This window comes from Oryzias latipes, chromosome 6 (genome assembly GCF_002234675.1).
Source record: "Oryzias latipes chromosome 6, ASM223467v1".
Taxonomy (NCBI): domain Eukaryota; kingdom Metazoa; phylum Chordata; class Actinopteri; order Beloniformes; family Adrianichthyidae; genus Oryzias; species Oryzias latipes.
In genome coordinates, this window is record NC_019864.2 from 27901077 (window position 1) to 28180110 (window position 279034).

The 279034-nt window shown below is 39.6% G+C and overlaps 15 protein-coding genes, 1 long non-coding RNA gene and 1 other non-coding gene across 35 annotated transcripts; 13 read left to right on the top strand and 4 right to left on the bottom strand.

Annotated features, from left to right (window-relative positions):
- The first annotated feature begins 19455 nt into the window (after positions 1-19455).
- On the top strand, positions 19456-27613 carry tldc1 (TBC/LysM-associated domain containing 1). Of its 4 annotated transcripts, none has more exons than XM_020704240.2 (9): positions 19456-19548; positions 20587-20755; positions 21847-22107; positions 22184-22328; positions 22406-22617; positions 22925-23111; positions 23695-23813; positions 25335-25514; positions 25777-27613. In XM_020704240.2, exons 2-9 carry the CDS (start codon positions 20600-20602, stop codon positions 25891-25893), a joined length of 1377 nt encoding a protein of 458 aa, XP_020559899.1. In that variant the 5' UTR covers positions 19456-19548; positions 20587-20599; the 3' UTR covers positions 25894-27613. The 4 variants fall into 4 exon arrangements, with proteins under 4 accessions (XP_020559899.1, XP_004070221.1, XP_020559898.1 ...); XM_004070173.4 differs by having other exon boundaries at positions 19457-19548; positions 25774-27613; XM_020704239.2 differs by lacking the exon at positions 19456-19548 and adding an exon at positions 19578-20082 and having other exon boundaries at positions 25774-25893.
- A 1568-nt stretch (positions 27614-29181) lies between these two features.
- Positions 29182-30249, top strand: LOC110015206. Its single transcript, XR_002290337.2, has 2 exons — positions 29182-29295; positions 29877-30249. It is a non-coding gene; the product is annotated as an uncharacterized LOC110015206 (long non-coding RNA).
- Positions 30250-31709: 1460 nt separating this feature from the next.
- rspry1 (ring finger and SPRY domain containing 1) lies at positions 31710-44799 on the top strand. Of its 5 annotated transcripts, none has more exons than XM_011476463.2 (16): positions 31710-32084; positions 33273-33287; positions 33511-33867; positions 36219-36271; positions 39244-39356; positions 39458-39584; positions 39864-39922; positions 40248-40314; positions 40917-41048; positions 41138-41253; positions 41342-41485; positions 41575-41686; positions 41793-41895; positions 41977-42129; positions 42675-42779; positions 42892-44799. In XM_011476463.2, exons 3-16 carry the CDS (start codon positions 33602-33604, stop codon positions 42986-42988), a joined length of 1647 nt encoding a protein of 548 aa, XP_011474765.1. In that variant the 5' UTR covers positions 31710-32084; positions 33273-33287; positions 33511-33601; the 3' UTR covers positions 42989-44799. The 5 variants fall into 5 exon arrangements, with proteins under 5 accessions (XP_011474765.1, XP_020559902.1, XP_004069876.1 ...); XM_020704243.1 differs by having other exon boundaries at positions 31710-31948; XM_004069828.3 differs by having other exon boundaries at positions 33273-33867.
- An 838-nt stretch (positions 44800-45637) lies between these two features.
- Positions 45638-48937, top strand: arl2bp (ADP ribosylation factor like GTPase 2 binding protein). The gene is made up of 7 exons (XM_004069829.4): positions 45638-45777; positions 46047-46119; positions 46993-47054; positions 47201-47307; positions 47399-47484; positions 48374-48470; positions 48601-48937. Exons 1-7 carry the CDS (start codon positions 45744-45746, stop codon positions 48661-48663), a joined length of 522 nt encoding a protein of 173 aa, XP_004069877.1. The 5' UTR covers positions 45638-45743; the 3' UTR covers positions 48664-48937.
- Positions 48938-49158: 221 nt separating this feature from the next.
- On the bottom strand, positions 49159-58854 carry pllp (plasmolipin). Its single transcript, XM_004070174.3, has 4 exons — positions 58400-58854; positions 51778-51951; positions 51155-51271; positions 49159-50232 (listed from the first exon to the last, which is right to left on the bottom strand). Exons 1-4 carry the CDS (start codon positions 58544-58546, stop codon positions 50134-50136), a joined length of 537 nt encoding a protein of 178 aa, XP_004070222.1. The 5' UTR covers positions 58547-58854; the 3' UTR covers positions 49159-50133.
- Positions 58855-60291: 1437 nt separating this feature from the next.
- plcg2 (phospholipase C gamma 2) lies at positions 60292-102155 on the bottom strand. Of its 2 annotated transcripts, none has more exons than XM_023956051.1 (33): positions 101971-102155; positions 90264-90452; positions 88294-88443; positions 88022-88115; positions 87812-87859; positions 84862-84946; positions 84639-84719; positions 83240-83283; positions 83083-83155; positions 81902-82003; positions 81570-81688; positions 80616-80701; positions 80409-80526; positions 78740-78908; positions 78562-78657; positions 76819-76905; positions 76463-76632; positions 76154-76354; positions 75035-75157; positions 73985-74165; positions 73829-73897; positions 73638-73747; positions 73243-73339; positions 72272-72344; positions 71870-72042; positions 71094-71196; positions 68244-68447; positions 66711-66850; positions 66520-66628; positions 66104-66271; positions 61845-61933; positions 61609-61766; positions 60292-60521 (listed from the first exon to the last, which is right to left on the bottom strand). In XM_023956051.1, the coding sequence occupies exons 2-33, from the start codon at positions 90445-90447 to the stop codon at positions 60482-60484; spliced, it is 3744 nt and encodes a 1247-aa protein (XP_023811819.1). In that variant the 5' UTR covers positions 90448-90452; positions 101971-102155; the 3' UTR covers positions 60292-60481. The 2 variants fall into 2 exon arrangements, with proteins under 2 accessions (XP_023811819.1, XP_023811818.1); XM_023956050.1 differs by having other exon boundaries at positions 90264-90455.
- Positions 102156-109968: 7813 nt separating this feature from the next.
- On the top strand, positions 109969-116690 carry LOC100049397 (metallothionein). 3 transcript variants are annotated; one of them, XR_908865.3, is made up of 4 exons: positions 109969-110241; positions 112748-115012; positions 115102-115167; positions 115364-115570. XR_908865.3 is itself a non-coding variant. In XM_011475854.3 (3 exons), the coding sequence occupies exon 3, from the start codon at positions 115847-115849 to the stop codon at positions 116522-116524; it is 678 nt and encodes a 225-aa protein (XP_011474156.1). In that variant the 5' UTR covers positions 114344-115012; positions 115102-115167; positions 115364-115846; the 3' UTR covers positions 116525-116690. The 3 variants fall into 3 exon arrangements, 2 of the variants coding, with proteins under 2 accessions (XP_011474156.1, NP_001098255.1); XM_011475854.3 differs by lacking the exon at positions 109969-110241 and having other exon boundaries at positions 114344-115012; positions 115364-116690; NM_001104785.1 differs by lacking the exon at positions 109969-110241 and having other exon boundaries at positions 114913-115012.
- Positions 116691-120938: 4248 nt separating this feature from the next.
- On the top strand, positions 120939-153955 carry nup93 (nucleoporin 93). 3 transcript variants are annotated; one of them, XM_020704244.2, is made up of 22 exons: positions 120939-121005; positions 122831-123013; positions 123387-123504; positions 135700-135762; positions 137563-137691; positions 140132-140206; positions 141445-141537; positions 141792-141931; positions 142308-142440; positions 143590-143747; positions 143836-144001; positions 144585-144678; positions 147949-148140; positions 148222-148348; positions 148435-148507; positions 149874-149918; positions 151526-151642; positions 151715-151833; positions 151912-152029; positions 152107-152190; positions 152273-152401; positions 153628-153955. In XM_020704244.2, exons 2-22 carry the CDS (start codon positions 122835-122837, stop codon positions 153736-153738), a joined length of 2463 nt encoding a protein of 820 aa, XP_020559903.1. In that variant the 5' UTR covers positions 120939-121005; positions 122831-122834; the 3' UTR covers positions 153739-153955. The 3 variants fall into 3 exon arrangements, with proteins under 3 accessions (XP_020559903.1, XP_011474768.1, XP_020559905.1); XM_011476466.2 differs by having other exon boundaries at positions 120993-121123; XM_020704246.1 differs by lacking the exons at positions 120939-121005; positions 122831-123013; positions 123387-123504 and adding an exon at positions 130379-130703.
- Positions 153956-155352: 1397 nt separating this feature from the next.
- On the top strand, positions 155353-155448 carry mir138 (microRNA 138). The gene has a single exon (NR_107099.1). It is a non-coding gene; the product is annotated as a microRNA 138 (primary transcript).
- Positions 155449-157466: 2018 nt separating this feature from the next.
- On the top strand, positions 157467-160419 carry LOC101173463 (uromodulin). Its single transcript, XM_004069833.4, has 10 exons — positions 157467-157606; positions 157729-157774; positions 157853-157960; positions 158227-158435; positions 158537-158694; positions 158777-158891; positions 159574-159701; positions 159777-159960; positions 160057-160162; positions 160247-160419. The coding sequence occupies exons 1-10, from the start codon at positions 157568-157570 to the stop codon at positions 160366-160368; spliced, it is 1215 nt and encodes a 404-aa protein (XP_004069881.1). The 5' UTR covers positions 157467-157567; the 3' UTR covers positions 160369-160419.
- A 1034-nt stretch (positions 160420-161453) lies between these two features.
- LOC101157290 (matrix metalloproteinase-15) lies at positions 161454-179004 on the top strand. Its single transcript, XM_011476467.3, has 10 exons — positions 161454-162226; positions 162996-163144; positions 165574-165696; positions 165776-166092; positions 166208-166369; positions 169231-169613; positions 170693-170831; positions 173241-173391; positions 173474-173589; positions 176825-179004. The coding sequence occupies exons 1-10, from the start codon at positions 162119-162121 to the stop codon at positions 177271-177273; spliced, it is 2097 nt and encodes a 698-aa protein (XP_011474769.1). The 5' UTR covers positions 161454-162118; the 3' UTR covers positions 177274-179004.
- A 5730-nt stretch (positions 179005-184734) lies between these two features.
- LOC105354271 (fibrous sheath CABYR-binding protein-like) lies at positions 184735-200478 on the top strand. Of its 5 annotated transcripts, none has more exons than XR_002873428.1 (21): positions 184735-184897; positions 186036-186111; positions 186187-186211; positions 186288-186333; positions 186404-186509; positions 187026-187045; positions 187125-187230; positions 187793-187817; positions 187944-188037; positions 188158-188264; positions 188349-188412; positions 189948-190023; positions 190162-190186; positions 191638-191950; positions 192679-192828; positions 192910-192969; positions 196679-196746; positions 196842-196993; positions 197400-197430; positions 197732-198446; positions 199360-199466. XR_002873428.1 is itself a non-coding variant. In XM_023956055.1 (21 exons), exons 2-21 carry the CDS (start codon positions 186037-186039, stop codon positions 199819-199821), a joined length of 1719 nt encoding a protein of 572 aa, XP_023811823.1. In that variant the 5' UTR covers positions 184739-184897; position 186036; the 3' UTR covers positions 199822-200478. The 5 variants fall into 5 exon arrangements, 2 of the variants coding, with proteins under 2 accessions (XP_023811822.1, XP_023811823.1); XR_002873427.1 differs by having other exon boundaries at positions 184736-184897; positions 185842-186111; positions 187023-187045; XR_002873426.1 differs by having other exon boundaries at positions 184737-184897; positions 187023-187045.
- Positions 200479-200893: 415 nt separating this feature from the next.
- On the top strand, positions 200894-209264 carry LOC101157535 (cyclic nucleotide-gated cation channel beta-1). The gene is made up of 16 exons (XM_023956053.1): positions 200894-200986; positions 201066-201220; positions 201771-201986; positions 202771-202979; positions 203093-203143; positions 203221-203307; positions 203380-203444; positions 204137-204259; positions 204750-204891; positions 205435-205594; positions 205668-205765; positions 205850-205933; positions 206045-206163; positions 207654-207800; positions 207906-208104; positions 208185-209264. Exons 2-16 carry the CDS (start codon positions 201109-201111, stop codon positions 208410-208412), a joined length of 2040 nt encoding a protein of 679 aa, XP_023811821.1. The 5' UTR covers positions 200894-200986; positions 201066-201108; the 3' UTR covers positions 208413-209264.
- Positions 209265-210217: 953 nt separating this feature from the next.
- Positions 210218-216971, top strand: LOC101157774 (F-box/LRR-repeat protein 20). Its single transcript, XM_011476472.2, has 11 exons — positions 210218-210568; positions 210785-210886; positions 210970-211104; positions 211488-211667; positions 212666-212971; positions 213053-213269; positions 213870-214027; positions 214103-214318; positions 215684-215896; positions 215977-216194; positions 216279-216971. The coding sequence occupies exons 1-11, from the start codon at positions 210521-210523 to the stop codon at positions 216439-216441; spliced, it is 1956 nt and encodes a 651-aa protein (XP_011474774.1). The 5' UTR covers positions 210218-210520; the 3' UTR covers positions 216442-216971.
- Positions 216972-217690: 719 nt separating this feature from the next.
- On the bottom strand, positions 217691-243391 carry LOC101173701 (engulfment and cell motility protein 3). The gene is made up of 21 exons (XM_004069834.4): positions 243129-243391; positions 238376-238474; positions 236613-236653; positions 236438-236510; positions 234882-234932; positions 232987-233156; positions 232789-232888; positions 232549-232700; positions 232373-232451; positions 230425-230475; positions 230210-230332; positions 229991-230110; positions 229801-229905; positions 225902-226010; positions 225682-225818; positions 220786-220949; positions 220457-220569; positions 220278-220382; positions 218878-218957; positions 218715-218795; positions 217691-218633 (listed from the first exon to the last, which is right to left on the bottom strand). The coding sequence occupies exons 2-21, from the start codon at positions 238451-238453 to the stop codon at positions 218421-218423; spliced, it is 2145 nt and encodes a 714-aa protein (XP_004069882.1). The 5' UTR covers positions 238454-238474; positions 243129-243391; the 3' UTR covers positions 217691-218420.
- A 1699-nt stretch (positions 243392-245090) lies between these two features.
- Positions 245091-255171, bottom strand: e2f4 (E2F transcription factor 4). Its single transcript, XM_004069835.4, has 11 exons — positions 254927-255171; positions 251501-251610; positions 250887-251048; positions 249730-249773; positions 249582-249646; positions 249314-249502; positions 248868-248949; positions 248637-248783; positions 248499-248546; positions 247207-247251; positions 245091-247111 (listed from the first exon to the last, which is right to left on the bottom strand). Exons 1-11 carry the CDS (start codon positions 255089-255091, stop codon positions 246996-246998), a joined length of 1173 nt encoding a protein of 390 aa, XP_004069883.1. The 5' UTR covers positions 255092-255171; the 3' UTR covers positions 245091-246995.
- A 106-nt stretch (positions 255172-255277) lies between these two features.
- c6h12orf4 (chromosome 6 C12orf4 homolog) lies at positions 255278-277672 on the top strand. Of its 3 annotated transcripts, none has more exons than XM_023956058.1 (14): positions 255278-255336; positions 257735-257923; positions 258022-258167; positions 258447-258628; positions 259068-259167; positions 259682-259806; positions 261479-261585; positions 261681-261878; positions 262058-262186; positions 263382-263450; positions 263532-263734; positions 269855-269912; positions 274090-274157; positions 276538-277671. In XM_023956058.1, exons 2-14 carry the CDS (start codon positions 257743-257745, stop codon positions 276628-276630), a joined length of 1659 nt encoding a protein of 552 aa, XP_023811826.1. In that variant the 5' UTR covers positions 255278-255336; positions 257735-257742; the 3' UTR covers positions 276631-277671. The 3 variants fall into 3 exon arrangements, with proteins under 3 accessions (XP_023811826.1, XP_004069884.1, XP_023811825.1); XM_004069836.4 differs by lacking the exon at positions 255278-255336 and adding an exon at positions 257251-257360 and having other exon boundaries at positions 276538-277672; XM_023956057.1 differs by lacking the exon at positions 255278-255336 and adding an exon at positions 257489-257576 and having other exon boundaries at positions 276538-277672.
- The last annotated feature ends 1362 nt before the right edge of the window (positions 277673-279034 follow it).

Genomic DNA, 279034 nt, shown 5'->3' on the forward strand with positions numbered 1-279034 from the left:
ATTTAGAAATTTCATTTTATTAAAAAACTCTAACAAGAAAACATCTCCGAGAAAGCTCATGAGGACAGAACATCTGGCAGGAGTCATCATTTGATCTTATTCTGGAGAAATTTGTAATGACTTTATTTTGAAGGAATTGACTAAAATGTTGTTCCAGTTTTCTAAAATTCTTTAGAGTTTAGTTTTTTCACATACAAAAAAATGTAAATCAAATAAATGTGTGTACGTTATTTAGACAAGTCTATGGAAATTACTCTATTCTTTACAACCATCAAGTTTTTGTTTTTCATTGATTAATCTCAAACCTTAAAGACCCCAAATGTCTCTGCTCATCTGACAACAACAAACACTGACAGCGAGTTCACAGATAACAACACAACATGTTTGATTTCCAATAAAAGCCTGGTTTGGTGACTTCTCTTGTGATGGCTGCCGGTCCGTATCAGGTCAGTCAATCCCTCCCAGCTGTTCAAACCCCAACGCGCCAGCCAGCGTGTCGGGCCTTATTCTGTTCACGTCGGCTGAACACTGACTCAGCACTGGTCAAACAGGATTGCTGCTGAGTGTTTGTTTGTGTCTGGTGGGATGGCAGAAGCTTTCAACTAATGCCAGGCTGCACAATGACACGGCTCTGAAACTTTATGTAAACTCAGAGAAGATAAGCGTTCTGTGCAATTTAAGCTCCTGTTGCAAAGTCTGACTTAACCGTAATTAAGGCGCCATGCTAATGGTTTGTGAGTTCTTTAGGTTAAGGTTGGGTAAATCAAAAATATTTTCAATGTCATTTTAAAGATCAGCTCTAAATCTACTGACGTACTGATTATTGGAGAGATCCTCCAAAAATTCCACCTTTTTCCTCAAGTGCAGATTGAAGGTTAATACTTATATCGACATTTCTAAACATTTTTGACCGTCCAGCTCATTCACAAACAAGGATTAAAATTTTACAAGCGTGTTTTCATGATTAAGAAAGTTAATCAGAAATCCCCTTTAACTTCTGTCTCCAATAGCTTATCCATGGTTTCTCTTACGTGTTCATCAGTTGCCTTATTATTGTCCCTTCAAGTTTAGATGTTTTATACTGCAAAAATAGGCCCTGTAGAAATAAGTTAAATACTCCTAAAGATTTATCTGGAAATAATCATAATAGTAATCTGCCAATATTCTTTCTGAAATTAAGATTTTTTTTCTGTTGAACAATTTTCTCAATATGATTATTTTTTACTATCTTAAGATTCAGTTTTTTGCACTGTGGATTTTGATCTTTTTTTTTTACATCTTTTGTAAATTAAAATTCGCATTTGAGCACATTTATTTTACATTCTACTGCAGCCAAAAGAGAACAGTTATGTCAGAATTCACTCACTACTCCCTGTAATCCCCTAAAAGACAATACAGCGCAGTACTATACAGATTGACGAAGCAAAAACCTATAAATATCAACATTTTATGAAGATTATTTATGAAACTAAACTTGGAAATGTGCATAAAAGAGAGTGGTTGCCATAGAAACATTGACGTAGTCCAACTCAAACCAATTACTGCTAACCGGCGATTTCTGGTTCCATGATGGCGACGTCCATGCTGCGAAAACATGACGACTGGATTGACTTTGTTTGATTGGTGCCGGAAGTAAACAGTATTCTATGGGTGAAGTCACACTGAGTCACTCCAGGTCTCATATAGAAAATTGTACTGATGCACATCATCGTTTTGCACAGGCTTCTGGGAAATTTCCAGGGTGCTGGATTTTGGAATTGTAGATAAAAGGGCAAGCACCCTTTATAGTGCACTAACTGGGAGTAGTGAGCGAATTTGGACTTAATCTATTTCTCACCAGCACTTTAGCACAGTGAGCCTTTGGGTATAAAACAGTGAACATCGGGTTCCGCTTGTTTTTTCTTTGGTTCTCCTAAAAGTGCTGGAAAATTTGTATTCAACAGACAAACTTCCAAGTTCTTTGTTCTCCACAGAACAAACAGGAGGTTGGCATGGATGAGGTACTACTGTGCACACAGGTCAGAGCGGACCAACAACTACTGCCTAAAAGGGAAAAGGCTTCCCCAAACGTTGGTTCAGAAATATGACAAGAAAACTGAAAAATGTGCAAAAACTCTCAAAGAACTTGAGTCAAAGTCTAAGATGCTGAAGATGTGTGCTGAAAAGCATCCTCACTGCTTTAAAGCACACACTGGCAAATGCAAAACACTATCCATCATAAGCAGCTTGAATTTCAATTTAACCCTTGTGCTATCTCAGATGACCCCACCCTTACATTGACGTGTTCTCCCTACCATGACAAAGGTGGATAAAGGTGGAAAGATTTCATGTAATCCATGGACACCAGTGAAAGATCACAAAGCATTGAAGAAAAAAGGTTCTGAGCACTGTCTAGTGGGTCTAGATGACCCAACTCCTCATGTTAATGTGCCTTGGATAGCACAAGGGTTACGATGTGAACCTTTTATATGGAACCTGTTCTGGCAAAAAGTAAGGCAAGGCGGCTTAATTTGTCTCATACATTTCAGGCAATATAAATAGAAAACACAAATATTTGGTAGATTAAATTGAAAAAAAAACAAAAAAAGTCTTAAAAGAAATGTAGCAGGTGGTGGTGAAGCTCATCAAACACTAGAAAAGAGAACCAGTAGAGCTTTCTTTCTGCTCTAATAGACTCTTTAAAAAAATCTTCAACTCCATAAATGTGCTTCACATGGCTAAAGTGATGAGAAACCCCTTAATGTCACTCGATGCATAAAACAGACTTGCTCTGACTTGACTTGTTCAGGCAAATTTACCTGGTTTGACTATAAAACAGTTAATCTTTGCGTTCTTGTGTCTCACAGGATACTCACAGAACCTAACCTGGTAATGAAAGTTCATAGAATACTTGTCTTACTCTCAGAAATGAATGTGATATTGGTGATGCGTGGTACAGGCCGCACCTTGTTTCTTTCCCTGTTCCAGGCCTGCATGTCCTGACAGCAACCAGTCAGTGCAGCCAAAGGGGAAAAGCTAAAAAATCTCAAGTCTTACTGCAACAGAAACAGCTGCTGACGAAAGGGGAGGAATAGTGGCATGTAGAGTCTGTGGGAGTCCAAACAAGGACGGTCAGAAAAGTTTCTCCTCGCCAAAACACTCAGATGCTTCCTGCATTCCTCAGACCTCCTCCTCACTGTTGCACGTTCTGCAGCCCACAGGCAGTCATGTGCTGTCCTGCAGCCCACCCACTGACTCATATTTACTAGATTGCTTTGGTATTCTTTGGTGCTTTATGCAGATCCGCCTTATTGGAATCTACAGTTCTGAAGAAACATGAGGAATTTCTTGTTTTCTCACTTAAAATCACCGTTCTTAGTGTGGTAACGTTTGTGCTTTGGCTGCTACTATAACTGGAAAACACATCTGACTCACATTATAAACAGTGAACACCATAACTTTAAAACACACGTTGCTCATTCGTGATCAGAATGCAGCCCGTGGATATTTTTCAGCCTCCGACTGCACAAAACGTAAAGTGAAGTTCAGCTAATCACATACTACGCATATGTCTTTATTGGGAGCTGTGGTGCAGAAATGTGTCGAATTGTCCTTAGGCAAGATACTGAATCCAACATTGCTGTGTATGCATGGGATTGTGACTGGGAAGCCATTCAAGTAAGGTAGATGTATGCTCCATTTACCCTTTTGCTAAATATGATTTAGAAAATGAATCTAGCATTCAAATTTTTACAGGGAAGAGTCTTCCATATCCAGTGTGTTCACAACTGCCCTCATGGGTGGACATGGGCTTTCTGCTGGCAAAAAAATGAGGAAACCTACACAAATGTCTTCATGTCTGTTGCTGAGGGGGGTTGCTAGGGCGACACTTTATGTTCCCTGTCCCTGAGGATGGTTGCCGTTCATCCACCGGGGCTTCTCCCTTTCATGTTTCCTGTCCCTAGGAAAGTCGTCTCATGCTCGTCTTCATGCCAGCTCCTGAGGAGGGGTTCGTCATGTCACCCCTCACTTCTTCTAGGCTGCAGGAACCCACATTTTTTTCTGAACTTGCTTTTGTTTAGTTCCTCCAGGTCCCCTCCTCTGAGGTGTTTTGGGCATCTGGGATCTGCCCTTTTGGGGAGGGGTACTGTATGGATTCTGTGCTTTAGTTTGTTTTTCTGTTATGTTCCTGGTTTTGGTCATGGTTTGAATGATTCCCCTGTTAGTCACTCCAGGTTCCTGCTGATCATCCACAGCTGTTTTCATTTCTGTCAACCACCCTCAGTCTATTTAAACATCTTTGTCAGGTCATCTGGTCTGCTCTGCCATTTTTGTTTTGTTTCTCCATGTTTTTTTTTTTGGGGTCACATTCTGATTAATTTATTAAATGGTATTTTTCTGCCACCATCCCCGGTCTCCTGCATTTTGGTTCTTCCACCACCAGTGAATGTTCAAGCCGTGCCTTTTCCCCGTCCACCCCATCCATTTCTGAGGGCCATCCTTTTAGTTTCCTATAAACCTATAGAGGATTACAGGGGCCACTCCTTTTCATGTCTGTTGCTGTTCCCTACTGAGGAGGGTCGCTGGGGAGACACTTTATGCTCCCTGTCTCCAAAGATGGTTGCCGTTCATCCCTCTTGGCTGTGTTTCCCGTTCTGGATGAAGGTCACCAGGGCTGCTCCCCTTCATGTTTCCTGTTGCTGGAGAGAGTCGTCGGGACCGCTCCTCTTCATGCACTGTAAGGATTCTGTGCTTTGAGTTTGGCTCTTCAGTTATGTTCTTGGTCATGTTTTTTGTTGTTCCCCAATTAGTAATTCTATGTTCCTGTTGATCATCCACAGCAGTTTTCATTTCTGTCACTTAACGTCAGTCTATTTAAACGTCCGGTTTTCAGTTCATCCTTGTCAGGTCATCGGCTCTACCCTGTTCTGCTTTGTAACCCTTTTTGTTTCTCCCTTCTTTTTTGGGTCACGTTCCGGTTAATTATTTAAATGTAAAGTTTCTGACACTAGACCCCGGTCTCCTGCATTTACGACCCATCACAGGCCCGAAAACCCCCAAAACCCACTCACCCATGTAGGTCAACCCCCATAAAGGTGCATGTGAGCAGGGCTTAAACAAGAAAATATGATTTTTTTTTTTTTTTAAACGCTTGTGTTCCAATATTTATCTACAAATATCCTATTATGCTAAATCAGTATTAGACATACATTATTATTAACCAATCCCTTTATTTAAATGGTGCCTGAACATGACTGCAGTCAAACAAGAGGCCATATATTAAAACATAATGCATAGTGAAGTTGGAAAGTTGGGGGGAAAAATATGGACCTACATCGTTTTATTTCATTTATTTATTTATATTTTTATATATTTATATATATATATATTTATTTATTTATATAACCACATAATTTGCTCATGATTACGACAGATAACTTGTTTTTGCTTATATTTTTCCCATTTGCTTATTTTTTTCCCATTTTGTCACCTTCCCCAACCTTTAAGGGGAAGGTTGGCCGCCGGGCCAACCTTCCCCTTAAATGATGATGACTGATTTGGACGTTATATCTTCACAACATAATGAAATTTGTTATCTCCTGATAATCTGCTATCTCGATTACGTGATAGATGCTGTTATCACGCAAAAAAAAGCAATGTATATGCTAATCCAGGCTTCCATAGCTGTTTCAAACTGAACCAAGTTGGATTTCAAATTGTGCAGAAATTATTGTATGTAAATGTTGTTTTTATTTGTGATTAAATATCTGTAAAGAATCTTATTCATTTAGAATGTGGGAAAATATATTTAAAAAGTTCATATGGACTTAGTTTTGTAGGTTGAAGATATTTAGCCTGGCAAACCTTTTCTGATATTGTGGTTGAAGTTTTTGATCTAGAAGTCAAATTTCGGGGAAATGTTTACATTTAAATGTTTAACAACTAGTGAAGCCCTTGTTTCTCCAACATGGCGCCTGCCTGTTTCAGTCCACATTGCCCCCATCTCTGTCTGTCTGACTGCCTCAGCAATGGGTTGGTCACAGCTCAGCAGGGTCCTAAATCTTAAGAGACCAGCGTGACCCGAGAGTTTTGCGTCTTGCTGAGACAATCCCTCGCTCTTGGAAAGAGCTCAGAAGTTCCAAGAGGCTATATAGGAGGGGCCCCTGAAAGTTTACCTAAAGGGGAAGGCTTCCCACTTAATGAGCCCAACTGATGCAGAGCGGACAAAAATTGCTTTCCTGCTGCCAAAAGCAGACATGTTGTGTCTAATCTACAGTTTTAGAGAAGGTCAGGACCACTTACTCATTATTGTAGCTTCTTGCTTGCAGAAGTAATAATTAAAATGCCAATAAAGTGCTTAAATTATCAGCAAAATGGTGATAAATATGACGGTATTTCCAATAATTCATTAAAGAAGATATATTTATGGTTTTTTTTAAATGGAGTTTATGTATTATAATTTTCTAGAGTTTCATAAATGAGTTTTATAAGGAAGTTACTTTTTTATGTACAGTTTAAAGTATTTTATTTACTAAACTTTTTAGTCATGTAAAGAAGTTTTGGACTGTCTTTGCCTAGTAAGATAAAACACCGTTCTTTGCAAATGCTGAGCTTTATAAATGAATAAATAAACAATGAAACTTTTAAATGTATCCACCACACCTGTAGAAGCTCGGGGATGTAACTATCTAAGGTCAACTTGAAAGTTATTAAGAAGACTGCTTTGTGTCTAATGTTCACGAATCCCTGCAGAATAATATAAATTGGCTTTTTTCAAAGTTTTTACAAGATGCTTGTCCGTTTTTCTCTGTGGTTCTTGCCTACATTTCTTTGTTAACTTCTGGTATCACGTTGAGTTTCTTCCCAACTCAAAGGAACATAATCTTATTTAGAAAGTTTTTACTTATTAATTTTACTTATGTTTCATGTATTTTTGAAAGTTTTACTTGTTTAATGTGGTGTGTTGCTATGAAACAAATCAGAAATCAAGTGAATCAATTTTGAAATTCCATCCATCATCATTTGATCTTTCCATCCATCCATCCATCCATCCATTAATCTAACTATCCATTGATCAATCTGTCCACTGATTTACCCAGTCATCTGTTTATCTTTTGAATTATCTAGGTTTACATCCATCCATTCATTGATCCGTCCATCAATCAATTCTTCCATCCATCCATCCATCCATCCATGAATCATTTCATCCATCATCCAACAGTCAATCCATCCATCCACTGATTCATCCATCCATTCTTCCATCTATTTATCCATCTATTTATTAAGTGACCCATTTGTCATCCATCCATCCATCCATTGATTCACTCATTTATCCATCCATCCATCTATTCATCCATCTATTTATTCATCTATCTATCCATTCATGCTTCCATCCATTTTGCTGTTCATCACCGGGTCCCAGAGGAAGCAGTCCAAACCAAACCTCCCTTCCAACAGAAACTTCCTCCAGTTCTGCTCAAGGAGGTCATAAGGTGCTCCCACAGAGACTGGGTCGCTCCAGCATGTCCTGGGTCTTCCTCTGGGCTTCCTACTGGTGGCACATGCCCAGACCTCCCAAGCGAGGCGTCCAGAAAGCTCTGCATCTTCAATCTACCTAAAGGACCAAGCTCTCCCCCCTCTTCATTTTCTGCATCCTCCTCATACGTCCTCCTGCACCACATGCATGAACCTCCTCTTTGGTCTCCCTATAGATCTTTCAAATGGTCGGCCTGACTTTCCCATCCTTGTATCTCCATAATACGTGTTCCTCCTCTGAATGGGTCCAAACCTTCTGGCTTTCCCAACCTTGTCCATAGAAAAACAGGTACATAAAGAAAATTCAGTCCTGTAAAAGTTTTAAATTTAAAATTACTTCTTTGATTTATGTAAATAAATCTATGTTTACCTTTGAACTGCTGCTCTGACCTCTGAACGTCTAGTCAGACTTTAATGATCCAGAGATGAGCGCGCTTAAAGTTTGGCACCGGGAAAATGTTGAACGTCTGCAAAGGCCAAACGAAGAAGAAGCTGCTGAGACAGAAAGGGGTGGCAGCTGAAGTTTCAATTCAACTGAATAAAGCAAAGATGGGGGAGGCAAGAGAGTGGGGTCTCTTTTGAGGTCCCATCATGTGAAAAAGGGGGAGACGGAGGGGGAATCTAAGTGTGAATGAGTCAGCCCACGGAGGTCCTGTGTGCCAGCGCTGCACAGGCCTGGCACAGAGACGCCATTGTCAGAGACTAACGAGCTGGGGACCACTTCATTCTCCTGCTCCAAAAGAGCATCTGTTTGCTGAGCCTATTGAGAGGTTCTGCACTGTGAATGTGTGCTGACAGTGAGGTGACTGTTTGCTGTGACGTCACCCTTTCTGCTGGGTTTCTAAAACAACCTTCAGCCAGGTTCCAACTCTTTCATAAAATATGCTGAAAGTGTTTCAGCATTCATTTTTTTGAAACTACCAGAACTAATGTGTTCTGAATAGTTTCAGTAAAAACTTCAGCTCAAAATTGATCATCAGGATAGTTTAAACTCACTTTTTCTTTTTGTTATGACGTTAAACAAGAACTTTTTCTTTGGATCAGTTGTCTGTAACCTGCCACTCCTAAACCATGTGTGTTCTCTCTGGTTAAAGAAAAATGAAATGTTTTTAACTTTTAAAGGAGGCATGAAGATAAATGTAAGTAATAAAGTAACAGAAAAGGTTAATTAAACTAATTCAAACTTTATTCAACTCATTTGCAAACAGTACATCACTCCTCAAGGCTTCTGACTACAGTACCCACAATGCTCCAATAATCACTCAAGCAGTTTGGTTTTGTAGTTTAACAAAGTCTAAACAAAACATTTTAACAGATTTCATACACTATCATATAAAATTAGCCAAAAAATACTATAATAAAGAATAATTCAGCAAATATATACAGTCAGGACCATAAATATTTAGACAGACACATTCTTTCTAATTTTGTTTGTACACATTACCACAGTGAATTTTAAATAAAACAACTCAGATGCCATTGAAGTGCAGACTTTTAGCTTTTATTCCATGGGTTGAACAAAAACATTGCAAAACTAAAGCATTTTTTAAACACAATCCCTTCATTTCATGGGCTCGGAAGTAATTGGACAAATGAAATAACTGAAAACTAAATGGTCATCACTAATATTTGGTAGAAAAGCCTTTGTCAGCAATTACAGCCTGAAGTCTTGAACTCATGGACATCACCAGATGCTGGGTTTTCTCCTTCTGAATGCTCTGCCAGGCCTTTACTGCAGCGGCTTTCAGTTGCCGTTTGTTTGTGGGCCTTTCTGTCTGAAGTTTAGTCTTCAACAAGTGAAATGCTGCTCAATTGGGTTAAGATCAGGTGACAGACTTGGCCATTCAAGAATATTCCACTTCTTTGCTTTAATAAACTCCTGAGTTGCTTTGGCTGTATGTTTTGGGTTGTTGTCCATCTGGATTATGAAACGCCGCCCAATCAGTTTGGCTGCATTCACCTGGATCTGCGCAGACAGTCTGTCTCTGAACACCTCAGAATTCATTGGGCTGCTTCTGTCCTGTGTCACGTCATCAATAAACACTAGTATCCCAGTGCCAAAAGCAGCCATGCACGCCCAGACCATCACACTGCCTCCTCCGTGTTTTACTGATGATGTAGTGTGCTTTGGATCATGAGTTTCTCATCGCCTTCTCTATACTTTTCTCTTGCCATCATTCTGGTAGAGGTTGATTTTGGTTTCATCTGTCCAAAAAATGTTTTCCCAGAACTGTGCTGGCTTTTAAGATGCTTTTTAGCAAAGTCCAATCTAGCCTTCCTATTCTTGAGGCTTATGAGTGGCTTGCATCTTGCAGTGTACCCTCTGTATCTACTTTCATGCAGTCTTATTTTTATGGTAGACCCTGGAGAGGGTTGTTCACTTGGTTGGCTGTTGTGAACGGGCTCCTCTTCACCATTGAAATGATTCTGCCATCATCCAACACTGTTGTCTTCCGTGGACGTCCAGGTCTTTTTACGTTACTGAGTTCACCAGTGCTTTCTTTCTTTCTCAGGATGTACCACAGGTGTTGATTTCGCCACTCCTAATACTGTAGCAATTTCTCGCATGGTTTTTTTCTGCTTTCTCCGCTTAATGATGGCTCCTTTCACCTGCGTGGAGAGCTCCTTTGACCGCATGTTGTCTGTTCACAGCAAAATCTTCAAAATGCAAGCACGAGTCTCTAATCAACTCCAGGCCTTTTATCTGCTTCACTCATAATGACATAACAAGGGAATTGCCCAACCTGCCCATGCAATAGCATGGAAATAAATTGTCCAATTACTTACGAGCCCATGAAATGAAGGGATTGTGTTTAAAAAAATGCTTTAGTTTTTCACATTTTTATGCAATCTTTTTGTTCAACCCATGGAATAAAAGCTGAAAGTCTGCACTTCAAGGGCATCTGAGTTGTTTTATTTAAAATTCACTGTGGTAATGTACAGGAACTAAATTATAAAGAATGAGTCCAAAACTCTATGGTCCTGACTGTCCAAAACTTTATGGTCCTTCGCCTTTAGACCGAAAACTCTGTAAACCTACAACGTCTTACATAATTCTGCAGTCTGACCCCTTTTAACTGTCTGTCTCAGTCCCGTCTCTCCTTTCCATCTCCGTTTGCCGGAGCAGGACAGGCGACCGCTGTGTTTGCTGCATCTCATTCTCCTCTGCTTGTAATTGAACTATAACTCACTGTTTCGCATGGATCACTGACACGCGCCAAGAAAGTTATTCATTCACCCAGTCGGTTCACTGAGTTACAGTTAAATGCCAACTGCCTTTGTGCTCTTTCCAAAAGCAGGCATCAATTCTGGACGCTCCCATCTTCTGTAAATCCCAACACGGGTCAACCGTGATCATATTTACTGAGGAGGAAGGACAAATGCCTTTCTCCATATGGTGGCATATAGAAACAGAGCTTTAATGAAGAAGAATATTCATTTAATTCACCATTAAGGAAATAAGTCTTCTTCCTGTTAGATTTAAATATGTGCCAATAAAACTTCGGAAAAGCATTAAAACACACCTTTTATTCATTAATAACCACAAGCGTTGGTTTCTGCCATTTAGAAATCTCACATTGGTATAGACTAGGAGGTTTTGTGCTTTCAAATACTTATTATTTTATGCTGTTTCACTTTGATGATGGATAAATCTGAAAAAACAAAGGAAGAAGGCAATAGAAATGAATATATTTTTCTAAGCGTTTGTAGAAGTATGGTATATAATTTTAATAGAAGCTGTTTGGCTTCAGGGAAGTGAATTTCTTTCTGACACTCAAAGCTTGTTTTAGATTCTCGTCTGACAATGAAAGTACTGATATATTCCAAACTTTGTTTTCGTCCAGTCCCTGACTACTTATATGTCTAACGAAGTAATGAATAGGAAAATTTGAGTTAATCCCTATTGTTTGGTTTTTATTTGCATGCCAGGTCTCACCTTTCTTCAGCTGATGGGCCTGAATAAACCACTCTTTAGGTAGTTTTATGGCTTGATCAAATGTGGTTTCATTGCTGTCTATGGGCCAAAGCTTTTGGAACCAGGGGGTCAAACCAATATTTTATTATTGTTGCAACATAACAGATTGTGAGTCAGAATATTTATCCATTTTTTTTATTCTCAGAACAGCCTAATCAGTTTTTATTTGTGACATAAATGAATCTGAAATCAAATAAAAATCATTTTTTCTAAGCATGACTAAACAAAGTGAAAAGTTTCAATAGTCTAATAAAATGATCCACTGATCCAGAGGTCTCTTTTATTTTTTTTTCAATGTAACAGCTTCGTTTTTGCAGCATTTCTTAGTTTCTACGCGCCAGAAACATCAAATACCAACCTTTCGTTGAAGTATCTCTATTTTTAAGATAAATATGAAAAAATGATATGCATTTTTAAAAATCTGTAAGAAACAAGAAAACATATCAAGCTGTTTTCCTTCTGACTCTTAAAAATACTATTGTCTGTCATCTTAGAACCACCACATTGTCGTTTCACTACTTCTATTTGTCCTCTGAGCTCTAGGTGTGAGGTCGTTGACTCAAATGAGGAAGACAAGTTTTCTTTCACTTGAGCTTTGCCGTCTGTAACCCTTGTGCCTATCTTAGATGACCCCACCCTTACTTTGACGTGTTCTCCCTACCATGACAAAGGTGGATAAAGGTGGAAATATTTCATGTAATCCATGGACACCAGTGAAGATCACAAATCTTTGAAGAAAAAAGGTTTAGCACACTGTCTAGTGGGTCTAGATGACCCAACTCCCAATGTTGAAGTGCCTAGGATAGCACAAGGGTTAAGGCCATAACTTGCTTCCACCACCCCAATGAAAATGGTGGTTTTGACGAGTTCTTACGTCATTTTTCAGATGGAAGACAAATATGAAGAAAATTAAGCTTAAAATTTCCTTTCTGCATATTTCTTTATTCTAATGGTTGTGAATCAGGAGCAGAAACAACGCAGTTTGAAAAGATCGTATTTGTTAGGAAGACAATATGCTTGGTGGGTCACAAGCTTCCTGCCCCGCTGCATTCTGATGCATCTGCCCGTAGAAGACAAGATCCGTGTACGTTGTTGTCTTCCTCATCTGAGCTGGAATCTGGACTATGGCTGGATAGCTCTGATATTGCTCGCCTTTTTTGTTGCACCGGTAATGTTAGGTTGGGGGTGTGAGTGGCTGTAAGCTAGTGGAAAAGTTTAAACAGAGAGCTCTCAGTTATGGGTGAAGACAACTTAGAAATTTACTTTCTAATGAACTCCTGCCACTATGCAGAAACTATGTCCTAAAAAAATGAGTCACTTTTATATTTTGGCCAAAAACGGCAAAATCATAATTAAAAAACACTGGGAACGCTTTGAAAATAAATCAAAAGATAATCAGAGTGGGTCTCTTAATCAGTTCTAGTCCAGTTTCCAAAAAGTAAATATACAACCTAAATACACATGAATAAATATTGGCCAACAGTTCCCTTTAATGTATAGTAAACTATAATATTAACTACAAACTATTGTTTTAAAAAAAACAGTTCCTACTAAATCACAATTCCAATTTTACAAATATTATCTAAATGCTAAAGTCTTTATTCAAACAGACAAAATTAAAGGGTTTCACGCCAGAAGTTATTTTCAAATCTGCTGATGCTCGTGACTTTTTAAAGCCTCGATCTCAAATGTCAGACTTCTAAAAGCTTTTCTCCTTGCAGTGTCTGATACATCATGCGTGGCTTTATTTTCCCTCCAAATGCAAAGCTGCACTGTACAGTCAAACACCAAACAGAACTGCCCCGCACCACATTACAGATGAGCCCGTCTTCTTTGTCGTCTCAGCAGATGAAGCCACTGCTGTCACAGAATGAAGAAGCTGACTGCCACGACCCTGCATGTTGAAGAATGCAACTCTTAACAAAACAAGTTTGCACGCTTTTCCATGATCGGATACACGTGTGTGTTGAAACAGTCTGGTTTTCTTTTCAAAGGTGTCTGCTTTGGAACTGCATGGTCTACACACAACAACAGGAAGCAGAAACGTCAACAGAACACTTTCTGAAAGCATTTTTTAAATTATATATCTAGTTTGCAAAGTTTGAGATGAAACTATTCATTCATTCATTCAATCGTGAAAAATGAATGAATGAGATAAAACTAAAAATGAGCTTTGACATCATAGTTTTTTCTACACAGAAGTTAGAAATGACGACTGTTTGAATGACATCTGACTGTCAGATGAGGACTTCTGCCTCTCAAGAACCACATGGTTTGCAGCTTTGTCTCTTTTTTTTTTTTTTTTCTCAACCCGGTATTCAAATCGCGTATTTCCTGTGCTGTCATTCGAGGGCGAGACTTTTACCATACATGGAGACAGACAAGAGGAGGGAGGGGTGGTGGGCAGAGAGGGAAGAGAAAAGAAGAAGTAACAGGACTCACTTCTCAAGTTTTAACTTGTTACCACGTAAACCCGCTTCACTTGAGTGAGCAAACGGCAACCGCTGGAGATAGCAATCGAGCTTTGCTATCATTACCTGAACCATGTCTGTTCCTGAGTCTGCCTGTGCCTGCTCGAAGCCCCAATGGGGACAAACTGGGTGGATGAAAAGAGTGAAAACTAATTATAACTCCAAAGCTCAGAGTTTACGACTTGCAGAGCTGGTGTCCCACAACACTCAGGTCTGATAACTGTTCAGAGGCCACAACATAAGTTTACATGACAGAAAAAATAAGTAACTTTCCGGCTTTTTATTTGCTTTTAAGTGTGGAGCCCTGCAACGGACTGGCAACGTGTCCAGGGTTTTAACCAAACAGTAAACCGGTTAAGGCTTCGGCAGCCCCCGTAAGTGATAAAACATGATCAAAAAGCGGATGGATGAATGAATGTCTCACAGGAAAATATCTTAATCTTGCATAATGATCCATGTTAGGAGGCAGCCTTGCATCACACGGATTCCTTGAAACCAGGTCATAATCAAACCTTTAGTTTCAGGAAGTGATGGGCAAAAATCTCCTGGGACTCTGTTACTGCAGTGAGATTTTACATGATAATGTCATGATGTAATGACCCAGTTCAGGTCATTTTAGTGCCGTTTTATAGACTCAATTCTTGTTTGATGTTGCGATGAATTTCCTTTTAAGGTAATTTTACAGCAAAAAATAAAAATTTGCATCCGTTCGGCAGTAAATGAACTAAATACAAATGGCCTAAAGCATGCAAAATGATTCCTTTAATGATTCAAAAGCGAAATAGAGATGTTTCCATGGGTCAAGTAGGACCAACAATAGTGAATTGTGCATAATTTTGGTTTGCAAAGTGACTTTAGTTTTCACTTGACCTTTTAAACACATTATATTTCACCAAACTGAATTTTATGAAATATATTTAGGCATCACCACGACATAAGTAAATGCAAAATTCAAAGTTTTTAATAATGTGTAACAGGAAATATTAACACAGCTAGGAATGATGGGTGAAATAAAGCAATGAAATGACATTGCAGCTCTTACTAACTCCAAATGTGATCATAAGCAAAAGTACTTTTTTAAATCATATTTTTCATTCTTACAAAGCTTTCTTTGATGCTGCAAAACAACAGTTTTGCAGCATCAAAGAAAGTTTTTCACCTTCATTTAAATTGTAATAAAATGGCTTGCTTCTACATTGCTGTTGATAATATTTCATTAGCTTGATGAATGAATTGAAACTTATAACTTAATCGTGATTGCTTTCATTGCAGGTAGTTCCCCTCAGAAGCCTCCTGCTGCTCTGTGCCTCCTCTCTGTCAGATTCTCTGGGTCATTGTTGCATCCTGTTTGCATGATGTGGGCAGATGTCAGCGCTTTAACCTCCAATTCAACAGAACCTCTGCAATGAAAACACACCCAGGTTGGTGCTCACCGATGTTATGCCCTTAAAAGGCGTTTTTTAACCGCCTGCTGCTCAATCCGGAAGCTTCTGCGCTCCTGTTCAATGATGTCAGTGCGACCTCTGCTGGTGGAAGACAAAACAGCACCCAGAGGACGACTGCAGAAACGGCACAGAGCAAACACACATACAGGAAATAAGTATTTGATCCCTCACTCATTTGAATTGTAGGTTCATTTGAACCGTGAAAGACAGAAAATCGCAAAGAAAAACAAGAAATTGACATTTATTTATATGATATTTATCATCGTTGACGAGCAGAAGTATTTGAACCCTATAACCCATGTGAGTTTAGGTTCACACAGACCAGTTAGACTCTTCTAATGAACCTGTCACCTGAACTGAAGACACCTGTTTGAACTAATTACCTTTAAAAAAAAAAAGACTCCTGTCCACAGAATCAGTCCATCAGTCAGACTCCAAACGCTCCAAAATGGGAAAGAAAAAAGAGCTTTCAGTGGATTGAAGGGAGATGATTGTAGACCTTCACAAGACAAGAACAGACAACAAAACCATCAGCAAGAAGCTGGGGGTCAAGGTGACAACTGTCGGTGCAATTGGAACAAAATACAAGAACATCTGTAGGTCTCAGGCTCCAAACAAAAACCTGAGATAATGGGAACAGTCAGAAATAGGTCTAAAACAACACAGCAGGTGTTAGTTAATGATCTGAAAGCAGCTGAAACCACAGTCACCTTTGGGAAAACTTTACACTGCAATGGTTTGACATCTTGCAGAGCTTGTAAAGTCCCCCTGCATAACCCTTGTGCTATCCTATGCACTTTAACATTTAAGATAGTGGGTCATCTAGACCCAAGACAATGCGCTGAACCTTTTTTCCTCAATGATTTGTGAACCTTACTGGTGTCCATGGATTACATGAAATCTTTCCACCTTTATCCACCTTTGTCATTGTAGGAATAACAGGTCAATGTAAGGGTGGGGTCATCTAAGATAGCACAAGGGTTAAATCAAATCAAATCAAATCAAACTTTATTTATAAAATAGCGCTTATCATGCATTTCGTGCAGCTCGAAGCGCTTTAACATTAAAAACAAAAAACACACAACATTACAGTAAAAATCCAACCCACCCTACACCCTTCCCACTCCCCTCCATTAAAGCACATGACCCACGACAATGAATGTTGACTACCAATGCAAGTTAAAATAAATAAATGAATAAATAAATAAAAAAGCAAGCAAACAAACAAACAAACAAACAAACAAGGCTTGGCTCTGCTGCGAGGAAACGGCATTTGGGAATCTCTTCATACCAGGAGCCAGCCCGCCCACGGGAGCATGGCCACAGCGCCAACCCAGACCGGGACAACACCAGGGTCCACTTCACAGCCGTGAGGCTGCAAAATTAAACCCCAGCCGCCCCAGCAAGGGCAAGAACTGCAACAACAGCCACCGGGCAAGCCGGCAACCCTGGCAGAAAAGACTCCCACAAGAAACACTGGGGCTAAAATCACAATAAGATACTAAAATTATAAGATTTATTAAAAAATAAATAAATAAATAAATAAATAAATAAATAAATAAATAAATAAATAAATAAATAAAAACTGAGAATAAGATGCATAAAATGAAATGAAGTATAGTATAGAATATAGCCTATGTTAAAACTAATAGAATAAATTAGCAGTTAAAATCAACTAAAAGCTAAATTAAAAAGGTGGGTCTTGAGCCTCTTCTTAAAAACCTCTACAGTCTCTGCGGCCCTGAGGCCCTCTGGCAGGCCGTTCCACAGGCGAGGACCGTAATGGCAGAACGAAGCCTCACCATAAGTTTTGGTCCTTACTTTAGGAACAACTAAGAGGCCAGCACCGGAGGACCTCAGGGTCCGCGAGGGCTCATATTTTAAAAGAATATAATTCAAATAAGAAGGCCCAAGACCATAAAAACACTTATAAACCATTAAAAGAATTTTAAAATCAATCCTGAAACGCACAGGGAGCCAATGCAGCGATTTTAAAATCGGTGTAATGTGTTCCCGCCCTCTGGTTCTCGTCAGAACTCGTGCTGCTGAGTTCTGCAATAGCTGTAGATTTGAAATAGACTTTTTGGGTATAAACCAGAGAGCAGGGCATTACAGTAATCTAAACGACTGAAAATAAAAGCATGCATTAGCACTTCTGTGCTGGCAAGAGAGAGGAACGGGCGGACTCTGGCAATGTTTTTAAGATGATAAAATCCTGTCTTAACGACATTTTTAATGTGTGGGATAAAATCTAGCTCAGAGTCAAAAAGTACGCCCAGGTTTCTCACACATTGAGAAGGTTTAAAATTATGAAGATGTGGTAAAATCATCTCTCTCTTGTCTTCAGGACCGATGATTAATACTTCAGTTTTGTCCTGGTTGAGCTGTAAAAAGTTTTCTGCCATCCACAACTTTATATCTAAAATGCAATTTAAAAGAGTGTTGACAGGTTCAAGGTCATTAAGTTAAAAAGGCGTGCCGACCTCCTGAAGCTTACCAATGAACACTGGGAGAAGGTGCTGTGGTCAGATCAGACCAACATGGAGCTCTTCGGCATCAACTCAACCCGTCTTTGGAGGAAGAGAAATGCTGCCGATGACCCCAAGAACACTATCCCCACTGTCAAGCATCACTGTGTGGATGGGAGGAATGACAGAACCATGTCCCATCAAATCCTGAGTGAGAACCTCCTTCCCTCCACCAGGAGGCTTAACATGGGAAGTGGATGGTTCTTACAACCAATGAAATGGCTGCAGAACAACCATAGCAAGGTCGTGAAGTGGCCCAGCCAGTCTCTAGACCTAAATCTGATTAAAAAACAAATGAAGAGAGCTGCTCATAATTGTCAAGCAATTGCCACCAAATCTGATATAGAGGTCATAAGTAAAGAAGAATGGACTGAAGTTCCTGTTGATATGTGCAGAAACCTGCTCGTCAACTACAAGAAACATCTGACCTCTGTGTCCGACAACAAAGGGTTGACCACAAAATAAGTCTTTCAGGCAAGAGGGTTCACTTGTTACCCTCAATGAAATGCTAATACATTTTGATAAATCTTTTACCAGACTTTCAATTTATTTAAAAGTAGGCAAATCTAGAAAATTAGCATTCATTCACTTAACCGCTTTTCGCTTTTGGGGTCACGGGGCTGCCGGAGCCTATCCCGGCCACTTGTGGGCGAAGGCAGGGGACACCCTGGACAGGTCGCCAGTCTGTCGCAGGGTAGAATGTCTACAAACACACACCCATTCACTCTCACACCTAGGGACAATTTTTAGAGTTGCCAATTGACCTATGAAGCATTTTTTTGGACGGTGGGAGGAAGCCGGAGACCCCGGATGCACAGGGAGAACATGCAAACTCCACACAGAAAGGTCCCCCGTTGATGTAGTTCCAGCCGGGTCTTGAACTGGAGGCCTTCTTGCTGTGAGGCAAGAGCGCTAACCACTGCGCCACCATGCAGCCTAGAAAATTAGCAAGGGAATGAAATACTTATTTCCTCCACCATAACCATGGTGGATTGGAGGTAAAACTAATTGCATTCTTTCTATTATTATTATTATTGTTGTTGTTGTTGTTGTTAGTACTATTGTTAAAATTATTATTATTAGTATTATTAGTATTATTATTAGTAGTAGTAGTAGTAGTTGTAGTAGTGATGGTGGTATTAGTGGTGGTAGTAGTAATTTTGTATTTCTTTCTACTGTGATCATTTCATACGTGTGATTAATCTTTTTCTTAACAGGAATAAGGAATGTCTCATTATTCCTAATTCTTTCACCATAGCATTTTTTATCTGTAATAATAACCGGATGATGGGTGCAAGTTTCGTTTTTTATTCTTTCTTCCCTATGGCGGAAAAGCAAGTTAATGAATATAAATCTTTACATATTTTATGTTTAAAAAAATTTGAATAAATTATATTTTGTGGTGCGAATATTTGGAACAGGATTTGTGGCTCTGGGGTTTAAACCCCTGACACACGCCTTCTCTTGTTGCCCCGCCTTTTAAAAGTCATTAACCAATCACAATTTAGGGTGTCAGTAGTTGGCTTATTTGATTGGTCGTCACAGCTGTCACTCTCGTTGAATCCAGGAAGTGTTGAATTGTAGGATTCAGAATGAAAAGCTTTCAATAAAAGGTAAGTCGGTACCAGATAGCGAATATTTTTCTTTATTGTAAAGCAGTCTTTGCAATATCTTAGTTTTATCGACACAAATTCAACATAAATAAAATAAACGTGGTTCTTTTTAGTAATATCTTCCTCGGGTCACGTAGCAAACGTTTCTGACCGAATGGTGCAGCTTTTTCTGATGCACGGAGCCCCGGATGGAGAGCTTTTGTTTTATTCATTTATTTTTACTCTGACCGATTTTTCCCACTTTAATTTTTGCAGAACGCAGGTAAAAATAAACTTTAAACAATAGGGATGCATAAAAACGTGTTTTCCCTCCCCTTTACTACCATTAATCAACGTTATATGACTGTATCTAGTTTGTAAACTGTGTCGAAATAGAGAAATGCAGAGGATGAATGGAAAAAAAGGGCTCTTCCTTATTGACCTCGTGATAGTTGGAGCTCGTGCTCACCAGAGGTCGATAACCTCTGGTCGAAATATTTTCTTCTGAAAGGTCAAGTTAAACAGAGAAAAAAACGTAAACAACCGTCAGCTGAGGTTAGTAAAAGGTCATTTTTCTTTGAAATAACGTTTTCTTTTTTACTATTTTCAACTTAAGTAATTTATTTAAACCTTATTTGCCATAAATGTATATTCTAGCCTCCTTTTATGATGTGCAGATAGGCTAAAATCAATTGTTTTATGTTGAATAATTAATAATGTATGTCCAATTTGCCATTATTTTCAGAGCCTAAAAGGATAGTTTCTGCAAAATAAAAAATTGAAATAAAAAGAGTTTCTGCTAAATTAAACATAGCATGTCAATTTAAAAAAAACAAAATTATTAAATATTAATAGCATACAATGAAATGTCATTTTTACACATATTTGTGAGGAGTGTGGATAGATAAAAGAGGTAAAGGCTCAGGTCAATGCAAAGAATCTTTGAGTCTAAAGCAATTCAGTTTCTCTCAAAACTATGTCTTTTGGTACCTATTGAAGCTGAACTATATGCTACATTTGAGAAAATATTGACATTTTCTTTATTGTTCTTCGTTTTAGTCTGCAGAACATTATGGGTAACGCGGAGAGCGCAGTGGTGCAGAAGCGGCTGACCCGCTTTCGGCCCGAGGAGCGGCCTGTAATCGATGGCGTGTTCAACAAACTTGTATCTGGTGGAGGGGGCGCCTCCGAAGCTCCAGGAAAAGCCATCACGCTTCAAATGCTTCAGGTGGGACAAACAGGAACAGGTTCCTCTAGGCTTAGAATAAAAACCCCATTGCTTAGTGTGGATATTAGTTCATTACATTGTGTGTAAACATACTTAGCCTATGATCTTTAGTTCATGTTTTAGTTTGATTTAAAGTCATACTTCTGCAGTAAAAGGTAGAACAGGTACAACATCCTTGGGCACAGTCTGATCAATGCATGCAGCATTGCATCATGGGTTATCTGAACTCATCAGATCACTCTAAACACTTTGAACTTTTACCTTCAGGCAGACGTTACAGGTTGAGTAAAGAAAGAACAAACAGGACAGTTTTATACATGTGCAATAAATATATTACACATTGCTAAAAAAACAAAACATTAAAGTTTAATTACATATACTGAAAATTAGCAATGATGGATGTTTTAAAAAAAAACTTGCTCCGATGTGGTCTTGAGATTGTTTTTTTTACATATATTTATTATTATTTTGCTTGTTCTAAACAATTTTAACACTGTTTTTTTATTGTAGCTTATTAAATTAATGACTTTCACACCTTTTTAGTAGTTTTAAATAAATTAGTTGAAATTCCTTGTTTTTAAATGATTATACGATGCACTTTTTTATTTATTATTTGTAAATGAATGACAATGCGATGGATTTTTTTATTTATTATTTGTAAATTATTTTCTATATGATGCACCTTCATTCATTATTTGTAAATTAATTACAGTATGATTTACTTTTTATTTATTTGTAAAGCAATTACCATATGCTGCACTTTTTTTTGATTAGTTGAATGTTAATGAGCAAATGAGACTCTGGGGATGCACATCTATCTATTTAACTAACTACTCCTGCACTTTCCATGTTTTTGACCCATATTTAGTGTTGAATTAAAACAAAACTCTCATGTTCTTCAAAAAAGTTCATAGGTAAATACTTTATGAAAGGCTAACTTGAAATTAACATTCAAACTTTCTATAAAAATGAACAAAAATCTATATAAAAGCTTTCCAGGTTTTTAATTGCAGTCTGTTTTGTTAAGCCCCGCCCACTAACATTGTATTTTGACATTACAGTTGTGTAATGACTTACATTTCTTTCTCCAGTCCTCAATGGGCAGCCTGACATCGGACTCTTTGGTCAGACGGGTCTTTCACTGCCTGTGCAGCATTGATCCAGAACTGGCAGCACCTGCTTTTGGCAAAACCAACCAACATCCGGCGCCCCAAGTGAACCGGGAGCAGCTGGTGATCTTCCTTGCAGACGCCCTGCGAGGCACCGCAGAGGAGCGTGCTCCTCTCATCCTGGTCATGTCCCAGTACCCATCAGGGACTGCTGCAGCTGTGACCTGTGAGCAGGTGGCTCAGGTGAGCTGAACAGGAAGTTAGCAGGCGTAGTATTGGTTTCTGTGACTTTAGTCTCACTGTCATCGTCTCTCTGCAGTTCGTCCAAGACTTGATTTCTGCTGTAGTTCAGATTTTGATCAATAGAGGGCGTCTGGATGGCTGGACACCCGAGAAGATGGCCGATTCTTCTGTGGGAGTTAAAGTCTTGGCAGAACATTTGTGCTGTGAACTGAAACCTTCAGGTGAGCAGACGTATTTATTTTTTTTAGTCACCTTGAATATTAGATTGTTGACGTTCTGTCCTGCTTTGTTGCTGCAGATCAGGGTAGCTGTGATGTTTCCTGTCTGGAGGACTGGATCTTTAGAACCCCTCAGGTGTCTCTGTACTTGGAGATGCTGGCCGACGAGGGCCTCAGCATATCTCTGAGTAGTTCTCCCCCTCCCAAACTCCTGCCCCCCTGCAGGGAGACGCCCTGGAATCAGTTAAACTCCCTTCTGGACATCCCCACCCTGATGTTTCTGGCTCCACAGGTCAGTCAGGTTAAGGGACTGCTTACTTTCTTGTTTGTAAAGGTTTTTCAGGATTTGAAACTGATAAAACCAATAAAAAATGGCTTCTATTTGCAAGAAGGTTGAGGAGCCCAAAGAATGAAAAGCTGTACATTAATGTGAGTTTAGTGTCTGCATCAGTAGGACGCCCACTTTAAACAAAGTTATTCACTTTTATCATCCAGTTATTCTGGGGTTCGATTCATTGTGTGAAATGTATTTTCACAGAAGGAGATGTTGTTTGGAAGATATTCAGTCCACTTTTTTTTTTGTTTGTTTTTGTTTATAGGTGCCTGATGGCTACAGCGCCCCCTGGAGGCTTGCGTTTTCCACACAGGTGCACGGAGAGAGCTTCACCAGAATGATGGCCAGTCTGACCAGAGGGGGCCCGTCCCTGCTGCTCATCAAAGACACCAAGGGCCACATTTTTGGAGGCTTTGCATCACACACCTGGGAGTTAAAGCCTCAATTTCAGGGTGAGACGTGTCAAACAATCTTCATTTCACCAATAAATATTTTTTCTGTTCTGAAAAAATGTTAAAAGACCACAAAAATAGTTGGAAGCCCTTCAGGTGACACGACTACAAGAACAAGTCGTCTAATTTTACAGGACATGACCTTAAAAATTCATTCTATGTTTTAATGAATGTAACTTTGTAAATATATAAAAGAGTTCATTAAATAATGTAACTTTTTTTTAATTTCCATGCTGATATTTCACTGCTGAAGCATTCAAACAAATTTAAATGAGTTTAATTGTTCATATTTTGACACTGATAAAGCCTTGTAAGAATTGTATTCAAAGGAAACAAAATATATTAGAAAATAAATTAAAAAAAGAGTTTGAGGCCCAACCTGTTATTTTATTATACTTTAGAAGAGTTTTGGCCAACTATTTTCCTCCAACTTGTGTTCATTTTGTCAGTATTCATAAGTTTACATGGATTTGACAAAAATTAGGGTTAGAGTTACTTAAATGTTCTGCAATGTCACATGACTTTCCTCTCAGATCTTCATCTTTTGTCGTGTGTGTTTGTGTGTGTGTGTGTGTGTGTGCAGGTGACTCCAGGTGCTTCTTGTTCTCTGTTTTCCCCACAATGAGGGTTTACACAGCAACCGGATACAACGAACACTTCATGTACCTGAACCAGCACCAGCAGACCATGCCTAATGGACTGGTGAGACCGCACTCATTTCTTTTAGGCAGAACTGCAACGTTATTCCCCAGGATAAAATATAAAGTTTATGCACCAAAGTTTAGTAGCTGTCCATCCTTAGAAAGTCTTAAAATGCTTTAAATATCATTTATTTAAAATATATGCTGAAATGTGATTCAATTATCTTAAATCTGGGTGAACAGGGCCTAATTATTTTAGATCTATTTAGTGAACTTCTTTAGATCTTAGGTCTAGAAATAATGTATTTATGTCTTAAGGCCGCAAACTGCTTCTAAATCATTTTTGGAAATTCCTTAGTGAGTAGAAAGGTATTTAATTGAGTTGGCTGTGCTCGGCTTTTTAGTCATTATTGTCCACAAAGGCTTCAACAGAACCAATACCAGCAGAACACGGGTTTTCGAGAAGAACCCTAACAAATGTCAGACAGTTCTTACACTCATAACATAGTTGAAAATACAGTCCAATAGTGAGAGATTCATTAATCCATCAGTACACATGACAAAGAATTGGCATGAAAAAAAGCCCCACAAATATTCATTACATGGAAAACCCACAAAAATAAATAATTGTGTCAAAATAAAAGTTTATTTCTCAATTTTAAATGCACTGACAGGTAATTGTGTTTTTAAAATGTGTGCAGAACCCAGCAAAGCCTTTATGTGTTACAGAAAAACTACGGTCCAAAAATGTGAAAAACAAAAACAGGTTTTTGTTGAAATGTAAAAACTCCTGTAGATGTCATTTGAACAACAATATATGTTAACTGTAGTTAAGATTATTAAAACTCCATTCAATGCACAACAGTTTTACAATTTGGCACATTTGTTAATAAATGAATAAGAAAGACAGTTTGGATCAGATGTTTCTCCTTTAGTGGAATTTTTTTATTTCAAGAACGTCGAAATGCTTGCCAGCAAACAGCAAAAATGCCATTTTTTTCTTTTTTTTCTAAAGCATTTGGTGATTGTCTCACTGAGCAAACCATCATTTTCAACCTTTGCATTTGTGACTGTTTGTATGCTGGTCTAATAATGTGCCTTTTCTTTATACGCACTGCTTTAAATTAAGTTTGAATGAGTAAAAAAGGATTTTAATGCCTGCAGTCATCCTTTTATAAGTGTAGTAATTGTAGTTTGACCTGATGGAGGCTGTGTTTCTGTTTTAGTTAAACACTAAATCCAATTTACACCAATTTATAAAGCTGCAAATCACTGAGCCAACAACTTTATTGCTTAAATATTAAAATACTCATTTAATAAAACTCATTTTAATCAAATAATTATACAATTACTGGAATTATTCATAATTAGGCATGTTCATTTTATTTATAAAATGTATTTATATAAAAAATTAACATATAACCTAAAATGAAAAAGCTGCTGTAGATTCAGAGTTAGTACAAAAGATATTTTTATGTCATCGTTGGATGTTTTTATATTTATGTATGAACACAATTAATGTAAAAAATGCATATGAACATTTACAAACTATTATGAAAACAGAACTTTTTGGTCTCCTCAGGGTATGGGGGGTCAACATGAATACTTTGGTTTGTGGCTGGACAGTGATTTTGGCCGCGGTCACAGCCGCGCACGGCCCAAGTGCACCACGTACGGCAGCCCTCAACTATCGGGAGACGAGGACTTCACTCTGGACTCTGTGGAAGTGTGGCATGTGGGAAAACCTCCAAAATCAGAGGAGGTCAGACAGCATTTTGCTTCCTTTTCTTCAGGAAAAATCTCCAAACAGACCTTGTTCCAACTCCCGAGGTTCCTCAGAGCTTCACTTTGACACAGTGACAATAGGAGACACAAAGAACTTTAATTAAAGGAACCATGAGCTGCTTATTCGTAAATCTCCAGCGTTAATGAAATGCTGAGACACGTATGCACAGTGTATCACAAAAACACGTTTTACTCTTTTAAAACAATGTTTTGTGTGTCTGTTTTTTGTGTTGTAGGAGGAAGAGGAGGAGGGTAAGAAGAGCATCTTGTTCGTGGATCCTGAAGTTCAAGCCTTAATGGAGATGACAGGGAAAACTCTGCACAGTGAGGGGCTCCGGGAGCCAGAGGAAGACTAGCTACACAAGCAAAAACAAAAGAAAAAAACACAAATCTGACTAAGCTTTTCTCAGATCCTCAGGTGGTGGAGTGTCATCAAGTTCAGATATCAGCCCTTTTTCTGACTCTCATTGAGCTTTGGAGCTTTTAATTCACAATCTTTTTAAATCCTCTATCATCTCAGACATGTTCATGAGTGTCTGCGATTCACATAACTGCAATTAAAATGACCCAAAAAATCCTGTGTGGCTCGAATCAAAAGCATGCAGACAGGTACAATTTTCATTAAAGCTTAAAATGTAAAAGACCTCTGATATTTATGTGTGGCAGTAAATGTATTTGAAGTCATCTTTGATCCATATGAAAAATTAGAAACAAAATGTGTTTATTTTTTGTGATTGTGATTTGAATCATTTTTGTATTTTCATCACCAGAAGAAGCTGATAGGAGGACTTCAGGGACTTGAACATTCAGTTGCGGTTAAACATCACGCACATGAGGCAAAAACCTTTTCTGACTACCTCTTTTTACAGAATGATTGCATGTTTAGATTTTTATCACCGTTCCTTTTTTTATCAGATTTAAATCTGGATGTTGAGCCAGACATACTCGACATAGTTTGATAGTAAACTGTTGTGAACTCACTTCTTCTACTGATAGATGAGTGAGGAGTTTGAGCCTGAATGGGACAAAATGATCTTTAACCTGGATCATCCCAGAATTGTTGCATTAAGGGCTCGCCGTTTGCTGCGCCGTCAGGCTACGACTCGCTGTTCTGCGTTAGCTTCCCTGCAGCCCCTTGACCTTTGCCGTCTGTGTGACAAACGCTGAAGCCAACAGGATCTCTGCAGCAGTTCGTCGGTCAGACCGTCTGCTTCCTTTATCAGGAAATGCATAAGTTATTCATCCTCAAGGTAGTGGAGCCCAAAAACATCTTAGACAGGGTTGCTGCCATCTTTGCGTGATTAATGTCATTTTTAACCAAAGTCTGTGCACTAAAACCTTTGGAGCCTCTTCCCATTTCATCTGTGATCATCAGTGTTTGTGAAAAAAAGACTCATCCCTTAGTGAATCATAGTCTTAAAAAGGTTTGTAGTTTTAGACAAGTTAAAATGTGAAGGTAAAATCTCTTTTTTCAAGAGAAACCAGGCCAAGAGGCATCAGCTCACATAAAAACAAAACAATCATGAAAAAAAATGAAACTAATTTAAGAATAAGATAAACTCTTCCAGTTACACCCATTATTCTTTCTACATACAGGAAAGAATTTATCCTTTTATGCAATACTGATACTAATTCTTCTGTACCGAGGTAAATATTTACATTTTTGTTTCTACATATTGATGTTTGAATTAAACTTAAGTCTGTTTTTAAGAACTCTATTGAGTAGCCTGATCAAAAGTAGTTAAAATGACAATTAAATGATTTAATGATTTAATCATGCAGGTTGAACCACTAATATTGAACTAAAAGACATTTAAAATGACAGTGAATATAAATTGACGTGGAGTAAACATGACTGTAGGAAGTCGAAGTTACTTTTAGGAGTAAATCTAAAACTTTGATTGGTTTTGTGTTCGTGTTAACAGTTTGTATAAGCTTTTCACTAAAACTGTGTTTATGGAATGAATTGTGCTTTTACCGTGTATGTATAGTGAATAACAGGCTGTGCATGTGTCCGTGTGTAGTGAACACTTCACTGCAGGGTGTTGCCTGAAATAAATCAAGAGTTTTGCTGAACATCTGTGTTTTCTGTCTTCATGAGTCCGCCAGCTTTATTCGTTTGGCCTATTCTGTGAAATCTTTCTGTAAGCATGGAGGCGGGTTAAACGCAAAGATTTTCTTGGCGTCTGAAAGGCAGACACCTTGTGTTTGGCCTCCTCTTGAGGAGCAGCGTCTCTTCTGCAGACTTTAGGGATACTCCATAGACTGTTTTAGAACTGGACTGAGCGCAATGTAGAAGATGAAGATTTGATCTCTTTTATGTCTGTCAACCTGATGGCTGAATGAAATGTTTGAATTTGCATTTCGGGGATGAACAAAGTATCAATCAATCAGTCATTAAAATGTAGCTTTTCCTTTGATGGACACAATTTTGATTCAGACTAATCAATCAATATAAGGGCCTGACTTACTTAGATTTTAATTTTTTAAGCATTTCTCTCTTGGGCAACAACAATTTTAAAAAGGTTAGATGGCTTATATTTTAGTAATTAAATTATAATTTCTAAAATATTAATTGTAAAAAATACATTTGAAATTACTTTTTAAATTATAATTTTAAGTATAATGAAATTTGTCAAGTTGCGTCATTCTCCTTAAATATATATATATATATATATATATATATATATATATATATATATATATATATATATATATATATATATATATTTAAGGAGAATGACGCAACTTGACAAATTTCATTATACTTAAAATTATAATATATATATATATTTAGGGCTTACTGACATTGAACAGAACAAAAAGAAAAAAGGTTAAAAATAGCATTTAAGCGATTGTTTGAATATTACTTCACTTGCTCCAAAAGTCATAATTTTCTATGTTTATTTTCTGGTGTTATTTTTAATCATAAACAGGATTTTTCTAATGAAAGCAATCTGAATATATTTTAGATAACGGATCTGCATGTGGTATGTTTTTATACAGAATAGTTAAACATATATTCAATCAGAATCAGAAAGCCTTTCTTGTCATTGTTACACAAGAAACTTGTGACAACGAAATTTCCGGTGCTCTCCAGCTGCTTAAACAATAAAAATAGATAATCTTCTAAAGAACAATAAAATTGTGTTTAACTGAAAATATACATATGTACAAAGCTACATAACTATTCTAAATTGCATTATATTGCACTGGGAATTGTTAATATTGCACATTGGTTTCAGATATTGCACGAGTTACAGTAGAGTTACAGTAAACCTACCTTACATAATTATCAAGTAATTCATCATTGTCATGTGATTTATTGATACTTAAGCATACGTAATGACCTGAAACTGTGTTTGTAAGTCATTGATAACAGATGAAAAGTTATGAACCGGATATTGATAAATCATGTAATAAAATGGTTATTGTAGAACAGTGTTGGGATATATGAATTTTCTTCCTTCCACTCCCTTTCAAGCAATCTTTGGTTTAATATCTAATTATCCTAAGATTGATACGTCTTTGTATGAATGCTTATTGCATTGTTTTGTATTTTTTTTCCTTGATTGCTTGAAATAAACCATTTTAAAAAATCAAAAATCGCAGAAAGAGGGGGGGGGCAAGAGACTTCCTCGTTGACGTAACGTGAAGTGGTTTCCATGGTAACCACGCGCTTCGTGCCTTAAACACAGCTTTGGACTGCGCGTCCTCCTGAATTTCCTCGCTTTTTAGTTCTGTCATTTCAGTTTAAGGTGAGTAAATTACAAAACAAAATTAAGTGGAGGTGTTTCTTCTTTTTGTGTGGTGAGGTAAACCTCCAAATCGAGGTTTTAAGTCATTCAGCTAAAGCTAGTTGGCTAACATTTGTTTAGCTTTAGATCATATAGAACAACATAAATGATAAAAAAAAAACAATTTACGTGAAACTATTTTTGTATTAAATATAAATATTTCGAGTCAATGCAGAAATATCTTCAGCCAAATCCCTTATAAATTTTTAATTCTTTTACTTTTTTTGTTATGACATTTTCATCTTGTGTGTCTTTAACATTTGAATACCAATAACAGGTTTTCTCCTACTGTTCAGATGCTTCTACTAACATAATTACCTGCACATTTAATATCTTTCATTTGGAAAAAAGTAATTAATTGCACACCTAGCCTTGAGTTTGTATTAATTAATAATCAATTAATACCCATGAAATAATCACCAAAATAAAGCAACATAAAAGTCACTAACTAAATGTATTTCCTGGTGAGCTTATCCATTTTCAGGAAAACTAAAATAAACAAATAAAAAAAGGCTTTTGTAACAGTTAAATTCTCTTCACAGGGATCACAGCGATGTCTCTGTCTCAGGAGTATCAGGCAGGCAGTAGCAGCCCACAGTGCACCAACCCTGGAAACCCAGTCTTCTCCTGTCTTATGAATGCGGTGCTGAAAGATGTGGAATTGGAGGACATTACGAAGGCCATGAGTGTTCTGTACAGAACAACATCCAGAGACTATGGACTTCTACCTCCAACCTCTGAAAGTGCACCATGCACTTACCACCCCAAATCGCAGACATTTTCTGAACACCTGAGCAAGGCAGGGATGTATCGCAACAACTCCTTTAATACATCCCTTGACCGAAGCCGGGTGTTTGACTGTCCCAATCTACAGCACACTGTCTAGATTTGTTCTTAGTAAACATGTCCTTCCAAGTTCTGCTGTCATAATCTGGTTTTAAGGGGTTTCTGCATTCTTTGGAGGAAGGCTGTGTACATAGACAGAAAACCACAGCACCACTCCTGAGGGACAATTCAGAGTCTCTACTTCATCTCAAAATGTAAAATATATTGGCTAACGGGCAGAATTGGGATTTAACATGTTTTTTTCTTTTAAAGACATTTGTTTCTGTGGTTATACCTTTTCTCTGTATATTTCTGTAAAAACCGGTAATAAATATTTTGCCTTCTCCAAAGGTAAAAAAAAAAGAAAAGAAAAGACTTCTCTTATTTCACCAGATAGTTTTAGTGTTATCTATCCTTGCAAATAATCATTTTACAGTTAAACTGCATTAATCAGAATCATTTCATTGTCATTGTACATGTTGATACAATGAAATAGCAGCAGCCTTAGAGTGATGAAGATAAATAAAAAAATAGAAATACTGTACTCACATCTCTAACAAAAAATGTACAATATGTACAGAAACAGTTAAATGTTATATATATGGACAAAATAGAATGGAATGAGTTGAGTTGCTGTGAGCGCAGCTTACAAATATTGTGTGTTATCGCACAGAAGTCAAGATATTGCACACATGTGTAGTAGTCAGTGATTTAGCATTTGTAAAACTTCAGAGTGGGGTGTAGTTGTTGGAAGTATGTGTAGCCCGTATAGTGATTGCCTGTGGAAAAAAAGCTGTTCCTTAGTCTGTTTGTCCTGGTTCTGATGGACCTGTATCTTCTGCCAGAGGGCAGCAGACCAAACAGGGGAAAGCAGGTTGGGTGGAGTCAGTGATGATGCTAGTCACTCTGCTGAGGCAGCGGTAGATATCCTTCAGTGAGGTGAGAGGGCAGCCGATGATGTTCAGTATGAGGATGAATCTACTTTTTCTTTTCTTCACTCTTAAAACACTTGTTCTGCAACCCACTTCTCAGGCTAGTCACGTTGGGATCTATTTTTAGGTTAGTTTTGGAACAATAAAGTTTTTCGGGGCCCATTGTAGTTTTATTTTAACCTCTTTTTTCCCTGAGTCAAAATAGCCCCTTTTTAACCTGTTATTTCTAATTATGGAGTTAGTTTGTTGAAACATCTGTTGACAATTTCTTTTAAAAAGTGAACAAAGTTTTTGATTGATTTATTTATTTACTATTTTTTATTTGTTAAAGAATGTCATTTTAATTTTTTGTTTTTATTTTTTGTTGATTTTTTTTTAACTTTATTATTGTTTTTTCATGACCAAGTTTAATATGTTTTTGTTATTATATGTTATTATACATTTTGTTTTCAAGAAAAATTCGTGTTTTTATTTTATGCATACATTTAAGTGTGAAAAAATGCCTAAAATATTTATTTAATCAACAAAAATAATACCGTTTTTTAAAGAACGTAAAATAAATGTATTATTGAAAAAAAAAACTTTATTAGTAGTTCCCAGTCCTCCCTCCTCCTCCCCCCCTTCACAGCTGATGATGACCAACCCCGTAGTTGCCAGCGCTACGGAACTTAGCTAGCAGCTAGCGTTTTAGCAGCGTCGTTAAAATTTGTACGATGTGTTTGCCACGAATACACCACTTTTTCCGTTAGTATGTATATTAAGAAGACGCGCGGACCCTGTATATGTATCCCGACAGCTTTGTGGGGCTTGAGGACCGCGGGAACGTCGTCGCTGCTCACTAGTGTCTGACAGGAGAGGTGCGTTCAGCTCGGCTAGCAGGCTAGCTAAAACACAGCCTTGTTAGCTGTCTGTTTTGTTATTTTTGGGGGGGAACTACTTTGTTTTTCATTGACTGCCTTTTTGTACAACAAGCCTTGTTCAAGTGGAATCATTGTAAGTATCTTTTAGTAGAATCGATTATTTTGAATATGATAATTACTCAAAGTTTGTTAAACTTGTCGTTCATGAGGGCTGGGTTTGCGGGTGGCTAAATTGCTAATCAGCTACGTAAAGCTCATGTTTGTCAACACAGCTAGTTCTTATTATTAAATCATAACAGTTTGCATTTACTGTAAAAATGTCTATATATTTTGTCTTAAATTCTATGGTTTTATTTTTTTTAGTTGACATCAACTATTTTGAACCAAAACATTATTTGTCTACTTCATTTAAATGACTAGTATTATGTTATTTAAATGCAAACATGACTGATTATTTGTGACATTAAGAGTAAGGCTGTAACATATTATATTTACATACTTAAATTTACTTAATTCACCTTTCAGGCTGAGCTAATTTCTGAAATTTAATGTATGAAGCATTCTTTCCATTTAAGAGATAATAAATCCAGTCTGAGAATATGAAACCAGCCGTGAGAACAAATGCATTTAAAAAGATGTTAAAAAATAGTCAATCAATAAAAATATTTAAATCAACTATGAAGGGTGACATAAGAAATTGATTTAAGGGAGTCAACAATAATAAACATTAACTTTTTTCTAAAAACCTTTGATTGTATTTTTAAGTCTGTGTGTTTATTTCTTGTAATTCTGTAAAAATGTTGTTTGTATAAATTTAAGTTTGGAATTAATTGAATTAATAAAAAAAAAAAACACTTCCAAAACCCCTTTCGAACTTTGAATATTGTGATTCATGTTTGTATTTCTGTTTATGAAGCTTAGATAGAACTTTACATTATCCCTGGATGGGGGAGACTAATTTGTGACCATAGCTAAAAAACAAACAAACAAAAAAAACCAGTTAATATTTACAAATAATAAATAAATAATAACAAATAAATTATTTATTTTATCAGTTTGAAATAATTAAATAATAATGACAAAATGTCTTTCATTTGTTCATAATTACAAGTGAAAACATCTCTCAAAGCATTATATAATCAACATTTTTATATATATATTTTTTTAGACAACCTCAGTTGTAAATTATATTTTCTTGTATATAAACGGAGAGGAATTGAAATCAGAAATGTTCAAACGATTGCCCAGTACTCTAAGACGTCTGATGATTGGTTTACCTATAAAGCAGAATGTAATCTTCCTTGTTTTTGATTTTTCACAGCTATGGGAGCCCCAGGTGAGAGCTTGACTTGAGACCTTGCGGGCGATTATGTTTACAGTTTTCTCCATTGCATCATCTGACCGGTCATACAATTTTACACCACAAAACAAGTCTCCGCTTGACAACAGTATGATCACTTCTGCTGACCCCACCCAGCATATTGGGACAAGAACCCCCCCAAATCAAGCGCTTCAAATGATATGATAGTAGCATCCTGGATCACTTTCTGTGCCTGCAGGAGCCTTGCACAGGTTCTCCTCTCTCTGTCCTCAAATTCCCTTCATCCATTCTGGGAGACCCTTACTAGTGTGGTCTTCGACACTGGAACCATGGGTAACAGCTGCGTGTGCCGAGACGATAGTGACGTGGAGGACCATCATCACGGGTCGACCAGGGCGACTCGAGGACCGGCTCGGCGGGTGGATCACAGCACAGTGGTCGGCATAGATGCTGCAGAGGCGAGAAGCAGCCGGCCCAGAGATCCGGTCAGACCACCACGCCGTGGACGGGGACCCCATGAGCCCAGACGGAAGAAGCAGAATGTGGATGTCCTGGTGCTGGACACCTTGGCTGTAATCAGAACACTTGTAGACAAGTAAGTCCAACCAGTTCAGTTAACAATAGAAATATGGGACTAAAAGGAACAGCTTGCTTTTAAATTCAAAACTTCACAGTTTAAGAATTATTGAATAGCCTTGATGGTACGGTCTATGAAGACTCTCATTCATCCAGGTTGGTTCCATTGTAGTAGGTTTAGGGGCTGTCATCTGGACTTGGTTTTAAAGTTAGACGACGTTTCACCTGTTATCCAAGAGGCTTTGTCAATTCTGGTACTATGATGTTACTATAACTGCTGCCATACCAGTGTTACATTTCTTTTTTTAAACTATATCTGTTTTCCAGTCTAAGTCATTTGAATATACTAAAATGAGGAACAGTTTTCACAGAAATGACGTCAATATTTCTAGACCAGGTTTCATCTTTTAGTTTGGCTTTTCTCATTTTTGCAGTAAACCAGAAAATGTTTCTAAAACCCTTTTAAAAACACAATAGATTATCAAATAACTGATTTGACTAAATATCCTCCTTCTAAAAAGAGGAATTATTGATTTTAATGGGTCAAAGCATGTACAAAGGGAATTTTTAGCACTTAACTACGCCATCAAGGCACAGATGAGCTTTACAATAATAAAAATAAAGAGGAAAGTCCTGAACCATGTCATTAGCTTCTATATTTGCAGCTGTCATTTCCCGTTTAGCTGCACTAATATTTTCTGTAAATGGACTGCAGTTATATAAAGCTTCTCCAGCCGAGTTGACCACTCAAAGTGCATTTTCATTTCATCCGCAGCTTAAGGAGAAATCGATTTGAAGGCTTTTAAAACCAGGAATCGAACTTTACAATCAAGAGGACAGCCACTTTACCTAAGCCATAACAACCCCAATGTTAGCTGAGGTGTTTTTAGAAAAGTCTTCTTCATCTCCCTCTTTCTTGAAACTTTTTTCTGAAGAAAAGTTGTTCACCGTTCACTGCTTCCTGTTTCCTTAGTAAAGGGAACTTTCAAGGGAAAAAATAATTGTTTGGGATTTTTTTAAAACAACAAAAAAGACAATTTATATTTTAATTTCAGCTACAGTCAAATTTCTGTTCTGATTTTCTATAAGTCAGAATAATCCTAAAACCATAAACTTCTATGTTTTTTTTTGTCCTAATTGAATTTTATTTACATGTCTGTGTGCAATCTGTAGAAGTTATAGGTTGCTGAAAAAGAAAACTGAATTTCCGGTAATAGTCAGAAAGTCGGTTTCTTTCCGGCTGTATGATATTATCACGAATGATAATTCAGTTTACTGGCCAGCATCTCACCATGACACATAGGTGTGTATATTCATCCAGTGTCTTGCCGTTTCCAGTTTGAACGTTAAGCCAAGCAGGTCAGTCGACGTTTGTAACTAATAATCTGCATAGGATGAAGGAAAAGAACAATGTTGTTAATGAAACTGCGTAGAAGTTAAGGCCAGTGGGATTCTGAGTCTTATTGTGAAGGAAATGAAGTTTTACCCTAAATGTTTGTTTAGCTTTAAAAGCTGAGAGAGTAAATAAAACCATACTATATGAAAATATTTTTTGTTTTTAAATTTATTTCAAGCTGTTAATAGAAACTTCCAAATGTTCTTGAGAGACTTGATTTATTGTTCCACAATTCTGTGAGCTTCAAACCTGAAACAGAAGTAGATGAATGGAAAACAGCTGACAGCTAAAATGTAGTTTCCAAAACTTCAGAGAACCTTTAAACTCTTCTGAATGTGATGCGTTTATGGAGGCAGTTTGAGAACGAAATCTTTTAGAGCAACAGCTTTCTATGGAAGCAAAAGTGTGTCTCATATTTCAGAATAAAAGTCAATACAGGAAATGCTTTTTCATTTTCACAATAAAGCTGCACATCGTTTTAATTAAGTGACAGAATGAGCGGTGTTGGAGAGGGAAAAAGAAAAAGCCGCGTGGGGGATTGATCTTTCATTGGATTTTTCATTGGATTTTTGAGTCAATGGATGCAGCTTTATTGTGAAACTAAATTTTTTTTTCCAGTAATGACTGTTTATTTTGAAATGTATGCTTCTACAGTTTTCAGTTCGGAACAGGCGAAAGCAAAAGCAGCCTAGCTGTCAACAGGATCTGAGGCCAGTTAGTCATAGTTTCAGCCTCACCCTAGTGTCTGCATTTCTTCACAAATTAATTTTCTCTGAGATTCTACAGATGCGATTGTTTTCTCATCAATCCTGTTTTTGTAATACGTTAACAACTTAATAATTTTAATTTGACTAACTTCCATATTTTTTGTAAAGCAATCAAAAATATAAATCTGGATAAATGTCTGTTTAGGTGCAGTAAAAACAATAAAACTGTTCTAACTATGAGGACTGACACTTTATTTTTTCTTTCAGTGATCAAGAGCCGCCTTATTCCATGATTACCCTTCATGAGATGGCAGAAACAGGTGAGAAACACAACAAAAACTAGTAAATGGATTAAACACAAATCTCAACACAAATAAAACTTTGTCATACAAAACAGCTGTATTTATGAATGTCAACATCAATTTGACACTCAGTAAGAACACTTGACTAATTCTGATTGGGATTCCTAAGGACATTTACTGATAATGATTCCAAGAATTAAGAAAGGTGCTCTCTGTAGACCTGCTGGGATCGCCTTGTGAGATCAAAACAGCCGACGAAAGCAGGCGGGCAGACACTGAATGTAGAAACTATGTCCTAGAAAACAACAGGTTTTTGCTAAAAACCGCATAATCATAATTAAAAGACCACTGGGGACGCTTTGAAAATAGATCAAAAGATGGTCAGAGTGGGGTTTATAAAGAGAATTTGGTAAAAAGTGGTTGTTCCTGTCACAGAAAGCTCAGCGCTCTTGTGTTTGGAGCCTGCTTTCAACTGAGGGGGTGTGATGCCTTCAGGGCCCAAAGCTGCGTGGCTTCACAGCAAATCAATACTGAAGCAAAGCTTTCAGCTTCACTTTTGGTTTACCAAGGATTCAAGGGGAATTTAATCTTCAAACACCAGATCAGAGGAGTTTTAAGTTTCTAAACAAGTCAGCTAATAGATAAGTAGTCTGTGTTGTTGTTGTTGTTGTCATGGTTTTTGTATCACGGTAATGTTCATAAATCAGAGCCAGTCTCACTAACCGCTCAGTTGTAGTTCAGAGATCTACCCTAATATCTGCGTTTTTCCATAGAAATTCATCGCAAAAAGGAATTCATATCATTTAAAAGATTTTTTTTTTCGAAGAAGCTTCTGAAAAGAAATTAAGTTATTCAGGAATGAATTGAGAGTCTGAAAAATTCAGATGAGAAATGCCAAAACCCTCCTTGGTTCTGATGATTATTAGAAAATCATAAAATTAGCCTTTTTAAAAATAGACAGATTTTCTTCATTTGAGTCATGCTACATAAATGTCCTTAACTCAAGGTGTCATGCAAATTTATCTTCTGCAAAGTGCATAATTTAAATAGCATCATTACTATACATCAAGATCAGGGATTCACAGTTCAAATCACAACCCATTATTCCATATATTATGTGTGAACGGCTGCTATATGTATGTCTTTTTAATGTATTACAACAAATTAAAAAATGTAATTAATCACCATTATGCTTACCTTTATTTAGAACAGGAGAACAAAATGGATAAAATCTCACAGATTTAGAAAGATAGAAAGGCTTTTTATCACTTAAAACAACGTCACACTCAAAGGTTTTTCTGTCAACCTGGTTAACTTCAGCAGCAAACAAAATATCAACATCACTGATGTTTTGGATCATTGAACAACATTTACTAAAAAATGTTCTCCATCCTTAAAAACTGCAATTCCAGTCGATGGATGCAATAAAAATGGAACAACTCACAGTCTGACTACAGGATTTAACAACAAGCAGGTTTCATAAACTGGCTTTTTTCATCATTATTGGAAATACGGAAAAACGGACAAAACTTTAGATGAACATTTTTGCAGACTTGTTTTGCTGTGGCCTCTCCACCAGTGGACAGTCTCATGAGGTTACTTAATTGATCAGCAGATCACAATATTCAAGTGTATGATAATATGTTACCTTTGGCGCACAAACGTACGATCTTTTTTCTGACGTACGAGTAGTTTTCCTGAGTTCTTTTTCTACCTGGAAGTAAGATGACTCGATCTCTGAGGCTCCGCCTTTTTCTGCGTGTGGGTGCCGCCCCTTTCATGACGTCAATCTAGAGTCTGCGTTTCTTTCACAAAATAAACAACATCAGAACTTCTGCAAAGATGGACGTGCATGTTGTGCATATGAAGGCAAAGCGTTTAGCCGATCACAGCTAGCTCCACAGAGAAAGTGGGTGTGTCTGTTATACTGGGGGGCGGGGCTGGCAGCCGGTCTACGTCAGCTCGTCAGAACCCACCCTTTTCGTGGATTGGGTGGGGCTGACGGTCAGAACGCAGGTTTTTAGACACTTTTCTGACACTCAGAAATGGGTTATACGGATCAAAATACCGTATTGCGGTGTCTTTTAGTGAAAAATGAACATTATAAAACACTTAAAAGCTCAAAAAATGGATTTTGGATAGTATAGGCCCTTTAAAAAAATGTTTTTACTTCCTGTGAAAGTAGCGCAAACTTTTAGTTGAGTTCATTTTATCAGTTAATTTGAATTTGCAGTTTAAAGAAAACTCAATTTTGGTAAAATTTAATTTTTTCCCCCAGAATCCTGCTCTCTTAGGCTCCCGTTCAAAGTAAGGTCAGCCCACTTTAAAATGGAAACCAGGAAAAAGGGAGCTTGTTCTCAAAATAGGAACATTTACTTTAGTTCTGTGGAGCAACAAGCCCCACGCTGTAAAATCTTTTTGAACACTGTTGCTGCCAAAAGTGGAAGTACACCGAATTTGTTTAAACATCTGAAACAGAAAAGTGCTGCTGTCTAAGAGATGCTCAAGCTAGCGGCAGTTCACAAAACACCTGCCGCATTGTTTTACAGGCATTTTGATCATTGCTTGTGTTTAATTGCACTTTCTGTTCAGGTGAACTCCCAAAGGAGATGTTAAAATAAGTGTTGGTCAAATGTTTTCTCTCATTTTTCATTTTTATTTAAGAAAGTTAAAGGGGTTAGAAAAAATGGATTACAATTAAAAAAGCTAATTTGTTTCTGAAAAAAATGAGATTTTATTTTTGTTCCATATCGCCCTATTTACACTTAAAATCCAACATTATTCTGCAAATTGAGAGGAATAATTGCATTGCCCAAAGTGTATTTGACTATGCTTTACTATAACTATAAGGATCGCTTATTGGCGATCTCAGACGTCACAGATATTTGTACGAAAATCTTCGGGAATAGATTGTGAACATTAATTTGGATACTGGTTACAGCCCTAATTTAAAAATGTTGAAACTGCTAAATTTATTTCCATTGTCTTAGATGATGGTTGGCTGGAAGTCGTCCAGTCGTTGATACGAGTAATCCCTCTGGACGATCCGCTGGGTCCTGCAGTCATCACTCTCTTACTGGACGAGTGTCCTCTGCCAACCAAGGTCTGATCTCCAACGACGCGCTTTGCTCTCAACTGATGGCGCTCTGCGTCCCCGCAGCCGTGTTGACTCCCTGTTGTTTGATTTGATCCGCGTCTCTCCAGGATGCTCTCCAGAAGCTCTCCGACATGTTGAACCTGAGCTCGGCGGTGGCGAAGCAGCACGCTCTCAGCCCCGCTAAACACAGAAACACCACAGCGGTTCTGGGATGCCTGGCAGAAAAGCTTGCTGGTACATTTGCCGTCTTTCATGGAAGCATATCAATTATTGTTGATCATCTGTATTCTTATAATCGAGCCTGAAGACGCTTATTTGTAAACATAGATTGTCTATGGTATGACTTTTATGTTACTATGTTAACCTTTTAAAACAAAGAACCCCAGAAATTTCACAAATGTTATCCAGTGATTCCAAATCTTCTATTTTTTACTATTAAATTTCATTTTCACGTTATGTCATTTGATTTTTTTTAAAGAAAAATATTTCCTTTTTGTTGTTGTTTATCTGCAGGACCAGCCAGTGTTGGGTTGCTGAGTCCAGGAACCCTTGAGTATCTTCTGGAGAGCCTGGTGAGGAAACCTCATGTAACTGCTGCTGTCATTGCAGATGTATTAGGATCGACAAAGGTGTTTGGTTTTACCTTTGGTCAGATGACAGACCTAGTTATCCTGCAGTGGGTGATGGGTAATATCGCTCGCTTGATGATATTGCTGTTAGTAATGAGCGAATGAATGCTACAACTGTGGGTGGAGATGATAATTAGGTTGGTAAATCAAGTTTTAATGTTGGAAGGTGGAATTTTTATTACTTATTCTTTATTACATTGTGTTAAATATTTATAAAATTTTCTTTATAAATGAATGCAGATGAAATGTTCTGTGGCTCTTCTTGCAGAGCTCTGAGGCTCATCCGACTGTCATGCTGTTTGCTCTCATCGCACTGGAGAAGTTCTCCCAGACCAGTAAGTCCTCTCACAACGGATGAAGCAGTAAAGCATGACTGGAATTCTTTTGTGTCTAAATACTTCCCTTCTTTAACATTATTTAAAAATGAAACTTTTTTTTTTTATCAAATGGAAAACAATATTACCACCCAGATTGATTTTTTTTATCATCTTATTGTGATTTATATTTATTTAAGTTTTTTTTCCCTCTTTATTTTAAAATTAAAATCCAAATTTATAAAGGACAATATATATTATCTAGTAGATTATCTCCTGAAGTGGCTTGACATTTTCGTTTTTCATATTGTTTTTTTCGTGTTTCTAATAACATTTTATAAATTCGTTTAGTATTTAGAAGACTTTTTTAACTGTTTTTCATTATGGATGTGTTCACTGCATTTAGAAGAGTCAACAGTGGAAAATTATGCTTTGAATGTATTTTAAGTTTCGTAAAATCTAAAACTGCACCTGAATGGGAACAGAAACATGTGGAGCTCTGAACCTCTTCATTCTGCTAATCCTCCTGGACAGACTTTTACATTCACTCTTTTTGTGTGTGTGTGTTTTTTAACATGGTTGATTTAACTGTCCTGCTCACACCTGAATCTTTTCGACCACAGGTGAAAACAAGCTGACGGTGTCTGAGTCTTCGATCAGTGATCGACTCGCCGTCCTGGAGTCGTGGGCCGACCACTCCGATTACCTGAAGAGACAGGTCGGGTTCTGTTCACAGTGGAGTCTTGACAATCTGTGTGAGTTGTTTTGATTATATTCGCATTCAGGAAGCTCATTCACACTGATGTTTTAGTTGTGAAGTTTTCACTCGTTTTCTTCTTTTCAGTTCTGAAAGAGGGTCGCCGTTTTACATATGAAAAGGTCAACTTGACCAATATCAACGCCATGCTCAACAGCAACGACGTCAGTGAGTACCTCAAGATCTCCCCGACCGGACTTGAGGTTAGTCTGAGCCGCCCCCGAAACCATTTCTCCAGTTTGGAGGTTTTCATTGGTAAAATATTGAATTTTTTTATTTTTTGTCTTTCAGGCACGATGTGACGCTTCATCCTTCGAGAGCGTGCGCTGCACCTTCTGCGTGGATTCTGGCGTTTGGTACTATGAGGTGACGGTTATTACGTCAGGAGTCATGCAGATCGGATGGGCCACCAAGGACAGCAAGTTCCTGAACCATGTATGCATCCGTCTTCTGCCTCCACACCTTCTGTGCTGATTGTTCTGCAACAGCAGACTAATAATCTTCCTCATATTTGCTTTTGTCAGGAGGGCTATGGGATCGGCGATGATGAATATTCGTGTGCCTACGATGGCTGCAGGCAGCTCATCTGGTACAACGCTCGCAGTAAACCTCATTCTCACCCCTGCTGGAAGGAGGGTATGCTCCTTGTCATAAAGCTGTGCTGACAGTTGTTTTTCTAAGAAATCTCCCTGAAACTCGTAATGTTCAAGCGTCTCTTTCTGTTTTGGGCGTTTGTTTGTAGGAGATGCCATTGGCTTCTTGTTGGACCTCAGTAAAAAGCAAATGATCTTTTATCTTAACGGGAATCCACTGCCGCCAGAAAAACAAGTTTTCTCATCGGCCACGTAAGTTTCCCCCCTAAAGGGACCATATTGTTCCTTTTTTTTTCCTGTTTTGGATGAAGCCTCCTCGGTTTTCGTTGCCAGGTCTGGTTTCTTTGCGGCAGCCAGCTTCATGTCTTACCAGCAGTGTGAGTTTAACTTTGGATCCAAGCCTTTCCGTCACCCGCCCTCAGTCAAGTTCAGCACCTTCAACGACTTTGCCTCCTTACTGGCCAGTGAAAAGATCATCTTACCAAGGTAAAGCCGGCGACGGAGTTGAGGAGGCATTATGGGTTTTTATGAAATTGGAAAAACTGAACCCGACTGTTCTTTGAGTGTCCGTGTATTATTCCGTTCAGAGGGCGGGACTGGCACTTGTTCTTTATCCGCATCTGTTTGATAACTAAGTAAAAATGTCATTCATTGTCATCTGGGTTTGCAACTTGAATATTTAAAGTGAGATTTTAGGGATTTAGTCCTGGATTTTTATCAGCAGAATAGTTTATGAAAGCAATATCAACAAGAACTGGACATTGTTAATAAAACTGTACTATGTCGGTACTGAAAAAAAGCTATTTTGAAGCATTTATATTTGACCTTTATTTGATAGATTTTTGTGTAAACTCTGATGCAGTTAAAACCTGAATAAGAAGCTGGAACTGTAACAGAGGGGACACATCATCCAATCTTCACCAGTGGCATAAACAAAGAAAACATTCTGTGGTTTTCTATATAAGATGTGCTGCCAAGCGGAATTGAATTCACAACAATGAAACAAGTTTTGGTTCTTGCTGGTGTTTCAGACACCGGCGTCTGGCCTTACTGAAGCAAGTGAGCATCCGAGACAACTGCTGCACGCTGTGCTGTGATGTCATGGCTGACACAGAACTGCGGCCTTGTGGACACGGGTACGGCACTCCTCAGAATGCGATTGGAATTATTTTAAAGCATGCACATTTTTCCTTCAGATCTCACAGGTTCTCCGTGGACATTGATTTGTTTCCTGGTTTGTCTTTTCAGTGGTATGTGTATGGAGTGTGCCTTACAGTTAGAGACGTGCCCCCTGTGCCGCCAAGACATCCAGACACGCGTCAGACTCATTGCACACGTCTCCTGACACAGTACACGCCCGTCGTCCCACACAGAGACACGCACGAGGTGCATAGTTTCCTGAGAGTCTCCTCGGATGTCGTGAGGAAGGTGCCATAGTGACGGTAGCAAAATAGTAAGTTCTGGGATACGGAGGAGTTGGCGACAGCGCGATGGAGAAAAGAAAGACGGCAGAGAAGAAGAGGGGAAGTCGGACTGCGATTGAATCCCAAAAAGCTTTTTCCTCGTTTGCTTCAGTCTCCTCTTTTGTAGTATCTGATAACGCCTTGCAGAAGCCGCGCCAAGAATCAACAACTTTTTACTAACCGTTTGTTTTTCAGACGCGTGGAGCAGAGACTATTGAAGCCGAGTAGGATTCCACTGCACTTCCAGTCTAGAGGCTACTTCTATTTAATCCCGTCTCCATCCTGCATGTGTCAGAGATCCCGACAGACCGGGCATCTCAAGAGAACACAGCCTGTAGTTACAGTATTAAATGCAAGGTACAGATACAATTGAGATGTCACTTGTTCCTGTTTCTGGCTATAGTTGGTATAACTTTCATGGTAGCATCTTCATTCTCATTTCCAACATCTTTGGCAGCTTAACTGTCTGTGTTGGTGGACGGCCCATTGCTCGGGCGCGTTATAGGAAAAAATAAATCACTGCTGGACGAAATATCAGAATTTTGTTTTTGGTGTTTAAAAATGTACATTTTCTGATTCATTTTACAAAAATTGTCGAACTTTAATCGCTGTTCGGCAGTAGGACTCCAATGACGTACAATTTTCCATGGCTGTTAGACCTAAAAGATCTTTTGTGCTTTTTACTCAGATGTTCTTTCCATAAATCTTATCGATGATTAGAAAAATAAAGGGGTTTCAAATTTCAAAATGCCCCCCAAAAATTCCTGTTTACTTTCAAATATTGCTTTTTTGTGTGCGCTAAATGTTAAATTTAGCCTCAACATGAGCAAACCTACTGTTTAGGACCAAAAAGACAGAACTGTTTTCATTTTGAATGAAGATCAAACATGCGTCTTTGTGGAACACCGTTTTAGTCACGTTAATCTACTGTCCCTTTACTCAAGACTACTTATAAAAAATGTATTTTGATGTCTGAATTGGCACTGAAACACTGAACAATTTAGCTAATAATAAAAATAAAATAAAAGCTGATAGCTTGATGAGTATGAAGCAGTTCAAAGGAAACCATTTGCATGCAATTCTGCAGATTAAAAGTTTTTTTTCGTGAATTGGCAAAGACTTTATCAAAATATGGTTCCCCTCTTTGTGCTCAGAACACCATCATTTCCCTTTCCTATTCACAGCCTTCTTTTTTTCGTTTACTGTTTACTTGAAGCATCTGCAAGGTTTACGGAACCGGATCTCGGACACATGACATAAACAAATGTACGAACGGTTGTCCTTCAGGAAAACTTCAGTGCAACTTAATTACGTTCTTGCATTTCCTATTTCGCAGTCCCAACTGATTTTAAAATGCATCGTTGTTTATGGAAGAGCCAAATAGCATGAACAGCATTTATAAAATCAGTCAGATTTTAATCGAATGGTCTCTAAATAAAAATAATATGCATCTCTTAGTACAACAAACGCTGCTCGTCATTTGTTACTGTGTCCTCGAGCACCTTGCACATGGAGGTATGAGCTTAGTTGTCTTTGTGGTTCAAGATGAAGTTCAGGATTTCTTTATAAGTTGTGAACTGTATTTAAAACTTCTATGAAAAGAATTGTGTCCCATACCTCCCAAAGATGTGATTTATCAAAGAGTTGTTGTTTTCTGGTTTGTGATATTTGTAATAAATGTATGTCAATGTGATTCTGTCTTAAATCCTTCTTTGATCCACTGGCTTGATGAGAAATAGTTTGAGTCTTGTTTGATGGCTGCAAAATAATTGGAATTGTTTAGAAAGTTCAAAGAAATCTCTTTAAGTTGGAGTTTTTAAACTATATAGCTATAAGACACTGGATGTTAGGTGTCTCAAACTCTCATTTGGCCTACGTTGTGCTTTTAAAACGATACATTTTGGCCCAAAGACTTTTTTTTTTGTGGAATCATTTTTTTTACCATGTTCATGATGGCCTCTGTTTCTCGAACAATTGCAAGAGAACAAAAACGTTTTATTGTTTTTTAATAAATTATAACAAGTTATGTATGAATAAAAGCTGCACAGTATAGCGCTGAAGAAGAATCAACACAAAAGTCAGAAAAAAGATGACTGAAGAAAAAGGCAATAATGCTTTTGTACTTGATTTCATTTGGGTTTTATTCTGAAATTCCACATCAGATCTGTCTGAAACTTATTTTATGACACCACCAAGTAGGAGGTAGGATAGTATAAGTGAGAAGTGAAATGACTCTGTTGAAACTAGGAGGAATTGTTTGTGACTTGAGTTAAATTCATTTGGACAGAACAAATCCAATGTGAAAACTCACAACTGTGTTATTTACATTTTGTGATTGCAGACTAGATTAGGATTATAATGTTTTGCCAGTTTAATTGAAATTTTAGTTTTTAGATAGGATTAGCACCTTAACTATAAAAAGCACATGTAGTTTTTAAAAAATATCTATATTTTGTCTTTTTTTTCTTTACTCCCTCAGCCACTGTGATCATGCGCTGCCGTATATCTAGGGAGGAACCAAAGAGCGCAGGTTTTGTTGCGCCGGATGGGTTACACGAGAGCACAGTCAATTGCCGTTTCCTTAGTAACCCTCAAGTTTTTTTTGTCGCCATTGAAAGGCAGCTAATTTGATTAAATATGGCTTGTAAACAATGGAATACGTCTCACTCAGGTAAATATTCTAAGAGAATTCTGATTTAAACGTTTCTGAGGAAAAATATTGTCGAAATTCTACAGATGCGGTTCGTTTTTAGCAAATGAAATGTTTGCAAACCTATACCTAATTAGCAGCAAATCGATACGATCGTTTAACAACAAATACCCGTCTAACCTGAAAACATATTAACTTATGTAAAAAAAAAATCTTCGTTTTTATCAAGGATTTGTGTGATTTAACGACATTCAAAAGGAATTGGGGTTTTGCTGTGTTTCATTCATCAGGTGATCAAGGCTTCGCTTTGTGTGACGTCATGAATAAAGATAATTTGGACGAAGAAATTATTGCTGTTTCCTGGTAAGTTTATGCTCTGGGTTTAGGATCATTTAAAATGTATGAATGTATTTGTTTTTTTTTTAATATGAAATTGATTATATCGAGACCCAGCATTGAGGCAGCATATCACCTCATTTTCTTCATTTTATTTTAAAGCCAAGTTGATCACACACCAAAGTACATTAATCCTTAGTAGTCCAGGGCCTTTATGATCTTTTCATTTGTTCTATACAATTTATTCTTTTATTTTATTTTTTGTTTTGTTTTGTGGCAATGCTTGATATCCATCTTTATGGTGCAGATTATTCTTTTTCCATCATAAAACACAATAATTCCACAATGAACCTGGTAGCCCAACGGTAGTCCTTATTTTTTTAATGTTATATAAAGAGATCCAATGTTTAATGACAAAATAAAAATACGTAAATCCACAAACAAACAAACATATGAAACTCCAATGTTCCAATGATTATTCCAAAGGGTGTCACAAATATGTGCCACAACTCTTGCTTCGTTTTTTTGTTTTGTTTTTTTAACCAAAAAGTTTACAGTAAAAACTTTTTGAAACCATGTCAGATTTTGAATTAAACTTATGGGGGGGGTCTTTGTCCTTCCGATGTCAATGTAAACATCCCATGTCATTGGGAAATGCTCTGGTGAATTCAGGGTTAAACAACCTTCATATTAGTAGATTTCAACTAAACATCATGTAAAAACCAAAGTAAAAATAGTTTGACTGAACTGAATATATCACATGTTTTCAGTGATGTTTCTCTTCTGCTCAGTATTTTATAAGTCAACACTGATTGTAGTGGATATTATAGATATTGCGTCTTTTAAGGATACAATTTTAGCTCCATAACATTAAAGAATAAATCATACCCATGTCTCCAGTTCTTCAGAGGCAGACTCGGCCTTCGACGCTGTCATTGGCTGTATAGAAGATATCTTCATGGGTAGGATTGATCACTTTACTTTGGTAGGGAGAAGACTGTGCAGAGAACATGCTTTGGATAATTCATTTGCATTTAAAAGTTAGTGGTGGACTATCAAGTAAAAATACTCGTATATCATTTTTTTCTGTGGATTACTTTCATTTCAGAGGATCAGTTCCAGCAGCTCCGGGGGGATTTCATGGAGAAATACTACCTCGAGTTTGATGGTTTAGATGAGAACAAGCTCAGCTACACGTCCATCTTTAATGAATATGTGAGCGCCTCAAGTATTTCATTTAACTATAACTTTTTGCTTTTGTTTTTTTGTTTTTTGCACTAAATTGTGGGTCTTGCCTGCTGTCCAGGTAGGCCTGTTGGAGAAACACCTGGAGCAGAAGCTGATGGAGAGAATCCCCAACTTCAACATGAACACCTTCACAGAGCTGCTCATGTAAGCTGGGACCCAACCACACGTCGACTGTCAGGAAACACGCTAATATCATATTAACATGGTCACAATAGACTGAAGAACATACAGGAGAGGAGAGCCTGCAACATTAAACTTAATTTATTTGAAATATTTTTTAAGAAAAGTAGTTTTCTCAAGAAGTTATAAACTCTGTGTCCTCACCACAGCGCAGAAAGTTAGATTCATGGAATATATGAGCAGCCAATCACAGAGCAGCAATTAAGTCCACCTTGGTATGTATGGATCCTGAGAGTCCGAGGAAAAACGAGGTAAACATGACAGAGAGAGAAAGAGAGAGAGAACACTTTATTGATCTCCATACGGAGAAATTCAGTTACGGCTAGCGTACAATCACGCATACCACACTGAGAAGAAACAAAAATAAATTAGACCAAAAATAACACTATAAAAACAAGATAACAGAATGCATTGATAAGTAAGTTAAAGGTTAACTTAAAATACTAACAATAAAAACAAATAGCATGAAATAACGTCCTCCGTCAGCAGTGCCAAGAACCTTATTGCTGCAGGGATAGAAGACCTTCGAACCTCTCAGTTCTGCAGAGCAGTGAGATCAAGTTTGTTGTCCAGGTGAACTCCAAACTGTTTAAAAGGGGGAACAGTGAGAAGCTGCAGTGATTTAATGAAACCAAACCATGTTTCATCCTGAAGCAAATGAACCAAAACTATCAAACGCAGTCATTCCCACTTAAACGTAACCACAGGCTTTGCGTCAACTAAAGCTTAAAATTGGGCAACAGAAGAAAAGGAGAAAGTTATTTCACGTCCATGATTGTTGTAGAAACTTCTGTGAGACATCAGAGAAGCTGGAAACGGAGTCTGCTTGTTTTTTTTTTCTCTCTCTCTCCAGGCAGCATAAAGATGAAGTTCAGGGCGACATCTTTGACACGCTGTTGACCTTCACAGACTTCCTGGCTTTCAAAGAAATGTTTCTGGATTACAAAGCAGTGAGTGTTTTGCTGCCATTTTTATGGTTTTCTGCTGCATAACCTTTGAGATGTAATCAAGAACTTGTTTCATTTTATTTTTATTTTTAATCCAGAAAAGAATTTGTTTGTGGGGTTTTTGTGCTTGCAGGATAGAGAAGGTGGAGGTCAGGGGTTGGTGGTCACAGCTCTTCCTGCAGCTTCTTCACACTGAAGTTTGATTTCAACTGTTTTTTGCTGCAATAATAATAGATGAAAGTTCAGGATTCCAATGTAAATCTTCTTTTTTGTTGTCTTTTGTTACATTAGGACACAAATATCAGATTGAATATGTATTTGAATCATTTTCTAAAGCCGTTGTTAATGTTTAATATCTGTGTTTGGAAACCAGCACGCTGGCTTTTCACCAGTGTCTGTGATTTTGTCTGTTTTCACTTAAATGTTTGTTTATTAAAACTATTTTTTAATAAAACTGAAACTGTTTAATTCATAAATGTTTATTACTTATTTGTATTTATGGTATTTATGTTTAATTGAAGTTAAGCTGCAATTCATCAAATATTTACGCTAAATACTCATTAAACAGTATTTTCCTGTAAACATGCAGTTTAGGTAAACCACTGATTTTATTTTTGACTTTGTTTGGAAATATCCTTTATATATTTTTACTTTCTATTTATGATCAAGTAAAAAGACCAAAACAACAGCGTCCAACAATTTTCTCTTTATTGAAAAAGTGCTCTGTAAACCCCAAACAAAACATACAAAAACAAAATATCTCAAAAATAAAAATCTTTTTTAAAATTTTACCAAGACTCATGCCACAGAATAATGTCAGACTAATTTTCAGATATATTCTAGTAACCCGTTAGGTTTTCTTTAATGTCTTTACTCAGAAAACAAGTAATGTTTTTAAAATTCACCCAAATTTTAATTTGTTCCTTCATTCTTCAGTGCCTTTAAATAAAAATTAAAAACCCACATACACATTTGTTTTTCAAAGAGAGGAAACCAAGAAAATGCTTCTGTTCTAAATCTGTCTAACAATAACTTTTATGTTGCACAAAAACCAGAACATAAAATATGTTTTAATGTCAAATGAGGTTTTGTTTTGTTCCTCATTTAAGACTACAGACTAAAAAGGAAACCAAAGACGAGTCCCAACACAAAGACTCCATGCAGGAGTCCATGCAGGAGTCCATGCAGGAGTCCATGCAGGAGTCCATGCAGGGGTCCATGCAGGAGTCCATGCAGGAGTCCATGCAGGGGTCCATGCAGGGCTCCATGCAGGAGTCCATGCTGCTGCACGTTCCAGCTGACTCTACCTCAGTCACTGCTGATCCTCTTGATCAGGTGAGTCCAGATTCTGATTGTCTGGAAACACCTGATCTAGGTGAACAGAAGCAAGGAGGACAGTAGCTCTGCTGCAGCAGGGGTTGGAGAAAACACAAATAGTAAATTTTTAGTGTCATTTTAAAGGTCGGACATTTGTTAGGATGACATCTAACAAATTAAAACAAACAGGAAGTACTGCATCTGGAACAGACTCCTGCTCGTTAGAGGAGGACTTCAGCTGAGATCAGGTTTGATTGCATAACCAGTTTTTATTGTGCAGTTGCTGGTTTCATATAAACTCTCTCTCTTTTTTTTTTTTTTCCAGGAACAGCAGGTGACTTTGACAGTCTTAGGTCGGGACGGTGGAGTCAGCAGCATTGCCCCTCCAGTCCAGGTAGGAGAAGAAAGCACTGGCCCCGTACAGCAGGGTCATTACGGCGCCAAAAAACTGAGACACACAAGGGAAAGACTTTTAGAGCCACAAAGAGGAACACAAAGATGTGGCTCAGTTGCAATGACAGACATGAACAAACTCACTTAAAAACATTATTTTACTTTTTCAAAGCTGAAAATAAATTCAAGGAGTTAAACATCTGTAGTCTGAGTTCACCCTAAGCACACTAGAGGTGATCATTACGGACTTAAGTCATTCACATTTTTCTGTGAAACAAATCAATGTTTACTAGCATTCCTAACGCCTCTCCTCATTGAAATAAAGCGCTTTCAAACATTTTATAGCAGCTGTTATCCTTAGCTAAATATAAAACTCCTGTTGGTTTAGTCCATTCAACAGATTTGACAAATATCAACGCATTACTCAGCAGTATGTGAAAAGTTTCAGCTCCAGAGGCAATAAAACGATTAGAGTCTGCGACAACAGCAGCTTCATCTGTGGAGTTGTTGCTTCAGGCTGCAAGGCTGTAATTCAGGCTGGACTTTATCCAGTCGGAAAGCCCGTAAAGCGCAGTGGTCATGCAGCCTTTTCCAGGCAGAACCTCACACACGTGTTCATGGTTCTAATCCCGGTCGTCACTTTTCTAGTTTTTAGGAAACGTGTGTTGATGGTGGAGTGTAAAAGTAAGCTGAGATCCACCTCAACAAGCCTCCATGTTTGACTCTTTTCAGTGTCTCGTTTGATCAGCTGTGATCAATTCCCGGCAGCCTTGCACCCCTTTTTCCTGTCTGCCGCAGATCTACAGGACTTTGGTTGAGCCGGCCACAACCTTGTAAGCAAACAGGCCACCAACAACACACCCGGGGCAGATTTTTGTGGAGGCAATTCGTGAACATCTCACTAGGTTTGTTTTTGCCAGGTTTTTTTATTCGTTTCTCACTTCATACCAATTTATATATCTGTTTGAGTGACTTACCGCTGCAGCTCCTAAGGGTCCAAAGGAATATGATCCTTTGAAGTATGACACAGTTGCTGCGTTGGCTATGAAAGCAGTCAGAAAGAGGACTGTGGCCACGCCGTTGTACACCATCACCTGCAAAAATATGTTTTTTTAAACGTCATGTAAGAAAAAAAAATTGGAGTTTTTGATTCTTTTCTCCAAATTTTTCAATTTCCTTTTCAGCTCTTTTGAAGTTGCACTCTTAATTTGACACATTTTCTGCTTTAACTACTCAATTTTGTCTAAATTTTCACATAATTTTTATTATTCAATGGAAGCAGAAGATAGGAGATTATATTTGTGCTTTGTTTCATTTGCTCACATTTACATGAGAAAATCAATTTGAGGTAATGAGATATGAATACCTTTCCATTTTCCTTCATGAGGAAATTTGATAATTTGATATTGAATTTCATGCTTCAATCTATGCCTTTCTAGTCATTATAGATTGTTCTATTTAAGTCAGTTCTATTGTGTTGATTTATGACTGAATTAAATTACTAATCTCTATTTATGAAAGTTTTTTCTGCATTTCAAAGCAATTAGTCTGTTTTTTTTTTGTTTGTTTGTTTTCTGCTTCCCCTCTCATCCATCCTTACTGTCATTGGCCAGGGAACAAATGCCATTCTTTGCTGGAGGCTGAAGAGGATGAGGATGAAGAGGATGGTGGTGAGGATCCATAGAGTGATGGCTACAAACAACACCCATCCGTATGCAGGGTTGGCCGTGTGGTTCACGCAGGCGATCAGCATCCACTGGAGGAACCCGACAACCTGAGGAGGTCAGACCAACAGAACATGACAGCTAACAGAAGGTGAAATGAAAACACCATCATTTCAACAAATATGTGAAGATGTTTGATCATCTCATTCAAGAAACTAATCTCTTTTACCTTTGACAATCACATCTGAAAATGCTCAGTGATCAGTTTCAGTGATTTTTCCAGACAAACGTCCACATCTGATGGCGTCACTGTAAATTTCTTTTCATTTTTATGGGGGAAAAAAGTAAAACAATTTGATTAAATTGAAAATATCATTTAGAAAAGATGTTTAATCATCTATGTTTGGATTTAGGCGTTACATGTTTCACACCTTTTCACAGAGCTCTTTTAATACGTTTTAGGGCCAAAAATTTAATGCAAACATTTGTAGAATTAGTTAGTCTAAAATTAAAAAAGAAAAAGATTACGACTCTCCAGCCTGAAGACAGAAATTTGGCAGGTAGAATGCATATGATATTTAGGTTTATCATTTTGAATTTAAACAAGAAAACTTAAGTTAAAGTTAAGTTTTTCTCCTCTAGATGGCAGTATCACACCCGAAACAACAGCATAAAAGACAGAAATATGTTATAATGCGCTAAAGGTTTATTTACTGTTACACAATGATTAGGTTTTGCTCCTTTGCTGTTTCAAAACCAAGATTTTTTATCTAAAGGTTTGATTTTTGGAAAACCCATTAACGACCCCAGTGGCCATTTAGTGAACTGCAACCAGGTGCATGCTATCGACGACAGGGGTAAGACCAAGACTGAACAGGATTTTAAGATGAAAACAAAGGAATATTAAAGCTCCACTGGAGTGTTTGCAGCACATAGTTGTCGTTTTTTTTCACAAACATGCTTTTAAGTCAATGTTTGCTTGATCTGAGCCCCACTTTTTGGAGGGAAGAGTGAGAAATGTACACAGCAGTCATATTGTTTTGCTGAGGAATATCACTATTTATTTATTTTCTTTTCAGCGGGAAATTGTTTTTTCTGACCAAGAAAAAAAAGGAAAGCATTTAGTTATCTATTATAATTGTTTTAATGCAGCATTTAAGACACCAGAAAACATCCAGCTTTAAAAATAGTTGTTTTTATGTTATTTCACCGAACGTTTGTGCAAATATATAAAATAATCCGCCTTCCCCACATCAACCTTCAACTCCCAGAGTTCTGTTTGCTTTACATTTGAAGCCTCAAGCTTCCCTCTGAACAGAAAAGCCCCTCAGTTGAGTCTCAGCATCTGCCCTCTGAGGGGCAGACATAAGGAGGCGGTCCATTATGCATGCAGGGATCTTGTTTCACGTTTTACACATCTGATATAGACACCTGACAAACACCTGCACACCAGGCTCTCTCATCCAACCATGACCTCTGCAACACACCTGACTGCTAAAGAGATTACAACAACCTCAACATTTAAAGGACGAACTTTTGTAAATGCAATTATTTTTGCTTGACATTAAAAAAAAGTGGGTCAAGTTTAAAGAATTATTTATTCAACTCTACCTTTTCTTTAGAGTTTTCCTTTAACTAAAGGATGCAACCGTGCAGGAAAAGTCATTTATAAATATATCATAAGGAGGTACATTATTGAAACAGGAGAGTGGAGAACAAAAAGGCCAAACTGGCAAATGGAAAGAAAAGTAAAAAGCTGCAAAGAGCTGTTGCTGTGTCAGAAAGAAGAGGAGGACTGTAGCAAGAGACACTGGAAAAAGAAGAAACTAAAAAAAAATAGAACAAATTAGTTAAAAATGTCTTTCTCAAGTTAAAAAATATAGAAAACAAGTTGTTTTCCCTTATTATAAGTGAAAAAAGTCAGCCAATAGAACTAGTAGAATATGTCCTAGTAATATTTAAAAAATAAATTCAGAAGTTCTGCCCTTTTAAGACAAATTTGAATATTGAAATTAGTAATCAGCACTCATTTTTAGGTATATTGTTCTGGTAATTGAAATTGTTGTGTCTTAAAATAAGCTTTTTTTCCTGCTTGACTCTCGCCGAGGACAGACGCTTTTTCCTCCCGCTCTTCCTGTGTCAGCCCATTCCCAACGCCTTTTGTCCTGTCTGCTCCAGAACTGCATTTTGTTATCCTTCTGCTTTTTTGACTGTGAATATGGATCTGATCAGCTGGTCTATGAATTCGACCGAAAAGGTTTTCTCCACACCAAGGAACAGGAAAGTGGACCCCTCCTGCCCAGAGGGAACCCATGCGGCTGGATACACCAACAAACCGTGGGGAAAATGGAGGCTGGTGTGCCTGGCTCAGCCGCCTATGGAAGATGTCAAAGATCTATTCAGATTTTCTGATAATTGGATTCCTCCTAATTGGGATCGGAGGATTTCTGATTTATCTGGCGGTCTGGAAAAGGAAGACGGAGAGAGGCGAGCTGTCCGAGCTCCGTGGGAAAATCCTTCGGGGAGTAGAGACTTACTCACTGTGCTTGTCTTGCCCATGTAACCCTTGTGCTATCTTACATGACCCCACCCTTGCATTGACGTGTTCTCCCTACCATGACAAAGGTGGATAAAGGTGGAAAGATTTCATGTAATCCATGGACACCAGTGAAGATCACAAATCATTGAAGAAAAAAGGTTCAGCGCACTGTCTAGTGGGTCTAGATGACCCAACTCCCAATGTCAAAGTGACCAGGATAGCACAAGGGTTAGACGGAAAAAAAGTTGTGCGGAAGATGGATGCCAACTTGGAGCGCGTTTCTGCCCAAATTGAGGGAGGACTGGTCCAAAAGGCCCACTTTTTGGATCAATACCTGCAAGACCAGTCAAGGACTCAACCAGTAGAACAAACAACTGCTGGCGCCCAGAAGAATTTCAGACTCCCGTCATGGGCTGAGGGCTGCTGCCCTTGGCTCTACCAAAACACATTTGCTTCTACAGAGTGTAAATCTGCAGCTTTGTGCAAAGGATGACACTGCTGCTCATGCCATTCCCACTACTCACCCCCCTCCATATTGGAAACCATCTTCACCCATGCTAACCAAGGTGCCCCCACCATGGCTGCGCCTCGGCCAACCTTGAACTGTATGTGTGTATTTCTGTTGTATGTCTGATCTTGTTCGGGTTGTACTGGAGCGATATTTCCTATGTCAGTGTAAAAGCTGTGCATATGACAACAAACCTCTGTTCTGTTCTGTTCATCTATTGCTCTAGAAAAGAGTTTTATTTCCTTAAAATAGGTATTTTTAAACATTTCTAGAACATAATCGCATAAAAAACACCTTTTAATAATAATTTCGTTGTAGAAATTACATGGACATGCATGTTTACTTTCAAACTTCTCTCCTGCTGTTTTTAAATGCATTTGAACTGTTGTGATTCAAATAAAACTTTCCAGTTTTCCCCAAATCAAACAGATCTTTTTTTTGGAAAAAAAAGAATACTACTTCTTTCTTTAGAAATTTTGCTTAAAGTCTCACTTTTAACATCTTCTTGTGGCATTTTTCCCATGATGGAGGACACACATTTTAAGAAAAGTAAGCTGACTTTGCATTTGAGTTTTTTTTTATTCAGATCGTTGTAAATCAGGAGCAGGTAAATAAATGCAGTTTGAAAAAAACCTATTTTAGCAAAGAAAATGTGCTGGGCGGGGCCACAAACTCCTTGCTCTGCTCCATTCTGATGTATCCATTTACAGACAGAGATTCATGTTTTTTTTCTCGTCTCAGCTGACATCTGTCTTCAAACTGTACAACTGGATAATTGTACATGGTAATGTTAGGTTGGGGGTGTGAGGGGCTGTAAGCTAGTGGGGGAGGATGTTAACAGAGGGGTGACGGGAACTACTGACAGTCCCGCCCACAACTTGAAGGCTAATTTCTGATGAACTCCTGCCGCTCTGCAGAAACTATGTCCTAGAAAACGGCACGTTTTTTATTTTGGCCAAAAACGGCATCATTAGAAATGAAAGACGAATGGTAACGCTTTAAAAATAGATCAGAAGGTGATCAGAGTGGGACTATTTTGAGATCAAATGACTTAACAAGATATTAAAAAAGTCTTCCTGTTAAAAAAGTTACTGGAAAGTTCTATACCTGAAGCGTCAGCACTCTTGCACGGTCACGCCAAAGTGACGTTCTTAGCTCTTTCTCAATTATATAGGTTTAAAGTTCTCATCAGATCTTTGCTTGTTGCTCTCTTTTGTCGTCTCCAGTGAAGCGTTTATGGTACTTAAGGTTTTAGTTGTTCTGTGAAACGTTTTCTTCATTTTTATTTTATTTCTTCTAATTTTAGTTTTTGTGCACCGAAACAATATAATGACAGCCTAAGAATAAACTCAGCTACTGTTACCCAGACAATTTTTATGTTCAAAAAATAAACAAATCAAGATCCAGATTTTAAAAACGCCAACCTAGGTAGGACTGAATTTGACCCGCAGTGATTTTACGGCGTTCCCCTAAACCTGTCAGCTGTTTTACTGCTGTGAGGCAATGTTCACGTGTCATTAACCTTTGGATGCTCTTAAGAAGAAAGAAGTGAAGAGGTGAAAGCCCACTTTTAACTCGCACAGCCCCCTAACTGAATTAAAGTTACAACTAAAACTTGGTACAGTCCAGAATGTGACAGGCAGTCAGGTGACGCAAAGAGGAATGATTAACAGACGGCTTCTGTTCCTCCAGGTTCAGCTTAGTCAACCCCTCCTGGCTTGATCAAATAGAGGAACCAGCAAAATCAGGTCAGAGCTTATCCTGATGACCTCCTCTCACAGCTATGGGACAATCTCACATCCGTCTTTTCCATGACCCTGAGGGTTTCATAATCATAACATGTTTGGTAGAAACAGGAAAAATGATCGACGGTTCTAGTTTTTAATCCCCTTTTAATGGATACAAGACAGTTTTTCATTCGCACTAACGTCTAGTTCTGACTGTGAAGAATGAAATCTGCATGAGATGCAGAAAAAAGAATGAAAGCAAATGTCAGTGAGTTAGATTAAAAAACTTCATCTTGGGTTAAAGTTTTTTTTTTAAATCAACTTGAGGAGATTTCATGTTTACACATCCTTTCCCCCGCATTATGCTGTAACATGTTTGAATCTTTTGGGTAAAAATGTATGTTTTCTATTTGCACTTTAACAAAAAGTTGTGTTTATAATGTTAATCGGTGATCTATGTGCCTCCAAACCAACCTTTAAAACCTGGAATAATATTTACCTTAAGCCTAAATGATTCTCATGTATTATAACTACACGGTGGAGAATAATAATAAATAAAGAGTCAGTCAAGTTAACGGGTTAGGTCAAGCTTTTGTATTTGGTTCATAATAACCTAATCTACACACACGCCATATATTTTCCATTTATAATCCAGACGAGCATTTTTTTCATGGAGTAACCGGAATGAGCCCATACCTCTAATCTAAATTAAATTGTCCCCAAAAAGGAATCCTGCTTAGTTTTTTCATATGGATACAATCTGGTTTCAATCCAGTTTATTGCAGGAACGAAACCCATCGGATGCCTGATGTTGGATTCTGTGAGATGGATAAAAGACGATATCAATTTGTATATTTCTAGTGTTTAAACAGTTATCACAACTGAAAAACTACATAAAAGTGAGAGGAACTGAAATCAACCAACCAATTAAATTGATTTATAACTCCCATTTTTGCCTAATCAAAAGACAATTTAATATAGATTTATTCAAAATGCTTATATTTTCAAAAAATCGCCTCAGTTAAAAAGGTTAGTTTGACAAAATGTGGTGGTTTATTTATTTTTACATTTAATGGAGTGACTCTAAAATAGAAATAGTTACAGTAGAATCGAGTCTTAAGGAAAGGGGGCAGAGAGACAATATATAACTGGTTTTCTTATTCCATCATCACATTAGTCACACTGACCTCATAACTAAATGTGAACATGATTTCATTTTTCCCTGAAAACTGACAATAATAAATGTAAATACAATAAAGATATAAAACTTTTTAAGGGGCGTAATCTAGTTTTGGTTATGAGCCACAGTTAGCAGTTCTGGGACTGATTGATGTCAGATACCATAAACTGACTAACAGATGAGATGAAAATGTGTTAAATATGTACAAAAAAGTCTTAAATGGTTGTTTGCTGATTGGGAAATTTAGGTTTAGAAATGAAAAAAAACACTAAAAGAAGGTAAAAATACCAAATGTCAAGAAACATTTTAATTTCTTTCACAATGGAGGTCTAATTAGTTAGTTTTAGATCCACATCATGCTGCAATCGATGCACCAGATGTGTTTCAGTCCTCCAGAAATACACAATCCCCTCATTTATGCAACAGTCTGCCTATTTTAGTCCAGAAAAATCTTGAATTCTAAGTGTGAGCCGGTTGAAGCACAATATGCCAGAAGTACAAAAATGCATCCTTGCTTTACTAGTGTGTGTGTGTGGGTGTGTGTGCGTGTGTGTGTGTGTGTGTGTGTGTGTGTGTGTGTGTGTGTGTGTTAGGAGGTACGTACTATTTCAACCATCATGAGGACACCTTGCATGCTTCGGATAAAGGAGAAGTCCACCATGGTAGTGATGGTGGCAGACACACCTTGTTGGGAGTTCTGGTAGTTTTGGGTGCTGGTCTCTGTTGTCACTTTTGATGGAAAGTCCGCCATGATGAAAGGATCAACGTAAGGAATGAAAAAATGATGATGAAAAAAAAAAAGCACCACCAAGAATGTCAAAGGTCGGGTTTGTCTCTCAGGTAAAAGTCTGGAATCCTTCGGTCCGTACTTCCAGACCGAACTCCTAACATCAACAGATGACAAATGATAAATAATCAAATCTTAATTTTAGTTTTTAAAAACGTAGAAAAAGGCAAACTTTCAAAACAAAAAGCTGTCCAGTGAAACTCCACCCGCAGGTCCTTCCACCTGCAGTGACAGGTGTGCAATGGGGATGTTTTGTGTTCCTGCCCCCCCCCCCCAACACTCATCAACTTCTCCATATCTCCCTTGCTCGCCCTTTTACTACTTCTATCTCACCCCTGGCCCCTCCCATGTGGCTTCAGAGGCCACTCACCTGGGTGACTCATTAACTGTTGACACAGCCACACACACACACACACACACACACACACACGCATATACGGCAGTCCTTTTAAAGGCATTTCACTGGCTTCCATTCACTTTGCACAGCCGGACTCGAACCCTGGCAATGTCTTTAGAGGGTCAAACCACTGACTGATGCTGTATTTGGACCTGAACACTGCAGCATTATAGCAAATTCTGGTGCTGACCAGAAACAACAGTTTAACCCCACAAGGTGGGTCCTCACATTCATGCCCACAGCGCCCCCTGGCTGTGGAGGCTGGTGCTTGCTTGACTTCTGAAAGGCTGTGGCCTCTTCACATCATTGTGGCTCCTGTCATAAGTCTTCTTGTTGGATTTGGGTTATTTTAAGCAATCAAAACAAAAACTACTAAGGAAGACAAACAAAAGAAGTATATATCTACACATAAATATATCAAATGTTGGATAATGATTGGAAAATAAAAAATGTATTTAATAGAAGATACATCTCCATCTATACACATCCACATACAAATGATGCCATTTTAATTTAACTTAATCATAAATAGACATATTTGTGCCTATACCAACAATACATGACGCACTGAATCAATTAAATGTAAAGTTTGTGACAAAACGTTTTATTAGCTATTTGAAAATGAGTTGCAGAAAACAAATGTATATAACCGGACCTTCATTTTGGAATATGTCATATTATTAATTATTTTATTGTAAGTTACATATTTGTCGACTGAGAGGAAGACTTTAAGCTGTGATTGGCACAGTTTTATTTTCATGTCTGTCAATTTATTTAGTTTGACTGTTAAGCATTAAAACGAATTGCTAAGCAATCAAACGAATTGCTAAGCAATCAAACAAATAATGATCTTTCTAAATGTCTTGAATTATTAAAAAGCATCAGTTAGATGTAATAAACAGACTTAAAATGAACGAAACAACAAGCTTCCGGTGTAACCCACTGACTGAATAAGTAGTAATTTAGCCAAAAGAGACCAAAAACTACGATACATTTCAATCAAGCACGTTTTATTGACTCATTCAGTGATCAAACAACAGAAGATGTTGAGATTTTCAGTTATCATCTGCCCTCATTTAGGAACTGGGGACATTATTTCATTCATTCATTGCCTTCAACTAAAAAGTACAGCAAAAGTACCTAAAACATCCACAAAAACAGCTTTAGGAACGTCACACAAAGTATTTTTTCACTTAAATACAGTTTTTTTTCTATTAAAATAAATATAACATGATGCAGACAATGTAAAGCTTCAATTCTGAAGAACAATTCTGTAAGGAAAATTTAACCAAAGCGCCCCCCCCCCCCCCCCCCCCCCCCAATAAATCCAATTGACGTGAAAATATTTAGGTGTGTGGGTCTCCTAATTTTTATAAATAAATACATATTTTCTGGCAGCTTGAGGCTGCTACTGATGGCATGATGGAAACTTTAAACAGATGAAACTGCGGGTCGGGGATCTCCGTGGGCTTCTGGTCTCAAACAGGTGGACAGGTAGCGCCTCAGGAATAGAACTTACTGCTGTTTGTCTTCTTCTCTTTTCTGCAGTCAAATACAAGCACATTAAAATAGTAAATGAATACATATTTTATGTTTTAAACACTTACGTTTAGTGGAGACAAAAGTTGACTTTTTAAAGCTACTTTTGGGTGATTTACTTTTTACACATAGAACATAAAAAACAGATTGTTTACATTTTGATAAATTAAAAACAAAATCCTATGATCAAATTTTAAAATGTAACTTGTTATGCAGTTTTTATTCAATGTAGAAGCTGAAGATTAAAATGACATAAAACAGAAATAAGGCTATTTTGTAATTACTTTTACCTCCAGTAGGGGAGCCACAGATTAACCAGGGGGAAAAAACAAACGGATAAACGTTCATATTCACTGAATTATCTAAGAATATGTATATTTTTTAATATATATTTAGGATGTGTCCACCACACAAATCAAAATTTAAATCACTTGAAAATTTAACTAATAGAAAAATATGATAACAAAATGTGAATAAAGATTTTACATGTATGATGTATAACTATAAAAGTGTGTGTTAAAATGTTTAAATGAAGAAAATGTGTTTTAGTGTGTCCCTGGATTAGTTTTATACTTTTAAAAAGCATAAATAACAGGAATATATTTTTTTTAACTTATTTACATCATATAGATTTTACTGAACAAAAATGTCAGAATATTGAAAAAGTTCACATATAGTAAATGGAATTGTTTTGTTAGCTGTTAGCGGGTCGGTTGTGACCCGTGTCCTAAATCAGCTCTGAAATATAACTTTTTAAAGGCTTTCTTTGTCACCATACTCCTAATTTCATCTGAAAAAAAGTGTTTTTTGTGTCAATTTGACATAAAAAAACCTAATATTCTAGTTTGTTTTACTTTTTTTTGCTGTCAACACAAAATTAAAACTTTATGAACTAAATTTAAATACTGAAAAAGAGATGAAAGAAACTAAAGTAAAACATTAGAGAATTTAATTAATAAAAAGAAACTTTACTGAGACAAAAATGAGATTTCTTTTACTTAAAATCAAAACCTTTCTATTAAATAGTTTTTCTACATTTTGATGCCTTTTTTGTGCAGCAGTTTTTCACAGTAAAGCGTGGACGCCGTACTTATGTCTCTCGCTGGCGTCCCTCACTAGCGGGTTAAATTCTCGAGGCAGACTGGAGCGAGAAATGTTGTTGTGAGTGTCGTACAAGAAGGGCTCGCTTTTCTCCGCCTGCTCGCTCTTCAGCTGCCGGGAGGAGGAGTACAGGTCCTCCTGGACCCTCTGTGAAACAAATGTCGGTCAGGAGGTCACGTTCATCACACAGAAACCTCTGATGATGCTTCAGCCGACAGGCCTCACCCCAGCTTGGTTTACGCTGATGTAGATCAACAGAGAGGCCAGCTCCAAGTTCTCGCTGAAGCCGTTCTTCAGAGGTACAGAGCGGTAACCTGTGAGAACAAGATTTACTTGACGCTTTGGCAGGGGGCGGAGCTAAAACATTTTACATGGAGGGGGCAGGAGGAGGGTAGAAGACTTTGGAAGGGTGGCAAAACATGACAGTGGGAGGCCATTACAAATGAAATGTTCAAAAATATGTATTTAGTAAAATAATTGTGTTTAATGTTCTTTTTTTAATGTTTGCAATGCTTAAAGAAGCTTGTAGTGATGATTTCTTAATCTCTGTCAAGGATGATACTAATATTGATTCAAAAATTGGATTGATAATAATCTACCCGACAGCTACATGCACGCACTGTGGTTCTGCACTCCTGTCCAGGCTCTCTGGCAGCAGGTATGTGCCGATTTATCAGTCTGGCTTAAGGTTTCAATCACTGCCTCACCGTCACTTTGTGTGCTTGGTGACATGAGTGCCATCGATATAGAAGAAGGATTAGCTTCTATCATTTTCATAACTCTTTGTATTGCCAAAAAAACTATTTTAATAAATTGGAAAAACAAGAAAAATATAAACATAAGTCAACACAGAAATCTGCTGTTTGATCATATCAGCTTGGAAAAAATGTCAGCCCAAAGCTCAAGTAACTTTGAAAGAATTCAATCTCTCTGGTCTCCTGTGGTTGACTCCATGACTTAGGGGGTGGGGGGCTTGGTCGTCGCTGCTCCTTGCCCTTCTGCCGTGGTTTGGGGTGGGGGTCGGGGCTTCTGGTGCCTGGCGGGGGCGGTGGGGGGCTCCGTTGGTCGGGGGGTCGGGTCCGGTGCCTGGGTGGGGCGGGCTGGGGCGCTGCGTGGTCCTCTGGGCTTGGGTGTGGGGGTGCGTGGTGGGGGGGTGGGGTGGTGGTCTGGCTTGGCTTGGGGGGGTGGTCCCTTTGCCTGTGCTGGGGGGGGTTGGCGGGGGGCCCTGCTCGGGTGGGGGGGGCCCAGCGGCGCCGGATGGGCTGCCCATCTGCACCTGGGGCTGGGATCGGCCCTTCCCTGGCTCTGGGGCGGGACGGGACAACCCTCTCGGGGCCCCCGGTCGCTCTGGGTGTCACCCGCTTCGGCTGCGGGGTCTGGGGTGGGGTGGGGTGGGGGGCTTGTCGGCCCTGTCCTGTGGGGGGGCGTTCTGGGGGGGAGGGGGGGCCCATTATTAGTACGGGTCGGGGGGGCTAGCGGGTCGGGGTCTCCGCTGAGGCAATCAGTGGTTGCCTCGGCCGGTTGGCCTCCTCGGTCCCGTCGAGGCCTGACCAGAGCTCTTCTAGGGCCGGCGTCTGGGGGTGGGGGCCTGGGCTTGCTCCGGGGGGGGGGGGCGACGCTTTCTGGCTCCTCTCTCTCTGTGTGGGGTGGGTGGTGCCGGGCCTGGGGTGTCGGCGCCTCCGGGGGTGGGCCCCTGGGCTGGGTGGCCCTGGCCCCTTAGCTGGGGGTGGGCTGGGGGACGGCTGTTTGACCACCGGGGGACAGTCTACCAGCTGTCCCCAACTTACCCCCTTCCTTATATAACCTCATATTAGGGTGAGGGGGTGGGGGGTCTAGCCTGCGATGCGCCTTGGGGGGGGGGCTACTTGGGAGTGGCCCCCCTCCTATGGTTGCCGTATGGAGTGGGCCCCCCCTCTTTCGGTTTTATTTGCACCTTAGACATGTAGGGTCCTTAGTAGGGGGGGTGCTTGGACATCACTGCAAGCAAGCGGCAGATGTCCTCCTGGCACCCTACCCGCCAATTTTAACCGCACCTTAGACATTTAGGGCCCCTTGGTGTGGAGGGTGAGGGGACATCACTGTGAGTAATCAGGAGATGTCCCCTTAGTGCCCTACTCGCCAATTTTAACTGCACCCCCCTTAGTACACACACCCCTCCCCCTTCAATATATACATTCAAACATAAACACACACACATGCACACAAACACCCTCTCAAACACCCATACACGCACACACATTTTACAAGGAAGGTGGGACCTGGGTCCATCTGTCCCCTACCCCTTCCCTGGTGGGGGGTGCGGGCCCCTTGGCGATGGCGGCCGTGTCCCTTGGGTGCCGGCTCCCTGGGGCCGGCGGTGCTCTCTCCGCACGGTGGGGGGGTTCATATTACACCTGAGCCGGGGGTGTTCGTGTCCCTGGGGGGTGGGTCCTGGTCCTTGCCCTTGGGCGCTGGGCCCCGCCAAACTTCCAACATGGCCGAGCCTGGTCGGGCCATATTTATAACATCCCCTGTGGGCCGCCCTTTTTTCCCCGGGGTTCCCCCCTCCTGGGCGGGGGCGGCGGGCCCCTGCCTTGCTCCTACCTGGACCAACCGTGGGCCGGGTGGGTGGCTGCCTGGAGTGCGGAGCGGGTCTCCCTTGGGGGGTCCTGGCTCGTACCTGGGGTCGGGGCGGGGGGATGCCCGGAACTCCTGGGTGGTGGTGGGGTGCTCGTCTGGGGCTGTGGGCGTCCCTCTCCGGTGGGGCCCTGCGTTGGGCTCTTCCGGCGCGGCGGGGGGCTGCTTTCCTGGCTGGGCTGGGGCGGCGCTCTCTTTCCCTCTGCGCCTCCCTGCTCTCTGGCTCTGGGGGCCTCGCGGCGGTCCGGCTGGCCCTGGCCTGGGTGGCGGTCTTGGTCGCCCGGGGGGCGGTTGTTCCCTGCCTGTTCCCGTGTGGCGTTGGGGGAATTCCGGCTGCTGCTGCGGCGGGGGTATGGGTGTGGGGGTGGCTGGGCGCTCCTCCTCCTTCTTTTCACATTCCACCATCCATTTTAGAAGAACATAAACACTCACCTGAGCACAGGTGTTAGCTCACCTTTGCACTAATAGTTTGCATGATTGAATGAATGAAAGATTTCACACTAGTTGGTTTAAAGGCATAGGTATGCGTTCGTGAACACTATCTGTTTTGTGTGCATGTTGACATGTGGACATTTTTGCGGCTAGCAGGTGTGTTGATAATATTTGAGTGTGTGTGAACAGGCCCCGCCCTTTTTGTACTACATTTGAACCGTACCGTAACGATAAACAACCAGTAAACCTGTCTGCTCTATGCTGCTTCATGGTCTTACCCCCCTTCCCCTCCTATTATCACCCTCCTACCCCCCCCTCTCTCTAACGTCCCTCTCTCTTCTTCCCCTCTTTCCTTTTCCGTCCGGTCCAACACCAAAGATTTTCAAACATGATTGAAATTAATAAATTTTGGCCTCAATTACAAAAGGGGTTTATTCAGACATACCTTTGGTTTGTCTGAAGATGAATAACCCCTCTTGTTAAAATAAAATATGTCCAACACAAGAGGCCCTCAGCTCTCATCTGTTTGCCTAGCTGTTGGACAGGACAAGTTAAAAAAAAAAAAAAAAAAAAAAAAAAAAATTGGATTGGAAGTCCCCCCTCCCCCCCTGGCCCCCTGTGTCTAGTTTAAGAAGCAAAACAACACTGCTGATTTACATTAGAGCAGCCTGTAGGGATGGAATCCCCAAGGGTTTTTATTAAATTTAAATTCCCAAATACCAAATAAAAGGCTACTCCAATGAGAAAAAAAATCATAGTCATTTATTAATAACCCAAATACACAATTATAACATTTTCCCCCTAAACTTTGTGTTTTCTCAATCAAGACGACATAACTTTCTGTTACTGTTTTTGATGGTGACTTTTAAAATTTGAGAATTGATTACACAGCAAAGACTATGAAAATAAAAGGTAAAAACATCCTTGTTTTATCCTTATTTACCATTTCGCAAGAAAAATAATCGTATCATTAAAGTTATACAATTCCTAAATAATCTCTAAGAAAACATATTTTAGTGACTAGAATTGCTTTCCTTAAAAGAAGAATTCTTGGTTAGACCATTTTTCTAACCTCACTGGCAGATTACTTTGGATTATTTAGAGAAAATGTTTGAAATTTTAAGAATTATTGACTTATTTCTACGAGGCCTGTTTTTGCAGTGTAATGTCATCATTATATATACCATTTGACGGATTTTGTTTTGTTTTGTTTTTTCGTTTCAATTTTTAAAAATGGCAGTATAATAATATTGAATAAATAATGATTAATAAGAAGTGATGTCCACTGAGATCAAAACAGTGACACGAGAACCAAACATTTGTGTAAAATAACGTTTAGAGTAATACAGCACTTGTGGCATTGTGTCTGTTTATGTTACAGATGAACAAGTGTGTGCAGATGTGTGCACAGACAGTCTCGCTTGCTCATGTTCTACCTGAACGTAGGCCTATGACAGGAAATGTGGCCTGAGCCAGGAAGTTGGGGTCTGAGAACATGTCTTCTTCGTTCACCACGAAGCGCAGGAAGGTGAGTTCTGGCTCGTACACGGTGAACTCCACGGGCTCAGCCGGACTTTTCCAAACTGGGTTCAGACCGTTGTCATCTGCAGACGAGAATTTTGATTAAAAACAATCTGGCATAGAATGTTTATTTCTTTGTATAATCCCTTCCTTTATGTTAATTTGTAAAGGCAGATTGTATAAAAACCCTTTATTCACAGATTATATTTTTACAGATGTAGGCAAAAATATATTAGGAAATACGTTTTGGAAAGTTTCAACCAAGAAACCAAGCATTTTATAGATCCGTCTTCAGTCCGAGAGCATTTCCGGTCTTTCTCCATAATCTTACGGTAAACAATGGTCTTAAACTTCTCTTCTGTGTGTCCACACAGCTCCACCTCCACAAACGGGCTAGCGATGCTGCGTCCAGGTCTGGGGAGGTGTCTGGCTGCGATCACCTGCAGCAAACGACAGATTTTAATCCTTTTTGAGACCAACAGTTTTGTGGTTAGTTTGTGTGTGTCTGTGCAGTGGGCATACCTTGAGTTTGATGTGGTACTTGACCTTCTTCTTCTCCTGATAGGGGTCGTAGGTGTCGGAGCGCATGAGCTCCGGCTGCAGCACGTATCCGGTGCGTCCGTTCAGGTTGAAGAGGGCTGTGTTCAGCTGGGTGCATTTATCTGAGTAGAAAAGCAAAAACCGTTTTGTTTGCATGTAATTGGTCCTGACTGGTGAATTCAGTAAATATTAAATGGATGAGCAAATCCAATCAAACTTTATTTAGGACATAACGTTTTTCTAGTTTGAGCATTGCGACAGAAACAGACCAATAAACCCTCTGTATTATGACTGTGTGATTTCTTTTTCCTCTAAAAACTATTCATTTAAACATTCAGATAATTTTCTCTGATTTTAAACAATCCTAAAGACATATTACACAAGCTTTGTCAAATCCTGCATGTTTCCATCTTTTGTTTAGCCACAAAAAACAAAAAAATCAGCTAAAATACTAACACTGCAAAGTAAAGTCCACAAATAATAACAGCTGTGATTTATGTATTGGGAAGATATAAATATAGAAAAAAATTAATATTCTAAAAAGACAAAAAAGGATTAAGGCAACAAGCGGCATTGTATGGCAAAAACCTATTTTCTTAACATTCTTTTGGTTTTATCTCCATAGCAACCATTTTATCTTTTGGTCCCCTGGGGGTGACGAACAGGTGTATGTAATTTTTAGAAGAATCAGAAAAAGTACATTTTTAAATGTCCTTGGCAACTGATTTTTTTTTTTGTTCACCACGCCCACATTCCTGGTGTGTTCATATCGTATGCTAGGTATTTTTGTCCTGCTTGAGCCAATGATTCATGTATTAAACCTTCACAAAATTCTGGAAAAATAATGTGCGAGCAACAAGGGAATGCCACTTTAGCGAGCTCGCCACGCCGAACCTTATTTACAACAATAAGTAGCTTCCCAACGATGCTCCAGGAGTCAGGAAATCCTTAGAAGTATAAATTTGTAGCTGGTGCTAAAGGTGATTTTCTTTCTTTTTTATTTAAGATTAATTTAAACATTCAGATATTTTTACTTGTATCCAAGGTCAAAGGTCAACAAACCCTGGTAGTGGTTGTAGGACTTAACCTGACGTGTGAAATTTTGTGTAGATCGTTTAAACAAAATTTTTCTTTTCCCATACTGTGGAATAATGTGAAAATTGCCAAATTTCACACTTTGCCACAATTTTTTTTGAGCCTCATCAGAAATTTTGGCTCCATTTATTTCATTTTTATTGTTTTTATAATTTCTCCCTCTGTGATGTCATACATTTTTATAGGTGTGTCGTGCACTGTGTCAAAAATTCATTTTCACTGGGTGAAGGTTTTTATAAATCGTGGCGAGGATAAATTTTTGCTCAGAGACGCAGTAAGAAAGAAGAAATGCAAAAATAATCTGATCCTCGTGTACAGGACTGCTACGGGACATAAAAACACTTTTTTTTATGAATCTCCTCACATTTATTTGCTTTTTGTTTTTTTCATTTTGACCCAAAGTTTGACAAAATCCTTAACCTGCAGTCTGGAAGTTGAGGGCCACCATGTGGCAGCCGACGGCCCACATCGGGTAAGGATCGTAGTTGGAGGACTCCACGCGCTGGGACTTGGGGTAAATGCGACTCAGAGCCTTGCGGTTGTACTGCAGGAACTCCTTGGTGCGACTCTTGTTTGGCAGCTTGTTCTCTATGAAGGAGCGCACCTCTTTGTATGTGTAGCTGTCTACAGAAAAAGAGAAAGACAGCGTTTAACAGCTGGGGGGTCCAATTTTGTTCACTGCAGCTGCAGTGCAGTTTGGACAGAGGTTCCTGTGGACTTCTCTTTTATTAGCAGCTGCAGACACTGACAGAAAATGCTGCATACACAGTGTTGATATTTCTAAAGATATTCATTATGTTTTTAAGAATTAATTTCAACGAGCCACCATTAAAATATGTTAAAAACACTCTTATGAAAGTAATGTTTTTAACATGTTCTTGTGGCATTTTTCTAATGATGAGGACAAATATTAAGAAAATTAAGCTTAAACTTGCATTTTCTTAGTATTTCTTTATTCAAATTGTTGTGAATCAGGAGCAGATGAAAAAAAATGCAGTTTGAAAAACGCTTATTTGTGGAGTAGAAAATAGCTCTCAGGCCCCTTAGAAATTAGTCAAAAATTCTTAGAACGAAAACAAAAAAATCTTTATATAAGCACAAAAATCTCCCAATTGGGTAAAAAAAAAGTCTTACCAAGAATTCCTATTTTAGGAGAAAAATTCTAGTAGTTTAGACACCCATCTATCCATTTTCTTAACCTGCTGTGTCCCTATCGGGGTCCCAGGGCTGCCAGAGTCTAACCTGGCTGCTGTTAGGTGAAGGCGGGGTGCACCCTGGACAGGTTTCCAGTCACAGGGCCACACAGTCACCCACACTAACACATGCACACCTGGGGGAGAATTTAGAGAAATCAATCAACCTATGAAGCCTGTTTCTGGACTGTGGGAGGAAGCCAGAGTCCCCGGGAAAACATGCAATTGAATCCGGGGCCAGAGTGAGCTGAAAGAGCTAACTCTAGAGTAACTCAGACATGCTGTGTTGAACTAAGATTTTTTGTTACTGAAAAAATTTCTTCATAATTGGTATTTTTCTTGCAAAAAAAAAGGATAAATGTTGTTAAAACAAGGGTTTATTTACTTTCTTAAGATTCAGTTTTTGCAGTGCAGCAACGGGGGGGGGGGGGGGGGGGGGGGGGGCGGGGTTGCTTCATGCGAACAATTCAGCCCACAACTCAGGTGAATTTCTAATCAACTCCTGCCGCTCTGCAGAAACTATGTCCTAGAAAACGACATTTTGGCTAAAAATGGCATAATCGTAATTAAAAAATCACTGGGAACGCTTTTAAAAATAGATCAAACAATGATCGGAGTGAGAAATTAAAGAATATTGATGAAAAACTGCTGTTTACATTGGCCAAAAAGTGGACAGAATCACGTACGAAGCTTAAGTGAAATCACTGAATTATTTCACAGTTAACTCTTGGTGTTCAAATATAAATTGATGCAAAAAAAAAAAAAATCATATCTTTGTTCGTTTATGAGAGTCGCTGTACCTGAATATCTGTAATAAAGCGGCTGCTGTCAGCCTGAGATGGTGTGGATGAGATACAGTCAGACAGGAAGCTGTTAGACCTTCAGATCTTTTCCTTTCATCACATCCTGTTTCTTGTTCTGGTGGAAAAACTGATGCTTCAGCTTCTCACTGAAGGTTTCATTTTTTCCTCTGTGGAAATTTACTTTTTTTTTAAGTGGAAAGAAAAAACAGCATTTCTATTTATGTATTTTATTGTTCTAATTTTTTTCTTAAAAAAACAGATCACCCACAGCTTCTTCTATGAAGCAGAAACGCCGCATTTAAGTTTTCACGTAACTTTAAATCAAGTTCTTTATGCATAGAACAGTTTATTATAGTTCCCCTTTAATTACTGTACATTAAATAACAAACTTGATTGTTCTTTCTAGAACCTTACCGATTTCACTTTCTGTTTTATTTTGAAGCATTCTGCACTACAAAAACTGAATCTTAAGAGTGTAAAATGACCCAAGAAAAACTGTCTTGTATTTTGTCTTGCAAGAAAAATATTATAAAAAAGTTTTTCAACAGCCTTTTCAAGAAAACATGTCTGAGTGACTTGAATTTTCTTTCTTAAAATCTGAATTCTTGATAAGAATTTGGAGGAATTTCTTTTTATTTTTTTTTATTTTTGCTTATTTAAAGAAAATCTACAGATGGGGTAAGAATTTTTGACTTACTTCTGATGCTACGTTCAAACCGACCTAGGAAACCCACGTTCAAGCCACCACTTCCAAAAAAAGTCTATGTAAACCTGCATATGCACGTTTCGGACATCCACGTTCAAACTCTTGCGTTCAGATGCCGCTTCATTTACATTGCAGTTACACAATAATTTATTATCGACTGTTTACTGGCGCTTGTCCGCTACCTACAGTGGGATGAGGCACAACGTGAAATGTCAGAGCGTTGCAAATCTTGCTCCAGGTTTTTTCTTTCACCGCTCTATTCCGATATTCGAACGAGTTGATGTCAAATAATTCAAGAAAAAGTGCAGAAAAATTGCAATAATTAATTTCTTCTTTGTGATCATGTTTACAGAAGTTGGCTTTCGCAGCCAAGACGTTTAAGTGGTTGAACTTCCAGCGCGGGATCAATGATCATGGAGCCCGAACCGGACTTGAACACGTGCGTTAATAACAGCATTTTAACAGCTTCTTTATGAGCTTGAACACACAAATATGATGGAGTGAAATGTAAAGAGCTACTCTACAACTGCCTCCCCACCCACCACCCCTCAGTGTTTGTTCATTTTACCAAAACGGTCTTTCTCCTTGCTCCGGGGCTGACAGTAGACCACCAGGTCCGACATCTCCATGGCAACCTCTGCCTTCTTCTCCACTTCCACTTGCTGCTTCATCTGGGATCGGACACAGAAACAGCCACTTCCTGTTTTTACACTGGTGCTGACAGACCTGCAGTCAACCAGGCCTTTGTTGCTCTGCAGTGGCCTGGATTCAGCTTCAAAACACGGCATCACGTTTATTGGCATCGACTGACTAAACCACAGCGTCTTTCGTTTACAGAAACCTTACTGCCACACGGACAGATTATGAGATACAGGGGCCTCTTGGTCGTCTCCAAAAACCCCCAGAGGTTTTTTTTTTTTTTTGCATGTCTGTTTGGGTTCTTTTGCCCTTTCATGAAGCAGTTTGAAATGTAGTTTAGAACATTGTGACATGTTTGCTTTTGGGTTGGTCAATTTGTTGTTTAGTATCTCCCTTGTGCGGGGGATGACCCCACAAGATAGCACAAGGGGTATTATGTTTTCTAACATTTTGTTTGGGCACATGTCAGTTTTTTAAATATCATCTTTTAACCACTATTTTGAATTGATATAATAAATAATAATGTTGCTTCTTTTCATTTTTTTCATCAATATTTAACATTTTAAGTGTCAACACTTTATAACGTATTTTTTTTCTAAGTTCTCTGGGACTTTTGTTTTCAGTTGGTATGAAAAGCTGTTGGTTAAAATTATATTGACCTTTAAGCCTATTCTGATCTCATCACATACATTCTGTCACACTGACCTCTTTGTCCTTGTTGTACTTGTTGCTTATGGCCCTCTGAGAGATGTCCCAGGCCACTGTGTACCATTCAAACAGCTCCTCCAGAGAGTCTGCGGCCAGGTCGAACTGCACGCTGTCCAGGTCCGTGTTATTCACAGTCAGTACGTGGGATTTCCCACTTTTACCACTTTTTACTGCAAAGAACGACACAAGTGCACGTCAGACGACTGTCATGTGAACCAACGAGCCCCGCTGCCCAGGGACCGGCAGCCTGGGCGGCGACGCCACTAGCTCCTTCAAGCGCTAAAACCTTTTTCAATAAATGCCAAATTTTCGAAACGTTTTGAACTTGTCGTGTTTCCATTAGGTGAATCTATGCCAAACCGAAAGAAACAAAAAAGACAAATAAATGCAGGAACTCACAGTGTTGAATGTTACACTTGGAGAGGTCCACGATGCCCTTGCATAGTTCGCCCAGTGGGTTGTCCTCCATCTCCTGTTTGAATACAAATCAGTTTCAGTCCCTGCTCTGATATCTATGGAGCCCTTCATCTGACATGGGTAAAAAAAGAATTCCCACAAAGTAGGATTTTGTTACTACGATAAAGAACTTCATTCCCTCAAAATAGTTATTTGTTCGACCGAAGAAATATTTAAAATCCCCAAAGTGGACTTTTTTTCCGCATGAACCAGATTACCATAGTAGTACCACAGTATTACCACAGTAGTAACGTGTCAGGTAGTCTCTTTTCTCGATAGCCCCAATTTTGTGGAACAGGACGCAAATCTTCCTATCTACTTTGATTTGCCAAGTAACACTTTGTATTAGTAAAAAGGGTTGTGAAGCTGAAATCGCCAGCCAGCTGGCTTCAGAAGGGGAGCAGGGGACGTGGAGGAAGGAGCAGGGAGTGATGCAGATTTTACATTTGTAATTAGCCAGCATGATTGCTCCAGCCCCAAGGGCCCTGCAACAGGCTGGCAACCTGTCCAGGGTGTGTCCTTCGTTTGCCCAACAGACAGTCTCCAGCAACCCTGCAGAAAATTGATGCAAACTGTCTACCTGTGCAAAGTTTTTGGTAACTTGACTCAATTATTCAGAAAAAAAGTGTTTCCATTGCAGTTTTGCAAAATGTGTTAATTTCGATACGCCACACAATATGTGTTATTTATACTATTGCTTTAAACCACTTGTGTTATTTACAGCAAATATGTAACCAGAAGCCTTTAGGTTTATTTCCAGTTGAAGGTACGGGGTGTGTACAATGTCACAAATATCTTGAGAGAACGAATTTCTATTTCGTGGGAATTAATTGGTAATTTTTTTTTTTTAAATCAATGTCAGGTCTTGGGCTCCGTAGATTTCAGCTCCATTCTGGTGTTCGCCTGAGCCTCACCTTTGACTTTGTGTCAGCCTGTCGTTGGTCAAACACTTCCTCAACGTAGTTTGCCGGAAAGAAGAGCTGTATCCTTCCACCACAGTCACCTCTCCACCTGAACGGAGAACACAGAGAAACCTTTCTTTGTGTTTGCATTGTAATCCTACAGAACCACAAATGCCTGAGGGGACCTAAAGTTAAAGAACAGTGTGAGAAATCGTTCAGATATTTAAAAGAATTACAGAAACCCCCCAACTGAACTACATGGAGCAACTAAACGGAGACAGAACACGACCAATCAAATGCATTTCCTTTTTCTTTTTCCAAACAAAAAAAAAAACATTGATGCAAGCAGAAATAGTCAGATGTGAAATCTGCAGACGGTTGTGTATGCAGTGTGTTTGTGGACGTACCACCCTTCACTCTCCTTGAACACGTTGTGTATCAAAGCTCCTTTGGAAAAGCTGAGCTCGTCCTGCCTCTTTGCTGTGTAGCTGTATATAGCTTTAACTGTGTTTTGAGGCTAAAAAAACAAAAATAAATCATCAGTGGTGTAATCAACGAAAACAGTACAGACGAGCATGTGTGAGCGCTGTGTGCGCACCACGGCTGGCTCGATCTCGTTGGGGTCCACGTAGGTTTTGATCTCATACAGAGACGCACATTTGTCATCCTGTGAAGCACATTGGAAAGAAGAAAGCAAATGTCAGCAACATTTGAATCGCAGAGTATTTCCTGTGGTCTGCCAGCAGAGACTCACGGTGATGAATCGTTGCACCAGCTCAGGCGTGACTGGGTAGCGTAGCTTGATCTTGCGGTACAGAGGCTTCTTCTTGTAGTAGTTGACCAGCTCAACCAGGCTTTCGAATTCTGTGGTGGAGCCCAGCAGGAACATGCCGCCTTCTTTCTGGATCCGGCAGTGCTTGACCTTTCCGTCACCTCTGAGGTACAAAAACGGTGAAAACTTAGAGTTCAACCCAAAAAGCAATTTTTATTTTGCATTTATGAATCAGACAGGGCGACCTAGTAAACTTCTGAAATAATGAAAAATGAACAGAAAACGTAGCATTTCTTTGTTTACAGTCCTGGTAAAAAAAAAAAGGATGAGTAGAATAAAAAATAAGAACTACGATGCTGAGACGTTTTCCATCACAAATCCTTTCAATATAAAAACAAGTATTCTGCGGTAAAACTGCTCTTTACTCACCAGCTCTTTGAAAACTATTTTTTGAAATATTGCAGCTTGTATGTTTCAAACAAAACGGTAGCGGGAAGGAAATGATTAAAATTATGAATAATTTTTACCGGATATGATTTTTAAAGATGTGTATTGTTTAGAAAAGGATTTAGAGAAAATATAGTAACCCCCAAAGGTGCAAGATAAAAAAAAAATTGGAGCAATATTTAGAGAGATGTTTACAGTAATAGTTGCAGTGAAAATATATTTAAAAAAAGAAGAAATTGGCTTCGGCAACGGCCCTTTTTCTCTTTCAAGCTGTTGAGGGTTTCTCTAACAAAACTATTTGTTTGGTTAGGTTTTGCATATTTCAGTTATGGTATAAAACAACAACAGACAAATCAAATAAACACTCGCTAATAACAATAGTCTTTAAATAATTTACAATTCAGAAAAACAAGGACGAAAAAAGTATTCATATGACAGAAATAAAAAAAAAAGTTTAATAAAATCAATATCTTTATGAGGACTATATCTATATCACCAATATGTCATAAGTATTTGTTACAATCATGATGGGGCTCAGACATCAACATTTACCTTTACATGGTTAAAAAAACACTCTGTTCATACCTAAATGTGATGGCAAAGGAGTCTGGCTCTCCTTCTCTCTGTCGGATGAGGAAAGCTCCGTCTCTGGGAATCCTCAGAAGGTAATCCTCTGCCTGGCCTCTGCTCAGGTTACTGTAGAACCATCTGCACAGAAAAACATCAACACAGCCCATGAATCATTCTGGCTATGAACAAGCAATTGACTCCCGATTATTCTACTAACTAAAATGGGATTTTATTCATGTTCCAGTAAAACAATAATTAAAGCCGTGAGCGGCGTTGTATGGCCTGCAGGCGCGACCCGCCTTCATGGCTGACCCTACTGGCAAAATGGCAGCTTTTCTGTTGGTTTTATCTCCATGGCAACCGTTGTTTTGGGTCACCTGGGGGTGACGAACAGATCAAATTTTTAGAAGAATTGACAAAAGTACATTTTTGAATTGCCTTGGCAAAGTGAGTTTTTTTTTTTTTTTACCACGCCCACATTCCTAATATGTTCATATGTGACGCTATACATTTTTGTCCAACTTGAGCCAAGGATTCATGCATCCAATTTTTACAAAATTCCGGAAGAAAATGTGCAAGCAGTAAGCAAACGCCACTTTAGTGGGCTTGCTACTATTAAAACTAACAAACTTTAAATGCAACATTTTTTTCCCCAAGTAGCTCCCTAATGATGCTCGAGGAGTTAGGAGATGAAAGATGGAAATCCAAAGGCGGAGTTTACATTTGTAGAAGGTCCTAAAGATGTTTATTATTATTCTTAATTCAAGATGGCTGCTTCTTCCTGAGGTCAAAGGTCAATGAAACTTCAGTTGCGGTCGTAGACTTAAATTGGTGGCATGTGTGTGTGAAATTTTGTGAAGATTGCTCAAACTAAAGTTTTCTTCCCCCACATTGTGCAAAAATGTTAAAATTGCCAAATTCCACACATTCCCACAAAATGGCCGTAGGTCCTGTGACCATCCCATAATAATTTTAAAACATGTTTTTGGGGGTTTTCTTTAGTGGATTTTACTTTTATACTCCAATAGGAGATTTCGGTCGCCTTAATGTTTTTTATGGTTTTGCCTGCTGTGATGTCATCTTTATTTTCTTCTTCTTTTTTTTCAGGACTGATGCTGATGCTGCAGGACGAACCCTTCCTGGAGGTGAGAGTCCGGCTTGGGCACGGCGTCGGTTAGGCGCAGCTCGAAGTCCTGGCAGCGCAGCGGCATGTCTTTGTAGTGCTGGATCAGAGAGTACACGGTGGGGAAGTGCAGGTTTGGAGTCAGGAAGAAGTACGTGTGACCCCCCTCTGAACCAGAGCGGATCCTGCAGTGCTGGACTCTCCCACCCCGCCTGCAGAACAGACAAGTAAAAGTCTTTCTCTGCCTCTTTAAGGTTGCTAAAGGAATGCTACTTCTTTGACTTTGCATTTAGAGGTGACATAAAGAAGCGGACATGTACCAAAATGACAGCGTATAGTCAGTGACGTAGGTGTCACTTTGTCGGACCAGGAAGGTACCGTCTCGTCTCCCGGTCTCTGTGCAATACTCATGGATCCGCCGCTCAGCCATCTGCCTGCCCTCCTTCATCTGACCATGAAACCACGGCTCCGAACAGTGCATGTCTTGGTACTGAGGGACGGAACAAACCACAAAATATCTTCAAGATTTGTTCAGACAGACGTCAAATAATTTTCTCAATTTGGTACTTTTTTTGTTCCAAATATCTGCGTTTATTTTCAGTCCAGTGGGAAAAACATGTTCAGATACTTCATGTTTGTTTCCGTACATTCAAATATTCAGTTGAGCGACTTTTACCTTCTTGGGATCTTCCTCTTCCTGCTCGTACTCTTCAGCGTAGTACAGTTTGTCATCAGAGATCACACAGTAGTGCTTGTTCCACCGCTGGAAAAAAAATGGGAACCCCCTGTCATTTTTACACATCAGATCATGGTTATGGGTTAATTTCGAAGAACTCCTTTTTTGAAGACGATTGGTTGTAGCTGTAGCTACGTGCATCAAATTGGAGGGCAGCTATTTGGTCGGTCAGGGGTTGAAGTTTGATGTTAAACAATCATTTGCTGCGTTTTCGTTACACATATCCGCAAAAATTTATTGAAATTTTAGAAATGTTAAAAAAACCACAATTTCGCAATCACACTGTAACCATTAAATTATAATTATTCAAATAAACACAAACCAAGTCACATGATACTAGCGCTAGTACTAGCACTAGCGCTAATCATCATCTATCAAAGGAGACGTCGGTGTCTTCTTCAGGCTATGGAGTGGCGAGCTCCTTACACGTGGGAGGGGCTACGGATAAAGCCATTTTGGGAAATGGTGGTTGGGGATTTTACAGAGGAGCTGTGGATCCAACAATTCCACATGACACGCTCAACTTTGGATGAGCTGTGTGACGCTGTGGGACCTGTGGTGGCGCCCACTGTGCAGTGTGGTATCTGGTTGTAAGTCACGTGACTCATTTAGTTCCAAAAAAGTGTTTCCATTGCAGTTTTGCAAAATATGTCAATTTAAGTATGCCTAAAAATTCTTTTTAAAAAAAAATCCTCCTCCACGTGGAAATTTTCTTTTATCGATGAATTGCGAGCTTTTTTGAAATTTTCATCTTTCCAATGGGCGATTACAATGTTTTTTAATAAATTATATAAACATACACCGGGTGACAAAGAGAAGACCAAAATAATGTTCACAATTTGATTAAGAAACACAAAGAAATGGAAAAATTACATAAAATAAATGCTTCATAAGTGCAACAAAGAAAAGAAGCAGCCTTTTTTGATTGTTTATGACACATGTCCATCCACTTGTACTAATGGACCATTCACATGCCCTATTTGACCCCTGACTAAGGAAGTAAAGCACAAACAAATTAGAGTAATTAAAGTGTCCTTGTAAAGTCATAAAGCATTAAGGAAGCCTCTTCCAGGAATTAGCCTCATCCTGACAGTAAAAAACCTTTCACTTCCTTGGACTGCCTCTTTCTTATCATGAAATAACCATAAATACTTTTATCACATCACTTGGAGGCCATTACCACACATACACAAAAATACAAGCTTGCATTTGATAGTGTATAAGCTCATTTAACTTAATTCACTACGGTTTTTCTTTGCAGCACAAAACCACAAAGACCAGAACCACAAAGCTTTTCTTCCTGCAGCCTAAAAGAGCAGAAAAGCTGGAGGAAAAGGTTTGATCAAGTGTTCTCGTATACGCCGAAACGCTTTTTTCACGTATAAAATTCAGACAAGTTAAATAATATCTTTTATTGCATGTTTCTTTGGGTAATTTTTTTACAAATGTAATGATGATGCAACAAGATGTTGTCCGTCAGTGGTTTGTGATTTAAAAAATGTCATTAATTGTCTTTAATTATTGTTATTAAATGCCATAAAATGTATAAGCAAGAGATAGAAAAAGTACAAAAAGGTACAATTAAAAGGATTCAATTTATCCAGATTCTAAGTCGAGCACAATTTTTCACTGATATACAGAAATTCAAGACAAAAGATTTGAAGCTCTGTTTCTGGACTGTACCTGGTCCACAGGGTCCCAGATCTCAAGGTCTCCCTGCTTTTGGCCTTTCCTGAAGTCTTTGGTGAATCCTCCGCCCTCCACATTGAGCTTCTTGTGCTGCTCGAACACAAATACAGGTGTCATTTCTCACGCCTAGAACTGCCCCGACCCAAGAACCCGGACTTTCAGGTGTACGGACTTTGAGTACGATCTTTCCCTTCAGCTGTGTGGGTGACGGCAGCTGTTCAGCCATGTGCTCCACAGGTTCCGTCAGGAGTTTGTCTCCAAACACCTCCTTGAAGATCCGAGCCATCTGACGCTGCTGCTCTATAGGACAGTGCTCCTCTATGGACAGGATGAGCGGGAAACTACGACACAGGAGACATGAGGGCTGAAGTGAGTGTTTAAACTTAGAAAAAACAGGAAAAAGTCGGATAAAATTTGATTTAATGGGAATTTAATTGATCTACTTTTTCTGTGAAACAATGTTAGGAAAATGTCAAAGCAGTTTTATTTTGCAAAACACTGTCAATGTGCAAACTAAACATTTTGAGCCTCTAAGTAAAGTAATCAAGTATTTACAAGAAAAACAAAAGTCAACCAGACTCCTGTTGATGTGTTTTAGTCAAATTTATACAATTATTGACCTTTCATCGAATCAGTCCTGATTTATTGATCAGATTTTGATCTTTTGGTGATCTTATCCTGAATCCCTGTAACAAAAATATCTGCACTAAAGGCCGTGTCACACAGTCACTACTTACATTTTGCCCATTTTGCACATATGAGATTTCAGTCTTTCATGCGTAATTCATAAATGTTTCTTGCTTTTGTCCACAGATGTCCGTCGAGGGTTTTAGCCGACAGGTCTTTACGTGAATTTGGTTTGAGCTGTTAGAAATTTGTGGTCAGGTTTACACAAATTTTACGTAGTTTATGTAAGGGTTAATGGCCAACGAAGTGTGCATTATCACTTTTTAACGCACGCCGTGGACGGTGGTTATAACTGTGCGTTAGCACTTTTTAATGCACACCCAGCAGATAATCAGAATCGAGTATTCACCCGGACCATGGTATAAACGCAATTTTTACTAAATCCTACGCAAATGTGTGAGATTTTTTTTGCGAGATGCATGCACAGATTTTTGTGGCTTTTCACGACCGTTCCACGTATGTCTACCACACTTTTCACACCGGTGTATAACTTTTACATCGCATATACGGCCTAGGCATTACGTTAAAATTACTTATCCCATGGTCCGGGTGAAAACTCAATTCTGATTGTCTGCTGGGTGTGCATTAAAAAGTGATAATGCACATTTATAACCACACGGTCACATACCATAAATGTTTTGTATCACTGCGCTTGCTTCTTTAAAACAACCTTTTGCTTCATCATCTGGACAAAAACAAGCGGTAAGAGGTAAACTTTCTCTCTGAACTGATGCTTTTATTCAACTCATCGTGACGATCAGCATAGATATCTCTTTCCTTGCCGCTGCACTCGAGGTCCCCGCCAGTTGAGCCGGCAAAAGGGCGCGATAACATGACAAAGCGCCGCACCACGTGACAAATAGCCCGCTTTTTGTGAAAAAAGCAATCCGAACCAAAAAATAACAAGAATAAAGTACTAAAAACTGATTGAATAGTTGTTTCTTTTGTAAGTGACCAAGGTATAAGTGGGTCAATGGCTCTTCTATGCTGTCATTCATGTTTGGCATTTTGTGTAAATCCTTGAATCCTTCTGGATGCGCTCCAGTCTTCCTGCTCCTGGGCTTATCTTCCCTGACCAACCGTAACAATCGAAGTTGGTGAATATTCAATAAAAAAGGAAGGAAAGAAAAGACAGAATTTGTCCAAATTCCTACTCTGAGGTGACAAAGGCATGTTCATTTATGGCTTTGACCACATCCTCAAACTTGATTTTGGTTGTCCTCGTCCAGCCGTGATAGATGATTGGCTCCCCAGGACCTTCCCAGCAGTCCACTGTGAGGTTAGAGCACCAAACCACAACTTATGGCCGACATTATAAATAGTCACGAGTCGAAGAATAGAAAAAAAAGCAGAACACTGACGCTCAACGCAGCGACATCCCAGACGCAGGCAGCGGACGTACGCCTCAGTGGACGACTCGCTGCGAAGCTGATCTCCGGTCAGATACCTGGAGAAAAAGAACACACAACAAGGTCAACTAGTGTAAAACTTATTTCTATAGTAAATGTGCCTTTTACTGTAATGTTTTTGTTCTTGAAGTATTTAAACAAGTTTGTTTTTTACAGTTTTTTTACCTGCTGTGTTTAATTAATCTAAAAAAAAGACATTTCTAAACTGCAAATCTGAGGATAAAAGTATTAAAACTTAGTAAAAATCTAAACTATTATTGATGCCTCCAAGTAAATAAAATGTTAAAACCCACTAAGAGTGACAAATAATTTAGTATGTTTTCCAGGAAAGCTTCATAAAATATATAAAACAGAATGAAAAGTAAAACCAATTAAGAAAAAAGAAAGTCTGTCTTAAGATTGAAAAATAGATCACTCTTAAAATAACATTTATACATTTAAAGCAAGTATTTTTTACATTTCTTTCACAATTCTAATAGATTAAATATATTATGTATACATTTAGGACATTTTAGGATTTTTTTTCTGTCTATAAGATTTAAAAATCTATAGAAATTAAGAATACATTTAAAAAAAAGAAGTAAAACAAATGAAAATTATTGCAGGGAAATAAATAATGCTGATCGACGCACCTAATACTAAAGTATGACTTTGAAACATTAAAATAAGATATTATCCTTTAGGGAGCCAGACAGATACACAGAACTGAACAAAAAAAGACAAATTAGAGGTCATTGTGACAAACAATTTCAATAAAATTGGGATTTGAACAAAAACAAAGTGTAAAGCAAGAATATGAGACAAGCAGAGAATGATCAGAAAGGCAGGAAAACCACTTTTTAAATACTGAAAATAATGGAGAGCGCAGCTCAGGCATGTGTGGTTATTTCGTGGAGCAGAACTCACGTGTTGTGTGAGGAGTTGATCCAGTAATGTGATAAAGGATTGTTCATGTTCAGGTTGTTGATCTCGGAGTACTTCTCATCCCACACGGCATTCTCCTTGGAAAACAGGAACCCGAGGAACTGAAAGCGGAAAAAAGGCCTCAGCTTGTGCATCAGGTGAGTCACTTCAGGCTCGGAGGTCCCCGTTTGACTTCTTCTCTTTGGTAATCAATCTACTGTTAAAACAACCTCAGTCCCAGCAGGTTCAGAGGCTTCTGAAGCCCACAGAAGCCAAAGTAGACGAAGGTTTATTCAACGGCAGGCAAAACCTGCACAGGAACGTTCTGAGTGTACCTCACTGACGGTGAACTCTGGATCGTTGGTTCTTCTCATGGTGTCGTCGATAAATGTGGTCATCAGCTCTCTGACTTGGTTCAGATTGTTGGCCCAGCTTTCCTAAAAAAGGAAAGAAAAAGCTTATTTTAGTTCATTTTTTTAATGAAAACAGGCCTGTAAAGAAGCTTGTCCCTGATAATGACTTTAGACATTTAAAGGCTGAAATGTTTTTGTCGTTTTGTTGCTTTGAGATAAACCGTAGCAGAAACACAAGATTATCCTTCAAAACAGCACAAAAAATTTAACAAATAATCCCCAAAACACTTGAAATTACCCAAGAATTGTGTTAACACGGCATAAATGTGACTATTTGGTAACATAAATCATTTAATGACGCACTCCAATCATCTTATGATCTATTTTTAAAGCGCCCCCTGTGGTCTTTTATTCATAATTACGGTGTTTTGTTTTTGTGCCAAATTTCATTTTCTAGGACATAGTTTCTGCAGAGCGGCAGGAGTTCTGGGAAATGTTATTTCATGTGCTCCTGATTCACAACAATTTGAATAAAGAAATACTCAGAACTGCGATTTAAATTTAAATCTTCTTTTGTATATGTCCTCCATCGTGAGAAAAATGCCACAACAACATGACAAAACACCAAAAACACAATCTTTAAAACATTATTCATTACTCATAAGTCCTGTGGAGCAGACTTCATGTTTTGGTCCATCATTTTTAAACAACAGACAAAATAAAGAGGGCAGAGCTTGGATACATTTCTTAACTTTTAAGAAACTTTTTGGGTGCAATATTATCTGACTGTAAATATTTTTAGCACTTTATTTTAAATCTTAAACTTTTTAAACTAGAAAACATCTAAAAGTCCCAAAAAAAAACAATAGGTAAATGAAAAAAAAAAAAGAATAAAAATATCAAGTGTGATTTAACAACGCTTCATTTTAGTTTTCTGAAGAAATCTATATGTCAGTTGTGAAAGTGTAGAACTTAAATATAGTTTAAAGTGTGTGCACTTTTATCAAGGACCATAAACAAATGATTCGTTTTATGTTGCATTTCAGCCTTTAAAACAGTTTGGCTTGTTTCTTAAATCTTTTTATTGAAAGCATATGTAATAGAATTTGTAATATCTTGTTTTGCGTTTTATACCTTTTCATAGCATTCCAGTTGAATTTTACCTTTTGATCATAAATGAGGAAGCGCTGGAAATCGTGCAGGAGCACCGCAGAGGCGTCCGGTTTATCCGTGTTACTGGACGACAGGAGAGACAAACAAACGGATCTAAACAGGCCGCTTCTAACAGGGGAATCTCGCTAAAGAGAAACTGCATCTCACCCCAGAATAAAAGAACAGGCTTCTCTTTTGAACTCATCAAGAATCTGATTTTAAAACAAACAAACAAACAGACATCAATAAACAATGTGAGGGGGAAGGAAGCACGCCTAACTTAAAGACACGTCTGAAAACTAACAAAAAAAAAATACAATCTACGTCTAAAATAAGAAGTTCAACTGTCAACAGAACATTACTTTTTAACCATTAGGTTATTTATTAAATGAAAACTGGGCCAAAGCCTTTCCTAAAAAATAAATTATACTCCATGACTCGACACTTTTGGCAGCAATAACCTGAAGCAATCGCCTCCTTTATGACAGTCTGACTATATCTTGGGTTGCTTGTATTTAAACCAATAAAACCATTGGTATTATATTTTAAAGAGGCATTTTCTGAGAGCCCTACTTCATTAGCATGATACACACTTTACTTAAAAACCTGTAACTTGGTACATGTGGAATAATGGTGGATTATCATTCCACTAGGGGCAGTAGAGGGCCTTTTCCTCATTTCAAAATGTCTGCTTCCATGAAATCTCAAAAACAGTTTTGACGGGAAACGTTTTGATAATTTTCAAATGTTTAATTATTCATTCATTTTAATCCAGATACACCTTTTGTATGGATGGATCAGTTCTGAGACGCTGGGAAATAAGGTGCTTTTTACCTTAAACTATATTTTTACATCTAAACTAACATTACTACCTACATATTACTATTGTTACTTATATTACTAGTATCTATTTAACCATGGGAAGCACTTTGAGATCTGTATAGCAGGAAAAGTGCTGTACAAATAAAGTTCAATTATATCTATATCTCATATAAAACTATATTGCTAATTGTTTTGCGGATTTCCTCTTAAAAATCATCTTAATCCCAAAAAATTGATTTTTTTTTTTTTATGTGTCAATTTTTTTAAGGGCCTTCACAGGGTTACATCTTCATTTCAGTTTATTCGCATGCTATTGCCTTTTTTTAAATCAAGGTTACTGCAAGAGGGTACGGTCCTGAGGTTTCAAAACAGCCCAAACCATGAGCCCTCCACCATCATGCTTGAAAGTTGGTCTGACCTTTTGGTTGAAAAAACTGTAAACCTCTGGGGTTATATCTGCCTCTTCACAATAAAATACATGTAAGCAGACTGATTTATTTAGTTATTTGTTTAATGAACTCAACTTTGCAACCTCTATCTAAATTGACTGACACTGTTTTTTATGTTAGAGCATCACAAAATATATTTTTGTATATTCCACTCTGCCAAGACGTTTATTCCATATTGTAAAACAAAATATAAGGCTGCCACTATTTTGGACTTCTTTACATTAATGTTTGACACCACGGCTTCAGTTTTAGAACGTTTTTTCTTTCTTTCTTTTGTGGACGTAGTCACCACTCACCTCATTCTGTTCAAACATGATCAGATTATAAAACTTATGAAACTGCTCAAAATCCAGACGATCTTTCTTTATGCCCACTTCCTGTGAAAGCAGAACAGAAGGGCGGGCAGCAAGAAACGCAGAATGAACCACATCAGCTTGACTTCTATTGAAGTGGTTATTCACAAAGCAAAGCAGCCTGTTTCTAAAAACTGTCTCAAAGCCGAGAAAGTAGGAAAAGTACCAGCAGTTTGTCCTTGAACGTCCGAGAGCTGGGGGCCTTGTAGTTCAGCACAGGAAGCAGAGACTTCAGTTCCTTTACAGAGATGCTGGTGGACACAAAGCGCATCATCAGGACTCAAGCTGGAGAATTGTTTTTTACATTTCACTAATACAAAACAGATGATTTGATGAAAGATACTTTCATTGTGCAAACAATGACAATAAGACATTTTAAAGACCCACTAGAATAAAAATTGTTTTTTTAACACGCCCTTATAGCATTTTTCTTATGATTAAGGACATATATAAAGAAAATTAAAACTTAAAACTGCATTTCTGAGTGTTTCTTTATTCTAATTGTAGTGAATTAGGAGCAGATGATTGAAATAGAGCTTAAATGTGATGTAGAAAATACACTGGGCGGATCACAAAATCCCTGCTCCGCTCCATTCCATTGCATCCACTTCTAGACAAATAGATCCATGTACGTCTTTGTTTTCCTTGTCTAAACTGGCATCTGGCTCAGAACTGTACAGCTGGATAGCTCCAACATTGCTCACCATTTTTGTTACACCAATAATATTAGTTTGGAGGTGTGAAGGGCTGGAAGCCAGTGTTTTTCAACTTTTTTTTAAACCACGGCACACTTTAACCTTGACAAAAATCCCACGGCACACCAGCATCCAAAAAAATAAAAATAAAAAGGAGAAACTCATTGTCTGTATTGATCTACAGCTCCTCCGCAATCCCACATGCATTTTTTGTGATAATTGTGGCAGAAAAAGCTGGAAGCTGAAGCTTTTTTTGCTAAAAGATGTAATAAAAGTTAAGTTAAATAATTTAAAAACTGTTTGATGTGTGTTCGTTTTGGTTTCAAGACGTTTAACAACGAAGACTCATTTTACGCTGAGACGCTGTCACTCTAACCCAATGCATCATGGGAGGTGTAGTGCAATTAGCCGCCGAACACAGAAAGACTAGCCTCTCTGAGCTTCATTGTTTTGTTCACTTGTTCCACGGTCTGATACCGGATCCCGCGGAAAGCTACACCGCTAAAGACGAGCTTTAGCTGGTATTTTGTTGGAACTGAGAGACTTTATGAGCAGAATCGGGACAAGGAAGTAAAGACTTTAACCACTTCTGATTGGTCAGACTGATGACGTGTGATTGAGTCTCCAAGACTGATTGGTGGAGACCAACTTAACTATAAGTACAAGATATTTAAAAATAAAACAAGCGACCAACAATAAGAGTTAGTAAGAGAAATAATCTCCTCTCTGCTCCATCAACATCAACAACAAATGAAAACACCTGGGCTATTTCTTCAACCCACTTTTTGCGCCATTCACAAAAAGAAACCCCAAAGCTGTAATTTGATCTGTTTACGCTTTACTTCACAGTCCTCTAAAAATCTCTAAGCACCAGTTCGTCCCAACCCATAAAACGAGTGGCTCCTCACATTGTGACATCACAAAGTGAGGAACAGCCCCTTCCAGGAAGAGTCTGCAATGCCAGCTCCGCCCCCAGGCCAAAACACACACTTTCTCTGTGGAGCTAGCAGTGATCGGCAAGAACGCTCTCCTTTTTTATCTGCACATCCATCTTTGCAAAAGTTCAGATGTTGTTTTTTTTTCGTGGGCGAGACACAGACACACCGCCGAGACCGGCTCTAGGCTGACGTCATGAAATGGGCGGGACTTGCAGGGAGCGATAGGCGGAGCCTCAGAAATCAAGTCGTCTAACTTCTGGGTAGGTAAAGAACTAATATTTAATTAAAAAAACATGTTCTTTTGTGTGCCATAAGTGATTTATTATCATACACATCGATATGGTTTACAATAAAAGGCTTAATAATAGGACAGTAGAGGACCCTTTAACATTCTCATATTATTTATCACTTTTGCAGCAGCTTTTTACTGTTTTACATCTACTACTTTTAATATGTTACTTTTCTGCACTTTCATTTTAAATTGTAATAGTTCAAATCTGATTATTTCATTTTATTTTGTTGTCATGTTTTGGTGACGTGCTGCTGACCCCTTGGCCAGGTCATCCTTGTTTTGTTTTTTACCAGATTAAGTTAAGGTTAATGAATCAAATAAAAAATTAAAAAAACAAAACCCAACTTACAGAGTGTATAAATAAACACTCGTTCTCTCCAAAATCCCCTTCCTGGACAGAGTTACCAGTTTATAGCTTGAGTTAATTGCTTTGCAACGTTAAAGTGTATCTATCTTATGTATGTTTGGGTATGTGCCTCTTTTACTTTTAATATTTTGACTTTCCAATCATATTTTGTCTAATCATAAGCTTAATATTTGTATAGATCTATATCTCTTGTCTTTCTTCTTTGGTAGGTTTTGTTTTGAATAATATTTTTGAAGAATATTCTGAAACAGTCACAAATGGGGATCGAGTAGAGTTTAGCAGAATTTCTCATTTGGATTTTAGTAATCAACTTTTTTAGATCAGTTACATCGGGGAACTTAAGCTGGCGAGGTTCTGCAAAGAAAGTATTGGTGTGATAGACTTTTTTTATTGATAATTATCTTTTATAATTGAAACAGTGGTTTAGTGTGGGTGGAATAAGCTTTTCCCCAAACCTCTTTGCAGGAACTGAAATGAGTAAGAATAAAAGAACAGTAAAAAAGATGCAAAAAGACCAGTGTGTGAATGTGTGTGTGACTGGGTGAATGGGTCTGTGACTGTAAAAGTGCTTTGTCCTTGTAGGTAGAAAAGCGCTATATAAGTATACGCCATTTACCATTTACCAAAGTTACAATTAAACGACTCTTTGCTGTGCATAAAAGTCCAATATTTTTACTATTTAAGTCATCAATATGAGATTTTCTTTTCCAACCAGACAAAAAATTGTCTGATTAGCTATTTTAACCTTAACACAGCTTGTTTTAAAGAGCAGCAGAAACAACACATCAAAGAGACAAGAATAAGAACGTGATGTGTTTGAATACCTGTTGGTCTTGTTCTGATTGACAGAATACATCTGCTTCCTCAGCCAGCTGGAGAAACATTCAGAGAAAGCTTGTAAGTGGGAAAATGAATCAATACTTCTTTTAAAACAGGAGACATCAAAGTGCAGAGCTGATAAAGTCTAGGTTAAAGGGTTTGGAAGCGATTGAACAAAGTGTGATTTTATTTTGAAGCGACAGAAAACCATTTACCTTTCTATAAGAACTGGAGTTGGAGCTGCCTGGGTCTCCTGCCTCAGCATTTCAAGCCCTGTGAGCCACTTCTGCGCCTCGTCCACAGAATCCGCTGGAACATTGGTAGGAACAGACCTTCAGTTACCATTTCACGACGCGCGAGAACACGCATCATCCCAACTCCTGTTGATCCGCTCAGATATATACATCTCTACTCCCCAAAAGCCGAGATACGGACTGTTAAAAAACGTTTTACTGGCGGGGGGTTAAATCTGAATGAAACAGCTCACCTCCCAGACTGAGAGTGCTGAGAACAAACTGGGATCCGTAGAAGATGGTGAAGCAGGTGTTCTCGCCGTGTTTGTCTTTCCCGTCTTTGAAGCGCTCAAAATCCTTGGAGTTTCTCCCCGGACGAATCTCCCTGATCTCCAACAAGTCCACTGAAACACAACACAGATTCATACATCTGCTAAATTTCTAAGCGTTTTTAGGCATCCTTGTGTTGCTAGGTTACACCAAAGAAATAAATAATCCCAATTTCCGCTTTACATATTTTCTAAGAACATGCTTAACGCTCTGATGTTTTCATCTGCACAGATTGTCTGTGTTTAGTAAAGGTTTTCTGTGTCAAAATGGATCATTTTGCTCTCTATTTATTTATTTATTTAATGCTCATTTAAACAAGAATTTTGCATCATATCCTTCCGTATGGTAAGCTTTTCCCTTTAAATAGTTAAAAACATTAATAATGCGTTTTTATAAACTAATATCATGTTCCTCTAAAAAAATGTTAACCAAGAGGATGGCTCCACAGAGGTTAGCAGAAAGAAGATCCATTTTTTTATCCCTCTTTTTTTTAAGTTATGAAAGTCTTTAACTTAACAGCGGTTTTAAAAATCCCATAAATTAAGACAAAAGGCTTCCCAAATATTTGCATAAATTACTGTTGGGAACTATTACAAACACCACAAGATAAGCACGACTCGCTGATTTCGAATTTGACATGCTAAATGAAACGGACAACCACACAAACAACCACACAAACGAAGTGCTCTTAAAACTCAGGATAAAGAATATGTTTGGAAATGTGATGTTCATAGTACTCACAACTAAACCCAAATATTTATTTAACATTCCGTATTGGTGTTTTTTGTAGCAAGCCATTTAAACCCCCTTTTGAGAAACGTTCAGAATTAGAGTCACTAATCATCACTTTTCTAAAAAGATTTTTAAATCTCCTTTGATGCTCTAAAGCAGTGTTTTTCAACCTTTTCTGAGCCACGGCACACTTTAACCTTAAAAAAAAATCCCGCGGCACACCAGCATCCAAAAATTTAAAAAAAGAAGGATAAACTCATAGTCTGTATTGATCTACAGCCCCTCCACAATCTCACATGCATTTTTGAGATAATTGTTGCAGAAAAAGCTGGAAACTGCAGCTGTTTTTTTTCTAAAAGATTTAATAAAAGTTAAGTTAGAAGATTTAAAAATAGTTTGATGTGTGTTCGTTGGTTTCAAGACGTCTAACGACAGATCTCCTTGTGCCCTGTCACTCTCACAACCCAATGCATCATGGGAGATGTAGTGCATAAAACGGCCGGAGATCGGTTTTCGGAGCTTCATTGTTTTGTTCACTTGTTCCACGGTCTGATTACGGATTCTGTGGAAAGCTACAGCGCAAAAGACGAGCTTTAGCTGGTATTTTTGTTAGAACTGAGCGACTTTACGAGCTAAATCGGGACAAGGAAGTGAAGACTTTAACTACTTCTGATTGGTCAGACTGATGACATGTGATTAAGCCTCCAAGAATGATTGGTGGAGACAGTCAAAGGGACGGGACTTTTCCCAAATACAGCCGGAGCTGCAGCTGAATCGCGGTACGGTCATTCTTATCAAAATGTCTTTAATAAAATAAAATAAACGCAAAGAAAAAGTATTTTACGATCTTTTATATTCCTAACTCCTCAGTGTTTTATCAGGGCCTGTTTGGATGAACACAGAGCTGAAATCCTGGAGATGGGAAATGTTTTTAGATCAGTTAATGAGGGCAATTTTCCACGGCACACTTGACCATCTCCCACGGCACACTAGTGTGCCGCGGCACACTGGTTGAAAAACACTGCTCTAAAGGGCCAAAATGTGGCCCCAGAAGTTATTTTAAAAGTAAAGCTTGAAAGTAACCATGTAAATGAACACTAAACTGGAGAAAAATCAAAGTAACTTTAAGAAAAGCCTTTATTTCTAATCAGAAAATACTCACAGACTCCGTCAGTCTTGTCAGCAGTGCGGGTCCACGCCACCTGCCGGGTCTCCATAATCACCTGGACAGTGAGCCTCTCGGCCTTCTGCCGAAACACTGTCATGACCACGCCCATCTCCAAGTCCCGTTTGATCAGGATCTTCCTGTACTCGGTCATCTCGCCCTGCTGCCCCACACCGGCCATGTCTGCTGCTGGATCAGGACAGAGAAAGTTCATGAGCTGCTTTCCCTTTACTTCACACATGAAAGTTACTGTAGATGATTAATAAATGGTTTAAATCATTTTCCATTACAATTTTGAAATCTTCTAAAAAGCCGGTTTATATCTATTTTCAACTACTTTAAAGGTTCCTGATACACTGACAATAAAAAAAACTCATTCCTGAAGAAACACTCTGATAATCTTTTGATCTATCTTCAAAGTGTCAACTTTTAATTATGATGTTGCAGTTTTTAGGCAAAACCAAAAAACCTGAGTCATTTTCTGGGACATAGTTTCGGCGGAGCGCCAGGAGTTTATTAGAAATTCCCCTTCTGACTTGTGAGTAGGATTGTTAGCATGGGACATGTCCGCCCCCCCTTCCCATTGCTGAGAGCTTCTAAAGCAAAAATCTTGTGGCCTTCCCAGCGAATTTTTTTGTCTGTTCCTCATTCACAACAATTTGAATAAATAAATACTTAGAAATGCCATTTTTAGGCTTTTTCTTTATACTTGTCGTCCATCACCAGAAAATGCCACAACATGTAGAGAAACGCCAAAAACATCATTTTCATCAGAGTGGGTCTTTCAGGAGAAAAAGACATAAGATGAAGAGCTACTGTCAGTCATTTTCCATTAAGTATAGGGTGAAAAAAATGAGAACTTGTGCCTCGTTTACATTTTTCAGATTGAGTCACCGTGATACATTTTCCATTTGGTAACATTTCTGCTGAACCTGTACTTTAAAAAACAGACAATCCTCCCTCAAAAAGTTTCTACCTTCCAACCGTGATGCAAAACGACGTTTTCACTTTTAGAAAAACCTTTGAATTCAAACCCTACAGGTTTTTAAAAATCAACTCCAGTCAGTTTTTGGCCTGAGAGCATTTAGGAAGTTCAACTCGATGCTTAACTGGGATTAGAGTCAGACTGAAACTAACTTTGGGTTAAAAAATGTCAGAACTTTTCAGGTCACCAGTTTTATCAATTAAAACTGTTGCCATGGGAACTGCTGAAAGGTAAAAGTCAGCTTTACTGCTGAGTAATGTATTAATGCTCATGAATCGATGCTGGCGAAGAAGTTAAGCAGCACAATCTGATCAAAACATTTACACTTTAAATTATTATTTTAGTCGACAACCAGCATTTTAGCATGAACAGTTAGAAACTTAGAAAAAAAAATGTAAACGTTTTTCAAGTAACCACAAAAAAAAAAAATGCTATTTTATCAATGATGCCTACCTGTAAACAAAATAACAACTTTAAAAAAAGTACAGAGAGATTTATGCTACCAACATCAAAAATATTCATAAGACCTGACAACATTATCTAAAACTAATAGTACAGATTAATATTATTGCTAATATAAAACAAGATGCAGCAGCTGCGCCGACTGAATAAAGCAGGTAATGACGCAACGTAACGGGTAGAGAAAAACTGAGCTGAAGCTGAGCTGACACTTTCTTTAAAGTTTTTAACATTTGTTAGTGAAAAGGAGGTTAACATGTAAATGAAAAAAAGCAAAAAGAAATATTTCTTCTGGTTCCTTCAACACTTTGGTTAGGAATCTCCGTTTGTGGTTCTTTGTTCTTCCCTGAGTCAGGTCAACAAAGCCAAGCTAAAAGTCCAGACACATGTCCACCGCCAGACATTATGTAACATAATGAGTAACGCATTCACAGACTTCCTTAAAAGACCCACTGCAAGGATTGCTGATTTTAACACGTGTGGCACTTTTTTTCATGATATATGAGAACATATGGTACGAGAGCGGAGCTCAAAATTGCGTTCCTAAATATTTCTTTATTTAAATCGTTGTGAATCAGGAGCAGACGATTGAAACAGACCGTATTGGTGACATAGAAAATACGCTGGGTGGGCCACAAGCTCCCTGCTCCGCTCCATTCTGATGCATCCACTTGCAAATAAATAGATCCATGCATTTCTTTGTTTTTCCTTGTCCGAAATTGCATCTGGATCAAAATCTGTGCGACTGGATAGCGCCAATATTGCTCGCCAATTTTGTTGGACTGAGTAGGTGAGGGGCTGTAAGCTAGTGGGAGAGTGAGTAAACAGAGAGCTCTAAGCTGGGGCTGCTACGTGCCTACAGTCCCCTCCGTAACTCAGAGGTGAATTTCTACTGACGCTATGTCCTAGAAAATGACAGGTTTTTATGGTATTGGCTAAAAATGTGATAATCATAATTAAAAGATGACTGCGGAGACCATTACAATAGATCAAAAAATGTTTAGTGATTGTTTGCTTGACAGTCTTTCATCAGCAGGACACAAAATGATCATATTTCTTTTTATAACACATAAACGTTTAAAAACATGGTGACTTTTTTTTACAGCAAATAAACTTTAATACATATTAAAAAATATTTTTTGTCCATATTTTTTATTTTTGTCCTTTTGTCATCACAAGAAAGATGGCTGAAAACAGTAAATCTTCACAATAAAAGGCTGAAAATACATCAGAGTTTTAGGGCCGCCAAAAAAAAAAGAAAAGAAAAGTAAAACTACGAGATTTAAAGTCATAAATTTACGCGATTAAAGTGGAGGTGAGCTTACAGAGCAGCAAGTGAACGCCACGCAGCAGCAGAGCAGGCCGACTAAACTTAGTTAAACAGGTGAGCTGAATGTTTATTGATAACGTTCCAAATGTTTGGAAGCTCCTTTGTTTGACCGATTCATTAATGTTTTATTTATTGATGGGTGTTTTGCAGGATCTCTGCACAAAAGACAAGATCTCTAGGTCTGTGTGACGTTTCCGTCTAAGAAGGCCCACTTTTTAGGCATTTTCTACATTCTTATGCTAATATAACAGACTATTTTCATTAATCTTTGTTGTTTTAAATAGAAACGGGGCGTTTCATCTGGAGGAGGGGAGGTTTGGAACCCTGTTTTCCTTCTGCTTTGGTGTTCTGCGCATGACAGGTTCATGACGTAATTAGACAAATGGACTTCAGGGTCTGTGAATGAAAAGGGACGAATAAAATACCGGTCCTCTTCACCCAAACGTGTTTTTGAGCTCCTTATTTTACACACGAAATACCACTTTACCGACACGAAACCCGGAAAGCTGGCTACACTAACAAGAATTTGATTCTGAGTCGCCAAAAGGTTCCGAATTTCTTTGTTCTTGAAACTTATCTGGAAATAAAGCTTCACAAAATGCTCCACATCTTTCATTTTCAAGAAAGGCTCCAACAAAACAGACAACTTTAGTATTTTTCTCGTTAATTTATGAGATTTAAAGTTTTAAATGCACTACTTTATTCTTGGAATTTAACAGTTATGTCTTTTTTCTTGTAAACATACGGCTTTATAGTCGTAATAAAATAAAATAAAAAGTTGTTTGCAAAATGGCCCTACAACTTCGTCATATGAAATAGACAAATAATCTACTGAACACAAAAAAGTAATCCATCTATAAAGGTACTTCCACCAGACTCACAGAAGTTCTGGCATATTCAGAGTATGACTGCAGGCATCGACACCCAGCAAAAGTGTCTCAAACACTTTTGCTGGGTGTCGATGCGTAATTTCCTTCCCTTCATCAGTGAATCTAAATAGGTCCAGGGTAGAGGTGCGATTCCCCTGTTGTGAAACGGAGTCTCAAACAAATGACTACCTGTCTGAGCGAGCAGCTAAGGAGGACGTGCGAGGTTCTGTGGACGTTCCCAGGTGAACTGAACATTTGTGACGGTCATGACTGAGCTTCAGTCAGACTCAGAAGACCTCAGGAGTTATCTCAGGAAGTTTTAAATAAGGGAATCTGTGAGCTGTAACACTTCAGTTCCGTGTACCGAGACCCAAACTAGCAGTGGCCCTAAACTAATGTTTGTAATTTAACACAATTTCCTAAAAGCCTTGAGTTTTTAGTTTAAGTTCTTAGAGCTTTTTGTCGAACAAACACCGTCTTAAACTCACAGGGTTCTGTTCACTGTGCACTTAGAGTAACTACAAAGCGGATCTCCCCTACAGAACCCTGTCTGTGGGGGAGCGCGATCAAATCAATCAAATCAAAACTTTATTCAAAAGCACTTTTCATATAAAAATGTAACACAAAGGGCTTTACATTAAAACACAACAAGACATAAAAACAAGCAAGACAATTAAAATAAACAAGCACAAAAATATGCCCCCCCCTCCCCATACCTAGTCCCCCACTCCTTTCACACCTCCCACCCCCTAACTGATGAGGAAAGACAATGAGAAACGCTGATAACTGGAACCTCCCTCTCTGTGAACAGCCGCATAGACAGCCAAATGCAGCATCACAGGCGGGGACCGCTCCACCACAGCTAAGTGGTGATGCAGTTTCCCATCCAGAGCCGCAACGGCTGAACAGCAGCCGACCCAGAGGGAGAGGTTCCAGCTGAGGAAGCACCGGAAATAAGAAATGAGAATGAAAAAGTAAACATATTGATAAAAACAATAAAAAATTGAAATAAGGTAAATTAAAATAACACGTTAAAAATCTAGTTCAAGTTCATAAAACAAGATAAAAGGGGTAAATAAATAAATAAATAAATAAATAAAAGTAATAAAATTTAGCTAAAAGCCAAGTTAAAAAGATGGGTCTTGAGCCTTTTCGTAACCCTTGTGCTATCCTAGGCACTTTAACATTGGGAGTTGGGTCATCTAGACCCACTAGACAGTGCTCTGAACCTTTTTTCTTCAATGATTTGTGATCTTCACTGGTGTCCATGGATTACATGAAATCTTTCCACCTTTATCCACCTTTGTCATGGTAGGGAGAACACGTCAAAGTAAGGGGGGGGTCATCTAAGGTAGCACAAGGGATAAAAGCATTAATGACTGTTCCAGACTGTTCCATAAACGGGGGCCATAGTGTTGAAAAGATGCTTCTCCGTAATTTTGGTTTTTACAATCGGACAGGGGATCTCAGGATCGAAGGTTCATACTTTACTTTACTTAAAAGATCCGATTATTAAGAAGGCGCAAGACCGTTAAGTCATTTAAAAACTGTTAAAAGTATCTTAAAATCAAGTGATGTCATGGCCTGAAAAATGGATCGGGTTTTTATCTTTTTTTTACAGTATTATCACTTTTCCTTTGATTAAATCAATCACTAAAGTGCATAAAGACATTTTTTGCGGTAGAATTGATTTTTTCTTTTGCAGAGATGAGGTCTAAATGTTAACACTATAAACAACACATAACCCATAGAGCAGAATTAAAATACAAGTACAACTTTACTTAAAAATCTTAAGAGCTTAAAAACACGCCCAAACCAGTGGCTTCACATTGGGGACCGTGATGTTGAAATTGAATAAAACCATAAATAAGGATTCTTAAAATAGCTTAACTCTCAAGAACATCTCACACGCACTGCATCACCTTGGTTTTAGTATTCCCATCTTCTCTGACTTTTCACCTTTACTTTCAGTTTTCCATTTTCTGGTACATCAATTATTGATTATCAGTTTTTTTTCCACCTTATGAACTTTTTTCATCTTTTTACTAAACCTTATTCCTGCCTTTGTTCAGAACAAGCCGATATTTTGGACACAATACGTGTAAAATTATACAAAAATCCACATTTTTAACCATATTTCTTTCAGTTAAATTGCAATGTAGGGTAGCAGCATTTAACCATGGCCAAAATATGAAAAATAAAAACAAAAAACAAAATATAATAGAATGGAAATAAATAAAATTAAATATTAGACCCCATGGTTTCTCAAGGGTTAAAAAATGTCCCTCTATCTCTAAAATTTCCACTTATCCTTAATCTTTTTAAACATTATGCTAAAAGATTGTCAAATTTCTGATGTTAATACTATTTATTTTTAACTTTTTTCACTAAATTAGGTGTAGACATCATTGAAATTAAAATGTAACGTTTATTGTCAAAGTTATTTCCTTTGTTGTTGGCCTCTTTGAATTTGTTTAAGTATTTAGCTGCTAGATGAGAAGAAAAAAAAGTATCTCCTGTTGTTATTATTGTTTTTATCTATTTGTTCCCTGATCAAAACTAAAGGATAAAAATAAACCAATAGTAAACCAAATGATTCCACATCTTCTTCTGCATCCTGCAAACTCTTCTCATCTTCCTCGTGTACACAGCAGGTTCAAACACCTGATGCTCATTGATGTTTTTAAAACTATCGACTAAATGACAGTTCATCCTTTTTCAGGCCACCACATAAACTAAAGTAGAAACTACGATGGTTTCACAACAGTCCTTTTCAGTGCAAATTCTGGTTTTCAGTAATGAGGACAATGTTCTTGTTGTTTTATTTTGTGTTTGTATTTTCGGCTCTTTTTTATTTCCAGATGTATCTGGCTGCCAATCTAAAAATAAGATTTAGTTTGGAATTCTTTTTAAGACTTTGTTTGTTTTGGAATAGACGACAGAAATGTCTCTGAGATCTTCAGCCACTTAAACTGAAAACCCGGCCTCTTGGATAAACCGGCTTTATGGGGATTTGGTAAAAATCTGCTTCTGAGATTTAGTTTTAGGATTTAATCCAAATTTAACATTTGCTAACATTAGCTTTAGAATTTAACATTTTAAAGCTAAAAAAAAAGAATGCTGAGAGACTTCTTTGTGACTTCTGTTTTTAAATTCATATTTATGGTCTGTGCAGAGGTCTGCTTCTGTTTTATCTGTTCCAACTCCTGCAGTGTTTCGGTTTGACCTCCAGCATTGTGTAACTGTAAACTCACAGGGTTTAAAACAGCCCCACATTCCTCTTTTTATAAATACCTGGGATATTTGTGCTCACTCATCGTTTTACTGCAACCGGCTTCTGGCCTGCTGCCGGGATGACCCCAGTGCGGAATTTAAACGAAAAAGATGCAATTATAATGGAAGTGGGCTCAACCTGTTTCAGGCTTTACTGATAAAAAAATATTCCAACTTTTTTGTTCCCAAAGATAAGAATGGTGGATATTGCCTCCGAATTTAAGTATATAATAGTGTTGTTTTTTTTTTTTAATTAAGCTTGGACAAAATATTGGGAAGATTAAGCTCATTAATAACTCACTATTTTTGCAATTTCTTAATAAGCCAAAAAGAATGGCTTGAAAAAATTATTTATAAGAATAGATGAAGGCTAAAATCAATCTATTTGCAGGAAAACCTTCCTTTATATTTTTGACTTGCAAATGATCTGAAACTGCAAGGTTTCATGAAATATTTAATAAGATATAGTTGAAAATTCATGACAGAAGCAACATTTTTGAAAAATAACCTAAAAATAAAACACAAACACTAAAAAAAACACACCTTTATTATGTTTACTAGTAAGTTTTGTTGAGACCTTAGAATAAACTTCATTCTTTTAGGCTTTTGAGATGAGTTAATAATCGACTTAACCGGCCGAGTGCAGCAAACCATGTTTTCCAGCTGAAACCCCCAGTCAGGATCAGTCCTGGAAAAGATCCACAGCCATGCTTATACTAACAAACTTCCTCCTATGGATCCGGCAGTAACACTGGCCTCCTGGGTGATTGGACAAGCAGGGTTTAACTGAGCTGAGCTGATAAGAGAGCATAGTGTTAAGGTCGTGTCACACACTCACTCCGTACACTTTTTGTTTCCTGCATTCGGTCTTTGGGGACTCATACCTGATATACGTAATTCATGCATGCTTTTTGTATTTTTCATTCGTCGAAGTGCGCAGATGTCCGTCAAAAGTTTCGGACGACAGGTCTTTATGTGAATTTGGTTATGAGCTGTTCAAACGTTTTGTTCGGTTGAGAATTAGTGGGTTTACTCGTATTTTACATGGTTTATTTGCAATTATACCATGGTCCGGGTGAATACTGGATTCTGATTGGCTGCCGGGTGTGCATTAAAAAGTGATAACGCACAGTGATAACCGCAGCGCCAAAAAGAGGTTCAGGTCACCTATCTTAAATGTTCTGAATCACTGCGCCGGCCTCTTTATAACAACTTTTATCTTCATCATCTGGACAAAAACAAGCGCTAACCTTCTCTCTGAACTGATGCTTTATTCAACCCATCGGGACGATCAGCTTAGATATATTGCCGAACCTTGACTGCAGCGGCGCGTTGTCACGGTAGGTAACAATAGTCCGCTTTTCGTGAAAAAAGCTATCCAAATCGGAAAAAAAACAAGAATTACAGACTAAATTACAGTTAATATTTATTTATTTTGTAAGTGACCATGGTCTAAGCGGGCCTTAATGGCCTTCAAAGTGTGCATCATCACTTTTTAACACACGCCGTGGAAGCCACCGTCCTCCGCTTCGTGTCGGACTGTTCAGGCTTCCACGGCGTGCGTTAAAAAATGATAATGCACACTTCGTCGCCCATTAGCCCTTAATTATTACGTAAATCTTGCAGAATTGTTTGCTACTTTTGCAAGATGCATACACAAATTTGTAGCTTTCCACGACCGTTCCACGTATGTCGAACAGGCTTTTCACGCATGAACAACCGATGTATAATTTTTATATCACGTACATAGCATATTATATCAAGCTACACAATTGATGCATGAATCACTAATGAATTGCATATGAACAGCGCAATAATCTCCCACAGTTCATGTTCTACGTCAATTTACACGCTCTTTGAGTGGTTTATTCAGGGCTGGGTTCATAAAATCGATCAATCAATCTGAATCGATCCAAGCTTAATAAATCAATAATCATTCCATAAAAGTAGAGATGGATCTTTTATGCCTTTCCTTTTCCGGTGAACAAACACATAACAGCAGCAAAGCTAAATTCCGCTAGCTTGATGCTATAATGGAATTTCCCACAGGATGGCTGATGCTAACGCTTGTTCGACCTAAAGATACATTGATGACTAAATGAACAGCTTTATGTACTTAACATATTTTAAAGTAACAATTTGTGGTGTAAAGCACCATTTTTTGCATAAAGTGTAATGCAATAGCATGAGCTCCACTTAGTGGCCAAACTGAAAGGCAGCTCTGAGAGGCACAACACTTATTTTTGTAATATGAACAGTTTAGAGACGTTACAGTGTTAGTGATCTGCAGATTTTTGTCTGAGCTTCTCCGAAACCAAGCAACATTGTATGGTGTTAACAATCTCATTGGTTTATTATTTCACTAATACATTTTACAGTACATGAACTGTGTCAGATTCATTTGAATATCTTGAAAACATGTAAAGATTATTATTGTATTTCTATACCAATATGTCTAAATGTGTAAACCGTGTAAATTCAAATTTGAATTCAAATTATTGAAAGAATTGTAAATTGAATAGATCCAGGCTCTGGTGAATCGAATCAATTCTAAACTCATTGCTGTTACCCATACAGCTCTAGTTTATTTGTACTTCTTCCATGGTTTTAAGGTGGTTTTTGTGATACGTCTGTGAAAAGGCCACAACTTTTCTCACTTTTTCCACGTCTATTGTTATGGCTGTTACGCCACTTTGTGATCATCTCCCCTAGACTGTGGCAGGTTTGCCTGTTGGGACAGTAACATTATTCCCGTATGACCAATTTTCCTCCGTGCAATATGCGCAAAATGTACATGGTGGCTATGTGACACGGCCTTTAAAGCTCCAATAGTTTCCTGTCCAGCAAGATGCTCAAAATACATTTTTAATTTACAAACCCTGGATAAATTAAGAATACAAACATATTTTAAGTACAACAATTAATCAAGAAAAGTTAGTTTATGATTTGGAAAACCTAAAATAAAAAATTGTGTTTCTGTTTCTAATGCTCTGAACTCAGATTATGGGAGACAAATTTAACCAAAATCCGTTTCCTCATAGATGTGAATGAACTTAATTCTGCTCATCCAGAGAGAGACGGCTTCTGTCCAGATAACAAACCCCATCATTACTGCTCTCCACAGCAGAGTCCCGCTCGACGGCCATAAGCCACAGCCAGGAACTTATCACAGTCCAAAGTCTCAACGCTCTGAGCCTCGTTTGATTATCCAAAAGAGCTGCAAATCTTTACATTTAAGGAAAAGAGAAAGTCAGATTGGTTTTGCTGATAATGATAGCCTTATAAATGTTTATCAAAAGTACACATGGTTGAAGGATTGAGATCTTAGTCAGGAGCAGCCATTGTCAATAGACAGGTAAAGATTAACCCAAATACCTCATTCTCACCTTTAAGACAGCACCGCTTTTATTCACTGACATTTGTTCCTCATTACAAAACCAAAATCAACAAATAAAATTGCATTTAAGGACTGAAAAGAATCCAAACACTTAGATTATAAAATAGTTTACATGTTGCTCAAACAGATTCAAACTATTTCTGTTTAACACTAAATGCAGCAAACGGACAGTTTTCCTTTTTGAGATCAGAGTTTCACTTTAACTTTGTCTTTTCACGTCAGTTTCAAAGTAAAAACAAACGAAGCGTAGATCGTGGTGTGAGCCATTTCCTCCTTTTCTATTCCCATGAGCCCTCGCTGACCTGCAGCCGTATAACAACTCACTGTATTTACACAAATGAGCATTTCCTCCCACGTTCACCTTTAAACTCCCCTCAAAAAATAGGCATTAATAAACAAAAACAACGTCTAATATTGCAGAAAAGCCAAAACAAGACTCAGAAAGCTCTTGTTTCCCTTCCATCTAACACTGAGGACATCTGTTTTCATAAAACTTAAAAGGACAAAATTCAGTTTAAAATGAATAAAATCAACAAACTGTTATTCCATTAAGATTTAAAAAAAAAGACATGATATTGTCAAATGGAAGCCGAAATGTTCAAATAATCCAAAACTACAACCAAAAGGCCTCAAAAGTCAAAGCCATAATGGGCGTCATCATTACAAACCAGTGAGACTTTAACATAAACCGAGTCTAATGTCATTTCCACAGAATCTGAGCAACATGAACACAGTTTGAGTGAACTTTAGGACTTGATGTCCATCATAAATATGAAAAAGGCAGTAGTGGTGCTCCCTGTGTGCCTGCTGCCTCCCTATCTATTAAAATTCAAAACACAAGGTGCTTTTGTGAGCTGGACAAAGCCAATCCTTCTTCTGCTCGGCAAAAGCCAAGACCACAGTCCAGAACCGTTTCCTCATGAGGTCTCCCAATGGTTCTACCAACAACATCCTCACTTTGGAAAAATATATATATATATATATATATATATATATATATATATATATATATATATATATATATATATATATATATATATATATATATATATATATGAGTTAAATAGACTAAAAGGCTTAGATCTGGTGTGAAAAGGTTTTTTGAATAAGTCTTTTATTTTGAAGGTGGAGGTGAGCTGCAGCTGCAGGTGTAGTTGCAGCTCACCTCCACCTTCCGAGGTTCAAGTTCCAGGTTCCGAGCCGGCCGGCCGTGCACCTGCAGACGCCGCGGCTGCAGCCGCAGCCGGCCGCGTGGCAGTCGGTCCGCCGTCTGCAGCCCTGCATACGCGCAGCAGCGGGAAAAAAAAAGCGAACTTCCCGTCTTCAGCGCGCAGACAACTTTGACGCCAACCAGCCGTTCAAGATCACAAACACGCATCACAAACACTTACCGTCGGACGCGAGTCGCTTCTGCTCTACAAAAAAATAAAGAGAAAGTATCTTCTATCATCTGATCATGGTTTGGAGGCTGGGAGCTGAAAAGGACGTTTGGTGCTGACAGTAAGAGCAGCCGCTGGACGCTCGGTTCCTCTATGTGCGCTGGGATAGAGGAACTAAGGAAGTAAAAGTTGACTTGCATCACACACAGAGCATGCAAGTTTTTAAGAAGTCCGGAAGCAAGGACGGTATCTATGCAAATGAAGGGAGGCTCGGGGCTTTTGCTGTCAGCGGTGATGGCCACACCAGCTTTTATCTGACTCCCTGTGCAACAAAACAAAGAATAATAATAATTAAAAAAAAAAACCTGCTATTTCTGTAACTCACACTACCTTTGGGACCATAAAAGTTATTCAAAGCATAAAGTTTGCCCCCCAAAACAGTTTTTTTTAAATAATGTAACCTTTCTGCTTTTTTTTCCTGTTGGAGAGTTGAAGGCGCAGCGTCATCTGACTCTTCTTCATCCGTCTTCAACTGAAACGCAACAGGGATTGAAGTTTATCTGACCATCTCCAAACATTTTCATGAAAAAAAACATTTTCTGTGTGTGTTTGAAGGTTTTTTAAGGTTAAATTTGAAAAAAACAACAACAACTTTTGAGTCAATTTTTAATGTTTTTATGTAGAATAAAACTGACTTGAAACAGAATTTAACCAGTGGCCCAAAACATCGGACACGAGCGGATTAATTAGTAGGAAAATTAACAAAACAGTCATTTGTTTTAGCTCTAAAGTACCTAAACTTTGTGCAGTTTTTAATTATTAAAGTCTTCTTTTTTTAACTTCTTTTTGTCTAATCCAACTGAGGTAAATGAGAAGTCACTGCTTATATTTTCATCTAAAAATGAGATAAAAGTAAATCACTAAAAGTTTCCTTATTTAACTGTAAAATATTATTCACCTCAGCTTCAACATGTATTGAAAGGTCCCTCCATATAAACCAAATGAGCCAATCAGAAAGCTCTTTGGGCAAAACAATATTTGAATTATTGTCCTTTGTTTTTAAAACTGCAGATGGATTATTATGTGTTTTTAACTGTTCGAAAAAAAATAAATCCTATTAGTTTGAAGCATCTTTTTCCTAACATGTCAACTACAGGAAAGATTAACATGACATTTTATAAAGCACAGAGGGGGGAAAAGTTTCCCTTCTTTTTTAAACCATATGTAAACCTCTGGTTGCACCTGTACCGCTCTTTGTCATAAACCATATGAAGCATTTGCATGACTAACATGGTGCAGGTATTTGCATGTTTGCAGAGCAGAAAAAGGGGGGGGAGGATGAACACAAGGCTGCCTTTCAGGCTCCAAGGAAGTCTTTGCATTCAATGCAATTCCATGCCGGTCGCAATTTACAAAGTCGCTCATGAAGCCAGAGCGGACAACAGTAATGTTCGACAACAACAAAAAACTGTTGCATGAAAATAAATCTACTGAAGAAGCCTGCTGTGAAGAATGCAGTCCAGACAGACAGACAGTTATTTACTCCAAACTCTGTAAAAGCTCCATTTATTCCATAAATACAGTTTAGTGCACAGCAGGAACTGATATAAAGACTATGAACACAAATCCAGTTAGACCTTCCTACAGAAGATGTAGCGCTGTTGCCTCACAGCGAACAGGTCGTGGTTCGAATCCCGGTTGGGTTTTGGTTTGCATGTTCTGTCTGTGGATGTGTGGGATTTTCCTCCCAACAGTATGTTTCAAAGGTGGAACAGAGACTTTAAATCCTCTATGATGTAAACACGTGGGGTTGTGGGTATTCATGTGGACTGACAACCTGTCCCGGGTGTAACCCCGCCTGGGATAAGTTCCAGCAACCCTGTGACTCTAAACTGGAGTAACCATATTTTGAAGGGAAAAAAAGGAATAGTTAAAAAAAGCAGCTTAGCTTAGCATTCATATTTGTAGTTTTTATTCTTTTTTTTGCCTCATTGTAATCATACGGAGCCCCTAAAGGGCCATTGATGAAAAAAAAAATTGAAGTAAAAAAGAAATCTTTGAAGTAAAAAAAATAACTGGTGCGCACCAGTTAGCATCAGGTGCGCACCAGTATTTTCGTGTTTTTAGAAAGTTTATAAAGTGCATATACTCAACTTTAGCCATTCTCAAGACAACTGTAGCTACTTGGTGCACAAGGAGCTAGGGATGGGTACCGTGCCCCGGTATTGAACCAGCCCCGGGGCCACATTCTTCAAGACCGCAGTATCGTTAAGATCTGACCTGAACGGTTCTGCTATCGGTACTGGAGAAGTTACTTTTTTGTTTTCTTTTTTTGTGTCCCACAAGCGTTATCTGCCATATTTAACGCACCAAGTCAGTCAATTTTCCGTTAATTAATGATGATATTAATTTCGGTATTCTCGTTGAAGCGGAGAGCTGCGTCTGTCTATTCGTGTGCACGGGGGGCGGGGCTGTTGTTCAGACAGCACGCGCCGCGCGCGCACACACACAAGACAAGGCAGCGCACACACAGTCAGTGGCGATCTCGTAGGGGACACGTGAGCGCCCTAGACTAAGAACACCCGTTTCTGCGTAAAATTAATGAAGTTTGCATCAAGGAGCCCCTACCATGCTGTCACCTTGCTGCTACGATGACCGTATCTTGCGCTGTCTGTGAAGAACACGCTGGAGCGGCGTGTTCTACACAAAACAAACAGGTAGAGAGGCGGGGCTTAGATTCACCGCTTATGATTCCAGACCCGTGACAAACTATCAGCTGCTTCCTGATACTTAATAATAATTAATGACTAATGATAGTTGTCATCCATAAAATTAATATGATTTATTGGGTTTACTGGATTAAAAAAAAATAAAAATAAAAAGGAGTCTGCATCAAAGTGAATTTGTTTCCATCATCTCACTTAACTTAACTTAACTCTGGGTGTTTGACAGACAGAAAAGTCTATTCAAGGTTGTGGAAAATGGACAAAAGATCAAAGGAAAAATCACGCTCATAAAAAATAAAAAATAATTAGATTAAATAATTAAAATGAATATCCTGTCTGGAACATTCTCATGGATAAAGTAAAATTTTTTGTTAAACAAAACACTGTTGTTGCACAATGAGTAAATAAAATGCTTTATGTTCTTAATTTGTTATTTATTTATTTATTTTTCGTCCTCAAAAAGTATCGATAAGAGTACCGTTAAAATACCAGATCGATAAGCAGTATCGATGAGAGTAGTAGTACCGTTAAAACCTTAACAATACCCATCCCTACAAGGAGCAAGCAGGTCAACCATCTGATATCTTCTGATACTAACTGTTACTAACCAGTTAGTATCAGGTGCGCACCTGAAACTAACTGGTTTGCACCAGTTAGGTTTTTTTTTTTTCTTCAAACTTTTTTGTTTTTTACTTCAAATTTTTTTTTCCTCCATTTTTTTTTTCATCAATGGCCCTTTAGGGGCTCCGCATAATCATCCTTTTGCAGTTTGAATTACAAAAAGAAATCAAATTGACCAAACATTGTTTGATTTCTTTAATCAAGTTTTCAAAAACTTAGTATTTGTTTTCTGAATTGTTCACAACCTGAAGTATGAACAGTAAATCAAAGCTTCAACAATACCAACATATTTGTTTAAATATGTACATTTTCTGGTCATCAGGAAGTTCTTTCTTGCATGTTTTCTTAATAGTCCATTAAAAAACAGGTAACAGAGCATATTTTTGTCGTTTGTGTCTGTGGTTTTCTGACCGAAGCATGTTGAAACCAAATTTCAGAAATAGTTCAGGAAATTGTGTCAGCTTGAAAAAAGAAAAAAAAACACAACAGGACGCCTATGTAATATTTTAAAGAACCAAAACCAGTTTAGTGTGTGCATCACAGTCCAAGCACAAACTGCTTCTGTACGATTATTAAAATGATAGAAAAATGAATTAAACAGACTTACGTCTGAAGATTGTGTCCAACTTAAAAAAGGGTTTCTGTGTGATGACAGGTTAAGATGGCGTCTGAGACGACCTCCCTTACATTGACCTGTTCTCCCTACCATGACAAAGGTGGATAAAGGTGGAGAGGATATCATGTAATCCATGGACACCAGTGAAGATCACAAATAATTGAAGAAACAAGGTTCAGTGCACTGTCTAGTGGGTCTAGATGACCCAACTCCCAATGCTAAAGTGCCTAGGATAGCACAAGGGTTACAACACAATACAACAGGCCTGTCCAAAGTCTGGCTCATTGGCCAAACTCACATTCAGGCTCCTTCTATAGAACAAATACTATGCGGCCCCCAGCACTTTATAAAAAAGGTGTGTCTATTTCTTGATTGTGGTTGGCTGAATTGCATAGATCATATTCACCATGATGACATAGTCTCTACGACAAGCTACCTGGGAATGAAATGTTAAAGTTTCACAAGAAATTGATTTAAAAAAATAACATATTTTGATGTATTTGTATATGGAAAGCAGTTAAAAGTAAGCTGTTGCAACAAACTGTACATTAAACAGCTCCTTCATGTTATTAAGATAGTTACAAGAATTACGAACATTTCCACCACAACAAAAAGTTTGGACACTTCTGCTTTAAAATGTGAATGAACAAAACATGTTGAATAAGATACATTTTAACTAACCAGCTCAAAAATCATAATTCAGATGTAATAAAGTCCATCCAACCATCTTCTGAACCTGCTTAATTCCTTAATTTTTGGGGGGGTTCCAGGGTTGCTGGAGCCTATCCCTGCTACCAGTGGGTGAAAGTGGGGTGCACCCTGGACAGGTCGTCAGTCTGCCGCACACTTACACACATTCTAGAATCACCAGTTAACCTATGACGCCTGTTTTTGGACTGTGGGAGGAACTTGGAGCGCCACAGAAAACACATGCACGAGGAGAACACGCTAACTCCACGCAGAAAAGTCCCTGTCGGGATTCAAACCAGGGCTTTCACGCTGTGAAGCGACTGACCACTAACTACACCACCGTGCAGCCTAACAGTGATACAAAACTCGACTCGTGTTTATTCAGTGAAAAGACTTTTCTGCCTCGGGTGCGTGAATTCCTTCAATGAGGAGTTTTCCTCTTTAAAGAGTCTCAGCCTCTCATAATTGGTGTCATTTTATGTTACTCATAAACCTGTTACCTATAAAAGCAACAGATTATGAATTACAGAAAAAAGGGCTAAAATCAGACTTTTTTTTTCTTTTTTCCTTTCTTTAATCCCCCCTCTCTGCAAAGTTTTTATTTTAGACCTTTTACACAAACCATCGTTGTAAAAGGAAACAGATGTAAAATGTAAAACAGTTGGAATGTAAATGAATCTTCTATTTGCGGTACACTTAGTTTTATGTGTCACACATAGCGTGACACGGTGCTGTGGCTTTCACGGACCTCGTCAGAGCAACAATGAAAAGGAAAAAAGAAAAAAACAGTTATTCTCCCACACAGTTTCCTACAGGACACCTGTTCAGGTGTAGCCTGCTTCCTTCCAGTGATGGCTCACAGTCGACCTGTGAAGCTGAATTCATAGGAATTCAACTGATCCAGAACTGACAAAGCAGTCAAAAACAAAACACTGCAGACACACAATCACACGAGAAAACGGACAATGCCTGCGTTTCTTCAGAATCACACTTTTTTTATGACGTACAACATTAGCATCGATTTATGTATGTGTAATTAAAATAAGTAAAAAATAAAAATAAAAAGTCTGAAATTCTAATGTTTCATAAATGTAAAAAAAATAAACTGAAATGACAACACTGCCCCCATTAGGTCAAACTATGAACTACAACAAAGGTTCATATTTTGTTGGTTACACATATTTGATTTTTTATTATGGGAAACAGAGTTGAGGTTCTGCCTAATGAAGCGAGTGTGGTCTCACTGGCCTTTTAGTCATGGTCTGCTGCTACATCCTGTTGTCATCGGGGGGAACACAGAGAACAGGAAGCATCTGGATTCACCTGCACATACACACACACACACACACACACACACACACACACGCACACACACATACAAATGATGAAGATCTGAGAGGAAACTCAAGTGACTCCACAAAATTTAAATAACTCTAATCCTAAATTTGGTCACACAAATCAATTAGAACTGATCAAAGCCCGCAGATTGTGCACAAGCAGAGGAATGCAAATCTTCACCAAGATTAGTTATTAAATTATTATGATGAAGGGTCATCTAAAAATGGGCCTTGATGATTAGCTAAATTAATTTGAGTATATTTTTTCTTAAAATAAAAAAAAGTTTGTATTTATGAAAGAGAGACAGTTTTTATGAGATTTTTGTCACAGTTACCAATGAGTTCTATCGCTAGAGGAAACATCACGTGATTCCTCATGGGAGGAGAGCACGGCCATCTTGGTGAGGTCAAGTCACTGCTGCAGTGCATGCATGTGGACACATTTTTTGCAAAATCCCAGTTCATTGTGTTGGTTTCAACTGCCAAAATTGGAGGAATGAGTCCAGGAAGGAGGAAGGCATAACATTTCACAGGTAAGAACTATAATTTATTTATTTTAATGCTGCAGGGGCTTCATTAATACAAAACATGTTGACATGCATGATGCTGCAGGGCTATTATCAACATGTAGGCATGATGTACGTATAATTTGCTGTCGACATAAATATAACAGTATACTAGGACTGGGCTATTATATTAATATAGATTTATACATTTCTGACTCAGTGACTGAACTTTTCTTGCAGGTTTCCATTGGATTCCGACTTAAGGAAAAAATGGGCCTTAGCAATAAAAAGAGCTAACCCAGATGGATCACTGTGGTTACAATACAGTTGGGCTATGTTCAGAACATTTTGTGGAAACAGATTTTGATAAGAGGCCAGACTGTTCGCTTGAAACCTGGCACCATACCATCTGTGTTACTCAAATTGAGCACTCACATGAATCAGTAAATCTATAGTTTTTCTTGTTTTTCTTTTTTTAAGAGTAAATCTGTTGTTGACTTTTGGACTTCTTATTGATTTATTATTATTGACTTCATATTGATTTATTGTTATCATTTATTATTGTTATTTACTATTGATTTTATATTATTATTTATTATTCATTATTGTTATTATTATTGGCTTATTATTTATATATTGTTATTATTTATTATTATTATTGACTGACAATTGATGTATTTATTTCTTTATTATTGATTCATTATTATTATTTATATATTGTTATTATTTATTATTATTATTGACTTACTATTGACTTATTATGGAGTTATTGTTGGGCTTTTCTAAATAATTTAAATTACATGTCAAAGATGTCTAAAACTTCTACATGTTTAAAAATTATTTTTTAAATTCTTTTTAATAATTTTTTTATTTGTAAGAAGTCCTGCAACTATGCATTTTTCATTAAAGTTTGAGCATTTGAGGTTGACTGCTTCTCTTATTTAACAGCAACAAATTATGTATGTATGGAAATTATATACATATATACTTTATATTTATGTATATGTATAAATATATAGAAATATGAATATATATACATTATATAAAAGCTACTTAGATGCCACCAAAGCCCATAGAAAGCATTGTCATGTGGGCGCCGACGACCTCACCAAGTCTTTGTCGCGCTCTGCACCTAGCGATATAAATCATCGTAAATTACCATCATCAAAGGTGTTATAATCCTTAAAATATATCAGACTACATGTGTGTTAAGAATTTCACAATAGGTTAATAGAATTGTTTTAGTCTACTTGGTTTTAATTATTTAACTGTGAGGAATCAAAAAGTAAAATTCTTACTAATATAACCTGAAAGAACAAAAAGATAGAAAAATAAGTCTTGTGTTACAAATTGTGTTCTCTTGCTATTGCTTGCTGTTCTATATTTGATTTTCTGGTTGCACTTTCTAAATGACTTTGTTGGTTCACTGTGCTCTGCTTACGCTCTGTGATATTAAAAAAGAAAAAAAAAGTACCAGCGTTCTGTATTTTCCTCTTGCACTTGAAAGCAGCATTCATCCGTCATCACCAAGCGCCACCACTGACGCAAACATCCTGCTCCTGCTCCTTGATCTGCTCTGTGTTTACTTCTAAGCAGTTTTTTAAAATACAGATTGAATCAGCCGTGGACGCCGCAGTCTGTTAGCTGTTTTCTGTGTTTGGACCCCCGCCAGGAGCCGAACTCTGGAGATGGACAGCGAAATCCAGCGAGACGGGAGAGTCCTGGACCTCACCGATGACGCTTGGAGGGAAGACAAGCTGCCCTACGAAGACGTCACCGTGCCGCTGGTAAACGCTCACACGTGACGAGCCGGTGCAACTAAAGTCCTTCACCGGGATCATGTATTATAATTGTTTAAAAGCCTTCAGTTTTTCCCCTAATGTTTTGTCTTATCTGAAACGGCCTAAATAATTTGACTGAAACTGTAACTTTTTTAGTTTTCATATATTCAAATTAATTTTATGTCTATAACACCTTATTCATGTTAAAATAACAGCTCATTAAAACAGCAAACAAAAACACCAATCCCCACTCATGCAATAATACATTGAAATAAGCGCCTCATTATAAAATACACTAACACACATAAAAGAGAAATGATTATAAAAAGCTGAAGAAGAGAGAACCCAGAAGGCGCCGTCCGCCTCGTCGTCCTGTTGTGAGCATCCAAGCGGCACAACTCATCCCCATCACCTCCCACCCTAAAGCCCCCAAACCCCCGAGTCCTCTGACCTGCCCGGCGTGGGCACACCAGGCTGGGCAGGTCAGAGGACAAGCAGGGCCACAACACCCCAGCTGAGGGGAAGAAGACCCTCGTAAACAGTCTAAAGTGTAAAAGTAATAAATTGAGAAGTTGAAATATAAAAAAATGATAAATTTAAGTGAGTTAATGCATAAAAAAACACCTAAAATATAAGTACAATTAGAGTTAAAAAGCATCAAACAAATGTGTGATACAATAAAATGTAAGAGCAAAATTCTACATCCCACATATGAGATCTAATTAAAAGCTGATTGAAATAGAAGTGTCCTTAATGTCTTTTTTAAAAACCTGGACAGTGCTGCTCCACAGACGAGGCCTGTAGAGTCTAAACGAGGCCTCGCCGTGGATTTTTGTCCTGACCCTAGGGACCTTCAGCAGGACCTGAGGGCTCTGGGAGGTTCATAATCTAAAAGCAAGTCTGATGGAAAATCCTACAGCCGACAGGGAGCCAGTGCAGAGATTCTAACATCCTGGTCCTCGTCAAACGCCGTGCAGCCGAGTCCTGGACTAGTTCCACGCAATTAAGAGGTTTTCTTCACACCAGAAAGGAGGGCATTACAGTAATCTGTTCTTGCGTTGATAAGAGGAAGATCCTGAGTTATTTACACGCACGTGTGCAGGATAAACGTGCTCTGATGGAGGGATTCACCATGGCAAAAAAAGTTCAGTGTTCACTATGAATGTGAGCAGATTTGTCCTAATAAGAATAAAGTAAAATCATGGGGTTTAGCCAAATGTTGCTGCTGATAAGCATACGGTGATAATAAATATTATATAACCTTCTCACCCCCTTTTCAAGCAATGAATCAAACTTGCCTTTAGTCAATAATCAGTAAATTACATGAATGTTATGCCTGCTAAGTGGGTATTATGTCCATCAATGCAAAAATCTCTGCTGTTATGACTAATAACCGTTATTTCATTTATTCATTTATGTATTTCTTGATTTCTAAAAGGATTTTCTCCGTGATAGAAATAATTCTTGAAACAAATCCAAGTGATAAAATGAACCAAATACAGAGATGAATACATGTAAATTAGACCAAACGGCAGCTTTAAAATTAAAAAGGGTTAAAAAAAAGCAAGATGACCTTTGCATTCGGCTATTTAAAGTACAACAGATGTAAGTAGCTTTTAAACAACAATAAAACAGTCAAGTAATGGAAATGTAACTTTAAACATCAAATGATCAATTCTCATTTGATAATTTAATATCAGTTGGAGTTATAGGAGGATAAAAAAAACGTCTGATCATCACTTTAAGATGACTTCTTCCGCACACCCGAAGTGAAACTTGTGACTCAGGTGGGCGGAGTCTGGACTAAGGTAACAAGGTTACCGCGGCAACAAACTCAGACGAGGAGCTGTTGAGATTTGTGGACTATTTTTACTTGGTTTGGGTTTAGGGGGAAATAACAATAAAAGTTCTCTGTCTTTATTGGTTGATGCACAAAAAAAGAGCAGAAAGAGTCACATGATGTCAACACCACAATGTGAAATTATTCTGTAAAAAACGAAATTATTGGATGTAATTGAACTTCAAACCTAGCAGATGATTCTTACCTAACAGCATATTTACTCTGAATAATAGCAAGTAATTTGCAACTATGGATGTATAATAAACCTATTTTTACCCTCCTTTACGTATCTAATTAGGGTACAAATGATCTCAAAACAACTAATTATTTTGGACGATGATTGTTGCAAAAGATTGAAAGCCAGTTTCTGCCAAAAAAAAAAAAGATTAGCATCATAATGTGACGTCTAAATTACTGTGGGTGTGCATTTTTTATTAAGGCCAGTGCCTATTTTCTAATGTTATCATCATTAAAACACATTTTGACAGTAATTTAGACCAGAACTGAACAAAACATTTGTTTTTATCTTATCTTTTTTTTCTCTATAGAATATACAGGCCGTTCCTCTCAGTGTCTGATTCTTCCTTTTCGTCTGCAGTTTGGTCCACCGTGTGCTTCTGCGATCCTCTCTTCTTTTTGATAACGTGAAGTGATCTGCTCCTCTTTTTTTAGAGTGAACTTCCTGAAGCTGAGCAGGACAACGGCGGGTCCACAGAATCGGTGAAGGAGCAGGAGATGAAGTGGACGGACCTGGCCCTGCAGAGCCTGCATGAGAACACGCCGAGCTCTGGAAGCTGAAGAGTTGATCCTCCTTTCCTTCATTTCATTGTTTCGTGTAACATTTGTCATGAATTGTATGTTATCTGAGCTCAACTTTGATGCTTTTGTGTGACGTATTTTTATGTTGAAATGCATTTCCTTGAATTTTTTTGTTTTGTTTAATTTCCTAAGATCTACACGTTTTCCTTTGATGTTCTGGTTGATTTTTCTCTAATATTCATATAAATTATTATGCCAGGAATATCATCTCATTGCAGTTCTAGACCTGTTTAGTCAAATTTATTGTCTTTGAAAAGTTTCTAAGAAAAACACGCATTTCTGACAAACAGGAATATTTTATTTTAGCTACAATCATCTTTATTTCTATACCACCTTTCATCAACAAGGTGCTTTACATAAAAGACGTATATAAACATAGTTTGAACAATAAAAAGTCATGACACAATAGATTAAATGCAACAAAAGGACACAATAAAGCTGATTTGGTGTTTTTTAATTTTTTTTAAAAATATCAACCAGTATGTTTTAGATTTGACTGCATTTACAACTATAGGATTTCCTGTTAGTAAGTACTAAAAGTCAAAATTTTAAGGAGTTAAAAAATAAACATCTGAAATGTTACTTTTAGGTTTGATTTAAAAAAACAAAACAAATGTAATGTATTTACCGGTAATTATTTTCTTACCCTAAAACAGAAAAAACATTTCACGTTGTGATGTTTATGTTGTTTATCAACTGAATACTTCTATTTTACTTTAAATAGTGTGCAGGTTCAACAAAATTTGGTGGCATTTCTTTTATAATGAAATGAATTAGAAATGTGGTTTCTCATTTTAAGATTTTTTTTCTTAATTTATAATGACGAGAATGATTGGTGACGAGAGCAAAAAGAGGAAACTGTCTCCGAGGTCAAACAAACTGATTAATCTCTATTAGAAAATTAATGTAATTCACCGGGTTAAATGTGTTCGCTGTATTTCCGTTTTAAAATCTTTTTGGTCTGAATAATTTTATTTTCACGTCGTCTGAAAAAGTTTAAATTAGATCAGACGTGTTTAAACAGATGCAAAAAACATAAAGAAAACTCTTCGTGTGCGGTTTTGGCTGCCTCGCCATTTGCACTCCGCTCGCTTTTGGCTCATTTCCCCACAGAACACGCGATTCATGAACGCAGCACATCACAATGGCCTGTTTGCTCACGAGCGCAGAAAAGGAGTCCGCGTGCAGAGCCGCACGAGGAACGAGCAGGCAACAGGAGGCTGTTTGGACCGTGTGCACACACGAAACCCCTACAAACATCCCAAAAAATAAGAATGTTGGTCTAATTATCCAAAAAAAAATTGATAATCACCTTTTTTTAGGTGTTTTGTAAAAGTAAAACAAATTTAAATGTTTATTAAACTCAACACTAAATATTATTGCCTTTATTTTCACGATATTTCCAGAATTAAACTTCAGCTTTTAACAATTGGGATATTCTTAAAAATAATGTAAACGGACATTTACTTAAAAAAGTTGATATCGAGGTTTTGTATTTAGTAGATTAGTGTTTTATTGTTTGTTAGGGAAATCCTAATAGTTCAATAGACAGATAATTTTTTGGAGATAAAAACTTTTGTTTTGTTTTTTTGTGCCATGTTATGTTTTACTTCCTTTTTTATGTTTTAATATGTAAACCATTTTTATTTGTATGATTCTATACTGTTGTTTATGCTCATTAAGCCTTTTGGACAAACTTTTTTTTATTATTTTTATTCACAAAAGGTGCCAACAAAACAAATGTTCCTCGCGCCTGTTTGAGTACTCTTGACTTATTAAATAACTCACGGGAGTGAAAAAAGGTTTAGGATTTATTGTTCTGGAAAACAGCCTTATATAATATTTAAAAAACAAAGTGTCCTTGGATGAAAATTTGTTTTCCCGCAGCTGAGTGTTTCTCTAAAGTCGTGTGCACAGACCTTTAATGATCTGCGCCGTTGCAGCGTGACTGGCGTGTTTTGCACCCGGTTCTGTTTTCCTCTGAGCCCTATAAAAGACCCGCCCCTTTCCATTCATTCACACCGACTCGACTCTGACAGACGGACCTGCAGCGGCTCTCTAAAGGATCAAGCAGCCTTTAAAGAAAAATAATAATGGACCCCTGCGACTGCTCCAAAAGTAAGTGATATCTTAATGCGCTCTGAGGTTTAGGGTATGTTTTTATGTTATTGTTGGCTCTTTAAATTATTTATTATTCTTCTGCTCAGCTGGAAAATGCAACTGCGGCGGCTCTTGCACCTGCACAAACTGCTCCTGCACCAGCTGCAAGAAAAGTAAGTTTAGTGACCAAATATATCCTTTGTGGATATTTTTATCTTTGGATTTATACACCCTGGCCTGTCTGTCACCAAGTGACAACAGTTTGCGTTTTTTTTTTTTTATTTATTTTATTTTTTTTTTGCTTCGTCTAATCTCCATGTGGATAAATGTCAGTCGTGTCCCTGATGTTTCCTCTGTCCTTGTATCCAGGCTGCTGTGCATGCTGCCCATCCGGCTGCACTAAGTGCGCATCTGGCTGCGTGTGCAAAGGGAAGACCTGCGACACTACTTGTTGTCAGTGAAGAATCTGCTGCACTTCCACCCTTTGGATTTAACGTGCCATTTGTCCATGTTGTCTAGAGAAATGTGTTTTGTACTTTGTCTGTAATTTCTGAATAAATGTCTTAAAGCATTAAACTGTTTGGTGTGGGCTCCAGAAATATGTTTAGGGAAAATTAGGACAATTAAATTATTTTAATTATTAGAAATGTTTATAAACCTTGAAAATAAGTGACCGGCAATTGATTAATTCTAACGATAGCAAGAGCGGAACAAAAGTTAGTAGGGGGGAATACTACTGCAGTCGCACACCGGAAGTAGTAAGCACTTCTGCTTGTTTCGATATGGCGTACATTTCCTGAGAGTTACGCTCTTTTAGCCTGTATTTTTTTTTCCCGTAATTACGTGGAAAGGATGCCGAAAGTCGTGTCCAGGAGTGTGGTGTGTTCGGACACCCGGGACCGAGAGGAGTACGACGACGGAGAAAAGCCCCTCCATGTCTACTACTGTCTGTGCGGGCAGATGGTCCTGGTTCTGGACTGCCAGCTGGAGAAGCTTCCCATGAGGCCCCGGGACCGCGCGAGGGTGGTCGATGTGGCCAAACACGCGCACAAGATCTGCAACGTGGAGGCAGACGAGACCACGTACATCAAGCGCGCCGAGGGCATCGAGCGGCAGCACCGCAAAAAGTGCGGCAAATGCGGCCTGCTGCTCTTTTACCAGCACCAGGAGAAGAACAACCCGGTCATATTCATCGTGGACGGAGCCGTCGTCAAGTTCGGACAGGGCTTCGGGAACACCAGCGTCTACAGCCAGAAGCAGCCCGAAGCCCCCAAGAAGGTCCGCGTGATGATGACGAAGAGAACCAAAGACATGGGCAAGTTCAGCTCCGTCACGGTGTCCACCATCGACGAGGAGGAGGAGGAGATCGAGGCCAGGGAGGTGGCGGACTCCTACGCGCAGAACGCGAAGGTGATCGAGAAGCAGCTGGAGAGGAAGGGCATGAGCAAGAGGAGGCTGCAGGAGCTGGCGGAGCTAGAAGCCAAGAAGGCCAAGATGAAGGGCACGCTGATCGACAACCAGTTCAAATAGATCCTGTATGCGGGGAGGACTCACTCGGACTGATTTTCTGCACATTTTCTTTCTGATTTAGAACAGAGCTGAAGGTGTGTCCCTGTTGAGATCTTTGAAGCGTTAGATATGTTTGTAAATTTATTTTGTACACAAATAAAAGTCTGGAATATCGTTTGTAATCAAAGCTGCTATAGTTTTTTTTGTCCATTATGGACATTATCTCTTTTTTTCTGTGTTTTTCTTCATCTGTGGACAAAATACTGGTTTTTTATCCATTTTACAAAAGTATGATCACTCTTTAATGTTTATATGTTAAACTTTAAAATAGTCAGCATTTATCAAAAAATATCAATTCATTTAATATAGACATGTACATTCCAAGGCCAGAAGAAAGTCGATGGTGTGAAACTATTTATCTATTCTTTAAAGGTTTTTTATTTTCCAATCATTTAATACAACAAAACAAACAGAAACAATGTTAGCAAAGAGACTAGCAAAGTGTGTATTTCTTGCAATCTTTTAAGACAAGAGCATTTATATGAATATTACATCTTCCAAAGCGACCCAAATTCCAAAACTACCCAAAATGCACTTTGATAAATGTACAATTCATTGTAAAAACAAATCCTATGGAGGTGCATTTTTCTTGGACAATGGTTTGTTCTCTCAGCTCTCCATCCACCTTCAGAATTTGCTGAATCCTTTTTGGGTTCACCGTGTTGCTGGAGTTTATCTCAGCCACTGTTGGGTGAAAGCAGAGTCCACCGTGAACATGTCAGTCGGTCACAGGGCCACACACACTCATGCACACGGACATAGGAGCAATTTACAGTCCCCAAGTAAACAATGAAGCATGTTTTCTAGACTGTGGAAGGAAGCCAGAGTCCAGAAAGGTGCCAGTTGGGATTCAAACCAGGGCCTTTTTGCTGTGAAGCAAGAGCGCAAACCACCATACCACAGCGCAGCCCTCTTTCAGATGTGACATTGCTATCATATTTCTCCATACTGCAGCATCAAAGTCAACTGCTCCAGCAGCTGTCAATCAAAAGCCCTTCATTGAACCTGAACAGGATTTGAACTGATGTCAGTTTTTCTGTGTTGTATGTTTAGTTCTGTCACAGCAGACCGTCTCCTTGGTTTGATTTTTCAAGAGTTGTTTGTGTCGTTTTCTCTCTTCATAAGGAGTTTCCCACTCCACAGTTGCCCATTGGTTACTGAAAAATATAGGAAATAAACAGAAAACTCAAAATAATCTGGTAGTCATTAATAATAAGGCTATTTTAAAAATACAGTTCAGATAATCTAGCCTTTATTTTTGGAGTAATCTGGATTAAATCAGACCCAAACAACCTGTAAACATTCAACCAGATTTGGATTATACCAAATCTAATTATTAATACCGCTTTTCTTCTTTGATTTGTCTGTGTCTGGCCTTAAGACATCCTTGGTAGTGAATAATTCTTTCTTGAATAAACCAATATTCTCCAATGAACTGAACGTCTGCAGCCTCGTTGGTCTAAAAAAAATCAAAACCTGTTTGGAGATAAATGAATGTTCGAGGCTTAATTACAACTTGGTCCCACAGTTTATCAAGACAAACCAGAAGGACCTTTTTTCATTTCTCCACACAATCAGCACAAGTCAACACTGATGAGACCACCCATCTTCTGGGAAGGGAAAGAGGACTTGTGTGGAATACAAATAGCAACTGGACGTAGGTGTTCTTCATGAAGTATGTGCTGTTTTATTTGTTGATTCTTTTATTAACATTTCTTCACAAAGAAATAAATCGTCAGAATCAGAAATGCTTTATCGTCATTGTTACACAAGAAGCTTGTGACAACGAAAGGCGCGGTGCTCTCCAGCTGTTTGGGCAAAAGAAATAAAGGAATAAAAGAGAAGAAAAATAGAAGAATTTATGGAACTATGGATATATACATATATACATATACATACGTGTATTACACGTAACCGTTGTTGCACTTTCTGGACTTCTAATTTTGCACATGATTGGTATATAGTTGTTACAGATTTCTTTTTTTTTTTTTTGAAGGTTCATATTTTGTTTAGGAGGTTGACTGCTCTGGGGAAAAAAACTCCTCTTGAACAATCTGCCCTTCTTTGTGCAAAATATCATTTTAATAAACATTTTCCTGTTAAAATATATTTTTTAAGTTGGGGATGTCCACAGGAATTTGTGGCACATTAAGTGTTGATTTTACTTTCCTGAAAAGAAAAAGATTTCCAGTCTTTTAAAAAACGTTTCTTTTTTGTTACTCTATTCCAAGTAGATCTGGTTTTGTCTGCAGACACACATGCTATGGTGTCTTTTTATTACTGAAGACTCGATCTTGCCAGACTGCACATCCATCTTAACTGTTTAAAAACTCCCTTTGTTCCATCGTCTGTTTTTTTTTTTTGCTTTTTTTTTAGAGCAGACACTCAGGGTCGTCTGTGCTGCTCTGTTTGTGCCGACTGCAATATAATCTTATTTTGTTATATAACGAAAAGCTCTAGGGCTTTATGCTCCACATGAGCAACAGACGGGAAGCAGACATTAATCAACCGTCTGGTCTTTGGAGCTTGAGGAACAAACTATGTTTTTTACGTGCAACAACTGGAAGGAAAAAAAAACAGAAAATAGACAATTAAATCAAGAGGCTATCAGCTACTTCTTGGTTGGAAAATAAAGTCAATTTGTCTTTGTTTTTATTTAAAAGTTATACAACCATCTTTTTACTTTCACAGATATTTTTAACCCTTGTGCTATCTTAGATGACCCCACCCTTACATTGACGTGTTCTCCCTACCAGGACAAAGGTGGATAAAGGTGGAAGGATTTCATGTAATCCATGGACACCAGTGAGGTTCACAAATCATTGAAGAAAAAAGGTTCAGAGCACTGTCTAGTGGGTCTAGATGACCCAACTCCCAATGTTTAAGTGCCTAGGATAGCACAACGGTTAATGCGTTATCATTGACTCCAGAAAGTCAGAACATTTTTTTTACGTCCTGACCCAACCAAACTATCTGACATGTTTTTAGACGTAGCTGGCGATTAACTGACATCTGGCTTGTAATGTTTATTATCTACATTTCTAACAAAGCCTTTAATCCACCACTATTTTGAAGATTAATAAAATATGTTAAATATTTCTTTAAAATAAAGTTGGACTTCATTTTAAAATTTCCCTTCAGTTTTTCAAATGAGTAGATTACTGAAGTTCATTTTCTTAAGGCAAATTGAACTTTTTTGCCTGACACCGAAAAAAATGGATGTATCTGTTCTTCAGTACAAGCCTGGGCGGGAAATGAAAAACACATTTCTTTTCTTAATATCTTGTTTTTAATGCATTTGGAGACACTATATTAATACCTAATCTATCACATGAAGTGTGTTGATAAAAGAAGAAGAAGAGAACGTTGAGAAAAATCAAGTTTATGCTGCCAAATTCTCAGTGTTTGTTCTTATTAAAGCATAGGGAGAATTATTTGCCTATTAAACTTTATTGTCATTGTTTATGTAAAGATTCTCATGGAGACTCAATGTGTCGTTTTAATGTAACAACTGTTATGATGACCAAACTACAAGAAGCAATGAAATAAACTACGGTTAAAAACAAACAGATTTATAGACTAACTATCCATATTGTTTCAGACATGTTTGAACTCCAATAGCGTCAAATCCTACATACAAAATTTTCATATTAAAAAATGAAAATGTTTCTGCTTGTCCTTCGTAAACTTTTGATTTTGTAACCAGAAATTGTGAGTTTTTTTTAAATATTGTAATGTTTTCTGATTTTTCTTTTTAATTTATTTATTTATTTTTAGGTAAATAAAATATATCTAACACACAAGTCCAAAAATATATTCCTAAAGAAATCTTTACTTGTGTGTGAGCTTATGAGGATTTATTACGAGACCATGTAGTGCAGTGTTGAGTTGAGGGTGAACATCCAGTTATACATCTCAGAGCACCGTGGAAAATCAAAAACATTGCCAGAAAATGTCATAAATGTTAGGGTTTAAAAAATAAATTAATGTCAACTTAAAAATTCTAAATATTTTTATAAAACCCATAAATCAATTTGCTCATTGAGTACATTTTGTATCTTTCAGGGGGAAAAAAAAGTTTTTTTTGAGTGTTTTTTTTTATACAACAATTTCTTATTCAATCAATACAAATTTCTTTTTTTGGGTATAATTTTAATAACATTTTTTTTTTTGAAAAACTGTTATTTTAACCTAAAATCACAATTAAAAAACGTCAAATATTGTCTGATTGCAAATTCAATCATGATAGTGTAAACCCAAACTGTAAAGATTTTAAACATAAAAAAAACTAAAAATAGCAACAAATATTTATTAAGGCAAAATACTTTTTTTTTTTTTGCACCGGTCTATGTCATTGTTCAATAAAGTTTGGGGAAAAAAACAATATACTTCCGGCTCACGCCGGTCAAGGACCAATCACGGTTGACTTCTACAGTACCGGGGCAAGTAATGCAACTTTTATTTACTACACTCTTCTGCTTAACATAAAAGCGTGATTATTGGAAAAAAAATCTGAATACAGACAGTGAGCACGCTGCTCGTTTCCTCCGTAAATATCAGGTATGATGGTTTTCCGTCCAAATCAGACTGAACAGAACCAAACTTAGCTAGAATACGAGCATGTGTTTTTCAGTGTTAGCATTAGCATGAATGCTAACTCGTCATTCATTTTGATCATTATCAGTGAACTAGCAAATCAAAAAAGAAAGGTACAGCCAAGATCACAGTCTAAAAATTTATTTTGCGTAGTTCATGGCATGCTTTTTAGAATGATAACATTATTATAACAACTTGTTGTAGCTTAGCCCGTTTAGCTGACGGATAGCTAATTCAGTCAGCGCATTCGCGCGCGTCGATCATGTCTGTCAAGTAATATTACAGCTGTATCACCTGCTAAACCTTCACACATTTCATTGACAACCTAAACCCGTATTTATTCTAAAATGCTTGTTTCTAGAACTTAATAGCGTTTGAAATTTATTTCAGTGAGTGTTCGGGTTGATTGAAGGCCAATTATGAATGAATGATGAATGGATTTTTTTCTTCTAATGTCCGAAACAGCAAATTAGTTTAAATAATCTATGAATTATTATTATTAATTAATATATCACATTAATATTTACCCAAACTGCAGTAAAAATATTGCAACCTTCAAAGTAAAAAAAACAATCTAAACATCTAGTTATTAGTGTATGTATATACTGTGGGTATGTAAAAATACAAAAGTGTTTGTTTTGGTGATCCCAGAAATTAAAATTAGCATTTTGTTTAACCTAAATAGAAAGTAGCACCTTATTTAAGGGAGACAATATCAGAAAATTTTAAGATTACTTTGGCTAATACAGATGATCAGTCTTTTATTTTTATAAATTGAAAAAAAAAAAAAAAACGTTTTTTACACCCTTCTTAGAATTAATAATTAAAGTTAAATAAATGCTTTAGGCCTCCATGCATCAGTGGTGGGTTATGAGCAATTCAAATATTAAATTTAACTTTATTTTTATAGTATTTTTCCTGCTATAGAGCATTTCAAAGTGCATCCCACAATAAAATAGATACTAGGAAGATTTAAAAAAAATTAGTAAAAATAATACTAATAATAATTATAAGATAAATCATATTTTAAAAAAAACCACATACACATCCCACAAGTACAATAAAAAAAAAATCCAATTAATATAAACAGCAATTTCTGTCTCTGTCATTACCGTCCCTATGACTCTAACATGGTGAAATCTGTTGTAAGCATTCTGATGCTTTTATCCTGGCTGTGTAATACAAGTAGAATTATAGTTAAGACCTGCTAGAGGAAAACTTTATTACTGGTTGTTGCTGACGGTTATCTTTTTATCCAGTTATAAACAGCACAAGTAACTGAGCAGATGCAGCCCATTGTAGCTGAGTATCGGTACTGTTTTTTACATTACAAATATACTCAACTAAAACACATGGGGCAGTGAAACTGCTTTCTAAGGCACAATATTTTTACAAAAGGTAACGTAAACTTAAAATGTAACGAATAAGTTTATTTATTGTAGGATGATTTTATCATGTTGTGATTTTCCTAACTTGGTTGGACTCAATCTTGTGTTTTGTTTTGTTTTTCCAATATATCCATAATTGATGCTTACCTTAAACAAGAAGGAGGTTGTACATCAGAGCTAGAAAAAACAAACATGTGTAGAGCTGCATTGTTAACATGTAAACATAACGTGGTTAAATGTAGGTCACATAAATAACTGAAAGTGCTTTTCCCTGTCGCCGTAGGGCAATGGATGGAGAAGGTTTTGGGGAGCTTCTGCAGCAGGCAGAACAGCTGGCTGCAGAAACAGAAGCTGTGTCAGAGCTGCCTCATGTTGAAAGGAACCTTCAGGAGATCCAGCAAGCCGGAGAGAGGCTTCGATCCCGCACGCTTACCCGCACGCCTCACGACGCAGCAGACGTAAAAGCGTGAGGACTTTGTCTTCCTTTTTGGTTTTAGTTATGATTTGTAGACTCACCAGACGCAATAGTAATGTCAACCTTTTGGCAGCAGAGGGACCTATTTCTCATTTCCAAAAGTATTATTGAATTTAGAGCATCCACTGCTATTAACTATTATGTGCTACAACATGCCAAAATAATCAGTAAATGATTTTAAACTCTAGCAATTCAAGGTGACATATCTTCAAAGTATTTTCATACTTTCCACTTCTTTTTTAGTTTTTAAATGTATTTTATAGAATGTTTTAAATAACAAGCACCTCTTGTGCCCTCTAGTGGGTGACATGTTGTTGTTAAAGTCTCCTTTTCTCACAACTTGTTGTTCCTTTTTTTGTTTTAGATCAATCCTTCTTGGTTCAAGAGGATTAGACATCTTCCACATTTCCCAGAGACTGGAGACCCTAAGCGCTGCCACAACCTTTGAGCCTCTGGAGCCAGTCAAAGACACCGATATACAGGTAAAATCCTTGCATGGCATCATGGAAACAATGTTTAAGGATCGAATGCATAAGGTTTATATAAACAATATAGCTAGAAAGCTGTTGATCCTAAATTTTTAGATAGATTAAATGGGAAAGCATTGGTTATTCAATGTAAATATATTTTGTAGTGAATCAAAAACCTTTCAAGGTTTTTCTACAATATTAAGACATCTTTGAGGCCTACTATACCAATTTTTTTCTCATGCGATTAAAGAATACTTTATAATGTTAGTCCTTAACTGTCCCTGATTATGCCAAAAGCCCTTTTTTCTTCAGTTTGCCATAAAGTGCATCATAGGCGAAAGCAGCTGGCAGTCTCTATTTAACTGCAGTAATGTACTCAGAGAAATCAGACTTTGACACGTATACTAGCTGGGAAGCTCTAATGGTGTTCTTGTTGAAAAATGATGTGGTGAATGCATCCCTGTGGGGATGCAGTGTAGTATGTAGTTGTGTACATAAACATTTTACATGAATAACCTGACAAGTGCAAAGGCCTTCAGCTAAACTCGATTTCTTTTCCTCTTTCTTTGCTTGGAGTGTAAACAGGTTCATCCGCCTCAAAGTTCCACTCCAATCATCTTTTGGTCTGTTTTGAAGTCCCTGTCTTCTTTTAATTGTGTTTTTTAGCAACAACAGAAAAACTTGTTTCGTTTTCTAGGACATAGTTTCTGGTCAGCGGCAGTAGTTCATTAGGAATTGGCTTCTGATTTGTATGTGGGACCATTGGCATGGTACAACCCCAACCCCCTTCCCCTTCCCCTTTTACAGTGGAACTAAGCAGGGGGCTTGTGGTCTGCATGGCAAACTTTATGCGTCAAATATAAGCTCTTTCTTAAACAGAACAGCTCCTGATAAACAACATTTTGAATGAAGAGATCCTCAGACAGGCCCTTCAAAACTCCAAAAACACGATTTTAATCGATCAGAGTGAGTTTTTTAGAGGTAATACATACAACATTTACACTTTACATCTAAAATGGACTAAATAAGTCTTAATTTAAAGAGCTTTAGATTTCTTGTCACACAATCTTCACTGATTGTTACTGAGGAGGAAGTGAGTTGAGAAACGGATAATGAACTTCTGTGCTTTTACTGTGACTGGTGGAGCGTTAAACCTGCTGCATTTCTGGAAATGGATCATAAAGTCAAAGTTGTTTTTGCATTCTTCCAATCTCTTCGGATTCCTTTGTTAAATGAAGTTGTGCCGTAGGAAACTGCTGCTGCGTTAAACCGTTTTCGTACTACATTAGTGATGATGCTGATGTGTAAACCTGCCAACACTGACGGCCTGGGAGACTTTTAATTAAACAATTTTGTGTATATTTTTGTTTTAGAGATCCATGGACTCTTTGCATATTAGGAGACATTACAGAAGAACAATCGTGTTTATGTTATGATGTGTCGTGTGAAGAAACCCACCTTAAAGATGTAAGGAAGAAGAAAAATTCTCCTAAAAATCAGTTTTTTATGGCTCCTATGAAGTCCCAGAATCCTATTTTTTATTTGAAGAAAATAAAGATTTGACCTTTACTTTGTTTATAGAAAATGATGTCCTGTCCACCATCAGGTGAAGGTTTTTAAAATTCAACAAGATCTGAATATACAGACAAAAATCCTTCAAAAATCCCCTTAACTTAATGCTTCAATTTCTCTAATCTGAAGTTTGGGTCTGAACGACACGAGGCTTGAAAGTGGCTCCACACCAGTACTCCTTAGATGCTGCATTCTGCTAAATATGCTCAGAAAGAAAGATGTTTCTTGGGAAATGTGTGCCAGGCTTTTAAGATAATTCTAGAGTGGACTTGAGGGCTGCTGGAACTGCCAGAGATCTTTTTGGATCACTGCAGAAAGCATTTAGTCAAGGTTTGAAAGCATCAGCAAGATTTATGACGCCAACTGCTTCCTTTGTGTGTGTTGTGCTCCATCAGACATTTATTTGCAGCTAGTGGAGATATATATATATTTTTTATTTTCTAGTGGAGATATATATATATTTTTTATTTTCTAGTGGAGATATATATATATATATTATTTTCTAGTGGAGATATATATATATTTTTTATTTTCTAGTGGAGATATATATATATTTTTTATTTTCTAGTGGAGATATATATATATATATATATTATTTTCTAGTGGAGATATATATATATATTTTATTTTCTAGTGGAGATATATATATATATATATATATATATATATATATATATATATATATATATATATATATATATATATATATATATATATATATATATATATATATATATATATATATATATATATATATATATATATATATATATATATTCTTTTCTTTTTGTAGATGTTGCAGTTGTGGGCGTTTAAAGGATTTAATGAGGTTGCTGCTGCTTTCAAACTGACATGAGAGCACATAATCATATTTGCTTCCCAATTTCTAGTAAAAATGAACATTTATTTTTGGGAGTGGTAATTTCAGGTATTATAGATTTTATTCACTTTTTTTTGCTTTTACTAAATGGCATTGTTCTAGCAGATCAGCAGACAAACAAAACAGAAGCTAACAAATAGATATTAAAAACATAATTGGCCAAATTATTGTTCCAAGCGGCCACTGAGACGTGTTTGTTTTCGTTAGTTTCTGTGATTTGTCTTTTCATTATATTCATATTTGGGTTTAATAGTAGCTGGTGAAATGTTCACCTGCTTTTCTTGGTAGATCTTGTGGTAAAGATCCAGGTTGCTGAAGAATGTTTAAAAGTTCTGCTTAACATTTTCTCACAAGTCATTCTGTTTTAAATCAAGGCAGTTGTGAGTCTGGTAATGTCAAAAATGGAATGTAGCAGCCAGTTTTATTTGATTATAAGGCCTTTCACCTTGGCTCTTATCGATTTTCTCTGCCATATCTCATTACAGCTCTATATTATATTTACGCACAGCTATTTTATGAGTTTAACGCTGTTTTTCTGTGGGTTTTTTCTTCTTTTCTGCTGCTCAGCAGCCTTTCTTGTGCATTTACATCTCAGTCTAATGGACAACTCTTTTATTCTCTGTGGTCAGCCGGATGTTTGGCAGCCCGGGTGGGTTTGACGGACTGACTGGAAGAGCACTTAGCGTCTCACAGTTTGGCGGTGAAGCCACACTTATAGGCTCCTTCCCCTCCACTTCTCTCCTTCACGGCCCTTAAAAATTACTTTGTTTTAAGGTTTTTACACTATTCTCAGTAAAAATAAGAAAAGGTTTTGTCTCACAGTCCTTCAAACTTGAGGTCTGACTTGTGATTTACCGGCAAGGCAAATGTTTGATTTTTTTGTAAATATAATTTGTGCACAAAGACAATTCAAAGTGAAGCCCCACTCCGATTAGTTTTTGATTTGAATAAGGTAACTGAATTTTTGTGCTTAATTGTCTCTATATATGTCCTTTCAATCATCAGAAAAATGCCGCTAGAGCGTGTTAAAAACACCAAAGACATCATTTTACATCGGAGTAGTTTCAAAATAACAGTTCAGATCTGAATTCTTGGAAATCCACATGCAGCTGAGAACAGGTGGGTCCATAACCTGGATTCAAAGAAGCCGAGTGTTTCAGCTGATCGAAGGCTTTCTGAAAGTCTGGTCCATGTATGTGGAGCATAGATGCTGAATGAAGCGTCTTGTTTATGGTTTTGACACTAGAAACTGACAAAAGATCGGATCCAGATGGCCGGAGAGGTCCGGCTGGTACAGGATGGTCAATCGTTTCTTTTGGTGCTAAACCATTGAAAGCTTTAAAAAGCAACACCAGAACAGGCAGTAAGTGTAGAGACCTCAGAACTGGACGACACATGTTTTGACATCGTGGATGTGAGGGGAAATTGGACTTTTCATATTAACGTCAGTCAAAGATACATTTCTGGGAGGAAAAAAAGAAAACGTTTTTTTTTTAATGCATTTGAGCAGCAGAAGCCAAATTCACGCTACATTTGCATATACAGTTAAATGCAAGTGTTTTGGCAAATGAGTGGGGATTATTAAAGAAGGCTGTGCAGCCTGGATTTAGTTTCATTAATATGGAAGCTAAGATTAGTGTTTTTTTCTAATCCTGTGTGCACAATGGGGCGGTTATTAAAGCCTGACAATAATGTATTAGAAAAACTGTTTGCCGTTTGCTGGACTGTATTCTGGTTTTGTGCAAACACAATGAGGTACGATATCTTCAATGAGAGAGCAATCGTTGCTGTCTGGATGCGGGGTTATGAAATCCATTTACAAACAATTTAGGGTTATTTGTGCGAATAGAAAAGATATTCAAAACTGTCAACATTTAAGGCAATTACCGGTCTTGCCAAAAGTGTCCGTCTCTGAGTTCACCCAAGGTCGCACCATCTGACACCCATAAAATCAGCCCCAAAAAGAGGAGTTTGTATATATTTACAATAAATAGCTGTCAATCTGTTTATCAGAATAAATATTCTTGCTCTGATACTTTTTTTTAACACGTTCCCTCAATTTATTACGATAAATTTTTTTGGTAGTGCAAGTTATTTAGGTTATAAACTAACCAATCAGATGTCTCAATTAAAGAAGGTGGAGCCACTCCCTCCAGCGTTTGAAACGTTTGACAGATTTTATTTTACCTGCTTTCCAGTGGTTGAAATGTTGACTTTGATCGACTCGGGCCAATCACCGTTTACTGACGGCATCTGGCTCCAACATGGACCAAGACCGGACGCCAAATTCAAAAGCTATTTTCCCAAAAAACATCCGGCTGCCCTCTAGCGGTTGCTTTTTCCGCTAACAACCACTAGAGGGCACTGTGGATGTATCATTATGTACTGCCGAAAGTAACGTAGAAAAAAAATGCAGCGTCCAAAACAAAAATGGTGGAAAATCGGCTCGTTCTGATTTAGAAAGTTTACAATTACATAATTAATGCGTGTTTTAGTTCGTTTATACGCAATTATCATGTAAATTTTATGCAATTGTGCGTGATTTTTGCATATACAAATTGATGGCTTTTCACGTAAGCCTAACGGACATTTCACGCATGTACCACCGATGTATAACTGTTACATCGCACATTTGGCAAATGTTCCAATTACATCATTAACACACAAATTACTAACAAAGTGCATATAAACAACGCAATAATCACTCACGGTTCATGTTGCACGTTGATTTATGTGTTCTTTGCGTGGTTTATTCGTACTTCTTCCATGGTTTTAACGTTGTTCATTCGTGATACATCAGTGAAAATTTCCCGTAAAGACTATAACCTTTTCTAACTTTTTTGCCGGGCATATTCATGTATGACCAATTTCCATCTGAGCAATATGAGCAAAATTTTACGTAGTGGCGGTTTGACAGGGTCTTAAGCGGGGGGGTAGGGAGTTATTGTTGACGTCCTGGTCGCTCGTGTTTGCCATAAAATGGTCAAAACTCTCTGTTGCGGTTTAAATGAACAAAAATTAACTTTTTCTTTTGGTTGGATTATAAAACACACCACTGAGCCATCACCATGCTGCAATAAAAAAAAAATCTAAAATAATAATGAGCCGACTTAGTTCCAACATTGTTTGTACAAACCGCATTGAATAAAACATTAATAGACTGCCCAGCTGCATCGTAAAGGTCTGCTCTCTGCTGCAGATATGCGCTGTACGTTGCGTGTGAGGAAATGCATTATGGAGGCCTTTTGTTCCCTCCGGCTCTCGTGCATCGGTTTAATCCACAAGACCCCCTTGACACCCAAACTTAATGGCGTATAACACATCTACGTACATTTTAACTCGCAGTTTGGTCTGCGATTGTACCATGTATCCTGTGATCTCACTGCCATCAGCACCCTGTCTGTGATGGCAGTTGTGGGATGCAGTCCTTTTCTCTCATGTGCTCCTGTGTCCGTGCACGTAGAATAAGTAATGGAGGTATAGAAATTAAGGGGACGGTTGGAAAAAATTAGAGCTCGTATTCATGTCCTCACCTCACTTCTCAGTTTTACTCTTCTCTCTGTTTTTTTTCTAACATCACACTCTTCACACTCTTGTTTGCCCCCCCCCCCCCCCGCCCTCGTATTTTTTTCCCTGTTATATTTCTGATCGCTTCATATATCATCCTCTTTCTTTCTCTCTCTCTGCACCCCCCCCCCCCCCCCCCTCGCATCTCATAGCAATAATGGCATGCATTCAGCGGATGCAGTCGGCTCAAACCGTAGCATCAGCCAAGATAAACTAACGCTCGTGATGCTGCTACACAGGATACGTGTGTGTGTGTGCTCTATGGCATACGCGCACGCGTGTCGGTTGAAATCCACGGCGTGCGTGCCTGCAGCACTGGATGCATGCGTCTGTGTAGGCTTGCGTGCCAACACGCAGCTCCGCTGTCTGCTCGTGTGTGCGCAAAACTTGAAGTGCATCTTCGCATGCGTGTGCACCACAATAGGGGAACCATCATATAGGAATGCCCCCCCCGCCCTCCCATATGTTCTTCCCAAACCCTTCATTAACTAAACATGACCCTTAAGAGCATGATTAGCCTCATTTCAAGACAGGATGTCGGAAGCCATCAACCGAAGGGGAAAAAATCCATTACTATAATTGCATTGAGTCGAGGGGAGGAGGAGAGAGGGGAGGGAAAAAGGAAGGATGTGTAGATGGATAAAAAAAAAATGAGTGGAGGGAGGAGACAGACTCACGGATGAAGTAAAGGAGGGAAAGAGGGGACGGAGATGGATGGCTGAGAGCGGGGGTAGTGGCTGATGGCTTGAACTGATATTCTATATGAATCTATAGTTCTGTCTTGTGGACTCCCCCCGTGTCTGACGATCAGTTGGTACAGCCCCCCGACAATAAAACCACCTCCAGTTACTCCTGAGGTGGCACTCTCACTTCATCTCTTTTCCCTAGCTCGCATCCAGGAGTCACTGTCCTGCTTTTTTTCTTTTCTTTTTCCCAACGGTGAAGAATGCTCGTGGACCGCCATGCCGGCTCCACGGCGCACGGGGAACACGCCCAGCATGGCGACCTCTGCTGTCGCCCCGACGAGGCGAGGCAGGAGGGCAGATCTCCCCGGCTGTCGAAGCATAGATACCTGCCATCTCAAACAGAGACATTTTCCTCTTTTTTTTATTTATTTTTTATACACTTGTCTCATTCTATCCCCTCATCTGTCTGTCAGTGTGTCACGCAGACATGAAGGCTCTCAGCATGAGTGAGTATTGCCCACACCCATGAATGTACAGCCATGCATACTATCATGTCTGTTTTCACCTGTCTTTCCTTTCTCCAGTGGTTTTTACGCCATGTGTCAGTCAGGGATGGAGGTGACGGTTCAAATAAGTAGTTTGTCAACATTTATACGCCTCAGATCGTTATTTATTCCTTCATTGTGTCGTAAATCTGCCACGTAGGAAGTGAACGACAGAAGGGTGGGGTTTCTTTTTCCACATCTACGTTCAGAGGTCTGCTTATTCTGTCATGACCAATACCTCCTGCTTTTGCATTGAGGATGACTTGCAAAGCCAGCCTTTTCCATTAACCTGCCTGTATGTTCCTCCACAGCCTCAAGTTTCCTTCCGGCATTCGGAGAGTGGAGAAAATGTCTCATTTGCTGTATTTTCTGTTGAGATTTTACCGTTTACTGCTCACGCTGGGTGTGATTATCTGAATCAATTTAAATGAAATAAATGTTTTTTGTTTCGGCGCATAGGTGGAGCATATATGAAAAAACTAAAACCAAACCATTCTTATTTTGACGCAGCTTTTCCTGATACCGGCATGCTGAAAAAATGTAAAAATCCTACAGATTTTCAGTTGAAGAGTAAACTGAGTTCACTTCTACCTCACTAGGCTCATTCCGTTTAGTAGGAATGGAACATTTTCTGACGAATCCGGCATTATTCCGTTCTGTGGCTGTGCTCTTGTTTCTGTGGAAGCTTCTGGTCTGTCTGGCCAGCAGGCTGGGTGTTCACCGAGGGCTGCAGATCCCTCGTCGTATACAATACAGGGGTGGGGCAACAGACACCGACGTCTCCTTCATTTACCAATTTTCACATGGAGTTCTATAGCAATGGTGGCGTCTGATGGAAAGATTTCTTCGTTTTTGATCATGTTATAAATGGACATTGAAATAATGGCATCGATTAATTTGGCGGTTGGTGGTTTTGTGCTTGGTAGGAACGACAGTTAGTATCATTGGATATAATACTAGTCTTGTTTTAGTGGTAGAGTGTCCGCCACGACACTGGGCGTCTGTTGGATTCGTTTCTTGGTTGCGACCCCGCCTTAAAGGTTTCTCATTCTGCTAGTGACCATCACTCATAGCTCCTTTAGTGCGTAGAACCCATTTTTGCACATTCAGATATGCGACAACCAGTGACGCTTTAACTCTTTGAGTCAAAGTCGACATAATAAGATGGTCGGTGGATAAATAAAGTCTCCAGATTGGTGGCTTGATTCCCAAACGCCTTCATATCTCGTCACAGCATGACAAAAGTGCTGCACATGGTATTTAAGCTCCCTATATACAGTATATAATAGGACTTACTTAAGCGCTGGGGTGAGTCAGTAAATGTGAATCAGCTTGTATAACCCAGATAATCCCATACATGTATGTATATGTGTGAGGTGTTAGGTTTTTTATGATTTAATTATTGGAAAACGAACAGTGTTATTTATCAAATAAGTTGTCGTGAAAGACTAAACACCGAAACGTGCACGTGAAATGAATGGAGCTGAAAGCTTTGGAAGTTCAATGATCTAAGCAATAAACTTAGAGTTTAAGTCAAACGTTTGCACCTCCTTCTGAAGCAAAACGCTGCGGTAAATTCCCAGAGGTCCAGTCCCGGTGAGCCTGAACTAGTTTCAGTGGCTCTGAAAGGAACAGCTGGTCCAAACCCAGCCATTTTCTGCAAACGATGAAGCTTAGCCTCTCCTCTTGAGTTTCCTACTACAGTGAGAGTCATTGTGAGGATCAGTCTGGTACGTGTATCTCATTAATCCTTTCTAATTCGGGTCCATTCTTTTCTATTCTGTTCTGTTTTGGGTGCAGCTCTCCAGTGAGCATTGACCTGAGCTACTCTCTTGTCAAATATAGACCTATTCTCAGCATCTCCCGGGAACGAGAGAGACGGGGATGCAGTGGGTGGAGGGAAGCCATGGGAGGATGTGACGACCGAATGGGGTTTTTTGGTGCGGTTAAAAAATGTTTTTATTTTTTGTGTAAGGAGAACATTATATTGATTCCACAGCGGTTTAGCCGTGTTTCTGTTAGGAAGGGTGACGCATTATTTGCACATTTCATACTCTTGTTTTGTGGAGCGGATGTGCTACATCAGTTTGAACTGCAAATTTCTTTTGGAGCTTCTGCTATTTTAAAAAACAATACTTATAAAACAACTGGACTGTATTAACCAGGCTGCTGCCGCAGATGTACGGAAAGACGGACTAGACACACCCAACAGCTCTCCTTAAAGAGCCACTTCGATGAAAATTGTGTTTTTGTGGCATTTTGCTGATGATGCGGGACATTTATTTAAAAAATTTAAGGTAAAAAATAGCATTTTCCGAGTATTAAATTATTCAAATCATTGGATTTGAATCACCCACATCAGGAGCAAACCAAAAATGCAGTTGGAGAAAGAGCTTATTTGGGACAGAAAATACGCTGGGAGGGCCTCAAGCTCCCTACTCCACGTAAACAGAGAGCTCTCAGCAACGCGAGGGGAAGGGGGGGCGGGGTTGCTCCGCACCTACTCTGAGGCAAATTTCTAATGAACTCCTGCCTCTCTGCAGAAACTGTCTTAGAAAACGACAGATCTGGGCTAAAAACGGCATAATCGTAATCAAAATACCACTTTGAAAATACACCGAAAGATGATCTAGAAAAGATTTGGTTGTTTTAGCCGCACCGCTTCCCATCAGAGATCCATTCTCTAGAGTTGACACGGATGTTGGATTTTTCTGAAAAGCAGTTGTTTTCATGACAGTAATTATCTGCCAGCTTGTGTTTTGAAGTTTTTTTTTTTTTTTTTGTAGAACGTTATTAATTCTGTGAAGCATTGTGTTTCCAATCTGCTCTCATTTCGTCAGCACAGAGAGGCGAGGCGAGGCGAGGCCAGGGGGTGGGGGGTGGGGGGCTCTGTCTTTACAGAGAGAGAAGTCCTGAATGCACCGGAAAAAAAAAAAAAGACGAGGTGGAAATAAAAATGAGGTTGACGCAGCAATGTGGACTTGCAGGAGATGAGATAAAGACGGCTCCCCGCATCCCCGGAGAAGCTTTTAATTGACTTCATTAAATCCTGTCTATCACAGCATCCTTGTTCTTCCGACGAAGATGATCATACATGCTTTCACTCTACAAGCCAGACTGTCATTGGTAAATGAATCTGTCATTACCAGGGAGTGCTTGTTCAATGAGGCAGAGAACTATCTTATTTATCTTGTATGCAAAAATGCGCACAGCACTTTCAAGTGTTTTTTTTTTTTTTTTAACCTCTTAACCGACAAAGCTTCTCACCGGAGGTATTTCTGACAGTAATTCAGATGAGAGCATCACTTTTTTTTGAGCATGCATAATGCATTTTGGAAAAAGGAAATGTTTTGGCATTATAGAGTCTCATGGCAGGATTTATATTTAATACGGATGGATGACTCTCAGGCAAAAAGGGCCTTTTGCGTGTTTCAGTCTAACCAATAGTTGGAAAAAAATACCAACTTGGTCCACCTATTTTATGGGATGGTTGAATGTACTCTCTTTAGCCCTTAAATGCCCCCAGTAGACAGTTGGCACACATCATGAAGGTGGCACAGTAGTATTATTCTACATGAGAGCAGATCCACGCAATCATCTAAGAAGAATCTGCTGCCACTTTACAGGTTGGTTAAAGTTTGATGATCTGGTGCACAAAACCTTAAGTTGACCTTTTAGGATTTTTCTGTATAGGAAGCTAGAACAGAAATGTGGTCAAGCAACCATACAAGGTCTCTCAAGAGCAGAATAGCATAAATAAATGTCATTAAACTCTTTAAAACCTTAAAAAAGTCGCTTTTGTTAAACCTTTTTTTTGAAACCGTGTAACATTTCCTCTGACTGAATAGTTTTCCTCTTAAACTTAAGCAATAAAATGTATTTTGGAAGGGTGGTTGTAGACTGAAGTCCCGTCCCAAGTCCAGATTTTCTCTACTAACTACTTAGTGCATTATGTTTGCGTTTGCAAATTTTTTTTAGCATGTTTGAATCTGCAATTTCAAATTCCAAAGCCCTGGAAATTTCCCAGAAGTCTTTGAAAAAACTAGTGTGCATTGATGCTCACTTGATTGGCAAATGTAGACCACAATGCATTGCGTTCAAACGATTTGTCATTTGAAAAAACTGTATGTAAATGTATTTTTTTAAATAAAATATCCAAGATGTACAGTGGAAAACAGTGGATTGATAAATAGTCTTGACAAAATGTTGATTTTTTTTTTTATGTTTTTACTTTGGCAAATGGGTGACGCCATGTTTGCCGTAAAAAAAAAAAAAAAGAATCTGACCAAATGGTGTTAAAATCCAGATAGTCCTGCATTATATACACTGCAAAAACTGAATCTCAAGAAAGTAAAAAGACCCTTGTTTTCAGAAAAATTGTCTTTTTTTTCTGTCCTACAATGAAAAAATAATCCTATCAATAAAGTTTTTTAAACGAATAATCATAGCGTAAGAAAACATGTCTTAGTAACTAGAATTCTTATTACAATAAGAAGTCCAAAGGAGTAAGATTACTTTTCTTAACCTATTGGGAAATGTTTTGCTAATTTAAAGAACATTTTTCACATTTTGACGTCTTTCTAGAGCGTCTGTTATTGCTGTGTTTTTAGGGCTTAAGGAGTGGCGAGTGAATTTGGACAAAGTGAGTGTTTTTGCTGCGGCGGCCATCTTAAGTTCAAACTAAAATGGAGGCCACCCATACTGCTGTCTCATCTGAAAAGTGTTCGAACAGCGCATTCACATTTTCAAGTCCGCCATCTCATACTTGACTCTGATTACGGGAAAGAGATGCAGCATTACAGAGTGCTGCATCAGCTTTATTTTTCCTTCAAATAACTTTATTGTTTCTGTTTCTCGTACATTTTTACTACATCTTGTTTGTGGCCCTTCCTTGTTCATCCCCGGATCTAGTACTCTTCCTCACGCGTCTGTCTCTCCGTCTCCGCTGTGTTTGCAGGGCTTCCTGAAGAACGAGAGGGACAACGCCCTCCTGTCAGCCATCGAGGAGTCTCGCCGCAGGGTCAGTAACTGCCCGCTCTATTCACGTCTGAGCTCTGAACGGCATCATCTGATTTCTGCCTTAAAAGAAAATAACTAGACGATTTAAAAGAGGCCCTAAAAACTAGCAATTTTGATTTTTATTTTGTTTCTAATTTGCTGGGAAAAATATGAATGAACTCCAAAGACAGAGAGATGCAGTAACTAGTCTAAACTGTCAAAGCCGTGTGTGCGTTTTTCTTTTTCTAACTTTTCAAAACTCACTTTTTAAAACACTGCTGTGGGTAAAGATTGGCACTTGACTCTAATGAACATTTAACCACCAAATTTTTAAGAAATTTGTGCTTGCTGTGATCTGAAAGTCCTTCTGGTGAGAGCCTCGGGGAATGGTTGGAAACGGCCTCCCTGATGTGCAGAGCTAATAGGCCCTGGCTTTAATTAGCTGCCAGTCCCATTATCTTTCTCTGCTCCTTGGAGAGAGTAAAGGACGTTTGTGGAAGGATGGTTGAAGCAGCAGCACTTAAAAAGATAGCAGATGTTTGATGTTCCTGCAGATTTTTCTCTGATTTGTCAGTAAACATTAGGAGAAATGTAGCTCTAACACACTTTACAGAATGTGGGAATTCATTTTCTTTACTTTTTTTTTCAATGACTTAAGCTATATTTACATTAATTTAGATAATTAAATTTGATGTTTTTTTATTACCACACCTCCTACTCCAATTTTAAATTCACAACAACTTTATTTTTTTGTTGTTGTCACCAAGTTAACCCAGTAACGATGACTGTGGTCTAAATTAGCACCTTCCTAAGCTAGAAATTCAATTATCTCATGTTTCATTATCTCAGTGTTAAGTCTCTGTGGAGGGTTAAAATAGACTCCACCGTGTCCTGCAGGACTCCTGCAATCTCTCATGGATCTGCTGCCAAATCTGCTCCGGGTGTCTAAGGTAGTTCAGTGTTACATAATTTACACGTTTGTACTCGTAGCTTCAAGTGCAATCCTGGATTTAACAACCCCAGAGAAATCAGGAGGAAAATGAAGGGAGGAGGAGGAAAAAACTCTTGATTTAAGCCAAATTCTGAGTCTGCAAGCATGAAAAACACCTGGAGATGGGTTTTTTTTTCAAATTAGCTTATATCCACACAAAGCTCTTCCGTTCTGAAGGAAGAAAGGCCAACTGTGAGAAAATAAACTACTGGTAAAGGGTTTAAAAATATAGGATACAACATGTATTTTCCTTGTCATGAGTGAAAAGATCTGCCAATGGAAGTAGCAGAATTTGTCTTGGTTAGAGCCGCTCCAATAAAAATGATGTTTTTGTGTTTTTACCATGTTCTTGTGGCATTTTTCTGATTAATGGAAAACACGCAGAAAGAAAAATTAAGAGTATTATTTTATTCAAATTGTTGTGAATAAGGAGCAGATGAAAAAATTCAGTTTTTTTTTTTAGATAGGAAATGCTCTAGATGGGCCACAAGCCACATGGAGCTGAATTTCTATTATCTCTTGCTGCTCTGCAGAAACTATGTCCTAGAAAACCACACAGGTTTTTTTGGTTTTCGGCTAAAAATTGCATAATCATAATCAACAGAACACTTTGAAAATGGATCAAATGATGATTGGAGTCTGTATTTTAAAATAAATTCGGATGACCTGTGCTTTCAAGACAAAATTAAATCTTAAAATTAGCAATATATGCTTACATAGCCTATCCCAACTACAGGGTCCCAAGTCTGTTGCAGGGCTGAGCCTTTATTGAGAAAGTTTGGACCTTTCTGATGTTCTATTGACTGTAGTTTCTCCTCGTGGCTGTCTCAGACGTTCCTGTTGGCCGAGGAGTATCACCGTGAGTCCATGTTGGTTCAGTGGGAGCAGGTGAAGCAGAGAGTTCTGCACACGCTGCTGGGAGCCGGAGAAGATGCCCTGGATTTCAACCAAGATGTGGAGGTACGAGACGCTCGGAGGAGCAAATACCTCTGTTCACTGTGGAAAAGCTCTCATTGGAAACTGCTTGAAACTTAATTGGAGTTCACCATTTTTAGGTTATTTTAAATTCATTTGAGGCTTTGAAAGGAGTCTGGAGTCTAAAGTTCTTTACAAATAGTCTTAGATCCTCCTCCTTTTTTTAAAACTTTGTATTTGTGAAAAGCACAGTTACGCTCAACTCTACATTTTAAACAAACATGACCTTTAAAGTGCAGCTAAAGCTAATAAGCTACATTTTTTAAGCTTGAGTCGGTTGTTTTATGGTTTCCTCATGAATTTACACAATAACCTCCTCTGTTTACTCTCCACAAGTTAAAAACTTTACCGATAAACACAGTTTTATTGCATTATAAGCTAAAATCTTAAAATAGTCCTTGAAATATTAGGATTTTCTTTCTAAACCCACTTCTGATCACCGGAATCAGGTGTGTTTCACTTAAAAGAAACAATAAAGAAGGGAGTAGATGTGGACAAAACATTGAGCCCTAGAATTAGAAACCTGCGCCCTACATACGGTCATTTTTTTTATTTACACACAACAGTGTCATCAGTAGAGTGGAGAAGTTTTATCTTTTGGGATGTTTCAGATTTTATTTTGTGATCCTTTTTGAGTTAATTTGCCTCCTTAAGTCATTTAGATTTTATTTAAAATCCCACTGAAAAAACAGAAGAGATGCCAAAAGGGAGAAAAGGCCGTTTAAATCTGTACGAAGTGGGAATCCCAAATTATCTCCTGACATGTTCAGTGCACATGGAATTAAATGCCAGGCCTGGAATCACTGCTAAACAACTAAATCAGTTCACAGGTTCACACTTCCATCAAAGTTAGGGTTTGATGAAATCCGGATGTATTTATTTATTACGTTTTGAAACAAAGTCAGTTTTGTTTAAGTAAAACGATTATTGCATGACTAGTTATTTAAAATAAACGGAAGAAAGAGAGAACTTTAATTTAGGAAATGGTCATTTTACTTAAACAAACAGAAATGTTTTGGTTTTTTTAAGAAAAAAGAAGTTACTTCAAAGGAAAATTGACACGGATTAAATTTAGGGATGGGCCGAAATAATTTTTTAAATACCAATAGCCGATATTTCCCCTGCAACTGTGGCCGATAGCCGAAATATGCGATCACATTGTACTTGACCTTTTAAACAACATCTCATAGGAACAACTATCACTTTAAAAATTTCATATAAATTTTTCTTGTAAGCATTCACACCATGTATTTAATATTGGACATAGATCTATTGGGAACAACATGGATACCTATCAAAAAGAACATTTACCTGGAAACAGTCAATTACTGACTATGACAGGAAACAGAAGCTTCCCACTCTATTAGGAACAAGTATACGTTTAAAAACTGTCAGTCAGAAGAATATTGGTAGTTTCTTTAATATTGAACTGATACCTAAACTTGCACCGATATATCGCCCATCCCTAATTCGATTATTTAACATTTATATTGCATTTTCTTGGTAAAGACTGATCCTAAAAAAATCCTTTTACTTTTGCTTTTAGTAAATGACAGATGTATCAAATTCACACCAATGCATCAACATACAGACTATCGACCCTGCTTAAAGAGATGTATTTCCAAGACTGCAACAGATTGGAAAGCATTTTTCTGGGGAAGAATTGGGAAACCTATTTCAGAACAAGCAGTGGTTATGTGTAATTTGTCCTCCTCCGTCTGCAGCATTTTGCTGAGATGTAGAAGAAGAAGAAAAAAAACAGCCCTGTACTAGAACTGATTCACAGCAAGAATGTGTTTAGATTATTTTAAGACCCGCAATCAGGAGTTTCATGTTGTTTCTACAGAGAAACGTTTCCTCGTTATTTGAGGTTTTTATTTAATTGATGTATTATTCTATGGTTCCTTATGGGTCCATTTTTCTCTCTGTTGGCAGTAAATGCATCTTTCCCAGTGCTTGATTAATGTCTGAAAAACATCAAACCTGTCACTTCTGTCATTAAATTTCCAGAGATATTAACAAAAAAACTTTTATTTTCTCTTTAATTCGTGTGTCAGAGATATATTTTTAAATAGCTGTGCTCAAAATGAGTATTAATGCTCATCTAACCTCCTATCTAGACTTAGAGCTGTAACATCTAAGAACCAGGAATTCTGTTTTTAGCTTCACCTGACTAAAAACAGACTCTTTCATCCTGTGGCAGCTTTTCTCAGCCTGCATTATTTAAAAAAACAACTTTGTAAACGTTTTGAATATTTTTTTTTTTGTCTGGAAAGAGTCTCAGAATAAGAAAATCTTTTTTTTTTTTAAAATGATTGTTCTCCCTGTTGATAGAATGTTTTTGAGCTTTTTGAATTGGCTGTTTGGAAACGCTAAAATGTGTTTTAGGAGTAACAATAATGACCTGTGACCTCTGTGTTTAAAGCCAAGCTTTGTGAGTGAGGTGACAATCCCAGGAAGGAGTGCGCTGGACAGTGTGGAGGTGGCGTATGCACGGCAGGTACGTGATGGAGGTCCAAATAAATGCTGCAGATGGGAAAATATAACTACCGGTACTTAGCCGTCCCATAGTTCTTGGATTTTAGAAAAACGCTTCCTCGTATTGGCTTAAAGTCCTACTCCGATCATCTTTTGATGGACTTTCAAAGCGTTTCCAGTCTTTTCACTATGATTATGCAATTTTTAGGCAAAATTTAAAAGTCTGTATCGTTTTAAGACCATAGTTTGGGCAGAGCGGCAGGAGTTCATCAGAAACTCACCACTTGTGGGCGAGACTGCTGGCGTGGAAGTAAGCCTCCACTGACATCCCATCATCCCTTTGTTTACACTCTCCTTACTAGCTTACAGCTTCTTACAACCCAAAGCTAACATTGGCGGTGCAACAAAACGCTATTGAGCAATATAGGAGGTATCCAACTGGACACTTTTGAGCCAGATGCCAGCTCGGACGGGGAAAACCAAGACATTAATGTTTCTGCTTGTCTGTAAGTGGATAAATCAGAGACTTTGGCCCGCCCATTTCAGTTTCTACGTCATAACTGAGCTTTTTCAAACAGTATTTTTTTCCATCTACTCCTAATTCATCACAATTTGAATAAAGAAATGCTCAGAAACACAGTTTTAATCTGAAATTCTTTAAAAATATATGTCCTCTGTCATGAGAAAAAAGGCTACAAGAAAACGTTAAAACACCAGAAAGACGATTTACATTGGAGTGGGTCTTTAAGTTCCTTGTCACGACCGTAACTCTGGTCAAAATGGAGAAAATCAATCGCTTGACTTTGGAGAAAGTGAGTTGAACCTGGCTGCTGTTTTGGTGCTATCAGCCAGATAAGTTGGTTGAAATGGGGTCAAATCAAGCCAGGCAGTAGCAGATCAAACATATTGATTCCCTCAGCTGGAGAGGGGGATAAACCTCTCTCCACCATCACTCCCCCCCTCATCATTCTGTTTGACCTTCTCTTTCTCTCTACCGTTTTGTTCCTGGTCTGCCGCTGCCAACCATGTGTCGACACATAGCATGCGGCGTCATTTGTTTGGTTTTTGTTATTCTTTTTGACGACCTTGTGAACATTTTGATTCTCTTTTTGCTCTTTTTTATTGTGAACCATTTCCTGCAGTTTCCGTAGCGTTTACTTGAACCCTCGAAGGTGAGGGGAGGATTTCAGGACTTTAGGGTTGTTGGAGCTACTTCACCTGGGCTCAAATGTTCTTGTCTCTTCGTTTTCCAACCTAAAGATCTACATTTTCAACGAGAAGATAGTGAACGGACACATTCACCCGAATCTGGGAGATTTATGTGCATCGGTGGCAGAAAGCCTTGATGATAAGGTAAGAACAGTAGCCTTTTGTTGCCAAATCTTTGAGTGGAGTAAATATGAAGGTGCATTTTAGTTAAAAATAATAATAATAACAAGTCGGGAAAATTTGTTCTACCTTTTTATAAATAATTAGAAACCATTATCAGTTCAGCACCTGGAGAAGTGATATAAAATGATGGGAAGCCATCTATAAAAAGAAAATAATAGTAAATTGTCTATATAGCCCACCTTGAAGAAATAAATTACATAATTTGTGTTCTCCAGAACGTTTCAGATATGTGGCTGATGGTGAAGCAGATGACGGACGTTCTGCTGGTTCCAGCTAAAGACACCCTGAAGAGTCGAACTTCTGTTGAAATGCAGATGGCTTTTGTTCGTCAAGCACTCAACGTCTTGGAGAACAGGTGTGTGCATTTCTTATATTGGACAACAATTACTTCCACGACGACACTGACGTCATTTGATTGTGTGATTAGAAAGAGAAATGCCAAACAGGAAGTCATGCGGACGTTTTAATGCAGAATAGATCAGAAAAAGCTCAACTTTTTAAAAAAAATCATCAAAAACAAGACTTTCCCAGTTTTTAGGGTTATGATGTTTTTTATTTGAGGATAAAGAGGTAACCCCAGAAAAATATTTTATTAGAAAAGATGAATTGATCTGAGGGTCAGCTATTTTAGTTTAGTAATTTATCTAAATGTTCTACTTTTATGGTAAAAAAGAACAAACCAGCCAGTGTCAGAAGTTCCACATGCGATCACGTCTTCATCCTCTTTGCAGCTACAAGAACTACACCATGGTGACCGTCTTCGGGAACCTCCATCAGGCCCAACTGGGAGGGGTGCCTGGAACGTACCAATTGGTCCGCAGTTTTCTGAACATCAAACTGCCCGGACCCTTACCTGGCATGCAGGTATCAGTCCTACAGTATATCAGTTAGAATGAAGAGTTAATGTGAGGAAACGTGTATGGGGTCAAGCCAGGGTCAGCTTGATGAAGTGAACGAAAAACCAGAAAAGAAAACAAAAAGTAGGATTGGAACTGTTTTACACTTCAATCGGAGATCCTTAAAAAGCCTTTAAAGGTGTTGAATTTAATTTAAATTAAATAAGGACTTATAAAGCAATAAATTGTTTAAATTTCTGTCAAATGGGATTTACATTTTTTCTTTGTCTTAAACGCAAGCATTTCCAGGACGCACTGTGTCGAAAGTTGGTAAACGGTTGTAAATCACTTAACCTCCTAGCTAAATAGCTCAAGCTCTTCAGTGCGGGAAAATTCAAACAAACAGAAATAATGGCTTGAAAATAGGGACTTTTCATGCACAGTTTGTCAAAAGACATGCGGCTGTTTGCTTCATCCTTTTGTTTCTTTGTTTCCTAATTTTGATTTTACGTTTCCTTAAATTGACCTTCCGTTAATCAGTAGTCACTTTGCGAAAAAACACATTTTAAATTTGACAAAAATACTGAAAATACAGGGGGGAGTTGGCATGTTTGAAATTTATTTATATAATACTGAAAACTTGAATAAAATGCTAAATACCTACAACTTTTAAAGGAAAAAATGTTTATTTATTGCAGCAGCTGTTTTGTATTTTCATTTTTTTCTCCCTTTTTTTTCATTTCTCAATTTACAGTTTCAAATCAGACTTTTTGGAGTTTCCACTCATTTTTGTGGAGCTTTCAGCCCATTGGCTATCGGGACACGATTGACCTCAGTTCACAGGTTTTAAGCAAAGAGGGAGAGAAATGCTAAACACTGGCAAAAAACACCCCAAAATTATAGACACTAAACAACAGCTGTTGCAAATACTTTCTTTTTCACCTGAAAACAGTTTTAGGTTTATACTTTTTTAATTCAAGTTTTTAGTCATTTAAAAAAACTTTTTTTCTTTCAAGTTGACAATGTGTACTTTCAAGTTTTATACTGCTTCAAATGTCTTTAAGCTGATGCTGATCTGACCCCATAATCGTGGCCCCGTAGCCTCACTGCCTGAAGTCAATAGCAGGTCATTCTTCATGCTAGGTTTCCTTTTAATGGTTCTATTCTGGTGCATCAGGACGGTGAAGTGGAGGGTCACCCTGTGTGGGCGGTGATCTACTACTGTCTGCGCTGCGGCGATCTGAACGCAGCCATGCAGGTGGTGAACAGAGTGCAACATCAGCTGGGAGACTTCAAGACCTGGTTTCAGGAGTACATGAACAGCCCGGACAGGCGGTACGTTTCTTTCGTCAATTGCCTGCTTGCATGAGATCGTTCCCTGCATCTTTTGTCTTCAGTCGTCTGACACTTGATCTGTCTTTAGCCTTTGCCCGACCTCGGAGAACAAGCTCCGTCTTCACTACCGCCGGGTGCTGAGGAACAGCGCCGACCCCTACAAGAGGGCCGTCTACTGCTTGATCGGGAAATGCGACATCAACGATAACCACGGAGAGGTGGCGGACAAGACAGAAGATTATCTGTGGCTGAAGGTACGGGTCACCTCATTTACTTGATTCCTTTCTGGGTCATTTGGTATTTCACTGCTGCAATCAGTTTAAACTCACCATCAATTTTGCACAGAATTTGTTTCAATAAAGCTGTTTTCCTAAAAGTAAGCGAAAGTGGATCCTAGATCAATAAAGTTTTAACATTTTAACACATTTTTTACCTGGAAAATACAAGAGATCTCTAAATAGGAAAATCAGTTTGTGAATGTGACGATCAAGTTTTGAATTTTCTGTGTAAAAATCTGCATTATTTTCGAGTAATGGATGATTTTAGATCAAGCCATTCTGCCTTGTAGGTTTCCAACTTTGTTTTATAACACAAGTGCTAGAAAACAAGTCAAATGTACTTAAAATCTGGATTAAAAGCCTGAAGTAACTGTAGATTTTTAACCAAAATTATTCTTTTGAACATGTTTGGCATTAATCTAAGGAGGATACATTTATCCTCTGCTTTTCACAATGAAACTGTCTGAGGAACGGACCCCAGCTGACGCAAACGAATGGTCGAGCTGCTTAATGAACGTGTTATAATTAATGATTAAATAATGAATGTGAATGTGTGCAGTTGAACCAGGTGTGCTTCGATGACGACGGCAGCAGCTCTCCTCAGGACCGACTCACCCTGCCACAGTTACAGAAGCAGCTCCTGGAAGATTATGGTACACAACAACTGCCGCACACATAATCTCTTAGGTTATTTCATTTACTAACGTGAAAGTTTTTTGTTTTCTTGGAAGAAGGAGATGATGCACAAATGCATGTATGAGTACATGCATGCACTGCAAAAGGAGGGAACCTAAAAAGAGGAAAAAAACACTCGAAAGAAATCACCAGAAAGTTGTAAAATGATCTAGAAACACAGGAGTTTCACACAATCATTGAAAAAGGGAAAATTAAGCGAAGAATGCTAACTGTTAGAATGACTAAAATTAAATATTATACATCCCAATAACTATTTTTGCTAGTTTACAAGCAAATGGTTTGTATTTTTTGAGTTTTATGAACCTAATTGTTGTTCGTTTTGATTAAAGTGACAATAAATTCTAGTGTAAATAGTGAAAAATGACTCATTAAATCCTCATAGAATCTAAAACTTATTCTTAGAACATACATCTACATTTTTGTTTCCATTATAATCACAATAAATGCCAGTTCTACTTTTTAACTTTCAAATAACACTTTTTAAAACGGAGCCTAAAACGATGGTACAATTTGACTTTTTTAATCGTTAAATCCGATTTTTCGATGGAGGGTTTTGACTCATTTTAAGAATTCTAGATCCTAGCTCTTAATGAGATTTTGAAAAAAATCCACAACTGTGCTGATTTTGAGCAAAGTCTGAAAAGGTGTAGAGCAAAGACGTGTAAAAACAACTTAAAACCTGGTAAAATGTTTTAAATTTCTAATAACACGGTTTTAATTCTGTGCAAGGATCAAATCGTTTGCAGTGTTTGTTATTACAGGGCAGTTAAATATATAAAGCAATTTATTGTTGTGAAGATAAGGAACATGCAGGTGCGATCAGACAACATATTTTTTGAATAATTCATTCATTGTGGGAGCATTTAGCCTTTTTTTTCCTCTTTTTTTTGTTCTAAACTCACCAACATTGTCCCTCAAGACATATTTATCGTATTATGTGAATTTGTTCAGAAAACTTAGAAAATTTCCTCTCAGCAGAAACCAAAAGACGACAAACTATTGAAGAAATCGAGTCTTTTCATCGCATTGAAAGTTAAATTCAGATGTGGAGAGATGCGCTTTTACCCTGCAGAAAATCAAATCAGCCGTTGCTTCTCCTTCCTGTTAACTCCTGCAGCTTACAGGAGGGATAACTAAGTGATTAAATGTTGCGGCGCTGTGACTTCAGGAGACAAAGTAGGTCATGTAATCCTACCACGCCTCCTCCTGGCCGCCTCCTGCTGCGTCTCTGTCCTGTCCAAGAATTGCAGTGTCCCTGATTTGAAAGCAATGAATATTACAAGAAAGGACTGAGGGCATTTCAATTTCCGATGGAGCTCAAAGCCACGCAGGAGGTTGGAAATGGAGTTGGACCACAACACTTAAAAAGAAAAAAGGACTTAGCTCTCAGAGATCTAAAAACAGACTAATGTTTTTATCATTGAGATCTGGATTGCTCCTCTTCTTAAATTTACCCATTTAAATTGCCTCTCTTATCTGTCTGTCCTCTAACTTTTAGTCAACATTCGTTGATTATTTTATGAATACTAATCCAGCATCATTTCAAAAACGTAATTGGCTAAATTGAAAGGATGAACTTTGCCTCCTGCAGCCTGACATAAAAAATACAAACGTGCTGTTTTCTCCGGAGAGCTGCCCTCTCTGAGAGCTGATGCTGCCTCGCTCAGATAAGACCGCTAAGTCGCCGCTGCTGCGAAGCTCAGTCTGCTTCCTCTGCAGCTCGCTTCGACCCGCCATCCGCCGCCAACCTTCCTTCCTGTCCTGCATCTCGCTTTATACTGAGACACAAAGTCTAATTTTAATTTCTTTTGCTTAATGGCGTCACTCAGGTTCGTTAAGTGCCTTCATCCCCCACTTTCTTCTGTTCTCTCTGTATCTTTCATCCCTCCGTCTCCTCGCACAGCTGTCGCTCTTTCCTCCCACTGATTTTTGTCCTCTTAACGTTCCCTCCTCGCATGTATATTTGTTCTTTGTCATTTTCTGTTTGCACGCTCGGCTGCGCCCCCCCCCCCCTTTCCCCACGTGCACACTTGTGCGCGCACTCACTCCTATCTCGCCTCCTTCATCCTTTTTTTTTCTTTCTCCCTCCATCACTCCCTCCCACCCTCCCTCTGCTGCTCGCTCGCTCGCTTTTTTGAACTAAAACGCTGTAAGTCTGAGATAAGGCTGTAAAATGGCTGACATGGTCCACCCCGTCCGACTCCTCAAACTTTCAGCTAACAAGAGGATTAAGAATTCTAATTAAAAAGTAAACTTGATGACTAAGTACCTGCGCACACCAAAATGTTTTCCAATTTCTCACCCAAAAGCTGGTAAAAAAAAAAAAAAACCTGCAGACTGCTAAAATAAAACTGTTTAGTCGACACATTTCAGTTGAAACTGACAAACCTTTGTTTTTCTTTTGCTCAATTTCTGACAGCCAATCACGTATTTTATCATTGGTGCTAAATAAACCGTTTTTTAGAGAGAGATGGATCATTATGAAGAAAAATATCGTCTCATAATTATAAAACTTTTTCTGCTCCAATGTGCTTTTGCTATTTCTGTAAAGAACTAAATCAGGTTATTGCTGTTTAATTTGGGTTTTAGTGACAAACTTGGTTGAATTAAGGCTATTATTGTCCCCGTTAAAATGTTTTCCTTCAATTCTTATTAAGAAAATGTGAAAACAGTTTTGTTAATATGCAGGTTGTGCCGCAACAGGAGAGTCTGAATGCAACAGTAAAGAACGTATGAAAATAAACAAATCCAGTCTAATTATCCGTTTTTGACGGTGGTACACAAAGCTCTTTTTCAAACTGCAATTTTTCTTCTGCTCCTGATTTAGACCAATTTGAGTAAAGAAATACTCAGAAATGCAATTTTAAGCTTCATTTTCTTAAAATACCCCCCCATCATCAAAAAGTGCTACAAGAACGTGTTAAAAACACAATTTTACCTTGGAGAGGATCTTTAAATTCAGTCAGAATCGAATTTTTTCCTAAAAACTGCAACTGATCCTAATTCTTTATTTAGTGACACGTCAGTGCAGTTATTTTTACACAGAGATTTGGAATAAAGTTTAAAAAAGATAGAGATCTGAAGAATAAAACAAAACCGATTATCTGGATTTACCATCACTGGTTAAATAAAAGTTTATGAAAATTTGTCTGACCAAAAATCTTATCTGACGCAACATTTCTAAATAAAAATATTCTTTTCCTGGTCATCGCCCTTTTCTTCTGTAGGCGAGTCCCATTTCTCGGCGAGCCAGCAGCCCTTCCTGTACTTCCAGGTGTTGTTCCTGACCGCTCAGTTTGAGGCTGCCGTGGCGTTCTTGTTCCGTGTGGAGAGACTCCGCTGCCACGCCGTCCACGTCGCCTTGGTTCTCTACGAGCTCCGGCTGCTTCTCAAGTCGTCCGGTCAGAGTGCTCAGCTGCGTAAGTATGACCTCCATCTTTTTTTCTATTTTTTTTAACCATATTTTGAGACATTTTATTGGAGCTATGATCTGTCTGCAGTGAGTCAAGAACCCGGTGACCCGCCGATGATACGTCACCTCAACTTCATCCGTCTGCTCATGCTGTACACTCGCAAGTTTGAATCCACGGATCCACGGGAAGCTCTGCAGTACTTTTACTTCCTACGGTAAGTAATCCATCTCCCTTCCTGACCCTTAGCTGCTTTACTATACATCGACATATCCAATAGATGTCGTTTTTATCGTCCTGCAGTAATGAAAAGGACAGCCAGGGAGAAAACATGTTCATGCGGTGCGTCAGTGAACTTGTTATCGAGAGTCGAGAGGTGAGTGGACCACGGTTTCCTACCAAGGCTTGGAGAAATATGTCTGCGCCAATAAATCAGTGCTGTTTGACCCAGTCAGTAGAGCTGGATTTGATATCAAACTCCCTCCGCTGATGGAAAAAAGAGACGGTTTTAGTGTCGCCCATTGGCTATATATGAGAACTGGACAGAGTGAGTGTGATTTCACATATAGAAAATGGTTTAGGCTACGTTCACACACACGTCACACACATGTCGCGCGTTCTTGTACGTGCGTTTAGCCCATGGCGTTTACACTTAATGAGTAGGGAGGGGCAACCTGTTCTTTATCGTTTTTTTTTTTACTGTTTGGAAGAGATTTGATGCAAAATGTGGAAGCGGTGCAAATGCCGCGAGGCCTTTTTCTTTCTCAGCTCCCTTCTGATATGTGAAAGACTTTCTCCAGCCGGAAAAAACATACAAAACACAATTATTAATTTCTCCTTCATGATCAATTTTCAAATGTGAATTTAAAGGGACGCCATCCATACGTCAATACCAAACCCAAGTCTCTGATTGGTCAGTTTGGCGCATATATGAGCATTTACATTGACTTTTCATTCAAGTTGGTTGCTTTAACGCGTGTTGCCAACGTAGCTTCACTTCCCGCCACAACCAAATGAAGTTAATTCATTTGACTTTTTCTTTTGGCGATGTGGACATTGCTGCCATGTTGGAGCCCGACAACCTCAGTAAGCATTTGGTCTGAGTCATTGTCTCCATGGCAACCACTCTGCCTCTCAGCTTTGAGCGCGTTTGAAGTCCACACCGCTACCTCTTGAAAGCAGGCTAAACGAAATCTGTCAGACGTTTCAAACGCTGGCCTTGGGGCCCAGCAGGCTCCACCCATTTCTGTCGATCTGATTGGTCAGTTTATAACTTAAATAACTTGAAGTACAGAAAAAATAAAGGCAGATTAGCAAGAAAATGTAAAAAAAAAAGGAATGGATTTTCTGACCAATAGAATGACTGAGGAACAGCTGTTGATTGATGGGATTTTGGCTTCTTGGAGCCACTTCCTGTTTGGAACGCCATGGGGGAGGAGTCACTCAGTCCAGCTGTCATATAAAGTCAGTGGTGTTGCTGCACCAGAAGAGACATTTTAACTTCAAATTGGATCAACATCCTGATTTGGGCATTGTACCTTAAAATGAAGAATTTTTGTGTTACTAGTCACAACCTATTTGGTGTGCAGACTTTTGAACTATCTTAGTGAAGCGTTTTTGAATTTTCTGTCAGAAAATTTGACTTGTGAAACACGAAAAGTGCGACTGAGATGTTGCTGCTTAATCTCACAGCACAGATGAACCGTTGTGACTGATTTTTTTTTTTTTACTTTTCCTCTCAGTTTGACATGCTGCTGGGGAGATTAGAGAAGGACGGCAGTAGGAAGGTAAGAAGATTGAGTCAATCTCCCCTCCTCATTTATTTAATCTAGCTCTTTCTATTTGCCCCACACCTTCTCTCCATCTCTTTTCCTTCATCCGCTTCCAGATTTTTCTTTCTTTCCTCTCCTCTTTGTTCCCGCCCGGCACGATGTTCAGTCAGAAGTCGTCTCCTACACATTCAGCGCCTCACATCCAGAGAAAGCTGGTCACCTTTCAAGGATCAGAAGCCTCAAAATCTGCATTTAAACCTACATTTTTTCTCTTTACATTTCTCACGGCGCCTGCAGCACTCTCTCTGCGTGACGTCTGAAGCTGCTTTTGTTTCCGCACATTTTTCACGGCTGTGTTTTATCCCACACTCTATTCTGGGTACTAAACACATCCAGAGTGCGGCTCTGAACGCGTCTCACGCGCGGTTTGATTGAAGGCTTTGTTGGATTAACCGTCGAGCTCCTGGCAAGTTTGAAAATGTGTGCCGGCGTGTTTTGATGTCCATTCAGGAGAAGATTACGTTTAATTTCCTTCCTATAGATGCTCCACATACAGAACATACGAGGCGGACAAAAAAATGGAGATGGCTGCGTTCTGCAGGAGGCATCAGCGTGAACTCCATGACTCTTTCAACACACGTCTTTTTACCCATGTTGATTAATTACTGATAAGAAATTCTAATTAACTCCATGTATGATGTCACCTTCTTCTTCTTCTTCTTCTTCTTCCCTCTTTCCCACGAATCTCACAAAAGCAAACATTGTGCCTGACCAAGCATTAAAACTCATGTACTACCTGTTTTTATTTTAATTTATTAGATTTTTATGATTTGATCACACAAAATGTTCTTTTTTATATCAATACTATTATATTTTATTGAATAATAAAAAGCATTCACATCATAGATAATTTAAATCAGAAAAATAATATGCTTAGTTTGAGTTTATTTGTTTATTTATGAACAACGGATTTAAAAAAAGTTTAGAATAAATTATATTTGAAGAAAAATATCAATTTATAATTTCAAAAAGGATCAATTAAGATCTATCATTTTACAATTATTTTAATTCCAGCCTTATTTAATATGATCAGCATCTACGGTGTATTATGTTGGGAAAACTGACAGAAGCCAGAATTACTACATAAAATTAAGTAAAATAATAAAACATTTTTTGTGTGTCTGGTTTAATTTTCTTTAAATTTAAATCTTTATGTAGAAACGAATTAAGAATCTGAGGGGTCATAGAAGAAATGAGAAAAAAATTAATTCAAATTAAATGCAATTCAGCAATTTTTCCATTAAGTTAGAAAATGATAGTCATATTCAGTCACATAAATGTCTTCATGTGGTTAAAAACTATTATGTAACAACATTTTAGTGAGATCAAATCAAATGAAACTTTATTTATAAAGACATTTTCATACACATGCAACAAAACCACAAACGGATGTAAAAACAAACAAGGATTTATGGATCAACTGACTGTTTTGAGAATTCACAGAGTTAACAGGTGGAGAAGGAAGCGGAGCCGTCTGAGCTAACAGGACAAAACTGGATTTTGATTCACACTCCAAACCTCCGGCTCAGCTTCTCCTCTCACTCCTCTGATCCCCTCTCCAGCCCGGCGTGATCGACAAGTTTGCCGGAGACACCAGAGCGATCATCAGTAAAGTGGCCTTAGAGGCTGAGAACAAAGGCCTGTTCGAGGAGGCGGTCAAACTCTACGAGCTGGCCAAGGTGAGCAGAACTGCTGGTCTTTGCTGCTCTCCGCCGAGCCGGTGGTCCTGAGTTCCATTTGTGCCCCCGCAGAACCCAGACAAGGTGCTGGAGCTGATGAACAGGCTGCTGAGTCCGGTCATTGCCCAGGTTAGCGCGCCTCAGTCCAACAAGGAGAGGCTCAAGAACACCGCCGTGGCCATCGCAGAGAGGTGAGGGGACGCCGCAGGTGCGCGCCAACAGTGACGCTACGGATGCTAAAAATGACCCTCCCTGTGTTTCTGCTGCAGGTACCGCTGTCAGGGGATCGCAGGGGAGAAGGGCGTTGATAGCACCTTTTATCTGCTTTTAGACCTGATGACATTCTTTGACGAGTACCACGCAGGCCACGTGGACAGAGCCTACGACGTGAGCGCAGCTCTGATTTAAAAAAAAAAAAAAAACACCGGAGGAAATGTGTCACTGATGATTGTTTTTTCTGTCAGATCATGGAGCGGTTAAAGCTGCTTCCTCTCAGTCAGGAGAGTGTGGAGGAGAGAGTGGCTGCTTTCAGGAACTTTAGCGATGAGGTGGGAACAACGTTCACGACCTTCCATCCGGGACGGACAGCCATTTTTGTTTGCTTTAAAGTCTCTTTTTGTTTCAACGCAGGTTCGCCACAACCTGTCTGAAGTTCTGCTCGCCACCATGAACATCCTCTTCACCCAGTACAAGCGCCTGAAGGGGGCGCCAGCGGGCACACCAGGACGAGCACAGAGGAGTTTGGAGGACAGAGACGTGGTGAGAACATCACAGAGCGCTGTTCGCCTTTCAGTGTGCACGTTTTTTAGCCACAATGAGGGCTCTTTGCTGAAACCACAGAGTAGCATTTCAGGTATATGGAGCCTTTAAGCCATTTCCCAACATCTGGTTAAGGCATTTTTTTGAGCTGTCATTTACTGCATTATTATTATTTCCCTTTGACTGTATATGAGAATTAGACTACCGGTAAGTGGACCCTCCCCCCTGGCGTTCCAAACAGGAAGTGGCTCCAAGAAGCCAAAGTCCCATAGACTTCTATGGAGAAATGAACAGCTGTTACTCAGTCATTCTATTGGTCTGAATAACCATTCCTGCTTATATCTGTTTTTAAAAAAATTTTCTTTGTAATTTTAATTTTGAATAACATTTTTTTCCTGTAGTTTCCAATTTATTAACTGACCAATCAAATGCCGGAATAAAATTAGGCGGTGCCTGATGTTGAAAACATTTGACAGTTTCCCGCTTTTGAGTGGTAGGGGTGAGGACGTCCCAACTAGCTCACTTCTAAATTGCTGGGAGCGGTTGCCATAGGAACGAAGACTGCTTACTGATACGTTTACGCAAGTGAACCATTTCCAATGGGTGACGCCGTTCACTCCAGTTTTTATTTACAGTATATGGTTGTATGTTGATCTTTATTATTTATCTTTAGGGAGAATTAGGTTCAATCTAGATTTAAGTTTGAATCAAAAACAAACATCTGCAGCTCCCCCCCTCCCCCCATTGTTTTTCGTGGATATTTATGTATAAAATATACCTTTACTCTTTAGTTTAGCGGAAAACATAATGATAAAAAAAAAAGATAAAAATGTTTTTTATTCAACTAAATTGTGTCTAATAAGACAAGAATTTAGGTTTGCATAAACTTTACATGGGAGAGAACATTTCAAATTTCATTTTTATCCCTTTGTTCATGTTTTATATGTTTAAACATTTGTTACTTTTGATCAAACTGGTCATTTCTTTGTTTCTGAGAGAAAATGGGATAAAAAAAACTGAGTAAAAACTTCCCCAACAGCAATATTCCCTTCAGGTGTCTAACAGCACAAACTGTGCAATCAGAGATGTTGACGTGGCGTCCTAAGCTAGCTGCATGGATCCTTTCAGCTCCCACGGAGCTCCACAGGAGGCCCACAAGTCCTCCTCCAGGGGGAGGAGCAGAGACGCTGTTTTTATGTTCCTCTCACGTCTTTTTCTTCAAACAGCAACTCCGCAGCCAGGCCAGAGCCCTGATCACCTTCGCCGGCATGATTCCCTACAACATGGCGGGGGACACCAACGCCAGGCTGGTGCAGATGGAGTTACTGATGAACTGAGCGTTCACGGACGTGCGCGTATCCTCAGACTAACGCATGGACTCTATAAAAAACACGCACTCACCCGCCGGGGAGCCATTTGTTCTGTACAGTCTGAGTCTTTCATCCCATTTCAGTCATCGGTCTGCTGTTTTTTCTTCTGTTGATGCTTTTTGTCCCATCATTTTGTTTATTATTTGTACCTTTTAAAGATTGGAATAAAATATGTTTACTTTAAGTTGTCTTTTTTATGTTTTTTTTTATTTTTATTCCTGTGATAACTTTCATACATAAAAGCTTTTTTACTGTGTGTCGCCTTTCAAACTCTTCAGCTTTAATGCACACATGCATTAAACACCAAGACGTTATTACTGAAATATTTATAATTTTGCCCCTTTTTCATCGTTTAATCCATCTTTAAACAAATCTCAGCAGAATAGTTGTTGTTTTTTTACCTTTAACTCGTGACTTTTAGAGCCGGAGGAAAATGATGTTTTATTGAGCCGCTTTGTTGTGCACAAACGTCCTTTTTGAGTCATTTTTGACGGTCGAAGCGACGGAACTGGACATGCGACCGAGTATCCAGATCACTGTGGTTCTCGGTTGGGAAGTTCCTCTCCTTCCATTCACAGATCCGAGTGTTGCAGGCCGCGGCGTTCCCACAGGCGGTGCTAATCTGTGACACGCCGTGTGCGGCGGCAGATGCTCTGTTGGCTTGAGCTTCTGTTCGGAGCTGAAACGGGATTTCTGTCAGAGGGGAGAGATCTCTGTGAGAAAAGGCCCAAAGTATTTTGTCTGTTAGGGTGAACTTTCCTACAAAAAGTTCAATATTTACTCAGTTTTTCCTAAAAAGAAAAAGCTTGAACCATTAATTTGATGTAAGGTTTTTAACCTCTTCAGACCTGGCGGTGACATCACATTTTGGGTTAAATTACCACAGCAGGTTAGCTCAAATACTATCTCAGGTCTCAAGAGATAAAGATTTATTTTAACTTTTGCTACAAGAAAGATGATCTAAAGCACGATTCCAAAACTAAACTTTGACTCCATGTTTTTATTAGTTTAGATGTTTAAAAGAAGATTTTTATCCCCCCCCTTTTAACATCAAGTATGCAAACGTATCTAAAAAACTGTTTCTTACTGTTGGTGATTGATATTTAGAAAGTATAACATGGAAAAAATAAGAGGAAATCCCAAGGAAGAGATCCTGCTGTCTAATCTGATATTAGCACATTTTAATGGGTGTAAAATTTTACTCCCAGGACAGTCTCCATTGTTTAGAAGCTGACAACTACTCTACAAAGGGGTCCCCCTCCGCCCCCCAGTTACTCTGTGGCCCAACACTCTTCCTTCAGTGTGGCCTCAGAGAACACAGATGGAGGCTCATGCTGTCTTGGCTGCTGAAAGGATGGAGCCAGTCTCTTCATGACAGAGAGCTCGAGTGTCTTTCTGTTGCTTTTTAGGGACGTGATGATTGAGGTTAATTTAGAGGCAGATTAGTTATTAGTTTGTCAGATTATATTTGTGTTTTGAATCAGAGTCGAGTGACGTGTCAGCAGTGTGTAAACCTGTGATGGAAGCCATCGGATTGTGGACCGAGGACTCCACCTGCGGCATCTGAAGCCCCGCCTCTCAGGTGTGTGTGTTGCAGCTGGTGTTGTGAATCAGGCCGATGACACACACCTCCTAAAAGCCGGCTATTTCACAACACCAGGGTGGCACCGCATCACTAACGACGAGACCAGGAGCCGCTACTGCAAAGGGGAAAAGATCCCACCTGAAAAGCCCACTTCCTGCTGTACTTCTTTTCAAATTAAACGATTTAAGCTGTCGTGCTATGATGTTTTATCTGACTTGTTAAAAAAAAAAAAAATTGTCAAAATCTCTTCTGTGAATAATAAAATTTTACATTTTCTCGTTAATTCTTTTGGGATTATTGGCCCATGATTTACGAAATTTCTTTATTTAATACATATAACCCTGGAAAAATCAACAAGAATGTAACAAAATAGATCACGTAAAAAAATCATTAAAAAAATTTTATGGGCCAGCTTTGACCCCATGGGTTCTTTAGGGTTAAAAATAATGGAGAATGAACAGAAAAATTGGGTAATTAGTTTTGTAAAAGTTGTGGAATGTTCTCCATTTATTGTAAATGTGATGAAACTCTCAGTTTTGTGAGGCCTTGTGGATCAGTGATGACTGACTTAAACTCTTCCTGATCATTCAGATTCAAAGCCATAACCTGGCTGTTGTGTCTGCTTCCGTGGATCATGTCACCTGACTCGCCTCCTCATTCAACAGCAGATGGTCCTCACTCAGACTCGAGAGGGAGGTCTGCTCCACATCTGAGGACACAGACTCTGCCCGCCGGCTGGGACCAGTTGGCACAGCAAGAGATACAGTGACCCATTTATGGTTTCCCTGAAGACTCCCTCCATGATACCCATTAAACACCCTCCCCACTCCATGTTCTGACATGCTGACACAACAAACTCACCTCCTCTTTTTTTAAACTTGGATTAAAAGAGTTCTCTCTTTTTATATATATATGTGTATAATTTTTTTATGCCCCTCTCACCCTCCGCTGGTGGTTTCTCACACAAGCTCGGCTCCTCTACCAGAGGCCAGGGAGCTTCAGTTATGGTCCGGTGGTACATCCCATGCAGGGGTTTGTCCTCCTATGATGATCTGTCCTCCAGCACTGTATCCTCTGCTCTCCATTGCCTGAGACATTCACTGAGCACACTGTCAGTTGGGGCCTTGAGCTTGATGTACTCATGCATCTTGGATGTTTCATCCTTGATAGTGGCTTCTACACTCACTAGTCCTCGGCCTCCTTCCTTGCGGCTAGCATACAGTCTCAGGGTGCTGGATTTGGGATGGAACTCTTCCTTTGGCCATCTTATTATTCCTGCAGGGTATCTGATAACTGGCAGTGGGTAGCTGTTTATTGCCCGGGTCTTATTTTTGCCATTGAGCTGGCTTCTCAGGACTTGCCTTGCTCGTTGGAGGTATTTAGCTGTTGCAGCTTTCCTTGTTGCCTGCTCCAGGTTGCCATTTGCCTGCGGAATTACAAGGTACTTGTAACTGTCCTCAATGTCTGCCATTGTTCCTTCTGGGAGTGAGACCCCTCCTGTGTGGACTACCTTGCCTCTCTTTGTCACCATCCGGCTGCATTTCTCGAGCCCGAATGACATCCCAATGTCAGTACTGTAGATCCTGGTGGTGTGGATCAGGGAGTCAATGTCACGCTCGCTCTTAGCATATAGCTTGATGTCATCCATGTAGAGGAGGTGACTGATGTTGGCCCCATTTCTGAGTCGGTATCCATAGCCAGTCTTGTTGATTATTTGGCTGAGGGGGTTCAGACCTATGTAGAATAGCATGTTCAGCCATCAGCAAATGAAAACATTTATTACTTTGGAGACAACTTCCTCCAGTTGTACCAAATCTATATGACTTTACATGTTCTATTTGCAAAAAAAATTAGTCTCACATAACTAAATGTAAGTTATGATATAAAGTATTTTTTTAGGCTCAGGATGCAGACCCCTGCCGTGACCGTCACCTTTGTTTGTCGTGTGTCTGCCACGACAAATTTTAACTGAACTAACATCTGATTTTAACAACAGATGAAATTTAGCTTTTGACGTATTTGTTTTCTAGTTAAGCAAAAAAATAAATAAATAAATAAATAAACATACGGACATGCGTTCACTGAGCATGCGCATAGAGTTTAAAATCGGCACAGGTGTTGGGGATTGCAGAGCTGCAGGTGCTGAAAACGACCAGAGCAGAGGAAAGCGCCCCGTTTGACTGGAATGAAATTCATTTAAAAGCGTCTTTAATGTATATTTTTACAAAAATGAATTTAATCAGCTGTAAGGTGGGTGTTTTTACACATTCAAAGTGTGTGATTTGTTACCTTTTTTGGCTTTAAAAAAAAAATTAAGTAACGCGTAAATTAACATGAATTCTTTTTGTGTTTTTTATTTTTTTTCACTCCAGCTGGTCTTTGCGCTTTTCTTCCTCTCCACGTGCCACAGGGTTCAGGGTAAGAAGAAGATGACGCACCATAGGTTGGGATCTTATGGGTGACTTGCGTGAGGAAGAAAAGTACTTTTCTTTGTAGGTTCCTGCAGTGTCCAGCATTGCACTGACGCCTCCAGATGTGTCCTTTCTGAAGACCAGAAAAGCTGCAAGTGCGCCATAGGATTTTATTCGGATCAGTGTGACAAAAGTAAGTCAGTTTGTTTTTTACCCAAATAATTTAAACTCAATCTTTTAGGGATTAATAATGTCAAAGAGTTTAATTTAAAGCATTTTCTATACAAAATGTAACCGTGTGTTTTTAAAACTTCATTTTTCTTCTTTAGTTGTTCCTAAGTGTTGAATATGAAGCATATCTAAACTCTACTTTGATATTTTTCACAAGTTATGGTAAACTTAAACCTGGAATTTTCCATCAATGGACCAATGAGACCTATAGGTTTTTGTTTCCACCAGATGCACACTTTAAAGTAATGTGTGGCCGTGACTACATGGCGATCAGAGCATCAGAAGACTTTTTCAACTATTACAAAGTGCCTCTAGAGTCTCTCCATTTGCCCAACAAATCTTGCCGTGCTGAAAAAGAGGTCATTGATGACGCCACCTTCTACATGTTCAGGATTTCCAAAGAAAAATATCTGGCTTGTGGAGGCCAGCCTCTTCAGGTAAAGGTGTTTTTTTTGTTTGTTTTTTCTCTCTCTTTTTCTTGCTCTGTGATGGAGCACGACAGATGCCCATAAGTGATTGTCTGATTTTATTTTTGTAGAAAAATTCCACTCATTTGTTGTATTCTCTGAGCGTTCAATCGGAGCTTCCGGCCACTGGGAAAATCATCAGAGATCCGATCTTAAAGATGGACTTTACATGCATTTATCCATACATCAGAAGAGTCACTCTGCCTTTTCCAGTTTTCCCAATTTCCAGGTCAGAACAATGTTGTATTTAAAAAAAATCACTCCATATCAGGATGTTTTCACCCGTTTTTTTCCTTCCCGTTTCCACACAGTGAGATGGTGATGCATGTGGATGAAATGGATGCTACCATACAGATGATGTTGTACTCTGACCACACCTACACTGAGGCCTACACTGTCAGCCCAACCATTGAGCTCAGGGAGAAGGTAAGTGATGCCTGCCAGCCCCCATCTTCCTCCTATAAAGCAGAACTCTTTTACCTCTCCATTGTGGCTCTTTAGCTTTCAAGAAAAACGCTATTTGAATAACGTAGTTTTATAGTTTTGGTTAATTTTTGTCATTTGTTTAAATGTTTTTAAATATCAGATAACTGAAAAGCAAAAGTTTAATTTACTGTCAGTGGTTAATAGAATACGTTTAAAGCTCAGATTCTTACCGTCTGCCGCACACGTCTTGTTTTTTTTTTGTGAACACTGGATTTATTATAACGACTTTTTTGCTTCTTTTAAACGATACAAAAAAAATATGAACAATTGGCACAAACACTGTCAAGCTGATTCTTTTCTTGATGGGGGGGGCCCCCACAGTCTGACGGTTGCAGCAGTGAGAAGCTGTGGGACAGATTTAAATCTGTCCTCCCTGACAGATGAAACCCTCGGAGCACAGAGTGGAACTAATGACTAACGTGAAATGAGCTGCACAGTTTCCCCAAGAGCATCAATGATGCCAATCCGCTTCAAGCTCCAGATGATCTCACTTTTCTTGTAAATCGGTTCTGTTGGTTTTTCCCTTCTGTGGTCTTTTCGTTGCCCAATAAAGACAGCTTTACATCACTCACAGATTAGCTGAATAGGTTCAGCTTTTGTGTTTGGGGTTTTGTTGCTGCAGGTGTTTGTCGAGGTGTCTGTGACCGAGCCAGAAGATTACTTCGTTCTTCGGCTTAACGAATGCTGGGCCACACAGTCTCCCCAGCCCAACTCCACGGAGGGACTGGTTCACAGTCTGATTCACAACGGGTCTGGATTTAGTTTTGGTTTGCTCCTTATTTTGAGTTTCCTGCACTCCAATCAGTCAAGTTTTGTTTTTTTTAGGTGTGCGGATGATGAGACGGTGTCGTTCATCGACGTAGACGATCAGAAGTCTGGAAGAAACGGGGAGAGCCATACGATTCGCTACAGCTTTGACATGTTCCGCTTCATAACGGAACCATATGAGCTTTATCTGCATTGCACTGTGCAGCTGTGTGAGCTAGAAGACCAGACTTCCTGCATCTCTGTGAGTTTCATTCAAAGCAGTCTTCATGACCCAAGATAAAAGGACTTTTCTATTAAAAAACAAACTCTTAACTCCTTATGTATGATTTTCCAACAGGGCTGTAATTCCATCACTAAAAGGGAAGCGGTGAGGGCAAATCCCAGTGAGGGCCTCCTGTCATATGGACCCATCAAGATAGAAATGCCCGACAGACCTCAGTCCAGTGAGCTTCTTAATGCGTCGTTAGACTCCAGCTTTCTGCCTGCCTCTGAATTGTTGGTTTTTGTAAATTCATTCCTGGTTTCAGGCTTGCTGACGTCTGTGGTTCTGCCCGTGGCTGCAGTCTGGGCCTTGGGATTCTTCCTCACCATCCTCGTCACTGTGGCCAAAGCGGGCAGCAGGAGGGTTGCGAAGATAGAGGAGCACTGATGATTATGATGCTGCCATCGTACAGCTTTAATAAAACGGAGAAAACCTTTATCCATTCTGTCATGGGCTCCAAATCTGGTCCAAGAAAACAATTCCTGACCTGTTGAATTATTTCCCCCCTTAAAAATAAAAGCAGTCATACATTTGGCATAGTTTACCCCCCCCCCCCCCTTATGATTTATTAATATGCAAACTAAGTTTAAAATCTGCAAGAAGTTTACAGAATACACTGCAAAAAGAGGTAGCCTAAAAATGGGAAGAACACTAAAGTCACTAGAGAGCAGTAAAATGATCTCTTCATGCAGCAAAAAACTTTGTCTTCTAAAGAAATCTTAAATCAGAATCTAACGAGGAGTTCCATGAAAGCATTCAAAAAGGGGAGGAAAAAAGCTCATTCAAATTGTGATGCAGCCAAACCTTTTTATTCTAAGCTCTAAGCGGGTTTTTGAATTTATTTTAATTTTAAATTATCATGCACCTAGTTTATTTTGAATAGATGAGTTTATATGGAAGGGACTCATTTTAGAACAAAAGGAGTCTTTAGTACAAGTTCGCCAATGTTAATGAATTATAGATCTATAACTAGCACTTATTCTTATAAATCTTATCCCTTCTCAAAATCCTAATGCAGGCTAACTTTTCTACACTGTTGAACTTTAAAATAACATCTTTAAAATTGATTTCATAATGAAATCCTAAATCAAGTTTGTCTATTTGGCGCAAAACGATTTGGACTCGTTTGAATAGTTTCCTTAATTCTAGATCCTAGCTCTTGAGACAAATGTTGGCTGCGCCGATTCTGAGAAGAGCCAGGGAAGGTGTGGAGCAAAGAAGTTGAAACAAAATATTTTGAATGTCTTAAAATGTTTCCCCTTAATGTGTCCATAAAAGGAGGGAAAATTGATATTTTGGCACACTGGCAAAAGTTAAGCAATACTTGTGTTTTAAAAATATATATTGCATTAAAGTCTCAAAGTAAATAGAAGTTAAGTCCTATTTGCTTTGAGTGTTTGGCAAACAGGTACTTAAAAATGAAATGAATCTGTTTATGGAAGACTATCAATGGAAATGCCTCTGAGGGCACAGATCTACACTGTTGACATTGCCCTCTCATGGTGACGTTTCATTTTTAAAGCGCGTGTGATTTCACACTAAAACCATTAGATGGCGATATACCCCGCTCCTCCAGTGTTGGTCAGTTTCAGAGGAGGAGGAGGTGGCCTTCCTCCTCGAAGATCCCCAAACAATCTGGTGTCTTTGTGTTGCGCATAGTCGCGCTCCTCTTTGTTTTTTTTCAAAATAAGGGGAGACTTTCATGAGAACTCTTTAAGATCTTTTTTTTTTTTTTTTGAGCTTCAGGCAGTGACTTCATTGGCTGCTTAACTACTCGTGGACTCGCTTCTGCTCCCGGACTCTTCTAAAGGGAGCCTCTTAGCTGGATTTGGATCATATTATCTACCTTTGTGGACTGGATGAGCCATGAGGCTGCTGCTGCCTCCTGCCTGCCTGCGCGCAACAGTGGAATTTTAGGATGACGAGTTCTCTGCAAAAGTCACTTTACTTTAGTGCACAAACGCAGTCATATTTAACTCTCCAGAAATGAGCGCGCGTCCCCAAAGTTTGTGAACACATGTGAGAGGAGCGCATTAGACAACATCTGAGGTATTGGAGGAAGGTTTTGGTTTCTGGATCACACTGATCTCCATCCCCTCTGTGCGTCATTGCGCCCATCAGACTCTTGAGGAGAAGGATGGCATCCCAACAGCTGTGGACGCGGATTATCTTCACATCTGTATACTTTTTTGTGATGAGCAACGCAATGCCAGATGTTCCTGGGGAGGAAGGCTTCAGTGCTGAGGTAAGTTTCTTACCCATAAAGTATTCTTATTCATCAATCTTTTTCCTCATGGCCTTCCTTGTCTTCAAACTTTGTTTCAGATTTGTATCATACTTAAAAAGCACTTATAGAGTAGGTTAATTGGAAGAAACATAATTGGGTAATTCAGTGAGTCAAAATGAGACTTTAAACTTAAATGGTGTGTAGCTAAATATTGCTTGGAGACAAAAAAAAAAACCTAACTTTTTGAGCAAACTGGGACTTCTAAGCCTTTGTGCTATACAATCTAATCAACAAATATCAATGTAACTTCAACTTTTGCCATGTGATCATGCAGCTTTGAGATGTTGGTCAAAAGAAGACAGAAAACGTGTCGTGTAAACAGCCTCTGGTGCTTTGTTTGGAAACTCTGCTGTTTGAAGGGTTGACTCTTTCTCCCTGAGGAGCCATCATCCTGTTGGCCCTCCACCGTGGCGCATTTTCACCATCAGTGAACAAATAAGAGAAAACATTCATCATAAGGAACATTCACAGCTGTGTTTATTGTGTGTGCCACAAACTTGTGTCGTTTAATCATCATCAAAACAATTTAATCTCCATCTCCTCTTGGCACTGAGTGAAAGAATAAAGAAAGGGCAGGAATGTCATAAAGTTAATGCGAGACATCTGGTTTATATCCTCTCTTTCTCTTTTCCCTTAAACTCCTTCAGTTATTAGATACTCTCCTGCTATTGTAGCTCTCTTATTGGTCTCATCTGCCACCCTGAGAGAGTTTCCTTTCTTCATGCAGGCATGGCTCCGTCACTTTGGCTACCTGTCTCAGGTGAGCAGACAGATGTCCACCATGCAGTCGGCTCAGATCCTGTCCAAAGCCATCAGCGACATGCAGCGCTTCTATGGGCTGGAGGTGACTGGGGTGCTGGACACGGCAACCATCAAGTAAGATCCACATTCTCCCAGATGTGCAGAATTATTGGGTGTCTGCTGGTATCAATAAAATCAAATTTTTCTCCCCGCTTCATTACAAAACCTGGGGGATTGGTGGTTTATTTTTCAATGAAACACGTTTTAAAATAGCTGCCTAGTCTTTTAAAATAAATTATATTAGAGCTTAGACTTCATTTCCAAATATCACCCCATAAAAATAGACTTCCCTGAAGTGCTCATACTCCACACAAACAGCAACAGTTTTTAAGAAGTTTCGTTTTTTTTCTTTTCTGTATAGTGGTTGCAATAAGGTTTTTTTTTAAAAACCATTTAGAGTAAATGCACCCAAGTCATTGCTCCATCTGACAGCTGGAGCTGCTGAACATGTGTGCCGCTTCCTGTCATGAGACTGGGAACATGACACGCATGATCTTTAATGAAGAGCAGGTGCTCTCCACTGAAACGCCTGCTTGTACACACTTATATCTTCAGGTCTAAGTTTTATTCAACTCATCATAAAATGGGGAAATGTAAAAAAACAAAAACAAGTCTGAGGTAATGGTAAATCGATACACTTTTTATGTTTTATATTTTTTTAAAAAAGTAAAGAAACAAGACAAGGACAGCTAAAAGCTAGTAGTGATAACTTAAAGCTTTAACCAAGGACAGACCGGACATGTCACACGTGTTCAGGAAAGTAGGTTCTTCAACCCGTGTTTAGCCAATGGTGTTCACACTAGACAAGTAGGGAGGGGCTTCTTCTTCTTCTTTTTCCTTTGTCCGCCACCTACAGTCGGAAGAGGCTTGGTGCGACATGTCGAAGTGGTCGAATCTCGTCGGCTTTTTCTTTCACAGCTCTGTTTCAAAATATGAAAGATTTGGTGTTATAGAATTTCAACCGTTCCAGACTATTTATTTATTCTCCTTGATCACTTTTGTGAATGAAATGGGAAGCCATCCATACATCACTACCAAATCCAAGTCCCTGATTGGCCAAAGTTTGACCTGTTTTGACATGCATTTAATGGCAGCGTGTTTTGCACATAGAGCCCAAAAACGGTCTCAAAAATGTGTGTAGCTACGGACGAATGCGAGATTTTTGTCACCTGTAAGCCCGAGGCATGCATTTACGTGTGTTTACATAGACTTTTCATTAGAAGTGGCCGCTTGAACGCGCGTTTTCAAGGGCGTTGTGAACGTAGCTTTAGTCACAACTGCCGTTATGGGTGGAAATGGGCTGTGTGCAGGTAAAAAATAGTCAAACCTGTTTGGGGCACACAGGTGACTTACATGAAATATCAAAGTCGCAGACTGCTCAGTGAACCCATAGAGCAAAAATGTTTATGCACAGTTTCCCACGGGCATGCTGCGGGCAACAGGTCGTAGTGAACGGCTATAAAACACCCAAGGGTAAGGAAAGGTGAAGTAGGTGGTACAGAGGCGTTTTGTACATATTTTTCAATTTTCTCAAACCTTTGGGACTGTGATAAGAGCCCGCTGTTCATGTGATACGTGCACGCTCCTCGCATGTGTAGGCATCCTACAGGCACTGTGCGAATCACCTGCACAGGGTGTTTGCGTGCGCTCAGTAAGAAGTCAGTGCTCGCACCTCACTAATTACTAGAGCATGGTGTTTTATTATCCTTACGAATCCTTCAAAATACACTTACCACACGCACAGAAATGGTACGTTCCATTTTCATGATGTCCCTCGAGTCTTAAGGTGGCCTTATGATCCTTGACTTGAGATGCGGTCGTTCCTCCCTACGACTCTCCACGGGCCCAGACAACCCAAAAACCTGCAGCACCTGACTGTGACTATAAGGCTGAAGCCTGTCACTCAGTTGTCATCTATGCAGTTAAAGACAGCCTGCATAGAAAGACGTGGAGCGAAGTGCCCAGCAGGTCTGGAGTTTGCATGAATTATAGAACATTATATTACAAAGTGGTGAAGCATTTAAGGTTTGATAGTTCACACCCTCATTTCTCCACCTCATCAAGAAGGTACAGGTTCAAATCCCAGCTGTGATGTTTGCATGTTCTCCTCGTGCATGTGTGGGTGTGCATTGGTCGTCATTCCAACTGAGACTTGGTTCTCAACTGTCTCACATGTTTAAATAAAGGTTAATGCATCGTCTTTTGTTAACAGTGAATTTTGTAAAGTTCTGTCAAAGGCTGTAGGAAAGGACGAAGAGCTGACTTTACTCTCCAGTCTCTGCATGTGGTGCACCTGCTTAACATGCTGAACTGCATAGTGCTTAGAAAAAACAGCAAATAGAACATTCAGGTGTTTTTTGTGATGTGTATCTGTCGTCTTATAGCGGCAGCTTTGATGCAGACGAGATTCTCTGATTGGACACAGAACTGCTCCGTCCACAGAGATCGGCCGTCCACCCACAAAGCCTTCACAGATCTCTGTGTTTTTGTGTTTGGACGTGCAGAGCAATGCGGCAGCCTCGCTGCGGCCTCCCCGACATAGAACCTGAGGAGCCTGAGGACAGAGCCAGGAAGAAACGCTACGCTCTCACGGGGCAGCAGTGGGACAAAGATCACATCACCTACAGGTTTCCAAAAGCAACTGACGGGAAATGAAACGGCTCTCTTCCTACATTCCTCTAACCAGAGGTCTTTTCTGGTTTTCAGCATCATGAACCAGAACATTCCCTCCTCGCTGGGAGAGGAGAGGACCTCCGGCGCGATCCGCCGGGCCTTCGACATCTGGAGACGGGTCACGCCTCTTACCTTTCAGGAGCTCCCAGCTGTGAATAACATCAACAGCAGCCAGGCGGAGCTCAGCGACATCCTGTTGTTGTTTGCCTCTGGTTTCCATGGTGATATGTCATTGTTTGATGGTGAGGGCGGGTCACTGGCCCATGCGTACTATCCAGGACCAGGGATAGGAGGGGACACACATTTCGACTCAGACGAGCCGTGGACACTGGACAGTGAGAACCCAGAGGGTCAGGAGCATCTCGGATTTTTTCTGTTTTAGCTTTTCCCCCCAAACATTTGAAAACCCCGTCACCAGATGTTCAAACCTTTGACTGACATGAATGCTTCTCATTTCTGCTGCAGGAATAGACCTCTTCCTGGTCGCAGTTCACGAGCTCGGTCATGCTTTGGGTCTACAACACTCTGAAAACCCCAACGCCATGATGGCTCCTTTTTACCAGTGGATTCACCCACAAAACTTCACACTGCACGAGGATGACATCAAAGGAATACAGTACATATACGGTAAGAGGCTCGCCACTCACACAGTTTACACAGCAATACTGGAGTTATCCAGACATTTGGTTTGAGTCACATGTCAGCTAAGACGAGGAAAACAAAGACAGATCAAGTAATTTACAGGTGGATGGATCAGAACGGAGCGAAGGCCGCCCAGAGTAGTTTCTACGTCACAAACCCGCTCTTTTACAACCAACATTGTTTTGTCTGCTCCTGATTTACAACAATTTGAGCAAAGATATACTCAGAAATGCAATTTTACGCCTAGTTTTTTTCTAAAATAAATGTCCTCCAGCGTTAGAAAAATGCCACAAATGTTAAAAATATCAAAAAAACAAAAATGGAAAATATAGAAATTTGTTTTTTTTGTTTTAGTTATATATGAGAGAACTAGATCGCTTTCCGTTTGCATTTTTGCCTGTTTGGTGCTTTAAAAATGTGTATTTTTCATGTTATCATACATATGTATAGAAGAAATGTTTGTCCTTTTTCTAAACCGACACCCATTAGCTTTTTCTGTGGCAGCAGCCAACAAATCAGAAAAGTAAACATGGAGAGCTCATTTTTGTAGTTTTTCTTCATGCTAAAGCAAGTTTTTCTATAAAAACTCTATTCAGATTAGAGGACAGCATGTCAGCTATAATGAAGGGTTAAATCACGCTGGAACGTCACATTTTGATCTTATCAGAAGATGGTAAAAAAGGCTTCACAAAAAGCATTGTGCACAGAGTTGTGGACCTCACTGGGAGTAGTGTGTCCAGCATTCCGCCGTCATGCACTCATCTTTCTCTGGCTGAATGGAAGGCATTATTAAGTCACACTCTGCATGTTTTTGTGCACAAGTGTCTGTAATGTGTGCGTTTCTTTTAACCTAAGGCGGGGGGTTTTCCATAAGGGGTCGTGTGCATTTTTCCAGGCTTGTCTACCCTCAAATTTAGGGTCGCAAAACAGAAAAAAAAAATTCATCCAGTACAACAATCTTGTGTATGATTATAGGTCCTTTCGGCCTCGTCTTTCCACACTCACACAGATGTGGCTCATTGATATGCCTACACTTGTAGCAGCAGAGTAAAACACGGCTTTGACGGTGTAGATCTTGTAATCTCTCTGCTGTAAACACTGACGAAAATATTTTGCTTGAAATTATACAGTTGCCTCTTTTATTAAACAGATCTGAAGCAGTGCATTGAAGGAACTGACCTCTGAGACTGCAAGCCTTTCAGATAAATATTTGGGTTTTTCTTTTTATCTGACTTTTTTCACTGTAGCTTTTATAGACGAAGCCACGACTTGACCTTTATTTTTCTTTGACAGTTTCTGATCCGTTCATTTGAATTAGTTTTTGTTTTTTTTCCAGTCCTGATCTGTCTGCGGACTGATTGCTCATAATTACTGAGCACAGTGTGAGCCAGAGGGTAAAATGGAGTGTGTTGATGCTACACTGAGTAATTTTTTCATGCCTCCGTTATTCTGCTGTGACAGCTCCAACCGTCCAGGATGATCTGCTCCGTCCTGTCAGACCATTCCACTTTAAAACCTCTTGGATTTGGTTTTTAGTCTGTAATACATTCTGATTTAATCTTATAAATTATTCTCATTCCAGAGACATTTTTATTATCTTTATTTACATTGACCTACTCCTTTTTTTACTTTTTGTTTTGTAATTTCTGTTTTTTATATATTTTTGTTACTGTTATACAATTTGGTGCTACAAAGTCTTAAAAAAATAACGTTTGTTGGATGTATTAACCGACCAAACCTCCACGTTTGAAGGATTTCTCTTTTTGGTTTCAAAACAGCCTTTTAATTTTTGCCTTACAAATAAGTAAAAAGAAAAAAAAATCCAATTCAAAGAGAAAAACCTTTATTAGAACAACAGAACCAAACGGTGGACAGAAAAACTGACTTAGACTGTAGGAAACATGAAGTATATATTCAATTTTCTGCACATCCTAAGTGGAAATCTTGCCAGGAGGGTCACAATGAAGTCGCAAATGTCATGCACTCTCATTACTATCACACCAACCGCTCTAGATTTACACGTTTGTTTATGTATGTGTAAAGTACGACTCCAACGATGCAGCTCACATTCGTCTCTGGAGTAAAAAAGTATTGATGTGTTTGATGACAGTTTTGACTCCCGCTTTAGACAAAGGGGTTTTAAAAATAGACGGCTGTACGTTGCTTCCTTTGGATGGAGACACTGTCATTCGTGTCCTCTGAGTGGCTGAACCGACAACCTTTTGTTGCATCAAAAATATCCAGACCTCTATGGAACTTTTTAACGACCCTGAATCTGTTTATAAAAAGACCCTATTGTGTGTGTGTGTGTGTGTGTGTAGTTAAACCAAAGCAGTGCATCAGACACAGCAAATCACCAAAATAAAAGCCTTTTTGATTTAAAAAGGATAGGAAAAACATTCGAAGATGACAGCAATTAAAAAAAAAAGGATTTTCTGCTCTTTGATAGCTGAGTTTTGGCCTAAATCTACTCCTTAAAAATATTTCTGCCCTCAGGGAAATACAATCCATCAGCTGTCCACGCTCATTATGTAAGTGCCGGCATCTGTGTGTTTTTTTGATCTCTAAGCAACCAGCAGATTTTTCCAGAGAGCTGCAGTGACGATGTGTCGATTACGCTTTTGGTCGCTGCACAGAATGGAACGGCGCACTCAGAGATTCAGTTCTCCAGATGGGATCCAGTTGTCGGCTATAAAAAGTGACCCTAGTTCACATAGTTCTGTCTGCCAGATGGTTGGTTTCCAAATGTCCAAATGTATTTATCATCTAAAAGATAACCGCTTCCTGCCCTTGGATAGAAGTATAATATAAATGTTGTGTAATCTCAACCTTTTTCTTGTTTTTAGGTCCTCCTCTTATCACAGATGCCCCGCCCATTTCTCCAGACACTGACGACGGTCCCATCGATGACTTCACCCCTTCACCGGCCCTTCCGCCTAAATTTCAACCCACTTCCCCCTCCCACTCCACCTCACCTCCTGAGAAGACCACCGAGGGCAACCTGGACCCCCCTGCCCAACCTAAGCCGAGCCCCACCTTAACTCCCACCTTGCCAACGCCCAACCCCACCGACTTCCAACCCAAGCCGGAACCTGTCACCCCACCCATAAGAAAAGAGACCTCGCCTCCACCCAGGCATCCGAAGCGGCCAGACAACCAACCCCCCGACATCTGTGATGGGAACTTTGACACGGTCACCGTGCTGAGGGGGGAGATGTTCGTTTTTAAGGTGAGCTTCAAAAACCTAACCCTTGTCTCGATTGGTAAAGATCTTCAAGAAAAGTCAATGAGGGGGGCTTCAGGGATGCCACAAACCCAAGTTAACAAGATCCTGCTCTATTAACAAATTACAAAAAGGTTATTAGAATTTAAGGTTGTCGTTTTGTAAAGCACAACTTAGACATCGAACCGGCACAAAACTGTGACTCAAAAATTGAGGTTTGAACCGAATCATGGGAAAAGTGAATCATCTCATAGTGTGTTTATAGCAGTTAAAAACAATCTGTCGGCTCATCTGCTTTCTTGGAGATCACATGGACCAGAAACCAGGTCTGTTCACCAGGTCAGAGGATCAAAGAGACCAGTTTAATCCTCATTTAGATTATTTAAACAGTTATGTGTATACATTTAGGGCTATGAAAAGTAGTAGCACACGTCTACACGTCTTTGCCATTGACGTTACTTTATATAAGAACTGCACAGAGTAGAAAATGGTTTGCTTCCAGTTCCAGTAAAGGGAAGTCCTTTCTGTCACCATTTTTTTCACCGATACTGACGTCGCCATGTTGGTGCCAGCAGTTTTTGGTCCGAGTCGGTGTTACTATGGCAACTGCTTTGGCCAATCAGGAGTGAGCCTGTTGGAAGGCCACACCCGTACCACTTGAAAGCGAGCTACGCATATTCTGTCAATCAAACGTTTTAACCCTGGGACATGGGGACCAGCAGGCTCCACCTACTTTTATTGATTGGTCAGTTTATAAGTTAAAAACTTGCACCACAACACAATATCATAAAAAAATATGAATTAGCAAGAAAGTGTTAAAAAAAAGCAGACAAGAAAATGTATTCTGAGAAATAGAATGAGTAATAGCTGTTTGGTACTTCCTGTTTGCATTGCCACGGGGGAGGAGTCAGTCCAACCGTGTCTCCTCTTTGACTTCTATTGCATTGATGTTTTTCAGTTTATTAAACATTACATGTCATTTTATGGATTACCCTTCACTTTAAAGTAACGTGGAGTCATAAAAAAAGTTTTTGCTGAATGATTCTTCTAAAATGTTCATGCTGTTCTTGTGTTTGCTCGTGTAGGGACGCTGGTTCTGGCGAGTGCGGAGGAAACGGGTACTGGATAACTATCCCATGCCAATATCTGTCTTCTGGATTGGTCTCCCCAGCGACATCGATGCAGCCTACGAACGCCGTGATGGCAAATTTGTCTTCTTTAAAGGTCAGACGTTTAGCTATGATCGAGAGAAACCCTGTCAGCAGCTGAAAGAGCTCCTATCAACTGACCACACCACAAAACCCCAAAACCTTTTCTTTATAGTGTTCTAGTTGTTTACAGTGTTTTTAACTTTTTACATGTTCAGCCTCTCGTTAAAAGCCCAGGATTGTTTCCTGTGGATCAGTTTGAGAGTGGGACCCATGAAGAGAAACCAGGAGGGAAGCATGCCTGCTTTGATTCGAGTTGCTCAAAGTGAAAGAAAACATTGCACGCTCAGCATTATTTTTTTTCCACCGCACAGCTTGATTTATGTGGAAATAGTATCCATGCAACACCAACTCAACTCTGTATGTCTGACCCTTATGAAAAAGAAAGCGCTCCTCAGCTGAAGGATTCAACCTGCAAACATGTGAACAATCTGGCTGCAGATCTTGTGTTTGTGTGTCGTTGCATGGCCATGGTTTTTGTGCGTTAATGAATGTTTATGAGCGCGCTGGGTGTTTTTGAAGGAGGCCCGTGCAGCGTTGCAGCTGTTGTTGGACCAGCGCACTTGAACTGAGTCCAAGAAAGCCTCATGAGAGCAGTGGATTGCATCAGCCTGCTGCCCTGCTCTAGATTTTAACAGCTGTGGTCCTTTCACTTCCCAGCAGGACCCTGCGGTGACGTCTCAGCAGGCTTTTTCATGCTTTCTGGAGGCGATAAGCTGCAGATTTACATGTTAAACCAAAAAAAAAGTTCTCTGCTAAAACAATTTCTGCTCTAAATAGATTTTTGGAGATATTTTTAATGAGCTGTGTGCAGCATAACCTTCTCTTTGAGTGGGTCCCAGGCAGATCTTTTACAGTACTTTCTTTGAAAGTGCATTAATGAAGACATATTTGCATAGTATGGCAGTCTAAACGGCGCCTCAGTTCTTCATAGCTGTTACTTGTGGGATTTGGGCCCACAGTTCTGTGAGGTGGTCGGTCCAGTCTGGCCTCTGCCATTGTAGTAAACTCTGTCTACACATTTTTGGAACTAAGGGAGCCTGTGTAGGTCATTTGTTTAGCATTTGCAGAAGTTTCTAGCTGCTGTACAGACGGTTTATGTTCAGAGCCGTCTGTTTATCTGTTTGTTCGTCTTCTGCTCAAACATTAAATGTGCGTTTGTGAAACTCAGAACTTAGGGAGATTTGCAATAATCCTCCCTCAGTGTTCTTTAAGTTTACTTTTCATATACTATCTTTATTTAGTAAACCTAAAAATTTGTCAAAAAAAATATTCAGTTAGCATACTTCTTACACTACATGGTCTTTATTGTAGTATAGTTGTTGTACTTATACTCAAATGTACTTAATAAATTCAACCTCAAGTGTACTATTTTCTGCTTAAGGCTAGATGACTTCCAGAGCTCCGGAACTGAAAATGTTGCTTCTTTATGCTTTAAAACCACATTTTAAATTTTGTTTAAGTTTGGCTAAGTGGTTAATACATCTTCCTAAAATGTAATTTGGCTACAGCAGATACTTACTTGTGCTTTTTTTTTCACTTTCACTCTTTTACTCCAAATACAGAAACGCTGCAGAGCCAAAGGTCAGACTGCGAACTTGCCAAGTTGGTCTCGCTCAGAGGCGACCCGCTCGCATAACGACCGGCTTTGGCTTTTTTTCTGATCAAAATGTTTTTTCTTTGTGTTATTTTTTTCTGTATGTTAGAGAGTCTTATTGGTCCAGCGTTAACCAAATTTTCACAAAAATCAAAGTGGAATTGGTATATATATATATATATATTGTTTTCTTTATAAACAGAGGATTTAGAAACCCACTCCTAATGAGAAATCATCAAATATTTCAGTTTTCTTAGATAAAGATATGCTGCCTGAGAGCTTCTGGATGACAACATTTAAAATGAGCCTTTTGAAGAATCTGAGGATCTATTGAGGGTTTAAATTTGCTTTGCAGTAGCCTAAAAAATCTAAAAGAAAAGTTGTTTAAGAATCCCTAGAGAACTATATCAGTACAAAAAAAGCTAACTTCACTTTAAATTATACACTTTTGTGAAGTCTGTGTTTCTTTTTGCCAACTATTTTGTGCAAATTTATTAGCAGAGGTGTCAGCGTACACGTGTCAGGGAAAGCAGTTCAGGGCGTCCCGCCGCAGCACAGTCTGGCAAAAGAAGTGGAAAGTGTTTGGAAATGTCCAAATGCTGGGATAGAGAACACATTTCACAGAAGAAAGTGCTGGAAATCTTTGCTAAGGGTATCTTTCAGTTTTATGTTTTCATTACTTTTCTTTCTTGGAAAGTTCAGTCAAATCATTTTTCTATGCCGTTATTTATGATTGATCCCGTCTTGTGCTTTTGATGGAATCTAGCCTTATTTTGCCCCTTTATTTACGGCTTCATTCCGTCTTTTGTTTTGTTTTTCTGTCTGAAGATGATCAATATTGGGTGTTCAGAGAGGCGGACGTGCTTCCAGGGTACCCACAGCCTCTGTATGAATACGGGCGAGGACTTCCCATGCACAAAATCGACACAGCCCTCTGGTGGGAGCCCAGTGGAAACACCTATTTCTTTACAGGAGACAGGTACGGTTCCGAACATCCGAATCCATCAATGAATACAAGCTTCGTTGGCTGTGAAGATGTTTAATGCATCTTCTGTCTTTAGATATTGGTGTTTCAGCGAGGACACCCGGACGACGGACAGAGAGTCTCCCAAGCCGATCAGCACCTGGGGCAGGATCCCTCACTCCCCCAAAGGAGCCTTCCTCAGTGAGGATGGTGGTAAGAGCGTTTTTTTAATGTGGGCTTTAGCTATTCGGATGCAGGGTAAGGCCCATAAGAAGAACCAGCAGGAAGCGATACAGATGGAGGAGAATACGAGTTTTAAAAAATAAAAGAGAGAGAAGAAAGGTGAAATGGTTCACAGAGATGAAGCCTTGGAGATGGGTTAGACTGAGGCAAACGGAGCAGAGAGAGGGCAACGGGAGGAGAAAGAGCTGAAAGGAATGAGAGCTCTGGGGGGGATTCCAGAAAGCAGGTTATGTGAGTTACCACGGTAAGTTTGATGCTAAGGAAGCGGATAACCTCAGCTTTTGGTTTCAGGGTATGTCAAGTTGCCATAGCAACTCATGCTCTGAACATAACCTGGTCTGGAGCAGGTTTAGTTGAAGGTTAGTTTGTTTTCAGAGAGGTGAAGCAGCATGGCATGTCCATTTGAAGATGATTTAGTGGATGAAGAAGCTCAGATAATACTTTTCCCACCGTGAGAGGGTGATAAGACCACATATGGATGTTGGAAAGATAAACTTTTTTACATTGATCTAACTTCATTATTTGCTTCAGTTAAAATAAATCCTTTTTTTTAGTTAAGTCAGCTTAAATATAACATGTAGTTATCAGACATTTATTTTACTTTCATTCAAATAATTCAAATTAATTAGGTGTAACTTTGGTGCTGCTGTTAGATCGGCAGCACAAGGAATTGTGGGATACCATTCCCTTTGCCTGTCTGGACGGATTTTAGTTTAAGTGTGGGTTTTTGACCAAATGTGTTTTTCCGAGTTATTTTACCCTGTTATGTTTAATTATTTCTGCACCATGAGTGGGGTGGGGTGGGGGTGGGGGGGATGATGAGGTTATTTAGCACCCCAAGTGCCACTTGTTAATCCACACTGTATCATTAAGCTTTATTTTGCAAATCCTCACTATATCATTCATTTTAATGTTATAAAAATGAGAATATCTGCGGCCTCAAACTTAGACATATGCATTTGAATTGGAGTAATATGACATTTAGTTAGATAAATATGTAAATTTGAGCTGTATAAACACTAATTGAGTTGGATAGACGTAAGAAATTAAGTTGAATACATTTAACTCAATTACTTGTTACCAATTGAAGGAAATCGTTTAAGTTCGATAAATTATATATATACGTCACAATGAAAATGGAAATGAGATAGAAACTCGTGCGTTTACTTTGTCGTTCTTTTTCTCCAAGCAGAAACTCTTTCTTTTGCTGATGATGCAGCTGTATTTCTTTTTTGATGGACGTATAATCTTCATATGCCGCCATTAAAATCTCCGACTCCGTCTCACTGAAGTATAGTGCTCTCTTTTTTTTCTCCACGCGTTTCTTTGGTGACTCGGGAAATCTACGATCCATTGAGAATGTCTTTATGTACTTGACGTGCACGTGCATTAACCCAGGGTTACCAAGTCGAGTGTAATTACGCCAACTCAAATCCAGTCTTTTGGAACCGACACACCCAGAGTAAGCAACTTCAGGTGGATTTCAGCCAGAGTTCAGGGTTAAAGTCAGGGAAGTTCAAACATGCTTCCTGGAATACCCCCCTGGTTTGAGGGTTGGCCCATCCTTCCTTTGGAAATTAGATTTGCAGTAGAGCTTCCTCCAAACGCACTCAGTAACCGTCAGATCGCATCTCCACCCAAACTGCCCTCCTGTCTCTGCGAGCAGCCGGCTTTCAGCCGCAGAGCTGTGTCAGAGCACGTTTACCTCACCAGCGCAAGGGAGGAGCTTTCTGCATCATTTCCCAGTTAGTGCGTGACGGCCATATGCTCTACGGATCCACACAAATTTGTATGACTAATGGGACACGAGAATGTTTCTCATGTTGGAGTCTGCTCTTTGTTTGCATTAGAACAGGATGGAGATAAATTCTCTCCTCGTAGTTTCTTAAACACAAATGAAGACGTTTTTAAGGAAACCCTTTCAGCTTTTATTCTGGGTTTGCTGGGATGTTAGATGGATCTTAAACGTTCAAATGAACAGCATTAAGACTGAGGTTGAAATGTTGACTCCAGATTGTCGGTGAAGCTTGTCATTCATGCAGGTGGCGTACAGTCTTGAGGTTGAGACATAGCAACTGGTCTTCCTTTTGAATGTGCTGCTGCTTGTCTGCATCTCTGAAGTTTTTTTATCATTTGAGAATGAAGTTTAACAACTCTATAGCTGTGCTTTTTAGGGATTTTCTTCCTAAAACTAGAGGAGGACTCTGGAACAGCCTCCCTGGAGCCAAACGGCAGCTCTTATGAGGAAAACAAAGACGTGTTTTAAAACTCAAGTCAAGACGTTTTTATTTAGAAGAGCTTTTTAGCTGACCTTTTTATCCTTTACTTGTGTTTTACGTGAATGCCTGAGAATGTTTTACCTGCTTTAAGCATCGTGTACCGTTTCTTTTATATTCCTCTCTGGTTTTATCTTGTTTTGAGCACTTGGTGAATGGCTCTTTGTGAAATTGCTATATAAATAAAGATTCACTTACTTCTATTTAGAATAAGCAGTGGATGATATCTTCACCAAAAACATTGGTTGTCTATTTTTTTAAAATATCTATATAAATAACCCTCTTGAGCATGCAAATAAATCAACAGTGCATTTAAACCCCACTGATTAAATTTTTTTTTTTTTTACACGTTCTTCTGAAATTTTTCTGATTACCAAGGACATCTGTAAAGAGAATTAGGCTTCAAATTAAATTTCTAAGTATTTCTGTAATCAAATCGTTGCTTATCAGGAGGAATTAAAAAAAAATTGGAAAATAGCTTATTTGTGACGGAGAAAATACGCTGGGCGGGGCCACAAGCTCCCCGCTCCGCTCCTTCCTGATGCATTCACTTACAGACAAATCGATCCACGCTTGTCTTTGTTTTCCTCGTCAGAGCTGCCGCCTGGCTCAAAACTGTACGGCTGGAAAGCTCCAATAAAGCTCGCCGGTAAAGGCTGTGGGTGTGAGGGGCTATAAGGTTAGCAGGAAAGCATGTAAACAGAGAGCTCTCGTTAGTGGGGAAAGGAAGTGGGGCGGGGTTGCTCTAAGGACCACAATTCAGGGGCGAAATTCTTATGATCTACTGGTGCTCTGCAGAAACTATGTCCTAGAAAATGACACAGCTTTTTTAATTTGGGCTTAAAACAGCATAATTATAATTAAAAGACCACCAGGAATAGACGTTTGGACTAAAATGAAAACTATGAAATTGTTTTCTTCTTCTCCAGCGTACACATATTTCTACAAAGGCAGCAGTTACTGGAGGTTTGACAATAAACGATCAGAAGCAGACAAAGGCTATCCCCGCTCCATCCTGAAGGACTTCATGGGGTGTGTGGGGATCCCCGATCCGAAGCCTGACCCCGAGCTGGAGCTGGACCGCGAGGAGAAACCGGTCCGTCCCGCAGATCGAGGCAAAGACGAGCACAAAGAGCCAGAAGACGACAAAAGCAGCAAGTCTGATGATGCAGAGGACGGTGAAGACAAAGAGAAGAACTTGGTCATACCGGTGGCGAACAACGAATCTAAAGTCATGACTCTCATCATGGTGACGGTTCCTCTGGTGCTCATCTTGTGCATCCTAATCCTAATCTTTGCAATCCTCAGGACGCTGCAGAACAAAGAGCCACCCAGGGCTTTGGTGCACTGCAAGCGTTCACTGCAGGACTGGGTTTGATGCCCGCCGTCATCACGTGCTTGGTGTCATCCAATGGCTTGAAAAGTTTTCCTTTTCACTGGGTTATCTGCAGAGCGGATGTTTCCTGCTCATGAAAACAATCAAAGAAGTGAAGCCAGCACCTCTGGAAAAACAAATCTCTCCTTCTGCCCTTGAATGTAGCTTTGCCAGAAGTTTTGCTTTGTGCCTTAAAGAAGTCAAATTATTTTTTTGCACAATAATATATATATAGATATGTGCGTATTTTTACCACTATGAGTTTACAAAAGATCTAATCGTAGACAGAGGAGGTACATTTGATTTGTTTGTAGCATAAATGAAGTCAAAAGAGCACATACTTTACATCCCACAGAAGCACAGAGACATGAGTGCCTCACACCTTCAAACACTAGTGTTAACATAAATTTATCTTTCACATATATTTGATTTAGGTGCCTCTGTCAATCAAAATGTGTTTTTTTTCTTCCAGAAAACACATCGTTTGCACTTTTAATTTGCTTATTTTAATCTTTGTTTTGCTGGGGTTGGGGGGGGTTATGTTAGTGTTTCCGTGAAGCCCCGACCAACGCAGGAATGTTGGACAGCTGCGTGTCCATGATTTTGGGCTATACAAATAAAATTGAATTGAATTGAATTGAATTGAATTGAATTGAATTGACTACCCCTCTCCCCGCCGAGCCTGTATTCGCCCCCGCGTGCACCAGCATCACAAGCTCGGCTCTCGTCTGCGCATACATGTCTGCAAACACACGAGCGTAGGTCTGTGCACAGACACCCCGGCTCCAGCCACCCCTCCTCCCACCACAGTCATGCTAACTGCTCAGACTGCAACATCCCGGTGGGAGCATGTGATGGAAATCCAGCCCCACAGCTCAGAAACACTTTGTTTTGTGCTTCATAAAAGTCTCCTATTGACATTCTGTGAGGAGTAACAACACAAAAACAGTTCCCTTCTTTCAGTCCCTTTCCCTTTCAGCTCACATGGGCTCAAAGCTGATTCTTAGTCGACGAGAGAAGCCAGCAGGCTGCAGAAGAATGGGTCAAGGTCTGGTTTCCATTAAGCCCACATGCTGCTGATTTAGTAGTGGGGAGGAGGGAGAGGAGGGTTTGGGAAAAATACAGCAAAAGTGGGGTTATGGAGTTGGTGGTAAATAAGAGGAATTAGGGGAGGAGGAGGAGACAAGGAAAACGAGTGAAGGAAGGAAGCAGAAAGCAAGGATGGAAGCTATTCGAGAGCCAGGGCAATGCTGGCGTTGCGCCTCATGACCTAGATCATTGGGTCCACTTTCCTGTTTCAGCTCCTCTTTAACTCCTTCCTTCCTCTGCAGCTTTTTGTGCTGTTTTCCTCCTTCCTCGCTTTCTCCTTTCCGCTCTTTGCCGCAGCTTTTCTGAGATAATGAATGCTCATCTGCAGGATGTGTCTGGCTTTTGTTTTATTGTTTTCCCCCGTTGGGCATTCCACTATCTGTCAGTCAGTCTTTGCAAAACCAACATGTTATTATTGTTACTCCATCATCTGAATACTTATCTTCAAACCGTAAGAAACTTTTGTTAAATGTGTGTTTTAGACTTAATGTGCATAGTTTTGTACATTTATTCGGTTCGGGTGTTCCGTAAAAACAGCCGTAGAAGAATATAACAACCTTGATGCATGCAGGGCATGTTCTGTAAAGCCTGTGCACTCTGGTGTAGAGTCCGTTAAAGAATTCACAATAAAAACAATGAAAGGACGCTCGTGTAGTTTTCTTTTGCCACAGTTAAAGTTTCAAACCTCCATCCGCTGACAATTATGTGGTAGGTCTAGTTCAACAGTGGAACCTCAGCCAGGCCACAGGGGGGCAGCAGGGCTCCAATAGTGAATAAACTGCACAAAACGGCCAAGAAAGCAAATGTTTCTGATTTGTCAATAGAAAAAAAAATGCATTTAGGTTCAAAACTGTATCAGTTCTGTTCTCATTTGAAAGTTTGATCTGTACCATTGAAAAAATGTGTCGTAGTCAGACATGTTTGTGGTTTAAATCTCTTTGTTTTATCAATATGGCACTTTTTCAATTCCCCCCCCCCAAATAACCTTTTTATATAATAGTCTATTTTATGCTCTATATTACTCGCATTCCTTCTTTCACATCTTTTTCTCCTCCAAACTATTCCCTCTTAAAATCTGACCAAAAACATTGACACAGAACTGCTGGGTTGGTTATTTTCCCCTCTACTACTGTTTTGTTGTCAATAGTAGTAAATAAATGGCAACCAAATGACAGCGTTTTGAAAGATTCTGCATCCAGCAGATGAAGCAGTGTTTCAGGTGAGTATCAGAGTTTAGATGAGTTTTAGTAAAATGTGTCAGGAGCTGCAAATCCTTCCTCGTTTTAATATTCAAAACAAAACTGCAAACTGTTCAGGTGTCTATAGCAACGGTGTATTATGGGGGATTCAGGTATATAGAGACAAAAATAAAAAGCTGATATTATTCTGCACATGTTTATGGAAGAGAATAAAGTAGAGTTTGAGTAGAATAGAATGCCTTTATTGTCGCAGTCCACATGTACAATGAGATTAAAATGCATCACTGTGTTCAAGGAGCATAATACATAATATAAAAAAATGATATTAACATGTGGGTTGTTGGCAAAAGGGTGTTGAATACTGTAAGTAAGTGAGAAAATGTAAATTGCAGATCAATCCCATGATGCCTGTTAATGCAAATTTATGATAAATTTATGATAAACTATTCAATTACATTAATTTAATATCTATGTGGAACCAAAAACATTGGGTGATTTTATTTTTTCTAAACTGGAAATAAATTCATGCATCAAATTAAATTGAATAAATACACCAATATAAGAATTTAAAAGCCATTATTGTCGATACGGTAAAATAAAGGTATAAAAGTAAAATAAATACAAATGCATTTGTATATATTACATACACACCAGCACAGAATGTAATCAGGACACCTGGAATTTTAAGATTTTTATTTCCTTTGCAAAGAAGTTATTTTTAATCGAAGAAAAAAAAGAAAAAAGGCAGCAGGAGAAATACAGAAACAGAAGAATTGAAGGGAGTGCTGTGAGTTGCTGCCATCCTAGCAAAAAGTAGTTTTGAAGTTTATTTTATTAAGTAAGCTTAAGTATAGCGAGTATACTACAGACCATATTTATTGTTTTCATATTTGACCTTTTATAGTAAAGATAAATAGGATATTTAGTCTGTTTTTGTTGGTTAAAGCTTTTTCTGATGACTTCCTCCTTTCTCCTGCCTGTCCTTGTTTTGTTCTGTTTGTTTTTCTTACAGAGTTGTGTGCCTGAAACGTGCACACGTGCTTCACGTCAGATTGTCTTTGTTCTGCTCATCTTCGTGCCACAGCTAATCAGGATTAGCCTCCATCACAGATCAGACACTGCAGCACAAAGTCTGCACTTTCTTTCACTTTCCAGCCTTTTTTTAACTTTTGAGTTCATCTGTGGTTTGTTGTTTTAAAGTCGACATTAAACAAAAGTGAATTATATCATTTGCAGGAATACTCATCTGGATCAGCAAACACATTTTCACTCATTTGTCTCCTTGTAAACTGTCCGTCACTGGTTCTCATCCAGATGTTTGTTGGGATTAAGGCCAGTGTGGCGCCGCCGTATCCCAGCCAAGGCAGGGATCTGTGTCATCAACCTGTTCTCTCAGCTTATCCTGAGCTGAGCTGATAATGGGATCTACCCCCTGCCTACTGCTTCGTCACTGCCATGAATGGTCCTCAAACGTATGGGCTGCCCCGATGAAGACAGAGGGGGATCTGCCCCCAGAACCACCCCATGGGGATTGTTGTTCTTCCTATACTTGTCACTTTCCTTCTTTTCTATCCGCCAGCTCCTTCAGGTGATAAAATAAATTCTTTTTTTTTTTTTTTTTTCTGGTTTGGGATCTTCATGACCTCTTCTTCCTCTGGAGTACGTTCTGCCTCAGCTCCGCCTTTGGAATTGTCCCAGCAAAAATCCTGTTTAGCAGGTGGTTGTTAACAAGGGTTGTCCTGAATCCTAGTTAATCACTCTCTGACACCATGACACTCTTTCCTTCCTCTTCATCCACGTTCCTCAGCTCTGTGCTCTAACGGAACGCAACCCCATCATAAAAAAAAATTGAAAATAAAGTCAAAAAACCATTTTCAAACCCTAAATGTGGTCCAGTTTCTTCTCTAAATGTTCAAATGTTTCCCGCAGTCTTAATTTTATCAATGTCCGACAACACAAATGCATCTGTCTTAAAGTGTAGTGAAACAAGCCAAGAAAATGATTGCACTGATAAAATTAAACAGTTAAAATACTTAAATTCTTAAACCAAAGAATCCTATCACTTATCTTGTCTTCCATAATTCTCTGCAAAAGATAACATTAGAAAGTTTTATTTAATGTTTGAATACATAATCAAATGTGTTTGGTTGCACTGCCACCTAAACACAAAATCTGCATTTTATACTCTTAATATTTTAAGGAATATCTATAAATTCTGTAGAATATTGTCATTATTTTTATGAGACATCGAAAAAAATTGTGAACTTCCTTTTAAAGTGACTTTCAAAGTGTTTTATTCCTTTGATTTCAAGAAAACAAAGGCAAAAAAGAAGAAAGTTATTTTTAAGTTAAAAAAGCAGATTATTTTTAAAAGAATATATATATTACATATATATATATTAGGTCTTTCCAGGTATCTGTTGTAGCCACTCCTCCAGCTTGGGGGTTACTGCCCCGAGTGCTCCAATTACCACAGGCACCACTGTCACCTTCACTTTCCAGGCTTTCTCCAGTTCTTCTCTGAGTTCCTGGTATTTCTCCAGTTTCTCATGTTCCTTCTTCCTGATGTTCCCATCGCTTGGCACTGCCACATCCACCACAACGGCTTTCCTCTGTTCTTTATCCACCACTACAATGTCTGGTTGGTTTGCCATTACCATCTTATCAGTCTGGATCTGGAAGTCCCACAGGATCTTTGCCCTCTCATTCTCTACCACCTTCGGAGGTGTTTCCCATTTTGACCTTGGGGTTTCCAGTCCATATTCTGCACACATGTTCCTGTATATTATTCCAGCCACTTGATTGTGGCACTCCATGTATGCTTTACCTGCCAGCATCTTACATCCTGCAGTTATTTTTGCCATTGAGCTGGCTTCTCAGGATTTGCCTCACTCGTTGGAGGTATTTAGCTGTTGCAGCTTTCCTTGTTGCCTGCTCGAGGTTGCCATTTGTCTGCGGAATTCCAAGGTACTTGTAACTGTCCTCGATGTCTGCTATTGTTCCTTCTGGGAGTGAGACCCCTCCTGTGTGGACTACCTTGCCTCTCTTTGGGTTGGCTTGTCACCATCCGGCTGCATTTCTCGAGACCGAATGACATCCCAATGTCAGTACAGTCAGGGTGTCGGGGTTGCACAGTGTTCATTGTAGACATGATCTTGTCTTTCAGGTCAGTTGCTGCCTCGCTCAGCGGAATTGTGGTTGTTGGGGCTGTGTACCCAATCTCAGGGATCCACTTTACCGTGGACTCAAGTAGTAGCATTCTAACAGAACCTTGTTCTCACATCTAGTCCATTTCTGTCTTGTTCCAGTAGCCCACTTTCCATCAGGGTGCTCTGGTCCCTCAGCACCTGACGCAGACCTTGTTTGGTCGGGTGACATCTGAGCCGGCATGAACATGTGGTTCATTGTCTCTCAAGTTGTGAGGTAGGCATTAGCGTTAAGGGTCTTGCCTGTCATTGTTATGGTAATTGCCCCATTTCCATTACCATTAATTGTTCATTCCGCCCTGGGAATCGAACCTGGGCTTCCTGCATGACAGTCCTGCACTTTACCAACCGAGCTACCCAGCCGGTTTTACATATATATATATATACATACATATATATATATATATATATATATATATATATATATATATATATATATATATATATATATATATATATATATACATATATATATATATATATATATATATATATATATACATATATATATATATATATATATATATATATATATATATATATATATATATATATATATATACATATATATATATATATTTATTTATTTTATTATTCATAATAATAACATATTATTTTGAATAACACATTATTCAGTTAAATAAAAGCTTTAAAAAGACAGAGTTTGAGAAAAGTGAAGCAAAATTGTTGATTTTTGAGATTTGAAAACAGTTTTCCAAAATTATCTAAAATGTGTTATTTCAGTCTGCAGTATTCTTCCTAATACTTTGAACCTGACACCGTAACTCCTCCTAAATAAGGTGAAGGAATTATGAAATAGTACAAAGGGCAAAAATCCGTGGAAAAAGTGTGAAAAGTTCTGGTCTGTTCCTGAAATTTTCACAGACGTATCACAAGTGAGACATGCAAAGATCACGTGAATCAACATACAACATGAACCGTGCGTGATTATTACTGTTCACAATTCATTAGTGATTAATGCATCAATAAAGTAATTTAAATGCTATATGTTCACAAATTTGCATATGCGTTTGCAAATACCATACACAATTGTGTAAGAATTACATAATATTGCGTATAAACTACGTAGAATACGTGTAAACAGCGTAAAATTTGCTCAGCTGTTGGACATTCTCTTATACTTTGTTATAATTTTACATGTTGATATTAATGCAGGGATTAATGTATATTAAGGAACACGTGGAGCTGTACATACCAGTTTGGGGGAAAACAAAGCTATAAATGATCTTCCTGGCAATAGCAGGGGGAGAAGGCCACTTAAATATATAAATGGGAAAACATGACCATATAAGGTGTTAAGGCCTGTTAGGGGTTTCTCCTTTCGTGACAGACATGATCACTACTGATCCAATTTTCATTACAAGGACTGAATTCCAATTGAGTTGCTTGGTCACTTTCTTCCTCATCAACGAACATGCAGAGGTTAGCCGGTGTTACCTCACAATCACCAAACACCAAAATTACATGCGCAAAATGTCCGTAGTGATGATTGTTCTTTTGTTTTCTGGAGGACGTCTAGACAGTTTCTTATTCAAAATCAGGATTATTTATTTTCTACTTTACTCTTTTTGTTTTACTTCCAATATAAAACATTACGGAGCTGCCTGACTGCTTTTAATACACAAATGATCTGTTTAGGCCGTTGCATTGCATCCATTTAACAAGTCCACCAATAAAATGCATAATAAAAGAAAGTTGAATTTCATTTCTTAAAATTTTTTATAAAAATATGTTTCCAAAATGTGCTCAACTGTTTTGTTAAAGGTGAATCTGTATTCCTCACTTGTTCATCTAGGTTTCATTTGTAAAAATTTTAGGATTCTGCACATCTGGTCCAGTGTAGATCAGGTTCAAGACCAACACTGAGCATCAGGGATTTTCCTGTCTGGTCTGATCATTTGTTTCCTGTCGGTTTCACTTTTCAGGATGTGTTTCTTCAAAGTTAATCTGCGGTTGCTCTCAGTACAGAGTTCTGCCCTGACCTTCAGATGCTGCAGGTTAATCCCGTTAGCTCCAAGCAGCGGCCGGGGAAATCTCTGCAGATCTGTGCTGGTCGTGCCGCACTCTGGATCTCTACGGCACCGGCATGCAGAACCTTTGCTAGGAACACAGGTAAGAGGAACAGATTTGAGCGGAGTCTTTATAAAAACCAAAACTAGCAGCTAATTTAAGGTCGGTGGAGTTGTTTATGCTCTAGTTTGCTGTTTGAGGAGGATGTCAGCAGGTCTGATTTCTAATCACTTTATAGAAGCTTCACAAAAGTAATAAAAACAAAGGTCCTTAAAAGATCTGATTAGATCGTTTACTTCTGACTGAAATACATCATTTTAGATGGAAGGATGGGTCAGGCCTTGATCTGGATCTTAAGCACTGAGAAGAAATGTAGATTAGTGGGGGGGAAGAGGTCCACGACCTAATCCAATCCCACAAACGTGAGATTAGGCCACCAGGAAGCCACTCTGATCTCTGCTGACATGAAAGGCATGTCAGGAGTCACAAACAGGTCACCTTTTTAATAAAATTACATCTTTCATGAGGAAATTCTACACAGGCGAAAGAATAAAGAAACTGCGCCACTTTTGATTTTCTTGAACTCATGTTTTCCGATTTCTCTCTTAAAAATAATCCAGCAAAAAAAAGAAAGCAGACATGAAAGTGCTGTGAATAATTTCCAACTCTGCAAACTGGATGACCTATTTACAAATTCTGATGCGGTTAATGACGTCCAAACCTTGGCTGAGCCGTGTGCCTCGGAGCTGACCTCTGCAGGGGGGCGGAAGCTGCAGGGCCTCCTGCAGGCTTATTGGCTCTTTGCCTTTTTCACTAACGGGATTATCACGATGGGATGATGGCCTGTCAAAGAGGATCATAGAGTTTAGATTAGCCGTCTCTTTGTCTGTTGGTGGGTGGGTAAAATGTCTTTATCTGCTTAGATTGCAGCCTCTCTGTGCACACAGACCGACACCAAAGTCTGCAATTAGGGTGGCCTCCAGCTCTCTCTGTGGTATGAGTAACACTATCCAGATGCTTCCTTATTTTGCAAAGTATAATTTCAGGTTGGTCCAAACATTTCAGAGATGACTGCAGACAGTAGAAGCAGGCGACACCTGTCCACCAGTGAAGGACCCTCGGCCCAAGCCATGAAGGGTCTGCTTTGACGCTAGAAAACGATGCGTCACGGCCATCAGGAAAACCAACGATGGGCCATGAAGGGCTTTTGAGAGGATGACCGTGTGTGTTTGATCAACAGGATGTTTAACTGGGTGGTGAAAGTGGTTCCTCAACCTGCTGCAGGCCCTGAAGAGGCTGCCAAGACCTCTGCCGTGGTACGCCAACACACACTCATGTTCACATGCAACCCACGCTTGTAGGGTAATCACCTCTCACTCTTCAAATTACAGCACCAAGCTCCAAAGAACAAAGAAGGTGAGGATCACCTGCTACGTCCTTGATGCTGTTGGTGCTTCATCTTCTGTTTGTGAATTTTTTTCTGTCTTTATAGTGAAGAGTGCGGTTCTGAAAACATCGGAGGAGGTTTCGGAAGAGGGGTAATCTGTTTCCTCAGGGTTTCTCCTCATCTGTGTTAGCTTTCATGCTCACACTTCACCTCCTCCACAGCCAGGTGCAGGCTGGAGTGATGGGCTGGTTGTCCAATGGGTTCTCCAGCGCCCTGCCGCAGCCCCCCGGTACAGGCCGCCTCAGCCGGGCCAATTCCGACGCCAGGGTGAGTCCAAAGAGGAGGACCGATTGGAGCAAATGAGCATGAAGTTCCTGTGAATCTGTCACAATGCATGGAAGCAACTCGCAGGTTTCCTTTAAAACTCAAAGGGAACATTAAAATTGTATGCAGAACGCAAAAATAATAGCCTTAACATATAGTGGAAAACAATATTTTTTGTCCAAGTAATTTAGGACATGAGATCAACTCTTTTATATCCTAACATGGAGAAATTAAATTGTTTCAAGAGCTCGGGCATTAGGTGCAAAAAAGAACATTTGAAATGTGCAAAAAATTCAAGGTGAAGGAAAATTAACTAGAATAAAATTGTACAACTCCAAAAAATCTCTTATTCTAGACATTATACAAGCATAGCCAGAAATGCATCAGTGCATTAAATGTTTCATCATCGTTATTTGCATCTGTAGACTAAACCTGTGAGATCACTCCTTCTTTACTGAGAAAGAGAAAGAATTTGACATGCCACTTTGTTAATGCTTTCTGTTTTTATCCAAACAGCAGCCAGGAGACGATGCAGAAAGGTAATTTTATATTTGATGTTTATTAAATGCAGATCTCAACAAAATACTCCATAAATAAGTTATTCTGGTTCCCTCCCAGATCTGGAGTCATCAGTTGGGTCACTCAAGGTCTGACAAAAGTTCTGCCTCAACCTGATGCGAAATACAAAGAAGAGGAAACCAAAAACCCTGAAGAACACACCGAGGTCAGAGTTTTATCATACACGAGTACACCATAACACACTGCAATGAATGTTTTAGTCAAATGAAATCAGAACCTGCTTGAACTGTGCACTTTACTGTGGTCCTTTCTTTCATATTTATCATTATTTCTTCTGTCTTTTAACAATTTTATTACTAATTAATTCATAATAATTCCTACTAAATAAATTCCTGTTTTCAGTGACCAAATGATGCACTGATCTATCTGCCTGTCTGTCTGTCTGTCTGTCTGTCTGTCTGTCTGTCTGTCTGTCTGACTCTTAGTCTCTTTGGTTTTAAGGTACTCATAAAATAAATCATGTGTCAGGATTAGGCCCGTTAAGGCATTTACAAAGGGAGGGGGGCTTATCCAGTTTAAATTCCCTCCATTAACTTAATTACATTACTAACGAGGCTTTACTGATCATCGGGGTTGCAGCTCTGAGGATCAAACGAAAACTTTGAAAAAAAACAGAAGTTCCTTCAAACCGGATGTTTTCCAGCAATTTTAGGACAAATAAAAAAAGTTTAACTTTGCAACGTTTCCTCTTTTTTTTGCTCTTACAGGTCTATGAGGTGGCAACAATGCCAGGTATGCTTTAAACAGATGAAGAGTTTCCTTAAAAATCATTAAAAATATCAAATTGATACAACTTCACTGTGATTTTAAGGGTTTTAAATGCTGCTGCCTTTGAGGTTATTTGCTTCCGTTCTCCAGATTATGACCCCCTTCCTCATATTCCTGTGGTGGAGATGATATCAGAGGATGAAGCATCTGAAGTGGAGAGTTTGACTCCTCAGTTTCCACCCAAGTGAGTTTCTCACTGCACGGCAGTCTAACCCTTTACGATGTTTGAGCTTCATTTCACCAGGTTCAGGTGAGCCAAATGTGAGCTAAAGTGTCTCATGTTGGAGTGTCTCCTTTGTTGCAGAGTGGTCAACTGGATAAAGCAGATAATCCCTCAGCCGGTGATACTGCCCCCTGGTGCCGTCCCGTCTGAACCACCGGCTAAAGTGTCCCGCTCTTCTCTAGACAAAAGTACACTGATAAATATTTTCAGGGACGGATTGCTCTGTTGTGTCTGTGTTTCACAGTTGTTGGGGGGCGTTTCTTTCATTGCAGTTCTGTCTCCTCCACCTGAATCTCTCAGTGGAATCTCACTGGACACAGACAATAAGCCCTCAGGGTAAGTGTGGATCAACCGCCTTCTTCTAACCCCACAATACACAATTTTTTCACATTTTTAGTAACCATAAACATTCTCCATTTTCTTGACATATTCCCTACTAATTTCCATTTGTTTCACTTTATTTTTCCACGGAAGGCTATAATTTTCAGAAAACTTTTCCAACACATTCTAAGATCCTAACATGACCAATGCGTGTTTTATTCCAACATGTTCTATTGGTCCAAAGATGATCTTAATTGATTTTAAAAACATCTCTACATGGATCGTAAAAGCTGCTGTTTGTTCGAACCCACGTTTTCCAAACATACAAACAAAAACAAAAAAATCTCAGAGGCTGAAACCTTTAAAAAAGGACTGCAGAGGACTGGAAGGTTTAGATGGCTTCGTGTCACACACCGACTACATACATTTTGCGCATTTTCCACGTATAAAATCTCAGTCTTCCGTGATACATGCGTGATTTGCGTCATTCATAAGTGTTTCTTGCTTTCGTCATTCGGCGATGTGCGCAGATGTCTGTTGAGGGTTTTGGCCGACGGGTCTTTACATGAATTTGGTTTTCAGCTGTTCCACATTTTTGGTTGGTATAGAAGTACGCATTTTACGTGTATTTTATGTAGTTTATACTCATTTATTAGGTAAACTTCACGTTTTGCCAGATGCTACGGGTATTTGTGGCTTTCCACAACCATTCCACGTATGTCTAATGAACTTTTCACGCATGTACCACCGATGTCTGACTTTTATATCACGTATATAAAGGCACAATCACGTTAAAAGTATGTAATTGGTGAATGAATCACCACAAAAATTGCATATTACCAGCGGAATATTCACACACAGTCCATCTTCTATGTTGATTTATTTGTTCTTTGTGTGCTTTATTCATACTTCTTGTGGTTTTAACGTGGTTCATTTCGGATAGCTCAGTGAAAATGTCACATTAAGACCACACCTTTTCTTACTTTTTCTATGTATATTTACATATGACCAGTTGTCATCCGTGCAATATGCACAAAAGCCTAGGTCTTTAGGCAAGACCCTCCACGCCACTACCTATTTATGTAGCCCCAAGTGGGCCCAGGTCTGGGTCTCCCTGTGCCGGTCCCCAGCCCGGAGAAAATACAGGGCTGTCAGGAATCTCTGTGACTCAGTGAAAGCTGATTCGAAAAAATGAACAACAACTTGCAAGGAGTACAGAGAATGACTACATTCAAGTCTACAAAGGCTTCAGTTTTCCTACCACTGGGTCAGCTCAGACTTGTCCAAAGGCGTATCCGTTCTGTAGGTATCTTGCACCGGTTCTGAGCGTGATTGGAGGTTGGCGCATGTTTGTCTTCGCAGCAGAGGATGTAGATTAACAAGAGCATGCATCCTGATCCAGTACAATGGTGCTTGGTGTTTAGTGCTTTTATCACTTATGATTTGATATAAAAATACAGTATTGAAACAAAAAACTCAGAAGTAATAATAATAACAACACAAATGAACAAAATCGTCCTTCTGCCATCCTCCATGTGGTTTCTCTGCAGAGTGGTGGACTGGTTTGTGTCAGGACTTGGTCTGAAGATGCCTCAGCTTGTACTTCCATCCAAAGATGAAGCAGAGGTAAAATATATATATATATATATATATATATATATATATATATATATATATATATATATATATATATATATGTCTAAATACCTTCATTCATTTTTCCTTATCTTGTAAATTTTTTCTTTTTTTTTAAATTCCATTTAGGCTTCAGCTGAAGTCCTGAAAAAAGGTGAGTGTATTTTTTTTTACTCTCCTGTATGTAAACAATGCCACAGTTCACTCAAATGGTTCCTTTCTTTTTTTTTAATTCTGACTTTTGGCCTTGTTTTATTTCAGTTTGTCCCCCTTTTTTCTTATCAAATATCTAAAGTTTTTCACCAATGCTGCCTGTTGCAGCGTTCTCTCATTCTCTCCTCCATAGTTTAGGGGTTATGGTGGGACGCTCGGAGCCTAACTCAGTGCCTCTTCTCCTTCTGTTTCAGGGGGGAAGTCGCTGCGAGCCCCTTAAACAGCAGGAGAAGATGACCTGGGGAAGGGGGGTTGGGGGTCTTTATTTCATGCAGATAGACATAAATAGTTTCCAGAATACAGTTTGACCATGTGCAGCTCAGCGGGAATGCTTTAGGCAGCTGTACAAGGAAAGAAAAACCTAAAAACTTAATTTCAACTCACCTGGCTGTACTTTGTACTGGCTTTGAATGTAACCTGATGTTTTCACTTCAAATGAAATTTTTTTTTACTTTTGGGGAGCCAAACTGTGATTTTGTTCCTGATGAATTTGCACATTTTCTGCTTCATGCAGAAGCTACATTTAGTTGAAAACACAAACGATTGAAGACAACATATGTTCTTATTTTCAAAGCTAAAGTACACTTTCATGTCCTCGGGTAAAAGCTTTCACCTAAAAACTCTGCTTTCATTTGTTTATTTCAACTATGCTTAAATGGCAGCTATGTTATATTTGATGATCACTTTTATGCAAAAAGATTGTATTTGTGTGTGTGTCCAGAATTCAAATATTCTGGAAAAGAAATTGTTCTAATTTTCAGCATACAGTTTTGTAATATTTTTAGTGTTTTGAGACATTTGGGTCCAAATCACCGTTTTTATATAAGAGCCTTGGTGTGATTATTATTTATGGACACTTACAAGAGATGCAGGAAATTGAAAAGCTGATTTTGATCCATCTGAACAGTGAAGTGGGGCCTGTAGATGTGCAGTACTTTGGTCATAAACTCTTTTCCTCTTTGCCAGGGAAAACCTTTTTTTTGTGTAGAGATTATGGTAAACATGAAAAAAAAATAAAGGTTCAGTGTGTGACTTGTGTGGTTTTTCTTACTTTCATCAACAGTTATGCAGATTCATGTTCAGCTGTGCGCACATCTGCAAAATCTGCATTTTTAAACTAAACAATACATGCAAAACAGTTTAAAAAAAAGGAAAAAATCAAGACACAGTAATGACTTAAAGTCCAAACCTCCTTGATCAAAATGACCATTTTGGTAGAATCTCAAAGTTTATACAGAAGGTTTTTTTTTTTTTTACCACTAATCGTCTGGTTGTTTTTAGATAAGCAATGACTTTTTGTTCCATCTTTAATAAATAATCTTAGTATTTGCACATTTCTACACCAATGTATACCTTTTTTCCCACACACTCACCCTTCCCACCTTCTCCTAGCGTCATCCAAGCTCAACCCCGACATGGTATTAGAAGATCTGGAGTCGGACAACGAGGTCCAGCAAAAACACGAGGATCAAATCAAAGCTGCTTCCATGAGTCCATCAACGACCACACAACCGCCGCAGCGTGAAGAGGCGCCACAAAAGCAGCTCAACTCTTCCATGACGTCTCAGAAGTCTGAAGCACCAACGGACAACGTGGAGAAAGGGTCTCAGGAGGACGCAGAGACCCAAACGGGACGCTGGACGCCGTTTATCGAAAACATCAAGAAGGAGGCTGAGGACGTTGCCTTGGCAACCATGGAGGAACGGTAAGAAAGGTGGAAAATCACAGATTTCCCTGTAAAAAAAAAAAAAGCTATTGAAGGATTTTCTGAAACCTCTAGTCTAAACAAAAGTTTGATTGACAGAATTTTGGACTATCAAGCTCACGGTTTTACAATGAATGTAACCTGATCCATACTTTTGTGTGAGAAATCTAAACTTTTTTTCATATATATAATCAGTAAAAACCTGACTACTGCAGCCATGAACATCTTTGAGAAAAGATTTTATTTAAAGTTTTAACATAATATATGTCAGTGTTTTTTATACTTTACATCCGATGGAATAAAATCAAACTGTTTTAAATTGTAGTTACACAAATAAAAGGGTAAAGAGTTAAGTATCTTGCTATCTAATTAAAATCTGAAAAAAGATTTGAATTGACCCCCACATGGAAATAAATGAAGATACATTTTTGATTTCAGAATAAGACAACATCAGATTTAAAGTGAAGTACTTGTTTTGTTTTTAGAACCAAAAAGTTTTTTTTTTATCTTTTAGTGTGATAGGGAAGTTTAAACTTTAAAACTCTCACTTTGTAAACACATAACCCAACGAAAAGCAAACAAAAGCATAAAAACATTGAATTTGACTAAAAATTAAATCGTGTAATGTAACTGACCAGTCTATAGTACAACACTTAACTTGGGTCGTGGATTCTGAATTAAGTAATGTAACACTTTCCAATAGTATCTTTTCCAAATGTGCTTTTTAGTTTGCTGCAGGAACGGATAGAAATGACCCGTCTGGCTGAGGAGGTGGCGAGGCATACGGCTGAGATGGCCGTCAGGCAGATGGCCAGCGAAGGAACCTCCATTAAACTTTCACTGGAGAGTCAAGAACTTCTGGAAGAGCCAGAGGCCGAGTAATTGCTCCAGATGTTCGGCATTTATCACTGAGAACCTCTATAAGATGTTGTGTGATGCAGAATATTCACTGTTGACAGGTTACCGGAGCCACAGGAGGAGGAGGAGGAGGAGGAGGAGCAGCAGAAGGAGGTCACTGGGTAAGAATGCAGACAGTAACCTGTGTTAAAAACTTAACAAAGGTCTCAGTGATTTATTTTTTCAATTAAAAATGTTTCATCTTTTCATCCTTGTTAGAAGATTATAGAGTTTTTTTTTCAGTGACTCTATGTAGCTTATTTCTGTCATGGGGGTATCAGGATGACCCAGATGCAGGACCAGAAGACAGTGAGAACTAAAAGTATTTAATGACAAAAAGCGCCATCGATGGGAAAAACCCAGAACGACACAGAGCAAAAACCCAGAATACAAAATGATCTAGAAGAGCTAGAGTTAGAATTAAACAAGCTACACTTGACTACAGCTCAAACAAATTAACCGAAAGTGCAGGCAGCTGTGTGCCACTCCATGGAGGCTCACCAGGGAGAGGCGGAGTCAACCTGCACAGAGAAACACAAGAATGAGGAAGGCAAAAAACAGACTGACACTGTCAATTTCACAACAGAAAACATGCTAAACTATAACAATAATATAATAATAATAATATTCATAAGATTAACAAAGAGCAGCTTAAAATTATTCAGGTAAAACTTGCTAAACTGAACTCAAAAATACGGATAAAAAAATGTTTTGATGTGATGTTTATATGTCAGACACAGATAAAGTATAACTTTCTAATACAAATACAGAACCAAAAGGTATATATTTTTTAAAATAAATTACTTTATAAATTAATTTAGACTTTTCTCAAAGAAATTCAATACCCGAAGCAAATGACCATCAAGTAATTGAGTAAAATTTATTCAACCTAATTTCTTATGTCTATCCAACTCTATATTTTTTTACCACTAAAATTTATATACTGTATTTATCTAACTAAATGTAATATTACTCCAATTCAATTAAAGTTTTTCCAACTTAATTTATTGTAATTCTTGAACTCTCATATTAAATTTGAGCCTGGAGATATTCTCATTTTTTTAACAATAAAATGAATGAAACAAACTAACCTTCAACTAAACCTTCTCCAGACCAGGTTATGTTCAGAGCATGAGTTGCAATGACAACTTGACATACCCTGAAACATACCTCCATTTTTGGAACCAAAAGCTGAGGTTATCAACTTCCTTTGCCTCAAACCTACCGTGGGAGCTAGCATAACCTGCTTTCTGGAATACCCCCCAGAGCACGGTATAGGCCCTTTAACTTCTGCTGTCCTATGGGGTCAAGATGACCATTGACGTGTTCTCCCTACCATGACAAAGGTGGATAAAGGTGGAAAGATTTCCTGTAATCCATGGACACCATTGAAGATCACAAATCATTGAAGAAAAAAGGTTCAGCGCACTGTCTAGTGGGTCCAGATGACCCAATTCCCAATGTTAAAGTGTCTAGGATGGCACAAGGGTTAACAAACAATTAGTAAAAATGATCAAATTACTACCAGATTTTTTTATTAAAGTGATAATGTCAGAAAACATGGAATAAAACAAACAGAAACAGATCACACCGACAGACAAGAGCAAAAAAAAATCCCACAAAAATAGAGACAAAATAAAATGTCACCACTTTGGCCATAATTACAAAATAGATCATTGGAAATAAACCCACAGGACTTTACACATTTACACAACGACAACAAAAAGTTACTTTGAGACAGAGTGTTTCTTTGTACTGGATCCTAATCCACTGGGTTCTTTGCTGCACGCTGTCTCAGCAGCATCTCCATGGTGCTTCATAGCAACCACAGCTTCCTTGGCAACGGCTGGCTCTTACCCCTTCTCCTCCTCCCCCACCCTCTTTCCCTCCTCTCAACTGTTCCCACGGTAACAAAGCTGCTTGATACAGCTGTTCAGCACAGCAGGGAAAATCAGAGTCAGAGCGTTCTTGTGTTTGTTTTCCGGGGAATATACATTCGTTGTTCACATTCCTTATTCTTCCGGTTTGTGCTACTCCATCGGGAAGTTGGGCTCTTGTTTTTGTGATTTTTGCTCTTGTGGACATTTTGTGTCAGGAGTGTTGTCCATAAAAGGAGCGTTTACGATAAAGTAAGTGTGCACTGACAACATCAGATTAACGTACATCACCTGAAAAATGGATATTTTTACATTTAATCCAGTTTTTGATCATCCTCACAGGGATGATTTTATGTAAAGTAGTACCAAAGTCTGGTATGATAAATGTCACTACCTCGGTCTCAAATTTATGTTAAAAATATTTAGTATAAGGCAATATTACAGACACGAGGAAAACTGTTTTAACATCAGTGTTTATTATGGAAAAAAAACATGACAGGAACTGCAAAACATTGGAAAATAAAGGCTTCTAATCATGCAGTTGAAATCTAAAAATTGCCTTCATATTGTCATTTTTGAAAAAACAATAAAACAGCCCTGGACAAAAATAATGATATCGCTTTTGATAGTTAGTTGCACAATGTTTTAAAGGCAATCAATGCTTTTTTGTAACTGTCTGAGATGCTCAACAATTGTTTTAGGCCTGTACTGGTCCAGTTTTCACACATCTTATGGTCGGCTTTCCTTAAATGACCTTTTTCAGCTTCTTTCACTAATTGTTTTTTTGCAGAATTTAGATCGGAACACCCAGAAGAACATTTCAGAGAAGCTCAATGTTTCAGCCATTCTTGGGCGGTTTTTGGTCTTTGGTCGCCCTGCGGCGGACTGCCAACCTGTCCAGGGTTTACCTAACAGTAACTCCAAAAGGGATAAAGCAGGTTAAGAAAAAGGATGGATGGTATTATGGGTTGTTATCATGACCTGCAGTTGGGTCTTTTAACGTTCGGATATTGGGGAGCACATTTGGCTGAACCTCTTCCTCATTGTCTTTTGGTGAACATTTGTAGAGTCCACATCTTCAGTCTGTCATTACTTTTTCATCTGAGAGCTTCATTACAAGTTTTCCTTTTCTTTTTTCAAAGTTCTGTGAAATTTACAATTGTGAACATGTGCAGCTGTGGTCACAAAACCATCACGTTTCAGAGATTAAAGTGGTATTTGTAGAGAGTTTTGTCATCTTAAAAAAAAAAAAAAACACCTGTGATGCTAATAAGAGGACACATCTGAGTTTATAAGGTCCACATAGTTCATCTGCCTCCAGTATTTTCCAGTCAGATCCTTAATTTTGTCCAGATATGTTTCAGTATTTGTTTAAAAAAACAAGTTTCTGTTAACCAGATATTCAAAAAGCTGCTCCTGGCTGTCTCTGGTTGATTTTTAGTCCTTTCTTTTATTTAATTTTTCAATATTTTGGTTCTTTTAGTGTCTATTGTGGGGGTTTCTTCATCAAACTGTTTTGTTCATGTCTTTGATCCACACTTTGCGTGACCCCTGCAACCACACATAAAATCTCTTTTAAAAGTTCTGATTGACATTTTACCTGTTCGTTAGTCTGTTACCTTAATTACTCACTTAAAACCAACACATGTATAAGTACTGGGTAAAACGGAATGATTTTGACGTCATCTACTCATAGAAGTATTTCCCTGTCCTCCTCTATAGGGGTTTAACATTTTCCATCCAGATTATTCCATCATATTTTTTTAAATGACTTTTAGTTTCTAACCATGCAGAAATCCACCTGCCTTCAGTTGATCTGACAACTGCCTCTCGAATTCCCCCCAAAAATGCAAAGACAGTTTTTCCTTTGATCCAAATAATTTGATTTCTGGAGAAAAGCAGGTTCAGTCTTATAACCAGAGCCTCCTTGGTCTCGATCTGTTCATTCATGTAGAGACGAAGAAGGCCCCCCAACAGACGAGAAGAAAGTCGAGACAGAGGATTCTGTCATCAAAGAACCAGGTTTTGCAAAGCAGAACACACTGGATTGTCTTTGTAATTCACACAAAGTTTAATGTTTTTTTTTTTTTGAGTGTGTTCTCAACTTCTACGTCTAGAACCAGAAAAGGCCTCTGAGCCAGAACTTGAGCTGCTGCCAGAACCATCGACCCCAACCCAAGAAGCTGCTACCGAAGGTCAGCCTGTAACCCAGCAGCCACAGAGAGCAGAAGACGCTCAAGTCCCCAACACAGAGGAGGCTCATGAAAAAGTAAAGTGCACTGCAGTCCCACCACTTAAAGACCCACTCCGGTCATCTTTTGGTCTGTTTTGTAAAACCTTCCATAATTATTATTATGCAATTTTTGACCAAAATTTTAAAAAGACGTACACTGATCTGTTTGTCTGCGAGTGGATGCATCGGAATGGAGCGGAGCAGTGAACTCTACGTCACAAATATGATCTGTTTTTTTACTTGGAAATGCAATTTTTAGCTTTATTTTCATTAGAATTTTTCTCCATCCTCAAAAAAATGCCACAAGAACACGTTAACAAAACCAAAAACCATCGGAGTGGGTCTATAGTAAAGATGTTGTTTTTTTTTTAATTGGATTTTTGAAAAATCGACCAAAAAATGTTTCTGTTATTATTTTTTTACACTGTTGTACTTTTTTCAGGATGCTGAGGCTGCTGGTGACGACTGTGGCGGTATGTTAAATCTATTCCAGATCTCTGAGTCTTTGAAGCTCTTCTACTTTTACTCATTATTCAGAGAGCCTGATAACTTCCCACTAACAGACCTTTAAGGTTAAATCATGGCATCTGGGCTTCAAATCATCTTTGAAGCCCAGATGTCACGAGTCAGCTTTAAAAAAAACACCTTTCACAAATTACCTTCTAAATTATATAATTGTGTCTTCAAAAACATGATGGCTCAGAGTTGCTCTCGTCCTGCGGCCTTTTTTCTCATGCTTGACTTTCTTTGCTGATCAAACTGTCTTCCTTGTAGCTCCTGTCAGCTGCGATGCATTAAAGAGCTGCCTGATGCGCTTTCCTCTCACCTCTGAATGCTTCGGCAACATCAACGCATTCTTCAAAGAGAACGGCATCCCTCCTCCCAAAATACCTTCCATGCCTAAGCTGCCCACCCAACTTTCCGAAGTCACCAAGTACTTACCCACCCTGCCTCCTGAGCTACGCCAAGAGTTTTCCCAGATCAGACTAACACAGGTACCCAGGAGCATCGCCCAAACTCTGACTGAGCTTTTGCCCAAAAACCAGGAGGGATCCGGGGGTCCCAGTCTGTCCGACTTGTCCCAGAGGCTTTCAGATCTGCCACAGAAGCTTTCTCAGTTTCCCAGCCGGACACAGCAGTACTTTGTAAACGTCAAGAACCGCCTCAACAGCCTTTTACCGCAAGATGCCTAAGAAACAAAAACAGAAGAAAGACGAAAACCAGCACGATGTAGAACTGAACCGGCTTGTGCGATCCTCCCCTCTGCCTCCCCCTCATCATCCTCACCTGCGCTCCCGCTCCCCATCTCCATCCTCGCCTCATGGTAGCACCATGGAGTTGCCTAACGTGCCTTCCTATCCGCGCCTCCCGCCCATCATCAGCTCGCCATCAAAGCACCTCAGCTCCCCGCCTTGGCAGCTGTCTGGCCACTCCAACCCAGCATTCTTCATCGAAGATGACTCAGATTTTTCAGCCGTAAGCCCGGCAGGTGAATCCAGAATACTGCAGCCAGTTGAATGTTTTTCTTGTTGGTGTGAGAGCAAACACAATCTGAAATCCAACAGGTTTTATTTTTGGATAAATTGCAAAAATCCTTTTCTGGAAGTTTGAATTCAGATATTGGTGTTGCGTTGTCTTGTTTTTCATTTATTAGAGAACATCAGTCATTGAATGCAACGTTAGGGCTTTGCAGACTGGTGGACGGAGAGAAGATAAAAAAACACTTTTTAAAAAATTCTGCAGGATGTGTGACACTGAAAACACCGCATAGCCTATTCTCTGTCAATCATCTTACTAATCCTGCAGGAATCAAATTTACTTTTGCCAAATACTCTAAATAGGGCGTAGACATTTTCGCCACCCCAAGGCAAACAAAAAAATTAATAAAATGGTTGGAATGAAGGTAAAATCAATAGAAAAATAAGAGATTTTTTTATGCAGTTCCAACCAGGGTGTCAGGGGCAGAAGGGGGCAGCAAAGGCGAGGGTGGGTAGTGCTTGTAGGTCGTACAATGCCGCTTCCTGCTTTTTTAAAATTTGTCTTCAGTTGTGGCATAAATACAAACTTTCATTTGGTTTTGGACACAATTATTATACAGTAAAAAAAACACTTTTGCTGTTTTCTTGATTTTATTTTTGTCTTGTTTTTAACACAAAAATACACATATGTGAGCGCATACTTGATGCTGCATTAATTAAAAGCACACAGAGCTGATTTAGAGAGGCATGGTCAGATGATAAACACCAGTCCTCAGCTCACAGATGGATCGTATTGCATCCGAGCAGTTCCTGCTTAATCTCTCCGTCTCCATGCCTGTTTCTACCTGCACCTCCTCGTCATCTGCAGCACAGCTTCAGGTAAAGGTTAGACGTGTTGGCATCTAACACTTCTCATGATTTCAGAGAGCCTCCGTCCCGCTGTCAACGTAGAGGATGTGGATCACGAGAAAGCAGGAGGAGGGGCGGAGAAAACTGACGCCTCCCAGACCCCTGCCCTGCAGGACCCCAAACTCACCACCCTCACCGTCCCCGTGAACCCCTCAGGCGGTCGGCAGAGGTGAGCAGCTGCAGCCTTCGGAAACAAGCCGCTTCCAGTGGATCTTTAGGGAAGAGAATTGTCGTCTGAAGCCGCAAAATCAGTGTTGCTGGATTTTGGGAAGTTTTCTGTCCGAGCCAGGGCCATATGGTTTTAAAATTGGTAAAGTAGGATATAAATAACTAAACAGCTGTTGGCTGGCTGTTGAAATGAATGTTATTTTGTTCTCTCACTCAAAGGAAATCTAAGCTCCCACTCCATCAGGATCCAAAACCTTTCTGATCTCTTTCTCTCTTCTCATGCTTCACAGTAAAGGAGACAAAGAGTAAGAAAACTGCATGCGTTCTCTGAGTTTCCTTTGCTCGTCTGGAACAGTGTGCTTCTCTCCTGTCATTCTGTAGATGCACATTTGCATAGCACGCATGCATTCATGGCAATAATCTTCACAGCATAAACAAATGAAACGTCCATTCACTCATTGCAGCTGCAGTGTTTCAATTAAAACAATCTAACTGATAATAAAGATTATTTCTCATAATCTAAAAAAAGGAAAATCCTGTATTTTTAAATGTTGACATATAAGACACTACATCAATAAAAAGATATCCTTAATGCGGTTCCTTTTATGTTGCTTTCTCCCATTTGTCTTTTATTTCTCACAATCTGCTGTCTGTTTTGTTCTGTCCTGCACAAACTGTTTAAGTAAAAAGTAAGAACATTTTGTTCTTTTTTATCAAATTTTGGATATGTTTATTTACTTAAAGAGCTGCCAAAAAATGTGCAACCCTCCTCCCAAATCCTCAAAATCTGTTTCTGCAGAATGCAAACACTTTCTTGCATGAAATTGTGTGATGATATTTTGCTTCTTTTGTGTTTCTTTACGTTGTAATGTTGTTCACTTTTATTTGGCTTTGTGCTTTTGGCTGCTCTGTCATTGTTTACACTTCATGTTTTAGCAAAAGTCAATAAAAAAAAACTGCATCCCAGCCTTTGAATCATCTCTGTGTCTGCTGAGAGTGTTCTTGTTGATTTTTTTTTGATCACTTTTTGCTGCCTGGATTAACATCGTGTTTTCCCCAACACACACTAACTCTGATCTGACGCCTCACAACGTTGGTGGGAGGAGTCGCAGGAGTATCTGGACTAAGATGTAAGAAATCCACCGGTCTGCGCCCACTTCTTCATCCAGTGCAATGTCCAGACTTCCTTCAGTTTTACACCTTCTTCAACTTCTAAGCAGTTATACATATATATATTTAGAGAATAATTCACATCTCACTCTGCATTAACCTTTAAAAAAAGCATCTATGTTGATGAATCACTGTCAGTTATAGTCAAAAAAACATAAAAGAACCTCAACCTGAGGCAGTGATGATGTGGTGTCTGCTCCAACAGCAAGCTGCTCCATTCTCAAAGTGAGGATGACGATGAAGAGGTAAACATCCCTGTGAGAGCGTGGCCCAGCCAGTCCAGCCTGCACAGCACAGATGACATGTGAGCATGGGATGCACGGTTAGGAAACCAAGAGAAATCGAGCTTGGGACGCCTCGTGATTTCAAACTCTCTCTCCAAGCCTCAGGGAGCGTCCGTCCTCCTCTGCCAGCCAGACCAGCGCCATGGTCAGCGAGCGACTTCAAGAGCTTGTGAAGATGTTCAAAGAGAGGACAGAGAAGGCCAAAGAGAAACTCATCGACCCCGACAGCTCGGATGAAGACAGCATCATCACCTGTGAGTCGACGTGCTTCAAAAAGATGAAGAAACAGGAGCATTCACAAGAACATATCAATCTGCGAATGGATAGGCAACAGAGAGGAGATGTAAGAGAATTTTTACTCCATAATAATGTATTACCCCACAAGTGCCATGAGAACGTCTTGACTTAGTCAAATAGGTATGTCCAAGCAGAGGTATCTTCTGTATGCGCCATCAACCTCATCTTCCTCATCTTCAGAGCCAAACCAGCAGAGTTCCTCAGCAGATGCTTTAGTCCCCAGAAGCTTTTCAGTGCAGCTCAGACATTAGTCGTTATCCAAGCTACTACAGGTTTTAACCTTTATTCATCTCATTTGCTGCCATTTATTGAGGAAAATCATGTTTTTCAAGGTGAGAAAACATCATAGTCAATGCAATTTAGGGAAAATCATGCAGTAAAGAGCAGCACATCTTCGGGGCATTCTGTTCTGGTTTCTAAAATCCACTTTCCTTAGAAAGATACAAAATGATCTAAAAGTAAAGCCTGCATCGTCTGTCTCTGAACCCCCTTTGCTTCTCGTCCCAGCTCCTCCTCAGCCGGACCCTGGAGCTCAAACAGTAGACAGAGAGGAAGTGGATAAGCAAGGAGGACCTTCAGGAGGAGAAAGAGGAGGGGAAATGGATGGCGATGATAAGGAGGAGGAGGAGGAAGAGTCCGGCCGATGCAGCAAACTGAGAACACCTCGGTGGATACGAGCTTGTATGAACGTCTGCCTCCCCGCCAGCATCGACCCCTTCACCAGTAAGACGTCACAGTTTTGCACTTTTGACAGGTTAAAGACTCCAATGAAAGTTTTGTTTTTTGGTGTTTTTGATGCATTTTTCTGATGAATTAGGCTTAAAATTGCATTTCTGAGTATTTCTTTATTCAAATCGTTGTAAATCAGCAACAGACAAAAAAAAGTCGTTTGGAAAAGAATGTATTTGTGATGCAAAAATGACGGTGGGCGGGGCCACAAGCTCCCTGCTCCGCTCCATTCTGATGCAGACAAAGAGATCCATGTACGTCTTCATTTTCCTCTTCTGAGCAGGAATCTGGCTCCAAAGGGATGAATATTCTCGCCGTTTTTCTTGCACCGGTGATGTTAGGTTGGGAAGTGTGTGGAGTTAGTGGAAAAACATGTAAACAGAGAGCTCTCATTCCAGGTTTCAAGCACACGGTTTTATTGAAATACTTTCAAAATAATACTTGTTTACATGTTTTTATTCAAAGGTAAATTTCTATAGAAACTTTAGGTCCTTCCACAGTTTTGAGTAAATATTTCTTTAGAAACATAAAACTCATTTAACTTCCTTTTAGATTTTAGAATACTGTCTTTTGAGGAAAACCGTTACACACCAGTCAGTTTGTCAGTGGTTACAAAACTCCAGGACCTCCTGAGAAGATCAGTGCGTCCCGGTTCATGATTGCAGCAGCAATTAGGCACAGCTGCACATTTTGGAAATGATATGATGACTACACGTGACAGCTAGTACAGTTCTATTCCCTCACCTTTTATTTCTTTCATTTCCCTTTTTCTTTTCAGATTTTATGTACGTCTTGTGGATGCTTTTGGTGTCTTTGGCTTGGAACTGGAACGTGTGGTTCATCCCGGTGCGCTGGGCCTTCCCCTACCAAACCCCCGACAATATCCTCTACTGGCTGCTGATCGACTACGTCTGTGACCTCATTTACATCCTGGACATCACAGTCTTTCAGCCTCGACTGCAGTTTGTGCGTGAAGGAGACATAGTGGTGAGTGGAGGGCTGATTGTTGGGCTGATCATCACTTTGCAGTGATGATCTCCTGGGGGGAAAAAAAAGTATTTCCATCATGGATGCATGTGGGTTTTGGGTTTTAACTGCAGAGCGACAAAAAGGAGATGAGAAAGAACTACATGAAAACCGTCCGCTTCAAGGTAAGTCGCTAAATAACCGTAGTCTGCCTGATGGTGGCGTCAAACCCACAGATGAAGACAAATCTTATTGTTTTCAGTTTGACATTGCGAGTCTTGTTCCCCTGGAGTTTTTTTACTTCAAAACTGGCATCAACCCTCTGCTGCGTTTACCCAGACTGCTGAAGGTGAGGCCGTCTCTAAGCATCCGCATATCCGTTGTCATTTATCTGCTCATTTATTTGCTCTCGCGTCTTCAGATCTACTCTTTTTTGGAGTTTAACGAGCGTTTGGAGGCCATCCTGACCAAAGCCTACATTTACAGGTCAGAAGCTTCTGTTTTATGACTTTTTTAAAGGAAATCAAACTTTGCTTATATAGCACTTTTAATATATATAACATAACCCAAAGTGCTTTACACCAAAACAAAACAAGGAACCCCTTAACTGATGGAGATAAAGGTTGAGCACATAGAAGGTTGGTTGGTGTAAATGCTAATACGTCCCTTCTGGGGATAGCTGCAAAGCCAGCCAGGTGCAGCATCGCAGGCGGACTCAGCAACACCACAGCAACGTGGCGATGCAGGTCCCCATCTAGCCCTTGTGCTATCTTGTGGGGTCAAAACGACCCCCCCCTTACATTGACGTGTTTTCCCTACCATGACAAAGGTGGATAAAGGTGGAAAGATTTCTTGTAATCCATGGACACCAGTGAAGATCACAAATCATTTAAGAAAAAGGTTTAGCGGACTGTCTAGTGGGGTCTAGATGACCCCACTCCCATTGTTAAAATGCCTTGAAAAGCACAATGGCTAGAGCTGCAGCGGCTGAACAGCAGCCGACCCGGAGGGAGAGAATCCAAGCTCTGGAAACAAAAATGAAAATAAAAAGTAGCCATAATTGGTAAAACATTTCAGCAATAAAAAATAAAATAAAATGATTCATTAATAATGCAGTGTAAAATCATTGCTGTGAAAATAACTATTAATAACCCCGGATTGTTCTCTGTGTGTTTCAGGGTGATCCGAACCACCACTTATCTGCTGTACTGCCTCCACTTTAATGCGTGTCTCTATCACTGGACGTCTGCCTTCATTGGACTGGGGTCCACCCAGTGGGTGTATAATGGGGATGGAAACGGGTCCGTGACAAACTGAACACATTTTCATTTTAACATTTCTGATCATCTACCTTTTTCCTGCTACCTTTTGGGTTTCCAAGTTGTGTTTTTATTTTGTTTTCCGGCCATCTTTTCTTTTTTTGTGTTGTTTCCTGTTTTTTCTTTTGTTTTGTGTTATTTCCATTGACTGTAAAAACAGCGGACGATTCGAGGCGTGACGTCACCCGTAGAAGATGCCTTACCTACAGCTCTCGCGAAATGAGGCCAAATCCCTCACCATTGCTCGCTGATGCGGGCGCCGCCGTGTTGAAACCAGTTGGCAGTGATCTGTCCGAGTCGCTCTGAGTCACCGTATCCATGGCAACTCAGACCAATCACTGTCAACGGGTTTCAACATGGCGTCGCCCATATCAGGAAGCAATGGTACTCCCCATTTGGGAACACGAGAAGGGAAGGGTTGAGCTGTCCATTTTTTTCACTTTCAATGGTTATTTCTTGTTTCTTCTCTCAGATACATTCGCTGTTACTACTTTGCTGTGAAAACTCTGATCAACATCGGAGGTGTGCCGGATCCCACCTCCCTGTCTGAGACGGTCTTCCAGCTCATCAACTATTTCATTGGAGTCTTTGTCTTTTCTATCATGATTGGTCAGGTACTCATTAAAATAAAAATATTCCATCAAATACGTCATTAAAATCAAAGGTTCCAGTCTGATGTAATTCTTTATTAATAGTTTGCAAAGTCTGCTAGAATTAGTTGATTCACAGCAATGTGAATAACGAAAAACTTCAAATGCAATATCAAGCTTAACTTTCTTCATATATGTCCACTATGATCAGAAAATTCCACATGAACATATTAAAAACACCTAGAATTTTCATTGGAGTCTTTAAAGAGTTTGGGAATTATTATAAAATTCATTTTTTTTATAAATGTCTTTTCTTTATTTTATGAATATACATTTATATATGTTTTACTTAGTTTACAGATTTGCCTTTGAAATCCCTATGACTAAAAAGGTTTTCCGTAACTAAAAGTAAATTAATCTTTAAAAGAAAATGTAAATGTGAATCAATATTTAATCATTAAATTAACTGAATTGTAAGCTTCTGAATAACAAGTTGATCCAATATTTTGGCTGTGAAACCTGAAGGATTTGTCTTTGCCTGCACGCTTCATCTCCTCTCTCTGGCAGATGCGGGATGTGGTCGGCGCGGCAACAGCAGCCCAAACCTACTACCGCACATGTGTGGACAACACCATCAAATACATGTCGTCCTACCGAATCCCCAGAGATGTCCAGAACCGGGTCAAGATGTGGTACAACTACACCTGGCAGTCACAAGGCATGCTGGGTAAGGAGGGCGTTTGCTCTGGCTCTGTGGAGCAGTCGGCACATGCTGAGTCATGCTTCTGTCTGTCACCCAGACGAACAGGAACTGCTGACTCAGCTTCCAGAAAAAATGCGTCTGGACATCGCCATAGATGTGAATTACTCCATTGTGAGCAAAGTCCCTCTGTTTCAGGTCAGAGTCCTTTCAAAGATCCTGAACAATTGTAAAAGATTGAAACTTTAAGGTTATTGAGGTCAACATTTGTCTTCATGGCAGGGTTGTGACAGACAGATGATTTTTGACATGCTGAAGAGCCTTCATTCTGTCGTCTACCTGCCAGGAGATTATGTCTGCAAAAAGGTGCGCTTTTTTTAAACAATACTGTACTTTTTTTAAAAATCTAAAACTCCGTTTCTTTTTGGTCCTCCGTTTCTTTTTGGTCCTCCGTTTCTTTTTTGTTGCTTTACTTAGGGGGAAGTAGGTCGGGAGATGTACATCATTAAAGCAGGGGAGGTGCAGGTGGTTGGAGGTCCTGATGGGAGGACGGTGTTCGCCACGCTCAGAGCAGGATCAGTCTTTGGAGAAATAAGGTAAAGATGTGCATCTGAATTAATAAAAACAACACTTTTGGGACTCATTTGGACCTAAATGCAACTTTTCTGTGTAATGTAGCACTCGTGTCCAATGATTCTGTCCAGCTGCTAACCCCCCGCCCCCCTACCAAAATAATGGGAATAATTATGATAAGGTAATGTAATATATAAATAATAATGGGAAGAGGCCACCATCTTGAGTTCCCCCCCCCCCCCCCCCCCCCCAAGATCTCCTTTTCTAACATTTTAAACTCCTCCTAGAACATCATTGGGAAGCTACTTGGGCAAAAAAAATGATATTATCATTTGTTGATTCTGGGCAGCGTTAGCATGGCGACCTCCCAAAAGTGGCGTTTTTCCCGTTGCTCTCATTTTTTACGGGAATTTTATGAAATGTAATACATACATCGTTAGTTCAAGCTGAATAAAAAAAACATGACAGGAATGTGGGCGTGGTTAACAAAAAACCCCTGTAACCAGGGAAATCCAAACATTTATTTTTGCAGATTCTTCTAATAATTACATAGTTCTGTTCATCACTCCCAGGCAAACAAAAAATAAAATGGTTGCTATGGAGATTAACCAACATAAAAGCCGCCATTTTGAAAATGTTACATGCTGCAGTGACCAGTACTGCAGGAGCAGGAGAGGAGAGTGGGGGGAGTGGGATGACTCGCGACTTTAATTTATAACTGAACCTTTAATCTGCATGACAAAAGTTACATCTACTTACTAAATTGAACTCCTGGATAAGTGATGAAGCACTTTCAAGTAAAAAAATCAATGTCCATGTGACTTTAAAAAAAGTTTGGTAATATCATAAAGATCATTATCATTAATATCAGAAAGATAGCCTTGTTTAACGTATTTGTTTTTAATCAATTTACAATATAATAGCTTCAAGAGATTTTATTTATTTATTGCTGAAAATCAATCTTTTCTCTCAATGTTAACACGTTTAAAGGACTCAGATTAACACATTTATTATCAGATTTACATTTTTTTTATTTAAACAAACATGAGTACAAAAAACTACTAATTGTTTTATTCCATTTACAAATCCAACACGGGGATTGAACTCATTATTCAGTTCTTGTCCATGCCCAGGGGTTCTGGTGAAGGAGGTTGGAGGCCTAAAGGGGCTTTTCTTTGCTATTTAGACTGGAAAGCACATTTAATGGTTGTGATGCTGTTGCGTGATGATGTAGACAAGGAAAACGAAAAGGGGCCAAACCCATAACCCTGAGGGACACCAGTGGTCTGGGCTTCTGAACTTCGTACTGACTGGTTAACGAGGTGGAGTCCAGTTTGTGTTCAGGGCTCTAATCACCAGCAACTTCCTGACAGAGGCAGTGAAAGTCAGAACACGAACCCCGATAAATCCCTCACGCTTTGAAAACAACACTGAAGCTCTGATTTCCTGCAACATTAACTTCAGCTTTGAAGCAAAACTGCTCACCCCTAACCACAGTGTCCTGTGATTGCAGTCTGCTAGCTGTGGGCGGTGTGAACAGGCGCACAGCCAATGTGATCGCTCACGGTTATGCAAATCTCTTTATCCTGGATAAAAAAGACCTGAACGAGATTTTGGTGCACTACCCTGAGTCCAAGAAACTGCTGCGCAAGAAAGCAAGGTGAAGGATTTCACTGTTTTTATTACAGTCACAGAGTGAAGAAGCTCCAGTGTTGTGTGGTTTGAGCTTTCAGCCAAAGTGTGACTTTACTGTGTGAACCTGCAGAAAGATGCTGAATAAGGGAAAGAAACCTGAAACCAAAGTAGAAGCTAAGGAAGCCCCTCAGGTGCCTGCGGCGCCTCTCAGACCAGAAACTCCCAAACTCCTCAGAGCAGCGCTTGAGATGGCAGAGAGATCCTCCAGGCTTAAAGGTGCCATGTTTAAAGTAAAAGAGAAGACAACTAAGTCCAGTCTTTCATTGCAGGTAAACACAAAAACATCACTGACAGACCACAAGAATTTTCTTTCAGCTACAGAAAGTTCTCTCATTTTTTGTTCTTCCAGCCATCTCGCTCCTCTTCTTTAGCCCCTCCATCCCCAACCGTGGGCTCTGGACCAGAGCGAGATGCAGACACGCCCACTTCCGTCTCTGCCAGCTCCTCGCCAACGCGCTCCACCTGCAGAGAGCCCACAGCGCCTCCGCCTGCAGCGCAGCTCCACGTCAACGCCACGGAGAAAGAGGACGCCAGTGAGGACGGGGTGGAGAAGGCGGACCAAGAAAATAACAGCTGAGGTTCCTGCAGTCCACGAGGAAACAATGAAACGATGGGCGTGAAGAGGAAGAAGAAGCTTGAAACTCAGAACCCAAAGAATTCTGTACAGAACAGGAAACTCAAAGCATAAGTAAACTAAAAGTAAATAAATCAATAAAACAAATAAAAAAAGAAGAAAGATTGGATTAAGTTGTGCTGGGAGGCACAATCAACTCTAATCGACTGTTTCAAAGCCATTGTCTTCTTTTTCTGCAGCAAACAAAACAAAAAAAGAACTGTAACGCTGCTTTTCTAATTGTTTACATATTTCTTAAAACCTCAAGTTTGCATTTTTCTTTCTAAATCCCCTGTAAATACCTGAGGAACATAGAATATTATTGTCATATCTTGTCACAACAATTGTTTTTTATCATATCTTTTAGACTGATTAAATTGCTTCTCTAAATATCGTCAACAAAAGGGATGTTTTACATAATGCAGCACTTACAAATCACTTTATAAAGTGTTGAACAAGAGTTCATGTGTAACTACTTTACAATATTTACATTAACAGTTTCTCCTGTTTTTTGGAGGTCAAATGTATATTTAATGTTTGCAGAAAAATATGTAATATAGAAATTATAATAGTCACAGCGTGTCTTTTTTTCTGCAAATAACCACAATTTAGAAACCCTTTTTTAATTCTTGTATTTATTTGGAGATGTAGAATTTGTAATCTGTAAATAGTCCTATATGTAATGCTATTTTTTTAGAATAAAAAGTGGTTCTGTGAGTTGTAGAGTTTGTAAACCACAGACATATCACAAAGCTGCAGGTTTACAATGGAAACATGGTTGTTCCCCCCAAATATAAAATCTAATTTGAACTAAAATTGTGCTTTTATTATTTTTTTTATTCTTGTAAAAAAAAAAAAAGTATATTTAAAAAATAAACTGATAGCTTTGTAACATCAAATTAAGGATATTTTACATGCAGGCACAACTTTCACTTAGACATATGTATTTTTACTTAAGGCTAAAACGGTTTACTGCACAATTTTGTCACCGACTTCATGGAAAATTCTAGTAGTAAGGGTGGGGGGGATAACAAAAGGTTTCCATTACCGTACATGAAAACCCATCAAACCAAAAATAGGTCAGGTTTGCCCTTGGGTGGTCTCAGCTGAAAAAAAACGGCCAAAAGAAAGCATAAAAACTCTTGTGAAGAGTGCTGCATACTAAATACTGATGTCTGATACCATTTGAAAACATTTTGGAGCAAAACAAAGGAGTTAAAGCTTCATCACCAATTCTGATCGCTAAATTTTTTTTAGTTTTTTTAAGGAAATCCCAAATTTCTCCATGATAATAACAATCAGCACATAAAATGTCACTGTTACACTACAACCATGATAATAATAATAGCTTTCTAAAAAAATGCATGCATTCTAATTTTTATTTTAAATTTTGTTTACTGTAAACTGTAGTGAAAATTGTGTGAACAAAAATCTATTTGTCGAAAGAAGAAAACAGAGTGTTTTTGTGTTAAATATAGAAAAGCTCTTGGATTTCGTGCCTCAAAGACACAATAATGCTTCTTAGTGAAGAAAACAAACAACAGACATGTTCTGACTGCTGCTTCTTCTCTTTTTCTTGTAAAAAAATCGAACAGATCTACATGTACAAGTTTATAGTGAAATATTCAATTCATAGCAGCATTATTGACATCTGTTGTCGTAGTATTAAGGTTTTATTTTGGACTAAAACCTTTTTTTATTATTGTTCTAAATTGCCAAAAGGGGCAAATAATAAAAACAAGTTTTTTTTACCCGTCTTGTCAGGACAAATAGAAGTCTGTCGTTGCTTAGCAACGCATCCACCAACCAAAGCGGAGCGCTTCTCCTGCTGATTGCTGACGTCATCGCGCAGTCAGCTGATCTCGCTGAGGTCGGACAGTCTCCGGAAATGTGCCGGTCTTCATAGCGCGACTCAGCCGGTCAGCAGCTTCCGCTCACCTGGCCCAGAACCTTTTCCTCCGCGGTGACTCACTTCCGGTGTTCACCACGCGTCACATTACGGGGACCGTTTCAGAGCACATTATTATTTCGGGATGATCCGAGCTTCCTAAAATTGATCAATCCCGGTGGAGATGGATGACAGTGATGAGGAAACGGCAGCACCAGAGCTTCCCCTGGAGGTGAGTTTCTGACCACACACACACACACACACACACACACACACACACACACACACACACACACACACACACACACACACACACACACACACACACACACACACACACACACACACACCTGGATGCACCTTGTCTCGTGCTGCACGTGTCTGATCACTGCTGGGATCTCAGCTCTCTGACAATGGAGTCTTAATGCTGCAGAGTCTCTCTCTGCAGATCATAGTCTACATCCTGAGTTTTCTTCACGCTTCAGACAGGAAGGAAGCCTCGCTTGTCTGCCGCAGTTGGTACAATGCCAGCCAGGACCAGAGATACCAGGTAACTTACCCTGAACCTACCAGGGCACATTGTGGGGGGTTGGGGTGTTCATCCCTTACATATCCCCCTTCATTGATCTGCAGAGGGAGGTCACATTCAGCTTCCCGGCGTCCGCCTCAGCCCTGGAGCTGGTCAAAGGTCTTAGCAGGAAGTCCCACTGTAGCCTGAGAATCAGCCAGCTGGACGGCTTCAGCATCTCCAGATCGCTTCTTCTGGAGGTGCGTACTGTGTTTTTTGCTTCCCTAACGAGGAAAACAAAGGAGATTTACATTTTTAAAGGACGAAAACATAGTTAATTGTCACTCGTATGCTCGTATAAGGAAGTAAAACGATCATGTGAAACACCAACACAATGGAGGGAGATTCGATGAGCAGGTGTTTTTCAGGACATTACCTGTCATTTACATATGACATGTTCTATATATGCAGCAATAAAACCTCAACTGGTGCCTGAAAAGGCGAGTTCAAAGTCGAACGTAGCAGTGTTTGAGTTTAACTGATAGTGGGATTGTGCTCCGTGCTTATCACACCTTCAGGGCGTCAATCCTGCAGACGGTAAATCCAATTTTAGTATTTTTTTCTCTCTCCCCGTCCTCTTTAGGTGGGTGTGTGTTTAGGTTCTAAGGTGGAGAGCTTGGCCCTGCCGGGCAGCAGCATCACCGAGGCCTCCCTGCTCGACCTCCTGCCCTGCTTGACCTCCCTTCGGAGGCTGGACCTCAGGGGCCTGGACAGCCTGTTCATGTCCGGAGCGTTCCTCTCCAGGGAGGAGCACAGACAGCAGGTGATAACGCGGCGATCGACTGAGCGCACGCACGCCACGCTTATGCATAGAAGATGCAGTTTGGCAAATCTTTGGTTTTAAGAGAAAGCATAATTATAAGGGCTAAATTTAAACTGCACTTAAGCTAAGTCATGGTAAAACTATAAAACTATATGCAGTTAGGACAGTTTTTGACCCCCCCCCCCTCACAGGCCGAGCGGCTGCCACGCCCCTCAGTCTTCCCCATCTCTCCTGGTCAGACCTGCATGCTGTAATTTCCCCCCAAAGTGGCTGCTTTTCTATTGGTTTTTATTTTTCAAGCAACTATTTTACTTTTTTGTTGGCTGGGTGTGACGAACAGGTCTATGTCCTTTTTAGAAGCATCTGCAAAAGTACATTTTTGGATCTCCTTGACAACGGAGGGTTGTTTTTTTTTCTTTTTCTAGCCACACCCACAATCCTAACATGTTCGTATTGGAAATGTGCGAACAAAAGGGAAACGGCACCTTTGTGAGCTCGCCACAGTAACGCCAGTCAAATGTACAATTTTTCTAAAGTAGCTTCTCAATGATACTCGAGGAGGAAGAAAATGACAGATTGAAATTCCTTAGCAAGAGTTTAAATATGTAGAATTTGTAGAATGGCAATTTATTTTTGTTTTAAAGGGCATACATTGTGCAAAATCTACTTTTTAAGCTTTTAAGTGTTTTGTAAAGTTCATTCCTCACGAAAAAACAACCCCATAGTGGGATTTTGTTTTTATCCACTCACGAAAGCGAGCGGGTCTTCACATTGTGACATCACAAATTAGGAAGAACCCCTTCCAGGAAGAGTGCGTCCTGCAAGCCCCACCCCAGGCTTTTAGGTGTGTGCACATTTTTGGTAAGTGTGTGGCGGGAGGGACATTTTTGCTGTAGTAAGAAAAGGTTCTTGTTCGGGTCCTTTCAGGACGGTGGCGGGACATAAAACAGCATCTGGTTTTATATCAGGTTTACCCACTTTCCTGGTCTTTGCTCCAGGTCCGGTCCGCTCTGTGTGGTCTGGAAGAGCTGGATCTGTCCAACCTGCGGTACCTCTCCGACCTAACCTTCACGCGGCTCACGGGCTGCACGCCGCGCCTCCGCCGCCTCTCCCTGGCTGGATGCCACATCGCCTTTGAGTTCGATCCATACCGGGGGTGCCCAGTGGGGATGGTGGAGGACTCCTCAGCACTTCTGTCACTGAGGAACCTGAAGAGGCTCCTGACGCAGCAGAAATCCACCCTTGTTGCTCTGGACCTCAGCAGGACTTCCATCACCCCCGAGTCACTGCGCGCCGTCGCACAGGTCAACCAGCGGGTGACCTCTGCAGAGCTTGGATTTGCCACTTTAGAGTCATTTAAACGTGCTGTTCTGTTTTATTTTCAGGTCGAGGATTTAAAGTTGGAGGAACTGTATCTGCAGGGCTGTAAGGAGCTGACGGACTATTCTGTGGAGATTCTTGTGAGGCACCAGCCGGGTCTCCTTAAACTGGACATCAGCGAGTGCATGGGGCTGACCAGCAGGTCTGTGGAGGCCGTGGCCCACGGCCTGAAGTCACTGACGCATCTTTCTCTGTCTCACGACTGGAGAATAACCGAAAAAGGTACAAATTTGGTTTGATCTCTTCCTGTATTGCCCCCCCCCTCAGTGCAAACCGATGTCCAGTCTTACATCCTTGTTTGTCACAGTGGAGCAAAATAAAGGAAAACAGAAAGGACCTTTAGATTTGCTCAACACTGCCCCCCTGTGGCAGTAAATTGCTTATACGTGTGAAGATGTTAAGTCACAAAGACTGTGGTTAAATGAAACAGATTATCAATCAGTATAAAAAAGACGTCATTTTACATCCAATCACTATTTATGGAAACCAGTTAGAGTTTACTGTTGTATTAAGGAGCACTGTCTTTGGATTATTTATGCTAATAAATAGAAGTTAGATGTTTTAAAGTCCCACTGATCTAGTTTCAAAATAACTTTTTCAAAAGGTATTTTTTCATCTGCTCCTGATTCACAATGATTTGACAGAAGAAATACTCAGAAATGTAATTGTAAGCTTAATTTTCTTAAAACATGTCCATTATCATAGTTTAAAACACCATAAACATGATTTTCAGTGGAGTGGGTGCATGGAATCTCTTTTCGTTGCATTTGACTTTTGCTGCTCCTGTTGGAAAGTGTCACAGACGGCTTCCGGTCTCCACAGGCCTCAGGGACCTGCTGGCTCTGCCGGGCTTGAAGGGTCTGGATCTGTCTCAGTGTCTGAACATCAGCGGAGCAGAGATGGTCTCCAGCTTGAAGAGGCCCGGCGCCACAAGAGCACAGCTGGAAACGCTCAACTTCAGGGGCTGCACCTACATCAAGGTGGGGCCGTCTTACGTTTGCACGCCGTCGCGTGTAATCAAACGCATAACTGTCTCCTCCTCTGCGCGTCTGAAGGACCTGGCCGTTTTCTCTCTTGCCCAACTTCTCGGGAGTCGTCTCCGTGAGCTGGATCTGACGTCTTGCGTCAACGTGACTGACCTGTCTGTGTGCGCCATCGCCACCTACCTGCAGGAGCTGGTGGTTCTGCGGCTGGGCTGGTGTAAGGAGGTCACAGACTGGGGTCTGCTGGGGATGCTGCAAAAAGCTGAGTGCGAGCTCCACAACGAGACGGTGAGGACCTCAGCGTTCCCGCCCACACAGGAAGTCAATTTGGGCTATACAAATAAAATTGAATTGAACTGAATTGAAGAAGGGACGCTGAGGATTCGGGGGTCAAAGCTGGATCTGCTAAACTGAATGTAAAGCCAGATTGTAAATTCAAAAAATTTTAAACTCAAACGTACAAATTGTAAGCTTAAAGGAAATACAGAAAATTTGACAAATATAAATGTTAATTTGAAACTTGGGGAAAAAAAACATAAACCTAAAACTTAAGTTTTTTATTTTTAACATCTGCTGTTTTTTATGTTTAACTGTGTTTTTTTCTTGCTCCTCCTCTTCACTTTCAGTCAATTCCGATTCTTCATTTTCATTGCGAATCCTAATTTTCCATGTGGGCGGGGCTTTGAGCGAACATGATTGACATCAAGCAACAGAGGCTATGGTGACATCATCATGTCCACTCCTGACCAGCATCTGTTGTTGGCGTCCCTCCACTAATGTACCAAACTTGGCTCCTGAGCAGAAATGACATCACCATAACCTCTGTCACCGCCTGTCAATCATGTCCCGGTAGCCAATGGGCTCAAAGCTTGAATTAAAACTCTAAATTTGATAGCAAAGATGGAGAGAACTGGGAAAGAAAAAGTAAAAATACAGATCAACAGATGTTACAAATAAACATTTTTTTCCTTTAATTTTTAATTGTTCCTTTAAGTTTAAAATATATATTTTTCAAATTAACAATTTATTTTTTACATTTTCAATAAATTTACAGTGTGTACTTTTAAATTTAAGACAAATTTTAAATTTTAATGTTTTTGAAATTGTCAATTTTTCTTTTAAGTTTAAAATGGATAAATGGTAAATTTTTTGAACTTTTGATTTTAATGTTCAAATTTTCAATATTTCTTTTGAGTTTAGAGTGTTTTTTTTAAATACCGTCTTTAAATAGACTTTTTTCACATTTTCAACATTCTTTTTAAAATATTTTTTAAATTTAGAAATTTAATGAATTTTTTATTTCAATATTATCTTTAAGTTTACAATGTTTACTTTTGAATTAAAGACTTAAGCTTTTTTCTTATTGTCAATACTTCTAAAGTTTAAAATGTTTTTTAATACAATTTTCGAACTTGAACATTCAATGTTCCCCTTCATGTTTACAGTGTGTACTTTGAGTTTATTTGTTCATATATCTTTTATGTTTAAAATGCATCTATTTTTAAATGTACAATTTTATTTTTACACTTTTGTCTTCAAGTTTACTTTTGAGTTTAAACCGTTCTCTAATTTTCTCTCTTTTTTTTTTAAATCTTTTATTTTTATTTGAAGCTGACCCTGATCTGATGACATTATAACATGGGTTTTTCTTAGGGTGATAACGGTCCCATGTTCACCCGAACCTTTGGCAACATGGGCTTCTTTAAACCGCCTCGAATGCCCTTCGAGGAGAAACCCAAACTGCTCACACAGATCGACCTGCAGCAGTTCAAAGAGCAGGCCGGGGACTCGCTTTTAGCTCTGAGGAGGCTGCAGGAGCTGGACCTCTCCGCCTGCATTAAGCTCACCGACAGCAGCATCACCCAGGTGAGACGCTTAGCACAGGTTCACATGTCCATCTGCAGCTGGAACCCCAAATATCTGATGCTCTGGCTTCCCTCCTTGAGGTGGTGAAGTACCCGGACCTCCAGCGGCTGTCTCTCTGCATGCTTCCGGACATCACCGACGCCGCCTTGGTGTCTGTGGGATGGCACTGCCGCAGCCTCACCAGCTTGACCCTCAGCCACTGTCCGGGCATCACCGACCGCGGGGTGGCTCAGGCTGCGCCGCATCTCCAGCGGCTGCAGCATCTCTACCTCTCCTGTTGCGGTAACATCACCGACAGGTGGGTTTTGGCGGCCTTAACTGACCGACCCCACGGCTGACCTTCCAGAGCAGCTGCTTGACCTCTGACACCTTCCCCACGCAGGTCCCTGCACCTTCTGATGCAGCACTGCAAGCGCTTGAAGACGGTCGACATCTCCAGGTGTAAAAACGTTTCCATGAGAACCGTGGAGCTCCTGCACACAAACCTGCCTTTTTTGGAGAACGTTCATCACAAACTCATAGGTGCTGAACTTTTTAATGACTGACAGGAAGTTCTGGATGGATCCTCAAACAAACGCTGCAGACCAAAGCCCGCCCCCCAGAGATCTTTCAGTCACCACTACAGTAAGTTTAAAGCAACAACCATGGAAAGTGACACTTTTATTAGTGAATGTGGCTCATCTAAGAAGAGTCAGCATCGTGAAAGTAGAAATGCGACGCACAAGAGGGGAACGTCAGGCTTCTTCTTTAGTCTTAGAAATAACTACTTTAAATTATTTTTTATTTGTTAAACTTAGTTTGAACTATATTTTTAACAGAAATAAACATTTTTGAGCTGAAAAACATGGAGATGAAGAAAGTAAAAGGAGAGTTTCGTGAATGTATTTCACTTAGGGATTTGCACTGATGGAAGAACCTTTGGAAAAAAGATTAATGAGAAATGTTAACATTTATTTAACGTTGCTTTCTCACACAAACAAATTTTGTCCCATAATTCCTTTGTATCTATCAGTTCTTTGTAATGTTTGCAAACTGTAGTCTTTCATTATAAGTTCCTTTAAAAAAAAAAAAAAAAGGATATTTTCTGCAGTAAAAAATGTCTAGAACTTACTGCTGATCGACTTATTTTTTGTTTTAACTATAAAACTATTTTTCAATCATCTAAATGAGTTTTGATTTTAGTTTCTTTTGCTGCGAGTTTAAAAATGACCTGTGAAAACACAGGAGCTCAAACGGTTTTCTGCCTCAAACGAAAAAAGAAAAACAAGCTTGATAACAGAAATGAACAACAGCTTAAAATTCTGTCAACAATTATGTGAAGATGTCTAACGTTTCAGCTTTAAGCTCAATATTCACTTGCAGCCTTCACCCTTGTGCTATCCTAGGCACTTTAACATTAGGAGTTGGGTCATCTAGACCCACTAGACAGTACTCTGAACTTTTTTTCTTCAATGATTTGTGATCTTCACTGGTGTCCACGGATTACATGAAATCTTTCCTTACTTTGATGTGTTATTCCTACGATGACAAATGTGGATAAAGGTGAAGCTAGGAATGACCCGTCTTATTATTTCTTTATCTACATTTTTGTCAATGAGGAGCAGATGAAAAAAATGGCGTTTCAGCAATGGTGAGGGGAAGAGGGGGCGGTGTTGCTCCTAGGGAACGGTCAAGCCCAAAACTCGGATACAAAAATTTCAAATGACCTCCTGCCGCTCTGCAGTGAAAACTCAAACAGCACAATAAATAATAATTTGTCTGAACTGTATGTTCAGACAAACACGCAGCATCGTCTGCAGCTTCAATCAAACGGTTTATTTGTGCCGTGATTCCAAGAGTACCAACACAGCAGAAGTCCGAGGGTTGGAAAAGAATGACAGACGGTTGATACGACCCCCACCCCCCCACCAAGTATCAACCAAACCCTTTGCACTGCAGGGTTTTTCGTCAGTTCATGAGCTCAGCGACTGCAGCCCTCGTCGTCGCGCGTACCGAGCATCAACAGCGTCACATTGACGTTCAGCCAGGACCAAACCCACAACACTGTGGGCGATTATAGATCTACACACGTGGAAAGCATCAAGATTTAAATATGTGATTGAGAAAACAAACAGAACTGCTGCACAGTCTTCATTAAGAAACTTTGTACCATATGACCAGAAACTTCTTGTTGGAATTAATATCATCATAAAAAGCTGAAAGATTAGTCTCATTTAAAAAAAAGCTCAGATACAAATAAACCTCTTATAAAACATTATAAAACACTATAAAAGTACCATATTTCACTGTGCCAAGTAATGAGGATTACTGTCGTTTTTTAACCGTGACGTCGAGAGGACGTTAAAATCCACTAGAGAAACAACCTACTGTGAAAATTCAGTCAGCAGGGGGCGTTAAACTCTCCCCCCCCCCAGGCAAAATAAACTGTTTATCCGAGTTACATCAAGTAAGTGCATGAGTGCACGTCAGGGCACATGAACACACACATTATTTACACGTGCACGCATCGCCGGGCTCTGCCGCCCTACTGCTCCGTCTGGCTGAAGTCGTAGCAGAAGTTGTAGTTGCTGGGAGGTTTGGGAACGACGGGGGCGCTGTCGGGAATGGGAATGTTCTCCAGGTCCAGGAGGCGGAGCTTTATCTCCATCGACAGGAGGATCTCCAGCTCGCTGCGCATGGCCTCGCTGCTCATCTCCCGACCCAGGAGGACACTCAGTCCGTCCGTCCACAGGCAGAACTGACCATAAAGAGGGGGATTCACATACAAACTAAATACATAAATGTTAAAAGCCCATGAGCTAAAGGAGCAGGAACTCACATCGGTCCTGGAGGGAGCGATGAAGTTTAAGCTGTACTCCTCTACATCATATATGATGGTGAAAGCCAGATCCAGCACCTCCTACACCAGAGAAAAGGCGGCTTTTCATTTCCCAAAAGTACAGGAAGACAGGAGGAACACAGAAGATGAGAGCTGGGCTGACCTTGTTCTGCTTGCCTTTGTTCTCCTTCATGTGCGGGCAGTCTTTCCCGATCAGTAAGCCTTTAATATCTGCGACAGGAACTGGAGGAAAAAAATCAGAGATTTCAGTCAAATCTGTAACGGCTCCGCTTGAAATGTGGGAGGAGGAGGAGAAGTAAACATGTTTTTGATTTCATAGAGAACCGTTTCAGCCTTCATGTGGATTTTAATAGGTTTACAGATCCGTGAGCTCAAGAAAGTTCAATGTGAAACTCGCTATAAAATATACAGTAAAGAAAGAGCTTCAGTGCTTCTTTAATCATCTATTTGAAATCAGAAAACATCCATCAGAAATTCCTCAGAGCTAAAACGTTTTCTGGCTGATTCATGACATTTTCATTTGAAATGGCAAAAAAAAAAAAAAAAAAGCTGGTTATGATGGAAATATTTCATCATTTATAGCCGACCCTGATCTCAAACACCCACTTCAAGGAAAATCGCGTTTTGGGTGTTTTTGACACGTTCTTGTGGCATTTTTTTCTAAAGAAGGAGTATATATATTTAAAAAAAAACAAAAACGAGAAATTGCATTTCTAAATATTTATTCATCCAAATTTTTGAATCAGGAACAGATTGAAGAAAAGCTCATTTGTTACGTGGAAAACACGCACAAGCTCCCTGTTCTGAGCTCTTGACAAAACACCAACAGTCCCGCCCACAACTTTCTGATGAATACTTGCTGCTCTGCAGAAACTATGTCCTAGAAAGAAAAAAAAATGGCTATTTGCCAATGGATTTGAACGAATACGAACATTTTACAGACTATTTTTGAATCCACTGTGTTCTGATGGTGAAAACCTGGATGGTTTATTTACCGTACATAGATTGTTTTAAACAACAAATTGTTCAAATGCAATGCATTGTGGTCTATATTTGCAGATGTTGTGAGAATCAAAGCACACAAGCTTTTTGCAGAGACTTCTAGATTATGAAATTGTAGACCAAAGTGACTAAATTCAGACACCAGCAAAGTCTGTATACCAGCTGGTTCCTGATTGGCTGGTCAAGATAGTCATCATCATCATCATCATCATGAGAGCTGGAAAACAGGAAGGGCAGTTGCTCTTTTGGACCAGAGTGGATCAGAGTGATTTTTAAAATAAAAATGTAAAACATGATCTGATTATCTTCTTCCAGAACCTTTGATGTTTATTCTCAGCCGTATCCTTTCATTAAAAGCCTCCCTGCATGTCAGTTTTAAGTTAAGTGATGGTGAATTTCTCCTGAATGTGGTGGTGAAGTCGCCGTTTAGCAGCTCTCTCCTAAGATTGCGTGCAGACTGACGTTGTTGCTGATGTCATTTTCTGTTTACGTGTGTCAACTCCAGAGTATTCCCTCCCTCCCTTTACGGTTTACACTCACTCTTCTCCTGCAGCGTTTCGATCGGTGGGTTTTCGGCGTCCTCGTCCACGTCGCCGTAGTGAAGCATTTTGTGGTTTGGCGACAGGCGGCAAAACCACAGTTTATCTGCAGGGTGAATAAAACGGTCAGTGGGGGGGGGGCTACTGTGACCTGGGTATCGTAACGGCGTCCCGCCTCACCCTGTCGGCGGCGGCTGCTGATCTTTCTGAACATGGTTCCCTGGCAGAGTCGGTTGAGCCGCTGCTGGCGGATCAGCTCCAGCAGCTCCGGCTTCAGCCGCTCTTTGAGCTCGCTGGGAAGGAAAAACGAAGCGCGTTGAACCAAATCGCACATTTTTTTTCTTCTTTCTTTTCTTTGGTCGGAATAAACCCAAATAAAAAATGTGAAACATTAGACAAATTTGTAAAACCCAGAGGATAAATCTTAAGTGTTTGATGATAAACAGCAGACTGCTGCTCATTCTGTGGACTGCATAGGGGTGGAACGGATGCGGTTGAGCGAGTCTCACAGCACGGGCGGAGCCAGCGTCTCCTCCTGGTGCAGGCGCTCCGTCTGCCGCAGCTTCAGGATCTCGCTGTAGTTCAGAGCGTTCACTTTGTTCTTGAAGAACTCCAGCGAGGTGGGCTTGTTGGCCAGCGTCCTGGTGATCTGCTCCCTCACCACCTGCATCACCTGCAGGCAGAGAAAGGTCAACGCCACCGACAGCCAATCGCGCGCTGAAAACACAGCGTCAGCGGGACACAACTATGAAGGAGGAAAGTAAATCAAAGTTGTTGTCGTCAGTGCAGACGTCCTTCAACTGCTGTCATGGTCAGGAAGAGGCGTGAAAGCTCCCACAGCTTCACTGCAACTGACCATTTCTCTAAACTTCAGAAAAAGCTTCTGCTTGAAGCTCTAACTCTTCTTTTTTATTCGTTTACTCGTTATTTTGTTCATTTTTAAACACAATTTCGAGTTTATGGTTACAGAAGATCTCTCTTAAGGCACCACGTTCACACTCACATCCATGAAAGACGGCAGGAAATGATCACAAAGATCAATTAAGTCCAAAGATTCATTTTCTGGTGAAGATTCTTTGTTTTTGTTTTTTCGCCGTAGGGTTTATTATTTGTTGCGGTAGAAACATAAAAAGCTGAAATGGGAGAAGAACTGACACCAATCTGCACATGTTAAACCATTGACTGTACAGGAGAACTGGACTGAAAGACCCCTCCCTCCTGGCGTTCCAAACAGGAAGTGGTTCAAAGAAGCCAAAATCCCGTAGACTTCTATAAAGAAATAAACAGCTGTTGCTCTGATCCGCTGATTCTTGATCTGATGCCCTTTTTCTAACAAGCTTTTGCTAATTCTAATATTTTTATGATATTTTTTCTGTAGTTCAAGTTATAAAACGGCCAAAACGTTTAACAGATTCTCCTGAGCCCGCTTTCAACAAGCTCCCTCCTGATTGGTGAGAGTGGTTGCCATGGATACCTCGACTCCGACCGATCACTCTGGCTCCACTATGGTGGTTTCCGTATCACAATAAGTGGGGACTGAATTGATTTCATTTGGTTGCAGCTGGATGATGTCACACTCGCTCAGTCCAGGTTTCAGATAAAATCAATGGTTAAAACGGACTTTTCAAAGTTTAATTTTCTGAATTTTCTCTCATTTATTGCAGAATTTGTGGTTTAAAACCTGGTCTGAACACAAAAGCAAAAGAGCATCGATTCATCTATTCACCCATTATTGAACCAATCAGTTGTTTCTTTAAATTTTCTTAACCCCTCATTTTCACCCTTCACTTTTCCTCTATGACTCGTACTCATTTTTATATTGTTTATACTCGCATATGCCCCCCCCCCCCCCCTCCCACCTTCAACGGTTTTAGTGTAAAGTTCTTGTTCAGCGTCATCTTCTTCAACCGCAAAATGTTACTTTTCACAAGTTGCTATAAGAATCAACTCCCCTAAAATGTATGGACAGAAGGGGCATTTTGTCAAAGAGGGCACTTTAAAATCCATTGTCTGTAAGGGAAAGAAAATCCATACATAAATCTATAGAACAACCCAATTCCACTTTGTCAGGATCTGCTGACCCAGATCCTTCCTGCAGCATCAAATCGGACTGATTGTGAACAATCAGTGACTAAAGCACGAGCCGCTGAGTAACTGCTGCCGTTATCTCTGCAAAAATGACTCACAAACTCAACTGTCCATGGTGTTCTTGGTAAAGAAGACAGACAGATAGACGCTGGGAAACAGAGCGCTCTGTTGTCCAGGAGCCGGCGAGGACGTGAAGCAAGCGGACAGAGACGTCTGCTGTGGACAGAGCCACTCTCTAAACTGTCTTTGGACAGCTGCTTCCCACTGGTCCTTCCTAATGCTGATGTTACTCCGAAGAACTGTCAACCTGCAGCCCTGCTTTCAAAAAAACAACAACAACCTTACCTCCATTTCTCCTTTAGAGCCTGGCGTTTAGACAAACTCCTAAAATCTGTCGGGCAAGAAAAACTGATTCCCATGGATCACCTACGGGACAGGAGAGGCATTCGGGTGTTTTGTAAACAGACACTCCGATACTCCCCCCCAACATGCCCCGCCCCCGTGCCATTTATCTGCACTGTCCAATGGGAGCCCTGACTGGCAGCTGTCTGGGTCCCCTGAAACCCGGCAGCATGTGTGTGATTACCGTTTCCATGGGGGGGGGGCTCAGATCCGTAGAACATCAAAGCTTACAGACACATAAACAAATACTTTCCATTGTGACAAAGTCACATTTCTTGTTTAGATTGGCTGACCGCTCTGCCACCGGTCCGGCCGCTCTCATTGTTTTCAGAGGTTTTATTTTCCCCTCTGTTGTTGGGAAATAACTGCTGATGTTTTTCTCGTTTCCTTCTGCCTCTCACCACTCGTCCCTTTGTCCACCTAATGCCCCTTTGTCCTCGCCCCCGAGCACCCTGGGTAGCTGGAGGTGGGCAGAAACAACTACTGCCCTGCTCCGGGTCGTGTTTTACGACTTTAAGGATTTTTAAAAAAAAGCGGGTTGGGACAAAAGTTTGGCCACGCCTCCTTTTCAGGACAGTCGGATTCACAAGGTTTTCCCAGACACACGGCGACACCGAGGATTTGTCCGGAGCCATCAGCGTGTCACAAAGCAGCTGTGATGTGACTGAGGGGGAGGTCAGAGGTCGCTCACGTTGGAATCGGACTGGATCGTAAAGATTCAGGCAAACGCACCGATCAAACCTCTTCTGCAAGCGAGCTGGGATAATTCAGCTCAACTGCTAAATCTCAACTGCAAATCAAATCTGTAGAAACAATGAAGTGAAGCTGTAAATCAAATATAACTGAGCAGCCATCAGGCTGTAGTTCGATGTCCCTGCTCCTCGTTCCTACAGAACTGAGAGCTGCCCACCTAGCTTTTGTTTGGCCCATTTTCTCGTGATAGCGACATCTACTATCTTGTATAACAGACCAAGTCCCGAGTGACACACAGTCCCTCCAGCCTGCAGTTCTCACGCCTCCTTCTGGAACCATGTAGACGGCCTGCTTCCCTCAACTGATCAAAAGCTGTGTTTCCATTGATTAGGAAATCGTGCCAATCTTGATTTGCGATAGTAAATTCACCTGATGCAAACACGTCAATTTTGAAAAACACTCGCATTTATAATGCATTCAATATGCCTGGAAAACCTCTTCCTGCAAGGGCATTTTGCGCTTGCAGGAGGAGGTTTTCCAGGCATATTGAAAATGACAGATTTTGCAAAACTTAGATGTAATAAACCCTTTTTTTTCTCAAATTAAATGAGTCACATGACCAGCAACCTGATACCACACTGCATACCACTGTGACTTCATCCGTAGCCCCTCCCACGTGTAAGGAGCTCACCGCTCCACGGCCTGAAGAAGGCGCCGACGTCTCCTTTGATAGATGATGATGAGCACTAGTGCCGTGGCAGAAATCTGAATGTATCTGCTGTCAATCAAAGTGTTGTTTACATCCGTCGCCGTGTTTTTGAATGACTTATCACCTGAGTTGGTTTGTGTTTCTTTGTATAATTACAATTGAATGGAAACAGTGTGTTTGCAAAATTGTGTTTTTTTCCACATTCCCAGAATTTGGATAAAGTTTTGCACATATGTGTAACGGAAACGCAACTACTGATCTATTGATCCGTTTATCTGATGTTTGACATTTTCTCTGACTAAATGTTTGTTCTACCTCAGATTACAGAAAAACGAAAAAAAGTATGTCACGTCAAATCAAAATGCGTTATCTGGCCTTATCACGAAGAATAACTTGTTTTGATAGTAAAAGTCGTTATCACTAGAACTAAAACACTTTCCGGTTTTAGAAGTTTGTCTTCAGATCAAAAAAAGAAAGAAACTGTTCTAAAAATGTTTTAAAAGTTGAATTTCTATAAAACTTGTGTTCATAAAATCCTTTTTTTATTTATGTTTTATTGTTACAGAATAATAAAAATAAAGGCACCAGCTTCGCTCTCTTGCTATGAAAATATGGATCTGTGTTTAAAATGACTTATGTGGGTGGAAAAAGCACAACCAAGGATAAAAACATGACGCACCAACCTTTTAGTTGTGAAATTAAAGCTTCAATCGACAAGCCACAAGCTCATTGCATCATTCTGATGCATTCATTTGCAGACATCTACGTCTCCATTCCCCTCGTCTGCGCTGGTATCCGGCTCAAAACTGTACGCCTGGATAGCTCTGATACCGCTCCCCATTTTTTGTTGCACCGCTAATATTTGGTTGGGGTTGTGAAGGGCTGCAAGCTAGCAGGAGAGCGCGTAAACTGATGGGTGACAGGAAATGGGGGCGGGGTTGCTCTGTGCCAACAGTTCCGACCACAACTCAGAGGTGAATTTCTATTGAACTCCTGCCGCCGTGCAGAAACTAGGTCCTAGAAAACGACACAAATATTTGGGTTTTGACTAAAAATGGCCTAATCTTTACTAAAAGACCACTGGAAAACATTGAAAATAGATCAAAAAATTACGAGATTTGGACTTTGAAGTCAGATCAATTTTTAAAATGCATTTGCAGAAGCCACTGAATCCCTTTTGGGGGGCTGCTGGAGCCAGCCCAGCCCCTGAACAGGTTGCTAGTCTGTGTCAGGGCCACACACATCAACACCTAGGGGCAATTTAGAGATGCCATTTAACCTATGAAGCATGTTTTGGAACTGTGGGAGGAGGCAAAAACCACAAACACGAGGTTAACGCGCAGAAAAGTCTCAGCCGGGATTTGAAACCTTCTCACTGTGAGGCGAGAGCAATAACCACTACACCTGATGTCTCGTATTCACATAAATTTAACAAAACTCCTAAATATTTCAACAATCACCATGAACGGGGTTGAATCTCGGTGAACAGGACGCCTGAACTGCAAGACTGCACCTTATCAAAGTCCTCCTGTGTGGCTCTCATCTCCTTCCAGGTCTTGTTGAGCAGCTGAATACAGACACAGAAAAGCTCCTCCAACAGCTTGTCCTGGTTGAAGAAGATTGTGTGATAGTCAGATCCCGTCTCTGATGCTGTTCCAACAGAAAAAACAAACATAGACGTTGGCGTTTCCTCTGTGCAGCATCGGCGTTGATGGTGACGCAGGCCAGCTCACCGGGTTCTCCGATACGGAGGATTTCACACAGGATGTGCGTGAGCTGGATGCTGCTCCGGGCAAACGGACACTCGTGTTTGTCTTCTCTGCTGCTGTTCTCCAGGACGAACTGTTCAAAACACGAGGACGCTTTGTTTTAGCGGCTCAAACGGCACGGGGGGGGTTAATGCTAAACATGTTTTCCATTGCATGTTTCCATGTCAACCCATCTTCCTTCATGATGGATCTGCATCTGGCATCTACCATTTACAAAAACAACAAAAAAGATGTCCGCCCTTTACATTGGATCTATTTCACACAGAATATAAACATCCACGGTACAACAAACCTGGTTAAAAAATAACAGATTTTACCAATTGTAACAAGACTTCATCATGTAAGAACATCAGCAAAACAGGAAAAAAAACTCACCTTAAGTTGAATAAGGTAATATTTTTGAGATCTAATGACTTGACATTAGAAAATGGAGCTAAAATAAAGAATCAGAGCGCGTAAAATGTTTGTCGTTTCTGAGATTTACTGTAGATACTGAAATGTTCCTCCTGTGCCTTTTATTAAATGTAGTTTGTTTTATAGACATTAAAGTACATTCCTGCTCTTTGTTAGCACATTTTCTCCCGCAGGCTTGATTCTAAACGTAACCAGATCAAAGCAGTTTAGGATGAATCTAATGAGAGACTGTGATGTAAAACGTGCTTTTCTGATTTGCAGGTCTAATTTTAACAATTCTTCCTTTTTAAGAGCGTGTTTGTGCCAACAGCATTCACTGCAGGAGAGCAGGCGTGTTCAGTTATTGGCTGAATAAAAAGGACATTTTTTCAAGTTTGCATTTGTGTCGTTTCATCAAAACCAGGGGCTCTCAAAGTTTTTGTAGCGGAGGGCCAAATTAAAAACTCGACATTAGACTGGGGGCCAATTTTGGTGAAAAAAAATGGATAAACAGAAAAAGTTGTTTTTAATAACTTTAATGACTTAGTGTCATTTGTAAAGTCACACCGTAGCTAGCTTCTGTCACAGCTTCACTGCATTTAGCCATTTTTGTTAACATCTGCTGTGCAGAATAGTCTCCTTGTAGCTCTTGGAGCTTATTGTTTCGCTCCTCGCTGGTAAATTTGTCATAGTTTTTATGATTTGTAACATAAATTTACATTGTCTACTTTGAATATTGCATTTACCTGCTTGCAAATCAGGCAAATGACTTTATCCAGCCCACGAGGTACGACAAAGTAAGCATCTGTCAACTTAGCTTAAAAGCGCCTTTTCTTCTCGCCAAGACAATGTTTTTCCTCAAAGGAACCTGCTCTGGCTTTCTTTTATGGAGGGCCACAAAAAATCTTCCCGCGGGCCGCCATTGGCCCCCGGGCCGCACTTTGAGATCCCCTGATCTAAACTCTTAAAAATAAAAGAAATAAAAAAGCAAAAAATGAAATTCTTCAAAGTCATCATCTTTCTTTTTAAACAATAATTCTGCAGCCTAAATTCTAATGTCATTCATTTTTCATGTCAAAGTTATTTTTCGTGTGTAATTTTATTAAGACAGCGGAGTCTGCTTTTGTCATTCCGCAGATTGTTCAAAAAGTGTCGACTTGGAACCAAAAATATGTCACTTTTCACCGTTTATCGCTAAAGAGAAGCTTTTGAGAATAGAGACTGTCAGTCGGTGTTGTTTGGGGACTACTCTGCACCAACGGCCACAGGAGATTTTGGAAACAGAGGCTTCAAATAAACATGAAATGCGGCTTTTTAATACATATAGGTTCTGGGATTTTTGTTAAAAAGGGTCATAAAACATAATTTAAAAACACCACTGAGAAAAAAAATGTTTTAAGGGGCCTTCAACCATTTTAAGTTTCCCCTTTGGTCTGAAAAATACAGTGTTGGGCAAAATTGTTGGTACCCCTCAGTTAAAGAAAGAAAGTCCACAATGCTCACTGAAATGACTTGAAACGTTCAAAAGTAACAATAAATTAAAATTTATTGAAAATTAAATAATGAAAATCAGCCATTACTTTTGAGTTGTTGATTAACAGAATTATTTAAAAAAAACTATTGAAATAGGGCTGGACAAAAATGATGGTACCCATAACTTAATATTTTGTTGCACAACCTTTTGAGGCAATAACTGCAATTAAATGGTTTCTGTATTTGTCAATGAGCCTTCTACACCTGTCCACAGGTATTTTGGCCCCCTCCTCATGAGCAAACTGCTCCAGTTGTCTCAGGTTTGACGGGTGTCTTCTCCAAATGGCATGTTTCAGCTCCTTCCATAGATGTTCAATGGGATTCAGATCTGGGCTCATAGAAGGCCCCTTCAGAATAGTCCAACGCTTTTCTCTGAGCCATTCTTGGTGTTTTTTGGCTGTGTGTTTTGGATCGTTGTCCTGTTGGAAGACCCATGACCTGCGACTGAGACCAAGCTTTCTGACACTAGGCAGCACATTTCTACCCAGAATGCCTTGATCATCTTGAGATTTCATTTGACCTTGTACAACTTCAAGACACCCTGTTCCAGATGCAGCAGAGCAGCCCCAAAACAGAACTGAGCCTCCTCCATGTTTCACAGTAGGGACAGTGTTCTTTTGGTTGGATGCTTCATTTTTGAGTCTACGAACATAAAGCTGATGTGCCAAACCAAAAAGCTCCAGTTTTGTCTCATCTGTCCAAAGGACATTTCCCCAGAAGCTTTGTGGCTTGTCAACATGCATTTTTGCATATTCCAGTCTGGCTTTTTATGATTCCCTTTCAACAGTGGTGTCCTCCTTGGTCGTCTCCCATGAAGTCCACTCTGGCTCAAACAACCACAAATGGTGCGATCTGATTCTGAATCTAGGAGTTCACCTTTAATGTCTTTGGAGGTTGTTCTGGGCTCTTTGGATACAGTTCCAACTATCCGTCCCCTCAATTTGTCACCAATGTTCTTCTTCCGGCCACATCCAGGGAGGTTGGCTACTGTCCCGTGGGTCTTAAACTTCTGAACAATATGTGCCACTGTCGTCACAGGAACTTCAAGCTGCTTAGAGATGGTTTTATAGCCTTTACCTTTACGATGTTTGTCTATAATTTTGTTTCTAATGTCCTGGGACAATTCTCTCCTCCGCTTTCTGTTGTTCATGTTCAGTGTGGTACACACCTTTTCACCAAACAGCAACGTGACTATTTGTCTCCCTTTAAATAGGCAGACTGACTGATTTTGGGTTTGAAAACAGCTGTGATGTCAATGAAAGGACATACCTGAGTTCATCATGACCCCCTGGGTAATTAGTTCTTAGTCTTTTACGGAGGTACCATCATTTTTGTCCAGCCCTATTTCATTAGTTTGTTTTTTAAAATAATTCTGTTAATCAACAACTCAAAAGTAATGGCTGATTTTCATTATTTAATTTTCAATAAATTTTAATTTATTGTTACTTTTGAACGTTTCTAGTCATTTCAGTGAGCATTGTGGACTTTCTTTCTTTAACTGAGGGGTACCAACAATTTTGTCCACCACTGTACATAAAAGGGTCACTTAATTATCTGATTTATTTTAGTGAGTCAGATTTACGGGTTTCTGTCTTAGATGCACCGTTAATGCTGTGTACAGTCTTTTACTGCTGACATGATACTTCCTACAACATTTGATGCATTGTGATGATCCAATGTGACACAGGCTGTGTTTTATTTTGAAAGGAAGTCATGTGAGTCACTGTCAAGTCATAAACCATTTCATATTTTCTATTTATGTTTTATGCATGCCAAAAATTCCTATAGAGAATAACAATAACATAAAAGCGAGGCAGTGTGCCATCTTTTAAGACTTTTTGGCTCCTATAGGGTCGTAGTCAGTGAGAAATCGACCTGAAAATCTCTTCAAGCGTTGAAGTTTGCAGACCCCTACTGTGTAGATAAATGTTGCTCACCCTCTTGAAGGCTTCAGTATATTGCGTGGCAAAGTAACACATGGTGTCCAAGGCTAAAAGACCAGGAGGTGTTCGGACCAAATCCTGACCGGGATTGCTGTTGTTCTGAAAGAGAAGAGAGAATAACTTCAGAAGAAACAGGGAAACTCGCAGCAACGCTGCAGGACAGACCGCAGCAGCTGACACTCACAGAAAAACCCAGTTTCTTAAATTCTTTTGCGCAGAGCGAACGTCTTCTCTCGTGACTCAGGTTCTCACTTTCTACGTCAAACGCAGAGTCCCGCAACTTGTGGAGGGCATCTCGCTGTTCCTGAAGGAGCACAGGAATGAGAGGACGGAAGGTTGATCTTTGAAAGCTTTGAAAAGTCATACTTGGGATAAAAAAAAGTGGAAAGCTCAGAAAGCTCACCTGGTTGTAAACGTCCAGAGGCGTTTTCATGCGAGACTCCAGCTGATTCAGGGTGACCGACTGGAGGACATAGAGGTAGTGGGCCATCTCATCTTGAACTGTGCCTGAACTGTGGATGATATCCTAAAACAAACAAAAAAACAAAATTGATTTTCACCTTTAGTTCTTGTTTCTAAATAAATAAAATGGACAAGATTTGTCTGCAATAAGCTCACCTTGCAAATGTATTGACGGAAACTCTTATCGTTCAGTAATTTCAGCATTTCCTAGGAAATCGGAGAGAATGCAGACGTTGAGATGTAGTTCACATATCTGACACAGGGGGGCAGTACAGAGCCAGTGCTTGAACAGAGGGGCAGGGAGTCTGATTGTGCGCCAAACTTTGACCTCTACATGGTACGTGCATCTCTGCTTTTACGACTTTTGTTGCCATGAATTTGCAGATAAGAAGGGTGTGTTTGTTGATGTAACGAAGAAGTGAGCGCGCTCACAAAAGCCAGAAACAAAGGAGTCTGGGAGAACGGAGATGGAGGAATGAAAGAAGCGACTGTTTCTGTGAAATGACAGACGCAGAGAGCCCCGACGGGCAGCAGAGAAGATCAGATGGACGGATAAAACCAGAGGGAATGTGTTTGCTTCTTCGGAACAAGAACATCTAAGATAGTAACTCGGCAACACATGATCCTGCTCTTTGGAAAAACGGTTCACATGATCCCTGCCTGCACAATGCAGCAGTTATTGACGTTGAAAACAAAAAAGTCAATAAGCAGGAAATAAATGTTGCCACCCTTGCTGAGTGTGAATCCTGCCATCAATTCCTAAACTTAGACATGTAATCATGCAGGGGGAAAAAAAGCATTAACCCACAGTGCAGATGAGGAAAACTAAAAACAAAACAAAAGTTTATTAAGCTATTTCTCATTAAAAAATTTCCTGTAAACTTAAAATGACTCATTCCAATGAAAATTGTGTTTTTGGTGTTTTTAAAATGTTCTTGAAGCATTTTTCTGATGTAATATAAAGAAAATTAAGCTTAAAATTGCATTTTTGAGTATTTTCTTTACTAAAATCCACAACTCAAAAGGTGGATTTCTAATGAACGACTGAACCAGAAAGTATGTCCAGGAAAACGACACAGATTTTTGGATTTCGGTTTAAAAAAACGGCTTTCTAAATAAATAGATCAAAAGGTGATTGGAGGTATTTCAGTAAAAAAATGCAAGGAACAGTGATATGATTTTTTTTTGTAATTCTCAATTTTTGTTTAAGAGAGAATAAAAAAAATGCACTGGACATACAAACCTGACAAACAAAGACAATAACTAATGTAAGCACATGAAAAAAAGGGGGAAAGAGAAAAAGTGTGTGTGTGTGTGGGGGGGGGGGGGGTTCATCCTATTACATACATGCAATCTTGAACTGACAATCATGCAATTAAACATATCTAGGGATCCAGTGGATATGGATATAGAAATATTCAACTTTACATTCATTATATGTATAATGGAGAAGTCAATAGCAATAACAATCATTGAACCAACAGTAGAATTAAAAATCCTATTGTCATTACTACAAAAAATATTAAGGGTAGTTATTTTTCTGTGCAGTGTGGTCTTCGTCCTGATTGGCTGCTGACCATCTCAATGAGTCTCCTCTGCGCCGTGTCTGCTGTACAGAATGCGTTCAGTTTGCCAAATCTACATAAATCTCAATGAGATCTTTAGGTTTCATTCTATGAAATTGGAATTCTTTTTCTATGAAGGTTTGAACTTTCAGAGTTTAAACAAGTGAAAAAATGTTCATGTTTGTCTGAGAAAATTGTAGAAATTGTGTAATAAATAAAGATGACGGCGTTGAGGCTGAATACTCGATACTCCTCGATACTCCTGGGTGTGGATTAAAAAGTGATCATGTACACCTAATAAAGACGTTCCGGTCATACGGCTTTAATGTTCTGTATCACTGCACTGGTGAACTTCCTCTTTGAACGGATGCTTCATTAAACCAATCCTGACGACCAGCATATTTAATCGCCTTTCTTTGCTGCTGCAGCTGAGGTCGGTGCCGGCTCAGCTCCACACCCAGCAACCAATCAGAATCGAGTATTCACCCGGCCAATGGTAAGAGTGGCAGCAAAGAGAAACAACACTAGCAAGCAGACACCTGTCTGTCCGAATCTCCGGCTGTTTGCAGCAGAGCCATGAGGAGGGCCATGGCTTTGGTCTGGATCTGCTGATTCGTCCTGAAACAGACAAAACCATCAGCTCTTCCAATCTCGTTAAAACAAAGATCCATAGTTTGGTCATTGAATTCCAACTGCAGATTTATAATCAACGTACACATGCAGGTGATCAATGAGCCTCTTGGTGGTAATTTCCTGTTTGACCAGAAGAAAGAGACTATAGCTGCTCAGCACCATGCTCTCCAGGATGTCCAGGGACACCTGCTGAATCGAAGCATCGAAGGGGGCGGAGTTGACGAAGCTGGCGATCTGAAAGCGGACAACGAAGGAGGGAAAATGCATAAGACAATAACAGAGTTGTGTTTTCAAAAACATGTGATGACGGCGGGAAATATACCTTTTTGATGAAAACCGAAGAGAGATTCTCCCATGAAACGATGCCGTGATCCATCAGCGCCATGAACGCCGTCAGCGTGTGAGTCATGATCACATTGCTCCTGAAGGACACGCAGAGCCAGGTTTTCAGTTCACTCACACGGATGACTACGGAAAAGTTCTTGAATGGTGAATTCCTCTTGACAGAAAGAATACGTACTCCTTTGAGTCCTCTACTATTTTAACCAATAACAGGTGTCCGTCTCTGCTGATGAACTCTTGAGCAAAGGTCACATCCTTGGAAATGCCCGCCAGTTCCTTCAGTGAATCACAGCGCACGCCCGACTCCGTGCTCTGGATCCCTTTGAACAGGTCTTCTGCACAGCGACCCTGAGCATCGCCATGGGTGAGAGAGGCAGAGTCAGCGGTGGCAAAACTGTAGCGTTACATGGACACATTTGAAACCCTTTTTAGTTACAACCATTGACTGTATGTGAGAACTGGACTGTGTTCCAAACTGGAAGTACCTGCAGGCTCCAAGAAACCAAAATCCCATAGACTTCTATAGAAAAAATAAACAGATGTCACTCAGTCACTATCTGTCAGAATAACTATTTTTGCTTTGATACCTTTTTTTTAACATGTTCTTTTCAACATGCCTCAATAAAAGTAGGTGGGGCCTATTGGCCCCCACGTCCAACATTCAAAACGTTCTCTTTACAAGCTCATTCTTGATCGGCGAGAGTGGCTGCCATGGAAACGTCGACTCGGACCAATTGCTGCTCACTGGCGTCGTCTGGATCCAAAATGGCGGTGTAAAAAACCGGCGACTGAATTTATTTTAATTGGTTGAAGCCAGGAGTAAACCTTATTCTATATGGGTGACGTCACACTTGCTCAGTCCAGTTCTCTTATACACTCAATGGCCACAATCACAAAAGGGGGCGGGCCAAGACTCAGCCCTTTTTATCCCCAAAACGTATATTTATAAGACTCCTTTTGCACCTACTCCTCTAAAAGAAAACTTTATGGACCCCCGCCTTACTCCTCAATTCCTACAGTTTATGTATGGCAGCTTTGCAAAAGGGTAAAAAATTATGAATTGTTCGGAAAAATATTTGATGACTACATCTTAATATAAAAATAACTCTTTTTCATTTTAAAGTCACTCAGTCCTAAGTTTTGCTTCTAATCAACATATTTCTACCCAGAATTTATTTCACATTTTCTATATTCCGTCACAATATTGCACCAGGAAAATAGGTCAAAGTTGAAACTCGAACGATGTTTTTTAAGCAAAAGTACTGCATTTATAGAATGTCGTACCTACAGCAGTAGGATTGGATATGTCAGAACAAAATACCATCAATATTTACAAGAACTTCACAACCATTAACATTGAGGAAAAACAAAAAAAAGAGTATTTTGTCTTGATTCATCTTTTGTTACATAATGAGAAAGGGTCAGTAACTTAAAGTAAGTTAATTTTGTGATGGTGTTTTAGCTGTATATTCATTTAAAAACTTGTTGACATTTGACGGACCAGAGAGAAAGTCTGGGTTTATTCTGACCTTACTTGGTTTTTATTCAACAAACTCAACCCTATAAACGTCAGCCGCTGCGACGCCAAAAACATGACCGAACAACCAGCTGTGCGGTCATAACCGTGTGCAGCAGTTCTTGGATCAGCTGCGTGCTTTTCCCGCTTACGCACGCGCTCATGTTTCATCCACAGACTTGCTTTTGTCGCCCCACCTGTCATCTCACCGGCAACAGTTTCAAAAACACAGAGGGATCATTACAGCGTCTTCATTTCACTCTGGCAAACTTAGTTTGTCTTTCCTATTGTGCGCATTGATTAAAATCGCCCGTTCATGCAGGCTGATGCAGAAAAGTGGCAGTTTTTTTTATAAGCTATGGGTGGGCGGAGTCACAGTAACAGCGCCGAGTGCCGACCCCTGAACTAGAATGTTAGTCTTAGGCCTCCACTGCCGTTTCTGTCTCTGCTGCAGGCAGAATTGTAAATGAAAGAATAACACACTGTGTGAGGAGCTGAAACAGAAGGAATGTGAATGCAGAAGGCGGGCCGGACCGGCCTGTGGGCTGCAGACTCACCGGAGTCTTGGTCAGGCGCAGAATGCAGCCGTTCTTGATGTCCAGGCGGTTCTGCGACAGACACCAAGATGAAGATGCTTCAACGGACACGTTAAAAGGTCACGCTCATCAGAGAGAACACGCAGGAAACGCTGCCTGATGCACAGTCTTGAGTTGACGCTATTAAAATTGCTAATAGATTCTGCCGCTGTCAATGATCATTTTTTGAATTTAAACTAACACTGTTCTAGGTCAAATGTTAAGACAGAGATAAAAAAAAACACTTTTTTTTTTAAGTTTCTATATAAAATGTGCAAAAAACCTAATTCAGATACATCTCCAGACTGAAAGAGTTGGGAGCGTTTCATGGTTCTGTTCTGCACACGCTCACAGCAAATGAGCTCATGAAGACGCTGCTCGTCACCTCAAACATCTGCACTTCATTACGAGCTCGCTTCAAAGCCGGAATTTAATAACCTTCCAGCATCTTTAGTTCTGCACAGGCAGAATTACCAGGAGTTTTCCCTGAAACGCACGACAGTTCATGAAATACAGGCTCATGTGTTTCTGCAAAGGTTGTGTAATGACTTCTGCAGTTGGGGAGGGGGGGCAGTGACCTTTACCAAAAGGTCACACATGAAAATGAACAAAGCTCCAGCAGGTTTTTCAGCTCCCTGTTGTTTTCTGCATTTTCCACATGTGTCTCTGTGTGATTTCCTCTCTGATGGGTTTGGAGTGCGGGGACGAAACCCCGGACAGGAAGTTGACAGAGCGGTGAGTCACCGCGGCGCTGCTGCACCGCCGGGTCTGAAACACCCACGTCATGTCAAAAACACCCCCAGAATCGGACTCAGGCTAGCGTTTTAAGACTCGCTCTGATAAAAGTTGTGTTTTCAAAATGTTCTTATGCAATTCTTCTGAAAAAATTACATTTTGAGTATTTTCTTTTAATAATGTCAGTTTGAAAAGAACATATTTGTAGAAAATACGCTGAGTGTAAAAAATGGAAAGTAAAAAGGGGGGGCCCGGGCACTACCACTGCCTCCAAAAGCGAGGCAGCAGTGGTGGCCACCCCCATCGGACACGTATGCGGGTTAGCAAATTGAGGAAATACGTCCGCGGAGCGACCCAGAATATAACCGCCACACAGGCCCCCCAATACCAGAGAGCAGCAGGGGGGCACAGGAAGCCCTCCAGAATAGCCCTCCCGCCGCACCAGGGGGCCTAGCCCAGAGCCTCCAGACAAGCAGCCCACCACCACCCGGGAGTCCCGAGCATCAACCCACCCCAACCCCATGCAGGAACTAGGACCGCCCCAACCGGACCACTCAAACGGGACCCGCCCCAATGGGACCGCCCTAACGGGACCCGCCCCAATGCTCCAGGCAACCACCCGTCCGCCCCGCGGGAAATCCAGTAGAGGCGAATTTTCTTCTTCTGCCGCTCTGTAGAAACTATGTCCTAGAAACCTCTTCTTGGATTTTGGCTAAAAACATCATAATTATTATTAAAAGTTCTGAAATAGATCAAAAGATGATCGGAGTAGGAAGCAGACTCAGCAAAAAGCTTTGACTGACCGATTCGGTGATGTAGGTCTGAACTCCGTCCGTGTACTGCAGGGCGTAGTTCTCGGGCCCCGGAAGAGTCCAGCTGCAAACGCACGAACGCACTCATGTAAAAACCTCCACAGCAGAACAGACTCAAGGATGAAACATTAACCAGAATGAGGAAGATGACCTTTCTCTGACTTACCAAGTACAGACCTCTTTAATGACAGCAGACAGAGGCTTTTTCTGCGGGGACACAACACCGTTAGACAAACCTCTGACATAAAAAACCCACCAGCATCTCCGCGGCTGTGTCACGGAGCTGCACAGATGCTTCAGTAATGACAGGCCGGGATCCCCACAGCTATTCCAGTTGGCTGTGACTCTCACTCCCACAGACGGGGACATGTTGGAGTTAGCCGACGGTCTCTGAACAATGCTGCTCTCCTCGCCAAGACCCCAAACTGCATGTCAAGGAAAAGCCAGAGAGCCCCCATGTCTGGCCCTCAGCTATCCTGCTATTAGCGGTCCGTCCTGCGGTCGCGCACTCACAATGTGTTCAGGTTCTGCGGTACACCCCTGTAATTAGCCGTGACCAAGAGGGTCAACCCGGTGGCAATGTTTTGACCGCTAGGATGTTGGGTTTTTTTCTCAACAAAACACATTCCTGTGTTGGTGACGCTGCTGTGCTCACCTCAGCGTTTTGGGAGGGAGTTGGAGCCGTGTGAGTAAAGCGATACACACACACGCCCACCCTGATCATACAGCTCACGTCAAGCGTCTTGCACAAGGAAGTACAACTTCCTCAAAGTTTCAGGGAAACGCATGGAAAACTTCCCCACAATTGCATCTGGTTAAAGATTTTTAAAAAAGAATAAGCTTGGCGTAAACTCGAACATAAAACATGTTTGCTGCACTTTAGAGTTCCAACATGAAAAACAGGAACACTCCAGCGTGAAGTATTTACTCGAATACGGCATCCTGAAGTTTATCTTTGCACTAAAGCTTATATTTATCAGATGTTCGACTGTTCCTTAGCAACAGTGATCCAGTGAATGTTTTTGTTTGTATCTCAACAGTGGGTTTCAGTTTATTCAACACTTTTGATGCTTTGTTTTTGGTTTTCCTCGTCTTTTTAGGATTTTCTATAAGTTCAGTAAATAGTTTTCTGATTTCAGGTGCCACAAATGCATTTGGACATGCAAAACATATAACTATATTTCAGCAACTTGCTGATATATTTTAAAATACATTGCAATATATGGATGGACATTGCTGTGCAAACAAAGGTTATCTTATAATTAATTGCATCTTTGTTGAAATCGTTTTCTGTTCGTTAGGCAGGAACTGCAAATCATTTTCCAACCTACATTTCTTCTGAGAAAAAGATGGACTGACCATATATGGCTATGTTATTTATATAACTTAAACGCTGTTGACTGTAGTACTAAATAAATATTTACATCACCAGAAAAAGGATAAATTTATTTGAGTCATAGCTATTTATTTGTAACAGATAACATCATCCAAGTCTGGATTTTTATACTTTATGTTATGGTATATCCCATAAATATATCTATAATGTCTCTTTCAATGTATGAATTGTCTTTTATAATATGGGATATAATTATTTGGAATTTAATGACTCTTAACTCTTAACAAAAAGAATTAAAAGCCGTTTTCAGCTCCGATTCTGCCGCTGCAGGTTTTTTTCTATATATTTTTCCCATCAGCCTCGGGATTGTGCCCCAAAAACATTTTTGCTTCGGTACCAACAACGTTTTTAAAGATTAAGGCAAGAAAAAATGCAGCAGCAGCAGCTTCACGCTGCGGTTTGGTCTTCTGCTGAGGCCGGATCTGAGAGGAAAGCCACACAGAGTCTGCTGGAGGTGTGAACAGCAGGAGTGTTTTTGGAAAGTGAGAGCAGAAAACATCTCCATGTTTGAGAGCGAGCGTCAGCCGAGTTACCTGGTCCAGTTGTATGAGCTGGGGGAAGACCCCAGTCATCTGGATGGCAATCCTCACTATGTCCTTCTGCTGCGGCATGGCGCCCACACCCTCCCCTATCTGACGACAAAACACAAAAACCGCAAACATTGTGAGCAGAAGGAAGTGCGAGTCGGACCACAGCGCCGTGGCATGTCAAGATACATTTTTTAAGTTTGCACAGTAAGGACTCAGATGCTCCCATATGGACTTCAGAGATAGCGCTGACCAGGCGGCGTCCGGCCTCTTTGAGGTGCGTCAGGATCTATCCCTTTAGAGGGAACATTTGATGCACCAAAGGGAACGTGGAGTCGTCTGCGTCTTCCTCCAGCGCTCACACTGACAGCCGCTCACACATTCCCAGAGGATACAGAAGAAGCTGTTGTCCCTACGCCCCCCTCCATCCGTCCCTCCGTTTCAGCACAAATGGATCCAAACCCGCCATTCTTCAGTCTGCATTTATCAGCTGGAGTTGATGAAGGTCGAGGCCGGTGCCAGCCTGCGTCAACCTCCACCTCCCGGACAGGAAACGGACGGCGGCGCCGCCACTTCCATCCCAACAAAGACACGCTTTGATCGACTCACAGACAGATTCACTGTTCATACAAGAAGAACTTCTGATCAAACTGTAGAGAAAAAAATAAACCAGCAGGTTTGACGAAACAAACAAACTTCTCTCCAAGTTTTCCTTCGTAATCTTGAAGGGATTGACTGGAATGTGGCTCATTCTGAGCGGCTTAATGGACGTCCAAAGGCATGTGCTGCCGGAGCGACAACGCCGACCACCTGTGGGGCTTAAACTGTGTGAGCCGCATGACGGCCGTGAAACCGAGTCCACGTCTTCATCTGCTAGACTCATTCCTATTAGCTGGAGCTGGAAAATCTACAACGTCTGGGATTGTTATATTAAATCATTATTAACGCAAGGAAACGACAGGAAAGACTTGTCAGTGTAGCCACTTTAGACGGTTATAAATCTTCATAAGACGTGAATAAAGTTCCCATTTTAATGTAAAAATTACAAATGTAATTTTAATTACCTTTTTTTTTAAAGGAATTTTCCATTTTAATAACAACACAAAAGATTTGTAGGATCCTCACTTGTGATTTAAAGTTGGTTTATTTACACATTTAAAAAAAAATTACATTCTTGTACAACAGGGTTAATCAAATTATAGGAAATAAAATGATGTGATGGTCTGTGACAAAAACCTGTCTGGGTTATTCCAAACACCAGTAAGAAAGAAAAGTTTTGAATTTAAACTAAACAAAAGTCAACAATTTAATCATCAGGATCAAACAGTCCAATGAATTTTTGCTTCATAAACCTTTTTTTTCAACCTATTTTTTATATAAATATGAATCTACACGCATAATTATGCATTGTTCAACGAAACTGACTGAAGACGAAGTTCAATGTTTCCTTCCAAGTCTTTTTTTTTTTTTTTTTGCTTAATGCTGTTGAGTTTTCACAAATTAACAATTTTGTGCCTTGATACCCCCAAAGAAAATTGGACGTGTGTTTTATAAATAAAGGGAAGATGAAAAATCTGGTCTTTTCTGGCGTTATGAGAGTGAACTCGATCTTCATTATTGAAATGTTTTTTTTTCTAAACTTGTCCAACAGCAGAGCAGATCAGAGCTGAAGGCCCTTTGTGTTGGACAGATGTTACTGTTACAACGGGGGTTTATGGATCTTCAGACAAACAGAGAGTATATTTGTATAAACCCCTTTTGTATTTGAGGCTAAGCTTTATTTATGATCATTATTTTTGTATGCATTCCTGTTGGACCAGACGGAAGAAAAGTAAAGAGAAAGAAATACAGTGGGATCTTAAAGATGTGGGATTAGAGTTTGGAAAGGGGGGGGGGGGGGCAGTTGATAATACAAGGTCAAACATAAGAGTGTCATAAGTAATTTCTAGGAGCAACCACCCTCCTGCGCTCCGGAGCCCCACAACAGGGGCGGAGGCCGGGCAGCAGGCGGAACGGGGAGCTCGTGCAAAGTCGGAGCCCCCGCCCCACCCCAAGGCGCCCCGGGCCAACACCCAAATGCCCCCGAACTGCTCAAGACCTACACCAGCGCCCAGGCGAGAGGCAGGCCGGTACAACCCATGGTCAGCCCGCACTGCACAACCCGCCCCCTAGCCCTACCGAAATAATCCTTTTACTTTGAGGAATCATAACAGAAAAATGTGCGTTTGAAAATTGTTTAAATCATGAATGTATGAAGTTTGTAATTTAGAGAAAAAAGGGGCAAAACCAGAGAAAGTAGATAAACAAACAAAGGCCTTTTGCAAAAGTAACATTTAAAAATAGTTTATAATAATGGATTCTCTAGTAATAAAGAATATAAACAGGGAATTAATTATATTACCTTTTTTTCCCAAAATAAAAGTTGTTTTTTTTAAAAACATGGCACACAGAAAATCATCCATAAAACATTATAAATTTTTTAAACAGACTTGAGCTGGAGTCAAATGTGATGAGGCTAAGCAATAAGTAAAAATAAATTCAGTGACATGCTGTACCGTATATACTGAAAATGAAATACTCCTTTATTACGGTAAGCTTGATCTTTAAGACTAAAGGAACCCCCTTGATGTCCATTGTAAAACGCCGTTTGTCCTCCTTCATGAACATTATGTACTGCCAGCGCACATTTCAGCACATGTGAATAAGAGCCAGCAGTAAACAGCCAGCTTAGACGCGTATGAATGAAGTGTTTAAACTAAAAGGGACGTCTATTTGGGATTCGAACGGTGCTTGTAGGTCGGGGTTTCCGCACTGAGACAGTATAGTAGCACTTGAAGTCAGGAGAAGCTTTGGGTTTGCAGCTGCCTCTGCTGGCTCATTAGTGCTTGTCTGGACATGCTTCACGTCTTGTGAAACACCTGATGGATCACAGCTTGTGATGGAATTTCACAAACGCTTTAAGCTGCTGCTGAACGCCTCCGTCCACCTCTTTACCTCGGGATATTGTTTGTTTCGTTTCATGAATAGTTATGCTATTATTTAACCTGACACAAAAAAGGGATGACAGGAACGCAAACAATGCACAGACGCACTCCGATCGCCGTTTGGTCTATTTTCAAAGCGGTGGTGGTCTTTTCGTTATTATTGTGTCGTATTTAACCCCAATCAATGTGTTGTTTTCTGTAGTTTCTGCAGAGCGGCAGGAGTTCATTAGAAATTTGTCTCTCGGTTCTGGGCGGGACTGAGATCTATCTGTTCACTCACTCTCCTGCTAGCTTACAGCCCCTCACAACTCCAACATAACATTACTGCTCCCCCCCCCCAAAAAAAAAGGCGAGCCATATTGGAGCTATCCAGTTCTGATCCAGATTCCAGCTGGGACGTGGAAAACAAAGACGTACTCAGATCTTTTAGTCTGCAAATGGATGTATCAGAACGCAGCAGGGAAATATGATCTTTTTTCAAACGGCATTTTTTCTTTGGTCTGCTTCTAGTTCACGATTTGGATGAAGAAACAAATACTCAAAAATGTGTCATTTTGAGCTTAATTTTCTTTTAAATGTGTCCTCAATCGTCAATCGAAGGGCCACAGCAACATGTGGAAAACACTATTTTTATATCGGAGTGGGTCTGTGATGCTTAAAACACCAACAACAAACCTGTTTCTGCTTTTTAAGCTTAATTACTTGGTTGTTGTTGTTTTTTTATAACCCATAAGAATGATATTTCTGCTTCTAAACACATTTTTGGAGCCATGTATGCGTCACTGTGCTGGAATTAAGTAAAAGTTGAAGTGAGACTGCTTTGAAACAGAACTGATGAGTGAAGCACGACACTTTCAATACAACTAAACTAAACCAGTTGACCCAACAAAGCAACCGATTGAGCCTAAAGCCAAGATTTATGCAGCATTAAACATGCAATTAAAAAAAAAAAAGGCTCAACAGCTGGACTCCAGCGGGAAATGGGAGAGGAACCGATTTTGCAGTTGACAACATTTTAAACTGAAGTTGTTATTAAAGTTCGATGACAAACACCAAACGGATTAAATGAGCATTTTCCTCACAAATGGTGGATCCATCTGACACCATCCGAGGACAAAAACGCAGAACAAAAAGTCTTTTCTAAACTGCATGTTTAGAGATCCAGGAAGTCAAAGTGAAAATCATCATACATGCAGGCGCCACACACTTTTAAACCGCCATAAAGTCCAAATGAAAAGGCAGCAAATGGATCAACTTTGACTGGATCCAAGGGGATCAGCTTTGTTCAACCTCAAAAATAAAATCCCAGATTTAAAGCTTTAGTTGAGCTGCAAACAAATGTCAAACCCCCTCCCTGCAGTGGGTCTCTGCTGGGTGGGGGGGTCTGCCTGAAATTCCTGACCTGACAAAATCTCTGCAGCCCAGAAGACCTTTAGTTTCACACAGCCTGGACTCACAGATTCATTTGTTTTGGGGGACTTTTTAAGCGAGTAAGAGTCAACACCCCTCCCTCTGTCTTATCTCAGCGGTATTGTGGTGTGTAGACTATTTATTCCCACAAAATAAATCAGTTTCACATGCTGCTGCTGCTGCTTCTTTACTCAGGTCCCATGCTGCTATTTCAGTTTGTTACTAAAGTCAACTTTTGTGAGAAATATCTGCGATGCTAAACAAGCACCAAAGCTACAAAACATCACAAAGTAGCTTAGATCTCCATGATGGGTTGAAAAAAAAAGTGAGTCAACGAACTTCCCTTCTCTTTTTTTCCCACCTACCTGGTTTGAAAAGAGTCGAGGGCTACTGTCCGTTAGGAACCGCCGCAGTTACGACCAGAAACATTTGTAACGCTCCCTTTACTGTTCGCTTCAGCAAGAGGGGAACTTTTCCATAAACATGGTGTTTTGTAGAACCCTTTGAGAAAACGGAATAAATAAATAAAAAACGACTTTTTGACAATGATGAAGTAACCAAAGAAAAGTTCCGGGTTGACTGGACTCGTTCGGCTCAATTTTGTGAAGGTCTAAACGTCAATTTCCGGCTTTAGAATTCTGTTTCCGGTAAGAGGTTTCCATAATAAAATAAAAATAAAATGTTAATTCATTTGAAAGTTAAGACATAAAACGAGATAAATTATTGCCTAGTCTTTAACATTTTTAAATCATATTGATAAAACATAGAGAGTATTGTACATATTTTTAACGAAGGACTTCTCACAAAACGAGATACTGGGCTAAAAAGAAACACTGCAGTGGAACGGGGATTTTACTTTGAAATAGAAAACGAAAAGTTTAGACAGTGGTTTTAATCCCCATTAACTTTGTGGTAAATTTTCAGAAATCCTGTCTGATACTCATCAAAAGCAGTACTGATGTCATCATCTTGCTCGCGCTTCAGATAAACCAGATTTAAAATGATCTTGTTTTAGCTTCCGGTTCTTGCAGGTGTGGTCACGGGCGACCCCTGCTGGTCATTTACTCAAAAAGCAACATCTGTAAAATCAGTGTATGGCAAATCCATCTCAGAGCCTTTATCAGTGACTTCCATGTTTAGGGATAGGAGTGTGACAGAGCAGTAGTTTGGGGAATACAAACCTGCTTTTCATAAAGTTTTTTTTTTTTTTTACCATTTTGATCCTAACAGAAAGATGACTGTTGACAAGAAAGAAATGTACGAGGAAGGATGAGTAGCCTCTGGTAATCAAAAGATCAACTTAAAAGGGAAATTGGTGATTACAGACACAGCGACATGACATTAAATCACTAGATATTGTAATTGGCCATGAAATAAGTCGGAAATCACAAGTTAAAAATGTTACTGAAATATTAAGAAGAATAGTTTAAATATTTTCTCAACTATACTACTGTATATACGCTACTACCTACCTTAACCTGAACTATGGTATTGATCCACTATGCATTTTACCAAAGAAGAAAAAACAAGCCATAAAAATAATTCATTAAGTGGGAATGAATAACCGAATTTTATTCTATAAATCAAAATGACTAAAGGCTACAGATATAATTTAATACAATGAAAATTATTTATATTTATGAAGAAAGGGAAAAAAAACTACTTACACAGAAAATACAAACCTGTTAAAAAAAAGAGAATATTTAGCAAAAAAAGAAAAATGACATGAAGCAAACTTGTTGCAACTCACAAAAGTACCAGCATGTGCATTTCTGTCTGTGGAAAGCATCAACATGAGTACAAATGTGATAAATTAAATAAAAAATAGAACATTTTCAATGGATACATTAGGAAATGAGGAGAGGACAATGGATGGGCAATCAGGACTTTGTTTTGGTACTTTGATGCTTTTTTCCCTTCCAATTCTTTTGTGTTTATGTGATTAATTATAAGTTTAAAATGTAGAAATGTTTGCATAAAAGGGAATTCATGAGATTTTTGTTCTACCCCTTTTATCGTGCTAATTTAAATATTTAATTTTGTGTTTGGAAATAAAAAGAAATCAATCAAAGCTAACATGTACATTTATATTTGTATCATTTGCTAAAAATAAATATATAAGTTTGTCCTGAACATTTGTGAAGTTTTAAAGCCAGAATGAAGTTAAATATTGAAAACTTAACAATTTGACCAAGTTTAAAGTTTTACTAGTAGAACGTTTTGTAATAAAGAAATGTTATTGCCTTTAAAAATGAAAATACTATTTTTTTGTTTGATGAAACTTGAGTTTTTCAAACCGCTAAAAAAAAGCCACTGAGCTTAAAGTATAAAAACCTGCAGAGGAAGGATTTATTGACTGCAGTGCTTCTCAAAACCAGATAAACAAAGTGCAACAATGAGACGGGACACTTTGGCAAGGCATGAGAGTTTTATCAGGGAATTGGTTGACCTTGAAAGTAAAGTCCCAAATTAGTAGCAACAATCATGTAATAACAATTCTAGCTGATATAAAAAATAAAAGCTATTCTATACAAGCTTGAGAGTGATATACACAGTCCATCCTTTACATACAGAGACATCAGTCGGAGCAAAAATGTACACGGAGGATTTTTGCACCAGCAAACACTGTAAAAACACGAGTGTGAATCCATCAGTGCCAGGGGAGCGACAACAACCGTGATGGAACGGCCCGAATGCAAGGGGGGGGGACATTAGGAGGGACATGCAGAATTTACACATCCATAAACAGAAAGAAGACGAAAACTAAACAAGACTCTGAGCCACATATACAGAAAAAAAGCCCATTTTATGAAAGTAACATTTACTGTGTGAGCCACACAGAAAGCGAGTAAAGTGGCGTTTATTATTAACAGAGGCTTTTACTACAGGCCCTTTTTCTGTCGTTCATTTATGAAAGGTGCAGTTTTAGTAATCACTCATCCACAAGTCCAGCTTTGTGTCGTTCTTTTGAGCTCCTCTATGGCGTCAAATCAGAATCGCCTTACAGTGAAAGAAAAACCAGATTGTAAACTTTAAACAAAGACTCCTTTACATTTCAGATAAAAAGTCAAATCAAAAAGTTTAAAACTCTAAAGTACACATCGTAAACTTGGAAGGAAATTTAAAAAAAGTTTTAAACTAAAAAAATATTCTTTTTAAACTTAAAAGAAATATTGAAAATTTGTATTAAAAAAAGTTAATTTGAAAGTTAAAAAAAGGAGAAAAATCTGAATTGAAACTGTAAGTTGAGGACTGAAAGTGAAGAGGAAGAGTGATGAAGAAATATTCATTTAAAAATAAAAAACAGCAGTTTTTACAAGCCAAACCGTTTTTTTTCTCATTTGGCATCAGTTTTAGTTTTATGGTTTTCTTTAATTCAAAATTTTCGTATTTCTTTCAAGTTTAACAATGTATTTTTTCCCAAAGTAACGTTTTTTTTTTTACCTTTTCAATACTTCCTTTGAAGTTTTACAATGTGTACTTTCAATTCTTAAAACAGTTTTCAAATTCTTTTTAAAATCAAATTTACAGTCTGGTTTTTCATTGGCTGTAAGCTGACCCCGATTTGACCTCATTCTCCGGGACACTGGGTGCAGATTTGAGCCGCTTTCTTTAGAAATGCTCTTTAAAAAGACGCTGCACCAAAGTAACCAGAGCATAAAGTTTTACCAAGGTGATATCTGATTTTTAAAATGGTTTGAGGTAAAATAATACTAAATATCCCTGCATGTCTTTGATAGTTTACTGGCTTGCAGCTCCTCTGAATGGATCAACGGCACTTTACCTCCGAATAGTTTCATCCTCATGTCATAAAAAGGGCATAATGGCATGAGTGTGGTGATTTTATTGTTTAAAATGAATTACGGTTACCAAACAATAGTGATGTCAGCTTTATTACAAAATATAAATATTCTCTATGTACATAAGGACAGTGCATATTTTGGCGGTTTGCTGGGACTCGTGAGTTGCGACCACCTGACCTCGTCCTTTCAAACACACGACCACGCCGTCTTTAACATTTGCTCCTGGTTGATACAAACTGTTTTATACACAAAAATAGAACTTTGACTTTTTCTCTTTAAAAAACAAAACAAAACAGCAGGTAAAAGGTTTCGCTCTCGCCTGCACGTCTGCGCAGCCAGCTGCTCTGTGAGCTGCAGACGGGTGTCCTTGAACCGCGTCTCTTTTTCATCCGGGGTGAGGCAAAAGTTGAGAGAGAATGAGTTTAAAGGTCAGAGGTTGAGGATAGGCACATCAAAGAGGTCGCAGAGGCCTTCCGTCTCATCCAGGTTGTATATGTAGTCGTGGTCGCTGGGTGGGGGGGATAGACGGAGGAGAGGCGAGAACACTGAGGGCAAAAGAGGAGGAGTCAATCAGAACGCTTAAGATCATAGCCGGTGTTCTGACCTTCTAAAGTATGAGAGTTTAAGCTCAAAAACGTACCTTCTGATGACATCAAGTCCTCTAACAAGTCTCCACTTATGATTTCTGTTGGAGAAATCCATCAAAGTGGTATTAATTCATGCAGACATACTGTAGTGTTCACTGGATTGAACTTTTGGAGTTTCACAGTTTTGGCTGTAGACCTCATCAATCGTTCTCTTCTATCGGCTGTGTCTTCTCTCCAAAATCCGTTCAGTTTGACAAAATCATAAATGCTTTCCTTCTATCAAGCAGGACTCATATGTTATTAAAGTGTGTAGTGAGAAACTAGTTTCACAGCCTTAAAACGCCTGTTTTTAGTTTAAAAACTAAAAAGGACTAGCTTCAAAACTGTGGAGAAGACTTTTAGGATTTGTTGTTCAATGATCCAAAACAACAGCGATGTTTATGTAAGGGTTAATGGCAGACGAAGTGTGCGGTTATTACTTTTTAACGCACGCCGTGGAAGCCTGAACCGCGTCGGACGGTTCAAAAGTAATAAACGCACACTTCGAAGGCCATTAACCCGCTTATACCATGGTCACTTACAAAAGCAATACATAGTAAACAGTTTTTAGTCCTTAATTCTTGTTTTTTTTCCGATTTGGATCGCTTTTCTCACAAAAAGCGGACTATATGCTACGTTATGCGGCGCAACGTGCCGCATCACTTGACAAATAGTCCGCGTCGCGCAGCACCACCGCTGCAGTCAAGTTTCGGCGATATATATATGCTGATCGTCCCGATGGGTTGAATAAAGCATCAGTTCAGAGAGAAAGTTCACCTCTCTTACCGCTTGTTTTTGTCCAGATGATGAAGCAAAAGGTTGTTTTAAAGAAGCCGGCGCAGTGATACAGAACATTTAAGCTAGCTGACCAAACTTCTTTTTTCATCGTGCGGTTATCAGGTTTTAATGCATACCCAGCAGCCAATCAGAATCGAGTATTCAACCGGACCGTGGTATAAGCTTTGTTTATGGCTGGAGTTAACCAGGAAGTTGACAGAAAAAACTTTGAGTTTGACATTATTTAAACAGCATTTCAAAAATCTTAGTGTTTTAACCGGTTTTGTTATCTGCTGTTGTAAACAGCAGATAACAAAACGTAATAACAAAAGGTAATAAATGATGGTGATTCAATACATATTTTTTTCATTTCCATACGTCCGTCGAATAGACACACATATATAATAAATATATCAACAATTTAAACATAGGAGTAAGAATGATGGTTTGATCTGTGAACGGTTGAATTGGATATGGACATAAGAAATCTACTTTTTCACTGACATGTAACTCACGACAGAAAGTTTACCTTTTGTTGGATCAAACATGTCGGAAAGCTCTTTAGGAAAATCTGGCACTACAAAAACAAAAACAAACAAACGAATCATTTGAATGGATCCAGAGTTCATAAACATGTTAAAATGCCTGGAAAAGAGCAGAAACTCACATAGAGATGGCTCCGATTTCATCGGCTCAAATGCAGCGGAGGCGGTGGATGATGCAGATCCATCCAAGGAGGCAGACGACTGCAGCTGCTGGGTAACCGCTGCAGCAGCTTCTGTCATGGGGGTTTGTAGAGCAGAAGTTGCCGCCTCTAAAATGAAACCACAAGAAGAGTCAGTAAAGATTATGTTCAGGAGCAAAGCCTGCACAATCTGCTTTTTGTTTTGTAATCGACCTTGCATCGTCTGGTTAGCTGCAGGAACTGCGGTTGTGGGGAGAGCTGGTTTAGACGCAGCAGCTGGAGGAGCTTTGGGAATCTGGAAGGCGGAAAAAAAAAGGATGCAGACACGACAGCAGAGACTGAGTGGATGTGTTGAGGGCGCGTGTGCTGCTCTGAGAGGGGTTTGCCTTAGTATCATTCATCTGAATTGTCCAGTTTTCTGTTGCAATCTCTTGTGAATTTGTGACTAAATCTGCTACAAATGAAAGTTGAAGATAAATGACGAGAACTTCCAAATAGTAGGATGGAAAAGATGGCTTGATGAGTTTTTCACTAGAAGTTTGAAGAGGTTTTCGTAAAACTTCAGACTCACTGGTGTTGTTTCTATATTTATCTCCAAAGAAGACAGTTAGGCAGAGCATAAGCAGCGTGTTCCCACAGGAACAGGCATCTCCGTTAACCTGAGAGGCAGCAGCCGGCGGCTGGGAGGTGGGGGTCGGCGCTGGGAGGTTCTGAAGGACATCATCTGGAGGCGGGACGGGCAACACCACAGGAGAGGCACTGGAGGGGTCCTTGTTGACCAGCAACACTTCAATTGGACCAGATGTACTCTTTAGACGGATTTGGTACTTTCTCTGTCCGTTGAGGATCTACAAACGCACAAAAACACGTCACTTCTGAGCTGCAACAAAAAAAAAAACAACCTCCAATGATCCACAACCCACTTACAGCTTCAGGCATAGGCACCTCCAGCTGTGTACCTCTGGGTGCACGGATGGCTAATAGTGTGTCACCTGTGAAAAACAGAAAAAAGGTTGAGTGAGATGAGATTGTGCAGGAAAATAAATGTCCAAAAGTGCAAGTGGAGACCGGTTACCTTTGAAAACGCTGCAGAGGTCTTCATGTTTCACATAGGCCATTGTATGAATGCGTTAAGGTCTTACAGGCATGGAAACGGGATTCTCCTTCAATCTGAGAGCATTTTTACAACTTCCTGTTTGAAGCTCTGAACTGAAAGGTTCAATACTTGAACACTAAAAACAAGAGGAGACTCAAAAAGTGATACCATAAGACAAAAAGATCAAGACTCCAATGAAAACTGTGTTTTTAACATTCTCTTCTGTTGATGGGAACATATTTAAAGCAAATGAAGCTTTAAATTGAAGTTCTGGGTATTTGTTTGTTCAAATCGTTGTGAAAAAGATCATATTTGTGACACAGAAAACACGCTGGGCGGGCCACAAGCTCCCTGCTCCGCCCACGAAACGAGGAGAGAAGGAGGGGCGGTGTTTCTCTGCGCCAATGGTCCCGCCCACAACTTAAGAGGTGAATTTTTAATGAACGCATGCCGCTCTGCAGAAACTATATGATAGAGAACGCCTAAAAACAGCATCATCATAACTAAAAGACCACTGGAAACGCTTTGAAAATAGATCAAAACATGACCCGAGTGGGACTTTAATCTCTCAATTATAAGTGAATATTTTTTATCCAATCCTAAAATCATAATTTTGTTTAATTACATCATTGATGTAATCAGATTACATTAATAATATCCACAGATTTCAGATAGAGCCTCACGCTACAGATTCTTCAAACATGAAGGGACTAATATAAATTATTACCGCTTATGAGCAGTTTAGGTTTCACCGACTCCAATTTTATCTTAACTTTGTGCACTAGAAATGTCACAATTTAACGCTGTTTAGGCTTTAATGAAACGTTTGAGCATCTAAACCACTTAAAGGTCTCCTAAAAAATGTAGCTGAAGTCTTTATGACATGTGCAGAATGGTAAAGTCTGCATTTTTTAAGGCAAACACAATAAAAACAATTTTATTGACCATCAAATGTCCTTTAGTCATCAGAGGTTTTAGTTTTTTCTCATCTGGAAATAATTTTGGAGAGTGAGACCAGAAGATTTACTTGACTCTATTAACAAACACATAATTAAATATTACAAGTGCTTCTCCCTTCAAAAAATACCAAAGCAGGTATGAGTAAATATATATAAATGGCTTCTATTCAAGGATATGGGCTGTTGTTGGAGTCATCTGTGACATTTTTGATGCTCTGTTGGACCCAGACGCGCTGCTGGTCCAGTTCATGTTCCCTGAGAGCCAGGTCATCCAGCTCCGCCTTCAGATCAATCAGCTTATCAGCGATTTCTCTGGTGTTGCAGCCCGGACCGACACCCCTGAAACACAAGCGGGTTGCTTTCAGCCAGGCAGAGAACAGTCACATTCAAACACAAGCAGAGATAAATTGCTGTCCTCCGTTTCTAGTCTGGAAAGAAGACAGATGCTGCTGCACAGGTGAGAGGCCAGACTCTGATGGAGGTTCTCATGCCGGATCACCGCTTCCAGCGGACACAGGGGTTTGGCAGAAGACTCCTCTTCCAGACTGAGACCAAACCTGATCCAAAACCTGTGACTTGTTATGGTAATGAGTGGTCCAGAGCAGAACTGACAGCTGCGATTCAGCTCCAAGGGAAAGTACATACAAATCTGTTTTAGTACTGTATTATTTGGAGTATAAGTCTCTTATTTTTAGCATAGTTTGGCCAGGGCTGCAGCTTACACTCAGGAGTGTTCTGCAATTAAAAAAACAAACAAAAAGAAACTCCGCAAAAGATGAAAATGCACTCACTTCCACTGGATACTGTTCTTGGATTTCTTCTCTATTAGACCAATACCTTCCAGCACGTTGGTGATGTCATAGATCCGCCGTTTCTGTCGCACAGCTAAGGTATCTGCAGCCTGAACAACAGGAGAAACACTTTTACCATACAAGAAAAAGATTTCAAAAGAGAAATTATTCCAACAGTCTGTTCCACCCATCAGTGGGATGTTTCATATAAGTAATACATACAATTCCTCTGACCATAAAACATGTTCAATCTTTTTACAAACACCAAACAATGACATTCTTTCTGCTCTTTTTAAAGCGTATGTGAACTCCAATGAAACCATTTTATTAATGTGATTGCTGCTTGATTCCTTCAGACTGATAAAGAAATGAATGATGTGTGTAGTACAACAATAATGCCCCAAAAGAACGGAACATTTACCAACCAGCTTGTACCGGTTTAACAACAACAAACAAAAGGTAATGAATCCCGTTGATCTTTATCATCATCTGGGTATCAAATGCCCAGATAAATATGACTGAATTTTTTTTTTTAATACTGGAAATATGCCGCTATTTGTTACGTTTTAATCTAATTATTAATAAAAGTTCCATTTTTTGTTTTTTAGATATAAATTGTTTTGATAAATCCAATCCATTATTATTATTATTATTATTACTATTATTATTATTCTAAACCAAAGAACTCAAGCTTTGAAAGGACTTGATTAACCTGAAAATCGAGTCTTAAATTTGTGAATGTTACTCAAATTGGTTAAATGTTTTGGCCGGATCCCCAGTCCTGTAACCGGCCCGGCTTCTTGGTGATTTACACGGCAACATTGTGGAAAGTGCTGATACGTCTAAACTTAGCAAAAAGGGTTGCAAAGTGAAGTCAGTTGGAAAGAAAAAGAAAAAAAATGTGTGCACGTGCGTGGAGTGTTTTATCTGCGAGGTGCAGCGCAGCTTAGAGTATCAGCAGACACTATATCAACCCAGTCACACAAGAAGGAAATGATCAGGAAGACAGACTCAAAAAGAGAAGAAGCAGAACTCTTCATACATAATGTAATGCCTGAATGGTCAAAATGACAGTTAAGAAAATAACAAAACAGAATCAGTGTGTTGTAATTTAAATGATTTTAGACTCAAGTGTCTCTCTTCTATGACTGTTATAGAAAAATATGTACATTAGGGGGGAAACAATCAATCCACTTATTTGATAAATTGATTTATATTACTACGATCCAACCAAATAAATCTGTCTGAGGCAAGTTGCTGATCCAAGCGACCTATACCATTAAAAAAAAATCCTTTCAAAATGTAATAAATTAGTTATATTGGAAAATACCATTTGGATTGAGGCACGTTAGGTTTATTTACTATAATGTAAAATCGACCATCACAGCAGACAACACACAAGTGATATCAGCAAAAACTGATCAACCGTCATTCCAGTCCAGTTTGTGGAAAAACTTTGAATTTAGCAAAGACATGGTCCCATCCAGTGGGCTAGAATGTTCTAAGAATGTTACATTTTTTAGGGTGTATTGATCCTTTTGAACAATTCGGTTAATATAATAATTTGTGGTTGACAATACGATTTATAGTAGATATTTGTTCATTTTGAACGATCCGATTCACTGACCTAAAATAGATCCAGGACATTTTTAGCCAAAACATCAATCAGTGGGACTCAGAGAGAAATACCTGGTACTGAACAGCACAGCGGAGGTTTTCCAGATTCCTTGCAAAATAACCAAGCGTAAATTAAATAAGTGTACAAACACACAAACAAGAATGAATGGCAAATCTAGACACAATAAATCACTAATTTATCGTTATCATGATATGATATATCATGCAAAAGTCTGCAAAAATTGCAATAAATCGTAACCTTAAGAGTGCTAAAACAATCTCATAGCAGCTTGAAGTATTTAATGAATCAAATAAATTCATTTAAACATTTGACCAATCAGATGGAGCCTTTCACGTGGTTGACCAATGGGATGGAGCTCTTTTATGTTGGCCTCCTATGTAGACGAGGGGCAACTCTTATTTAAATTAAAACTGTTGCAGTGAAATGGAAATTATGGTTTTGATCGTTTTGCTATTTGTTCATGTATCGCAAGTTATATCCTCATCGCAATGTTTATCACTAATATCGCATACCGCGAGTTTTCCTCATTATATCGTGCAGCCCTAGTCAAATCCATTCACATTTTTGGTTTCATCAAGTTGCGACATATGACCACACTGTATGGTCAAAAATTATGTTTCCACACATCGAGCCGTAATGATGGTTGGTCATGCTTTGCTGCCGTCACATGCGTGTTGTCTACTGTGATGCACTCGGTTATTTTTACAGTTATGGTCAAATAAACCTTCAGAACCTCAATCCAAATGGTGTTTTCCTATATCCATATAATTGATTTATTTCATTTTGAAAGGATTTTATAATAATAAAACACGTTGACTCAATTAACAACTTGCTTCAGGTCAATCTGGTTGGATCGCAGCAATATAAATCGATTTACTGATTATTCGTAACAACCCTATCTATGGCAAAAGTGGGCTGAACTTTGACACTAAAATGGGAATTACTTGTTTGTTTGTTAAGCCATTTTATTTACATTTACAAGAAATACAAGTGACACTGTTCAGTACCCATTTATTTATCTCTGAGTCCCACTGATTGATGTTTTGGCTAAAGATGTCCCGGACTATAAATCATGTCGTGAAGCACAAATTATAAAGTGGATCAAATTGTTCAAATAAATCGTAACACCCCTAATGTAAAAATATGAAAAGTGCAAACGTTATATATTTTTTTGTATTTGTAGAAAACTATTTGAGCTTTTACATCAAACAATGTGGGACTTTAGCAGAATCCCAATAGTAAACATTCCTGCATTAAAGCTAGTGATGGAAATGTGGAAATGTGGCCCCTGTACTGTGAAAAACAAAGCTAGCCTAATTTAATCAACATCTGTGCGAGTACTACTTCACGCTTTGAGTCATTTCTGAAAAGCAACATTATAAACGCATGTCGTTCGTGGACAAAGACGCAATCAATCATAAAACAAACTTGCTCAAGTGTGAAGGTGCAGTGGCTTTAACTGAGAGTAGAATGACAAAAGCTGACCCACTTTCTAAACTTTGAATCTGCAGGGGGGCAGAGAGTCGAAAAAAGTTGACCGGTGTTCTTGAAATTCACTTCGTTTCTTCACTCAGAAAGGCAAAAATCTGCACCATAAAATATTAAATGTGATTTTAATTGTAAAAGTGGTGAACTAAAACAACAAACTTAGAAGGCAAAGCTATCTTTCATTCAAATTAGCCTGTCACACAGCTAAGCTAGGCTAGCATGCTAGCTAGATACCATGTAACTTAACGACTGCGGGCTGGCTCAAAGTGACATGTGCTAGCTAACAACAAAGAGCTCACAGCTTTCAGATCCAGGACTCCGTCCTTCGCCTCTTGTAATAAAGTGACGAACTTCGTCGTGAGCAAGCCCAGGCTCTTCTCGTGCCTGCTCGGCGTCTGCGGTTGCAGCGAGTCTCCCACGGTTCCCGGGTCGCCTCTGTTACTGGCCGTCTCCAGCTCCATCATTGCTCCGGATCAGCTCCGTACTTCCCCTCTTCTCTTGCCTGCTTTCCGACTAAATCCAGCCAGCGAGCCCAAGAAAGAAAGCTCCACCGCCGCAGTTCGAAACACACACGCGTGGATGGTGTGGTGCAAATTTACGAGTCAATACTAGCTGCTTTTCTGAAAATAACTGAGCAAAATCGAGCTGAAGCAGCGAGTATGGAAATTCAATGAAGGAGCAGTCGGTGGAGAGCCGTTGGCCACGCGAGGTATGACGGGACGGTGCTTTCGTTTTAGGGACCGTGTGCAAATGTTCATGAAAAAATAAAACCACGTAAAAAATACATTTGCTAGCACGAACATGTATTTCTAGTGATTTATTTTTAATGTAACATTGAAAAAAGTATGAAAAAAGACGGTTAGTAGTTTTTCTATTGCGATTTTAGGGGAAGTATTGGTTGCAAGAATTTTTGGTAGAGGAGAAAGTTTAACTCGAACTCTTAGCAACTTAAACTTGAAGAAAACGCACTTCCACGCGCGCACACGCAGGCACCGTTCTTCAAATGAATATTTGAAAATTATTTTCCCCTCTAAAGCTTTTCTTCCAAACCACATTGTCATTGACTGAAACATTTTCAAGGTTGCAAAGCAGTGCGAATTAGTGTACTGTGTAAACATTGGTTTGTAAATTAAATATTTTGAATTTAACTATTTGAGTTCAGTATTGCATCCTAACGACTTTATTTTTTTTAACCACAAAAATGTTACCACATAATTTAAGTTTAAAAGTTATTATAGGGGTGTAACGATTAATCGACTTAATCAGTGAAACAATTTTATATTTCTACATATTTTCTAGGGCAGTTGTTAATCTATTATCTATTCAAACTATTATAAAATCTTTTCAAAATTAAATAAATCGAAAATGTCAAGATTGGAAAATAGCATTTGGAGACATGGTAGGTTTATTTTACCGTAACATAAAAGCGACCAAGTGCATCACAGCAGACAACACATATGTGGTGGCAGCCAAAAAATAAAAAAGAATGTTACAGTCCAATGTGTGGAAACACTTTGAATTGTGTAAAGACATGTGGTCATGTGTTACAACTTTATGAAACCAAAATTTGAATGGATTTTCTTTTAATTTTTGTTTACTTGTTTATGTGTACACATCAACTCTACACTTGCCAGAAGTATCAGAGTACCAGAGTCACACTGGTTTAAAAGTTTTGGCTAAAAATGTCCTGGCTGGATTTTAGGTCAGTGATTGAACTGGATCGTTCAAAATGAACCAATATTGGCTATTAATTGTATCAGGAACAGCAAATCATGATATAAATTGATTTGTTGTTAAAATGAACCGCTACACCCTGAACTACATATCTTTAAGTTTATAAGTTACTTGATGCAGTAAAATTTTTTAATTTAACTACAAGATGTTAGAAATGTGCATGTCTTTCACAACCTCACCTTGCAGAGTTTGGCTGTTCTCCCCAGGTTTAAGCGTCCATCACAGCTGTTCCTGACTCAGTCCTTGACCAGGTTTCAATCTATGTGTGACATTAGGGATCATTAGCATTTGTTTGGTATAAATTCTCGATGATGGACCTGAAGGTATTCCTACAAAAATCTTTGATTTTGTGGAAGTGTATCTAACAGAATTGATGCAGGATTGAAGGAACAAAAGTAGTGATATTAAATATTGATTTGATTAGAATCTTTTTGTTTATTTACTGAATTTTGTTGAAAAAGGAAAATAAATTATCAACTCTCATTTGTAAAAAGCTTTCTTCGTTTACAATATTTTTCTGCTAAAGACTTTAGCACACAACTATATACTATTATATATAATGCTCAAATTCTACGTAGTTTGATGGAGTTTTTTTTAATTGTGAGGCTTTATAAAAGTTAATATTTTACACTATTATTAAATCAAGGAATGTTTAGATTCAAAACTAAGTGATCCCAATCGTGACAAAACTACGACTAAATGATCTGTAGAGGGAGACTACATAAGAAATGTTCACAACAATCTGTAAAATAATATTATTCTGTCACAATAAATCTGTTTTAACTGATAAATAATAATAGTTCCTAACATTCAAAAAAGTGCTATACTGATCAGATTCAAAGACAAACATTTAAATAAGAAACCGCGCACAGTGGGGTTTGCGAAAGCCTTTTGACGACATGCGGCTTCCGTAGGCAACGGTCAGCTGACTGGGACAAAAACAAGCTAGCTAGTTTTCGCAGCAACGGAAATCACCTCAGTATATACATTCAGGCTCAGGTAAACGTGTCTCATTAGAGATTTTGTGAAGTTTCATTGGAGATGTGTTGCACTAATTACATGCTTCGAGATTTCATTTTGGAAAACACGTTTTAATATTTTTTTTAAAGAATAATATTTGGTAGTAAACCTAGCAAAATGGGTTAGCATACATTTTTAAACGAAAAGACAGTTTTGCGTTTCCTTGGTTAAAAGCATGAGTTTTAAAACCGTTAGGTATGTGTGCTTAATTGGTGAAGCTTTATGATTTAATCTGAAATGGAAAATCATTGGATGATAAATTCATTGTTCATGTCTATGTTTACTTTTTTCTTTGACTTGACTTGATTCCACAAATTTAAGAAATTCAAGAGATGTATACTTTTTTTTTCCAGGCATCAGCATGAAGAAGAGCAAAGGGAAAGCAAGCAGTTCCACCAAAAAGGAGTTTGTGTTTGATTTCAGGGCAGGAAAATACAACTGTGTCCTTAAGGTGCCCCTACAGTTTCCTGCCCAGGTCAACGTCAGTGACCTTCACGGACGACTCATGATGCTTCATAAAATACCATGTTTCATTGAAAACGGTGAGAGTTCATTTACGTACTAAAAATACTAAGTTGATTTACCGTCGTTCAGTTTTATATGTCAAAAATGATGCCCATGTTTCTTGGTGCATTTGCAGAGCTTAAAGTCTCCCTTTTCAACTTCATTGAGAAAGAAACCCTTCTGGAATATGAGCGAGAGGCCGAGCTGGCCCTGCAGAGACTCTCAACCGGAGAAGTGGATGTAAACCACCTCGCCAGCGCATGGAGCAGGTCGTATGTGGAGGTGAAAACACTTCTTTCACTTCAGCATTTTTAGTATTGGTGATCAAAACCCTCATAAAAAAAAGAAGCCAGTTGACAGTTTTTTCTCGCAGTTACCATTAGTACCACAGTTAATATAGATGGTGCAGATTCTTTTCTATTTAGAGCCCAGGATGAGGCAAACCAAACACAACTTTTCCTGTTTGTAGAAACGTCTGCATCAATGCTTTTGTAATGGGAAGAGAGACAAAGAAAGACCCGTTTGCTGTGGTGACATCCTGCTGCTTAAAACCTGTTTCAGACGACACTGGAGCACGCTCGCCCTGAAGAGCCCAGCTGGGATGAAGACTTTGCTGACGTTTACCATGAACTGATCCACTCTCCTGCCTCAGATACTCTCCTTAACCTGGAGCACAACTATTTCGTTAGCATCTCTGAGCTCATCAGTGAGAGAGACATGGAGATCAAGAAGCTACAAGAAAGGTGCATTGAATATGTTCTTACTTCATGGAAAGGCAGTTGAGACGATTTCTCATGTTCACTGTGCATTTTGCCTCATGTCACCCTAATAGTGAGACATGATGTTGTTTCTTGGAATCGGAGGGACAGCTCATGTTAGATGTTTTGGAGATAAATGCAGAGAAGCAGATGGAGATGGTTTAAACATGTTGGGAGGAGGAACAGTGATGATGTTGGTAAAAGGATGCTGAGGTTGGAGCTACCAGAAAAGAGGACTAGAGGAAGATCAAAGAGGAGGTTCACAGATGTAGTGAAGGAGGACATGAGGGTGGTTGGTGTGAGTCAGGAGGATGCAGAGGAGAAGGTCAGATGGAGGCTATCCTGAAAGAAAGGAAGTTCAAAAATTCTTTGTTTTATGTTCCTCTTTTGTTATCAGCATTTTGAATTCTTTCTTTCCTGGTAGGCAAGCGGCAGAAATGGACAAAGTGATGCACGAGCTGGGGAGTACTCTGAGTGACCATGATGTAAATGCAGTTGCTTCTCAACATTTTGATGCTCAGCAGGTAAGAAAATAAAAGAGCAGTGCAGATCATTTCATCAGAATCCGAATCCTTTAATTGTCATTGTACATGATGATACAATGGAACTGCAGCAGCCTTGGAGTGATGAAGATAAATAAAATAAAATAAAATAGAAATACTGTACTCACATCTCTAACAAAAAAAATGTACAATATGTACAGAAACAGTTAAAAGTTAAATATGTATGGACAAAATAGAATGGAATGAGTTGAGTTGCTATGAGCGCAGCATAATATATATTGTGTGTGATTGCACGGAAGTCAAGATATTGCAGACATGTGTAGTAGTTAGTTATTGATGATAGTCACTCTGCCGAGGCAGCGGGACTTTCACTAATTCACTAGTTTGTGGGAGTATTTCTAAAAGTAGTCGCCCCACATAATCTGGCGATTTAGCCAGAGTTCATTCCAGTTAAGCTCGGTCTTTGTCCACCAAATGAAACTTTCTTCGATTTCTCTGTCACCATAATGTATCCAAATTGGTTTTCTTTGAAAAGGTTTTGGAGAACAAGTGGAGTACTGAGCTGCAGCAAGTGACGACCATTCAGAAGCAGGAATATCAAGAGTGGGTCATCAAGCTGCACCAGGATCTGCAGAAATCCAACAACAGCAGCCAAATCAAGTCAGTACTCACTCAACTTTGATGATGATGTTAAGACTGTGTGGCACCGCCATGCTGTTAACACAGCCACAAATGAGACCTGGTTCTTTTTATAATAACACCATATTCTAGAAGACTGCTTTTTTCTCTTTCATCCACAAGCATAAACAGTTTTCACATGTTTGAACCCCACCACAGGTCTCACTGAGCAGATAAACGCGATGGTAACAAGTGCTAACTGTCACTAGATGGCGCTCCTGATCCAAAATCCAGTATGCTATCTTTTTGTGGACTCTCCATTTTTCCATAGTCAGAGATGCTTTCAAAAAATTATTCCAGTCTAAAAAGAAATATATATATACTTTAAAAAGTGCATCTTTTATCATGTTTTTCACTCATAAGTTAAGAGAAAAACTGCTTTTGGAATGCATAACCATGGGAATATTAAGGCTTTTTTGACAGATTTTTGTAGTTTTAGCAAAGATCTTCATCTCAGATGATATTTTTTGTGTTTATATGGCTGTAAATGAGAAAAAATTCCATTAAGGTTTTAAAGATGACTGAAGGAAAAATTATTAGAAATGGCTCAATGTTTCTAACAAAACCATTCTTTCGATCATTTGTAAGCGGTGGAATAAATTTGACTTCAATGTAGTTCTTTTTAATTTAATTTAAAATAGTGTCGGTGTCTTAAATTGCCTGTTTTATAGTAGTAGCATTTAATTAACTGCAATTTAGTTTGGGACAGATTTGAAATATTTTTACATTTAGCAACATTTGTTTTAATTTTGAATGATGTTATGGGTTTTTTTTTCATTAAGGTTTTAAGAGTTTGATGTCAAAACTTTGCTAGAAGATAAATACACAAAATCCTAACATTTCTATCTTCTATCTGAAGTTGGTTATTTTTGCATTCAGGCTTTGTTAATATAGAGAGGAAAGAAAACTTTCACCCAAAGCTGTGTTTTTGAGTGAAGAGACGAGGATGGTTATATGAAGAACTGTAACGCTGCAGAGTTTACAATACATTTATAACATGTTTCTCTGTATATTGAATAACCTTTAGGGGGAAAAAAATCGTAGCAGAAAGATTTTCCTGAGCAGTCCTCTGGAAAAAGCTGACAGAGCAACACAGAACAGCTTGTTGTGGGTGAAACTTTCCTGCACACATCAGCGCTTCACAGAATCTTTCTTTTGCTGAAGTTTTGTCTTTTTAACCCTTGTGCTATCTTAGATGACCCCACCCTCACATTGATGTGTTCTCCCTACCATGACAAAGGTGGAAAGATTTCATGTAATCCATGGACACCAGTGAAGATCACAAATCATTGAAGAAAAAAGGTTCAGAGCACTGTCTAGTGGGTCTAGATGACCCAACTCCCAACGTTAAAGTGCCTAGGATAGCACAAGGGTTAGAGTGACAGAAAACAAGAAGATTTCAGGGTTTGGAATGTGATTTAGGATTCCCAAATCATTTGGTAAATTATCAACATTGTCATCAGTGAAACTTTATCTGAATTTTTTTTTTTTTTTTTACTAAAATAAGTCTACTTATTTGCAAAACTTTGATATTCAGAATCTTGTATTAACATGTTTGTTTGTTTTTTAAATATAGTTTTAGTTCATTAGAGTTAAAGGAGTGTTCAAGCTGATGAAAAGATGGACAGCTGTTTGCTCTCTAACACATTTTCAGTGAGGAGATAAAGGTTCAGCCCAGCCAGCTGTCAGAAGCTGCAGATTCGGGGGTGAGGATGTTTGAGGAGCAGCCTCAGCTGGAGGAAAGCTTCACTATCCACTTAGGTCAGCTGGATGACCCCAACCCGTTTTGATTGAACGCTTTCTTTCGCCTTTTGCGATGTCCATGAAAAGCATCTTTGTGTCCTTTCCTGAACAAGGGGCGCAGCTGAAGACGATGCATAACCTGCGGCTGGTCCGAGCAGAAGTGCTGGATTTCTGCAAACACCGGCGATACGGCAGCAGCGGAGCAAAGCTGCGGCGCCTGCAGACGGCGCTGTCGCTGTACTCGTCCTCGCTCTGCGGGCTGGTGCTGCTGGTGGACAACAGAGTCAACTCCTACAGTGGCATCAAGAGAGGTCAGGACTCACTTACAGGAAACTGGAGAGCTTTATTTTCAATATTCAGTACTCTCCCCCCCCCGTTGTATTTTGTTTTTTTTTACTTTATAAAGTGAAAAAGGAAAGTTCTTCTAGAAAACCATAAAGCATAAACGTAAGCAGTTTGTATTTAACATTTCTGCCTCTGTCATTCCCAGACTTTGCGACGGTGGCCAAGGAGTGCACGGACTTCCACTTTCTGAGTCTGGAGGAGCAGCTGGAGGAGGTGCAGCAGGTGGTGCTCTATGCCAGGGCTCAGCGCAGCAGCAAGCCCAAAGACCAGCCCGGTGAGGCCTGTCATAAGAACTATTTAAGACGGACGGGAAATAATGAAAGTCCGAAGTCTTTTTTCCTCTTCTTGCTTCCAAGAAGCCAAAGCTTCTTGGAATTATTTTTGTAAAGGCAGTTTAAAAAAAACATATTGTGTATGTTTGTTTCATTAATTTGTTGGCTTCTAAAATATCGAGCTTTTTCACACATTAAAAACTAACTTAGACTGGTATAGACTGGCATTCTGGTTTTGCCAATGCATGTATGTTTTAGTTATTTATTCTTTCAGTTAGTTGACTCTTAATAAAAGGTGCATTTCTCTGAAAGTAGTGATGACGGGTAAAAAAATAAAGAAAGTCTAAAGTCCGTTTTCTCTTTTTGGCAAATGTTTTTTCCAGGAATCCAAACTTTTTTGTTAAAGGTTTAATGTAGAGACCGCTACATTTTTTGGCTATTATCTCTTTGGTAAATGGCGTATACTTATATAGCGCCTTTCTTCCTACAAGGACAAAGCGCTTTACAGTCACAGACCCATTCACCCAGTCACACGCACATTCACTCACACATTCACACACTGGTGGCGGCTCCGCTGCCAAACACAGGCGCCCGCCTACCCCCAGAGGCAAGGTGGGGTTCAGTGTCTTGCCCAAGGACACTTCGACTCATGGGCGTGCAAGGCGGGAATCGAACCTGCAATCTTACGATCATGGGTCGACCGCCCTACCGCTGCACCACGGCCGCCCCCTTCTACATATTTTACTCACTTTAAGGTTAATCCAGTTAAACAGAATTTAAAGTCTAACTAGATAAACAAGAAAGAAAAGTTCCTCATATTTTGAGTGTTTTTTTTTTTAATAGAATAAATGTAAGTTTTTTTTTTTCATATTTGACATCCTTTACTGTGAATGCTGAGTTTCTAGTGCGAGTCTTTTCTGAGGTTTTCATGTAAATGACAGCAACACGAGAGAAAGATTAAACAGTCTGGGAATAGAAGACACTTTGCATTACTGTGACTTGCGTGATAAAAAAAAGTGTTCAGATCATCGTAACGTCTTAAGATAAGTGGTTCAGTGGAGTGTCTCTATGTTTAGAAACATTCTTGCTCGCTCTAAATCCTTTCATGAATACTTCAGCTTCCTCTGGCTCTCCAGTGTCGTCATTGAAGTTTTTTATTCCTATGTTTATTTGAGTATTGTGTTTTTTCCCCCTCAGAAATTCAAAAGAATGGAGGTGACGAAAAGAACAAAAGCTTTGAAAGAAATTCCTCAAATATATTACCAGGTAAAAGCAACGCTTCTTGGCTTTTGTCATCACGCAGCTTCACTGCTCTAATTGAAGCATGCTGGTATTTTTTCCTACAAGGCGAGTTCTACATCACACGACATTCCAACCTGTCAGAGGCTCACGTTGTCTTTCATATGTGTGTGGACGACAACGTCCGCTCGGGCAACATCACGGCGCGCGACCCCGCCATCATGGGCTTGAGGAACATCCTGAAGGTCTGCTGCACGCATGACATCACGACCATCACCATCCCCCTGCTGCTGGTGCATGACATGTCCGAGGTAAGAACAGCCTTTTTTCAATGCAAGCAAACTCCGCCGGAAATAATGTAAAAAAATAAATAAGGTGAATCCTATTATCTAAAGGGAGTTTTTAGTGTCTTAAGACCAGAGTTCATATTTGAGCTAACCCTCTACACACGTAGTCCCAGAGTCCCAGTTAAGCAGAATTCACTAATGTGGTAATGTTAGTCCCAGAGTCCCAGTTAAGCAGAATTCACTAATGTGGTAATGTAACCCAAAATGTGACGTCCACACATGTAGACGCCAGGTCCTAAGAGGTCAAACATGAGGAAATGGTGAATGTGTGAAGTGGCTCACATACATGTGAGTCTGTGTCGTGTACTCAGTGGAGAAGCTCAGAATGGGGGAAACAAAGGATAAAGGTTTGCGACGGGGAAACCAAGCTAACGGCAGAGTGAAAATTGGTTTAAAAAGGTACAAGTTTGTCACGTACAGGGTTGTCCTGTACAGGCTCGTCTTGTACGGGGTTGTTCCTGACGGGGTTGTACCGTATGAGGTTGTCCTGTACGTGGTTGTCTTGTACGGGGTTGTCCCTGACGGGGTTGTCTTTTATGGGCTTGTGGTTGTCCCACATGGGCTCGTCTTGTACGGGGTTGTCCCTGACGAGGTTGTCTTTTATGGGCTTGTCCTGTACAGGGTTGTCCGTCTTTAGGTGGCCAGGGGACTAGGAGGGTCGTAAAGAAAAGCGTTTGCATCTCGAGGGGAGAGTACAGGTGCATCTTGCAGTTTCCTTGAGGCTCGTACGGCCACCTTATGGGATGTTATGAAAATGGAACGTCCCATTGTTGTGCGTGTGGTAAGGGTATTGTGACGTTTTTGTAAGGCCAATGTAAGTTAAATGCACTTATGAGAGAAAGCTGATGTTATCTTGGCATGACCTTTCACCGCACTTGTCATTCATAAGGTTTAAGTACCGACCGAAAAGAATGCGCATAAACATGCCCTACAGGCTAGCCTAGCAGCTTATGACCTGGATATTTCGTGCAGGTCACCTTCACGCCCTCATACAGGTTTGCCCGTTTTTTGCTCACCTGTGTCAAAATCCACATTATGCAGTATGATCATTGCATAAGACAAAAGAAGTTCTGACGTTCTGGTGCAGCAAGTCGGGAGGCTGAGTGTCTCTCTTTGGAACCACAATGTTTAAATGATGGATAATAAATAGCTCAAATTTGTAGTTATAGTTGCTATAATAGGTAGTTTTTCTTTTCTAAATGAAATGAACAAACATTTTTTGTCTTGTTTTTCTCTGAGTATTGTATTTTTATGCTCATGTGTCAGCATGTGCTTTGCATGTTCTCTGTTTTCACCATGAGTGTACAGTCTGAAATCATCACAATTCCAGTCGTACAGGTTCCAGATTGGCCACATTTATCTTTTAGTTCTTTCTGTCATGGATCTGGTAATTTGACATTCCATGAATCAGATTTATGACTGACATGTGAAATAGTCTGTTTTGTGATCAGCATCAGCCCTCGGGGTCAGTACAGATAAATGTGTGCTAACATAGTGGCTTTTTTAAGTACTCGCATATATTTTTAAAACATTTTAACAAATTGGTGTTTTCTTGCCACATTAATAAAGTGTCAAAAACAAAGTTAATTGTAAGCCAACAAGACGATACAAATGAAATTTTTGCTTAATTTTTTAGTACTAAGTAAGATGAATTTCATTACCTAATTGACTGTCAAGATTGACTTTAATGTTAGAAATCATGGAAATTGTGTTTAGTTAAAAGTTCAATCCTTCTTATTTGGTTTAGCTGTGGGCGTCCATGGCTGCTGCTACGCCCTTCAGCAGCTTTGTTCTGGACCCCTTTCTGGCCTGAAAATTTGTTCAAATTCTTCTTCATTTTTTTTGTTTCCTGGTGTTTCAGTCAACAAAAGGCAGAAAGGGGAATAAGAAGTAAAACCTTTCTCTGGGTTGTTATTCCTTCCCGTTTTGTTGTCCGTCGCCCAAACTTGCTGCGTGTTGTTTTTGGTCCAGGGTGACGATTGTCTGTGCTGCCGCTCAGTTGGGTTCTGCCTGTTTCAACAGTGTCAGCTTTGATCCGACTCGCTGGTGACAGCTGAGGCCGGGCTTTGGTTTACTTTCTTTAATCAGGAATGTGGAGAAATATTATCTCAGGTTTTTGTAATTATAAGAATAGAAGTAAAGGAGTCTAATGATGTGTAAATATGAAACTAAGTCCGTCAGTTCTGGGGTTTTCCTTGACTACAAAACCCTCAGCAAGAAGCTGGGGGTTACCGTGACAACTGTTGTTAGAAGCCACTTGCATAGAAGAGTGGACTAAAGTCCCTCCTGATATGTGCAGAAACCTGCTCAACTACATTACATGTCTGAACTCTGTGCTTGATAATGAGGGTTTCTCCACAAATTCTTTCCAGCAAGAAGGTTCAAATGCTTATTTCCTTCAGTGAAATGCAAAGAAATTGTTATACATTTTTAAAGTTATTGTAGGTTTAGGGACTTAGTTTTAAAGTTAGAAGTTTCACCTCTCATCCAAGAGGCTTTCTCAATTCGAATTGACACTTACCCACTTGCCCACAGTGTCTCTGTCTGTCAACAGAGACACTGTGGGTAAACTTGCATAATTAGCAAGGGATCAAATACTTATTTCCTCCACTGTGGATAAAGTTTCCTTTAATCTCTGCTTTGCTCAAATGTTGGTGGATATGATTCAAGCTAATTCACAGTAACGACTTATGGACCATCATTATCAAAGCTCTTCACATTTACTTTTTATTTTTTCCTATTGGGTCAGAAGTTAAGCTGACCAACCTCCCCATATATTTCAATGGGATCTACCGAAGACATCTCTTGGGCTCTGCGTACAGTTAAACCAGTTAGTAGGGGTGCAACGATACACGTAGTTGAACCGAACCATTTCGGTACAGTTCCCCTATGTACCGTTTTGGTACGTGTCCCCCCCCCCGCATAAGCATTGTAACGACCCAGCTGCTTTGTCACTCGTAGCGGGGAAACGAGAGCAAAGCTGCCAGTTAACTAGCTGTGTTGGCTGTCCGTGCCCCATATTCGACTCGCCCTTTAACTGTCTCAGGGAGAGAGTAGACAGAGAAATAGATTGCTCCATCTCCTTTCCAACAGCGTTAACAACATGAACCTCACTTCTCTTCACAGCTCTCTCAGTGATGGTGAAGAATTCAACACACAAGATTTCACACTTCCCATGAGTCTTAGTGGCTATAGGCGGGGCTACCCCCAGGTCGCCACTGTATTAACTTTGCGCCAAAGCGGAAGTAATGTTAGCCGTGAGTTTCTTCAGAGACGCTATTAGGTGACGGACAGTAAGCGTGTCAAAAAATGGCTAATGCAGGCGTTAGGCCATCTCCTTACGCTTTCCTGTGTGGGGGGAAAACTTTGGCTTTGTTGTCACCATCCATGAAGGGAAAAGACAATTGGATAAGTCGAATGCTGTGTGTTGACATTGTTACACAAAGACACCGTATGCCACAGTAACACATCTAATCTGTTAACCATCTTAAAACGGCATCACCGACCATAACAATCGGGTCTACAAGAAAAAAATGTGCAAGTTCAAATGTTTAATATTTAACGCTGGCCTGAAAATAAAGTTTTTGGTTCCTGGCAGCTAATAATTTTTCTTATTTTATTAAGCAGATCACATACATAGGTCAATTTTATTTATTGTTATGTAAAACCAATAAATGCATTTTGTAAGTCATTTTTTTCTGCTTTGATTTTTTTTTTTTACCGAAAAAGATAGATGGATAGATAAAAACTTTATTAATTCTCCGGCAGGTTTCCGGCAGCAAATCACACACAAACACTCACAATAAATAACCATAAAATAATAGTTCATAAAATAGCAGTTCATATCAGGCAGATTTGTTAAACAGCAGTACCTAACCGAAATGTAACGAACCAAGCCCTATGAAATTCTGAATCGAACCAAATTGAGATTTTAACGTATTGTTACACCCCTACCAGTTAGAACTTTGACCAATCAGGGACTTAGATTTGGCAGTGACTCATGAAATTGGTTTAACGGGTGATTCCAGACATGGCAACGAGCCTGACGACGTCTGAGTTTAGTTTTTTTAAACCAAGCCACTCGCTTGACACGGTGGGGATCCATATTCGCCATTGCAAGGAGGCTATAAACCGAGCCGTTTCATGTCCAAATCACAAGATTTGCACCACTTCAACATTTTGCACCAAGCCTCTTCCAACTGTCAGTGGTAGACATGCAAATGGTAGGAAAAGAAGTAGAAGCCCCTCCTTACTTGATCAGTGTGAACACTGAACTAAACATGTATTCAAGAACACTCGTGAAATGCCTGGTGTTTACGTCGTTTTATGTCTAATATTGGTTTTATTGCAGTGTTGTTCAATATTTTTCTTATTTAGGACAGTCATAGATATTATGTGCTGAATCTCCAACTTCCTGACGGATTTTAAAACACCTCTGATCCTAATTTTTTATAACTTTTCCTGGTTTTTCAGCCCACTTTTTTGCATTTTGTCCCAGTTTTTGGTCAAACAAAAACTGAAAATGTACGGCGTGTTCCTTTATTTGTTTTAGCTGACAGAACCAGCCAATACGATGACCTATTTTAAGTCCTGAGGCGCAACACTTCACAACAAAAACCTGCACTTTCATTTTCACATGATTTTTCTTTTTTCTTTTTTTTTTGACAAAGCTTCTGTCTGGATTGCTCTCCTGCCACAACATGCTCGGTACTATTTGTCTATACTCATGTCTGATCAAGATCTGATTGTTTACAAAACCATTGGTCTAATTTTCTGAAGCTTTGGGAGCCAGAGGCTTTTAATTGATAGCTTTTTGAATTGACATCAACACTTATCCATCTGTTCAGGTCTTTTAAGTGGTTTCTCATTCAGTAGAGGTCTTTGCGTGTTTGTACAGGCCTTTTCGTGGCTTTTCCTACAAACATTGTTGGTATGGTTTGTTTAGAGGAGGGCAGTTCCTTCAGCTCAGGGTTTTGTGTGTTTAAACAATGTTGAAGAGAACTGAAAAGCAAAGATTTTCCTTGTTCATGCAATACATTAGCCCATTATTTTAAGCTGAAAATATGTGTTGCTGCTCAGAAACCTATTGAGCCAAAAATCCTTCTCTGCTTAAAATACGTTGATGAGTTGAGGTGTCCTTGAAACGTTTGTCAGTTTAAGGATGTGTGTGGGAGTATGACTGTGTCTGTGTGACACTGTTTGCTGGGATTAAAGATGGCTCTCAGAGATGACGAGTCTGAAGTTACCAGTTGTAGCCTGGAGCCAAACTCGCCAAGATCTTGGTGGAAGTAACTCGCACAGAAACTGTGTAAAGGGGCATTGATGTAGTTTCACTCACAGAAAGTACTCTGTACACTCTGTACACTCACAGAAAGTACATTTCATTTGGAATAAGTTCCCTGAAGTAATGCATGTTCTTTACAACTCGGAAGCATTTTAAGGTGGTATTGCCTATTCTCTAAAACCTGGGGAATAAAGTGAGGTGTTGGCTTCTCTTGGCTATGTTCTCCTTCTATTGTAGGGTGGCAGTGGCTCAGGCGGTTAAACAGGTCGGCCAACAAAAGGGTCGGCGGTTCGATCCAGTCAACCGTCATTGTGTCTTTGGGAAAGGCACTTCACCCCTCCCTGCCTCCAGTGTGGCTCCACTGGTGTGTGAATGTGTATGAATGTTCCAGTGATGGTCAGAGGGGCCGTAGGGTTAGTACTGGCAGCGTACTGGCAGCCATGCCTCTGTCAGTCTGCCCTGGGGCAGCTGTGGCTGCATCAGTAGTTACCAAAGTTATTGCTTTGACTACAATGCTTGAAATAAATCAATACACCAAATCAAATCAAATCAAACCATCACCAAGTATGAATGAGGACTGAATGAATAATGGGGATACATTGTAAGCACTTTGAGCATCTGGAAAAGCACAGATAAATCCAATCTGTTACTATTAATATTGTGTTATGTTTGGTTCTGATAATGATCCACAAAGACATTTGTCAAGACAGACAAAGACAAGACTGAAGAAGAAGAAGAAGAAGTTTCTTAACCAAAATCAGTCAGTAAAGTTGCACTCGAATCATCTTTTTGCTTCACAGGAGATGACTATCCCTTGGTGTCTCAAGAGGGCCGAGCTGGTGTTCAAATGTGTCAAAGGTAACGTACTTATTCACTCGCAGATGCTCAGGTTTGATTGAAATAGATAAATGAAGTTAAGTGAATCATGTGAGTCCTGGAATGAGGCACAATAACAACAATTATCTCCATCAGTTTGGTTCTAGTTGATCCAAAACGGGTTCCCTGAATCACAGAATCTGTTCTGGCCACACTTTATCATGGGATGCTTTGTTCTTATTATTTATTGAAAATAAGCCTGTTTTAACTGACACTACAAAAAGGATTTTACATTTAATTTCCACTTCCATCATCTTTTGATCTATTTTCAAAGCCTTCCCATTGGTCTTTTCATGATGATGATGCCGTATTTAGCCAAATCATTTGTCGTTTTTGAGGACGTAGTTTTCGGCAGTAGTTCGTTTTGAAGTTCACTTTGGACCGCTGGCACGGAGCAACCCCCCCCCCCCCCCCATACCCCTCCACCTTTTTTTTTTTTTTTTTACCTTGTCCTGTCCAACAGCTGGGCAAACAGATGAGAGCTGAGGGCCTCTTGTGTTGGACATATTTTACTTTAACAAGAGGGGTTATTAATCTTCAGACAAACCAAAGGTATGTCTGAATAAACCCCTTTTGTAATTGAGGCCAAACTTTATTAATTTCAAACATGTTTGAAGATCTTTGGTGTTGGACCGGACGGAAAAGGAAAGAGGGGAAGAAGAGAGAGGGACGTTAGAAAGAGGGGGGGAAGGAGGGTGATAGTAGGAGGGGAAGGGGGATAAGACCATGAAGCAGCATAGAGCAACAAGTTTACTGGTTGTTAATCACCATGGTAAGGCTCAAATGCAGTACAAAAAGGGCGGAGCCTGTCCACACACACACCCAAGTGTCAAACACACCTGCTAGTTGCAAAAATGTCCATCTGTCGACATGTACACAAAACAGATAGTGCTCACACGCATACTTATGCCTTAACACCAACTAGTGTGAAACATTTCAGTCATTCAGTCACGCAAACCGCCAGTGCAAAGGTGAGCCAACACCCGTGCTCAGGTGAGTGCTCATGTTCTTCTAATATGGATGGTGGAATGTGTAAAGAAGGAAGGAGAGCGCCCAGCCATCCCCACCCCAAGACCCCCACCGCAGCAGCAGCGGCAGCCGGAATCCCCCCCACGCCACACGGAAACCGGCAGGGAACAACCGCCGCCCGGGCGACCAAGCCCGCCACCCAGGCCAGGGCCAGCAGGACCGCCGCAAGGCCCCCCAGAGCCAGAGAGCAGGGAGGCACAGAGGGAAAGAGAGGGCCGCCCCAGCCCAACCAGGAGAACAGCCCCCCCGCCGCGCCGGGAGAGCCCAACGCAGGGCCCCACCGGAGAGGGACGCCCACAGCCCCAGATGAGCACCCCACCACCACCCAGGAGTTCCGGGCATCCCCCCGCCCCAACCCCAGGTACGAGCCAGGACCCCCCAAGGGAGACCCGCCCCGCACTCCAGGCGGCCATCCGCCCGGCCCACGGTTGGTCCAGGGAGGAGCAAGGCAGGGGCCCGCCGCCCCCGCCCAGGAGGGGGGAACCCCGGGGAAAAAAGAGGGCCCACAAGGGGTGTTGTAAATATGGCCCGACCAGGCTCGGCCACAGTTGGAAGTTTGGCGGGGCCCAGCGCTCAGGAGCAAGGGCCAGAACCCACCCCCCAGGGACACCAACACCCCCGGCTCAGATGTAATGTGAACCCCCCCACCGCGCGGAGAGAGCACCGCCGGGCCCAGGAAGCCGGCACCCCGGGGACACGGCCGCCGCTGCAAAGGGGCCCGTACCCCCCACCAGGGAAGAGGCAGGGGACAGATGGTCCTAGGTCCCACCTTCCTTGCAAAATGTGTGTGCGTATATGTGTGTTTAAGAGGGTGTGTGTGTGCATGTGTGTGTGTTTATGTTGGGATGTATATATTGAGGGGGGAGGGGTGTGTGTACTAAGGGGGGTGCAGTTAAAATTGGCGGGTAGGGCACTAAGGGGACATCTCCTGATTACTCACAGTGATGTCCCCTCACCCTCCCCACCAAGGGGCCCTAAATGTCTAAGGTGCGGTTAAAATTGGCGGGTAGGGTGCTAGGAGGACATCTGCTGCTTGCTGGCAGTGATGTCCAAGCACCCCCCCTACCAAGGGCCCTACATGTCTAAGGTGCAAATAAAACCGAAAGAGGGGGGGCCCACTCCATACGGCAACCATAGGAGGGGGGGCCACTGCCTAGTAAACCCCCCCCCCCAAAGCTCATCGCAGGCTAAGCCCCCCACCCCCTCACCCTATTATGAGGTTATATGAGGAAGGGGGTAAGTTGGGGACAGCTGGTAGACTGTCCCCCGGTGGTCAAACAGCTGTCCCCCGCCCCCCCCCCCCCCCCCAGCAAGGGGGCCAGGCCCACCCAGCCCAGGGGCCCCACCCCCGGAGGCGCCGACACCCCAGGCCCAGCACCACCCACCCCACACAGAGGGAGAGGAGCCAGAAAGCGCCGGCCCCCCCCGGAGCAAGCCCAGGCCCCCACCCCCAAACGCCGGCCCTAGAAGAGCTCTGGTCAGGCCTCGACGGGACCGAGGCAGCCAACCGGCCGGGGAAACCGCCGATGGCCTCAGCGGAGACCCCGACCCGTCAACCCCCCCTGCCCCGTACCAATAGCGGCCCCCCCCCTCCCCCAGAATGCCCCCCCACAGGACAGGGCCGACAAGACCCCCCACCCCACCCCACCCCAGACCCCGCAGCCGAAGCGGATGACACCCAGAGCGCCCGGGGGCCCCAAGAGGGTTGTCCCGTCCAGCCCCAGAGCCAGGGAAGGGCTGATCCCAGCCCCAGGCGTAGATGGGAAGCCCATCCAGCGCCGCTGGGCCCCCCCCCGAGCAGCGCCCCCCGCCAACCCCCCCCAGCACAGGCAAAGGGACCACCCCCCCAAGCCAAGCCGGAACACCACCCCACCCCCCCACCACGCACCCCCACACCCAAGCCCAGAGGACCACGCAGCGCCCCAGCCCGCCCCACCCCGGCGCCGGACCCGACCCCCCGACCAACGGAGCCCCCACCACCCCCCGCCAGGCACCGGAGGCCCCGGCGCCTGGCACCGGAGGCGCCAGGCACCGGAGGCCCCGGCGCCTTTAATACAACTTTAATACCCCTCCGGTGGAGGGGTATTAAAGTTAAATAATACCCCTCCACCTTGCTGGCAGCTCTCTGTGTACACGCTCTCCCACTAGCTTAGAGCCCCCCCAAACCCGACGCCAACATTAGCGGTGCTACAAAAACGTCGAGAAATATTGGAGCTATCCATCCGTACAGTTTTGAGCCAAATGGCAGCTTGGATCGAGACGAAAAGTGATCTGGTGGATCTACAGGTGGATGCATCAGAATGGAGCGGAGCAGGGCGCTTGTGGCCCCTCCAGAATATTTCCTATATCACAAATAAGCGTTTTTTTTCAAACAGCATTGTTTTCGTCTCCAACTGATTCACAACTATTTAAATAAAGAAATACTGAATAAAGTAATGCAATTTGGAGGTTATTTTTAAAATCCGAAAAATGACACAAGAACATCAAAACAAAACACCAAAAACACAATTTTCATCAGAGTGGGTCTTTACATCACAAGTCTTTGCTGTAAGACTTTTTTAAAATATAGATTAAATACTCAGTGAATGAAATATTTGCCACTGGTCCTTTTGTATATATGTTTTTAGGATTCAGATCATCAGATCAGTGCTGTTTTAGTAATAATAAAATAAATACTGACATAAAGGAACAGGCTATAAAATGACATGATAGTGGAATCGACTGAGGGAAGTCGGCTGACAGCAGTTTAGTTAATCCCATTGCTAAAAAACACAGAAAAGTATGTGTGTGCAGTTATCATAATCAGCATGTATGAAATATGAATTCAGAACTTAAAGAACAATTTCCAACTAGTTTTATTTATCTGTGTTTCGTGCATTGCTTTAATCTGATTAAAAGCAATCCTCTCTTTTGTCCTTAAACTAATTTCTACTTTGGCCTGTGCAGTATCGTTTGACATTGTCACGTTGACTTTATAATCTAATTTATAATTAAACAAATATTCCAATGTTTTTTTATTTAAATTCCAACTCGTCTGCTAATTCTTTACTGTTGCTTAAAAACTTAAATTTTTGCAAACTTTGTTGAAATTCCACCATCAGGTTTTCAATAATAAATGTTTTTTTAACAGGTTTTATGATGGAAATGGCATCGTGGGATGGAGGTATATCACGCACGGTCCAGTTTGTGGTGCCAAAGGTGAGTTTAGAAAAAGCTGGGATTTCAGGGTGGATGCACATCTTGGTGAAATTAACGTGTTACCAGAATACTGTAAATCATACACTGGAGAGCTCAGCAGGTCTGAACTGTTGATTTTTTTTTTTAAAGACATATTCAGGAACTACAGGAGCTTCTCAAATCTCCACAGCTCTGGATCTTGCAGGTGGCGAGCCATTTTTCATTTTAGGCGCCGCCATGTGAAACCCTGTTCTATACATTTTAGTGTAGTTATGAATGGGGTCACAATACTTCTAAACTTCACCTGTAACCTCCCACTGAGAGCAGCGAAAGCTGGAATTTCTTCACATGTGGATTATTTTGGGCTTTAAGGTGCCTCGATTGTTCCCTTATTGACGGCCATACGTGGATGCTTTCAGTTCTTTCTAAAGAAATGTGTACTTTAGGCCTTGTATGTATATGAGCTCACAAAAGGCACACCTGGCTTTGCAGTGTAAGCTTCTGAAGTCAGGCGGAGAAGAACTAATGTTTGAAAAGCTGACTATAAATCAAAGCCCAGTCTCTTTAGTTAGCTGTTTTCACTGCCGTGGCGAAAGCTCCGACTCAATCACAAGACTGTGGAACAAGTGGGAAGACGGACGTGCTCACACGGGCCTCACTCCATATAAATTGAGCAACATTTTCCGTTCTAAGGTGAAAATTCCTCTGTGTTAGCGACTTGAGTTCCTTTGAGTCGAGCTGGATGTACCTGCAGGGTTTGTGGTCTGTCGGAGAGGCAGCAGAGTCTATGGTACGATGTCACGTCGACAGGATGAGACAATAAAACGAGGCGCATCAAAGGAATATGAGCTTCCTGCCAGCTTCATGCTCAGGCACACGTCAAAATAGCAAGTGCTGAAATGACTATCGTTGCCCCCACATCCAAGACAGACCATGTCTAAGTATATGCTGTCTGCCTGTCTGCTCGTGTGCTGCTGTGTCTTAACATTCTTCCCTGGTGGAAGGAGCTGTCTTCGTTTCAGCCTTTTGACTGCTCTGTCTCCCAAAAGAAGTGACCCCTTCCACGTCAGGACAACAGAAGGAATGCTGAGGCTTATTTAGACACAGACAGTGCTGTTCTGTCTCTGTGGGTTTTCAAAAGGGTTCAAGCAACTTGCAGAATTGTAAAAAATGTCCTAAAGTATTGTGCGAAAATAGATAACCGCTCCTGTCATATTTAACTTAAGATGGTTCAGCTCATTTTGAGAAAGTAATGAGCTGATATTTGCAGGCATATGAAATTGAAGGGATGCAACGTTTCACTTTCTCCATCATTTGGCTCAAGTCTTTGTTTTTGGGCCACCATTTTCTTTCAGTTCAACATTTGATTTGAGTATTACAAAACAACAACAAGAAACTACAAATTGGAAACTGGAAACTTGGAGGCTAAAAAAAATAATCTGACGCAAATTTCAGCCTCGCATGAAACCAGTCCATGGCCCAAAAAGGGTCGGGGACCGCTGGTCTATAGAATGTTCTGGAAAAAAAAAAAAAAAAAAAGATCAAAACACCAAGATTTCAGCTGTGGTGATTCATGATTGAACAAACTTTACAAATGTCAGCAGAAGTAACCTGTCTGTGGTTCTGGAATGCAGTTTTTCTCTTTTTTACCTACCGTATTTTCCGGACTATAAGTCGCCCTTTTTTTCATAGTTTGGCAAGGGGTGCGACTTATACTCCGCAGCGACTTATATTAGAGATAAATTGAAATAAATACATTGTTAACCCTCCTGTTATGGTCATTTGTGAGGAACAGATATTATGTTCCTGGGTCAATTTGATGTATGAGGTATGTTAAGTGTTAAGAGGATGTTAAGTGACTCAGAGAATCAACAAACTTTTTTTTACAGTAAGATCTTGAAGGCTAACAACATAATATTCTATTTTCCAATGATTTCACAGATTCAGAAATGCAATAAAAGTGAAAACTGTTTCTACAAATACAGGATGAAAACAGAGTATTAGTTGGCCAATGATGCTTCATGAAAGGAACAAATAAATATGAGAAAGAATTACTGTGAAATTATTAGATAAACAGTCTGCTATGATTGTGTCATATAAGGTTGTGAAAGTTAAAATGCGACTTATAGTCCAGTGCGACTTATCTGTGTTTTTTCTACTTTATAATGCATTTTTGGGCTGGTGCGACTTATACTCCGGTGCGACTTATAGTCCGGAAAATACGCTAGTTCCTGTTCAGTAAGAAAAGGGAACGAATGTCGTTTTTGATCTCGTCTTCAGTAAGACTTGCTAATTCAACTGAATTATGTTCATTTTTATGTATTTTTTCACCACATTTTGTCGGACGAATCTGTCTTTTTTGGTGTCTGGGCCTGATCTTGTCATTTTGTCTTATTGCCAGAGTATCTCAGAGGAGATGTTCTACCAGCTGAGCAACATGCTACCTCAGATCTTCAGAGTCTCCTCGACACTCACCCTCACTTCAAAGCGCTGATGATGTCTTCACAAGCAGGACTCAGTCTTATTGATTCTAGAGGAAACACCGACATGCACTGGAGTTATGCTCTTGGAATCTAAGATATTTGTCAAATAGCAAATTAAATGTGACTATTAGAAAACAAAAATGTTATATGTTGGATTTATAGCACTAACCGCGACGGTGCAAACAAAGAGAATACAGGAGAGAACTCCTTTTTCCTCCTCCGGTGGGACTTTTCAAAGATGATTGGACTCTCTGGCTCACCAAAAGCAGCTACTGCAATTATCTTTTTTTTCTCTCTAGAGTGCAACTTTGATGACAATATCATATCACATCAGCTGCAAGTATTCCAGTTTTGCTAAGGAGCAGTAATTTGTCGCCAGTTTCTATTCACAGTACAGTTAAGCAAAGGATTTACCTTTGGGTTTGAGCACTAAAAAGATGCAAAACAAGCAAGCAACTACAAAAAAAAACCCTCTACTACGTTTTGATTGTATGCAATTCAATAAATCTGAGGAACATTTAGGTCCAGTTGTGTTATGTACTGAAATCCACCATAGAAGTATTTTATTTTTTATTACAAAGAATCTTGTATGTGAACGGCCTCTAATCCCATTCATCTGTTTATGAACGCCTTCGTGAAAGAGGACAGCCCTTTTCATCCACGTAGCAGATTACTCTGTTTAATATCACGCTTGATTGGCGTTGTGTAGAATTTGAGGCCTTCCTCACGCTGCCATAAAGACCAGTTTCTTTCCTCCCCAAACGAGATGTTACTGGGCAATTATTAGTTTTTGCTGTTTTAACGGTACGTCACAAAGGCTGTGACAAAATATTCTCTTTGAATGTGGAACATTCTGGTATGCAGCCCCTTTCTTCTGCCTGTGCAGCAGCAGATGACACTGTTCTTAATCCCATCACTTCCATTAAACATTAGGGTTAGGGTTAACAGCAACGTTTGTTATTGTTCTTTCAGGAGGTTTGTGTCAAATAAATTTGCTTTTTGATGGATTTTTTTTTAACTTTGTTTAAATAAAAAACTGCAATTTTGTGTTTTTTGTGTGTGCAAAATACGCTTTTTTTGTTTTTTTTAAATGACTGAGGTTTTAGTTTGCTTGTCTAGTCATGAGTGATGCTCTTCTGCTAATCGCACGGTATGTACTCTTAATTATCTGCAGCGACATAATCTTTCGGAAGTTCTGATTTGCGTCTGTCATTGGTTTTAATCTCTTTGTGTTACTTCAGACACATCCTCATTTTAGCCTGACAGAGTAATCTCACAGCTTCTGCTATTTTTATTTAGGGTGTCGAGTAAATTAATAGAGTTAATACTGGAGTCATTAAAATGATGCAATAAACACCGACAGTGGCCCTGAAAGATGAGATTTTTAATAGACTCGTGATGAAACCTTCGTCTGTTTTTATCGCATTGGCAAGTTCAGATTCTGTGAAACTGTAAGCATGGAGCTTTGAGTGTTTGACATTCTTGGAATTAGCCTTGGTGTCCTTGACTGTTGGGTGTCCAGCTAGAAAACATACCGTCAACTGAGAATGAGAATCTGTCTTCCTGAGTTTACACTCCTTAAAAGAGAAGATTTAGCACCTGGACATGTAAAGAAGCAGAGAAATATTTATTCCGGGAAAAAGAGGCAAAGATAGTGTTTCCTGGTTCTAGGAAGTATCTTAACTAAAGGAAAGGAAACAAAAACCAAAGGAACGTTTAAAAAAAATAAAGGCAACTATAATCAACAGCTCGGAAGAGGCTGGTGGATCAGCTAAGACAAACGCACAAGAAGAAAAACTAAAATGCTGGTAATATAATTTATAGAAACGAAGACCAGGGAAAATGAAGGCATTCATTATATCAGAAACAACTTCTAAGGCCAGAAGCAGCAGAAAAAGAAAACAGCTGACATCTTCAAAAGGCATGTGTGTTAAAAAAGAACACAAGGAAAGAAAGTAGTGGGAGACTGAACATTTTCCTGCATTTTCCATAACTGTCTCAACTAAAGAAAGTTAAAGGGCCTATATATACAAAACCAACTTTTTGGAGCTTTAAAGTGTATTGTAATGTTAAGTATATAGATGGATAGATAGATAGATGGATATTTTTTACTCTGAAAGGCTTAAGAAAAGAATGATATACTTGGAAAAGAGACCAAGCCTATTAGAGAACTATCTCTATCTGGTAACATTCAGCCTCCTGCACTAACTCAGGCTGAGGTAATGTTCCTTTTCCACAAACTGGCCCTTTGTTGTGGCGGGTGGTTTCAGAGCTTGAGTGATCCCACACTATGCTGTCTGGGGTAAATACCCTGGTTGGGGTTTCCATCACAGACAGGTTTTAGATAACAAGTCAGACTAAGAAAAGCTCAAATGCCACTCATAGAAAAAATTAAAAACAAGGTCTGCTACGTTG

Coding starts and splice junctions, on each gene's coding strand:
- LOC101157535 (XM_023956053.1), top strand. CDS start 201,109: ATGGTCAGCGAGCGACTTCAAGAGCTTGTGAAGATGTTCAAAGAGAGG. Junction 205,934..206,044: donor GAGATTATGTCTGCAAAAAG/GTGCGCTTTTTT, acceptor TGCTTTACTTAG/GGGGAAGTAGGTCGGGAGAT. Junction 206,164..207,653: donor TCAGTCTTTGGAGAAATAAG/GTAAAGATGTGC, acceptor CTGTGATTGCAG/TCTGCTAGCTGTGGGCGGTG.
- pllp (XM_004070174.3), bottom strand. CDS start 58,546: ATGGCGGACTTTCCATCAAAAGTGACAACAGAGACCAGCACCCAAAAC. Junction 51,952..58,399: donor TCCTCATGATGGTTGAAATA/GTACGTACCTCC, acceptor TGACCTCCTCAG/GTTGTCGGGTTCCTCCAGTG. Junction 50,233..51,154: donor GACCCTTAGGAGCTGCAGCG/GTAAGTCACTCA, acceptor TGTGTGTCTCAG/TTTTTTGGCGCCGTAATGAC.
- LOC100049397 (XM_011475854.3), top strand. CDS start 115,847: ATGCCGAAAGTCGTGTCCAGGAGTGTGGTGTGTTCGGACACCCGGGAC.
- e2f4 (XM_004069835.4), bottom strand. CDS start 255,091: ATGATGGAGCTGGAGACGGCCAGTAACAGAGGCGACCCGGGAACCGTG. Junction 251,049..251,500: donor AAGAACAGTATCCAGTGGAA/GTGAGTGCATTT, acceptor CTTGTGTTTCAG/GGGTGTCGGTCCGGGCTGCA. Junction 247,112..247,206: donor GGACTTGATGTCATCAGAAG/GTACGTTTTTGA, acceptor TTTTGCCCTCAG/TGTTCTCGCCTCTCCTCCGT.
- rspry1 (XM_004069828.3), top strand. CDS start 33,473: ATGATAGTAGCATCCTGGATCACTTTCTGTGCCTGCAGGAGCCTTGCA. Junction 39,357..39,457: donor AGTGTCCTCTGCCAACCAAG/GTCTGATCTCCA, acceptor GCGTCTCTCCAG/GATGCTCTCCAGAAGCTCTC. Junction 42,780..42,891: donor CTGCGGCCTTGTGGACACGG/GTACGGCACTCC, acceptor TTGTCTTTTCAG/TGGTATGTGTATGGAGTGTG.
- nup93 (XM_020704244.2), top strand. CDS start 122,835: ATGGATGGAGAAGGTTTTGGGGAGCTTCTGCAGCAGGCAGAACAGCTG. Junction 123,014..123,386: donor GACGCAGCAGACGTAAAAGC/GTGAGGACTTTG, acceptor TTTTTGTTTTAG/ATCAATCCTTCTTGGTTCAA. Junction 141,538..141,791: donor CAGAAAGCCTTGATGATAAG/GTAAGAACAGTA, acceptor TGTGTTCTCCAG/AACGTTTCAGATATGTGGCT.
- LOC101173701 (XM_004069834.4), bottom strand. CDS start 238,453: ATGCCGCAGCAGAAGGACATAGTGAGGATTGCCATCCAGATGACTGGG. Junction 230,111..230,209: donor CTCTGGACGTTTACAACCAG/GTGAGCTTTCTG, acceptor GTGCTCCTTCAG/GAACAGCGAGATGCCCTCCA. Junction 226,011..229,800: donor ATACTGAAGCCTTCAAGAGG/GTGAGCAACATT, acceptor TGTTTTGAACAG/TTCGTCCTGGAGAACAGCAG.
- c6h12orf4 (XM_023956058.1), top strand. CDS start 257,743: ATGAAGAAGAGCAAAGGGAAAGCAAGCAGTTCCACCAAAAAGGAGTTT. Junction 258,168..258,446: donor GGAGCAGGTCGTATGTGGAG/GTGAAAACACTT, acceptor AACCTGTTTCAG/ACGACACTGGAGCACGCTCG. Junction 259,168..259,681: donor AACATTTTGATGCTCAGCAG/GTAAGAAAATAA, acceptor TTCTTTGAAAAG/GTTTTGGAGAACAAGTGGAG.
- LOC101157290 (XM_011476467.3), top strand. CDS start 162,119: ATGGCATCCCAACAGCTGTGGACGCGGATTATCTTCACATCTGTATAC. Junction 166,370..169,230: donor AGGAATACAGTACATATACG/GTAAGAGGCTCG, acceptor TCTTGTTTTTAG/GTCCTCCTCTTATCACAGAT. Junction 173,590..176,824: donor CTTCCTCAGTGAGGATGGTG/GTAAGAGCGTTT, acceptor CTTCTTCTCCAG/CGTACACATATTTCTACAAA.
- tldc1 (XM_004070173.4), top strand. CDS start 20,600: ATGGGTAACGCGGAGAGCGCAGTGGTGCAGAAGCGGCTGACCCGCTTT. Junction 22,108..22,183: donor CCTGTGAGCAGGTGGCTCAG/GTGAGCTGAACA, acceptor GTCTCTCTGCAG/TTCGTCCAAGACTTGATTTC. Junction 25,515..25,773: donor AACCTCCAAAATCAGAGGAG/GTCAGACAGCAT, acceptor TTTGTGTTGTAG/GAGGAAGAGGAGGAGGGTAA.
- LOC101173463 (XM_004069833.4), top strand. CDS start 157,568: ATGTATATTTTTACAAAAATGAATTTAATCAGCTGTAAG. Junction 158,436..158,536: donor GTGGAGGCCAGCCTCTTCAG/GTAAAGGTGTTT, acceptor TTATTTTTGTAG/AAAAATTCCACTCATTTGTT. Junction 158,695..158,776: donor CCAGTTTTCCCAATTTCCAG/GTCAGAACAATG, acceptor GTTTCCACACAG/TGAGATGGTGATGCATGTGG.
- plcg2 (XM_023956051.1), bottom strand. CDS start 90,447: ATGGCCGGTGTGGGGCAGCAGGGCGAGATGACCGAGTACAGGAAGATC. Junction 83,284..84,638: donor TCATGTTTGAACAGAATGAG/GTGAGTGGTGAC, acceptor TTTTAAAATCAG/ATTCTTGATGAGTTCAAAAG. Junction 73,898..73,984: donor TGGTGCAACGATTCATCACC/GTGAGTCTCTGC, acceptor TGTGCTTCACAG/GATGACAAATGTGCGTCTCT.
- LOC101157774 (XM_011476472.2), top strand. CDS start 210,521: ATGGATGACAGTGATGAGGAAACGGCAGCACCAGAGCTTCCCCTGGAG. Junction 211,668..212,665: donor GGGAGGAGCACAGACAGCAG/GTGATAACGCGG, acceptor TCTTTGCTCCAG/GTCCGGTCCGCTCTGTGTGG. Junction 215,897..215,976: donor CCGACAGCAGCATCACCCAG/GTGAGACGCTTA, acceptor TCCCTCCTTGAG/GTGGTGAAGTACCCGGACCT.
- LOC105354271 (XM_023956054.1), top strand. CDS start 186,037: ATGTTTAACTGGGTGGTGAAAGTGGTTCCTCAACCTGCTGCAGGCCCT. Junction 188,038..188,157: donor ACTCCTCAGTTTCCACCCAA/GTGAGTTTCTCA, acceptor CCTTTGTTGCAG/AGTGGTCAACTGGATAAAGC. Junction 191,951..192,678: donor TTGGCAACCATGGAGGAACG/GTAAGAAAGGTG, acceptor TGTGCTTTTTAG/TTTGCTGCAGGAACGGATAG.
- arl2bp (XM_004069829.4), top strand. CDS start 45,744: ATGGCTTGTAAACAATGGAATACGTCTCACTCAG. Junction 45,778..46,046: donor ATGGAATACGTCTCACTCAG/GTAAATATTCTA, acceptor TTCATTCATCAG/GTGATCAAGGCTTCGCTTTG. Junction 47,055..47,200: donor TATAGAAGATATCTTCATGG/GTAGGATTGATC, acceptor CTTTCATTTCAG/AGGATCAGTTCCAGCAGCTC.